A 269,754-nucleotide genomic window follows, 5' to 3' on the forward strand; every position below is an offset into this window, starting at 1 on the left:
CAGCCATCATGGTCTTGGATTTGAGCATAAATCCGCAGACTCCTTTAAGGACTGCCATGATGAGATTTGCGTATAAGCCGACTTGGGTGACATAAACATCGTCATCATGCCTCTCGCATAGAGGGGTTTGATAAATAGCAGAAGCATCCCAAGTCTGTGGATGTTCCATGAGATATTCCATAGTAGCCAGAATTCAAATGGGACGATAGGGAGAAGTAGGTTTGTCGCGGAGCTATAAGAATTCGCTCGTGATAGAAATCGAAAAGCAGCTACTCAGTCCTATTGAGCGGAAACTGCGTCGGGATCGGTCAACCCTAAGAAAGATGACAGGGCAGAATGAAACAGGTGCGCTTCCAGGAATTCCACATGCTTATCAAGGGTTTCTTGCCCAAGCTTTGTCGGTAAACCTGCGCTAGAAATTCATGTACCAGATACTTCCCCTTACTCATTGCTAAGCTTCTCAAAGTGCCTCTTTTCCGAGACTGATAAGTGATTGGTTGGCCAGGCGGCAATCTAGCATCCGTGCGCATGCTGTACTACAGGACTAGTCTTTTCTTGTAATTCAGCGAAGTCTGGACTGCGCCTCATGGTATCGCATCGTAAATGTCTAAACTCACGGTCAGTGTACCTAGCTGCGCAGCTTCGAGACATTGCGTTGCATATGCACCATGTTTGTCACTAAGTTTTCAGCTGGAACCATTCCAAAGTTTAACCCTTTTCTACTCCCCTGTAGCCTTGGCTGCCGCTTGTCTTAGATAATTGTACGCCGTAGCCCACCGAACATTTCCCTATTTGTTGTCGGATGCGCGTCTCCACTTCCGGTTTCACAGGCCAAGAGTCCCCCCCTCTCGAAAGAAAAGAAAATGTGGGTGTCAGCAGAGCAAAATATGCAACCTGCTGTGACGGACTAATTACTGGGAGAGGATCCGTTATTGAGGAGTGTACTTAAGATAAGCAGCTAAAATCTCATGATGCGAGCTCAAAGCCTAAGCGGCCGTGGAGGGGGAGAGGAGAAGATAACGCGTCCTTTGCCAGAATTGGCATTAAGTACGTTTTGTACTTTACTAGTAAATTCAAACATAAATAGGCACCCAGACTGCCCTTCATTCAATACTACAGCAGCCCCAGAGCGTCTTGACACATTTTCTAAATACACAAGTCCAGTCCCAATATTTCTATATTGAAAATGAAGGCAACTAAATTTGTCGCCCTCCTTACTATCTTTATCAGCTCAGCCATAGCCATTAACGCTCCTGCTGTTATCCAAATGGAAGCTCTGGAAAAACGCGAGCTTGGGCCGCGTCAGGGAACTCGTATGTGTTACACTGTTTGGTCTAGAGGTACTATAACATGGACTAATGACTGAGTAGCTCCTAACTCCCCAGCTCTCTTTGAGGAGGAGGATGAGGAGGATGAGGAGTTACGAAAGCAGTAGATATATTAGACTGGCCGTTGTATATCCGGATCTTCTCATAGTAGCTATGAAAAGCTAAAGGGCTTGGTTTTAAATAATAGCTATATATCGTCCTTCCTATAGCTTGCTCGATAATATACTATAAGGATTACTTTTCTCTCCAGCCTTAAATAGTATATAAATAAAGGACAATTAAGAAAGCTTATATTAGTATAATAGTCTCTACATTTAATTAATAGCTATACTATTAGACGCTCAGCTCCCCAGAAGCATTATGGTATGTATATCCCCTCTGGGTTCCCAGCCTTTAGTAAGCTTCTCCAATCTCAGCCCAGCCTTCGTTCCCGGGCAGTCAAAGAGGAGGCCGCTATTGAGGACAACCCTGGCACGACCCTCACCCGGCCACAAAGCAGGAAACGGCAGTGCGGCAGCAACGTGACAGAAAAGCCTCCAGCGAAGGCTGCTCGCTGGTTGAACCGCACGACTGGTACCTTGATGGCGCGATTGGATGCTTAAGACACCATGGTTAAGCTATTGCAAACCCACAGAACAGTCCGCCAGAACTTGGAAGAAGCGGAAGAGAAGCATCACCAGCTCAAGCAGAAGAAAGAAGCGATAGACAGCGTCAGTGACTCAGCTCTCTCGCAGTTACAAGCATACCCCATCGGCAGAATGTACATACTACGGACAGTCGCAGCCAATATCGACGATGAAGGCATCGGTATGAACCACGACGCTATTAAAAACCTTTTGGCCAAGGAGCATGAGATTCAAGAGCTTGCTGCTGAGCTGGCGCTTGAAAGAGACACGCTAGGCAAGGACTTGCAGCGCGCTTGCGATGCTGAGCTGAAGCAAGTTGAGGACAAGGTTGAAAGGTTGAGGGAGGGGAACAGAGTTCTTCGAGCAGGTTCAAGGCCATAATGGAATCTATTGAGCCGTACGCACAGTTCAGATGATGACGTGACGCACGCAAACATTATGACGGTCCCTTACTATGCTCTCATAACTTGAGAACACGGCTGAAAGGTGAGTGCAGTCGATACAAGATACACAGCGCGTTATTGTGCAAAGGTCTTGGAGTATTTGTTCATTTATTGTTGTTTTGTGTCCTAGTAAGAAGTAAATATTAGGTCATAAACGTATTAGGTTCTAGTTTATTGAGAGTAATGATGGATATGGCTGCTTCCTAGGATGAATTTTCTTTTGTGGAGTTATATAAATATTGATCATAGAGTCACAAATCAACAGGAGAGGTCAATTTGTCTTTCAAGCAGTTGCGGATTATTTTTTATGGTCTTACACAAGATGGAGTCCTCACAGACAAGTAGAGAAATGCCACCATCTTAAGATTACCCCGTGCGTGATCGTTCTCAGTCTTATCTTATCAGCACTGACTAAAAATAAACAGAGGTGTGGGGTAGGGCCATCTTAAGATGAGTCCAAATTGGCTACCAAGACGATGAAAATGCCAGAAAATCTCAAGACGTAGTTATTTGGAAATAAATTCTCAGCGCAATAGTCTGTTATAGCTCTCTACTAGGAATCAATTTATTTGCTCATAGTATATGGTACGTATTGCAGTCGCGGTGTTACATTGACATCAGGTCACAACTCATCTTGAGATACCATCAGCCACACATACGCCACAACTTAGCCCGCATCTTAACGTTACCTACAACAGAAATAAAAGCACCTGCATACGCCTTTGGCTCCGGCGAATAGCACGGTCTGCTATCCATCATGGTCAATTGAGGAACCCTGATTGTTATGCGACAAGACCAGACGCTCACAGCCAATGTAAGTCTGCGTGATTGAGTCTCGCAAGTCTCTCATATCATATAAAAATTCACGATTCTTAAAGGATCTGGCCTTCAAATGACTATGTTGTACTCCTTGTCTCTTATACATATCGTTATCTCCAACAATCCAAGTCCCTACAGGAGATCAAGTTGAACCGTGAGACGCGGCGACTGGTCAGGTCCATCTTGTGCCAATTACTGTAAACGAACTTACGATCGGAACGCCTGGGCAAACTGCTGTTGGTGCTTAATCTTGGAGCACTCTATGGTAGGTTGTCAAACCTTGCGAATTCGCATTGATCCTGGCTGTAATTGTGAAATTGAACTTACTGATCATCTTGATACTTTTAACTTTCCTGACGTTGAGAGCTATGAGACTAGGACCGGAGGTTCTACCGTTCTTATGTATGGATGAGCCTCCGGTACTTGGGGATCAGCTCATGATGGAGATCATCCAGATAAACGTTACAGACATCATAAAGGAAGCATCAGGCGCAGTTATTGATCTAATTAGTGTTTTTATCTGCTCTGTGCTTGTTGATGGCTGCACTTTATCTGTACCACGGGTGATCACAACGCCTCACGGACCTATTGAAAGCGAGAGATTACTGCAAATAGATACCATTTCCTGTCGACTATAGTTTCAGCTAGAGGACAGTGATGAAGTCATCAATCTTTTTAAACTCTATGCGCTAGTTCAAATGCTATCTAACTTAAAACACATTCTTCTATAATTTTCCATTAAATCCCCCCAAGCACCCCTTTAAAACATTCCAGCCATCCACCTCAATTGCATTATCCAACATCACCAACCTTCTCGCTTGTTTTATATACTAATTTAGGCTCTTAGTTATAAGTCTTCGCTATAGATTCTACTAATATATACAGTTTTTACTAACCTATATATATCTAAACAAGTATATACAGTCTTTCCTATAGCTTAATATATATCAAATTATTTAATATATAGGTCTTAGTTAACTAAAAAAAACTTATAAAAATATAAAAAACTCTAAGTTTCATCGCCCGATATGCCATCAACCTTCAATACCATCCTGGCCACTTTATAGCAAGAATGACAAGCAAATTCACCACCATCTTCCATGCTTCCCCATCCGGCCAACTGTCTGGTGGACAGCTTGTTTAACTTGAGTCACGGGCTAGGGAGACTAGGATAAGCTGCATCGCGGCAAAAGAGGCTAGGTTATCATTACGTGGCAGCCCTTAGCGGGGTTGAAATTGCCATTTGTTATTGTCTTCCTGTACAGCCTCAAGGCTTTTTTCTGCACCATTGGTTGGTACTTGCTAGTCAATCACAAAAATATGACAAACAAACCACTATAGTGGGGAACATCCAATAAAAACACGACACACTACCATGCTTTCAAAGTCATTACATGCAGGCTGGTCCTTAAAATCAGGCAGTTCGTCTTTCTCCTCTAATAACCCTTTTTCTTTCAAATTTTAGAAATTATTCTATAATCGAAAATGGATCCAGCTTCATTAGCCATAGGCGTCATTCCGCTAGTAATACAACTAGTACAAACGGCAAAGTCAATCAGAGACCTGGCTACAGTTTATAAATCAGCAGAAACGCAGCTAAAGAGTCTTCTAAACAAGCTCGATTATATCGAAACCATTTGTACTTGTCTCAATGAACTTCTTCCAGGGCTTGAGGATGATTGTCAATCCGGAGAACCTTCTGCGAAAACTCTTTTCAGCAGTCTATACCGCATAATCTCCGCCTGCTATGAGAAAGCGTCGTGCATTCACCGGATTCTTGTTGTCATTTATGCCAAGCAGAAGCCAAGCCGGAACCCGCTCAAAACTATTGGCTCCCGGCTTTTGCGTTACAGGGACCAGGTACAGGATTGCACTGATGAGCTGGATGGTTTACTCTCTTTGCTTCAGTTGCAGATAACATCAGTGACTTTGTAAGGAAAATCTTGGCCCAAGTGAAGTATATATTGACGATATAGGGCAACGAGGATAAGAACACCTCGGAAGATAGTAGGACCGTCCTTCGCTACAACAGGTTTGGCAAAGACATCTGCAAGAACATCTTCGGAGGCGGCTCTCGAGTCGTCTCGATTGCTTTGCTCTAGGAGGCATAGGTCCCAGGTTACTACCGAGACTTGGAGGCAATGCTGGGAGGGAGTGGCCTTCGTTCAGAGGACAAAAGAACAGACCAAGAGCACCATACTAACAAGCCCCGAATTTTCTATAATCCAGAACGACTCCACCGTCACCTTGGGCATATCGTTGTTGGACTGGCATGTGAAATTCTCAATGCGACAAGGAGCGCTTTCCCCCTCCGCCTTCTCATTTCAACTCCCTCGCGTTATTTCTGTCTGTAATAAAGGAAGTCTATTCGAGAGAGGGATTGAACAGGCATTCTTGAAAGACAACCTTGAAAAGGTTCAAGAGCTCTTTAGAGAGGGCATACTTACCCCTGCTACGATTTTATCGACTTTTGATTACAATCCAGATAAAGAAACATCCCTATTAGGTGTAAGATCCCCTTTCAGTTGTCAAACGATCGGCCTTCTGATACGTAAGCAGTTAGCGGTCCTCACAAGAGCGAGCCGTCTCCTTGAGTTTCTCACGAATCAAACTTCAGACATTTTTACTAGGTAAATAGGAGGACGATGCTGTTCTTTTGAGATGAGTACTGACTTTCTAGGTCTCATCTGTGCAGTCCATCTTTTAGCTACTTACTGAATCGTGCTGAAGATGCGACACAAGTCATTGAATATATCAACCTACGGAAAGATTTCATTACTCCTGGAGAGTTTGGCCAGATTTTAACAGCATTTCGAATACCTTCCAATACGAGGCTATGTATAGAAGCCTGTCGACAATATTTCGTCAACGATTGGGAACCTTTCAATGACGCTGTTTGGGAATACATCAAAGATCATTTCAAGCGTCTCAAAATCGGACATGTGAAGGGATGGGCAGCTTTAGTGGCTGACGCTATCTCTCGAGGCTTGAATGTCCATCAGCGCCCTTCACTGCCAAGGTTGGATGGTGTTTTTGTAGGAATACTACATTATCATAATGATAGTAGCTCCATTCTGACCCAAATGCATTACTGGATAGACATGCTGGAACTAGCCGGTGTCAACACGGATGATCATGTCAGGTTCGAAACTGAGTTTTGCTTTGCGACTTGGGAGGAAGACCCACCTTGGATCAAGATGGACTCTTCTACCTCGAATTACAGACGAGTCCTGACTATGGTGGAGTCGAGAGGTAGGCAACTTCCATGTTGGGTTCAGACAGCAGAAAACGAGTGCTCTACCAGGAATTTGTTGAACGAGTTCCAACACTTTATGACTCCAGTTACATTCTTTAGTTGTTATATGACTACAGGGAAATGCATCAAACAGTATCAAGCCTGGAAGAAAGGGCAGATCTGGGATTTTGTCCATTACGAAGAGAAGGCCTCGGACGGATGGCCATTTTGGTATCCGTTGCAACAATATCCGTTACACGAAGGTAGCAAAGAAGATATCGACTGGCTGAAACGTGAAGTGGCGCTTATGGAGAATCGTTTTGAGCGGAAGCAGAATCGCAAATGGCGTAAGGCAGGACGTCAAGAAGGGTTCAGGAAATCAAGAGTTATTCCAGGTAGCTGGATATAAGAGATTGGTGTTCAATTACTATAGTCATATTTAGTTTAATTCTTCGCGCTGGGGGATATCATCTAAACTTATCTCATTACTAGATATCGTTCCTGTTCCTAATAGACCAGTCGTGTTCTGGCATGATGTTCGTTGCAGGTAAATCAGTCTCGAGGTCATGATGCCATATGAACCCCCTTTTAATGGCGACAGATCTTTCTCTCAAGGGCCGCTTCACCTGTTTGACGGTGGTGGCTCTGGCTTAGCGGATCTGTAGTATATCCTTTCACACCGAGGTTCACACTTATAGAGTGACGCAGCACAGGTTCCTGCTTTCCTTATAGTATGCAAGTCAGCGTTAGTGCAAGGGTTGAATCTTCTCGGTTCTGACGTATCCTGTCTTTGCTGAACGGGGCCATCTGATGCTGCATCTGACACGATGTGTTTGTAATACTTGGACCTGATTGGTTCAGTAAACCCGCATCTTCTGTCATCCTACAGGGATAGGATGGGGATTCAAGGTGATGTTCAGTATGAGCCTTCTACCATATTCCTACCTCACCAGCGATTCCGGGTTGCTAGCTAATGCGACATCTTGGTTTATTCTCAACGCGTTTCCTTGCTTTACTTTTTTTTCGCCATCTATCCCCCTATATTTATTATTCTACTAGTATCTCTTTTATGTCCTTCTATTGTACTGATCCTCTCATTCTTTATTAGTGTACCAAGTGTCCATCGCATACCCCGCCCGCGTCTTCATGCTTCGCCTTTGATTTCCCGTGATGCTAAACTTCAACGCGGCTTCAAAAGCTCGCTTGACCATCCTCACACGATCGCGACGCGATATCTTCTCCCTCTGTCAATAAACAGAAAGATGAATGTTCATTCGGCTCCCTCCCTCCAACCTAATATTTCGCCGGCTCGCGAAATCTATGCCATACGATCGAATACGTCGACGAGTCAAGAGCTCTGCCCGCATTCGTCGCCAATACCACAAGTTGCCGATTTAGAAGCTTCCCTCAATCACTGTACATGTCTCCAAGTGAGGGCCCAGCTGTCGTCTCTTGAAGGAGAGCACCGCCATTAGGACTACCGTATGGCCTTGGAGACTCGACGCGTTGTCTTCCGGCCAGCGGGCGCAACAACGATTGATACCAACACTGTCGGAAGACCGACCGTCTGTATTCCTTATGCCCACGTCTCCCCTACGAGGTGATCCGATCGATGTACCCGAGAAACCGCGTTCCGATACGCTCGCTTCGAGTTGGAACTCGAGCTCGCGCAACCACGAACATGTTCCCTAACGCATGCTGTATCCTCTGACCCTAAGGGCGACTTGCAATACCCCTCTATACGACGGCCATGCCCTTCCGTCTATTGCTGCATGCGCGTCTCAGGCTGAATCTTGTTTATTACATGGCTGCGCCCTTGTTGATGCTTCAGAATTCACAACGTGAGTACACCGGAGACCTGCCCGATTCAAAATAAGCTGTCAGTCGAAGCCTTTGCTGTTGATTATGTTGACGCAATCACGTAACACCAGCATTTGACCCGGGGCTATTGAGGACGCCCTCAGGTCCTCACCACGAATACTACACAGCCTCTTGCTGGTGGGCTTGCCGCGGACTCTTGTCGCATTTCCGCCAGATCGTGTATCAATTATATTGGAGAGGGCGGTCTACTGACGCCCGCTGTAAAAGTATGAGACTAGTGCGACCTCCTAGAAAATCCCTGTTGGCTGCTCCAAAACGCTTGTGTAAAGAAGCTCAAGCATGAACAAGGCTGAGACGTCAGTGTCCATGGTAAGTATTATGTGCCGAAGACGTAATTGCAGTTGCCTCATGACTCGATAGATGTTTGTGTCAGTGCACTCTCAACTAATCCATGTGTCTCTTTATGAACCTACCAGCCATTATTTGCGCTCCATGGAGGTGCGTAAATAAGATCGCATTAAGGTATATTAAAGTCTCATATATGTAATCTACATACCCTACCTAAGCCAACCAGTCTGTACTGCCTGCTATATATTGCCTCTACCTATTATGGCAGTCTCTATAGTTTATTATAAACCCAATTGAAACTGACAGCTAAACATTCATTCATATTTGGACTTAAAAGCCAGACCTTATTGAGGCGGTTGGATATTCGGATACTTGCATGTTTGGATATAGACAGATCCTACCTATAATACCATCCTACCGGTCTAAGTATTTTTAGCCTGCCAAGAACGCGTAAAAATGTACCGGCTGTTCGCTTTATGTCATCTGCCATTATCGGCGAAAGTCAGAAAGCGAGGCCGAGAGTCAACCTCCGATTCCTTGATCACCGAGGCGCTACAGCCTCATTAAGCGGGATTGTGGAGAGACGCCGACTAAACATGACTTCATCGCACTCGGACATCCGTTCATACCGGCCTGACTCGTAAAGGACCGGTGACTCTGAACGATATTGCGATAAGAATGTCGCCACGAGTTTATACATACCTATATTACCAGAGCACCCAACCTTTACAGAAAATGCTTCACAGTAGACTCAAGCATCTAACTAGCATAAGAAACATAATCACAATTCGAGACAGTTCGGCTTACTTCATCCTCAAGCTTAAAATCATGGAAGCACTCAAAGCACGATTCCCCGACTTGGCCTTCTGCCCCCCTCGGAAACCAACTGGGTTTAATCCCGCTACAATTCACTTCCCTATTGGCCACGTCGAAGCGGAAGGGCGGCGCCCCTTCACCGTGGAGTCTGTCTTCGCCAGGGACGTGGAAGTACTAATGCGTGACGGCATCAACATCTACTCTGATGCGTTTCGGCCCGCGAGCTCAAGTGATCCGGGTGGCCAGGTTCCTGTGATTATAGCATCGAGCCCTTATGGAAAAGATAGTAGTATACTTTTCATCTCACACATTCATGCGGATTACAAACAGCTCATTGATACAGAGGGCCACTCATACGATTACCTGGGACCGTTCCGCTGTGGTCTCAAGCAAGATCAAACTTCCGGGAACGAAAGGTTCGAGGCTCCTGATCCAGTCGATTGGTGTGCTAGAGGCTATGCCGTCATCAACCCTGACGCTCGAGGCGCTAGGTTCTCTAAAGGAGATATCGCCCAGTAGGGAGATCAAGAAGCCTTCAACTTGCACAACCTTATTGACTGGGTTTCCAAGTACCCATAGTGTAATGGATGTTTTAGTACCGCTGGAAACTCTTGGCTTACTATCGCACAGATTAATGTGGCTGCTCGAAATCCTTATCCGGCTTTGAAGGCAATTGCGCCATGGGAGGCTGCGACTGACAGATGTAACAATTTTATAGCCCAAAGTGGCATTCCCCGTAGCAGATTCATAAAGAACTTGTATCAGATAATGACTAGTGATAGGGGAGCAGAAGACGGTGGTGCCAAGGTTGAGAAACGACCGCTTTGACGAGTACTGGGCGACCAAGGCCATTCCAGTCAAAAGTATTGACCTACCAATGTATCTCACGGCGTTTTAGTCCACCTGTCTTCACTCTCACGGATCGTTTGGGACTTTCTCCAAGGCAAAGTCCACTCAGAAGTGGCTTCAGGCTCATCATACGCAAGAATGTAAGCTGTCCTCAAGAACTTACGACGCATCTGACTGATGACTTTAGGGCACGACGTGTATCGCAAGAATAACGACGAGCTCCAGAAGTATTTCGACAGGTATTGCAAAGGAATCTCGAATGATTGGGAGCAGACACAAGGCTTCGACTGTCCCTTCTTGGCTTCGATGGCAGTCCGGCAAAGACTATCGTGGAGCGCGTGGAGGTCGCTTTTCCGGTCCCGGGAACCGAGTATCGCACATTTTTCCTCGATGCTACGACTTTGACGTTGTCACTCGAGAAGTCAGCAGCTGAATCAAACACAAGTTATGAAGCGCATCATCCGACTCACTACACAGACTTCAGCGTTCGTTTTCACGAGTATATAGAGGTTTCTGGATATCCTGTGGTCAAGTTATGAATATCGTGTGACGAGCACGACGACATGGACGTGAATATACAGATTCGGAAGATTAACGCCAATAGAAAACTACTTACCAGCCTCAACTACCTATGCCCTGTACCAGCCGAGGAGGTCGCTAATACGAATATCGCCAAGTTTCTTAGTTGCGATAGGATATTAAGGGCTAGCCATCGAGTTTTAATAGAGATTATAGACAGGCTTCTAAAGTATAAGTATAATTAATCTGAAAAATTCTTCTAGGAATTACTATAGATCTTGAGATTTCTTTATAGCTTATTAATATAGATAGTCTTTAAAAGTAATAAGGGAATTATTTTAAGGGTTATTAAATAAAAATTTAAATTACTAAAGCTTAAGGTTTTTAAAAATAAGAAACCTATAAATAATAATATTAAAAGGCATTAAATATATATAAATAAATAGTAAGATAGTTATTTAAAATTACCTATTATTATTAATTATAAATAAAATATTTTAGCTAATTACTTAAAGTTATTTAATTATATAAATTTAAAATTAATTAATTAATTTTTATTTATAGATTATTTTATTTATAAGTAATATTAATTTAATTTTTAATTTAATATTTTATTTAACTATAAATAAAATTAATATTTTTTTTTAAATTACTTAAGTATTTTAAGTTAATAATTATAGCTAAAAAAATTAATTTAAGTATTATTTTTAATTAAATAAGTATTTAAGTTTAATAAAATTATATAATAAATAATAATAAATAATATATAAATTAATTCTTTTAGATAATATTTTATTAAAATAATACTAATAAATAAATTTAAAATAAACAAAGTTTAGCCTTAAGTTAATAAATAATTAATATTAAATATTAATAATAGCCTAACTATTAGTTCAGTAGAGGTTTAAACAAAACATTCTAGCCATCCACCTCAATTGCATCACCCAACAACACCAAGCTTCTCGCTTCCTCCTTACTCATCACTTGGGGTGGTATTGAGCCATCTGCTCCTCCGTAACAGTAGCTGCCCATTTTGTCATGACGTCTACCATCTTTGGGCATTCGCATGACATTAGAATAGTCGATAGAACAAGCATCGTGTTAGTATCGGTATCGTTTTCGTCAAGTCTCGTCACGTCCTGATCGTGGAATTGCTCTCCAGTAGTTATTCGAGTATCGTCGTGTGCGTGGTAGAGAAACTCCCAATTCTGGATAAGGTGTGCCTCCAGGCGCCCAGCGCTCCCAGTCCAGGCCACGGGTCTCCCGACAGGCACTGTCAAGTCGCAGTGCTGATGAGACACGCGAATACATTTTCGCCAGGCAAACACCGCGTTGATGTGTGACAGACGAGGGGTGTAGTGAGGGGCCACGATCCGTGCGAGATGGTCACAGGCCAGAGAAGGCCCTACGCCTCCGACTCCTTCAACCTGGACCGATACACCGATGACAGGAAGGTCGCGCAGGTTGAGGGGAAACATTGCAGAGCTCCCGTCAACGAAGAGCATGTCTGTTTCTGGGTTGCACAGACCGACATTCGAGTTGCCCTCTGATGCATCGATGTCCAGAAAGCGATTCTGTCCTTCGTCATTCTGAACGAGCTGTCGAATACACCGGCGCGGAAATTCGCGAAAGAATGAGAGCATGATTCTTCGACTGTCTCTGCATACACTGAGGCCAGCGGGTGGCTGTGGGGATTCAATGGTCTGACGCCAACGGTAGATAGGTCGCTCCAGGTACAGCGGCTCGAGGCCTTCCAGACCTGGCCGGTCTCCAGGCTCGGGCTCGCACCACTCATCGTAGCTGGACTGGATCTCGATAAATACTCGGTGCATCCTGAACTCGGGGAGGGTGAGGCGCCAGATTTTCTCCTGCAACTCTTCGGGGATGCCAAGTAAATGACGAGGAGGAGTTACCGCAGGTGGAGTTTGTGGAGGAGAGGGAGGAGGGAGTAAGTTTGTGATAGGGAGCGACATTGTGAGATTTTCGCAAGATCCAACTCTGGATCACAACTTTGCAAGACCTGGAAGCACAGGGCTGACAAGCAGCATGGCGAGTTCTTTTCCTCCTGGTGCCAGGCATCACACAGCTTACGAACCGCAAATTGCATGGGAACTGGGCTGCACGCTACCGCGATTGATCCTGCACTCTCTTCCATATTGATGATGCCCGTAAAAGGCAGCATCACCCTTCAATCTCGGTAACTCAACTTAACTAGCCCATAACAGCTACACTGCAAGCTAGCTTGGCTGTGTTGCATGAGATGATACAGTTTGCTTTACTTTTTCGCGGAGATATAATCACCCCACTTTGGCTCACTGGCAGGTCGGGACGTCTGTCTCAGCCTTGTGCTACATGTTATGAAAGTTAAGGCAAAGTGGTGTGTTTTACTCTAGGATTCGCTGCGGGAGGCACAACCAGGCTGCCGTAGAGATCTTATTTGGGAGTACAGCAGACCAGGATGCACGAGGTTGGTAAATGGAGTCGTTGACGGAGTGACTCTAAGACAATGCTGAAACATTGATCAGCACCTTTGGCACTGCCTTTGACATTTTGATTGTTGTGCGAATCTCTCAAACGTCACGATCTTATGGGTGATGTATCACCGTAGCTGCCTACTTGTGCCTAGCATTGGCGCCGCCGATGAACTGCACGGTGCAGCTCCTCCTGAATCGCGAAAGACTCATTTTTTTCACCTGGGCTTTGCCAACCGCGATTTTTCTTATAGTGGCTACAAGCTACCTACAAGAAGGCATGGGTTTCAACCATCGATATCAGAGGAATTTGCCGTGTCTTGCCTTCATGTATGTAAATTGGGAGTGTTTCAACTCCACTGGCGACTTCAACTACTACGTCGTGGTACTGCATTCCTCATTGCAGAATCTGGATAAGTTGGCGCTGTGCTTGCACAACTCGATCTATGCTTGTGTCAGGGCATTTATATCTCAGATCCTGTGTGCCAGAAACACGCAACCGTCGACGCGAGATCTCGTATTCGGTCGAGAGCCTGGTTTTGAGCCTTGTGTAACACACCATGTCGCAGATTGAGAGAGAGCCAGTGAGGGAAATGTCGGTGTGCAAGGCTATGTTGAAGTCGCGATGACTTGAATGCTCCGAAATTCGCATTTTACGATCGTCACTGGCAACGTAATGAGTATTCGGACTGTATTCACGGAAACAGGTCTAATATACATCGCGAAAGGCGCAAGAGTGGGAAACCAAGACAGGGAAATAGTGGATCAGTCAAAGAGGACCAGTCTTGCCACCAAATGATACATGGCAGTGCATGTCTTCTCACGTACTGTGTCTTTCTGATGATCAGCCAGCTCCGGCACCCTTGTTGGCGCCATCATGCCAAGTGGAGGATGTGATTCGTTGGTAAACTCACATTGTCTCAGCCAACACATCTCGCGCCGGCGCAAACACTCCATGCAATTCTGCAAATTTGTCTTTCTACTGAAACAAGCCGCTGGAGGTTGACGTGGCTGATCCCGCACATGCACCAAAATATCTCCTTGGTGATATTTGTGTGGCCAACATTGCTTTCAACCAGTAGCTGGGCTCCTCATGACTGTACCGCGCGGGTACGGGAAACCCGACACGCAGTCCAGGGAGAGAGATCTCATGATGTCAATTGAAGTGATGGGAATAGCCTAGCAAGGCATTTTGCGTTCTGCTGGGTTTTCATTGATTCGCCTTTTGAGTCGTAGGTTTTCTGCCTAACGCAACACGATCTTCCCAATTGATGTTGAGTATCAGTTTCCTGCGCTAACCTGGGGTCTCTGCCCCACGCATTTAATTCTGGAACCATCGTTGTTGACATCAGCGCTCAACCATCCTGCATGATATGAGATTGTTTCTGATGCTGGAAGCAATTATTATGGATTGGTTCGATCTGCACGTATACTTTTCTTTTAATTATAACCCTGAAGAAAATTGACCTAATTGACTTGGCGGTGCTAATGGCCATATCAGTGCAGGCTGATAAGCTATCGATAAGCCCCAATTCGCGTGACCTGTTGATTTCATCTTAGCACTAAATCTCGCTTGGTTGAAGTAGGTTCAGGGTAGCTTGCACCTATTACTTGACATCTGCATTATTTTAAGACCAAGGTTGGCAGAAAGCATTATCTGCAATGCTTAAAAGTAATTGATAATTAATATTCTTATTGATTATCTGCAATGTTAAAGATATAATAATACAGTAGCTGGCATATAGATACTAGTTGTTTTCTACATTTATAAAATTTCCCAGCAATGACATTTCCATTGCTGTAAGACACTGCGACAAAAAAGACAATTATGTTCTGGAAGCATACCTTGAACCCATCTACCGGTCAGTTATAGAGCTCTTGTCAGCTTGGAAGTATTGGAAGCTGGCAAAGTTAGGATGCCAGGACTGCAGTTCAGGATGCAACACGCTGACGAATTTGCAAAACCAACAGGTTGACTTGCTCCCTGTCTTACTGAGGCAGCCACTAGAGGCCTTGTCAATTGCATCCCATCTCACTTAGGTCTACGGAATTGGCATGTAGGCTTTTATCTCTATGTCAGTCACTGGGTTTCTTTACCTACACCATGAGAGGTGAGGTGCGAGAGCACGGGGCATTAAGCCACCCTTTCGACAGGCAATGGCGTTGTGCTCTTGAGGGGTTGAACATGATGTTCAATTTCCTACAAGTTAGCCTCGAAGTAATTAAATGCATTGCATTATCTATAAGCTAATGCTGGATACTGACAGTGTCAGCCAGACATTACCGAAGTCTATTGTTTACATAATTTCTTAAACAAAAACATGGCATTAAAACGAAAGCCTCACAGAGGTCAACGGATATTGATCAGAGCCGTATACTTCAAAAGAGACTCATCAGCGGACTGCAGTGTTGAGCTAGGTTGAGTGCCGAGCTTCTTTATATTGAGTCAGATGTCATGAGTAGCGCACAGTTGAGAAGGCCCGGGGTTGTGTTGTTGTAGATCACTAGTCCCAGATCACTTAGAAATGATGTTTGGACTATTGACCCCAGATCCAGAACTTTCCGTGAGATCCTGATTACTATGCTGGTCTGCAGACACTATTCTTGGGTTCTACACCAGTTGGAAAATCAATTAGCTACATTCAAAGTAGCTTTCTCATTTCCCTCCCTCACAGAGAAGCCTCTTGCTTATCAGTTCTTACACAAGTCCCCATCCAAGCGCTTGCACTCGAGCCAGACCCACCAATTCTCAACCTCCACCGTTAAAATCCTCATCATAACCTTCATTCACTGCCCAAGTCATCATCCAAGCCGCGAGAGCACGTGACCTCGCGTATGCCAGTGGAGGATTCGCTGATAAGATAAGAGCTTCCGACCCCACCAACCCCTCTGTCTCACGGTGAATGACGCGGTGAGGTAACACAGCCATCACCCCACCCACCAAAAAAACAACAACAAAAGAAATTCCCCTCCAACCTCAATTTTCATTTCGCTCTCTTCTCTTCTCCCTCTGCAGTCATGGCCGAACACGTCAAATTATCCCCCGACTCCTCCCAACCTTGCGCGCCATCCCTCGACAAGTGCCCCACGGCCTCGCGCAAGGTCTCTCCGACCGAAGCTCCTCTCCCGTCCCCTCCCGACTCCGCTGAGCGCACTCGTGCTGCTGCTGGCAGTCTGCCCAAAGTCCTGGTCGAAGTCGTGCGTGAGCTTGACGATTCACCTCTCGAAGTAGACTACTACAAGTCTTTCCCACTTAGCTGGGAAGATTTCAAGAGTGCTCGTGAGGTAATTGAAGCGACAATCCGTCGATTCGATTACGACCCTTTCAAAGGCAAGATCACGATCCGAATGACGACTCCAATCCACGATAGCTTCGCCGGACTGGTCAGCGAAGCCATCGCAATCAAGCTCTTCCCTCTCAAGACTGGAGACAACGCCACTGCCCGCTTTGCCAAGAGCATCATACCCGTCCTCTCTGCCCGCAACTACCTAGACAACCCAAAGCGACCCGCGTTCCCTGTCCAAGACCCCGAAAAGAAAGAGCAGAAATCACCAGACCTCCAGTACTGCCACAAAATGGCAGAGTATTCCGGCATAGTCGTCGAAATTGCCTACACCCAGCCGGCGAAGCAACTGAGGAAGCTTGCTCTGGCTTACATCCGCGGGTCAATGGGCAAGATTCAGACTGTCATCGGGTTCGACCTCAACAGCCACAAGCAATCAACTGTATCGGTCTAGAAGGCCAAGTATACTCTTGAGGAAGGTAGAAGCGCCTACTGGCTTGAAGTTGAGCAGGTCCTTAAGGAAGTTGTGAGTTCTCTTGTATCCCCGAATCAATATCATTGCAGACTAACCGGTCCTCTATAGCCCTTCCGTTCGGCCGACGGTGAGCCGCTCAACCAGGACTGCGAACTTGTCCTTTCTCTCCACGAGATGACCGCTGACCAGAGCCTACGCGAAGGCGTGGACAACAAGTCGATTTCGATCCTGTTCAAGGATCTTTGTGTCTTCATGAACACAGTGGCGGAAATTGAGGAAATGCAGCTCGAGAACTTGCAGAAACCTCACGGAGCCGAACAGCAAGCCCAAATCAACGGCATCCCGGTCAAGATCAAGGAACCAATTTCCAGCTCACCAGAAGAAGAGCTCGCGTCCGAGGATGAGAAAATCTTTGCTGATCAGGAGGAAGCGCAGCGAAAGAAGGCTAAGAACGACGACACCCCTTTCTCTCGTACTGTCGACAAAGACATCAAGGGCCGCCCCAATGTCGCGACACGCGCAGGGCCACCAAAGCGACCCGCGCCCACCAACACTGGCGAGAACCTCCCTGTCGCAAAGCGCCGCTCTAAGCGAAGAAGAGACTAGAGCTTGGATACCGAGTATTGGGGATGCTACTGGATCTGGATATGGTGATGTCTTGTGTGGCAGTTCTGGATCACGATGTCTTGTAGACGTTGGACATGTAAAGGATGGAGTTCTAGAGTTCTAGACCGAGAAAGTGGCATGTAGCGGTTGGAGATAGATGTATTCTGGATTGATTACATCTTGGACAGATGCTAGCTAATAGATGTCCCTTAAACCTGATGCCAGAAGTTATAACCCTTGGATGTACCGTGATTGTGGCAATATAAACCAATATCCAAGGTTCCTCCAAAGAACGGCGCCCATCGCCCTTGTCAAGCCAGCACCACCAAAGTCTTCGTCGATACCCGTGAGACAGGCTTGGCAATCTGCTCCCTCTTTGAATCAGAGCTCAGACTTGCCTGAACTTGAGCGAGGTCATTTACAGCAGCACCAATAAGTGACACCAAACCCCAGCCTCAAGCTTCGGTTATCAACACAGACTCCAATTAGTTTCCTTGTTCGAGGCCTCACTCTAGTACCAATGATAGCCGGCTACGGCGCTCTGTTCGCGCTCTAGTGCCTGATAGTCAATATACGCTCCACCGTATCTGATGTTGGTGTGTTGAGTCCTTTGCACCTGACCCCATACGATTAGTTACTTGCTCTCGCGATAAGTTATGGCGCCCTCAGTGGGCTTCAGTGGGCTTCAGTGGGTCTCGAGAGCAAAAGAGGTATAGATGGTAGGAGAACAGCTAGATGTCTCAATTGGCTAGCGGGCAGTTGTTCTGCGCTTGAAGACAGCTACTAACGCATCTTTCAGCGGCGTCATCGCGTCGTAAATTTATGATCATACCTGGCGGTGAATGCAAAATAGAAACATAACTTGGCACGATCCGTACAGCACTTCAATACAGCCCACAGCGTTTGGCGCCCATGGCATTATATCCGCGGTCAAGATGATTGTGGCTCCCGCGCGTGGATCGGGAACGAACAGCGCGCTTAAATATAGTATATATAAGAAGTAGGGTTTTATTAATGTTAACTAATAAACTCCCTACTAAATTAGGTTATTTATCTAGGAAGATTATAATAAGCACTGCAGATTAAGGATATAAATTTTAGACGCTCTATTTAAGTAACTCGTTTCCGAAGTGAATAACATCGTTACTTGGAGGTTTTGTCTTTGTATCTCAGATTCCAACCTGGACCACCTGGCCACCGGATACATTATCGTTGTTCATTCCAGCTGTGACAACAAAAACACTCTTGCCATCTCTGCTTAGGGTCACACTAGTAGGTCCAGCAAGAAGTCCCTCGGAGAGGACTGTAGCTTCGCCGTCAAGTGTGATCTTAATCAGCTTGTCTTGCCAAATGCCAACGTATACATTACCATTCCGATCAATAGTAAAGTCATCAGGTATGGAGGGAGATCCCTTCTCAACCCTGTAGATAATCTCAACGTCTCCGACCTTTTTTCCAAGCTTATCAATCTTCATTCGGCCAAAGGTCTGGCGATCAGTATTAGCGAAATACAGGTGGTTTTTATAGATCTTAATGCCGTTGACTCCAAGACCATAGGGGCCATCGACACCGGGGGTAAACTCCTTATCCTGAATAGCCACTCTGATTTTGCCAGTAGTTGTATCTATGCGCAAAATCTCTCCTCGTACAGAGTCAGCACCAAGGATGATATGCTTGTAATAGGGAAGTGCCACGATGCCATTAACAGGGCCATATTTGGACTCCTCAAAAACGGTATCAACAGACAGCTGGCCATGGTTGAACTTGAGTATCGAAAGTTTCATGCTGTTGTTTTGGAATTGTTGTCCGGTGTCATTGCCTGCAGCCAGAGTAAAGACATCGTCGCCGATTTCGGTAATGCCAAACAGACTATTGACGCCCTCAATCTGAGCAATCATCTCCGGTTCAGGAGGGCTTTTATATGGATTAACTGAGTAGAGTTTGCCTTCCCCCATTGTGCTAAGTAACAGGTTACCATTCGATCGAGAAGCAACATTCTCTATCCGGACGCCGGGAATCTCGACAATTTCCCGGACCTTTGGCTGGGAAGGAAAACATTTAGAAAGGGTGCCCGCAAGGAGGAGAGCAGGGAGAATGGATGCAGGTGCGTAGTGCATGGTGCTGGATGGAGGTTGAAGAAAGATAGAGTTGCGATGATATCCAAAACACGACTTTTAGATACAAATAAGCGACCCTCAATATATCATAGACGGCACAAAGCTGACATATGGTTTCTCGGATGCTTTGATTTGTCAGCGGATTATTAATGCTGTGATCCTGCTATTGTCCCGGACGCTGACATGCATATTCCATGCTCCACGGAGCCCGAGATGGATCCCCATCCCTGCCGGAACACCCTTATCAAAGTTCAGATACATGAGTCTCCTCTCATACTAGAGACTGGTTGGCTGGTAGTTGGACATGTTGGACGGTCGCATCATTGATGCCCTCATATACAAGCAGGTAATAGCCTCTGTACGCGCTGGAGCATCTTGGGCGGCGCCTGAAATACCGCCGATCCATCATCGATGGAATGATAAAGTGCCTGGATCTCAATCAAACTTCGGTCACTCATTTTGCGCTCATTGGGTGACAGAGAACAATGGCCACAGATACAAGTAAAGATGACCAGACTCATAATCCCCGCGTTCTGGCACATATATGATTGTGATCGTTGAACCAGTCTCGATTTCTTGGCAGCAGAGGTTCTATAGCAGAATGGAATCACATCAATAATGTTGAACCTCTTGTTTATCTCAGAATATATGGGTTTCCTGCTCTTTTATTCCCAATTGCCGTGTACCCCTGTTTATGCCCGACCTGTTTCCATATAATCCACCCCCAGCGACTGATTTGTCCCAGTTGGATCGACGATATGCGTGCACGATACTCACGCTTGGGAACACCAACTTTAGCTTTGATACGTCACCCACGCTCTTTACTGTGAGATCAATCCGAAGTTTCTTGCCTATGATCTTTACGAGTTCGTGGTACCGAACAGTTAGTCGAATGTAGCCTACTTCCACTATAGGACTTGAAGATCTCTTTCGCTATGGTCCTTCTTGATCGCAGAGGCAGTTGATAGATGAAGTTTCAATCGTCAACCTAAACCTAAATCTCGAGATACCGTATTTCTTCTCCTAGCAAGATCCCATTAAAAACTAAAAGGCTCTAAATACTGATATCACCAAAGCCATGATGATACAGTAGTTCCCGGCCGTGGTGAACTGGAAATTCAGCTACCACCATAATGCTGATATTCTTATTACTAGTATATGCTTTAGCTAAAAGTGAAAGCACAGCATAGAGCGTCTTTCCGGTAATAATTATCTATTACGACTACTAATGCGCCCCTAGGAATTAAATCTTGACTTATCTCGATTCTCTTCCCTCCTAGATTATTAAATTCTGAGCCGGAAATATGTGATGAAGGCTTTTTGACAGAGACGGTGGGCGGGGGGAGCTTTCTGGCTTTGCGGATTTGCGCCATGGGGACGGTGACTTGCTGGGCCAACGCGGATGCATACATGAAGCCTCCCGCTTCGCAACAGGCCACTGCTCTAACTTTAACCCAATCACCTTTGAACTGAGTTTGTAGTGGAGAAGTGCATAAAGCCAAGCCGCTCTGCAGTTGGGCGATGTTCATTAGATGTCGGAAATTGATCCCTGGGCGTGGGAAGTTGGGCATAGGAACCACTATAGTAGCTAGTCGCTCCAGGTGCTTGTGGAGGAGGGGAAGCAGGTACTTATCCGCAAACCTTCTGGCGCCGTCGTCTCCCGTTGCTTCATTGTTGAAGATAAGATTGTGGCGGTAGTCCAATGTTGTTGAATTCGACTTACAATTACTACCATTGCTGCCACGATCGTCATTCTTGTAATCATGATTACGCAGATTATCTTCATTGACCTGGCACTTCTGGCAAGCTTATCGCGTCTTTTCACTAGCTGTGACGCGAATGTCAAGCAATCTGCTGTTCGGAACCAAATGCGCTAAGGTTGCAGTCGGTGCCTCATCTCTCATCCCGGTAATTACCAGTACGTCCGTATCTGCGGCGCCGGACACCACGTAATATATCGCTCTCATCTTCTGACTTTATAGCACTGGCCGATCGATACTTGCTTGGTACGCGACCGACGTATAGTATTTGACCAGAGGCCACGCTAACCATTACAGCACCACGACGGCGTCACACGCAAGCCCAGGCACGCACCTGGCCAAATATCTAATGCCGCCCTGCAGCCAGAGTCCTGACCCTACACTTGGGCGGGCTCCCATGGGTACTGTCAAGCCTACCGTTATAGTCTTGCAGATAATGTCTCCAGCATCGCAGCCACCCTCCGTAACGATTAGCGGCATGAAATCGAAATTGACTTCAACGCAATTGCATGTTTAGTAAAAGTTGCCCTTGGGCGAACTGAACAACTGATGGCCGGGGTGAGCTTTTTCACAACGGCCCAGTGCGTGGCATAGCTTACGCTATTTGCCCTAGATAGCTTCTCCCATGTTCGCATCTCCGAAGGCAAACTCTGCGATGAAAGAAGCAAATCGGCCCGAAGTCTCATCATCGGTTGCTACCCGAACGACCGCGGTAGGGAAAGACGCCATGTAATGACACAACAAGCCGTCAAGATTCAAGTTGCCATCACGATATGACATGCCACTAGTCCCGGTTCTGGGCGTTCGTTAAGTGATTTCAGTGCCTGTTCGATAAATCTGCATTCAGGCTTTATGCCGTACGTGCTATGGCACAATAAGACGACATCAAATTTCTCACAGCCACTTGTCCCAATGCTAGTAACGCTCCCTGTCTTTCTGTTGTCATTATCTAGCGTGAATGGCATCTGGTGAATATCGTGGCGGGCTTCCAGGCACGGCAGAGGAGGCTCTGTTCCTCGGGTAGGCTGAAACCAACCATCTATTTTCATTGTAAATTACTTGTTAGGCTTGAATGTAATATATTACCTGATTTTACGCCTGATATAATAGGGAAAGTATCCAACATCACTCTTTACGTCGGGCCCAATTTCTAGCACCGAGATACCATGCGGTCACTTCAGCAGATGATCTAGTAGCGAAGAGAGTTGAGGGGCAAGGATGTTCTGGTATGTCATCCATTCAGAGCCTTGCATCAAGATGTCGAAATCGGCGCTGTACTCATGTAGGATAACGGCTGGGTTGCGTGCGATGCTGTCGCCCTTATTATCTGCCTAAGGGTTTGCTTCAGGGTGTCGAGAGTGGTCATATCCGCTTGCAAGCTTTTGTGCCGGTAGAGATAATAGATTACGATTGTGTATGGATGATAATTGAATTCAGCTGAATTGTGTCTCTCCGGAGCTGTTGCCGCTTCTGCCTCGATGCTGGGTGTAATAGAAGCGTTAGAATCTTTGTTTTCTCGACAGGAATATCTTGATTCTTGACCAACCGGTTATTTACTAGATTGTCATTTTTATGCTTTCATCGCTATAGCCATATCCTATGCCTTCTCTATAAGACTACCCCGCTATTGTCTCCAGACAAGGCTTGACACATCCTCTTCAATCCTTCATCCAACACATATTTGGGATGCGCGATGACTAGACGAAACCACCCAGATGTTTCACTTTTGTAACCACTTGCCGAAGTGATGTAGACCTTTCTCTCTCTAAGTAGTGCCAGGATGTCATCATCACTCGCGGCATGATGAGTAGCCGCTGCCAGGTTCACCATTAAGAATAAAGATGCGTTCGACTTGAGGTACGGTATGCCATTCGCCTGTAAAACCCCAGTGACATATCTATAACTCTCCGACAGACGGGATCGATGCAATGATATATAGCTATCAGTGAAGTCTTTGTCCATCAATAGCGACACCGCTGCGTTATCAGCGAGGCTTGATGGGAAGTTGAAAAGCCTGTAATTTAATTAAAAAGGTCACGTACACGCAAGGTATAATGCAGACTTACGAAAAGCTCTCGAGTGATTTGAGAAATAACGGATTCGATTGGCTTATGAGGCAGCCGATGCGTAAGCCAGTAGCACCAAAGTCCTGCAGTAATGTTAACTCGTGAAGCTGTAGAGGGGTGAGATGTAGCACTTTGCTAAATCCCCACTGCACATGGACCTTTCTTGGGTCCATGAGTCCTTCTGCATTCAAAGAAAGTACTGAAGTGAAGGGAACGGCGTCATCCATCTCTGAGTTCTCGAACACAGATAAGGCATAGATTTCGTCGACGAGAAGGTGGAGCCTCAGTTTACCGCAAAGACGCATATATGCTATCAAGACATCTTTTGCATAGCAACGACCTCAATCGTATGTCAGCTCTCACCGGCCGTGGGATTTAGATCATTCACGATACAGACCTAATGGGTTGTGAGGAGAGCATAAGAGTACTGCCTGCACACACTTCCCTTCCTCTCGTGCTCGTATGTACTCCTTCTCATACGCCTCGACAGCTTCTAAAGAAAATGAATCAATGCCGTTGAATGAAACCTCACGGACTTGGACTCTGCTTCGGTTAGCAGATGGTTGTGTTTGCAGATAGGGATTAAGTTACCCAGCCCGAATACCAAATATGTAGTTGAACGCCGTCCAATAGGGTCTTCCGATAAGAACTTGGTCTTTGGGGTTGAAGAGTGACCACGCACAACACTCGATTGCGTTACCCACGCCAGGCGTAATGGCCAGATGCGACGGGGTAACCATAATATTAGGGTTGAAGTAATTATTCAGCAACAGGCAAAAAGCGTCTTTCAGTTGCTTTGAACCAGTAAACCCATCTCCATATGTCAATGCATGAGAGGTGATACGAAGCTAAGGATGTTAGAAAATACAATGCATGTGTTTCAATCTTTACGAAGTCATACGTGTGAGTTGATGAACGAAACAAGTTCCGTTTGCAGCAATGCCTTTATCCTTAGCTCATGTCTGCTTCAAGAGAGACGGTGCCTTACATTTTCAGCGAGCCCGAGGTTGACTATGCCTTCTTGGTTAGTCTCGGGATGCCACAAGTTGTTGAGAACATCGAAGAACTTAGGGACATCCGGCAAGAACCCAAGTCCGCGAGACGAAATACAGTCGTTTTGAGACATAATGATGCACTATGAGTTATGAGAACGAGCGGTGGGATGGAGGAGCGTTGTAGAACGAGAAGCTGCACCTGTGTTGTATGAAAAACATGAAGTATACAGTTATCAGGATTGTCTTCTCTTTTGTAGACAGCTGTCGGAATGAGTTCGGGTTTGATGGAGTTACTGCGAATATGTCCGATGAATTCTCCGATGCTCTCTTTTTGGAACTTGGGCCTAGTTGAGACTATGTAAAATCTGGAGAGACTCTTGGATCTGATAAAGAAAGAATCCGCTGCTAAGCGACTAGGCTATGATCTGATAACTTGGATCAAAATTACATACGTCTAGATCAGGCAGAGCAGGTCGAGCCATTGGGTGGCAACTTTTCCGAAATGTCCGATACGTCTCGGCTCACAAGTCGCTAGTACGCTCAGCGATCGGCCGCATCTTTCTACCGCTCCTCACCACCTACATCAGCCCCGGACTCCAGCTTCTCCGCTGATCCCCGACAATCATTTTCATAAACCAGCGCAACGCCACCCTAAGCTAATTTCCCCGTTCGTTCTCCGCTAAACTCAAATGTCCGAGACTCGCCATGCCAGATCATAACCAAGTTTGCTCGAGTCAATCGTTCTCTGGGCGTAAAGGCGTGCCTCACAAACGGCCACGGAAACGGCTCAGCTGCGAGCCCTGTAGAGTCAGTAAGCTCCGATGCGATCGACGGCAACCCTGCTCCGCTTGCAGACGGCGGGAACGCGAATCTGCATGCACCTTCCGGCCAAGTCGGCATGCAGTCCCGAACAACACCACGTCTTCAGCAGCTGAGTCATTGTCTCCGGTCTGTGATTCTTCGGCTTGTCTACCACCACTTGTAGTAGCTGCCACAACAGCACACACGGAAGATGACGCCCATCACCCAGCACCATCGATTGCTGGACGGCCTTCGAGCGATAGTCGCCCACAGCAATCACCTCCAGCCGAGCTTCTGTCATCTGTCGTATCTTGGGACGCGGTCCTTGAGCGACCTCCTTCTGCTCGCGAGTCTTGCCCCCCTGGACGAGAAATAGACCCGTTTGCTTCTTTCGCCTTTGGGCCGAAAAGGTCAATGAGCGAGCTGTTGGACCTTTTGCCCCCCAAGACTATTCAAGAATTTCTTGTCTCCAGATACTTTACGTACCAAGCTCCGTTGTTTCATATCCTTCATGGACCCACCTTCCAGCAGCAATATGCCCAGTTCACCCAAGATCCCACGCAAACCTCACTGTCTTGGCTAGCGCTACTCTTCACCCTTTGCTCCTTGGGTGTCCAGACATTGGAACCCGGCGACCCAGTGCTCAGGGAGTGCGAGCCGACATATTCTGATGTTAGCTCCTTCGACCCGCCTCTTTTATATCGACGCCTTCGTGGCGCCTCTCTTGCTTGCCTTGCAGAAGCCCGATTCATGGTGCGACACGATCTCAACACCCTTGAGGCCTTATTGATCATGACTTATGGCATATGCCATAGTGAAGGAGTCGATCGCGCCTGGGTTTTCTTAGGCGTTGCCCTCAATATGGGTATTGCGTTGCGATGCAATGTCATTAATCATTCAAATCAGAACTTTATCGAGCAGCAGAGACGTTGCCGATGCTGGGCCGGGGTTCGGATGCTCTATACTTACCAAGGCATTCTGTTCCGTGACGTTGATCCTTCGTTCCTACTTGCACTTCCTTCTCCCATGCCCGCAGAAGTCAACGATTCTGACATACATGCGGATGCAGTTGGAGAACCATCGACATATCCGAACAGCATGTCAGTCATGATCTTCAAGCTTTATCTTTTTGAGCTATCTACTCAGATCTGCTCTCGTCTTTCTAACAGTTCTACATTCGACCAAGCTGCAATGAACCACTTTGATGCTCTAATCAGAACCAAGCAACAGCAGTGGACTTCAGTATTTCTGCCTTCTGGGTGTGCCACCTTTTTGGATACGGCAGGGTATGCATATTGGTGCATACTTGAGACTTACGCTCATCAGCTTTATCTCCTTATTCATCGACCTTTCTATCATTCCCAATCTCCCCAGTTTCTACCTTCTAGCAGAAGGAGATATGCCGAATCGAGCATAGCCTTGTTGGAAACTTATGAGAAGCTGTGTGAGCTTCCTACACTTCGGCCATACCGATGGCTAGTGAATGGTATGACAAGCTTTAATGCACTTCAAGGGGCGATTGCTTTAGCAGCTTGTCTGATGGATAAACCCGGACAAGAGAGCACCACAGACTTTCACACGGCAGTGTTTGATGCTGCTGTCCTGCGCATTGAGTCACTGCGGAAATCTAGCCCTGTCTGTGAGAGAGCTTATTCTGCAGTCCAAGCAATACAGTAAGGCTACATTTATCTAAAACGGATCAAATCTCACATTCACAGGGCCCAAGTATCTATGCAGAATACTAAAGAGGACCATACCTCTTCCCAAGGATGGGATCCTAGTGTTGATTGGCTTGACATAAGCTCTCTTAATTGGGTAAGCTGTATTCCTTGATGCCACTCTATATAAACTTTATCTTATACTACGTAGACATTTTAAGACAATTCTATTAATAACACTAGGTATAGGCAAGCGTGTTTGAGTTGTAGCTCGGGGTCCTCTGTGAGCCAGATTTGGCCTAGTTGGGACATCAGCTTATTATGGTCTATATTGGTGAGCTTCTGAATAACGGTCTTCAATGTACCCAGTCCGGTTATTCTTCTTCACCTTAGCAAAATGATGCCTCATGTTGCCCAGAGTAGACCCATTTCGCCCGTGATGCTCAGTTGATGTCATGAACCAACGCAGCAGATTCAGCGTTGGGTTTAAGAGACATCAGAACCGGAAGACATTCCATCCATGTCGCGAAGCCGGCTTTTTCGAGGTCGCCAGAGAGGACAGCATTTTTTCTCAGGTTGTCGATCACTACCTTAGTGCACCGTTGAGTTTTTAGATCGCGAAGTCTCTGCAAGATGCTTTCGATTCTCAAACGTTTAAGATTAACAATCTTGAGTAGGAGTTGATGTTCTTTTTGCTGAATCGGGAGTTCTGTGCCATTCTTGTCAATAATCCTGTAGAAATTTATATAGCGAGCTTTGTTGCATACCTATGGAAGAAGTGACAGAAAGGTCATCTAATATATCATTTAGACGTTGAAGTAGTTGTTGAGGTAAACCAAGGCTGCAAGCAAGTCGCAAGACAGATCCTGTAGGATGCCGTTATTCCATACATGCAGCTAAAGCTGTCTCGCCGCTCTTGGCAGAGGTTAAACTGATTAGAGCAAATAAGTCGAAGAATTTCTTGTAAAGATTCTCCATTTTTCGCGCATTTTTATAGGGGTGCATATCGAGGCTATATACTATCGGTTTACCTTAGACCGGGTCAATTAGAGACAGCAGGGTTGCTACTCTGTCAAAGCGCTTATAGCTGTCGCCAGTTAGGGTACCGTTTTATAACGTTATATTCATATCAGTAGACAGTAAACCTTGGTCTTGTAAAACGATATGGTTGTAGATGGGTACCCTGAGCCCCTCCATACGCTAGGTACTGTAATCATGTTGGAGGCCGGGGACAGTTACGGGGCATTACTGAGAGAGACTGGAAGCCAGTTATGTCATCATAGATGCGGCAGGGGTGTACATGCCCGGCCCTCCAGCATGTACCTTTGTATTGTTAGGACTTCTGTTCATAAGGTTCCCTGCTCACATCAAGATCTATCCTGATAGACCGACATTCAACGTTAATTGTTGCAAATGAAAGGCTTTTGATTACCGCTGTATCGAGAACAGATACTCCTGGTTCATCGTGACTTTCCATTTCCGAGTCAAAACTTGCGAAAGATATGTCTTTCCATGCTAACCATCCATTTCGCCATGGTGCCCAAAATCCACCTTTGAGCGGAGATAATGCACCAGCACAGGATCAAGGGCAATACAAAGAACCACAGTGTCTAGACTCTGTGGCGCATCGTGCAAACGCTCTACCTGACTACGCAAATGCAACCTCTGATCAGGACCACGGCGCGATTGATCCAAGTCTGTTGATGCAGGCCACGACGCCAGAGCATCTGCTGTTTCAGCTGCTTGCACCATCCCATGACGCATGAGCAATTGGTGATTTGCAATCGAACAAACAGCGACCCACAGTCATTGCTGAAGATACGATGCAAACGGTGTTTGAACCTGCTGGCGATGCAACAGTCTCGCAATCCAATATTTCCGCAGACCATTCTGGGCCGGCGAGTCCCCCTTCAATCGACACAAATGATTTCTCCAACAAGTCAACAGACCTGGTAGAAAGAAAAACCCGCCTGGCTTGTAATTGGAAAGGTTGCAAACATAAAGCTGCCAACAAAGAAGAACACGAGTACGTGGCCATTCTTTTACCATGATCTTTAATGAGATTCTTTCCTGGTATTATTGGATGTATGCTGATGAATACTATTCTCTGTTTTCAGCCGGCATATGGCACAACACAGGACATGCCCCAAGAGTGACTGTTCTTGGGGAGACGCTAGTGAAGAAAAGCAGATGAAGCGCCATGTGTGGAGCAACCATAGGTCGTGGGCTGAGCAAACCAATTACCCTCCCATAGGAGGACCATGCCTTGAATGCGGCAAGGTATACACAAGACAGGATAATTTGAAACGTCATATGGACGAGTGTCACCAAGGCCAAAAAAGAAAGAAGAGGGAAGTGGATAAAGTCTCGGGTTAAAATTAGTTTTATGTTTCTTGTAAGTGATTCTTGCAAGGACTTATCATTAATAGGCAATTCGTTCGATAGATGAAGAGGAGAATCTTCAGAGTTTCATACCATCATCTAAATGAGCCTGGTTTGAAAGGATGAAAAGAAATTAAGCTTGAAAAATGGCTAGTATCCCAGATCAAATTCAGTTGTCTTACTCTGCCTGTCCCCTTTAACTGTCTAGGCTATCTATTACATAAAGGTTTCTTAGAACTCTTCTCTTGGGCTGAGGCAAAGGGCTGTACTAAGATACAGTAGTCTGCTGAAGAGAGCCATAGGAAGTCGTATGATCCAGTGGCCGCACAGTTATCGCTGTCAGTCGTTGCTAGGCGCGCTGCCTCTGGCCTTCTGAGAAATTCCATGTACGCATTGAATCTTAGGACAGAGCTAGTTGAAGATATCCGTAAGGAAGTTGTGGATATGCATAAGGAAAGATGGCTTTAGAAAGCTTTGTCTAATATGGATATGCTTGATAACTTTAGTAAAGAAGACTAAAAATATGGATAGCTAATAATAGCTAATAAAGGTATTTCGATTAATATTTCATTACTTACATACCATAACATAGGAATTATGAAAGGAGGATGACCTTAGCTCTGAATTAGCTGTAATAACTTTAGGCGCGTAGACGCGTCTTGACCTTATATCTTTTACCTCTTCTATTATGCCTCTCGCGGCAGTGCAACGCTATATATGCCTTTGTAAAATCAGAGAACTTAAGTTTTAGCCCCGTCCGGTCTGGTCGTTATCAAGTTCGTTGGGGGCCGTGCCACAGTCCAACTTCACCTGTTGCAGACACAACAGTTATTCCGCTGAGGTGAACAAGGCAGACTTGGACGTATGGCAGTCCGGGCACAGAGGGCTAATGGTGGGCAACTGATCATATAGCTCACCATGTAGCTGACGACAAGGCTATTGTGTATGCAGCTTGAGATAAGGGTAGTGATATTATGAGTCGTCACAGTACAGTTTTGGTTACGCCGTTACCTTGAACATAGATGAAAATGGACTAGGCTGTATATTTTAACCTCCATGGATAATATATTAGTCCCTGCCGCTGGAAACACTGCAGCCGTACTTAAGCTATAATGCTTGACCACATAAAGGTCATTAAAACCATCTTGATCGAACGCCAAATAAGGCAGGGTAAATTACACAAGGAGGACCAAGAGAGACAAGAAGTTTAATTAATAGGACGTGCCCCTTTGCGCCTGTCAATTATAACAGGACAGAGCGTCAAGAGTCCAGATAAGGCAGCTAGTCTACTGTTCTGTAACTCTATGCCTAATTCTTTGCGTTTGGAGCGGCCCGCTCCAAGAAAAGTCGTTTGTTGATGAATCGATAGTTTTCAAATTGCAATTCCGTCGGGACCCATTGGAATCTGGCATGATCAGGAATCAGCGATGTAAACAGACTGACGGAGTCGTAGAAGTAGGAGTAGCGTGCCTGCATCTTCTCTTTGAAATTTAGAACTGTGATAGGGTTGAGGGGTCAAAAAGAGGCTTCAGCCTCAAGGCCACAAAGGTAAAGAACACCAAAAAAAACACATACGGGCAAAATACTCGTCGCCCTCACTGTTGCCTAGGATCGAAATTTAGAACAGTATGTAATATATAGTATTCTCGTTTTATTCACTACGAACACAAACTCATACCATGTGAATCTTTCCATTTTAAAATATACTTTGCCGTTTTTACCCTAAAATCACTATAGCTTCTGCCAAGTCCTGCAGCGCGGTTTGCAACATTTGGCGCCTCTCTTGAGTCGCGCGGGACTCACTCGCGATCAATTGTAACTTCTCATCAGTCAGGTCGAGCACCCACTGTTCACAAAACAGAATCAGGGGACTTGATGGGCCTGAAAGCAAGCAGTGATCAACGGCCTGGTGGTAGATGTTATCGACGAAACGCTTGCGTGCCACCTTATAGTAGGCCTCGAGAATGTCGTGTATCTCTTCTGCTGTATGCTCGGTGTTATTATGGTTGTTTACCACTGATGAAATATCGTCAAGTTTAATAACTTGCTGCCCAGTATTCACATCATTCCACGCCTTCTTTATCAGAGCTTTATTAATGCGATCGTTCCGTGCTTTCTGTAAATTCTCGTTGAAATAGTGGTTAAGTGTGTAGGGCTTTTTATGTCTCTCGATATGAACCAAGTGAATGGCTCGGTTCATGCCATCCTTATACCTAGCAAGGAGATCACCCATTAGGCCAGATAGGAGTCCGTCGAGAATACGAGTTTCATGACAAACTGTCCCAAGGGCTTCAAGTATGAATTTGTGAACAGATAAGATCACCTTACTCAAGTACACTGTAGCCATCTTCTGCCAGTAGATAGACTGTTCTTGGAAAGCACTGGACAGAACTCGTGGCCCAAAGGTACCTAGTTCGACACCTCGAGAACGTCGATGCATTTGAGTGATCCAATGTATGATTCCTGTCGATGGTCGATTTGAAATGCAGTCTTCTATTATGATGCCCTCTAGATCAGGATATAAGTCAAGGTCAGATTGTATTGGTGGCTCTTCCTCACTATCTTCTTCCTCCTCATCTTCAGAGTCAGAAGGGAATGATGAAAGAATCTCAAGTGCGGGTGCTTTGTTCCAATTTATCGTTTCGAACCTGTAAGTGTGCGCCCTAGCTTCGAAATCGACAGCAAATTCGTCTGTCGTGTTGACAACCTCGGTGATGAGACGTAAGTTATCATCCGCGAATGCTTGGTTTGTTGAGTAGTCCGCATCCAACGCTGCTCTCACAATGTTCTGAAACTTGCTCGCAACGCTCACTAAAAACTGCTGCTGTTGTCGTCCCGTCTGGCGTGGAGGTCCAAGACTCACCAGCTCTTCTTGCTTCTCAGTGAGCTTGCGACGCGTCTCGGATCGAAGTTTAGGAAATGCCTTGTCAGCGATCTGTCCAAGAAGCTCCTGGAGGCACACTCGAAGAGCCTTGATGCCAGCCTTGTGATCTGGCAGAGAGGTCCAAGGCTCATCTTTGAACATATCTTCACGGTGCAACGAGTCGACCGCCCCTTCAGAATCTTCCTCGTCACCGCCACGGCTCCTAACGACATAGTAACCAAGGGTGAGAGGTCGTCGTTTACCTAGTACCAGGTCGCAGACGACGGCTTTTGCACTTCGTTCTTTGAGAAGATCGGGCTTTGTGAGAATACCCAGTGTACGCTCGCCGAATGGGTCGACTTCTTCGGCAAATGCCAGAATTTCCTGAGTGGCAATATCGACGTTACATGGGAGAACAGCCAAGATTACTGTGCGGCTATCGCGAATGTAGTTCTTGACCATCCTTTCGACTAACTGACGGTCTTTATCTGTAGTAACTCCTTGAGTGGTGATACGAAAGATTCCAGGAACGTCGATGACTGTCAGATAATCCTCGTTTGGTCCACATCTCTCAATTTTCAACACGTCTTCAGTAAACGTCTTGATACCACCTGGGTTTTTGGGCGTTTTGATCTCCATAAGTGTATTCACCTGTTACCTGAAAGTCAGCATCAAATTTCCAAGATAGTTAATGTTATCTGTACCTCATTTAAAATGTCTGGAAACTCAGCGTTGAGCTGTTCAGTCGAGTGCACTTCCTTCGTAAAACTCTCGAGTTTCTCTCTTTGCTGGACTGAGGCAGTTGGTCCTGGAATGATACTGATAGTAATACGAGATACAGTATCGCGACGTTGAGTGATCTGGGTTGCATAACGAGTGCAAAGCTCTTGGCCACGCGGAAATGGTACTCCGGTCAAATTCTCTAGAAGAGATGATTTCCCAGAGCTTTGGTCCCCGACGGCAACCAATTGGGGTAGAGCAAGGTACGTAGCAATGTTTTTCTCGCGAAGCTGGTCAATCTTACGCAGTCGGCCTGGGCTGGTCAGCATAGATTGACTCATGGTGATTTCCTTGTAGATTACGACTGCTGAGTGAATGATGGGGTTGTTAAGTATAGACTAAGATGTCGACAACAAAGATTCTGAGGATAGTCACAGGCATTTCATTTTGTTGGCCAGGCGCTCTCTTTAATCTGCCCACTGTCTGACTTGACTCTGCTTATCGCCCCAATCATTCAGAGATCTTTCACGAGCGCTTGGTGGGCCTCCAACATACAGCGGCAGTAACGATGACGAATACAATGCCACGGAACCAATAATTCGAAGCAGGACAACGCATGATTTACTCATCGAGAGAGACCCACCGAAAAGCCAACAGGCTTCAAAAAGAGGCGGCCAGTTAAGTGCTATTTCTCAAGGTGAGAGATAACATTAGTACGAATTAGACTTACCACCGTGGGGTAATTGTCACAGTTGTTGGTGATAACATGTCGCAGCTGCATTAGTCCTAGTAGGCTACTTGCCTTCTCTTTTATGCGGGAGGCCTATCATTCTTATTATCTGGTGGCCATTGATGCCCAACCTCTCCAGGCTACGATCTGTTTCCTTCTGTGAGACCTCACAGTCTTTATTCACTTTACCTATATTTTTACAGCACAAATGAAAGCGACAGCTACTGACCAAGATTCCCTGCTTGACGTCCTGTTTTGCCGCCTGGTAATCCGGCCTGAACTGCCATGGAGTTTCAACGGTCACAATATCGCCCTGGCTTACAGCCCCGCGGAAAGGTTACATGATGCCTAATCTATGGTTCACGATATTGGCTAGCCGTCATGGGGCTGTGCTACATCACAATGCGCAGTTTGACTTTATTTTGGATTGCATAGGTATACCTGGGCTTGCTGCCTTTCGATAGATAGCGGCAGCAAACTCCTCTGCAAGGACGGCCCATGCTGGAATAATCAAACCCAGGCGCCGCGATAGACATATACGCAACATCATGGCTGAGATCTTGAATCACCAGAGAGAACTTCGAGCAACGTCGTCATCCGTAGAAGGAAGCTTCGTACCGACCAAATAAGACTGACTTACAATGACAGCTTCGTTCATCATTTCAATCTCTTCAGCAACTTTGAGAAGGCTCTGCTTCTTTTTAGTGCTTCTATTTCTCGATGCAAGCTTGCGGTTTTATGATAGTCTCGAACCAAGTAAAGACCTCGCTAAAGGAAGTGCCAACAGTGCTGCATATATTAATGCTCTGTCCTAATTCACCAGCAATCGGCAATCAGCAAAGAGTCTTTGAATGTTCGAATACTTAATCTACTGTACTGGAATCGGGTTCAGTGCGGGAATCTTGGATCTGATTATAGGTAAAGGCCTCGAGATACGCATTTCAAATGGTGTAATTAATTGGCAGCATAAACTTTTAAAATTTGATACAAAGGAATACAGCAATCAAGTTAAAACATAGACTTGGTTATACTCTAGTTGCCAACCTTTATGTTCTCTGACGGGTAATCTCAAAGAGCTGGAGCATGCTTGGCGATGATTTCAGGTAGTAACAGGCCAAATTCTATAGACAGCTGGCCATATTGCGATGATATTCCTCTTGCCCAACACGGCCGTGTATAAAGTGAAGAGAACCTCCCAGCTTGTTGATGCGATGACTGAGCGCTACAACTGCGGCCTGCTTCAAGGCTGGTTCAGCTAAGCGTCTCAAGCTGGTCTATTCCTCTCTCGATAGAAGAAGGACCCGTCGATCTGGTAGGATCACGAGACTCAACAGAAATTACACGTGATTACCTTAATTGCAGTGATAGAGCTGACTGCTTGGGCGTGGTGCCTTGTACAAGTGTCTCATTACTGGTTAGAAGAACTGACTTACTAATTCAATGATTGCATGAGCAGGCTTAAGATCCCCACGCGAGACGCGACTGGTTCTAGGCACCTCAGATGCACATAGAAAGATTCAGTGGTCATAGAGGCCGCTTATCTGTCGAACTTTGCTATATCGAGTGGACGACAACTGGGAATGTCTACTTTATCATTTCGCAAAGTTCAACGAAGGGGCCAGACTGTGCGTGCCATCAGAGGTGGAGAGCACACAAGATCACGAAGACATCCAAGCCCAAAGCAGGGTCGAAAATCTGCCTCTGGAAGGATAAGCACCTCTTCTTGGAAATAGTGGCACATGTTTTCGAACAGAATCCAGGCTGTCTTAATGCTATACTGGGTCTTGAGCATCGATCATGCTCAGGTTCATGCTAAGGTTTTGCATCTTGACATCTGAATCATGCATCTCACAATCTGTTTTAAGAATCTTCTATTCCTAGAGAGCTGCAGTATCCAGACTCTAAGCTAGACTATTCTCTTGTCGTGCAGGAAAAGCTTCCTAGGAATACCGTATCTCGGAATTGCGAGTCAGGAGATGGACGTACTCGACAAAGTCAACGATGATGACAATGTCTATAAGCCTTTGGCTAGTCCCTTCCAAAGCTTTCGACTCCGCTCTCAACGATTGTGTCACCCAATTACCAGGACAATTTTCATCTTAATGCTTCTTGGTTGATACCATTGGAGCAAACGAACAGCAAGCTGTTTATCAAGCTCTTTGGAGGTGCACTACTTGGTCTCTATAATACGCCAACAGTTGAGGGGGATAAGAGTTAGCTAGGTCCATCAATGAGCTAGTGGCGTTATTTGTTGTATGTTTATGTGTGTGTGCAGCTGGAGAAGGTAAGCTCAAGTTCACTCAAGCCGTGATATCTTCATAGGAAAGACATGTCACAGTTTCTCTACTTCACGCGAAGTTTCATCGTTACGAGGATATAAAGTCACCACCAGATTTCAAAAGGTTCTTCCCGCAATCTATCGAAAGTTCCCTTCTACTTTTGGCCCAGAGCGGTGGAGGCGCTATACGCAAGCAAGATATGGAATCAGGGAATCCCAGAGCGAGAGACTCCTGAGTTTGACAGGAGCAAGCCATTTAGCAAACATAACATATGCCTCGTAGGTAAGTCCTAGAAATACATCATTTTGAATAGATATGAGCGACTAGAAGCGGTTAGTGACTTCCATCGTTCCCACTAATGTAGTACTGTTACTTTAGAGGTTATATAATATTCTAAGAACATTTATTTCGGAGGTCTCGCAACCGAGCGTTTACATATAATCCGTGGTAATTGCATGACTCTCGGAAAGAAGGCTCCCCTGATTACGAGTGGTATCCGGATCTCCGGTGCCAGGAAACGACATTGGGACATCCGGAACCATAGGTCACGAGTGCGGACTCTCGGTACATCGGCGTGCCATTATGTCAGTTGCACCTTCATCTGCGGGAAATGCGACGCATATATTCGCATTGGATGCATCGAACTATGCGCGGCAATACTGCTAATTGCCCGGCGATACGGGACTTGGCTGACGCTTCGGCTTTCCGTTCCTCTGAAAGCCGGATGCGGAATCCTTCTGCAAGAGGCCACCAGCTACGACGTTTCCTCATTCATTTCCTGGCAACCTTCAAAGTCGAATTTCGAGCCCTAAAGATTAAGCCCATTCACCCAGGAGTTACCACAAGGTATATCACTGTCCTCATTCCTAAAACATTTGAGATCAAAATACAATGAGCCATCGACAATTCCATCGGGCAAACAGGCGGCTTGGACATTTTGAAATCATCGGAAGGCGCGGCTCTCAGAAAGCTACCAATTTACCGTCAGTTTGTGAGATATTCAGTTCTCCAAAGTGATGCAGAGCTGTAATATTAGTTGCGATACAAAATAAGTCCCATGAGACGAAACCAATGCAGTTCTCAGCCGAATTGTCCCGCCGAGGCTTGTGTGAGATGACATAAAGGCACTGCTATGTAGTCCCTGTATGCTGCGAAGGTATACTGATGGGTTAAGCTACTCTAATAATGGAATGATTAGAAGCGATATGTCGGAAGTCAATTTTGGTGCTGCTTCCTCACACTTTTGTCGAGCTGGCACAGTGACTCTAGAGCCTGTCTGCACCCAAGATCACAACCCAATCAATAGAGTAATCGTAAGGACATATATTGTTGAAGGGGTTCTCTCTCCTGGCTCATTAGGTGACATCGTCCCTCCCACGGATGGTTCGAGTAGTAGAGAGGAAATCAGCGCAGATGAATCTCTTTGCCAAGCCGCGACATGCCCCAGAAGACAATACTACGTTCATAAAGATTGGATGAAGAATTAATAGCAACTCGACTCTGGCTAGTTGAACTGCTGTCGGTTTTCTTCGCATCATAGACTTATCCTCAGTCACCTGACTCGAATATCCAAAAGGGGGGTACCAGGCTCGGGTGAACTGGTGCTATAAGTATGACAATGGGATGAATGCCTTGGATAACTTGAAGCTATATTCAGACATTCGGTGCATGAGGGTCTCAAGTAGGTAATATAACTGCTTATAGTCAGTAGAGCCTCGTCAGACTGAGCAGATATTTAACAGTATTAAGCAGTAGGTTTAAAAGCAGTACTGAGTTTGTAGCATAGAATTGTCACCCATGTGTGGTTGATCAGGTATTACCGGGTTGAAGATCCAAGACGATTATCACCTAAAACCAGCCATCAAGAGGCCTCGAGTGCATCTCATGAGAACAAGTATTCAGTTCAGCCTCAATGTGTAAACGGAATCAAAATCTCCTTAGAGTTCGCCAATGGTTTCTGCGTCTTTCAAGACGGATCGGTTAGAGATTCTCACTGCGAACTACCATAATCTTGTCTCATTTGCTGCAATTCTTTTCTCCTCAATGGCTGAAACCTTTAGTACATCTCCCACATTCACTTTACTACCAGCATAGCATTCACAATCTCAACTTTAGCGGAGTATTTACACTATCTGAACATGATCTGCATGATTTCCTTTTTGACTAAAGGTACAGAGATATAATTGACCGTAATTCGACCTGAGCTGTAGCTAAAGACAGCTTCAGGTCAGATTCCATACGACAATGAGATCCACCAGAGAGATTTGCACTGCGGCCCTGGCTGGTTGAGCAAATCGAGCTTCACCATTTTGCGACTCTCCATTGCACAGAAGTCATCGAGAGGATCTATCTCACAATCCAATACCTTGATGACTTCATTCTATGATGTGACAGAGTTGTTGGCCATTAGTGAGCTGCTGGTGATATCGCTAGAACAGTTGTAGTGCCGTGACTGAAGAATGTGGGTTGCCTTATGGCTGAGAGCTTAACTCAGCAGAGTGAACCTAGTAGGTTCAGTTTGATACATTCTCGTATATTGGCGATGAAACTTTGCAGTGGAGAGTGAGAACTCCCAGATGTCGTAGTCGGCCTTATGTTAATGTGCTCATGAGAGTGTTCTCATCTCCTAGAGTTCAAGAATGGCACGGAGATTGCTTTATCTATGCCGAAAACTGTTTGAAACGGGTGAAGGCCCGATTCGACCATGTTATTCGAGTGGCATGTCGCACAGTGAGTGGTCGGTTGAGCCTCACGACTCCTCTCTTCGTCCCGGGTCCAAGTTTTGTTTTCAAGGTTAACAAAGCTAGCTTCCGCATAATGAGCTTATCTCGTGGTCCTTTTCTGAAAGATGACTGGTACGGCGTCGCTGGTAATATGACTCGCCACCACGTCTAAGTGGCCGATGTTGTCTTGATACTGCCATCAGCAGGTCTGCAGCCCCGCTTCACAGCCTAGGACCCTACTAATGGAACGGATTTCAGCCATGGTTCATAATGCGTAATTTGTATTGAACATGTTTCCAGAGTATTTACATCTGTCTTGAATGACAAAAGATAAGCCAATACTTTCTCCGTAGAATATTTGGGCAGGAAGCTCTGGGAACCTCTATGGTGCTTATCGCTCTAGCCACCACCTAATAATTACTGTATAGCTATAAGGCCTCCCTACTGTGCTCCCTCAGCTGGTGAACTGAGCCCTCAGAGGGATATTTGGCTATATGTTCAGTAAATAATAGATGAAAATATACTTTCTGGTCCAAGAAATGATATGGTGTTAGCCAAAGTGGCCTTTCCCAATCCAATGCCATAGCTTATGCTGTTTTGTGATGAGTTGGGAGGTCTTTTTACCTTATGTAATTATCAATTTGCATAAATATGGCAATTTTCATTTATAGTTGACACTTGAGGATCTTGTGGTTAGGAAGACCTGCACTTCTCAATGCTTTGCAAATTGCTTTTCGCAGAAATTGCTGCTGAGGTTGCATCACCACAATGTCTGTTTTTGGGATGATCATTGAACGCTGAGAAGTCTCGGGCTCAAAAGCAAGTACAGCTAGAGTACATAGCATCTCTCATATTACATCTCTGACGCAGAATGGCTCTGAATACCACCCATTCTTGACCAATTCTCGTCTGGCGCCTCGGATTTAAACTGGTAGTGACTGGAGGATCTCGAGGACTATACATACGGCCTACCAAACAATAGCCCATTCATATCCAAAGAAAGGTCTGCTGGTTTGGCAAGTATTCAGCTCGCTTAGCTTGACGTTGGACTCCATTCTGTCTACTTTGCCTTCTGTAGCTGATAGTCGCTAATGGAATTGTTCTCCAAGCTTCTCAAGCCACGACAAACACCAAAGAATATAGGTTCAAACCCTTCATAATCGGCGAGGTATATGACCTTGTAATCTACCTACAGTAATGAGAAGGGAGCAATGTCGGAAGCCTGCCCAGTTTGGACAAAGACGGACCTGCAGGCACTCAAGACGACAGGCAATTCGCAGGTCACGAATGTGGAGCTTGTCTCACAAGAGAGGAAGGCCTGCATGAAACCTGCGATAAGAAAGCTGTTTGTAATAGTCCCTTGAGCTGGCTTAGCTTTCGTAGGAGTATTCTTCCTCTTGTAAGACATTGCATCGATATCTATCATCTTAGCACTAATATTCAGCCAGCATCAGTCACACGGTAGTGGTTAGTCTACATTACTTGAAGACAAAGGCCATGACGTACCGAAAGCTGCAGGAGAAGCGATTTTTTGAACTGGGTACATCCTACATTTCTGTTCACGAACATCATAAGCTGACAGCAAAGAGTCGAAAGAAAGAAACAGGAAGCTGTTGATGCAGCAATTTAGCTCCTCAGAATATCATGGAGAGAATACTGGAGTCAGAGGAAGTGAGGTTGTGAGCTCGGGAGACCAGCGAATATCCCGTGTTACACTGCAAGTCCAAGCCCGATATGTCTGATGCCTTAGCTAAAATTTGTAAAATTGATCAAGGTTCATAGTAAATTAAGACCAACTATAATAAAAATCATCAAGCTTGTATGTAAGTAATGACGAGTTAATTGCACGCTAAAGTGAGCTTGAGAAAGAGGTTTTAAAAACTCTTAACTTGGAGCAGCAGCAAGGTGATCTTAAGATAGGGCGGTCGCGCTAAGATGTTCATCTGGGCCGTAGTTTACCCGGTCAAGCGTCAAGCCACTTGAGCTGCAACCGTGGGGCAGCAGTCACGTGTAAACGCGAGTTTCTCGCGCGACACCGTCTTGGTTGCCCGGCCAATCAAAGACTCCATCCCACAAGTGATTTTCGTAAAGTAGGTTCAGCCAAATCGCGTTTTGTTAACCCGGCTCCTTCATGTCCAAAGCATAACAACCGCAACGGCCGAGTGGCTCATCACCTTTGTGGTCTAGCGCACCAAGTCAGCCTCTTCCGAACCCCGTCTCTAAACCAGGCCACCCTTGGCCAGATCCTTGCCACGGTCCAAGGCACCAACGCACATATGGATGCAATGGAACCTCGTCTCAAGGAACGCATGGATGACATCGAGACTCGTCTCAACAAACGCATGGATGGCATTGAGACTCGCATCAATACACGCATCACCACCCTGGAGAATGAAATGAACAAACAATTCGTCAAATTCGAGAGCTTTGCTCAGAACACCAGGGCCCGCGCCAAGAACTCTCGCGCCCGCGAACTGGGCGTCCCCTACACTCCTCTTGTCGAGGAAGATGGCGCTGCTATCCGAGACTTCCCTTGCACTTTTAACGAAGTCAACGCACTGGCCGGTATGCTTCTTCTCATCGCTAACCGTTCCTTTCTAACATCTTGTGCAGAACCACGTCTCTCAACCCTTCTCAGTGCTGTCGGAGTCGAGCTCGAAGATGGCTGGACTGTCGAGCAGAAGCGAAGTGCCTTCTTGAGCGCCATCGGCGTCATGCGTGTCCCTACCTTCCCCTAATTGACTGTTGCTGCATGGTCTGCATTTCTCGGAGTTTTTGGAGTCAATGGACAACACCAAATCACATTGCATGGAAAGGACGATACCAATTTGGATGTTTATCGATTTTTGATAGACTCAGGAATAACGAAACACAAATAGATGCGTCGAGATAAAATGCCGTTTTGCAGTGTTGTGATGATGACAACCTGGGCTAGATGTTCCAGCACACTCTCTACCCCGACATTGCTATGGCCCTCGTAGACAGCTCTCACCATTGGCAGGCCACTAGGAAGGCGAAACAGTACGTGCAGCTTTTAGTCTATGCAGGACATGTCACACTTGTATAGACGAAAAGATGCTTGTACGGCGCCGCCTTTGCACTGAGCTGTCGTGACGTGCCGTCTCGTGAGTTCGCACCCGTCATATCGTGCCAAGGTTGGTCGACATTGACAGGGGCCAATGAGCTAGATCCCTCTAGTTGTTCCATCTCTCAATGGCCTGAATTACTCGATCTTATCGCACTTGTCATTGAGGACCGCAAATGAATGCGGCTCGGAGAGGGGTCTGGGGCATTAATCTTTGTAGCTCGGCGGTTGGTTTAGAAGAAGTAGGCTTTCGGATCCATTCAGGGTATCTCAGGGATCGAATAATATTCCCGTAGCCAAGATGGAATGATGGCTAAGGCCAATTGGTGCCTAGTGGCTCACATCCGATAAGATGAATCGAGCTGATATAAGCACGGTCACGCTGATCTGGGCCGTAGATTTCCCGACATGCTTGATACTAACCTATTACTGACGACAATGCCAATTCAATGTCTTAGTTGCGTGATTTAATTTAGATATACTAACTGGATTTAGAGAAAATTACTCGGAACATAATTAAGCCGATCTTGGCATGATCCTTGCCGCAGCTGGCAGATCTGGAAGCAGTACTCCAAGATCCTAGCAAATGCATAACTCCTGTCACGAAAGTGACAATGACTCTTTCTGGCCTCGGGCTTACAGTAAAGACTCCGAGATCCCATTTACCCCGGATGGGAATTCACCACTAATTGATACAAACGTTGAAAGGGTCAAAGGAACCCTCGGTCGTTTCAATGGCCTCAGATGCGTTCGAAAAACAATCATTGATCACCAAGCCGAGGTTGGGCCCTCACAACTTGCGAAAAAACGCAAATTAGCGCAAGAAGCAAAAATCCTCCATTTTGCCAAACATCACCATGTCGTCGAGCTGGTTCACACGTATTTCGTGGAGGAAAAGGCTGATCGGATTATATTTTCTGTCGTGATGGAGCGTGCCGACGCCAATCTGGATGACTTTCTCAAGCCTGGGAGCCAACCAAGACTTCAATGGTTTGGCTGCCTTATTAATGTGATATGCCACATACACGGCTCTGGTATACGTCACCGAGATATCAAGCCCTCAAATATTTTGCTAAAAGGCGACAAGGTTCTTCTTGCTGACTTTGGTCTGTCTCTAATGGGGTTAGGTAAGACTATACCAACCACTTATCAAAACCGGCGCCCTGGAAGAACGAAGGAATACTGTGCTCCGGAAGTTGAGAACGGGAGTACGCGTGGCCGATCTGCAGACATCTTCTCTCTAGGAGCTGTCTTTCTTGAAATGCTTCTATCTCAAGCTCAGCCCGCAAGCCTGAAAAAGCTCCAGGTGATCTTGAAGTCATCTTCTGAGGAGGGATCATCATACGCCAAGCATATTGATCAAGTCCACAAGTGGATGATGGAGAGCCTTCAGTTGACAGGCTGGCAGAACGATATTGTGTCGCTCTGTCAAAGAATGCTTGATCCAGACCGAGCCAAGCGTCCTAAAGCTGGGCATATCTCTTCAGAATTATCGAAGCTTCTGGTTTCGGACGAACCTGTTCATTGCACGTGTACTGCAGACTTGGTCCTTACTGAAGACGACAAGCTAGTCAAAGCTTGCAAAGCGCGTTCTGAGGACGAGGTTAAACGCGCACTGAAGCAAGGAGCCGACCCGAACACCTTGAATACAATCCATTACGCAGCGGAGAACGGTTCCGTGAATATCGTGGGCTTGCTCCTGGAACATGGGGTAGATGTCGACACTCCGAATCCGACTGGTCAAACGGCATTGCAATGTGCTGCCCGAAACGGGTCCGAGGACGTGGTCAAGTTTCTACTACAGAAGGGAGCTGATGTCAACGCTAGAGATGAGAATGATCACACTGCACTTCATGGAGCTGCGGGACAAGACAACAGCGATATAGTCAAGATGCTACTTGACGCCGGGGCCGATCTTGATGCCGAAGACCTCGATGGAAACGTTGCAATAGACTTTGCAGAGAGAAGAAAGCTGGAGGAAATAATTGATATACTAGAAAACCATCAGATAGACGACGCATAAAATTCAGATGCAGATTCCGTGTTGCTTCTCTACAAATACGACAATATCTTCCCAACGAACCACAAATCTCTGTGTTCAAGGCCATCAGATCATAATACTCTTAAGTTCTTCAACTACCAGATCAGTAAAATTGTTCTGGAGCTGGAGGTCATATTCTAAGCCCTTGGCCTTGTCAAAGTTCTCCTCCACTCCCAAACCCAATTCTCCATGAGCTACCAGACAGCGGCGCGTCGCATTCCAATACTTGTCCCCAACAATATCCCGCAGCTCCGATAGGGGATTTGATTTCTTGAACGGTGGCCGAGCATCCTCTCCTAAGAGCCAGCCACGTACTTTGACGTCTTGAGCGGAGGGGATGGGCCATTTCTTTAAGCACATCATCTCGTTTAAGGGCTTCCAATGGGCAATTTCGAGCAGGACGAGACCTAGGCTATATATATCATATGTCTTTCGAGAGTTCGTGGTTTTTGGTACCTCATTCTGGGTTTGCGGCCAGCGGTAGATATCCCACTTAGGCTCGAGGCTGCGTGTCGTTGTTCTGTTGCTTTGTGGACGCGAATATTCAAATCCCGACAAGATAGGAGACTCAGCATCGAATTGTTCTTCTTCAAAGGAGAAGCTGACATTACCACTATGGATGCCCTTGTGTAACCAGTTTGTTGTGTGCATGTACGAGAGTGAGGACGCGAGTCTCCAGGCAAGGGAGATTCGCTGAGTAAGGACCGGTTTGTATTGGCACTGGCCCAACATGCTGTGAAGGGACCGTAGTGTCGTGTTTGCACTGGCCCCGTGGGCCATCTTAAATATCCATCCAATGCGATGATTAGTCTCACTTTCGTCAACGTACCCAACGCAGAGTGGTGAGTAGAGGTGGCGCGGCTTATCCATGTGCAGCATCTGTGCAAGAGTCATGGTTCTTAACTTAGATTCCAGGCGAATCGTCTCATCTTGGTTGTCAAACACCTTCCACTCTATCCAAATCTGAACGGCTGTTCCATTTTGTTGCAGAACCCCTCGCGGCCTCAACGGTACTGTAGCCTCTTTCATATCCTCATCCTTCAAATACGTCAGAATTTGACTCGCAGTCAAGTTATCGTATCGCTGCACATCAATCAGGTCCTTGATCTCCCGCTCGATATCCAAGTATCCTCCACTGTGGGCCCTGGTAACAAGCTGGTTGGAAATACTGTTGATTTCTTTTAACCGCAAGATATCTCGAAGCATCTCGGTGTTATCATTGCGTGCTTCCCACTCGGTGTTCCTCTTCTTGATATTGAGTAACTCAGTAACTGCCTCCAGCAAAGTTTTCAACTCGTTGATGCTGTTTCTTGCTACTACCATCTCGCGATAAGTCTTGGCTGTTATTTCCTGTATACGGCTTTGCCGATGGTCAACAGTGAGCTCATGCATTCGATTGGTGAGAAAGTGTAGATCTTCGAGTAATCCTTTGAAAGCGGCTTTATCCATCATCACCCAACGGACGCGGAGAGGATTTGTGACGATTTCTTTTGCGTTCTCGGCCTTGCGTGACATCCACTTTCTGATATGAGTAACTCCTTTTGCTTGTTGACGTGTACTCTTATTCTTCTCGTAAGCAGTCGCCAAGCTCGAAACCTGCTTGACTATATCCATACTCGACTCATCCTTATCTCCAACCACTTGGCTGTATTCTTGAGTTTGTGTCAACTCACTTTCCCAACGGGCATTCATATCCCGAAACTCTCCAAGAAGCCACCCTATACGTGAAATGATACCGCAGAGCTCTATTGCATTCGTCCCCAGATTAGTGGCCACGTGCGACGCTTGGGGTACATCGATCAAACCAATCGCGTCGCCCCAGGCCAGCAGGCGGTTGTATTCAATCATTAGCTGTAAGCGATATTGTTCATACTCCTTAGGCATGTCAACTATAGCAGAAAAGAACTTGAAGACTTCACATCTGTCAGTGGTCGGAAGCAGCGATAGCAACAAACTCAGAAACTTACGTTTGACGGAATTGTCGAATAGATCGAATGCCAAGGATGTGATACCAACGGCAAGCCCCGCTGGATCCATTTTTGAAGATAATATTACCTCGCACAATGTGAATCGGACTACTGTGTATTGAAGTAGATGCAAGATGTAACGGCGTTTCTTGACGGTACAAAGACAAGTAGGCGGTAATCTGATCTCGGATGTGATCTCCATCGACACGTTTGTGATACCCACTTATCACATTGCATGCATATTATGGATACAAATGTGCCTGCTGCGAATCTTTTGTGGATTCATGCTATATCAATGGCTGATTTGGGCATACTTGCATTCTTGCTAGACGAACTTGGAAATCCCTCACAACCACTTCGTATAAGGTGTCACAAAGATCCAATAAGATTGGCTCGATCTCGCCAGGAATGTGCGATTCCGATCCGCCCCCGGCGCTAGAGCCTCTAGCCCAAGCCATTTTTGCTTTTTTGACTTTGGGCTTGCTGCTGGCGCTTAGCAATGAAACCCGTTCACTGGAGGACGCGCTGCATCAATCATCTTTAGCAGCTATAGTGATAACAAAAAGATAAATATACGTGGTAGACATTGGTTGGTTAGCAAACTAGACCAGTAGACAAGTGAAGGTTATACCAAGACACACGCAGTCACTCCCGGTACCGGCGCCGTTCTCGTCAAACTTTGCGACACCCTTCAATTGGCCATGCTACTGAATAACCATTAGGTGGCATAGAATTTAACCGCTGGTGTAGGGTGGGGTAAGACGCTAAATGCGCAGGCGGCTTTTTGCTGTCTCTTCTCCTCCGGGTCTTGGTCACCCTCAGGGTCATAGTCGGCAAAACTTTTGAGTTGGTTGCGCATCTTGTCGCCAGCAGAAGGCATCTTGGCCCCCATTCCCGCGCCGGAAATCAGGCCCTCTACCGGGTCCAATCTCAAAAAGTCCTGCCATCGACAGTGGGCGAAACCATATTATACAGCACAACGCTTAGGTCAACATCGGCCAATCAAAAGATCAAGCTGCTTGTTTGCAAGGAATGCTCCATAACCTGAACGACTTCTCAATGAATGTAGTAATCAAAATTGAGAGATAAGATGATGGCATCGATCAAAGCAACCACGATTTGTTGACGATTTGTTGTTGTTGTTGTATCCGTGACGTCGCGTCGGAGATGTCAGCTACGGAGTCGGGTGGAGCCACCAGAGATGGAATCTGAGATTGGATCGGATCTAGATCCTAGGACCTTGAGTTGCGACAGGGATCATTATTGGTCTTGACTCCCCACTGCCCACATCGGTCGTGGCTTGGTGATGATGAGTCTAGGGTACAACCCTCCGATAAGAGATTACATACAGCCAGATACCATCAATAGGTTACTAAGAAATAAAATGTTAACCATGTGTTCTATTTTATTTGTTCTTTAATCCTTTTAATTGTAAACCTTTGGCACTCTTGCCCTATAGTAATGAAAATCTTATGTCTCTTATTGTGTAGTAAGAAGATACTTTAAATTATGAGACGCGAAAAGAAGAAACGAATGCTATACAAAGTCAGCAGACAACTACGTGTTTGACATGATCGCCACAGTGTAGCTAAATAACTATCCACAATGAAATAGATACGGCCAAGTTGCAAAAGGAAAAGAAAACTTAACTATGCAAGGAGCCGCTCCATCGGACGCCAGTGTCTGCGGTACCTCATTTGATCAAGCCAACAGACCAATTTATGAGAGTCTTGGATAATAGAATTCTCCAACTCTGGCTTCAAGTCTTAACAAATATCAAAGCTTACACCGTGGCGCTTTCGTCAGCAGTCGGCCAACACTAAGCGAGCATAATATACTATTAATAAAAAGTGACGAGCTCAAAACTATTTAGGCAAGGTAACTAGCTAATAGCTGCAGTTCTTGGAGTAACTAGCAATATCATTACTTGCTAGTTTATTTATAGCTCAAAGTTCTTCACGGCAATAACAATAATATCTAGATATCCAGCGCCTTACTGGCTTGAGGTGAGATTTTTCTATAAGTATCATCTATATATTTTCCATCAAGTCAGTTTTGGCTCACATTGCTCGTCAACAAGTTCAACATAGGTACCTAACTTTATTGCACAAAGATGGTTCTCTGCCGTATTTATATAGCTAAAATATTCATGAAAGAAGATTCGCTTATTCTTCTTTGCTCTCTGCTCTCTCCCACTTTCGCAATTAATGTCAAACCAGGACCAATACTATAAAATCAGATATAGTAAATAAGCCAGGTCTTTACTGCCAAGCGATAATGTAAAAGAAGAGAGAAGTTATCCAGGTCGCTTTGGTACACACAGGCTGTGATTGGAGAGAACGATGGGCATGTCTATGTATGGTGGCGATGGTCGTTGACAAAACTCAGATGGAAGCACAACGGCTCAGTAATCACAAACGAGGTAACTCGTTTACACATATTGTCATCTTTTCCTATAGTGCGTTCTGGTATCCCGTGCATTAATACAACCCCTCAATCGTAGGTGTCCATGGCTGAGGTTCTTACATTCGAAGAAATTGCCCCTTCAATATCGATATAAAATAAAAAACTCTCAGGATCAGTGACTGGGCCACTGAGCCATTCAATGCCGTGGCGCTATCGTTTCGCTGCCAATGCGTTCTCTAGTCATCGATCATTACTGAGACACCTCTTCATTAACACGGAGAGTATGCATCGCCCATTACAAAGAAGACTACATCAACTGTAAACCAAAACATCAGACCAGTTCCATCGGTAATTACTTATCACCACGAAAACAGTGACCGCGAAGGAATGGAACCGTCCTGCAGCACTATTGAATTGTCGATGCTCTACCCGCCGAGCATGCAGCAACCTCAGCCTCGCAATCCATCCTAGATGATAAGAATTCTCAGCGCATTTTTCGATGTCTTCAACGATGGATAGCAAGCGAGAACACCGCCGTTTTCGTAAGTTCCGTCCTGCTCCAGGTGCTTCAGCGTAATAGGCTCGGCCTCGAGGCAAAAACGCGCCACCACCCATCAGAATGCCGAGCATAACCACTGCGGTCCGAATGGGCTTCTGGCCGCGCTCATCATGCGTCTAATTTCTACCAATCTAGTAGAGCGGCACCTTATTATTCTACAGTGTAACAACATCGGTGGTATTTCTTTGTAGACAAATTTCTACACCCTCAGACGTCAGTTTATTCCACGACTTGAACAAATAACGCTCTGAGCAAACATCGGACATCTCTATGTCAAAAAGGGACAGTGTACACCTGAACGCTAACGACAAATGGCTCAAGACAGAAGTGTCTGATGCCCAATGAGCCATAGTAGCATATACCTTCACTGTCATCTTTGGTAGCCAGGTATTGCCTATTTTCGCACTCGGACCTATGGCCAAGTCTTTTCAACAGACGCAACAGCCTCTATCTGATAAGGCTGATCTGTTCACCGCCCTTGTAGTTCTTATGTTTGATACCTCACTTTTTAGTCTTTTGCCTCTTAATTCAACGGTGCTGTAGGTACGTGGCGTGACTTTATTAATTTTGCAAAGTAAGAAATCATAGTAGAGTCTTTGGCTGTGAAAACACGGTACGTTGGACCCTGCAACTTTCATCAGTGCACCACGCATGGTGGTTTGGGCATATGCTGCTAAGTGCATATATGAAGCACCTCTCTAACAGAGACGCTGACGGAAATCGTGGAGTTGAAACCCAATGTTTCTAGTATTATGCTCAGAAATGAGTATTTTGCCTCGTTAATTGTGACTCTCTTGATCTTGCAGACAGGCCATGACAAACGTTTTGTACCTGGCAGAGAAGAACCCCATCTCCTAAAAATGATTATTCAAATAGGACTTAATAATAGCTAGTCCATGATACATTCTATTCAACATCCCCATACTCAATTCAGGCTATCCCTTGCTGTTACAGCACTTATCGTTCAGCGTACACCTAAACCCCTTACTGACGACCTAAACCGATCTAATGTGTTTGTGATAGACATGCTCTTTACTGACGTTATGTTGCGCCCTGATACAATAATATAGACGATTTGGCGAGATTTGCCTTATAAAAGCTGTAGTGGCTGAGAGTGGTCCATTCCAGTACCCTTCGTGTTTTAGAACCCATGGTTCTGAGCCACTTGCCACCAGCAAACAGGTCACTTTGAACAGGCTATAAAGGACTGTGAGGTCATATTCTGTCCCGTAATTGCCAGTGTGGAGATGATGATCCCTTCTTCCAGATAATTCTAATAATGTGACTGATTCTATGGATACCTCCAGGGACATTCTCTGACCAAAGGACCTCTTCATCCATGTCCTGGCGGAGTTCAAAGCGGTCATTAGGGGATCGGATATGGCGGACCTATTCGGCGCCCCGATTGAGATGCCTGCATGTTGTCGCTGACAAACTTCTCTCGGCTGACGAGAAGGATCGGTACCCGAGTCTCATGCTCAGTCAACTACAAATGCAGCATATAACCTGTCATTTACTCCGCACCACTTTCAATGCCCCCTCTTCTTCCCAGCAGCCACCCGTTAGCCCAGCGCTACCCTGTTCCTTGCAGCCTTCATATCGTCTACTGAAGAGGCACAAGTAGTCATAATTCCGCAATTCATCCGCTGTTTTTGGATAGCGGTTGTGAAGAACACATGCTTTGATTGATGGCGAGGATTGTAGGCTTCGCAACTGGTTGATGAATCCGGCTGCGATGAAACTGGAGCAAATTCGTGGATAGAGACTTAGATTGATGAGGTTAACCTTGAGGGAGGACTTCCCTTGCCTTTTTCCCTAGCGCTCTTGAATTTACCATCTCCGTCAATTTTGCAGATTGAAGCTGCAACAGCTGGAACTATTGTCTGCCGTCCTTTCGGACCAGATCCTGTATCGGTCTAAGTTCGATCTGAACACGCATCAAGTTCCGCTCTTTACCAACTCTCACTGCCTACTACTTTCGTACGGTTCATTGAAGCATATAAGGCATAGTTTCACTTCTAATTCTAGGGGTCAAAAGCTGGGACCACGTGCATGCCCCTTCCCTGAAGGTCAGTAGCTAACCCGGACTTGAATCTCAGTTGCGTCGCCATTGCCAAAGATAAGCTGAGTCCAGTTGAAGACGCATCGTGTGTTGCACATCGAGAGCACCAATGACAACAGCATCTACAACCCTGATAAATACCGCCCTGACGTCCGTTATCAGATAGTAAGGCCTGATTCTATTCTCTGTCTCTCACCTTCAGTCTTGTGGAGGAGAATAATCAACGGTTCACCAATCGCTCACAGCAGAGGTGCCCAGCACAAAAGGCGTTTATCTACCTAGCGAGGAAGGAGGTTGAGTAAGTGGTATGCATAATCTATTGTATGGGTGTGGCAGGCACCACTATAACTGGTTGTACTGCAGATGCCCGACCAAGCGTCGCTGCACGAGCCAGGAAATAATGGAATTATCAACTGTCCAATTAAGTCTCCTAGATATAGTGACAAGGGGTTGAAACTGCCTTTAGCATAGCCAATGTGGCGGGGTTGGGGCTATACTCATAGGCATTGTGAATCCCCATCTCGCTTAAATATACCCTAAATATTTTGTCTAGTTTATACTACTAGACTCAATGCTTCGATTTGATTGAAATAGGGACCAGGAACTCTCATCAAGCCTCTTATACCAAGCACATAAGGCTATGTGGCCACATACAAGGCAGGATAATCTCTGATTTCCCCTAAGATTCAAGGTCAGAGTGACAGGTTGGGGGCTGTTTTCAAAATCGAATTGGATCTAGTGATGGAACAAGCCATCCTCGCAAGCCTAGACTTCGAGTTCCGACCAGGTCGGTATGAGGCTATCCCAGAGGCGTATTATGCCACGTATGAGTGGCCATTCGACTCTGGCTTATCACACTGGCTACACGATGCAAATGGAATATTTTGGGTTTCGGGAAAAGTTAATTCGGGAAATTCAACGCTGATGAAATTATCGCTACACATTTCAAGACTCAGAATATGCCATTGAATTGGCCACGCCAGAAACCGATCATGATTGCTAGCCATTACCATTCGGCTGTGGGGCGTGAATACAGAAGACCAGGACAAGTCTACTTCAGACTCTTCTTTACAAATTCTCAGATAATATCCCAAGTACATGCGGATGGTTTGTCCAGATCGATGGGCTCGAGCAATGGGCCAGTCATCAGAAGCCGGTGTGCAATGAGATGGGAATGGCAAATGGTCACATTCAGAACTATCCCATGCTTTCGAAAGCTCGCTGGCCAGGGAGATCACGACACCAATTTTTGCTTCTTCATTGATGTGATGGATAAGTATAATAAGGACCATCTTGATCTCTGTGCTACATTAAAGTAATTGTAAACATCTCCACACATCAAATTATGCGTGTGCAGTCAGATATGGAATGTATTCCTCGACAACTTTGGCAATGATAGAAATCACATGATGAAAATACACGGGCTGACGCGAACCGATATACTTACTTTTTCCAGGGGTTGACAAGATGGGTGAGATACCGATCTGAGGATTAGCAGCTGCGGTCCATTGCAGAAACGATGGCAGACCGAGCACAAGGGGTGTTCCTGTGGGCCTTCTTGGTTACTAAATCACTTTAAGATGGACTGACGAAATATGACACAGGCCAACAACTAGGACAACGTTTAGAAAATCTTCCGGCAAGTCTCAAACGCTTGTTCAAGTATATGTTCGATCAAGTTACAACGAGAAAATGGCTGGCATGTTCCAGACCGGACTATACGCTCAGGAGCCTCTTAGATTGGATCTCTATGGGTATCATGATATGGGATACGAAGACGAAGATTACGCCCTGCGCTGCCTAGTAAAGGAACGGAGTGTCAGAGAGATGCTACACCTTTATGACAAAACTCATCGGAGAATCAATACTTGGGCCAATGGACTTCTGGATGTAATGAAAGTAACAAGGTCGACTTTTTGCATTAGACTGTCTGTGACTTTCTTCGGACCGGAGAAAGTCTGAGGGCAAAACGACGGCCCGACTTTGATATTTACTTCTCGATCACCAAGGCCTACGTAGCATACATCTAGTCGACACGTTTTAGTGATAGAATCCATCAAGTGATCCCCCCAAGCCACAATTCCGGTATGTTGATCGATCGATTAACCATTACATTACAGCATGCATCGCAAGTAGCTGCAGATCGGTCAAATAAACTGTCAGAACCGCTTGGCGAACTCGGATGTGCTTTTGACGCAAGGTTTCGAACGAAACAGGGACATTTTCAGATGGAGGTAGGCGAGCCAAACCTGATATTCCGTAAAGAGGTCTTACGATTCAACGCGGCATCATAAGTCGCCAAGAAGCTCGTCGATATTCCCGACTAACTATCGAAATTAGCGCTAGCACCCACTGAGTGTTGCAGTGGCAGCCGGAATCCCCCCAGCCGACACCATTCGCAAACTCCTTCAACATGGCGAGGATACTAATAACGTGTCACAAATCTCTGTTAACGTCTTCATGACTCCCTGGGTGCACTACGCTTCCTAGCCTGACCTTGGAGCTTCACAGGACTTGGGGAAGAAGTACTCAGCGACTCTTTAGATCGCAGGTTTCACAGACTGTTTCTCTCCTACGACGCCGAGGAGCTATGCCATATGCAGTGCCTTCGCTGGCCCTCTATGGGATACTTAATACCGATGTGAGGTAATAGGTAATTGAACGAGGGCGGTATCGATCTGGGTGTAAATGGGATCAAACCTGGATTTTCATAGACCATCTGACAGGCTATCGACTCCTGCAGATCCCATGATAATAGAACAATATCGACCGCAGGATTAATAACGTCCTTCTTAGACGAAATCCTCTCGTTTGTGTCTTTGTAGTTTTCTCTATCGTGAGGGTCATTAGGGACTCGTTTGAGTGCGAGGCCGCTGTTTGGCACAAAAATACAACCATGGCAAGCAAAGTATCTTGGTGGTCATTTCGCCCAATGAGGATCAACTAGGACAGTTAAGCAGCTCGAACCAACTCCCCATGCCTATCATCCAATGACTGGCACATGACAGCTTCCAGTTTGTTTCCTCCCTCAAAACGATCGACCAAAACGATCGACCGAGTGACTGGTATCTTTTAGCTTATCGAGTTTCGCCATACAACCCTGCTTGGTCTGCACCTCAGCTCCTGTCCGACTACGTTTTATCGACCATGGGACCAGGCAACATGGTTTCAGCCGCTGACCGCTCCGAGACTCCGCAATTACTAGCACCCTAGATCTCTGTACTATCTGATGCACATTGGTAGATGTTCCCAGGAGGGCAATTCATATTGCCTGTGAGTCATGTGCTGGTCGAGGACCTACAGTATTTATATCATTAATGTGATCGTTGATAAAAAAACATGCTACTACGTGATGCCAGAGATCTGAGAGAGAGGAACGCGGGCGATCGTGGTTATTTTTTATAAGTCTACTAAGAGTTGCCTTTGTGATATGGGTGACTGAGGCTTTACAGCAAAATAAGTCGGCACAGACAAACACTTGTATCAATCACTAAAACGAATATAAACAAATCACACAATTGCGTCTATTTCACTACCTTCACCTATGCGTCACAATGCCCGACTCCCCTTACCTGCCAAAATACACGTAATACATATAGCCAACAGTCGTTGGTACCCTTCGCCAAACTCCTCATTACATCTCAACAATGTTAATCGATGCCGGGGCAAATATCAACCCTTCGAACCCCAAATAACACTCCCAATGATAGGAAAAACAACCAAGGCTATATATCTAGTTTCATACACTGCACTTATGGGATGGGTGGGTCATCCTGCTCCACTAAGTGCATCGGCAGCTGAATGCACGATGCCTGTGAGTTCGCATGCCGATTGAGCCACTTGCTGCTTGGACAGCCATCTATTATCCTGTAAAAGCTGGCATCAATTGCTTTATAAGATGAAGTCTTTCCTTCGTCTTTTGAAAAGGACTGAATTAGACGCTATAGTGACGAAACTCCTGAGGTTCCCGTGGCCGCTGGGTTCGAGGGCTTCTCCTAGGATAAGGGTCTGTCTGCTCGATTGGCCGATGGTCCGGCTTGTAATCTGGGTCATTCCTTGGGTTATAGCCTGGGTCACGAACCCGGTCATCCTCGGATTCATCCTGGCTATCCTCGGGTTCATCCTCGGATTCATCTTCGTAGCGATACCTAGGGCGACGTCTAGGGTTGTCCCTAGGGTCGTCTCTGGGGCCCTCTCTGAGGCGGCCTGTTGGTGAATGGGGCGTTGAATTCAGATAGAGCCGCACAGAATGGACTACCTCGATCACCTTGGCCAGTACATAAACATGCCACTGGTCAAGGTTGTCAGCGAAGCTATCAGCTGCAGATGCGGCGCAACCGACTGCAGTGCCGGCCATCATCAAAGAGGCGCTCCAGATGTGACCGAAAAAAGAACCCCCCTTCATAAGACACCACAACAAACCCACAATGACGAGGACCACCACGACAAGGCAGGCGAGAAGCCCGCAAGCAAGAAGGATAATGACCGCAGAGATAAGCATGTCCATAAAAAAAGGGAAGCCGCAGACAACTAACATGATCTGGGCGGAGCAGAAAGAGAAGATAACTCCTACTGGAATTGTCCACTTTGCACGGAGGTTCCAGTACCAGTTGTAATGGTACCACAGAAGCGCGATGCCAATGATCGGAGTTACCGTATATCGGGGATCAAGCGCTGCGGCATTGTTTATTCCGGCTTGAACAATCTGGCCAAAAGGATAGATAGACATCAGGGGAACGTATTCCTTAGGCTCCCAGATCATATCCTCGGTGAGATGCTCCATGTTGTCGAGAGCTGACATATAGTTGTCGTCAGGAAGAGTCCTAATGACCTCTTGTTGTAAGAGTTGAGAGTTGCAAGGATCGATGAATTGGTCAGGTTTTTGAGAATAGGATGAGATGGTTTTGGCGGCCCAGGGTTTAGTATTTGTACTCTTTCCAAAAACGGTATCACAGCCACTGGCAACGACTGGTACAGCTGTTCACTCGGCTTTCCTCGATCGACTTATCTAGTAGCCTGCTGCCTATAAGGTTAGGCCTTTGTGTAGATGTAGGTAATAGATAAGGACACAATATTTCGCTCCCTAATAAAAGCTCATTAGGGTCCAAAGTGTATCAACAATAGATATATGTATTCAGCCCTTGTTCTGCTGCTTCAAGAAGCTACTTTAGAAGTGTACTGCCATCTGTTCAGCATTGGTACATCGCACGCAATGATGGATTTATAACTCAGTTCGCTTTTTGGTTTAAGTATATAATTGTTCAGGGCAATGCTGCCTAGAGAAGAGGAGAGCATGACACTGTCAGACTCTGAGTAAGGTTATGGACCTGGGTCCGAGGAAGAACCACTTGGCTTGGCAAGAAGGCGAATAAAACCGAGGGTAATTTGTCTAAAGACAGCCTGGCAGCGAATATTCCAGATCTATTCGACGTCGTTGCCTTATCTTAGCTTCGCGAAGCCTTGGGCTTCGTGGCTAAGATATCATATAAGCGTCCGGCATTTCAGATGATGAGCCTGAGCCTCGATTCTACGAGCACCGAGCCTGATAAATTCCAAATGCTCACTTTCGAATTCCCAAATACCGCGAGTGCTGGTCATGTTGTCGATGTGAGTGAGTGCATGTCAAAAGGCCGAGCAATTATGGGAGATGGAAAATGTCGCTGACTTGTAGTCAATTCTCCTGAACGAGGCTTTTGACGTTCCCAACTTGTCGTATGTTAGGAGAACATGCCCCTTGCTTTCTTGTTCAGCTCTCCCATCTTGACGATGACAACCGATTCGTCGACCAAGATCTCCTTGTGTGTTCAGACCATCATGCTGTTGACCCATGATGGCTGTTTGAGAAGGACTCCGTAGCTGCGGAAATCATGTTTAACAGACTCGATTTATGCCTGGAGAGCTGAGAATTCAAGCGGCAAGTGAGTTGGTTCAGGTTTTGTCAGTCCGCATGGGATTGTCAGATGAGCAGCGCGACTGTCTAATTGAAAGGCACCAGTGGCTGTCAAATATCGCTGAAAGCGAGCATTGAAGAACTACTGAGTATTGTTTGCTTTTGCTCGAAGGTCGCGATCCATTAGCTGACATGGAATGCCACTACGACCTTCCTCCAACTAGAGACTGTTGATCCTCTATTCACTTAAATAGGAAATCCTCCTCGGTTCTGGGCCTGATCATCATAGTATTCTGTAGCCTCCTAGCTGGAGTCTTTGCTTCTTGTACGCCGAGTGTATGTGACGAGACTTGACCTAGGAGCTGCCTGTACGTTCAATGCAGAATTTAAATGTACGAGGTGTTGTTTCGTGTTATCTTATCGTAAGGGAGCTTCAGAAGGTTTCTGTAGTGGTGAGATTCGTTTGGGGATGTTGACTGACTTGAGCAGGGGAGAAAGGGTAACGCGGCAAACGTCGTGGCAACATATCAGCATTCAAGCATAGACGTTGATGGAGAGATTGACCCTTGAAAACACTGGATCGTCGGACATGGTGCCCTGTTTCTCTTGTGACCGATTCCGTCAGTAAGAAGATGATGCAAGCGAAAAGCGCTTCAACGAAGGACTACAACTAGAATGGGAGTCGGCATCGTGCTTTGAGGTCTCCTGAGACCATGGAAATAGGAAACATGGCTCCAAAACTCCCAAATTGCATGTATTACAATTGAGTTTCCGGCGCAATCTGTGCCGAACGGAAGGTGCCCTTTATTCTCGTTAACAGGTAATCAATGCTGGAATCCTGCGTAAGATCCTAGATATCCAAGAGGGAAAGATACACAGGCCGCAAATGTTGGTATTGAGCCCATTACCAGTGGTAATTGGCACAGTAAGGTCCGACAAGATTGTGTTCGGATAGCATTTTTGTCACCGATTGAAATTTAAGATTTCCTCCTCAGTAACGATACAGTCACCCTTATCAGTATTGGCGGAGGTATCAGCCTCCTGTCGGTGAGACATGGGAGAGAGGAAGCCCTCGGCAATGTCCGTGTATTAGTGAATAGTGCTCTCTAGCAATAACTGCTGTACAGTCTGACGCTCGCAACCATGATTGGCCACCGTGATTAGCATACAGACGACGGAAGAAGCTTTATGAAGGTCGAGATGGTTAATGAACCGAATGCTGATTGTGCTTGGATCCTTGACTAGTTACGTCGAAACACCCTTTTCTTGTTGGAACGTCTGCTGTATATTGTGAGCGAAATCTTCCATATGGACATTCCTGTTGAAGGCAGCGATTATGTGCCACCGAGACTGCCGTTTCCAAGTATCTATAAGTAAATGTAGGTATCCTCCGGTGTGGAGGTTTGAACCACCTGGTATATATCGGTAAGATACTGGCTTGTAGTGAATAATACTTTTGACCCACGAACAAACCATTAACCTCGACATAAAGGTCTGATCTCTGAAGCTGAGCGCTTTATACGAGAGTCCAAGATCATTGACTAAAGGCAGTGTGCAAGGCCTCCAACGCACCGAAGAAAGCGCCCTGCGTCATTACAGCTACCAAGGCACTCTAGGCTCCGCGTATGACTCCAATGCGAGATTGGCCCATATCAACACATATCAAAAGTCTGCACGGTCGTGAACTTGATGTTTGCCGGCGACATGCCATAGTAGTGGGTATCGGGACGCATTCAATCCGAACTGATGGCTTTCCAATGTCGATGACAGACTGCCTAGCAATACGCGGCTTCTTGAGAAAGGACATGACAAGGGCGATTCCACTCTGTAGGCTATCCCCCAACAACTACCTCAGAAGCCATACCTTTTCTCAACCCCTTATACCTGGTAATATATCATTATGTCTCAGAACCTCTCTCAGGGCAGGCTTGAGGGCAAGGAACTCAGGCTAGTCGAGGGAGGTAAAGTACTCGCCAACCAACCTATAGACCTAGTATTATAACTTCTTGTCCTTGAGCAAGGCACAAAATAACTTTTTGATACCAAAGACTTCCATAAGATGAAGTTCGGGAATTCCAGGGCTCGCCAGATTGAAGTAGTAGTAGATGTGGCAAGCGTCGTTTATCCACTTGAAAACAGGTTGGCAAGCGGCAACTAGTGCATTGGTATTTGAGCGGCACCAGGGTGAAGAGTAGGTAGGTTTATAGGATTGGAAATGCGTTGATGAGGCATTGAGAAGATGTATCTATTTGGGTATTATAGTGAGCAAGACTGCAATATGCCCGTCCATTTTTACAACTCAATTCCTTACGCTCTGACTAATTCCAGTAATGCGACAGATTGTCGAGAAGGATGACAGTGAAGTGCACATATTGTATCGCAAATGGGACTGACTGATGAGCTGCACTCCATCTGGTCCAGATCTGCTCAACGACTAGAGATAATTTGACTCGGCAGACCGTAATTGGCATGTCCGCTTAGCTTTCTAATACAATAACTAAGATAGAGTAGTTGCAGAATACTGTAATGCAATTTTTATCTTAGTTAGATAGGTTTCTGGTGGCTTGCATGTAATATTATGCCTTATCAGGCTGTATTGGGTACAAAGGTAAGGCGCATAAGTGCATAATATGTCATTTTTGCCTAACAAGGCTGACTTGGGGTAAGATTTTAAGCCCAACTTCAGTATGTATCAATATACCTGCCCCGCTGTTTTCTAAACTATTATATCTTCTTAATCCTTTACCTTACAGTTATAAAAGCAAACAAAGTATCACCCTATAACTTATTTTTAGATGGCCGAGGTCTTAGGGCTTGTGGCCAGCCTTATCGCTATTGGCCAAGCTCTGGCAACCATCCCAAAGACCATTGATGCCTTACGAAATCTCCGAGATGCCAAGAATGAGATCACAACTCTCATCAGCGAGGTAAGCAAGGCCATGGTTGGGCCGTGTCGTTTCTCAACTGACATCTTGTAGCTAGAGATGCTTCACCACGCAAAAGAATACATAGACAATGCAATCAATAACGTACCAGTACCAGACGAATCAGCGGCTATTCTCACCACCGAACCCGATTTCTGCCATACTATCCGGATACAGCTGGACGGTGTGATGGGCCATGCAAGAAAGCTCATATCGGATTGCCACAGAGGTACAGACCAAGCGGGGAATCCCCGAAAGTCTCGCCTGAAATGGATTTGGCACCGGAAAAAGATTGGCAGTATATGTGCGGCTGCTCGGGAGGCTCGTCGAGACCTTCAGCTGGTACTCGATGGCCATATAGCGTTTACACAACAGTAAGGATCCCAGTCCATCATGGTGACATTCCCCCTGTATTCAAAATGCTGATATTGATTACAGAACAAGCGGAAAGGCAACGCTCGAGTTTCAGAAAGAAGTAACAGCCTCACTTGTCGCGGGACAGGATCACTTACAGCATATTAACGAACAATTATCGCAGCTTTCAAGGGAATTTAAACAAAATGTGTTAGTACGAGGTTATGAGCCTAAGCAGTTGAACAGCAATGCTTATGGCTCTGATCCAGACGCGACTGGACAGATTACAGGCAATAAAGAAACACCTCAATCCGTTCAAGTACCATCTATAGTCACAGAAGTAATGCGCCAGGGGTCTACAGAGATTACTTCGCAATCGACAGAAATCAACTCAGCAGCATCTGGGACACTACGTCGTCGCCAAGTAGAGTCTCACCATTCACCAGACAAGCCGACTGAGTCAATAGACAATAGCCTCACAAGAGAATAGGTATCGATACGAACAGGGCCACTGATGGATTGGTATTGCAAACACGTCTGTTATTGTCCATGTCACGCGAGGTCCAACGCTGGCTGGGCTTGGAACACCCTGGACATCCTGAAGATCAGAATCGATGGAAAGCCCTTGACAGCACTTCAATGCGGTTGTGTAGGATCTAACTATCTTCAACACAAGGCCCCGGGGATGAGTATCGACTACCAACTTCCTAACTGGTTTCAACCTCGGCTTAACTTCCAGCTACATGGTGAGCTGAAACTGAGTTCCAATATTTCCCTAAGCTTTAAGGCCCGGAGATTGATTTTCTCTGACAATTCCATCTGGGAATCCGTTCGCTCTGACGACATGAGTATATTGCTTAGCATAACGAGAACTGAATCCCTTGTGCCGAGTGATGTTATAGATGAGAGAGGAAACAGTCTAATCTTTGTGAGTTAAAATATTAAGTGTGCTGTCAGGAATAATACTTATAACATCAGGTTGCTCTCCTTTCGCGCCAGTTTGACATGGTCCAAGAACTGCTCCACATGGGCTGCCCTATCGATGAACAGTAAAGTCTTCTGCTTTTCCTAGACTCATGAATTTAGCTGATGGCGTTAGGACCGCTGGACTAGCCCGAGAGATTCTTGAATCACGATATGACCGTCAGAATTGGCCCAAGAAACATCTCCAAATCTTATGCGCCCTGAGCGATGATGGTGGTAAATTGTTTCTGAAGCCATCCGATTCAACACCCCTTCACGCTGCAGCTAAAGGGCTTCTGGATATGGAGTCAAAGGGAGCGGTTGAGAATGACTATCTCGATTCAAAAGACGATAGTGGCAAGACTGCATTGCACTGGGCATGTGAAGCAGACAACATTACAGCAACCAGCTATCTTCTTCGCTCTGGAGCGAGTGTCAACGTCAAAGATAAGGATGGCGTCACCCCTCTGATGGTAGCCGCGAGTCGAAGCAGTGTACAGTGCACTCGAGCACTGCTGGAATACAATGAATGCAGTATTGAACCTGCCAACAAGCAAGGAAGGTCTGCTCTCCATTTCGCAGCATTGTCGCCACAGGTCAATGGACACTATTTCATCAGGCTTCTCCTAGAACAGGGTGCAGATCCAAACTCAACAACGGCAGGGGGTGAAACACCACTACATGAGATAGCCTCGTCCTATACATCTTTTCTATCAGTCGAAGAGATACAACAACGCATACAAGCGCTGATGAATGCTGGTGCTATATTGGATGCTTCTGACAAGTGGAATTATACCCCAGCACTGCAAGCTGCAGCAGAGAATAACCACACCGCCCTTGGCGTATTGCTTAGTTTGGGTGCGCGTATAGATAGGTTCGACTGTGATTTACAAGGCTTTCTTCACCTTACAGCATTGTATGGTGACAAAGGGACTATTAACATTCTCCGCGAGGCAGAAATTGCCACTCTTGATGTTGAGAGCCTAGACTACCAGCGTCACAAACCGGCCGACTTATTCAGATGGCGTTCGACCGGAGAGATGTCAGCGTGGCTAGCAGCGACAAGCGACGAAGAAAAAGTACACTTCACGCTGCTCCTCTCCGAGATCAGCAAACGAAACCTGGCTGTTGATATCAGCTGTTGCAAAGCGGTTGCTGATGCACTTGAGCTTGGACAATACCATCTAGCTATCTGTCTACTTAAGAGGCTCATCAATAAGTATGCAGATTGGGTCAAAGGAGAAGAGTTCGAGGTATTCAGAGAGATCAAGATTGACATTGAGAATCGGAGGGTTGAAGCTGCGATGACTTCGCTACAAAACACGTCTGTGGAGTGGACTGCACGCATGGATAGATTAAGCGTTTAAACGATCTATCAACACTATATGCTCCTGAGACGCATGGTGGAGTGATAATAGTCATGGCTTGGTGATGATAAAGGCCAAAGGTGGTAGATATATCTTTTCCACGGCCTCATGGAACCGAAAATGTAGCATTGCAGCATATACCTACTCCGGTCGGGAATGAGAGAAAAAGTCTCACAGAGGGATTACCATGTCGTGGGGCTTAAGAGGACTGTGTCTTATTTCGATATTATTATTAAAGCTTGAAGCCTCTCCTCTATGGATTACCCCTTCCAGGGTCGGCAAGAGATACGCATTTCGCCTTACTCTCAACTTTAGTCTTGATTGATAACAAACAAGCTCATAGGGGTCTACAGGCGGGACTCTAGACTTTTTACTCAATGGGCATGTTTATTGAAGAGGCCTGATCGCTTCACGAGGAGGGTGTAACCCTGGGATCTGGCAGCGTTGGCGTCTTGGTTGTGACAACTAGATGCAGGAGCAGTATGAGTGTTGACAGTCTATGTAGTAGGCAACTTGAACATAACTGTTACCCTGGCGATTCTTCCCGTGGCCATGTTCTGACATGAGCTCTATCTCAAGGATGAAATATGGCTTCAGTTATGATGTAAGTTAAACTGATACTTCTCCTCATTTCGAGGTCAAGAGCACACTATACATCTGCTCAGCAGAAGGCGATTTACCACTGACTAACCTCCTTACATTGAGGCGGTTGGCAGCAATGAAGGCAATGACAATGGCAGATCGAACGAGGAAAATAGGGAATGGCACTAGAGGCGTCTGTCGAGAGCTATTCCACGAAAGGTTGAACCAGCGACCTCCTATTAAATCTACATCTCTTTTTGTTAAGATAATGCATTTACATGTCATTATCGTGACGAATACATCTGGTTCAAACTCTTGATAAACACGTCAAAAGTGAGCCTGCTGACTCCCTGACAGCAACACTGGAAGATCAGGATAAGTTGCCACCACCATATCACGTATGATTGCTTTAGTCATCAACGCACGCAGACGATCATTTAACTACATTCAATGAATTTCTTCCGTCATAGGTAGTAAGCCCGAGACAGAACCCCTCCCAATAGGAACCGAAACCACAGACCGCTTGGGGATCATCGGGGCGACCCTAAAAGAGCATAAGAATATGTCAGCTCGTTTATCAAAGCTGCATAGAAATCACAACCAACTAACATAACAAGAGATGATTTACAATCTCCGACTCTACCCAAACTCTCTATTTGCATCAGTATTTGCACCTCGCAGCTCTGCTTTCTTGCCTTCGCCCATCTGCGAACCTCTGACTTCTTGACAACAGACCAAGGTTCCATATTCATCTTGGCCATATAAAAGGAAGAAGTCATTGAAAAGAGCGGTGCCAGGCTCCTAAGTCAATCCGTTGCCAATCAAGGTTTCAATCAACAACTTTTCTCACATTCCACTCGCTTTGTAATCTCTCTACTCAATTTCGCAAGAATCTGATTCAATTGGCTCCCTCACGCTCTCTTTGCGTACTCCAATCGACTCGTTAGCTAGCCTCTCTCATGTTCTGTGGAATTATTGCTCTATCGCTATCCAAACCCTGCCGAGCAAGTATGGCATCAAACAGTCTACAACGCCAACCAGGTCTCTCAGTGCCTTCAATGAGACAACTAAATACAGATGAGTCCTTCTTAAGGGTATTCGTCTCTTGTATTGTTACGACTGCAGTATTCTTCCACCTTCAACCTTCTTTCTCAACTCTATTAATATGCTATCAATAAGAATTACTTTAACCGCTTGATATTTAACTTTGCCTAACAATTGATGCAAAAAGTGACATTTTGTCATCAAGGAAATGAGACCGTCGATGGAAAGATGATACTAAGCTTTTTTAGCGGCTTGGTTCTAGTGTCAGCGGTGCAGGTGATTATATCTTGGCTTTGATGATAAAAAATACTAATGGGTTTAAGTGTGCCCCATACTTAATGACTTTTCTATGGAGGGTATAAACACATTGATCTGGATTGATTCTACGTATCGGCTAGTCACTACTTTCTCTCGACATCATTACTTAAGCACAGTCGCCTAGTGGCGCAACCAGCTTCTGGTTTATTACAAGGTTATCAGCAGTCATGCTGCATATCGTCAAATTTATTGTCAAACAGTGAAAATCAGAGAGTATTTACCTGTATATAGAAAGCAACATCAGCAGCAAGACTATTTATCGCTTGAACTTTATTTATAGTATTTAAATTAAGACACAGTTTTGCAAAATACCCTTTAGATATTCTTCATGCTCGTCAATTCTATAAAGAAGGCTGTACTGCCCTTTTCCCTCTTATTGGGCACTGAAAGGCCCGAACAATTTACACAAATCTCTGGACGAGGCAAAAGAATGCTTTGATGATTTTTACAAGTCTGCCCCGTTATGAGATACTGAGATGCAGAGATGCAGATCACCCTATGTGCCAGAGCTTATCTCGCCGCGTCGTTTGCATGAGCGATCTTTTGGCGATTGAACCCTGGATTCTACGAACTGGATTCCTTGACTTTCGACTAGGCCTTAAAGAGAACATGTTTATCTCAAAATGAATGTGCGACTGTAATAATCCGTTGTGTTAAGTAAGATTCGCAGATATCGGACAAGTCGTCTTTTTTACTACTTGCGTTCCTCAACACAACGCTGCGGAACGCGGAGCATGCAGGTCAGGTCATATATAAAGAGACAGGCAACACCTGCATTATGGATGAAATACTGGCTTTGAAACTTTATTAAGTATTTTTCTCTGCACCTACTGCTCCCACGCTACAGATATATGAGCTTGCATCTCATCTGAATTTAGATCAGGCTAGTGAAATGTACCCGGAATACTCGCAGTCCAATTATCACAGTTAAGTGGGTTAGTGCGCCGTGCCCACCATGGTCTCCAATGATATGAAGAAGAAGAGTGCAGAAGGGCCAATCATTCACGTCTGGAAGACCCACTCTGACATGTTACGTTTGAGAAAAAAAGACTGCCATTCTGGCCTAAGTGCACCTGGCTCCAGGGTAGGTGACTATCTGTGAGGCGTTCGTCTTCTGTTCGAATAACCTAATTCAAACGAACAACTGTGAAGGGAAAGAGACAACCAGAAATTAAGGTACTACTTCCCAATAGATGTAGCCTGACTAAATTAAACTATTGCTGCTATTGTGACCTAGAATTACCGCTTAGTTCATTGAAACTCAATGTACTACGTGAGTTTAGATCATTGATGTTAATATATGTTTGAAAATATTTACAGAGGAATGGTAAAGCAGCTCAAGTTGTGCCTTGCTTATATACTACCCGTGACTTTATTGACGTCAATCGCCACTTACGTATTAGACATCTCAAGTAGTTAATCCCTAGATCTTAAGATAAGGTCTGTGACAAGTCTAGCGTTTTGTCGGGATCCTGGAAGTATATAATTTCTGTCCGTACTTGGTCCGGCAAAGCCCGAATTGCATCATCAGAAGAACACACAGCACGCCAAACTACCTATTGGCCTTAGATTGCCCTCACTGTTGCGGCGTCTGTCTTGAAAGGTGATAGTCGTAATTGTTGTTATCGAGGACTTATTATGTCTTGACACCCCAGACCTGCTAAATACTTAAGCTAATACAGCCCAACACCTACTTCTATTGATACACTTATAATGGCCGTGACTACTGGCGACTCGATCTATGCCCTACTTAAGGGAAAATATTTTGAAGGTGAAGAGCAACAACAAGGAAAAGACTGCAAAAGGCGATAATTTCTAACAGCCTCAATTGCAAGCTAAGTGCAGACAGCCAATTAGGTTCAATCAAGATAGGGTCGTTATTATTAGATAGGAAATTAAGTAATCAGTTTAATAATATTAGATATAAGAATAAAAAGTATAAAATTTAGTCTAAAAAAGCATAAAGAAGCTAAGGTATTAAAGGGATCCTGTCCCTTTATATCTATTACTGTAGAGCTGACTAACTTGGGCTGTGCCCATCACTTGACTGGCAAAAGTGTAATCAAAGTAAGGATTTAGCAAACTTTAAATAAATGGGTGAATAAGAATATTGGGGCGGGTAGGATGGAAGCTAACTACACCATTCGTGAATAAAGAAAGATCTACATTCATAGTATGCGACCCAATGACCCTTCAGTATGAACCATGCGTCTAAGAAAAAAGGTCACAGACGGTGGCGATGTGATACGAGCAAAAAATATGATCTACTAGAGGGACTAGTCTATTTTCCCAGATGACTTCAATGGAATTGGAAGGATGACGTGATACACGATGTGAATAGATAGTAGTACTACAAATGGTTAGCATGAACAATAACTAATAATTTTGTTACGTACAGGCTGGATAGCTTTTTAATCATTTGGCTGTATTGCTACACTCTATCACGAACCTGTCAATGTCCAGGAAAACCAAGAAGTTCACATATACAGAAGGGAGTACAAAAAGGATTGGGATGGAAAATACTTGCCAAATGGCGGAAGAGGTTTGCCAATGTCTCATTGTGGCAAGCCCATATCTTAGCTTACGTCACGAGTGATTGAACACTGCAGTTAGGTCATAAAGCGTTGTCGCAGCCACATTCCTGAATCTTTATACTGTACTCATAAGACTTCCCGAGTCAGGCACGGCCACACTAACCTTACAGCCTGGATAAAAACAACCGTGTCCAATGACCTGCACGCTCATGAACTGAACCATGACGCCCATATTTGCGGGGCGCCCAGCCCGTCATATTTTTTTTTTGGCTATCCTTCCCTCCTATCCTGATTCACCAACGTAGGGTTCTTGAATCGTGTCTCTTCCGTGCGAATGGATCGTCGGCATCGTGTGCCCTATCTACCTCTGTCGCTTTTACTACACACTGGTAAATTCAAACGTTACCATTACCTCAACACCTCTGACTTTTGGCGATCTCCGAGTTGGATTTGTGAATGGTCTCGGATCGCTGAACTTGATGGTCTATTCTGTACGGGGTTTTGGTTATCCTCTCTACGTTTGCTGTCAGACAGCACTCAAATGTCGCTTCAACGTGATTATATCCAGAATGAACCTGTCGAAAACGAGATCTTATTGGGTATGAGTACTTTTGCAAGACTCACTCCAATCAACCCTGTACTTAAAGAAGTTGTTACATTGGACGAAGGAGGAAGTATAACCCATTTACTCTCTCCCACGGCACTTTCCGCAGACCAAGTCACGTTCCCATACTTTAAACAAACCAGAGTTTCTTCATAACTTATATTATTACAACTAATTCAATACCTCGTTTTTATACGAGTATGTTTTACCTTTCGCATTTTGGCTTCTGATCTACTTCTGAGCATATATATTACAGCTTTCCTTTATTGTCAGATCTTATTTTTAAGATCTTCTTACTACCTGGAGACCAATGCCCTAGCCATCCTCATCAGAATATTTACATTGTCTCGCCGTCAGCCACTGGTACACCAAAGTCGGGACTGCCATCCTCCTTCCAGTTCAGCTTCTGTACACGTGTGTGGCGATCTGGATTGTTGAGCGGGTGCCCAGCAATGTCGCGATACTGTCGAGCGTGGTATACAAGAATGTCGCTCTTACCATCTTCAGATATGGTAAAAGAGTTATGACCTGGTCCATATTGACTTGTCTCAACATTGCTCTTGAAGATGGGCTCTTGTGCCTTGGTCCATACATCGACATGCATTAGATCCGCATCAAGATCAGCCGAAAGAAGCCCCACCACATAATTGTGGTCTGTGGCGCTAGCTGAGTACGTCAGCCATATTTTGCCATTCTTCAGTAAGGCATAAGGTCCCTCGTTTACTCTCTCGCCAACGCGCTCCCAGTCAAGTTTCGGACGTGAAATTGCAACAGCCGGGAGCTTGAGTGTCCAAGGATTCTCCATCGGTGCCAACATGATGCTTGTGCCATCAAAGCTTGGGTCCGCCTGGGCCCAGCTCAGATAGCGGGTGCCATTAACCTCAAATGTGGTAGCGTCGAGGGAGAAGGTATCCCAGTCGGTCTCAATCCACGATTTCTCGACCCAATCGGCCGTAACGGCATCATCACCGGTACCTTCCAAAACGAACATACGAATGTCGAAATTGGATTTGCGACCAAGAGCAAAGTAGATATACCACTTGCCGCCGATGTGGTGAATCTCTGGCGCCCAGACATAACCAATTCCAGCATCGGAGTCTTTTTTGTGCCAAATAGTAACTTCCTCAGCATCTTGAAGTCCCTGGATGGTATGAGAACGACGCAGGATGATGCGATCATATTCCGGAACTGATGCTGTAAAGTAATATACTCCGTCGAATTTGAAAATATGAGGATCAGCGCGTTGTTTGATGAGGGGGTTTTCATATGTAATTGAGGTGGGCTGAGCATTTGCTTGGGGAGTGACAATGCCAATTAGGCAAAGCACCATCACAAAAGAGAGAATGTTGCGAAAGAAAGCCATTGTAGTCGACTGCCACGGCTGAAGCGTGATAAGTATAACCATGCCTGGCAAATCCGAGAGTATTTATAGTTTTTAATCAATTACATAGCATGGAAGGGTTTTCCTTTTCACACATCAATATTTTCGGCAGATGCTGACATATCCTAGCCTACCATCTGCGTATAAAATAATAGTGATCCTGCGGTCTCTTAGCCCCAGATTCTGGATGAGAATATGCCGAACTGTGCTTCTCCAGAAATGTCCATCATTGGAGCGGCTTCAAACGCACAGAGAAATTTTGCAAAGCGCTGTAACCGAGCCTATCGTATCGTGAATGTAACTGGGGCACAGGGCTTGGCGTGTGGAGGCGTTGCTTGGGGTTTTACTCAAATGCTTGAGGTTAGGTCATTCAAATGTTTGTGCTTGAGCATACTAAGTCAAAATGATGTAGATCCTCCCTGTTTTTTGTTGTTCTGAGCATAATTGATAAGAATCGGCCGGCGCTAGCATTTACCGGTCGAATAAGAAAACGCTTTGCAAAAATAGAGTTATTAACCTTCAGAAGAAGAGTCTAAGCTTAAATGAACACGTATGCTCTCGGATTTCCTTTCCGGGGGAAACGATGTGGCAAATATGAGAGACTTTTGAATCCATTGGCCCATTTTTGATCAGCTTATGATTAAATCATATGGCGACATGGAGGTTAGGGTTGATACGTGAGTTCAGAGAATAAAAACTTCTCAAAATAAGCCAAAAGCTAAATATATAATAAAGCGAGATAAGGTTATTTTGATAAAACTAGGCCTTAATTTTTCTTAAGTCTATAAAATAAGTTATAATAATTTAAAATATTTTATTAATTAATTTTAGTTAAGTTAGTTAATAATAAAGAATTTTTTAGCTTATAATAAGTTTAAATAGATATAATAATAACTTATTTTAAAAGTCTTAACTTATAATTAATTTAATTTAGAAATATTTAAAGTATTATCTTAATAAACCTTAAGTTGCCTACCCTATTTGTATCTATTAGACGAATCTCCATCTCTGAGCCGAGGGAATAACAATGCACATTCTTCACAATGATATCGCATACATATAGGCGCCCTCTTAAAATCTTAACAAGACTTGTTGATATACAAGCTCAATATGAAACGTGCTTAAGTCTAAACCAGACCTAGCTGCATATTCTCTATTTAAATACTAGACTTCCCTGCATACTTGACAATGTTTGTGTTTAAGAACCAGATTAACTACTCCGAAAGATAGCTACATCAATAGCCAAACCAGAGTCACCGTGTATCTTCTGTTTGCCTCTGTTAATTGTACTTTAGTTACTGTAGTTTAGAACGTCCAGTAAAGAGAGGCTTACCCAAATCTTCCGCATTCATCGCGGATATTTCGCGCAGCAGAAACAATATCAGTTTGGCTGACATGGGTGTTGTCGAAGAGGAAATGGTTGCTAATACTGAGTACGGCACCGCCACGGGTGATACGGAAGAATGAGCTCGCTTTGACCTCAATGGGGAAGACAACATTCTTGATATTGCCTGAGTCTACATCGTCGATGGCAATCTCAATATCTGACGAGAGAATGTCTTGCCCATTGTCTCGAAAGCAGTTTGCGGCAAGGCAAGACCCTGAAAGGGTGGCTAGGACAAGAGAGAGTGTGAAACGCATATTTCGTAAAGGCCCTTGATTTATGGGATAAGTTGAGTCGTCCGGACAAACAACAGTGCAAGAGCGATGAAATTAGATCCTTTATACAGAGAACGTTAGTTGAGAATATGTCTCGGTGTGTATAAGTACCCTTGGTGCCTAAGGAACGGCTGGCTAACTCTGTTTTGGAAAATGTAACCGCGGCTAGATCACGGACTCATTATCTCAATAAAGACACAGGGCTATGTACATGAGGGTGCACATAAAAAAGAACGAAAATATTTCATCATTCTACATATAGCCTAACAAAGTCCCAGCAAAAGGCACTTGCCGGTAAGGATATGTGTATATTTTACCGCTAAAGCAAAGCCAGGAGGTTCTATACAGCCCCCAATCAGTAGGAGTCTGAGATACTACATGACACGGATACACAAGGAATGGCCGGGTTATATCACTAAGCAGATCGCCGATATCGTAATCGTATTCCAATTAGTAAGTCGTGCCGAGGCTACTGAGCCTATGCCCCTGTATTTGCCACTAACTGGCACCTCTAGCTTCGAATTGGCTGCAGTCTCACGGCAGCAACTAAGGTCGAATGCGGTGACTATCTGGCGGCCGACTCGTGCGGTAGCGGAGAGAAGAATCGTCTGACTAAACACCAGCTGTGTATCAACTGATGCCGTTCTATCCTGGATCCATAGAGCTCTCTTCAGATGTCAGTAAAAGCCAAACTAAACTACAGTCACTCTCCGGGGCAAATGGGACAAAACTGATGAATTTCGCATAGCAAATAAAAGACTTCATCCCAAACTTTTCGTTCTGCATTTCATAGCAGTGCCCAATATTACTTAACAGCAGATCCTATCTGAAACGCTTTAAATTCAACTTCACAGGCCGCAGACGTTAAACTCTACCTCTTTATCTCTTTTGGTGCACGGATGATTGTTGACAGTCATGTATTAACGTCAATGGGAAGTGAAGACACCCCACTGAATTGCGGGTAGGCATTAAGTTATCTTAAAGGCCGAGTTAGAATTATACGGAAGCGAATAGTAATACACAACGCTCGGAAAGGGTTCTTCCGTAAAAGGCCTACAAATGTGAGGAATGATATTTTGGGCGTAAAAAGCCTGTAATCCCTACAAGTCTCGTCATGAGTCTCATCATGGGCATTTTTTACATATCTTCTAAACGACTACAATCTCTCATTATCAGCAATATTTACTTTACCGGCCACTTATTGCTTCCCATAAATCGATGAGTCACCAGTCACGATAAGTGTCTGTCGATTCTTTGGTGTGGCCATCTTATTTCCCTTGCAATCTCTTTACAATCAATTCTGTTCTAAGTGGCTTGATGTTCTGTCCCACAGCGTATAAGCACTAAACCCAGCACTCCTTTCCAGACTTTGCCCCCAATCTTCAAACAATACCAACTAGGTAAGTCTAGTAATTCCCATTTCTTTCAAGTGCTTAATGCGACATATTCCATAGGCAACGCTACTGGAGAGGCATTTAGTCAATTGAATTGTTAGGCAGTCTATTCTTAAATAGGACATAGCCCGATGCCCGATCCTCGAAGGCCATCCGGAATTCCGGCATCGCACGAACTATCGAACTAAATCCGGGCTTGGACTTCAGCAATAACTAACAAAGTGATCGGCACTTAATGATCCCCAAGTCTGAAGACAACGCCTGCGAAGGAGTTTGTAGACTATCTTCTGGATAATGTGTGTCTGGGTTGTCTTAAAATTGAAGATGGTTATATACATTAAGGCTCTAGTGCAACAACACCCTATTATATGTCGATTAAAGTAAAGTAAGCATTCTTTCATAATCTCACTTATCACATTCAATATCAAAATGGAGAAGAGAAGGATAGGTTAACAGGAGGTTCGGATCACAGCGGGTAACTACGTCATAACATGGGCACGCTGATCAGGCTCCCGGCCTTACTACAGCAGGTAAGGTCAAATTCTAAATGCCAAATGCCCCTGCACTTGCTTCTGTACCCCATACTTCGAATACGAGAATCGCCGTTGGGGGATCGTGGGGTGGGATTGTGGGGTAAGCTGTAGCGTGAGGTAGGCAAGAGGGAATTAAAGAAGTCAAAAGTCAGTGACATAATAGTGGCTTCGGGCTCTCGGACGAAGTCTCGGCAAATGTCAAGATTGAGGTGTTCTCCCAATTGCAATTAGACATATCAGAACGCATGAGGCAAAGCGCATTATAAGTTAGATCTACATAAGCCCGTGACTCCCCTCCAAGACCACTACTGCAGCAACATTGCCAAGGAAATAACCCTGAAATCATGCTTCCATCTCTCATTTTGCTCGGCTGTGTAACCATAGCAGCAGCTTCAAATGGCGTCTTCACTCCAGGCGCACCGTTATATGACACAGACGGGAGAAGCCTACAAGCCCATGGGGCAGGTTTACTAGAAGTAAACGGGACTTACTACCTCATCGGCGAGAACAAGACGAGAACTGCCAATAATCCTCGTGGCAATCTATTCAACAGCGTGGCAGTATGTCCCCCATTATCCCAAGCGCCAACCTCTTGGCGCATAGCTGATGAAAGATAAATAGTGTTACAGCTCCAAGGACTTCGTCTCGTGGGAATTTCAGAATAATCTCCTTACAAACACCAATCCTCACCCAGACCTAGCGCCTGACCGTGTGATCGAGCGACCAAAAGCTATCTATAATGAAGAGACTGGAAAATATGTGATGTGGATGCATGTCGACAGTTCGGACTACCAAGATGCCCGCTCTGGCGTTGCCGTATCTGACACGCCCTGCGGAGACTACGAGTACCTTGGCAGCCTGCGCCCCGAGGGCCACATTGCTCGCGACATGACTCTCTTCGTTGATGATGACAGCACTGCCTACCTTGTTGCCGAAGATAGAAAAGAAGGAACCCACTTCTTCCAGCTGTCAGACAACTACACCGTGATCGATTCTTTGACCGCAACAATTCCATACTCGTTCATGTCAGCACTTGAAGCGCCAGCTGTTGTGAAAGTGAACGGGCTGTACTACTTCTTTGGAAGTCACTTAACCGGCTGGTCTACGGTACGTCCTCCCTTCTATCTCTGAGTTCTTATATGCTAAGTTTTTAAGAATGACAACCAGTACACTACGACCAAGGACCTTAAGGGAACGTGGTCTAAACCTGCAACCTTTGCTACTGCGGGTAGCAAAACATGCAATTCCCAGACTACATTCGTGCTTCGAACGGCCGCTGGCAAATTCGTTTACATGGGTGACAGATGGAACAAAAATGAACTAGACAAGTCTGGGTATATCTGGGAACCCTTAAGCATCAATTCTCAAGCCAGGAATGCTTCAATGTCGTGCAGGAAAGAATGGAAGCTATCGGAAGTCGGTCTATAAGGCAGAGTACGGAGAGGCTTACGACATGCTAAGCTCAATACCATACCATAAGTCAAGTCCTGATTTTGCTAAATAAAGACGAATTAACCGTCAAGAATTAAAAGAGGACTAAGCTCTTCTTAAAAATGCCTATTACTATATCTAAAGAAAATAGAGAGTATAGTAACAGCTACAGTCAGCACGCATCACTCTGTACTTTTACTGCTGTATGCTTCTACGATTATCGTTCTCAGCATTATCTTCTGCCTACCCTGTACCCTTCCTCGCCCAGAGCCAGAACGCGGCAACAGGACTTGAAAAGTGTAGTTCCAGAGTGAAGTGGATCCATCCAAAAACAGCATTGAACTGGCTACAACCAGCCCCGTGAGTCAAAATGCACTGGTAATTAGGCTCCTGCAACCTGACAGTCGCCATGATGTCTTAATGACAAAAGGCAATATGTCGGGAAATGTATAGCTCTAATCAATTGCTCTCAATCGACTTCAAGCACAGTTGACTGTGCTCGTGGCCCGTGCACTCATCATCTTGACCGGACTAATCTTATCGCCATTTCCTTATCTGTCATGAACTACCAAAATCCATCTTGAGATATCTCATCTAAGCTACCTCGGGAAATCATCCAAGTTCCGTAAACCGTTTTTGAACGCTCTTTTCAGTGCAATCAGCCACTCGTGACATATTGCAACCGACACTGTGATAACTAATTAGTCTTTTAGGGTGATATCGGAACCTTTAGACAGTAATGATTTCTAAAGAAGCATTCTCCAGGGCACAAAGCATGAGAGAAATAGCAGAGCCTAGCTAACAGCGGCGTCACACATCTTGGTCGTCTACCTTCTTTCGTGCTGCACTATACATCGCTGTTGATATCTTCCTGAAAGTGTGTCCCTGTATGTCAGGTGATGTGTTATTTTATCCTTTTACCATTAAAGTAACGTCCTTGCAGTATAAGTAAACTGGAGACATTAACACCAGTAAGAATAACTTTGGCGTAAAGTTGAATTGGATGTGAACAGTTTACACCCCTTTAGTGACATCAATGACAGTTGGAGGGTAAGATAGAACACGAAATCCCTAATTAGTTAGACCTGGGATCTGTCTTGCTTGCGCTGCATACTTAAGCATCGCCATAACTAGAGAATCAATTGTGTCAAAGAGAATGATCTGCAAGATTTCCTTCTACACCAGCTTGAGCACATAAGACAATTCAGACAGGAGCGATGTCATTTTCTCATATCGCCCTTAGAATCCTCTGTTTGGCCAGCTGTTTAGTACTATTAGTGTGTTGATTACCGATTCTGAAAACCATCACCACTTAAACATCGCGCTACCAACTCTTTGATCCCGATAACAAAGCCCAAGAAGCCAATGGCCTTCCTTAACCTCCTCAGAATGACGCCAATATGTCCGGCAACCGCACTGGTGACCTGGAAACTTCTGTTGCAGTATGTATATTGCCAAATCATATGTTTGCATTTGAAGACGCCAACTCTTGTCGCGGCAGGACCAGTTGACCGGTTTTCCTTTTTTTGCGGCCGTCATGACTCTCTGTCTGTGCCCATGTGAGACCGTAAAGAATGCGACCTTGTATTATGTATAGGCTCAGTTGGGTACAATACGTAATAAATTTAGATAGTTACACAAATCCTTTAACCTCCCGTGAAGAAGGCTTCGCCGGCCAATGAGTTGATGCCAACAAAGTCCCTTGATTGAGATGGAAGAAACATAATCAGGTGATGTGAAGAACCAGCCTTGCCTAGTTCCGCAATCATAAGTCTTTCCGCATGTGCCCCAGCTATTGTTAGTGTATGGATGAAGGGCAGCTATTACCGGTATTAATGTCAATTGATGAAGGAAGTGAAAGAAACGCGGCAGATAACTTGCTTCGTGCAACAGTCAGTTATTGGGCGAAGGAGAGGACTCTGAGAGCCCTGAGAGTTGTGAACAGAGTGGGCCAGAGGTAATTATAGACAGGAGACGATTGAGGTCTCCATGCCCTTTTCAATACATCAAAGTCTGTAGATCGCGAAAATCATGGAAAGGTTATACTAAGAAATTCTCCAGCACTAAAAACTAAAGATAAGGATCAGGTAATATACAAGGATTTAGTATTGCAGACAGCCTTATCTCCAAGCTCTCTCATAATGATATCTGGATTTCTTACTATCATAAATAAGATATTGCAGTTTAAAAACATCTTTGACTTCTCTGTCTCCCCTCCCAGCTTTAGCCCTCCTACAGAGTTGACGTCCCTTTTATAAGTCTCGCCAAGTTGTCTTGAGCATGTTTGTTAACCTGTCTCCTAACTATCTTCAAGAGAGCTACCAGAGGTCAAGTATATTACGCTTGAACTGGTAAGGGGAGAAATGATACTTTGAACAGGACACTGGTATTCGATAGATCAAGTCCACATGATATCAGATCTTGAGATATGACTCAGGGTAATGGACTTCCCCACTGTGAGATTCCGTCCTCGGATGGCAAAGATCGTCAGATTGGGTGAAGTCAATAAGAATTCAGAATGGGAACTTTAACTTACAAGATTTCCTAACAGTCGAGCTCTGACCTCGTGTCCCATGATTGATGAATATACTATGTGGAGCTCATAAGATGCCAATTGATTGAGTAGAAGTGATGGGCTGGAGTTTCCGAAGTTGAACTCTGGGCACCTGGACTTTATACGGCTTGGTAGAATTGATGATGGTTACTTAAACTCCAGCCAAAGGGCTTCCCGAAGCTTGAGCTCCGCTCTCGGATTTCAGAGGCCAGTTACCCAGGATGACCCGATTCCTGGCCTCATGCTAGCATGCGTACTATATGACCTTGTATATGCTGTAGTACCTGTTGATGTCTGTGCTTGCATCTAGGTACCCGGTCAGAGGGTATCATATGTTTTGATCGAGAATATGTATATATTCACGGTCGCGCATGTAAAGTATACATCCTTTTCTATCAAGGTCAGCTATCCCTTTACAAGTCATTCTAGTCCCTGACACCCTTCTCATCCCATAGCCAAACATTAGGTCCAGGATGTCGCTTTCTCCCACGGTCAGAGGCGGCTATAGAGTGAGTTCAACGCATGATAGAAATAGACGGCCCTATGCAAGAAAACGAGGCAGCAGCTCAGTGACTGGCCTAATCTCTCGAAAAATGTCCCTTGTCCCAGTTCGGTATCGTGATGGAGGCTTTCCTGGATACATATGTGCCATCAACCAGACCAAGATGCAAAGTATATACATTCCTATCAAGGCTATCCTACAAAAGTTGACTTTGGTAAAGACTGCATAAGCATAATTCCGCCATATTGCTCGCTTAGCTATGTCTTCCTACATCCATTCATGAATAATGTCTGCCAAAACTACCTCTTAAGATATGGCTGATCCTCCTCGGGCTTTGCCAAGTTTAGTCACAGCATCGCCAATATTCTCCTTAACGGTACATACTCGTCCAATTGTGATTAATAATGCTCTTATCTAGGACTAAATGCGTATGAGCTCCGAGGTACGGGCTTCCTTGACTGTGGAGTGCCGGTCTGGTTGTTAATGAAGGGTGTAACTGCGATGTCTATCCATGATGCGAGGAGTACGATAGTTAAAGTGGAAGTAGACGGTGATAGATGATGTGAGAATGAGAGAAACATGAATTGGTTGAAGCTGGATGTGCCAAAGCTAAAGCTAATAATTCTGATAAGAAAGTTAAAGAAGCGACTGCCTAATAAGGTGATCAACATAAGGTCAAGGATGATGAGAAAACAGCCCAGCGGATGATAATGTGACAGTGTATTTATGAATATGAGCCATAGACACCCAAACGGATTCCAGGCACAAGAAGAGTCTGATGTGTCGCTGATGTTGCAATTGTGAATGTTGTTTGTCGGGTAATTCTGGATGCCTGACACATATTGCATCGAGAAGCTTATGCAAGAACTTAGCAGCTTTCCAGAGGCTGAGATCGGTTACATTTTGAGAAAAGTGTCTGTCTACTCAGCTAAGTTGTAGCAAGCTTGTCAAGCACCGTCTCCTCAAAGCTTTATCCATCTGAACTGGCATTACAGCCTTACTGTTGGCATCAGTGTTGCGCTTAACTATTCGTTTTGCTTCCTCCTCTTCTTTCTGGTGGCTTTCTCTAAACTCCCATACCTCCCCGGTAGAGCCGCAATCTCAGCAGCCTCTGACGCCTCTGACAACACAAATAGGTAAGCCGTCAAAAAGGGAGAAGAAGCAGCAGAATCTCAATGCAGTGTTCTGGTCTCTTTTCATTTTAATTCTCCGCTTTTCAATGACCACTTGTTTTTTCGGAAGGATTTATGTTCATAATGTAAACCAAGATGAACATGCACCAAGATAGGGCTGAAACTGGCCTTTTCCCAAGTTCTTAGGTTTGCTGGTTCTGGAGAGATTAATTCTCAGTTAAACATAAGAACCAAGCTACTAACCGTTATCATTCATCTAATTTAGCTGCTTGAATCAAGCGAACTTAGTTTTTTTGTGTGGAAGCATAACAACCAATTGATACATAGAAGTAAGTCTAAAAATGAGGTTTTACCAGATCTTACACGGGCGAAGATGAAATGACTGAGGTGAAAGATAAGTGAAAAGTGAACGGGCCACAATTACAGTAAGCTGGGCTTCAAGGTAATGAGCCGCAGATTCCACGATGACCTTACCAGCGGCATGAGATATCCTCAGGCTAGACCTCCAGGCGTTTATTATCGATCAGTTTTATCGCATCGGACATTACACAAACTGCATTGCTCTTGACTTAACTGTTGCTATGACTCTTGCCTGATACATGCTGCATCTCCAACGGACATAGGAGGTAACGGACTTGCTGCATGACCAGGTGCAGATTGACATGCCCAATAAATCTCGTGTGCATCAGACTACTCTTCATAATCTCCACAGTCTTAATTCTGTAGAAGTTGTTCTACTAAGAAATAAAAAAAGGGCTGATAACATATAAAGACCCAACATATAACCACATAGATAACCACCGTCTCGTCTCTCTCTCAGGCTCGTTTACTTTTTACAAGCTCCCTTGCGTTGTCATCATGGCCTTTGCACTCCCAGCTCAGCTCACGGGTGGCCTCACTGAGCGTGAGGCTATAGGTGACGCACTATACCGCGCCGTTCTCGCTTTCGACCACGCCGATGAGGCCCTCCTTCTGTCGGCGATTACCGAGGACGTTGACACAGAGATGCCTGGCTCAACAGCCCACGGCATCGCAGAATTTAAGGCGGCAGTCTTTGACTGTGTCTCTAAGCTCGATACAGCCCATTTTCTCTCTAACGTTCGCGTCTGTATCGCGAGTAGCAGCACAGCGACGGCAACCTGCTCGGCATTGGCTCAGCACGTTCGTCCTGGGCAGGGCGCCGACCCGAGTTCCGCCAAGTTCACGTCGGGTGCTTTTTATACATGCGACATGGTGAAGGTTGGACATTTGTGGAAGATGAAGACTTGGAAGGCCAATATCATCTGGCTGGATGGTGATCCTACAGTTCTCGCAGGGTAGTGGTAACGAAAGAATGGTAATAGGAATATGGAGGGCTGGGATGACGCAATCGGGTTGAGATAAGTTAGGGCTCGGGCTCATTTGAATCGGACTGTTATATGTCAATATTCCTGATTTTGACTTGATAGAAATAGGAAGGGCCGGCTACTTGTTGGATATCTGGGTCTGGAATAATGATGTCCCTGTCATGTGCATGTCAATTCTTTGGTGATGATGGTTTACCCTGTTTGTTTAATGTTGCCTATCTTGCCGACATCGAGAGACTCTGATCGACGTCTGTTAAGTTCTTGACATGATCAGCCCATCATCAACCTGGGGTCATTGCCGTGCAACGAGAGCAGACTGTCATGCCCAAGCCAAACCTGGTCTTGCTGTAGACAGTGGCCATTATCGTCTCTGGCCCATCGGGACATGTATAATATTAGTAGATACGATAATACCTGATCTCTCAATCATAACTAGATACAAGCCTGTTCTCGACATACTATAACTGTATTCAAGCCTTACTTACACTAAAGAGAGGGCAAGGGGTTCGAACACCCTATGTGCAGCATAATGTTTCCTTTTGTGTCGATAAGGGGCACAAAAGATGCTCAAGAAGCTCAAAGAAGCAGGCAGAACTATGCAGAGTTGGACAGCAGGCAAAGCACTCACTCTTTGTCCAAATCCTCATCGAAAACGGCCTGCCAGTCTTCCTCATATGCCATGATTTTCCATTCTCTGGCGTCGCATCGCTTTGCAGCCAGACGAACAGCGACCATAACCTCCTCGTCTTCCATCTTTCCATACCCAGCACGTAGTTCATCGTACTTCTTATCCAGCTCGGCAACTTCATATCGCTTCATCTTGGCTTCCCATATGTGCCAAACGGCCTGAACGAGACCCTTTGCGGCAAGCAGGATTTTCCCGGTTTGTTTTTCGTCTAGCAGCACATAGTGGATCTGGACAGATAGATCGATATCTTGGTTGGTGTTGTCTTTCTCTGCATTTCGAAGACGAGTGTGGCGGCTGATCTTAACGCTGTCCACGTTGGAGCTGGAGAGTCTGCGTTCGGCGGCAGGTCCAGCTTTGTCGACGGAAGAAGTGCTGATATCGTTGCCAGTTCCGCAAATGTGATTGTCGCTTGCATCTGGAAGTATCTTGAGCACCCTGTCTTTACCGAGGATGTAGGTAACGACGTTGGTAGAGGTCTGGTGTGAAGCCTGAGCTTCTTCAACAGCGGTTTCAGCTCTTTCGAAGAGTCGCTTCTAGCCACTCCAAGTCAAAGCCGCCAAAGTCCACTCGTAGTCAGGACTGGATTTATGTTGGCATTGACGAGCGTTGTTATGGGGGAAACCGGCCGAACCAGAAGCCTCAATGCTAATCGCGGGAGCCTCAGCATTTTTTCCAATACCGTTTGCAGCAGCTTCGATGTCGGTCAAAAAAAACGCAAAGTCGGCTACAAGAGTCTCAAGCGTCTCAAGACCGCTGACGGGGCATTCGGCGTTGCTGTGTCGCTGCCGGCTTTGGGGGCACCATAGCTTGCTCTTGCTCTGGTGATGGGCTTCCAGGCGCGTCGTAGAAGATATCAAAATCGACACCAAGTTGTTGTCATTGTCGCTGTCGTCGGAGCGGGTTGACGGGTTACTATTCTCGGATATCGTGCCCAACTACGGCTCCTGCGGTGGCGACGGTCAGATATGAAGGAGGGCGATAGAAGATGCTGAGTTGGATGCTCAGAAAATCTCGGCGGCAGGCGCCAGAAGCTTGCTAGACGGTTCGCAAGTTGACTTAATGCTTGAGTAGGAGTTTGGTGGGAGTCCAGTGTGTAGGTTGGGGGCAAGCCAGTCTAGTCGCCTCACCACTTCACGTTAAACTGGGAGACTGAGGTTGGCAGGTTGTCGCGTCTTGGGAGTTTTACATATCGGCGGGGTCAGCTTAGGGTCCTAAGGCTGGGGTTGCGATAAGGGCTGTGCAGACGTGTCTGGCGGAACATAGAGATTGTGTGGGGGGCGGGGGTGCGCAGGCGAAGAGTAGTTGTAGCGACGTGGGGAAACAAGGGAGGGGCTTGAACAGTGACACTCTGTGGCTTCGCGACTTGGACGAATAATTTGTTCATTAAGCACAAATACCTGGCCACATTCAGTGGTTTAAAGAGGTGATTTAATATGCTGATGTTCACACTGTATCCTTATGTGGTCACGCATTGGTACTAGTCTACACATGTTCATGTTATTGAGCTTGGCTGCTCCGGTTCAGCAGTACTGATAAAATTATTGTCACACTGGCTGTTCATAATACCGAGTCAACTCTTTTGCAGTTAAGCAGTGCTAGGCACCTGCTCAAAGTTTCTCACCGATTCCTCGCCTATCTAACCCCCCTCCACTTCGACCTTCTTCTAGCACGCAGCTCTCTCGCCTCTCTTCAGCAACAGAACGGAAGCAAGTCAGACAAGGCTCTTTCATTCTCTCTTTCTTCTTCACGTACTACTCATTCATAAGGTAGCCTTCAGTATACCCGGGCGCCTTCATCCCCAGACCAAAACACAAGCGGCAGTGCACTTTCTGCCTCACCGCAGGTAAGACATCATCGTGTGCTCACTAGTACCATTATCTCAAGGCAATGGTCGGTTTAAGCTACGTCACCGAACCATCTTTCGCCTTTCGTTGCAGCATCAAACGACTTCTGCTAACGACAATACTAAGTCTCAAGGCAAACGACCTTCTCCACCAACGCTACCCATTCAAACACCTTCACCAACAGAACATCGCCGCAGCAATGGTCGACGAACGTGATGGTTCTGCTGCGCTTGAGGTGGAGGTCACTCCCCAGGCTGCTGCTTCAACCTCTTCCATCCCCGACAACATTCTCGAGTGCCATCAGCGACTTGAATCTGACATCGCTGGGCCCTACTTCGTGTCGCTCGAACTCGAACCGCGTGTATTCGAGAGCATCCGCCCGCAGCTCAATGACCTCTTTCGTCGCTATGATTACGACGCTGACGCTGGTATCGTAACCCTTAGAATGCCATCCAAGACCCACGACGACTTTGCCACCGAGTTTGGACTCGTGCTCCAGAAGCTGATCGACGACATCCTGCGCGCGGTACCCAACGCGCCTAGAATCACGGACCGCCAGAGCCGACTGGTGAAGCTTTGGGAGCACGACAAGGCTAAGAAAGGTCGAGAGTGCTACCCGGACGGACAGTTCAAGGACGATCGCGCCAGCAAGCCAGGTCTTGTCTACGAAGTCGGCTATTCTCAAACCGGAGAGAGCCTTGAGAAGGTCGCCAAAGACTACATCGTCGGGACCAAGGGTGCTGTCACTACCGTGGTCTGCTTCAACCTCAAGGACAACGAGGGTCATTCGTCTGTCTCCATCTGGCGAGCGAGATAGGATCTTGCATCAGAGACGGTTGAGGCAGTCTGTGACCTGGAACCCACGGCAAGTCTCCCCTCACACGGGGGGCCAGTGGCTAATTTATCTTTCACAGGCATTCCAGGACTCCAATGGTCGAATGGTCAATGGCGCCAAACTCGTCAAGGTCCGACTCACGGACATGGCTAAGGAGAAGTATTCGGACGACTACCCGCTTGCGCCGATCCACATCCCGTTCACTGAGCTCAGCCGAATTCTTGATTTTGCAAAGGCTCAGCCCGAAGGAAGCTCGCCATAGTCCTTTCTGTAGCAAACACAGACGCGTCTGTACAGCTTATGACGTGGTGAGATCTGATTGGAGTGCCAAGAGTTGAGAATGAAGGAGGGTGAGGGCATGGAAAAGCAGAAATGGATGTTGTTCGATCCATACTCTGGTCATCGGAATATAGCAAAGGAATGTTTCGCGGAATCAGGTCGCATCTCTGGCTGTTGTAATTGCCGACACGCCCTGTGAGCAGAGACTGATGAAATTGTATGTATACAGACATTGTCCGTAGAAAAGCCCCCCTTACTACCATTGGACGTCCCGGTGTGTTCTTTTGCTCTTCTTTCGATGAATACCATTTCCGTCGTAACGAGCAATCAAATCCTGCCGTTACAAAGACTTTGTCAAGCTTTGTACTCCGTTGGGTGCCTCACTAGCCAAGCCAAGAAGAAACGCTCTCCACTTCAAGGCCTGCGGCTGCTAGCACCAACAACGCCTTTTCTATCTGAAAGTATTTTCGGTGTTATGTAGAACTTTCTCAAATCATCTATGAGTTGGTGGAAGTTTAGTAGCTTGTTGATCGCGATTGAGGTTAGGAACATCAGTGGACTTGCAATTCATCAACCAAGTCAGATCGGGTTGTGGCTACCAGAGACCCTAATCTTTAGTGGCTAAGGCGCCCTATCTTCTACCGGATTATTTCGAAGCTGCCACCTCGAAATTGTGTTTACATCTCGCATAGGTGCAGAAGGGACCTTTCAACTGCTTGGTGATATATCTTGCGGTAAGATGCCTTCAAGCCTGGGGTGACTCAAGAGCATAATAAAGAGCTTCGCTGAGACGAGTAGAGTTTGAGTTACTTGTGACACAAGGGCATATGCCGCACCATGTTGAATGCTTCTATGATCTGAGCGAGGTGGTAGGCCTATCGGCTTGTTTGCCTGATCAGGAAGTTGTCTTCCATACTGCATTGGGTAAGTAAGTTTCTTCATTTACAGTTTGTAGCTAGCTGAAGTCTGTTTTATGCTTCATTTGATGAATCTATTATAACTGTTATAAGTCTTTCTAAAATAATCTGTTTGGCGGTGATAGAATAATAAGTGATTTCCTCTCCAACAAAAGCTGTAAGGTTCCCCATCAGGCTGTAATCTTTACCTAATTACTGAAGAAATTAAGCAGGTTGACGCCTGGCACTGGTCGCTCATCTATGTCTATAAAAGGGACGTTTTACCAAGAGCCATCCAACCTCTCCTCCAACAGCGGTGCTAAAGATACTCAATTGACACATCGTCAACGTAGAATCTGTTGGTTTGACCGGCACTGCCGCAGTCCATTCTGATCCTGAGCTCTTCCGCTGGGCTGGAAGGTTGGTGAACCGCGGAGACATATTCCTCAAAGACGTTATTGGGCGTTCTCGGTGGCAGCAGAGAAACAGTTCCGAGGTCCTGGCCGCCAAGGGTAGCACTCAGCTGGCAGCCTGCTGTTGCCGAAGGTGTATCGAACTTGACCCAAAAGAAGCGGATACGGTAGGAGAGGTTGGTGCGCAGACCGTCAATCTGCTGGGCGATTGACTGTCCAGGACGGATCAACCTGTTTTGGTCACATGTGTTAGCTATTGTATTCAGAAGTTATTAGTTATTGGCGACGATAGATACTTAATAATATTCGGATCGGAATGTTTCCAGAATACGGCCCCGCTAGAGACTTGCCGCCGACTGGAGAAAGGGAACTGGTCAATCCTCCGGTACTTAGATATTGCAACGCAACTGGGCACAGAGAAGACGGCGGGGTGCCAGGTCAAAGTTCTCGGTTCTTTTGAACATTACTGACAAGAGTATTGCATCACTTTATCTACAGCTGTCGTAAGTTCATCTGGGAAAACATGCGTCGGTCAAGATGGGCTGGTGAGCTCAACTCACCTCACAATCAAGAGAAATCTATGCTTGTTTCGACGCAGGTTGGTCCCGGCTCGATTAAAGCCGCTGGCTAAGTCTGGGTGTAGGATGCAGATATTGGTATGCTCAGTGCACGAGACTGCGATTACCTCGACTGACTCATCCCGAGGCCATTCAAGATTCACCGATGCTGACTTCTCTTGCTGACTTCTCTGAAGGACACTCATATCCCAACAGTTTTGAACATGTCAATATCCCTTGGCTATAGATGGTACTGACAGTGTTTAAAGCAATTATACAGGCTATGAAGAACCTCGGACTCGCCTATTGATTCCGGTTGTCGGACAGTAACATCTCGGAAGAACGTGCCACCGCACAGAAGTAAGCGAGACAGGATCTCCTAGTCAGGAACTTGCTGAGGAGTGCACGAATAGGGGAGGTAATGGTAAGGTTGTCTAGGAAGCTAGAGGTGAGAACTTTCGTGATCTAAGCGGCTAAGGAAAGGCGCCCTCGAGAGGAAGATCCACATGTTACAAGGCGGCGTTTCAGAGTAAAGCATGCTGAGGTCCTGGTGCCAATCTGCACCACTTTGTGTTCATGTTGGAAACCGAGAAGTCAAACTCGTACGTCTTCACCGCCATCATTGATCTACACCTCGGATCCGAAAGGCGAAGCTGTATCCATTCTGTTCTCATCGCCACAGTACATAAAGCCGTCTCCTGCTGCGAACTTTTGAAACAAGTAGACATCTACCTGCACTGGCCAGCTCAATTCTGTCTCCAATATCGATCCAATTCCCAAGGATTCTCCCGCAAAACACTTATCCAGCTGCTGGGCAATCGGCTTCTTCTCATGAAGCTTTCCCCCGCTACAAAGCAGCCAGTGTATCTTCTAAGATTCCAACCGGACCGAAAGCTTCGAGGTCCTGGAGACTCGATTCCCTATTACTGTGCTGATAGTTGACTCCCTCCCGTTGGAAAACATCACACCAAGCCCATCAATATCTTCAAACTCAGAGTACTGCTTCCGTCGTCCAGTCGCGGAGAGGTCTATACCAAGCCAGTATCAAAAGATTGTACTAAGGATAAAGCGACTTAGACCGCAATATACCAGCTTGAGAAACAGGTATTGGGCAAAAGTGAGTCCTATGGACTGCTTTCTGCCTGATACCATCTCTTTCTGCTTGCGCGCAATGGGACCCTGAAGCTCTCCGAGCCCACGAGAAAAGCCACTGTATTGAAGACGGCGTTTGGCCAGGCGACTCTGATACTGATTGAGATAAGCTCACTTCACTGACGATAGGATCTTGTGATTTCGATAGTGGTAGTAAGCCCGACAGCTTGCAGTGTCTTAAGGTTATGCCCCACGAAGACAGCCGGTACTTGAAGATTTATCTCTAAAGCATGCAGACCGTTCTAAGACATAAGCTCGTATCATGGTATATTTTTATTCTTTTCAAACATATTATTGAATCCCACGGGGGTCACTACTTGGCAGTAAAACGCATCGAGACACCAGGTGTCTAATGAGTCCATGAGACATACAACAGCCTCCCCGTCTTGCCCCCAGTCTCAGTATCAGCGCAGGATAAAGCCCAATACCGACTTCATGGCGTAATTTCGTACCGTACTTACAGCTCGTTGACTAAAGTTTTATATGGTCGCTGTTATTGCGTTGTGAGTGTCTTAATATTTATTTTCATTAGCATCGCTATATTCATTATCGACAATGCCATGCTAACTAATATAAACTATTATATATATATATATTAATATTAAGGTTTCTTATTAATATAAAAGTATTTATTAGATTTCTACTTATAGTTCTGGTTATGCTATAAGTTTAATAAATATTAAATAAAGAGCTTTATATTTAAAACCTTTATAATTTATTTAATAAAGCTTTATTTAATTTAAAACTTAATTTTAATTATAATTAAATCTTTAATAAGCTTTTTTATTAAATATTATTAGCCTATTTAACTTTTCTTTATATTTATAATTATAAAATTATAAAATTTATTATTTTTTATAAATTTAATATTATATATATTTAAGTTAGATTTTTTTCTATTAATTTTATCTCTTTAACTTTATTATTTAATAATTTTTTAATTATTTTATAATGTTTCTTTTAAATATAAAAAAAAGGTTTTATTACTATAATATAATTATAATAATTAAATTTAATAACTTTTAAAAAGATTTTATTATTAAAGCTATTTTTCTTTATAATTATATTAAGGCTTTAAAACTTTATTAATTTATTTAACTGTTTATAAATTTAATTATTAATAATAATAAAAAGGCTAAAATTAAAATTAAAAATTTTATATTTATTAATAATTATAATAAAAATTATTTTAAAAGTATTATTTTAAATTAATAAATTTACTTATATTAAATAATTTACTTTTAAATATTTTATATATTTTAAGTTTAATTATTTTTATAAATAAATAATAGCTATTTATTTATATATCTTTAAAGTTAATTATTAGAATATTTAACTTTTTAATTAAAAGTAAGATTTTAAGTAATAATAAAGGTAATAAATATTTTATTTATATATATTTTTTTAATATTCTTTACCTTTATAGCCTTAAGGCTAAAGCCTTTTTTTAATCCTTTAACCCTATTATAGTTAAGTAAGGAGATAATATAAAGAAGATTGCCATAAGGCTAACAGGAAAAGGATCTTTTAACAATCGACCTTATATCACCACAGCTTACTGTGCCACTTGAAAAACGACCAGCAGCTCTTTCATCATTATAGGCAGACACGTGTAAAATGGTAGAGTTGGGTAAGTCAGGACCTCAGTGATACATATTTATATAATCTAGTCTGACCTTATGGGACTCGTTTCTAAGTTTATTGACAGCCTCATCTTAAGTCTCTACTCACCCCTCCTCGACTCCTGCACCAGTGACAAAGACGCAGCCAGACTAGCATTCGCCAACTCCTTGAAGATCCGCCGAGCCTCACGCAGCTCTGCCCTCGAAGTATCAAGCTGTGCTTGTAGAGTTGCAATACCATCGGCACCGCTCTGTGGACCACAGCCAGCCAAGGCCTCCACTGCACGATATGCGGCAAGTAAGTTGTTTGCACGGCCAGCTTCCTCTTCAGACTTCCAGAAAGAGCCAGGGGTGCCGAATTGCGGCGCCTTGTTCAATGCTTCTTCCATGGCTGCGAGGGCTCTCGGGACCGTATTGAAGATGGCGTTCCTCTGGATGAGGGGGTCAAGACGAGCTGATAGGGTGTCGATGTCAATCTCAAGCCGGGCGATGCGTTCTCGGACTTGGGGGATCGACCGGAGTGTTCGTGGTGGAGTATGTTCAGTGGCACCGAGAACATCGCTTGGTCCGGAACCTGTTTCTAGAACCTGAACCCCGAGATCCATGGGCTTTTGCGCAGTAGAAACAGCTGGCTGACGTTGTCCTTTCCGTAAAGTCACATTCCCAGTAGAAATACTTGGCTCACGTTGTGGATCGACAACCATGTCTAGGAGCTTCTGTCTCGTAGGTGCTGGGTCCAGCGATGTCGGAAAGGGAAGCTTGTTGAGTAGAAAGCCGAGGAAGCAGACAACAAACACACCGCAATTGATAGAATCCGCTTGTTGAGGACAAGACTACCGACAAGATTGGTCAGCATACAGGAACGAGATCAACGAGGGTCAACTTACCATGCGAGAAAGCTGTACAGATTGAACGTCAAGCATGGTCTCGAAACAGCCCTGGATCCGACTTTCCCGTTGTCGACTATGGAGACTGTCATAGTGCTCGATGCAAGCTTGCTCGGGGTGCAACACGGCAAGGCTCCAATGTCCGCCTTGGCTCTGGTGGTGAAGGGGGATATAGATGACCTTGTTCGACTCGCAGAGTCTGGCGAGACCGGCGGGAGGTTGGTGGGACTCTTGGCTGTCGACTTGGACGTATAGAGGGTCGAGGACTTTTGCGCCTGGGGTTCTGCTGGTGCGGGTGATGTGTTGGAGCAGCAAGTTCAGCACGTCGTCCGTCAGCTGTGCAGTGGGATCGCGGAGTTGTTGTTGGGCGCGTTGTGAAGTCGTTTGGCTGGGCTCTGCTTCGTCGACAGGGGCGACGACATCATCATCAATAATGAATGAGGCAGAGGATTGGTGGCGGCGGATTGGCGAGATTGAGAGGCGCGGGTGGGGAGAGGAGGCGCCATCTGTAATTTGTTAGGAGGGACAGTGAAGGATGTCGGCACAAGGTGCATACCAGGAAGATCCACGTAGTAATCATCATCATCATCATCCCGAGGGACTTGCCGTTCAGGCGAAAACAATTCATCGCGATGGTCAAAGGCTGGTATGTAAACGCGGCGGCCAATCTCGACGGATGGAGTGCGTTCGACGGCGTGCTTCAGGCGTTTAGCAGCACGATCCTCCTCCTCCTCCTTTTCCTCCTTTTCCTCCTGTTCCTCCTGTTCCTCCTGTTCCTCCTTTTCCTCCTCCTCCTGTTCCTCCTCCTCCTCCTCATCCTCCTCATCCTCCTCATCCTCCGACTCCGGCGCCGACAATTCGGGCTCATTGTCACGGGCGTCCAGATCAGGACCGTCTAATTGCCCGATTCGCAACTTGAAGGCACGCAAAGCCGCAGCAGCCTTATCCTTGGTGAGTATGTGCTCACCGTATGCAAACGAGGCATCATGCAATTCGCCGCCGGGCTGCCAAAGACTAGGTAACTCAATCTGATGCTTGACCGCCAGCTTGGTAATTGTTGTGAGAGGCGCTGTTGTACTGATGGATACCTTTTCCGTGATACGTGGCATATACGTCGGATTCGCCCAGTTCTGACGACCACCCCAAGCCTTGTCGAGGTAGGTCAATTGCGCGTCGCGTCGCGTTGCGCGGTGGAGATGGGCTCGATGTTCTCGTACTTCGTTTTGAATGCCTTTGAGCTTCGGGGCCTCTTTCATGAGGCCATCGAGGACCTGGCGACGGTCGGGCGAGGGGAGTCGTTGAAGGTTGCGCGACACGATGTCAGCCGCGGTGACATTTTCTGAGGGGGAGGGGGAGGAGTCGACGACGCGTGCGATGTATCTTTTCACGTGGGCTTTTTCGTCTTCGGCCTGCACACCGGACGCCATTTTGGAGGATTATCCATAGTGAAGCCTGCTGCTGGTGTTGATGTTGATGATGATGATAAGCTCGAGCTGGAAGACAAGTTGTGGTGTTTGTTGATACCCGTAGAGATGCAGCCCAGTGCCCTGGGCGAGGTTTACAATTGACAATTTGGGTAAGCATGACGTAAGGGTTAAGCGTTTCACTATAACCATGACGTCACTTTTCCTGCGCCACAGCCGCCACAGCCATCAACAGCTGCCCGCCACTACAGTACAAGCCACTTGAGCCACAGGGCAAAGGAAACGTCGCGACAGTCAGCCAAAACGAGCTGAAAGTTGGCGGTTCAAGCTGCACATCAAGAGCATGAATAAATAGGTAAATAATCGTATTGTACATTATTTTGTGATCCGTGATCATAGAGTCGAACATCAAGCGCAAAAAGACAAGAATTGATGGTTTACTTGCCCAGATATGCCCCGTAAAACTTCCCTGCCGGCGATCTTTAGTGTAGTCCACAGGCCATGCCAGGAAAGAAAACACAGGGCCTCGATGCTAAATGATATAAAGACTTAGGTAATATAGCCTAAGCTTAGGATAATTTCTACTGAGTTTATTTTGGCACCTTACAGTAAGGTTAGCTATTTTCTTGCCCCCAAGGCATGCTCAGTGTCTACCCTAAACCTGCTAGGATGACTTCAAGGGTAAGGCTTAAAAATAAGCACAACAACAGGCTGACTAACAAAAGAGCTTCGACATGGATTGTTAATCTGATTTTAATATTCAGCTCAGTTGGGATTGACAAAACGATGGCATGAGGCGGCGCAAACCCGTATATGTCAAGGCCAAAGTCACAATACAGTAACGCAGTTGATAAAGCCTGCTCAGGGGGGCAGGCAAACACAACCGAGAGGAAGTTTATCAACGATTGTAACAGTTTCAATAACTACGTTTGTGATTTACTGAGTTTATCTGTCGCGACATGTCCTCCAGGGTTCTACCAAAATTGGGACATAATAAGAGGCAAGCTCTTTGCTCCCGGACATGCGTCTCCTCCTTACCTCTCGATCCTTGAACTCAGTTGATTCCTCAAATGAGCTGTGGTCAACGAGACCTCGGTCAGAATTGTTGGTGATGACGACCCCACAGGCAGCCAATCCATCAATCATGGGGTCAGCCGTTAGGGTAATTCTTTGCGACGAGACGTATCGACATTGCCAGAATCCCCATAGTGGGAAGAGACAAGAGACATGCGATTGACTGTAGATGTAAAGTTTGCAACGAAAAACTCAGGATAGAGAATATATGCTGTGCCATATTCCAATGCTTCTAACCAGAGTAGACTATTCGCTCTGCTGCGTGATGGGTAGTATTCTGGTCCGTGTTTCGATGCCCTTGCATGTCCGCGAAGCTATCATCACATCCTGCCGTTGAAGGAGTAGGATATACGAAGAGGTGAGAAGGAGAGGAACTGTTGCGCGTCCCCAAGGGTGGTAAACCATACTTGATTATCACCAATGCGCCGCCGAGTAGCTTCCCTTTGAATGGACGTCATTCTACGGCTGCTATCTTGTAACAAAGCAAAGGGGCATCTGGTTGGGTCGGAGTTCAGACTGTCGGATTTCCCGAGATGGCAGATTACGGTCCGGAAACCAAATAAGGTTATGAATTTCGTCGTAATCTGGCTAAGCTAACGACTGTCCCTGTCTTTCAGGATCGTAGGTAAAGTTGGCCGCTCGGTTGCGGTACGAAGATAAGAGGTTTATCTACATCTTCATTTTGGCGACACGAGTGTTAATCGTGCTGTTCCTGCTGAACCGTGTTGGGGTAGCTCAGGGTGAGCTATTAATAGTAGCATGTGAGAAGCTGCTGAGCAAGATTGAGAGTAGTTTGGGGGAGCAAGATGGTTGTCTAAGTCTAGACATGAGCTACCTTAACAACCATATAATACAATTAAAGCAAGCTCGGTTACTCAAACTCCAAAAGGCGTCTCAGCATAAAGGCTGACATCGACTATGTATCAAAAGCGCATGTAATTTAATCTTTTGTCAGAGACAAGAACCTGTATACCTGGCGAATCGCTATTGACATATTGTTTCACACCGCAACACGGCGTTGCCGACAGTCTCGGAACCCACCACAAGCTAGTTAGTGTCCTGGTTGTTCTAGAGAACATTAGTGGTCTTGTATTCATTCGTCAATGGCTCATTGCCTTGCCTCCCCTCACTGGCCAACCGCGGAGAGCTTCATGGAACAGACCGCGCCGCGATCTTCAAGTCCGAACGATAGCCAGCTATGTCGGAAAGATGATGCCTAGGGCCCACGTCTGAGCCATTCATCCTCATGATGATCAAGAACAACACTGCAAGTCGCATGCTGCGCTCCCTGAGACCGAATCAAACAAACAGACCTTCCATTGAGAGTATATGCGACGACTCAAAGACGACAAAGGATATAGTATACAATGGTCCTCTCTAATGATTGCTCCTGATAACCAACTCAGCTCGGCTTCAGATGACGGAGGGGCATCATGTACATGCGGACGAACGAGACATACGATTGGCCATGACGCTCAGAGCTTGCGGTAACCCAGCAAGCAATCAACATTGCGTCTCGACTTTCGCTGCATCTTTGGTTCTATTTCGTTCACAGGCCAGCTGAGGGAGGGCGTGAGAAGGTCCTTGGTGTCACAGTAACAAGCCCCATAGAGAAGACTGGATTAGAAGGAGGTCGGTGCGGCGAGGAGGTAACGGCAGCTTGATGTGATGGTTTATCGTTTCAGCAGGACAGATACAGAGGACAGGGACAAGAAAGAGACACCGGAGAAGATGGGCGTCAAAACTGGACGAGGTATGTATTTTTGGCTCGGGGATTGCTGAAAGCCAAGCGCTCTTGAATCCGATGGTCGTGAAACCCCATCATTACCTCGACACAATACAGGCTTCACTGCTCAGGGATCAACTAAGTTTGATGACCCATATAGCTGATAAGCTCCAACTCTGCACTGGGGTATAGATCAAGAAAACAAGGTACATAACATTACGGCCAGATTTCGCGGAGACCCGAATCGCGGAAACCCTGTCCCGCATCTGCGCCATGGATGACCAAGCGCCTGAAGGTGACAACACTTACGACAACAGGGGGACATATTGCTCCAGTGTATCAGTAGTATAGTTCGGCCTCACTGACATCAACTGGAAAACACGATCCTCCCGACTGCGACGATGAAAGGAGGCATACCTCATCAACAGAAAGGGGTCAGAAACAGAACCTCGCCACGAAAGCAACATAATGTATCTAAGATAGTCCAGCTCTTGGCTAAGCGCAGCGTAACTGAAGCTATTTTAAGTGTTGAGAAAGGGGTTACCAGCTCGATAACCGCCTTTAAGTATATCAGAAGATATAAAGAAGACAAGGATCGAAAGGCCCTCGGCAATGACTTGTTGTGTTCCAAACTCGAACCAGTTTTTCATGCCTTTCAGCCATGGAGCCAATCTCTTTTGATATGTCGTTGAACTAGTGTACAGCATCGGTAGTAATTCAAAGTTCAAGTGAACAACGTACAGGTGCGCGTCAATAACATTGTGATGGCTTGATGTTTGCCATGGGATACTCAGCTTGTGCAGGTATTTGCAAAATGAAGTGTGCCTGTGTTGCCATCAGCCTCTTGTATCATTATATACGAGATGATTAGACTTGCTATACATTCATGATAGCGCAGTGTCAGTAAAGGCTTATGGAACGTGGCATTGGCAGGGACTCGCGTGTCAGGTTCCTCCTCTATGGTGATTCTACACGGCCTTCATGACTTTTGCCTCCTTGAGTTCAGCCATTGGTTTGCTGATGCATGGGTTTCTTGGCCAACGTACAAAGCCTCAGAGTCACATCATGTCGTATCCCCAGCCTTTACCCCATCACCACAGGAATTACCAAACTCTCAGACATACCATCATAATAGTACATATCCTCAAGGATCTAAACACATTCAGTTCTTCTATACCGGTGACAATATTCAACATTTTGCAGACTCGTGGCATGCATCACAACACCAAACGAGAACACGCCGCATTATCGATCTTCACCTGTTCAAATGCTCTTCCAATCTGACCCCGTCCCGGGCCGACTTTTTACAGACCACGCCCTGGCATCTTAAAGCAGGTAACATCTCTCATCACCTCACACAAATAAACGCTCTTGAACTCTACACCCATATCCATCATGTTCTAAGTTTAGATCAATCCCATGCTCTCTTTTGGCTGGACTGTTACTCAGACATCCATACAGAAGCTTTGCCGCCTGCCCTCGCCGATTCAGTCCTCGAGATGTGAACACTCCAGTGCTTCCTCCTTTAAGTGCAGTATCTCCAGTTAAGCTTTCACCTCCAGATCCAGACACCGCGAATCTCCTGGCTAGTACTGACTATCAAACACTCCAGGTTCTTCTTTGAGGAATCCGACTGCTGTATATAATCAGATGAGGTCAATGGTTGCCAATTTCTAACTTGAACAGCGTGACGTCTCTTGCATATGAGCACAACATGTCAATGATGGAACCTGTCACATCAGTCAATGGCCGACCACGTCAGTGAGCGAAATGACTCTGTCCCGACAAACGCAGTGGTGAATAACAATTGAACACTTCTGCAAAGGGCGACTCGCCAAGGTATGAAGAAGCACTCAACTACTGCCATTCCCACTATTCTTCGACATTCATATGCTTCTCGAAGCCGACTAACCTTTGGCGCAATTCAGTCCCAGTGGCTGTTATGGTTCTTCAACTTGCGCCATCAATCAGATTTATTTCTATGGTGAATAACGTTCTGATCATGCTATTTCTTTTGAGCTGACGGCCATATCTCTCGTCCCAAACCTATAGCCCCTGTTGACTAATACTAAGAGGTAAGAGGGTTCTTTCTCTATCCTCAAGCTCACCATTACTGAAGTAGTGGCGCGAAAAGGTCCCATTGTAGATGGTTGAGTACTGCTACTTGTTCTCAAATTTTTCCGAAGGGGTGAGTAATAGGTCCACAACACGGGATCCTATAATGCAACACGCAGCATAGGGAGAAGATATCAAAGGATCTGATAGGAAGTGCGGGTTCAGGCGGAAGATAAGCATGCAGGCCGCTGAACGTGGAAAACCTGGAAGGTATTGGTCAGGGGATGAAGCTGACGACGTTGAGGAATACGCCGAAGGCCTCCCATTAGCAAGAGAGAAGAAAACAGCAATGAAGAAACAGATAGTATCGCAGAAGAACAAACCAAAGGGCCAAGCGAAGTGAGTCTACCCTGGCTCCTGTTCTGAAGCATGCACCTTACTCCAAACTAACTCGATGGAAGCCAAAGTGTCTCGTGAGCGCAAAGGCAATCCATCTCGTGAAGCCCTAGAACAAACAGGCCACCCCTCCGTTTATCGTCCAAATTCACGGCACTACTTGCAGTCAAGTCAAAGGATGTTGCATTGCCGAGACATAGATGGGTTACAAACAAGGGGTAAGACCCTGAGTCCTCGCGACATCTACGAAAAGAAGAGGCTGGAGTCCTACATTACTTAACAGCACTCTCTTACACTGGAAATGTTTCCGACTATAGTGGAATTTATGTTAATACGCGGCAAGCATATGTACGTTCAGTCACCCCTAACTAACGGTACGCAAGTCCAACAGAAGCGCATTTCTCGAAAATGGAATACTGCTCCACGTCAGACATGAAATCACTTGACTCGCAGACTAAGATGGAGACACAAATGCTCTGATTTAAACTAGGCTATTTCTGGCATTGCGGCTTTTGTATCATACCCTGCCCTTCTTTCGCTGCTCGAGCTGTTGGGCTCTAACTACCGACTCCCTGAGCCATCCAACCACGATGCTTGTTTTGGACCATCCTGATCCTTCCTCGACACAATGTGCGATTTCTACCGCATTATCACACACTTCGAGGAGCGAAATCCTTGGATCTGCCCTGGCCATACAGAAATATAGCACTGGCAATCCGAACCACTGCGTTGGATAAATCACGAACCAACGTATCAGATAAAACGCAGCAATCGATATCAGCCAGAAAAGAGAGACCAATCTCATTGCTATCACGGCAAGTTCAACAATGCCATTTTCTCTCACATGAAAAAGTGTATGCTGGGATTGGGCGGTCAGGAAGTGAATATCGATAAGAAGATACATAGAGACAATAAGGATACACCAAACAACAACTGCCATTCGGTAGTTGAACAGACGGTCAAAGGTTGCAGGTGAAGTACGCTGGGTTCGAGTAGGTGAGTTGTCCTGGATGTGTGTAGGCGCTTTATGTCGGGGGCGAACAGGTGAGTCTTGCTGGGTGCGAGTAGGAGATTTACGCTTGGCGCAATCCATTCCTAAATGACACGTTTTAAAAGAATCTTCGTAGTGAGCACCAAACTTTTCGCACAATTTACACACTTCGCATATAGCGTGACCAGCAGATGAGTTATGGCTAGGGAGCATCTTGAGATACCTATAGTTAGGGTTGTATAAGGGGATATCGGATTTTCTCGTGACGTCGCTGCGTTCTCGGGTCTTGTCTTTGTCCTCCTGACCATCTTGGATATTCATTACCGGAGCGGCAGAATGTACCCTCTCCGATTCTGCTGCTTGAGGTTGCCGGCACTGACGCCCAAAACAGATAATAAGCGTATAGCTGATAATAACAAAACTAGTCACGCCAGTGACGCGAACAAGTGGCCATGGTAGCGGCTCATAAGGGTCAAGGATGTCGTACATATATAAGTGAAGATAGTGAAGAACCAGATGAGATGCGGAGGGAATGAGTAAGAGATAAGGGCGACAGGGGACCCTATTGACGATCCTGATTGCGACGAATATGGTAAAGTATACGGCAGGCGGGACAAGTAACCAGGGATACACTGTCAAAAGTAACTGGAACATTATGTTCATAGTTGTTATAAAGTAGGATGAGTGTTGACGGTGTTTTGCTCGGTAAGTACAAGTAGGAACTTTCGCAGAATGCTGTCGATGAAGCAAGTATGAGCAAGGCAAGGTCCTCTGAGACTTATGGCTGAGAGCTTGATCCAGCCGAGAGAACCTAGGTACTTATAATAGATGTGAATGTGAAAAAGGCTTTGCATCTGGTTCGCAATTTCGATAAAAGGAGTTGCTGTTCGGGTTTAATAGTGATAAACAAGTGGCTGTTCAAGCAGACACACAAGCAAACTCAGATTCGACCGTACTTGACAAAGGAAAAACAGGTCTCGGGGTGTACAGAACTTGTAATTGAACAATTTACTGAGGAAAAAGGCGTTCTCGGGTAGCCCGCCTCGGAAAGATGATGTGGCAATGTAATCCGCAAGACGTCCGTATGACCTTTCCAGGACACTTGAAAATTCTCTACGGGTTTACCACGATGATTTGTCTCTTCCTGCTGGTATTTAAAAGATCTTCTTTTATTGCATAGCTGTTAAGTGTTACTGACAAAGGTCTTTGTTGATACTAATCAATTACTAACTCATCGCAAGAACCCCAATCTACAAGGCTCGATGAGAACGTATAGTGAACTGTTTAGAAAAGGCTCGCGACTTTGAATGAACCGGAGTGACCCTAACTCATTTCGTTGCGGTTAGGGGATACCCTCATCAAGGTTCGGTCATGATTCCTGTGGAAAGGCCTGCACGCCGAGTCCCTCGAGATATGCATGGAGTGCACTGCAGTGCCATCACCATTGATAGCGGTTGTGGCTTCAGCCCACTTGCTCATAAAATCCCTCGACTGGAATCTCTCCGATTATCCTCCAGTTAATATGATGAATCTCGCAAAACGAGTCAACAGCAGATAGTGTAAATTACAAGTCTCCCAAGTCTCAAACATGGCCTTTGTTCGCCAGTCTCTGTTCTTTGGATCCCGCTTCACATATCGCTTTGTTCAATCTGATGATTTAAAAAGAGCCCGAAGCCTGCTCCATTCTCTGCTATTAAACAGGCACCTAGTTCTGAAAGGTGGGTGACTGATGGAGAATCCCCCGGTGTAAAACAAGGCTTCTGCGATTCGGCCTGGCATTGGATTGACAGCATTGGAAAGTTCAGCTACTGGCCGGTGGATATGGAATGGGAGGCTTAGTGGGACTTGTGTTTGAGATGCAGTGAAAACGCCTTTACTCGCACCGGTACAATAATACCCTGATGGCAGAGTAGAGCCATCACGATGCTGTCTGTATGTCGATTGGGGGTTGGAGTTGAGAGTGAATGACTGAAGAAGCCGGATTGTTCCTTGTGTATCGCAACATTGTGTATACCGTTTGAGGTGACAAGATTAATCCTGCCTGCAAAAGTCTAGAGTGAAGCATCATGGTCGTTTCCTCTTCAGATGGGTACTTAGGTGTACGGATCGGTACATGCACAGCAAATCCCCAAGGATCAAGGAACCACCAGCGGTGTCTTTCATGAGTGTTTGATTTATGGGTCAATGCTTTCCTGGAGAAAAACCAAGAACACGAAGTTCTTCGAGCCAGTGGCGCCGACAATCGGAACATCAGGATGGACTAACACAAGTAAGAAGGTGTTAGCTCATTGATCAATAAGCCACAAAGCCAACGGTTAGTTCAACTTGCACCGGAGAGCATTTAAACAGAAAAGTTTGATGAAGAAAAAGGAACTCAGTTGTTTTCGTTATTCAATAAGCAGTATGGCGCATTCTAGCTTGGTGCCGGCAAAGCCCTAGATATGCCTGATGGCTCACTTAGAAATAGAGTTGCCAATAACTGACATCTTTTCAAATGCAAGACGGAGAAGCAGAGTAATGTTGACAGTGCATGTGTTGGACGACAACTATGCGGTCTCAATGAGAGATCCATAGGCCTATCGCTTGAAATTCCTGTTACTAAAGCTGTTCGTCTTCTCGCAAATGTGATGTTCTTCAAATGCTTTCACCGGACATCAGAATGTATATTCTTCATCGATGACGACGACATACCAATAATGCAAGCTGCAGAAGGCCAGGTAAGACGCCCTCTCAACGATCCTTAGAACCTCGTTCATATACTCAGTAACCTTTGGGTTAAGGCACAAAATGGAGATATGAAGTGAGGATCCTGACCATATGTCCCAAAGATCAAAGTCGCAGTTTACCAGTTGACCGTGCTGCATCGGCATCTTTTTTATGAGGTCAGTGCTCGGAAGAGCGCACGCTTTAGGTGCGGAGGGTGATACCGCACATTCTGTTACCGTAATACGAGAGGTAATGCTGCACAAACTCATTTTGACCATCCGCAACCTTGACACCTCGTGAAGAAGGTAGTGCAGTAGAGACACGCAAGTCCGAGTTACAGTCCCGATATTGTCACATCAGTTGCTGGTCTATCAATCACCAACCGTTCAATCCGAGACCTAGGCAGAAACAGGCGAAATGTTGCAGACGTTGTTTCTACCGTCGACGCAATCAAAAGAACAACCACTGGTTCATGATTTGATTCACAGCCGAGGACTCGAGACACGAGGTCCTGCGATAGATTCTAAATATGTTCACCGATGCAAAGCCTGCGCCGTATAGACTGTTCCATCAACTCAAGGACCGGGATTGCTCTCGCTGAGCTACTAACCAGGGCGCTATTGACTAGATACATCCCTTCAGGCGCCAGATGGTTGCCTCTATGATATCTAGTTATACAAACCCAGACTTTCACAGTGGAACCGACGAATCCGGCTTCATGTTTCCCCCCTGACATTGTTTCAAGTTGATTGCCATTGCTGTTCACTTTCTCGAGGGTATCGGGCCAAAACAGGGTCATTTTACCTCACTAATGCATTCGTCAATTTGACGATTCGTCGTAGAGACTATTACTACGCTTTTTAAGAAGGTTGCAGAGATGAGTGAAATCGGCTGAATCCATATGGATAACGGCATATAACCTCATCAAGAGAGCTCAGAGAGGCATCCTACGGTAATCTCGATTTTGTATCGCGAGTTCTGGCAACTCGTGAAATGGCTGTTAGGTTCAGGCAATTCAGCTTGCCACATATGGTAGGAGCACTTTAATGTTCCGACAACCTCTGAGGGACTCATCTATAGAACCTGAGGGTTGTGTGTTAGGCCCGGGTGTCAAGTTTAGGGTCGTAAAGACTAGTTAATATGATAAAGAGAGCTACATTGTAGTACCTTCGTTCTAACGCCATATGCATAAGATTAATGGGGGTATTTTTCATTGCATTGTGTAACGTATCCAGGCATTTCAGAACGGTCTCCTCCACCTCCTGGTCCTGGGCGCGCGCTAACCATATAGGAGTCCGTGTCACCGTATACGACAGACAGTACACCAGATGTAAACACTCTAGGTGGAGCGTCAAGCAGTATCTCCCCATGGCGGTTATAGCCATTACACACATAGGACCATACATACAAGAGTGACCATAGAGGCTGTTGGCTGAACTTTAAGGATGTAGCGCACGACGGACTTGACCTCTTGTGTCTAGAGCGAAGGTCGGTTAGCATGGTCATGTACTCTGTAGTGAGGAATTGTCGCGAAGAGTAAAAGGACGCTATCTTGTCTGTGATCAGGAGCATGTTACCTTGCATTCGTTGTCCAAAACATAACAGTCCCATCCTACAAGCCACATAGGCCTGTGTAATATCACCTCTGCTATAAAAGACTGCACCATGAATGAGGAGTTCACTTTGAGCTCGATGGAAGATCTGTAGGACTCCCTGCCGCAACTGTATTTCGCCGCTATAGAGAGTATTCGTGCGTCGAATAAGTCAAAGACTCCTGGATGTGCATTCTTCATAGTGGACTCTATGTCGTACGACATAGTACAGCCATCCATCTGCTTGTATATCTCGCTGTGATAGGGTTGAGGGGTCAAAAAGAGGCTTCAGCCTCAAGGCCACAAAGGTAAAGAACACCAAAAAAACACATACGGGCAAAATACTCGTTGCCCTCGTATATATCGCATGTGCCACTGTGGCTATCTCCTCCTAGTTTTACGCATAAAGCAGTCGCCCTCCTCGACGCTCCCATGGGAGATGTATCCAGAGGAATGCGAGGTATCCATGTTCCTCTCAAGCATGTACACTCCACCATTGGTAACGCTTTCTCCATAGTACCGTCAGCATTTAGCCTCCACGTCTTGGGGTCAGAGGTGTCGCTGTCAAGCTTACCTGTGGATGATCTGATCGAACCGGTGGATACCGGCGCCCCCTGTCCATACTATAGACGATCCAGGCTGAACCAGTCTCTGGAGCCCGTATAAGTCAATGCTACTCGTGCTGTGGTCGTGTGTAAAGGCCAACGAGGCTGCGCCCATCCACACTTCGCAATGGCACCTCTTGGCTACGTCCTCCCGTGACACTTCCAGAGTCACAGAAGTGGAAGATAATAGATAGACACATGGTGTCAGATGTTCATATATGATCCCCTTAGTAGAAGAGTGGTATGTATACGCATGGATATTGATACTGCCAATACTGACGACAAGCCCCCACCTAGTGACTTGTTACATGAGGTCGACTTCCTGTGCACATGCGTATAAATTTGGAGCACGTTTACCGATCTCCCTATATCTCCCTACAGCATTCTTATGACCCTCTGCGGCAAATTGTCCTTCCATGCCAGGTCGCTGGCAATGGAGGTGACAGATAGTAACGTTACGCGGTTTCGGGGTATACAGGTGTTGCACATGCTCGCGGGTCTCATGAAATGCACCTTGGACAACGCGGTAGACAGATACAGACCAAAATTCATAATCTGTATAGTAGAGACTGTCTTGGCCACGCTCGGAAGGGGTTGGCACCGACGACATGGCAATGCGGAGCCGTTGGTTAATTACACATTGCAGAAAATACCACTGTACAATCACCATGGCCAGCGTCAGTCCCTCGAAAAATGCCCAGCGCATTGACGCAGACCCGTGCGGATCGAGTTCTATAGAGATAAATCAGTAGAAGATTGAGTATACTGAAAGAGACGATGAGCAAAGTGAGGAAATAGTAGAGGAAGTCGAGGTCACCGACGACGAGGCAAAAGGGAATGCTCCCACTTCCTTTAGTTCAGGTAGCCGTTATCCTGCATCCTCTTCTCATGCGAAAACTGCTTCTGAACGCAGAGAGCCTGTAGATAAGGTGAAGGCCATCAAGCACAGGACCCCCACATTACGTCCTCCGGCCAAGGCTATGCTGTCTCACACCAGGAACCCTTTGAGTCAGTTGTCCCATGGACTGAGAGGGACTTCTTTGAGGTTACTGATATCATTTCCCCTCTCACTAACAGGTGTGAGACTACCAATGTTAAGGCCAGTGAGAAAAAGCCAGAGGGAAGATTCTGGAGGGCTGACATTAAGTAAAGCTACGGTCCTTTCATGCAGAAACCGATCTGCATATCTGGAGTCGGTATCCCTTTCCTCAAGCAGAAGGAGGATGGTACAGATACTGGCTATGTCTACCTGTTTCTCCCTGAATTGATTGATACCCACGCTTCTAAGGCAGACCGTGGCATGAGGCCAACTACCACGAAGATAGAAGAGTTGTCTTCGACTCCGAGAGGTAATAGGTGAGAGCCAACAAACTCGGTGATAAGTTCGGGATACTGGATAAACACACTAACATGTTCCACAAGACAAGCCTCGAGACTCTATTTAGTGGCACTGGTAAGGCTATCATCGCCAAAAACGGCTTAATTTGATTTACAAAGAATTATATCCAACAAGAGAATTAGTGTATCTAGTCATTGTCCATCGAAAAGCTATCCTTCTTGAAGTGACGAGTCTCATATAAGCCAGCTGTTCTAAAAAAGACCGCTCCGCCCGTTTTCGAAGTCTTTATGAGAAGGGCTTATCTTGGAACAACTGGCTCTTGTAGCAGTACGATATAAACGGGTCCTATCGTCTAACTCGTTCAGGAGGACAAGTCATCAGGTTCCAAGCATCCAGGAATCAAATACCCGAAAGACTGCACCAAGTTTGTGTCATCGCTACTACTTCAACGTGATAACCTAGGCTATCAGATTCATTTTGCCGCTTGGTTAATAACTACAGGATGAAGTTGCCGGGAACATATAATAGCTTTTATCGTCGATCTCGGATATTAGTAATGTAGTGGAATCCACAGCTCTGGAGTGAAAGCTTGCTTGCCGACAGACTTGGATCAATAAACCCATTACTGACCGAGTGGAATCAAATCCCTGCATGTTTAATTCAACGTCTTTAGGGAGGCACTGCCTAACTTGCATATAGCATTATTTGTGTAGTCCCAGCTTTTATACCAGAGGTTCGTCGTTCAGATATCTGATATAAGTTCTTATCAATTTAGTGGGCGATGCCCTGAACCAAGTGGGGCGGAAGTGGTTTAGCCTTACTGACGCCTGGTGCCCCAAGTAAGCTCCCATACAACGCCGTGAGTTTTATCAACTGGATCAGCCAGCGAAATAATCAAGTATTATAATCACGAGATATATTCAGTAAAAGAGTCTCCGTCGTAAGAGACCTACAAGACTTTGTCATGGAGGATAAAGAAGTGTATTGGCCGCTCTCTATGCATCAGAACATTACCTGGTGTAGCTATGTTACACAGGGTCGGTCGCGACGAGCAACCATTCTTGTTTGCACAGAAAAAAGGTCTCTGCCCTCCCCAGCCATCCAAGTGCAGTCATCTTCATCGATCCCCAGGTTGCTGTGCTGGCCTGAGTTATCGTGGAGATATCAAAGCTCCAACTGCGTTGATCTCGTCCTGATCAAAATCTTACATCATGCCTGACAATCCCGCCCAAGACGTTATTCACGTCAAGGACGAAGACGAAACCGATAGCAAACCCAACATCAATTCCGATGATTCCGACGACGATATCAACGAAAAGTTGCTCTCGCGACCACTGGAACCAGGAACCAAGGCTGCTCGATACACCGGCCCGCCCCGAGGTGGCAAGATGCTATCATTCCGTCCCGGCGTGTTCCGTCAAAGTCATCGGCCTTTTCTAAAGTGCACCAGCAGGGAGCTCAAGAAGCAAGAGGAAGCTGAGCAGGGACGTTTCACCAGGTGGCGCACCAACCCCGATGAGATCGATTCCTCGAGCATTCCCGTCATCCAACTGACCGAAGCGTCGGACTCTGCGCAGTCATTCGAAGGCTTCCACGCAACTGTCATCGATCCAAACAAGGAGGCCATCGATCGGATACTTGTGGAGTATAACAAGAGCGTCCACATTCTCGACCAGCGCAATGATGTTCAGTTCTTTGAAAAGTACCATAAACAGTACACCAGCGGGTGTCTTGACGATTTTGGACGACCTCGCACCAAATTCAACCTTCGACCCGATAAAGCGTTAGACATACATATTGGCTTTCTCTGCAGTAAGTTGAATCTCATGTCAATTGTCTCGTCAATACTGACAGATACCCAGCTTCAAAGGAAGCGACCCATGACTGCGAAGTGCAGAATTGCCCGCGCCTATACGCCGCCTGCTTCATCGCGTGGCACGGCCCATCCTTCCATTACTTCTTCTCCAAAGCCGCAGAGGCAGATGAGAACCCCAGCGAAGTCTTCTTCTCGATGCCTCGCAACGCTCGCATCACCGTCAAGTCTTGGGAGGACCGGGTTCGAGATGTAGCGAGGGACACGATGCGCGAGACGGTACGAGAGAATAACTGGAACTGGGCGGCGGTGCTGGCTTCGGCTGTTCTGAAGAGAGGATTCACGCCTTCTGAGTATGATTTGGGGGGTTTTGTGAACTGGAAAGAGTTTGGGGAGAAGAACGGTCTTGGCAGTCTCTTCTATGGAGTTATATCGTCTGATGAGGCTGAGTCTTCTGCTGAAGAGTCATCCTCCCCCGGTGATGAATGACGGGGGGCAGATCCAGGCCTGGATTATGTTATCTACACTCTTGGTCCTTAGAAAAGATGAACTGAATTTATTGTGGTACTTCATATTGATGACTGCGAGATCCATCGACTGGCCATTTCAATTGACAAAACCACTTTCCAAGCCCAGGATCCCTTCTCAGATGAATCACAGAGGTGGAGAGGCGGGTGTCCTGCTCAAAGTCGTCCGAAACCTGCACCTAGCAACAGTTGTTCACACCCATGCTGGCCACAAAACGATGTGTTTTGTGATTATTGTCTTTCTCCAATCCAGCAATAACAGTTGTCCGCTACCAGGGATAAGATTCGCTGTCAGACTAAATTGGCCTCGGAAAAGGGATAGCGTTCTTTGAGAAAGAAACAATGTGAATAACCAATGGACTCGTTGCTGTCAATTGTCGTTGCAAGGCGATGAGGGTCTGACTCAGAGTCTAGGGTCAGCTCCACACAAACTGACTCTTACGCTGGCACTGATCTCATTCTCATCCAGTGGCGCGCTGTCTTACCATCCCGCTGCCAAGAAATAATCGGACATCAGGTCTGATCTCAGGCGGCTTCTTGTCAGCGGGATCAGCAGTCTTTATACTCCGTAGCACCTGGAAATATATGTCAAGGCTTTACGCCAAATGCTCTCCCTAGCCAAGATTGGCAATTAACGTTGGCTTGAGTACTCCCTGCTAAACTCAACGCGAGTATGAAATTGACCGGAATTGGTTGCATGCGATCCAAAGCCCAAAATGCACCACTTAAGGTGCGGATTGGACAGAATGTGATCTACCTGCATCACGGTCGCTTCACCACGATAGATAAGATAAGATCCCCCACATTCGATCATGGAACAATTTCTCCAGAAGAAGCGGCCCAACAAAAATCCGGACTAGAAGACATACGTAACTTGAACTAACAAACCCAAGAGATATTGCGATCTCTTTGTCACCTTTGTGAAAAGTTCATTAGCGCTTCGGCTGTCTCCAAATTGGATGCAGCCAGGATACCAGTGCAAATGCAAATGAGCACTGCATCGTAAACTGGTTGTGACGAACATTGTTCACCCCAGAGCCCTTGCAATGCCATGACAGAACAAGTCTAACTCTGAAACCAACTCCCAATCCATAACTCAGTCTTCTATGTCATTCTTTGGTGCAATTGGCGCCGGAAAAGAGGGACTGTTGTTGCTCATATAGTCAGAATCTGTTGTTGTCTTTACTCGAGACGCGTCGCGTCAGGGGATTTTTCGCGCTAATCGACTAACAACTGTGCACACGCGCAACAGAGGTCACTGCATCGAGGATTCTTGATGCATTATTTGCAAAGAAATTTAATGCGAGTATTACAGAGGAAACGCATTAAATGAACCTTTGCATTTATTGTATGTATTACCGCTTACAACGTGTATTTATACCAAGTCCGGTAGTGCCCATTATTACTAAATTCAAAGCTAATGTTTGTCGTCTCTAGCACCCATTGGCTTTGAAAGTGGACCAATCAGGCAGGGTAAGTATTAGCCGTAGTATTCCCAAGCGGGTCAATCACCGAGCCGGACTTTGGTGGCTTGACCCACCACGCTCTCGAGTATGAAAATTGAGTCGAACAGGGCCAGATTTTCTAAAGCGCCGTGCAGATTCAGGGTAGCAAATGAGATCCAGATGAGACTGATGCTTGACTTTCACGAAAGTGCTACCTTAGAAATCTTAAACTGTAAAGATTCTTATTAGGTGCATATAATCCCTTGAATCTATATAGATATCTAAAAACAGAGACAGGTTTTCATGTATTTCTTATGTCCAGTTCACGATGATGATCCCCGCTACAACGAAAATGTATAAAACCTATTTGCCATCGCCATCCTTAGCATCTTGAGTGATATAACTGCTGCTTTTTATAGGCTTTAACACATGCGCTACCTTTTTCAGTAAATTTTCGCTTAATTAATTAATATATAATGACATATTAAGAAGTATGGCATCTAAGTTACAAATAAGTATGGCGCGAAACAACATCCTCTCAACTCGTACCCAATGAACCAACATCTGCTAATTTTAACCCTTCCTCCAATTCTACGTCTTCGTCTAATTCAGTTTCCAACTCTAATTCCCTCTGCTCTTCTTGCAGTTTCAAATCGTAAAGACGCTCCTCATCTTCAGTGTAACAGTGGTAACAGTCATCCTCTGGCATGTGGATCTCGTCACAGCAATATCGTCTTTGGGTGAAGGCGCTATTGTAAGCGTGACACTTTTTGCTACTTAGTCTCGACCCATTAAATTCGCATCTCGGACACATCGAATCATACACGTGTGTGTCTTCGTCCGTCCATTCTCTCGACTGCCGTAATAATGCTGCTGTGGCATGATGCCCTTGTCCCTCTGCAAGATGAATAGCTCCAATGAACTGAAATCTTCCAGGCCCTGTAATTAGTGCACCGTGGTGAAGTAAGAGTTCGACCATGTCAAGTCGCCCTCCCTCAGCAGCTCCTTCCAAGGCCGTTCGGCCATCCTGTCGGCTACCCCTGGCATTGACTCGTGCACCAGCGTCTAGCAACTGCTTTGCTAATCCAATATGTCCCCCGATGGCGGCACATTGTAAAGCTGTTACACCATCAAAAATAGATGGTGCTGCATTAACATCTGCTCCAGACCGCAGAAGGCTCTCAGCGATTGTCAGGTGGCCTAGTCCGATAGCAAGTTGCACAGGAGAGCGGCCAAAGTCTTGGAATGGATCATTCTCGTTGATATCCGCTCCTAACTCAATAAGCCAAATGACTGCTTCCTCCATTTCATGATGGATCGCATATTTCAGCAAAGGCGAAAGTGTTGACAGCGGTAGTTGAAGACTCCTTACTCGCACGTTGTAATTCATCAGCGCCCTCAAACAATCTAGAGTATCCATACTAAAAGCTCTAGCCCACGTGATATCGTCAGGCTGATAACCGTAACTTAACAGTTCTAAGACCCCGGATGTTCCTCGGCAGGATGCGGCTAAAGCCAGCGGACTGCCCTTCGAAAGAGTAGGAGGACGAAAAAGGTCATCGAAATGATCAAAATCATCAAGATCGCTCGAGTATTTGTGCCAGAAAATGTGTGATGAAGTGATATCAAGGCCCTTATCGTGGGAAAATACGAAAGGAGAACGTGTGCCATCAAACGGAAGCAGTGCGGTCTCTGGCTTTTGAAGCTTCGCTACGAGCTTTCGCGCCATAGGAAGATTGCCGAGCATCGCGGCCAAACCAACTGCAGTTCCTTCTAAGATATCATGAGGTGCTTGAAGAGGTCTGTTCTCGAGAAGAAAGTCAATAGCCCAGTCGTTCTCAACTAACACAGCAGAGCATAGGCTTGATGGGCTGTAGTATGTTGGCAATTCTGAAAGTACGCATTTGAGCCTGGCATCATCTTGTGCGATGATCGCAGCGTCAATAATAAGCAAACTGTCCTTGCTGGAGTCGAAGATCTTTACCCAGTGTTCCAAAAGGATCGCTCTGAGACGCGGATCATCTCTGCCACGCTCTCCTTGGATGTTGAATACATGCTCAGGTACAAGGGCTTCAAACACTTCAGATGTCGATGTTTGCAGTTCAGCACACCTTTCTAGAAGGAATTGGACACACTTTGTGCTTTTACTTTGCAGAGCCAACACAAGCGCACTGTTTACGCAGAAATGATGTATGTTCGGGTCGCTCAGCGTGTCTAGAGCAGCAGGAAGTATGTCATCGTGCCCAGCACTTGACATTTCAAGAATTGCTATCGCAGAGGAAATAGCTCCCGATCTAATGAGGAGTCTGATCCCATCATTCCAATCATCTCTGACTCGTGTATCACGGAGAAGTAACTCTAAAACAGTCGGAGATTTGTGTTTATTGTATAATGGACAATTCCGATGGGGAAATCGATTTGGCACCAAGAACTGGCATGCATCTATGTCGGCCGCTTTCATCGTAAGATTGACGTCTAGCCCATTCGCCAGAAGGTACTGTAATATGTCGAGTTGGTCCGCGAGTATCGGAATAAGAAGAAGACTGGCGCTGGATTGACGATAGAGCTGGAACAGTAACTGAAAAGCCTCTTGATGACCCTGGTGGATAGCAACTTCCAGAGGTGTTACGCCGCGTGCATTTCTCCTGAAACCGATAGGGTTGATTTCATGAAGAAACCGTATAACATCAGCGTTCCCGACACATGCTGCTGAAATGAAAACATCAGGCGTGATAAATGACTTTGCTTCGATGGCTCGGCTTTGGTTTTGAAGGAGGTCGAAAACTCGACGTGTGGCGTAAATACTGACTGCAGCAGCCGTACTTAAAGCTGTCTCCGTTTTGACGACGATGGGGTTTAAAAATGGGGATTTGCCTGTCACTTGAATAGGAAGCGAGGCATCAGCGCCAATGTCTAAAGCTTGTTCGAAAAGGCGGTCATCCTGTAGTAGAATAGCCGCATGGAGGGTTTCTTCTGCAGTCAAGCTTTTGTAGTGGCCTGACAAGAGTCTGATGATTTGTGCTGCTTCGTTGTCACAAATTCGATCAGGCAGTAAAAAGCTCATGATGGACCGAAGATTGGAACGCCTATCAAGAGTAGCACCAGCCTTCAAAAGAGGTTCAACTATGTCTAACTGTCTAGACAAAATCGCACACTCCAATGCCGTCTCTGTGGAAGAGCCAAAACTGATGTTAGGGTCTTGGCCCAAAGACAGGAGCCATTTGACAAGGATCTTAGGACTCTCTATCCTCCCATCCAAAAAGATGAACCTCATGAGGTCTCTAAAAAGATTATCCATAAATGCTCTAATGGCCAGATCTTGTTGTCGGGCCCTCCTTAGACTGTCTATGGCACTCAAGAGCCCAGTCCCAGAGATGAGAGTGTAAATATTCTTGAAGTCATCAGCCTCCCATGTTTCGACCATGTTGTTCGAGATTTGGTAGAAGATGAGCTTCAGGCACTCTGGCATCATGAGTTTTGTGGTGCCGGTCGTGATGATTTGAGCAGTCTGTAGGTGTTCGCCAGGGAAGTATTCCGGCATTCCCATAACAAGGCTAATAGCCAACCTGGGAATCAGGTGACTTGCCTGACTTTTGTCGAATTTGTGGCCAACCAGTAATATGTTCGGCGTAAGAAGATTCAGTACTGTTTCTCTTGGCTCGCTCGTCATTTTATGTAGCTGAGTATAGCTCAACCCTAGTCAAGATAAGATTAGAAGAAGGCCCTTATTCTTAAAGTGATTAGACTTACATTCTTGCAGCTTGGATCGGAACTTGAACCATGGCAGCGTGTATGGCCACTCAAACTCGTTCAGGTATGGCTGGGGCGTACAGATGATGAGCTGGTCCGATAATGAAATTGACTGATCATGGCTTCCTGCAAAATGTTATCAACTTCGGGATTCCAACTTGGTAACTAAATTTGCTGTATACATACCAGAGAGATTCTGGACTAGAATACTTGTGTCGCGGTGGCGATTTGTTTCTTTTTCGATGGTGGATTGCTTTATTCGCCTACCGCATAAAATAACGTCGCTTTCTTTACCTTCTCGCTTTCTTTTGCCGATCGTTTGGTCAATATACCTCCATGAGTTGCGGTCGATATTTTTCGAAATATTCCATTTTTTCAATCGGTACTGTAGTTGAGATTTCCTGGGAGCCGGTTAGCAAATGTAGTAAAGGAGGGCTTTGGAGTACAACGTCACAGTGAAATTCTCAAAGAAATCCAACCAGTAGATGAGATCGTTAAGTGGCATATCTGAGAGGTACAGGTTTCGAATCAGTCTATAGTTCCGAAGCCATTCTGCCTCGATGGCGTCTTTTTTCCGAACTTGGTTCATGAGGAACTTGCAGGTCAAGATGAAAGATGGTAGGGGTGTGAGAAATGTAAACGATTATTGATAAGTAGGCGACAATGCTGAGCTGAGAGGGGGGTAATGGTGACGGGCGGTTGCAGATCTAAATAGTCAGGTTCAAGAGCCTCATACCTCTCACCTGATGCTTACTTATGCATAAGAAATGCACAACGGGCATCAAGGACCCAGCTGGCTTATCCATTAGTGGTTGAAAACCCAGAATCCGAAACACGTACAGCAAGCCACTTCCCTTCTCCGACGCCCTTGGCCAATGGTCCAGAATCTGAAAATGACAACTGTGGAGACGCGGCTCGTTTTGACCAATTACCCAGAATCTGAATGCATATGCAGGTCTTGCATTATTTTCATCGACCAATGAACCAGAATCTGAAAACGCTGAAATGGTACTAGTGTTCTTTCTAGGCAATGGGCCAGAATCTGAAAAGGGCTAACCTCACTGGCGTCTTTTCCAGCTTCTTATATCAGAAGTAGACTTGGGTAATAATCTTTGGGCTTCTTCTTTATATTCTCTATTTATCAAACTAATGTTCTATCCCCCGTCTCGGACGCATCCATCTTTACAAGCTTAAGTCCCAATTAATTAACTTCTTCAGTCCTCTTCGTTGGTAAAAGCATTCTGTATGCTTACCAACAGATAATCCTATTCACAAATAATTATGAATGTGGAATCAATCATCGCCCTTATCACGTTACTTGTCGCTCTTCCTCCCACTATATATGTTTTATGTAAATGGTACAAGCACACAACGCAAGACATTCGGTGTACGAATCTAGATGGGTATAGTCAACTCAGGACCTGAGCTAACTTAGAAACACAGCCTCTGACTCATCCCGTTTCGACGAACCCCCGATAATTGCAAGGCGTCGCTCACGACGTTCTTACACTCGTGTAGATACGAACGTTGCCATACACATGCAGATGGAAGAGGGGATCCTGTATAATTGAAGCGATGCCTTCAGATTTCTAGAATAGACTTACTTTTCCTACGGGAAGCTCTGAGAACAATTGAAGAGATATAAAGCGTCTAGAAGCTTAGCATCTTGGCAATAGCATAATATTCTTGGACTCCGACTTTTGAGACTTGATGCATAATCTGGGTCTGCTTATTGGTACCCCAAGTCACCGCCTGGCGCAGCAGATTTCCGATCTGGGTACAGCTACAAGCATTTAGGCGATTGTGCCAGTCACACATCGTCAGTCATTAATCGACTAAAAGTCTCTTTCGAATTATAATGACCTGTAAAGTTGAATCCGCCAGACACAATTCGCGGAATGGAATATTAAGGCTAGCAAATAAACAAGTTCAAAGAAAGCTAGCTGTTAACCCCAGATAAGACATTTGCGATCTATAGACTAGCAATTCTAAAGATATTGTTCATACTTTCCCTGGAATTCCACTTTCGCAAGCTTAATCTTTCGGATTTGCCGGGAATGCATTTTCTAAACGATTGTATTAGCAAGCAGTGTGAGGGGACTGGTACAACATATAAATTCAACTATAAGACGAACGATACAGTGAACTATAGCAACTTCCTTGTTTTGCCCAAGGCGAACGACTCGCCTGATGGCCTGGCTCTCTACACTTGGGTTCAAGTGTGGTTCTATGATGTAGACATAACTCGCTGCGGTCAGGAGAAGTCTGATTGGGTTAGCTGAATGTTTTGGGATCCGCATACCCAAAAATGCCTACGCCAGTGCTCAGAAGTAGTACAGGTTATCCCTTGTATTTCACAAACTAATCCATGTTTGCTTGTTGCTGTGATAGTGCCTGCGTGCTATTGATTCCCTCAAGCGTATTTTGTTTTAATGAAATTGGGCTGATACTAGATCGACAGTTCTTGTCCGTCCAAAGAATACGATGCTGAAACTATCAGTGCGACTTACCTGTGCTCCATCGCTTGACGTGCCTTTTAGTTTCATGCTAGGTCTCTTTAGGTCTTGTATGAGGGCATTCATCTTCGACGAATGACGTTCCGGATTGAAATGACCACAGTCAAGTTCACCAGAATGGTCAGTTACCAGCGCGAAGTGACGCTGCTACCATGCCTCTGCAAAGTGGATATGATCATATGAGGAAGCTCTTCTCCTGAAAGACTGCAGTCTCACTATTGAATTTTGAATAATACAAAGCGCATTGTTATCAGTGCAATTTGTGCCTCCCGTGACTTCATAATCACTGTCGCCAGGTCAGTACAAGTCAAAAGACATGTAACGAAGCTCAAGAGACTAGCATACTTACATGCAGAGAGTACTATCACAAGAGTCGCTCGAGATAAAGCCTTACTCGGCTCTGCAGGTGAGTCCTGAAACCACGGATAGTCCAACAGAAGAATCTTTGCGATAAAAGCGAACGTACTCAAGGACTTACCCATTCCCACGCCACCTGCACGTGTGCCACCGCCGAGCTAGTCTGGGCAATCAATAGATTCCGCTTCGATCATTCTACGGCCGTATCTGTAATGACAATTAGTTTATGATTTCGATTCAATCCACTGGATTAACACCTTCCGCTCTTGGACTCCGGAGGGTTGAAGCCCTACGCCCTCTGCATTATAAAAGACACTGCTTTCGCTTAGTGCCTTACACGGATATTGATATTCTCCCATTCTTGATGTGAGAATTCTGCAAACAAATACAGTATGAGAGCTGTCCGAACCATGGTTCCCGTCCCGCTGGCGCCCAGTTTACGCGAGCGCACCAATAACTGATACATAAACGAGTGGTATAAATATAATCATTTACCCAATGGGATAGAAACTGGGAAGATTTAAATCTGGTGGAATGGATGCCGTGGTCTATTAAGGATCAGGTAAGCCCTTCAACACCAAGAAATCGTACAACATGAGGATTCCGGTATTCAACGTTCTTAGCTCCATATTCCGGATCTCGAAGAAACATCTTTTCACAGAAAACCTCATCTCCCAATGAATCTGCGTCATTTAATGGACCACAAAAGCTTATTCCAATCTGGAGAGTTGCGACGGTTGGCTTTTTGCCGCGGGAGAATACATGTTGCAGAAGCTTTGGTTGTATAAAAGCAGTCCTCTCATTTATGGACACCATTGGGGACTCACCAGGACTCACCAATGTTTCTGCAGGCCTGCTTATTTATCTATGCGAAGACAACGTTATCTGGACATGTGAGTATAAAGGACCTGCATTGTCAGTAAGTAGTAGATATCTGATATGGATTGACTTTTGACTGCAGATATGTCATGTCGCCCACAAGCTTGATCTGAAGATCTGGAACAGTTTGCAGACAACCCTAAATGCCCCAGGCTATCATGTTAGCATGTCCATGAAGCCTTCGTCTCTTATCATGAAAGACAGGGCCACTACGATCGCCACGACCGAACTTTTAACTGTGAAAATTGACCATTATTGTTTGTCAAAGGTAGGGTCGGGTTGGTTTGGGGGCTTGACGGAGATAGAAGAAACATGCATTCAGGAAATGATCCATTGATTGAGATGTTGAAGAGACGGAAAGAAGCAGGCAATGTTAGAACATAAGTCACAGAAAACACTTGCTCTGAGTGTTCATGGAATTTGACTTGAGGCTTCAGTACAGATCTCACGTTGTATGACATAGCATGCAGATAATATGATAACCATTCACTTCTGTCCATCCGGATCCAGCTGGCAAATATGATGCTTGTGTTTCCATTGGTATTTTGGGATCAATTACTACCAAATGAAGCTGGAGCGGCGGGCTGGTGTAAGAAGACGCTGCAGGGCCATGGCGACCGGGCTGAATCTGTGGCCCCCTCGCCTTGTGGGAAGCTAGTAGTCCGCTTGTCAGGGAGAAGGAAGTCATGAGATGTAGCGAAGGGCTGGTATGAGAGCAAATTAGATCAAAATAGCTGCTTGGTCTGCTCGGTAGATTCCGGTGGACCAGTAACCATCCTTCAAGTGACATGGCTCGGCGTATTTCATCTTCGACATCCAACAGTATCTCAAGGAATCCGCAGGCTCCAGACTTATAAGTTTCTCTCGATAGGTCGTGGCCCATGAGGAACTCAGGGCGGCTCCTATAGTTGTCCCCAGAAGCCGTGCTGATGGCAGTCCTTCGAAGGTTTCGTGTCGCTCGACTTTCGTCTCATAATCCCACCATGTCAACAAGCTTAACGTCTGCAAGAGAAACCAGCAAAGATAGCGTCCTCTTGGAGAGAGTGGAGGCAAATTTGGCCCCCTGTTTGAAGGTGACGCGATGAGAAATACGCTTTGAGAGGTAAAGAGCGAGAGAGTATGAATATGTTCTGACCAAATCTTTCATCCCTGCAAGCCTCGCTCTGCCCGTTCTGGCTTGCATTAGAAACTGATATGCTCAGAAACTATCAATTCCCTAGCCTTTTATTCTTCTGTTTTCTTTGTTCTTAGTAGAAAGCACTCTTTTTCGGTCTTACTGTCGATCAACGTCGCCACGAGTCGCCTCCTGTCCACGTCGGGTATGACCAAGTCTCTCCAGATGCCAAAGCAGATAATCAGGATACCGATTCAATACTCCGACTGTCTAGCAGAAGATCCCCTTACAAGATTTTTGAGAAGGAGAACATTGACAGTATTCAATCACCATCACCGTCAAACGTATCTGGGAAGTTGACTGTTTCTCATGTTCTGACCGTATACGACGCCGTTCCTCTACGCCAAGGTACAGGGTACCATGGCCACAATGGGGCCCTTCCACCCAAGACTCTCATTCGCTCCAGAACTTGCTTTCATTCCCCTCTTCCACAGGTTCGTTCTAAAGACCCTTTGCCAATGGTATGACAGGACAGCAACATTATTAAGGAAGTTTTCCACTAAAGAAACATGAGCCGAAATGAAAACTGGATTCTTTTACTCTTGCGCTTTACATTGACTCATCTTTCTCGCCTTTGTATCCGTGGGTTTCACGATGCCGATGTGGTCTCAATACGCTAATCTTGGTGTCAGCACCGGCAAGCAGCAGTCAAGAAGAGACAAAAGGCTCTGCGTTTATAGCTGCTATGCTATTGTCTGAAGGTTAGAACCTGTCTTATCAAATCTATTGCAACTTTTGGCTGGATCATACGGACAGTCGCAAAGCTAAGTGAGGAAGTGCGGCTTATCGCAGCATTCTCTCCGACTCCCGGAGTCCCGATGGGCGGGATACCGAGAGCACTCAAATCAATATCCTACTTCAGAAACTCAATTCCGAAGTTTCTATAGTAAGTAATTCATGACTCTGGATATTAAAAAGGCTAAGTTCTGGAGATAATATAACCTCCCAGCCACGTATCTCGATTGCAGAGAAGACATCTGGCTCACAGCTTGGACATTATTACCGTATCAGTGGGCTGGAAAGCGAATCGGATATCCGCGTATAGCACCTCAGGACCTCGAAAGAGTAATTGGTTTTCAAGTTGTTGGAAGAGAGGGGCCTCATCTCCGAGGTCTCTGCATTGGCTTTAACTGGGTTCATCGATACGGGAATGGCAGATGAGCGACGAGGCTGATGTGGAACGTGAGAACTCCCGAGGGCAGGTACTCTCATCCAAGTCCATCTATTTCCCGTGAGCAGAGTTCATAAGATCCTCTCATCATGCTTTGATGTATTGAAGCTGCCATTAGTGGAAGAGGCGAGCTGTCCGTAACAATGGAAGAGCTTGTAAACTCATTGCAAATGTGTTTGGTAAGTCCGATTTTTCGTAAAAAGCATGAGGGACAAGATGTTACAGGTCACTTTGAACAAAGAATGAGGGGCAATGTCAGCTGTTCCTGTTTAATGATTCTGAGGGCACACTTCCGCCATAACTGGCGACAGTGAACGTTTCAACGGTCATGACATCCCTTACAAGCCAATACCACAAGAACCACTTCTCTGCTGGCAGACTCTCATCATACCATCGCGATTTTGTCACCTACAAGGTATTTCGAGCTGGTCAAGAAATCGTGCCTCTGGGAACATCGCGACCGCGATCATGTTATCAATAGAAATCTGGGCGGGTACACAGTTACACGTAAGAACTCGAAATCTTGAATCAATCCAAGCCCCGATTTTGAGTGAGTGGGAGCCCCGATTGGTTGACCTCCCTCTTCCGGAACTCCGATTTATGCTTCTAGGGGTTCGATGAAGATGGCCAGTTGAATTGAAACTCGGAAGACATGACTTTGGATCTGCAGCGGAGTTAGTGCCAAAAAGTTGGATTACAGCAAGGATGATCCATCGGATGCTGTGGATAATTCCTGGTATTGCGGCCACAGTAGACCATGAGATCGTCTATCCGTTCTAACGGGAATCAGCTCGATGAAATCCAGCACATCGGGATGCAGCACGTTTGGCATTCTCACCAAAGGCCCAAGAGTCCTCTACAGATCTGTAGTTTCAGACCGAGATATGCCAAAAGACAGCCGAGTTCTGTCAAATATAAGTAATACACGGTGAATTTCTCTTTGAGAGGACGCAAAGAGGCTTATCACTGGTTCTTACACGATCGATAGAGAGCACACAAGTTTATGAGATGAGAGTAGTAGCAAGAATACCTTAAGAAACCTCACGGGGAAATCCGACACCGCCCTTGCGATTCCCCGGATAATCCAGCTTTGCTCCGAACATTGGCAGCAGGCTCAATATCCTCGCTCAGGTCTGCTCAACGATCAAGTCATTCACAACCTCGTCACATTCTGTACCCTCAGTCCCGCCCTCAGCCTCCGGCCTTCCGCCCTTGGTTTTCTCTTGGAGCATCGGCTCCACAACCGAAGAAAACAGCTGTTCACTCTGGATACTTCACGTCAATCAAGAACCCCTTGACCGTCTCCAGCTTGCTTTTCATAGGCAAACCAAACAAGTCAGGGTTATCCAGTGATCTCACGCTCTCGCTCCACTCACCCCCAGAAGTCCAGTCCTCCTGGCCGTCGACAAAGCCAAAGTGTTCCCAATCCTGGAAGAGCTGATCCTTGAAGTAACACTGTGCAAGGTCGATGATGAATGGCTGATGGAAATCTATGTCGACTACAACGTTACGAGTACAGCTATCGTGAAGGATAATATTGCGCTTGTTGATCTCGTGGGCGCCTTAAACAACGCGCTGCACGATCGAGGTCCATTCCCGCTGCGAGGTTAGCGAGGAGGGTGATTCGGGCAGATCCCAGAGGCTCCATCCGGGAATGAACTGGAGAAGAATACCGATGACAGTATAGTAATAATCGATGTCTTTGCTGGCGCTAGAACTAATAGGTGAGAAGCGAACAGAGGCACACAGACGGGGAATGAAAACGCCCTGGAGATCCTTGAGACGCTTGTACGCCTCAACCTCCGTCTCAAAGTGCGTTCTGGCCTCCCACCACAAAGCCGCTTCAAACTTGGCTTGTCCCCCAGTCTCCAGTCTCCAATCAGCCGCCGAGTTGGGGAGTAGCTCCGTGTGACGATCCTTTTCCATCTCACCCATGGAAGGACCGATATCGCCACCATCGACGAAAGAGCGAAAAGCAGCTTCGTCTTGAACACGGCACGGAAGTTGTTTGCCTTTCTTTCTCCTCCGAAGCGAAGATCCAAACCGTCGGTCGTAGAGTTTGAGTATTGCCATGTTTGGCGTGTTGGATGTTTTGAGCTTGACGAGCATGATGGGGGACATGGTGGCGGTTATGACTTGCGCTACTTGGGCGACGACGGATTTGGTAGATGAGAGAGCATCGTGATGGCTTTCGATGATGTCAAGCTTTAGATTGTTATCTTGGTGGTATCCGGGAACGAGATTGTTCGGCTCTATTGCGGTGTTGTTGAGCTGTGCTGGTTGGGAAGAGTGAGTGATCGAAAGCTATCAAAGAAACGCAAGAGATGAACTTTCTGACGCCGTGATGATGATTTTGTTGAGGATGAGTATAAGAACAGTCATGGAAGCAAAGGGTTTGTGATGCCTCTGTTGAGCTGCTGTCAAGCGAGTGTTTGGAGTGCGATTGAAGGGAACTCGGCTTGTTATGGAGAAGCGAAGCTGTGGTGCGGTGCAGCTCCAAATGCTTCTTTCTCAGAAGGTGCACTGAACTCATCTGATTGTCTGTGTGCGCGCCAATATCAACAGTTCAGCGCGCATGTCCCAATGTGCAGTGAACAGCTCAATGAGGATTTCCTTAGCGACTGTGCAACTACACCAATGAACATCCTCGCTACGATGACAACCAAGTCGCGGAGAAAAGGGTAACCTCGCTTATTGGACCTGGGGATGTCTTGTGTCGCGTGTTAATCAAGATTCTCCGAACAACCTCCCCTCCTGATGATCCAGTTTCCGATCACACATTGCAGCGAACAAGCCCGAGCAATCTGGTTTGGACCGTGAATTGTGAACAGATATGGACGTGAGAAATACCCCAAATTTGTTCCAAACTGATTTCATCTCGTGTCCCAGGCCATCCAAACGCTGACCCATGGATCTTCCAGCGTCAACTGATCCTCTCACAAAACAAACCAGCTTGGCCATCCTCGTCCAGACAACAAGCCATACAGATACCTTCGCTTCCCCAATCATGGGTTCTGTTCAAAGTGCAAGTTTGTTCAAGCCACCGGTAGGTCTTCAAAACCCGCTGCTAGATGTAGGCTGAGCTGATTGTCCATGCAAGTGGGTTCAAGCATCAATCTGGCGTACATCGTCTCTGGTAGTCAAACTTGGTTATGTTTACGACATGAGGTCTACGGGCTTGCTTGAATGACTCTTATATTGATTGTCGCTCGTTTCATGAAAGAACACCATGGTCGTCTTTTCTGTAAAGCTATCACTTTAACTGCACCCTGCCCTCAAGATAAGTACAGAATCCATTCTCCCTGAATATCATCTCGTTCAAGCAAGCTTTATGTCTTCGTAAGACATCTCATAGCTTACCACCATATCCTACCGTAGACAACGTACACCGTATCACGAAGAAAAAGGACATCCAGGATGTAGAGACATCATACCTGAGGAATGCAAAAACCAAGGACTTTGCACCTCCAGCATGGGCCACCGGCAATAGATGGCTGTTCGGGCATGGTGAGGGTCGCAGCACGTCCAAGGAAACTTATCACATCGGCTTCAAGCTTCAGAGCAACGGCCGTTATATCACCTGCTTGTTCATCCAAGTGCGTGGAACTCAACAAAAGCTTATTGCCGAGGGGAGAGTCACAGAGAAGGACTGGGGTGTCGATCCCCCTTCGCCAGAAGAGGTCCTAGTATTTTTCAAGAAGGAGTGGGGAGTTGAGGATGGTGAGGATGAGGACGACCAGGATCAGGATTAGGCCATGAAGATAGATGGTGAACATTATTGATGGTAGAGGCAAAGACAGGCAGACTCCTTTACGAAAATTGTTGACTAGGTTCGACTGGATTCTTCATCCTGCAGATAGGTTGGAGCTAGAGCTGTTGAAACTGAGATCGATTGTTGAGCATACACCTGAGAAGCCGGTATCCTACTTGCACTCCATGAGTGTTCATGACAATACCTAGTCATTACTTTCACTCAGATAATTAATTTATCCATTGTAGACTTCACAGCAGCCATCTTTTATTCTACATGCCTACTTCATTGATCATATCACTACTATACCGTCGTCGTAGTACACATTCCCTCATCCAAGTTCATCCTCATCTAAAGAATGCGATGACTGTAATGGCTTTTTAGCTCGGATTACTTACATTCGCTCTATATTCCAATAATATCCTGTATAATTCGCATTTATACCTAGTCTAGAGCCGCCACAGCACATTGCGCACCTCGATGCCTTCACAAGCCAATCCATCTTACATCATGGTCAAATAATCCGCATACCAGACTTCTTTTGACCCCTTAGCCATATACTCACAGGCACCTTGTATCAAGAGTCTTGACCTGGTCTGTCGATTGAGCAAACTCTCGCTTTCGTGACCTATTTTATGAGGTCTTCGGCCCTGACGCCGTTTTCATCATGGCTCTCTCGCTACAGGGGTTTATTCTTTGTATCCAGGCAGATATATTTCACAGTTGCTTTACTGAATCTTTTCATGGGCTTCCTTGTCCTTCTGGTTTGTACCAGAGTCGAGACGTTGCTCCAGACGCTGATCTGACTTGGCTGCACTGTTCCCAAGCCTGTCAAGGTCTGTGGACCAAGTTCTACTTATTGCTTTTAAATGTACAGGGCGATAAAATTCTACAATGACATCTTGTATTGCTTGGCGCTTCGCATTCAGCCTTAAGTCGGAAGACATTCTTAGTCTCCATGCGGGGGCTGTCGTCCCGAAATTAGAATTCTCCTGTCGTCTTCTCTACATTAGAACGAAATCGGATAAAGAAGCCTCCCAGGCCTGAACATCATTGCCTACAGCTTCGCCGTCCATCAGCCCATAAACATAGCAAGCTCCCACAAGCTGAAAACGGTTGCCTTTAGGACGCAATATCGTGGGGAGGCGAACTCCTGGAAAGACACAGATCAAATCGCTGCTTTCTATCATCAAAGGTCCTAAGCCAAAGTATCCTGTAGTTGTTTGGAAGAGACACGTGTCTTTTATATTGCGCCTAGACACAATAAGGAACTCTTCCCACCCATCATTCTGGCCCGCTTTATATGTGTTCCAAAGTTCCTCCGCGCTTGTGATATTCACAATGACCTCTTCCCAGGACCTTGGTGGCCCTTCGACTTGCCACTGTCTAAGGATACGGTCCCTGAGAGACTGTTCAGTTTCGTCATCGCTGGACTTGCGCAGCTCTGCAAATTTGTGCTTGGTGAGGTCGTGAATGAAACGCCGTTTCCACATGAATTCATCGTTCGTGGATATGCTCAAAACCGACAAGGGATAACCAGTACCAGGCCAACGCCCCATGAGTACCGTGCGAAACAGCAGGTCTAAGAGTGGGACTCTCATCGGATGTTCCTTGGCTTGATGCCTCGCTGACATGGCATCTGCTATGCGGGGTAAATCTCCGTAAAAGGTGTCAGCGGCAAAAGGTAAAGGCCAGGTCTGCGTGATCTTGTCACATATATGTCCTCGCAAATGTAGAAAATTTCCATCAATGGATGTAACTGCGTTTTCCAGTCTCGTTCTACCACAAGCTTGAAATAAACATCCGGATCCGGTCAAGGCGTTTGACAATTGTCGAAATTTTTGGATGTTGGGGACCCAGGATGGGGCCGAAAAAGGCATTTGTGTGCGAGTCTCGTACCCGATACCTGCCCATACCACAGGCACCATCATAGAGCTCAGAGGGGTATTCGAGGAGTTCTGGGCGCAAGCCCATCGTATCCAGCCACTGGCATAATCGTGATAGACTTGGTGAACAGGCTTCGAATAATCGACCACCACACTTGCTTGGGAAACCCCAAGCAAGCCATAGATAAGATCTCTGGGATTTGATGCCTCGAGTTGCCGCTGAAGTTCAATGCGGTTGTATAACGAAGGGATGGTGCCCTTTGCCATCTGCTGCTTGTCATGGCGTACGAGCACAACTTGATGCATAGGTCGAGAAGTGAGCTTTGACCAGAGAGAACGAGAAAAGCAGAGCGGCGGGTGGTCAGCCCTCTTGAGCATGAGGTCGGTCCTGAAAGCAGCTAAGCAAAGGTCTTGCCAGCTAAGAGACTTTTCTCCGCAATGCAAGTGGAGATTCGAGGCGAGCACCAGCTCTTGGTATATCCAGACACGACTCCAGTAGGGCCTTTTAAAGATCTGCGCAATGGCATCCCACGCACGATTTTGAAAGGAAGAGAGCTCTTGCGTGTCTTCTGTCCACAGTTCCGGTAAATGCTGGAGCCAATCAGGGCCACTCAGGTCCTTGGAGATACCATCCACGCTTGCAGTCATTTCTTCTTCAGTCTGAATGATCTTTACCCGCAACGTTCCCATTATGGTACATCCCGGCTCCTCTTCGTCACTGCTGGTCTCACCATCAGCAATGGAGCTTCCATCTCCATCCTGCGGATCCTGTTCTTGTTTGATCGCGGTCGCCATTTTATTGAGAATGTCTATCGCGTGGTCGCTGTCGTGGTCGCTTGCGCCTAACCACGCAAGAACCTTGTATGCATTCTGGTATATCGCGCCCATGAGCTGAATCTGAACTGATTTCTCTTCGTCGTTTGCCTGGTCGATGCACAGAGCATCTGCCCAGATAACAACTGGCTTATCTGGTAATCTGGCACAACGCAGTGCATACGCGAGATTGACAGTCACAGCAACCTCATGGCCATCTACTGCCATGGACTGGGTGTTTTTTGCATCACCCCACACGTATGACAAAGCTAGGTACGCCGGACGGAGATCGAGTGATATAGGATGGAGACTTCCCTCTAGTAATGTGAGAGGGCTTGCTGATGGTTGAAGAATAAGCAGTCTAATAGTGCGGTTGGGATATTCCAGTGGCCTATAAAGCGGCGATTGACAGGTCTGAAGTGTAGCGGAGGCATCCATTCTCTTTTCTTTCCTTTACAGTAATATTTAAGAGTTGAAATATAATGTATATAAAGACTATATACTTATAAGTCTCTCAATAGGTTACCTTGAAGGTACTGACTTATTGGAGATTAAAGTAATAAGAGTATTAATGAGGCGGTCCAAAGTGAGGCGGTCCAAAGTGAGGCGGTCTAAAGTGAGGCGGTCTAAAGTGAGGCGGTCTAAAGTGAGGCGGTCTAAAGTAAGGCAGTTTAAGGTAAGGAAGTTTAAGGTAAGGCAGTTCTAGTTACTATTAAAACGTCTATTTTATTTAAATAAATAAATAAAGCTTATATAAATTAAAGATAAAAATAAATTATTATTATTAAATAGTTAATAAATTAAAATTTATTTTTATTTAAAAAGTAATAATATAGGGGATAAGTAAGTAATATAGATAAATAAATAATATAAAATACTATATAGCTAAAAATGGCTTACTTTATAGTAATTTAAATCTTAAATAAAATAATTAAAAATTTAAAAAAGTTATTTTTAATAATAATATAATTAACTTAATAAATAAATACTTTTATAAGATTTTTATTTATTTTATTTTATATAGAAAACCTTAAAATATAATATATTATATAATATAAATAGACTTTAAAGTTTATAGCTATAAGGAATTTTTTAAAAATTTAAAAAAATTAATATAATTTTTTTAAAGACTTATATATAAGTTATTAAAATTTTAACTATTTTAACTTTAAATTAAATATTTTTTAAGCTTTTAAAAACCTGCCTTTAAGGTAAAAAGTAAAGTATATTACTTATTTATCTATATTATTATAACCCTTATAGTTATATTATATATACCCTATAAATTTTATTTAAGTATAGAAATTATTACCTAAACTTAATAAGAAGGTATAGTAATTAGTTTATAATTACTTTATAATTATTTTTAATTACTAATAATTACTAATAATTACTAAAAGAACTAACCTAATTACCTTAAGTATATATATATTTATTTAATATTAAATAGAACTTAGCTTATTAGCTATTAATAAAGTATCTTTATATTAATAAGCCTAATATATATTATTTAATTATTAAGAGATATAATATTTTATAAGCTTAGTATTATACCTTATATTATCTATAAATATAAACCTAATATAGACTAGTTTCTATATTTAAAACCTAATACTTATATATATTATTTACTTACCTTTAATATTATATAAAATAAATTTAAACTTTATATAATTTATATATAATTATTATTAATTTAAGAATTTATAAACTTTAATTAAAGTAAATAAACTTAAAATTAATATTTAAAAAAAAAAGGCTTTCTATATAATCTTTATATCTATTAGGTAATAACCTCTACAAAATCAGTTTTTCAAGTTCCGTCAACAGGCTTGATTAACTGCAGGGTGTCCATTTCATTAAGGACAAGAGACAAAGTATTTATGCACCGTACAAGTTTTAAGCATTTCTCAACAGACAATTACCTGCAAGAAGGTCAGTTCTCAGCATCATACGTAATCGCCGGGAGGTTATTTGATTGCATGACAGAGTGCCTCTGACGAATGAAGCGGCCAACTCCTGACATACACCTGGTGCCCTTCTGGCTGATGCCGTTGCTATTGTATCTCTGGGGATCCGATTGTAAAACGTCCTCACCTCAACATTAGTTGTACTATGTATCTGTACTACAGAGCCCATGCTTGATTTATATCTTGGACTAGTAGGTGCTTTCTAGCTTTTGGGTCTCCCCCTTTGGCGTATGAGAATCTAAGGAGGTACCAGCGATGGCGCAGAATCTCAGAGGATCCGCTCAAAGGTATGTAGGAACTCAAGAAATCGTTGCAAAGAGATTTATATACTGAACAGCAAATCTGATTTGTCTTCAATTTGTAAGAACGATAATAACGCCTCCTACCTTCTAATTTAACTAACCAATCATGCCCAAGCCTGTTTATTGCCATTCTCCTATTCCCCCTCACAACTATCTGTATCGACGTAAAACAACTAATTTCCATGCTGGGGCCACTCTCCATGCCACCTCGTTCGAATGCATCCTGAGACGCTGATCCTGACTCTTGTCTATTCGAGACGCTGCTCGATGGAAGACAAAAGAAGAAACGCCAAAATGATAAGGAAGACCTGACACTGATCGCACAGCTGAGAAAGTAGGGCAAGTGTTGGGCGGAACCGTTCCGAGATATGAGGCATGAAACCGACGACGACGTTGACATAGAAGCCTGCTCCGGGCTCATACCGCTCGACGACTTCAACTAGAATGACGGGGATGAGTTGACGAACAAACGGCCCCTTCATTCTGGTAAAGATGCAGTAGATAGTAAGAAGGAGGTAGTGAATAGGGATAATCAAGGTGGAGGGAAGATCTCGTAGAGGTCTCAGTGCAAGAAGGAGGGGTTCAACGATGTAGGCTCAGCAAGCTTCTGCAAGAGGCGTGTGAGCTTGGGGATATAGGTCGTTCAAGTGGAGTTCTCCAGCGTCCAAGTCGTGCTCGTCGATGGCAGGTGGAAGAGCGAAGCCGTCTACCTCAGCGGGCGGAAGCGCAGGGTTATGAATTCCTAGACGTATTAGATTGTCTCGACTACATAGTATTAAGGAATACTCACCAGCGGAGTAATCCTCAGGGCTCTCCGTAAATTCGTTGGTAGGGAACATAATTCCGTGGTCGCTGTTCAGATAATTGATAACGTGCTCGGTATCGTCTGGCTGCTGGCCGGCCCAAGGGTTGTCATCTGTCGTAGCTATATTAGAAAGACATGGCTTTGGAATGATGGTACTTACAGTGGTAGTCGTTGTCCATGTTTGGCGGTATTACCGTTGAATGTTGTGGGAAGCAAAGTGAGATTGCCCAAGAAGTGACTTTATGTACCTTCAGATGAAATAGGGCGACATTATATGATATGCGGTATTACATCGTGACTAGCTTCTAGTCGCGACGTTCTTTGTTCTGAGGTGTTGCAGAAGTTGGTGACGACGCGGAGGGCGGTGAATACAGCCACTGCAGACTTCTCTTTGTCTCAATGAAGATGGCTTATATATCCCAGCAGTTTTGATGCAACTGAGCCGCATCTTTGGCCCAAATGATGCAGTTTTGGAGGCCATAGCGCGATTTAACATGTCAACTCAGAGTGGCCAGAATTGAAATGCAGTTACCATTTCTGCTTCTTGGCGTCTCTCATTTCTCTGCAAAGCTGCATATTGTGAATGAATTTTGATATCTCTTTGTCTTGCATTCAATTGAGCGTCATAAACAAGCCATCTGCCCGGGCTGTATGTGCTGCATATAGTCAGTGATTATCACGCTACACCACAAAGCAAGTATCATATCGTCAGCTTGGTTGGAAAAGCCATTTGGTGGCGCCGCGTCCACAAAACTCTGCCCGTTAAGGCGCTGGCCTATCGACTGCATCTTGTCCCAATGAAGATATAGGTATAACGTAGAGGCAATTACATTTTTTTTTTTAAAAAAAAAAAAAGAGGCACACCATTAACTTTGTTTTGGTGCATGATTCTTCATCCGTGTTGGACGTGCTCTTGGGTTGAACAGTTAACTACTCGCGCCGATGTGCAAAGTGAAAGTTATATCGCGGTATTCTTTTTCTTAGAGTTGATACCATCTCTAGATGAAAATGAATTATCAGGAAATGCTGTTCTGCAATCAGATCTCATGTGACGTTGAAGATCCGCGATGCTTGATCTGGTGTTCCGTTTTGTCATCTGGCTACCCTGGAGGGATGGGTACGTGACTGTCTGAGCTGGGGATTTTGGACTGACCATGGTCTTGAGCACAACCACCAGGTTTTGCCAAAACGGTACGTACCTTGCACGCAGCGCCTTGGAGATAGCTGCGCCAGACTTTGCCAAATGGCTTCAAAAAGCATCAAATACAGATGAAAAAGTTCTAAGACTATAGTTGAGTACCATAGTAGCGCCAGAGTAGTTAGTCTTGCTGTTCCAGTCAAACACCGGTATTCGAACTGGCGAACTTGGGGCAGTGTTGTAAAATAATCGACGTTTTCGCTTGGCTGATGTCACACTGAATCGAATATGTACTAGTGCATTGCCTTATCGATACCGTTCATTCTGCACTTCAACACATCCTCTCGCTTCATCTCCATGTCCACAAATCAATCGATCCGTCTTGCGCACAGCGAGCCAAACAAAAGAATGTCGGCCATGAGATTGAACCGCATGAATAAGTTCGATACTCCAGAGATCGGTACTCAGATTTATGAATATACAGGGAAAAGAAGTGTTCACTGAAAATAATTACATAGATCTTTCACCTGTATTGGCTTGTGCCCTCATGCAGAGAGATACATATCAGCAGATTTGGCGAGTCCAACCCTGAAAATCGAGGGCACATTGCTCCATTTGGCCCCTTCCAGTGCAAGACGGTACTCTCGGGAGTGTTTGGAGAAAGGCGGCTGGAAATGAACTGTCGCAGGAGACACATTGTCCACCGGGTTGAAGTGAGGATGTACCCGGCGGATCACTTGTGAATACTCTCCCCTTGGCCCATATGCCAAAATGTGGCGTAAGAGATGAAAGTAATCAATCTAATAAGATTAAGAGTGTACTATGTCATGAGCCTTTTCTCCAAGTCCAAATAACCCGGCGACGAATCTTGCCAGAACTAATACGAGTGTCGACGAGGATGACTCGAGCGCGCGCGAGTTTAGGAAACGTCGATCATTGCAGAGTGGGAGTACATGAAGGCGGTGGTAAACAACAGAGTGTACTATAGGATTGATAGGACATGGCTTACGTTATGTTTGCCCATATTATTGCCTCAATTGGCGGTGGTATTCCTTTTCTAGGGCAGAAGTCGACTGTGCATTAGAGATAGATCGATACTACACATTCGATTTAGCTCATTCTCCGGCAATATGTGATATCCAATAGTGGCAATATTTTATTCGCTCAATATATGGTGTATATAAATACAGTGAAGAACAAATACATCAACCACAAGTAGCTCATCCATCAAGTCGAGACATTCCTCTCCCGTCTTTCTTCATCCCATCATCAGCCGCCATCCGATCAACGTTTATTTCTAACCAGAAACAGCGGGCTTGTAGCTCACTCGAGAAGGGACTCCAGATGTATTAGTATTTGACCCATAGACTTTCAATTATTGTCTATCAACTTACCACGGTGCTTCCGTTTACGGTTAGGTTTCCGGGTGGCAGACTTTCGCTGCTGCTTTCTCTTTCGTCTACGACAGACACTTGCTTCATAGCCAGGGGATTTGCGATGCTTTCGGAGTCGGTACTCGAACCCACTGTCATCGGGGTGAAAGGTTGGGAGTGGCATTTTGTAGATGGTCAATAGTCGTCTGCGAGGTTGAAGACAGTTGAAGATCGAAAGTTGAAGATCGCAGGGCAGGGAGGATCTTCTTATAGTGGTAAATTTCTTTGATACAAGAGTCTCGCAGTTAATGTCTATACAAGTGGTAGTCAAGCGGTGAAGCAAGACTCTCCAGTTGAATAATGGCGGAACCGGTAGAGAAGCCAAACTGCAGAATTTAAAGGACAGACAACACAAGACATCCTTTCATCTTACCATAGCTCTTTGGATTTTGGATCGAGGGCTAGTAAATGAAATGATAGTCAAGTGGTGACGTGAATCTGCAGGTAGACAATAGTGACAGCTTCAAAAAGGTCAAGCTGCAGAGAACGACAAAGGATGTCACGCTGAAGGTGAGTGTCGCGAATGCAAGACAAAGACAGCCACTGCACGTCGTCTGGAAAACCAGTGACTGATCTATAGTAACTTCTTCGTCAGACGCGCTGTCGGTTCAATCAAGGCTACCATATCTGAACAGACAGAACTGTTCTCAATTCTCTCCTATACACCTCAACCTGATCTCGTTGAAGTTGCTCTGTGACGACGTTGCACTTCAAGGAACCTCAATATCATTACACAAACAGATCCATTACAGAACTGCCATTTCACCAGGTACAGGTCAACTGTATCGTCAGTCTCAGACCCAATTTCCCATCATAACTCCCACCAGCGGCATTGACACCAACAACGATGATCAACTCGAACCTCTTGCTGAAACTCTTCTTTCATCGCCAACCCATGATCCTCTGTCTCCTCCCTCTAACACCAAGATAAGTGGCGACATCGGGAGTCCGGAGCGTCTCATTACGAAGCACTCATCTCCGGAAGCCGAAAATGACAGTGATTCATGCGATCGCCTTGAAGTTCTGGAACTCAGAATACAAGATCTAGAACTTCAGTCCAGACTTTCCCAACTCCAGTGTTGGGGAAACACGGTAGGTCCCCTCTGCTCTTTGCTCAGGTCCATTTACTAACCTGCCAAAGCGTCAAGGAGATCATCATAAGTGCCTTTGCTCTTTACTGAACAATCTCGGCAATACCACCACTGTGCCAATGCCGTCCGGTAGCCAGGCCAGAACCACGGAGGCACCCAAGCACCATGTCAAATAAGCGCTTGAGGTTCCGTCCTTTATACATGACTTTATCTTCATAGTTGTCTCTACTATCCTTGTGCTATGCACTCTTGGCCTTTACACGATCTTGCAGCCGCTTGCCATGCACATGCTGTTTCAGTAGACGCTTTTACTGACTCGAAGCGGTCACTGTCAAAACAGAGCTCGACTACTCTGCAGTGGCCAAATCTTATCTGGGCCTCGGCCACAGTTTGGGCGTTAACGATGGCACGACTTAATTGGAGGCACATCTACAGGTGACAAGGCGTTGACACAGTTTGACGGACCAGTTGATGGCCCAACAGTGATCCATCATAGGGATCTTTGGGGCAGCCAAAGTATGGATCAGAGGACCTTAGAGTTTGTACCATTGTGAGAAGGGAAAGAGGGTAGTAAAGTTGAGCTGAGACGTAGAGAGTGCGCTAAAGTGGTATTATTGACCATATAGTCGCGGACGAAAATGGGGTTCATGATCTACGTATTTTGTTCTGCAGCAGAAGATTCAAGGAGATGCAAGAGATTTGTACCGTTATCGTGATTTGCACTGCCATCTATTAAAAAAACACCTTAACCATGCTTCTACCATTTTGCAGTAAACATGAAACAGCAGAGGATAGATGTATGCCGGCTCAAGCACGCAAGTAAGCATATATGAGTCGTTCTAGCTCTCGTATTGGGCAGTAGCAAGAGTAACAACCAGTCTTCTGGTACGTATTTGTTTGTCCCCGTTTGGTTGTTAACTGTAGATCATTCATTATTTCTCATTGATGGTAGATGCAATCACTGAGATTCTGTCTCGCAGGCTCATCGGGACGCATACTGTCTTGGGTCACACTTGGTCGTGTGGCTTGATCATCAGAACAATTTCCTCAGACAGACCCATTACTATGAATCGTGATTTGGCAGTGAAGAGACCCAATTTTCAGAGATTGGGCCGGATCTGGGGACAAGAAAGATCGAGAAGCGGCTCCATCCAGAACAATGAATTTTGGAAATATTTTCACCGGACATGGTGTCCACGGATTCCTTGACAACACCCGTCACATCAGCGGCTACCTTGCCTAAGCGCCGCTTCATCCAAAGCTTTAATTTGACGTAGAGAGCCTGCAAATGCATCAAGTGGCCTTTACAAGTGTACGAGAATCAACTGAGTCTCGGCAACAGCATGTAATAATAACTAACGAGCTCCGCAAACGCGGCCGTGACTAAACATTGCGGCTTGTGGAATAGCACTATTCCGTTCACGATCTAGTCGGACCTTAACTCTAAAAGTGGCATCGGGTTCCTAGCCATTTCTTTGCCCGAGAGCAAGACCATTTGGCACCACTGCAGTGATGGGATCTCCTGATTATATTAGGAGATGTCTTCTGATGATATCTAGAACTGGATGCCCGCACCGAGGCAGATATGGCGCAATCCATGCAAGCATCTCACAGTGAAAGTGCCGTGAAAATATTGGTGGTTTCTGTGATGTAAGAGATTTACGATAGTGAGAGGACCTTCTTTGGACTAAGGATGCAAATCTACTACATCCATGGTCACAACAACCTCTTTGGTTGAGATGTCTAGTGCCAGAGTGCTCAGGTTTGATATTGAAGAAAGTGGATACACAGGTAGGATAAAGAAGCTTAAGAATGTCTCGAGGGCCTTGACATCACAAATAAGTCGAGGACATGGGATCAGATATCACCAAGTTGTAAACGCAGTAGTTCAAACCAGATCCCAAGGTCACCTAAAGCATCTATCATCTACTCTGGCCCTGAAGTGATACCTCGAACAGTGACAATATATATGTGAGATTATCTTATGGTCTCTCTTTGCAAATATGTGGCTGTCCCAGATAACTCATTCTCGGACCGTAAAACTTCTGGTATCAGTCTCTCTAGATCACTGGAGATAACCTGCATCGTCTTCCACGAACACCACATTGGCTCTATCTGTCTAGTCTTTCTCGCAATTAGCAATTAATAATGACGAAAGGAGCGAAGCCTGCCGAAGATACGAATAAAGTTGTAATGGCTATGTAGCCGAAAGACGGACGATGTCCCAAGCCAAGTTCAAGTCGAATGGAAGTAGCACGATGAGAGGGTGCGTTGTCTGTCACCATGTGATAGGTGCGCCTCCATAGTGTCCCTTTCTACGTGCAAGGGCCTATTGTAGATTCTGGGCGAATATCAGGACAAGGCTACCGCGGCTAATTTCCATTGGGAGGTGCGCTCTTGTTGAAATGATGAAATTTAGTGGCAACGGCTGAAGAGGCCGTAGAATAGCCTATATTCAAAAGCCGTAGCTTTCGAGACACCGTCTCCTGTCATGACACCATAGACTGATCAGCGGATGACTGCCCATGAGATATGGTATTCAGTATGCTTAAGCGCCTACGGGGACCACTATGTGGTGCTATTTAATAGCTAGAATATGAAGTTTGCTGTGTCCTCTCAGTCTTTCATTGCTAAGTATTGGGGCTTTATGAATGACGAAAAAGGTGTAGGGAAGTCGTCCTGTGTGTATGAATACTTATCCCTACCGTACTCATGCTTGTCTCCAACCGACAACATATTAACGCTTGGTTGATACAGTAGGTTCAGTCTAAACTATATAACAATCTCAGAAGTGCTTCATTACTCCCTCTTTTCTCCCAATCTACCGATGGCTCTGAGTTCCCAGTAGCTCAAAAAGACTGAAATAAAACTCATACTGCAGTTATACCACCAACCAGCTTTATAGCCTTGCAAGACCGCCTCTGCCGTTCCAAGGCCTTGCGTCTGTGCAGTCACCTGCTGAGCGATGACTGCTGTGGTTGCGATGCCAACACTCTTCCCAATCTGCGAGGTCATGTTGAAGACACCCCCTGCGAGAGCCTGCATCCTAGCCGGAAAGGCAGCAGTCACCACTAGGTTCGCGATAACATAGGCTAGGTCAGCCCCGAGCGGGTTCAAAGCCATAGCCTGGAATACGGCCTTCCAGTAACTGGGCCCATCCATGCGACATAGAGTCGCTAGCAAAAGTGGTGCGATGCCACTGACAAGACAGCCGGCAGCCACTGCTAATGCTGGGTTCATGCGGGGGAGAAAGAAGCCAACAGCAACATTCATCAGCGCACCGCAAATAGGCGCAGGAAGGAAATAGAGTGACGAAGTCAGAGCTGAAACCCCGCGCACATCTTGAAGATACAAGGTGGTTAATTGCTCACTAGCATTGAGAGAACCCCAAACCAAAAAAACTGTGGCGCATACAGCGGTGAATGACCGGTTCGTCCAAAGACTGTTAGGGATCAAAGCCGGTTGGCTACGTTGGGTCTGGAATCGCATCCACAAGGCGAACGTTGGCAGTAACACCAGCGCCAGGCATAGCAGCGCAATATTGAGCGGCTGGCGTATTTGCCGTTCTGCTTGCGTCCCGGAGAAGACAGCGAGTTCGTAGGATAGCAGCGCCAGGCTGGCACTTATTATGGCGGCTCCTACCCAGTCGATTTCTTTCGGAAGGCGACCAATCACGGCTATGCTGAAAGGACCGTCGTCGATGCTTGGTGGCAACGCCCAGAGAGCAAGGCCCGGTACAGCACAATTCAAAATTGCGGTGGCGTGGAACCCCCAGCGCCAACCGACTGTATCGCTAAAGACACCGCCCATAACAAGCCCCAGCCCGAAGCCCACAGCCTGGCCGCCTCCCATGGCAGAGAAGGCAGCGCTTCGACTGCGAGGTCTGCTCGCAGCAGGAAAACTGCGAGACACGATACCGACCGCACTAGGTAAGCACAGTGACGCCGCAACGCCGGTAATAGACCGTACCGCAATCAGTTGTCCCGACGGGGTGGCAAGTCCGGAGCCCATAGCACTGGCGGCTTGGATCAAGGAACCAACGAAGCAAACTCGACGACATCCCAAGGCGTCAGAGATGGTGCCACACAAAAGCAGTATGCAACCACATGTAAGAGCGTAAGCCGAAGCTGGCCAGAGTTGCAGCGCTGGCGGTATCCCAAGATCAGCCGAGATGGCAGGAATGCAAACTGTAAGCAGGCCCGCCAGTAGATTTCCAATACCGGTAATGCAGGTGATGCAAGTTATTAGAGCAATCGTTCGGCCCTTTGAAAAGTCGAGGCCCGTTTCCGATTCCTCCGAGTCTGGGGTAGCTCCAGGAGGGGATGAAGCAACTGGGGAAGTGTCTATCGGATCTACAGGATTGGAGGCTGCAGAGGACGCCTGCATGGTCTTCGTCTGTTTCTTTATGGATTGAGTCTTCGTCGTCGCAGGAAATAGCTTAAAATGATACCATATAGCTAAACAAAATGAATGGGAACCTACAGTGGAAGGATTACAATAAGACTGCAGAATGTTTACCGACACATCACATCTCGTTTCTATTGACTTCTGTCCTCTTTAAGGTGGAGACACTGACACATCTGGCTTTAGGGCGGAGTAACTACTAAGGCTTTGGCCATGCACCTCTCGCCGATCATATGCCTTGACATCACGTGTATTGAGCAAAAAGTTGCAGATAAGTCTCCTATATTCACTTTTCTGGGGCCTTCTGATGCCATCCACAGATTGAACATCGTTCGTCATGAGTATCGCAGCGAGTAATTGCTATAGTAGTATACTTAATTTGAGGTTTGAGGTTCTCTAGTTAAACTAGGAGAGATAAAATGGCTCTAGTGCTAACTGCCATTAAGGAATCCGGACCTTTGATTCCCCGCTGCGGTTACACTTATTGACCAAGGTAGCGCTGTAAGTATGAACACCTAAGATGGCGACTTGTACAACGCTCTTAGTAGTGCAGCCCTGTACCTCCTCTGCTCCGGCAGTATGCCCTCACTGTTTGAGCTACTCCTATAATAACTTGCTTGCTCTTGCGACAAATCATAGCGCCCAGTACTCTATTGCAACCTACAAACCAATTAACGGCATACTCACCATAATGCTGCAAGGCTTGAGGAGCGGCCATATTCTTTTCGGCACAGCTTGTTTTCGTATATGCAGCATGTCCAGGCAATGGCATTAAGATATTAACTTTGACCCTGTATCCCCAGTATCAGTTGCATCTACTGTTTAGCTCAATACCTTTCTTTATTTGTTCAAATATTTAGCCTACTCTTAACTCCTAGGCGTACTGAATAAGACATTGAATAGCATTTCCTGCCAAGCAAACACCAAATTCATCAAGATGCTAATTTTCTTGATTAAATCTCTTGACTTGTCTCTTTTTGGCTTTTTGTTTTCATCTATATTACAGTTTTCTCAAAGTAATTATCTTTCACCGTCTTCCATAAGACTCCCATCTTGAGACCTGTGGCCACTCATCTGTGTCCGACAAAATTCTGACAGTATTTTCGCCCTTTCAGTCCGTCTTGCTGGCTTCCTCAATAAGTCATCGCGGAATTCCGCTTGGCTAGCCTTGCGGGCCGGCTAGACTGACTCTCGACTCAATACCATTACCGTAGAACTTCAGTTCTTAGTCTCAGCAACGTGACATGGTCCAAAGGCCACTGCCTCTGTCAAACATCACGCGTAGTCTGGAAAAGCGACAGACTAGATCCAGTACCTCGTATCCATTTCAGCCGGCCACGACTTTTTCAAAAGCTCACCAAGCATGTCCGCCGCAATAGTGCTCTCCATAGATCATTCCGACACTTTCATCAATATCAACAGCTAATTAGCTTGCAAGCGACAATAAAAAAGTCTGTTTAAATGAGATGAGGATTTAGTTGAGTTTTGCATATCTTGATATCTAATGCATCGCGTGAAAAGACAGTGACTCGCTCCTTATAAAATGCAAGCGTGAATCATATATCTTTCTACTCTCGTAAAGCCCACTGATCGAAAGGCAGTTCGCTGATCAGACATCAGAGGAGCTCAACAATAATTCAAATTCTTTTTACTTCAAGAGTCGATATGTCTTCCTAGTGATAGAACTGCCATTTTGTCTCATCGGAATGTAGCTACCCTTGATATCTTACAAGATTATGTGATTTCGTACCACAGCTTGCAACCGATCTCACAACCTTGGGACCTACGGTCACACGAAATGGCCATCTAGTAGTATATTTATATCACAGTCCCGACATATCAATGCATGGCTTTTATTCCACTTACTAACTTACGTATAATGTCTCTTGCTGGTACACTTAGAGATTTTCTTGTCAAATCTAAATCGCCTGGTCAAGCGAACTATCTCAACTGGGCTTTTTCATGGGAGTCCTCAAACTTGCTTCTAAGCGACAAGCCTCTTAACAATCTCATTAAAGCCTGGCATCCAGCTGTAAAGTCAATCAGAAAATTCTGCGACGCAATTCACCAGAACAACTAATTTGTTCCCCAGACTTTCAGGCAGCCATGAATAGCCGAGGCCATCTTGTTGCTCTTCCGTGGGAGTCCGCTGCGCTCTGTCACCCCTGTCTGACAAGTATGGGTCCCGAGCAACATGGTGCACTGGTAGTCTAGTGGACCACGGATTTAACGTAAATGATCCAGGGCAGTCCTGGGGGGCTCCACTAACCATTAGCGGACTCATTCCTCAACTTGGACAGCCTCAAGTCACACAGAAAACAGTCTCTATTACTCTTCAGGATTCCTGCAACCCTTCAACGACGCCAGATGGCTTAGGTTGACGGAGTATGGTACGCTGGTCATTGAACACAGATCTCAGCAATGCCGAGATTCATCAAACTACGATCATAACCCATCTTGGTCGACGCGAATGTTCAAAGTCTAAATTGTAGGCTTTTGGTAACGTCATAGCCTTTCTGGGCTTGCACTGCCAACAGCTGTTGAACTCCCGCGAGCCTCAGGTTTTTGATTGGCTCAATTCCTCTTCCCCGCTTATGTCATCCTCCAAACGTCAACTGCGACCTTCACAAACATGCAATAAGAAACATCAAAGCCAGCTTTGACATTACCTTAACTCCACCCTGAGTTCTCATCCAAACAGACAAAGCACAGGCGCAAACTCAAAGAAAGGCTGGATTCTCAGACTATTACCACAATGCCATCTCGACAAGTCAAGTTCCCCACCTTGGAGGAATAGCGATCCGCCAAGGATGAGGTCCCAATATCCCGGCTCGCAGCGCGCAACATTCTCGTCAATCTCAGCAGTGATCAAATCCGCCAACTCCGGCTGTACAGTCTCTTAGAAATCGAAGAGGCGAAACAAGATATCAAAACGGCCGAAGCCACTCTGCAAAAGCTCCAGCATCAGGAAATTGCCACCACCCAGGATGAACATCAACCTTCAGCAATGAGAGCCATAGTCAACGCCCTCGTGGCTATCGTCGCCCTGTTCCTCGCTCTTTTTGGCTTTGGCATTAGCAATGCTCCAACCGAGGAGGAATCAAAAAATGCTGCGGCTGTGAAGAAGGTTTCGCTTGAGCGCAAGAAGGCTGAGAAGAGGATTAAGCGTGCAGAGGCGCACATGCGTGCTCTTGATCGACTTGTTGAGGCGCAGCAACTTGATATAGGGGATAATGGGACTGGAAGCTGGGAGATGCTCGGGAGATGAAGTGATGCGTGGGCTGATTAGCGCGGGGCGGAGTTTGGTGGATGGTTGTTCGGTTGATCTCTTTTTGATTGATGGTGTCCGGTCGGAAGAACGAAGGCACGAAATAAGGTTGAGCAAGTGTAGATATGTCAAAATATAGGCATCAAAACGACAAAATACCTTTCAGTGCATTATCCATTTGAGATAAAAGTTTTCATGAAGCAGGCGACTCAGGTGAGCTATCAAGTTCAAGCCGACCGTGGTTACTTGCTTGACATCCAAATGAGATTGGGAAAAGAAAAATGTGAGACTGGTACTCTCAATATGCTGTCTAATTGGCATTCCAGTTTTTCAACAGCGCATCTCCACCCTCTCACTTCAGGAGCAGTGGTCTTCTCACGTGCTGGTCTCGGTGCTTCCGCTCCTGGTGTCACATCTGACCAACAACCAGCGTGTCGCGTCGCGTCGCGTCGTTGGAGTTGGGTTGGAGCTGGGTTGGGAGCAATCCAGCCACACCTCACGCCTACATTGACTCACGCACTAAATTATGACAGAACCCCAAGACATTTTGAGCTTCAAAGTCAAAACGTATTTGCAAATCGATATGCTAATCTCAGATGCAACAAAATCCGGATTTTGAGATGTATTCTCGGCGTTCTTCCTAGGACCATGTTGGCATGTAGAACTGCAGACTCGCAGCTCGCACTCTGTGGTTCGTCAGATCAAACCTACTGGCGATTTAGGTGGCTAGCTGTAACCAATTCGACCGCCATCTTCAATTGAAGAAAACAAGGGTCTCTCAATCAACGTCAGATTCATTGTCATAGAAAGTCTGCACTGGTGCAGCACAACGTTATGTGTCAGGGCCTCGGCTTTAGACAAATTGACACAATCATGGTCGTCACAGCAGGATTTTGCAGAACAGAAAGCCAATGCATGTCTAGATTTTCGCATGTCGCACCAACATGCAGCGCAGCTTTTTGGTGTCGCTTGCATCGTATAAACTCACGAAATCAAGTCGCGACCGTAGGTGCTTTTGGTGTTTTCCTCTATAGTCATCTCCGACAAGTCTTGCCGTCTAAATCCATTTCTGGCATGGAACCTGATCTGGCGCTGCTTTTACCTGAGCAGAAGGTGATCTAGGGGTGAGCCAGGGTAGGTTTTCAAAGCCTGAGCTGAGCGCCTAGCTTGTTTCAGAGCCCCCCTTAGACCACCGTACAGGTGCTAACACGGAGCATCATACTATGTGCTACGCTCTAGGCATAAAGCCCGCCTCCAGGCTAGAGCCATTCAGGCCCCGGGCTACTGGCTTAGTGATTCAGACCCGTTTTCTCGGCCGGGATCAAATATAGTTTAATATGAAATATAGTGTACAAGTTTTAAATTTAAGTCACAGCCCTTTAATTACAAGCTGTAATACTTAACGCCGTTACTCCAGTATAAGAAGTCGTCATGGGGTTAGCGCATTGTAGTCATGCACATAGGCGCGAACCCCTTTGCGTATTCTTTCATGAACGAACAGGTACGTATACCGGTTCCAAGGTTTCTGTGTCCTCCGTGCTGCCGCCTCATCCAGGATCTTTTCCTGCATCTCCTCATCGGTTAAGTACATTTCCTCGTCATCCGAGTCTCGTCCCTCCAGGTACCTCAAGTACAGCATCATTGGATCTTTTCGCCTAGAGTTCAATTCTGTTACAATTTGCCTCAAATTCTTTTGCTCCATATTGTCAACTGCTCTTATCTTCTCAGCATCGCTGTTGTCTCTATTGTCGTTGTTGGCAATGTCATCATCTCCATGATCCGTAACTCGATTGCAAAAGAAGTTAAGCAAGCGATCAAGAGTTGGCCAGTGGTCCTCGCCGTCATTGAGACCTAGTTTCTCTGGTCGTTGATACGGGTCCACCATATCTGGCACCTCGTCTGCAAGCAACTTCCATACCTCGAGAATTGAAAGCAAATCACCAACCGTAGGCGATCCTCGATTCATGTCCCTCACCACTTGGTCCTTGCTTAGCTCTGCTTTGTCGGACAGTAGGTTGTAGAAAATGACAGCCGCTGCCTGCAGCTGAGGTTCAAACCATCGAGGAATAGTGTCTTTGTTAACTGAGACCGGCTCGTCTTGTTCTGGGTCCGCGTGCTCTTCCAAGGAATCTCCTTGAGATGATCTGTATGGAATCCGAGACACGTTTCCGGGCGAAGAAGTGACAGGGTCGGTCATCTGCTCATCAGGGTTTGGTGCTGGGTCCTCCCAAAATACCAGTTCTTCGGGTACACCTGGTTGAGGACGACGGCGTAAGAGACGATTAGAGAACTTACAAACATCCATGCCTCGTCTTTGTGCCTGAAGGAGGCTGGTGGCTGCAGTGATGAAATGGGAAACATCAAGCACGTCTAGTTCTTGCAAGCTTACGCTTCTCAACTCGTCATCTCGCCTATGCTGTATGACCTGCTGCACTTCTTCCAGCCCAAGCTTCCGGGCGTAATCCAACGGATGCATTCCGTGGTAGTCGAAGTGATTGATGCTTACATTGCGTTGAACAAGAAAGTCAGCAAGCGATGGACTTCCGGTGGTAAGGATGCAGCGATGAAGCAAGTTTTGCTGGAGGAAATTCCGAGAGTCGAGGTCGGCACCAAATCCCAGCAGAACGTCTATGATAAGCTTCTGGTCCCGCTCAATAGCAGCAAAGATTGGCGTTTTTTGAAGCGGCCCCCAAGTTTGATTCACATTTTCGCCTTCTTCAAGCAGACGCAGCACAATATCAGCTGCCCCAAGACGTATCGCGGCTACTAGGGGTGGTATTTTCAAAATCTGCGTATGAGCGCGCAGTTCAGAGATGACGTCCTCTTCATTTGATTTGGCGTTACAAAATCCTTGCACGCCGACTTCCCGTAGATATGCGATCATGGGTTGATTATCTGCAACCTGTGCAAAGAATTGGGCATTGACTCCTGCCTTATTCACTGCGTTTGGATCTATGCCACGTTGAACAAGTAGACAGGCGACTTCGACACTGCATTTAGTAGCTGCGACGTGGAGAGCATTGTTGCCCTCGCTGTCAGTAGCGGCCAACACATCGGCATGTCGATCCAATACTGCTTGAAGTTTTCCCGTGTCATTCGACTTGATCGATTTCAGCATCTGTACGGTCGGGGGTGCATTTCTCTCGGCTGCGACGCTTAATTCTCTCATTCGACCGCGTAAAATGCTTTTAATCTCTTTGTTCTGCCATTCCTCTGCTTTGAAGACAGTCCAAGGCTGAGGCAAGGCACCCCGGTCTATGAGAAGTTTCAGAACATTGATATGGCTGCCCTCGGCTGCGAAGTCTATTGGGCATCTTCCAACTCTATCCATTGGTTCGATCTCGGCCCCTTTGTCGAGTAGGTTTGCTGCTATTTCAACACTATTTTGGGCCATGTGGATTGGTCGAAGGCCCATATGATCCTGCAGATTTGGATCGGCATCATGATCAAGAAGTATGGCCACGTGTGCCTGCTTCTGAGCAATGACAGCTTCCATAAGCGGGGTCCTCCCGAAGCTGTCAGCGGCATCAACGACGGCTTTTTGGCTTATCAGAAACTCAAGGTCCTCTCTTGACGCTCTCTTGGCCGCCCAGTGTAGTGCCGTTTGACCGAAGGGATCCCGCTCGTCGACAGCTAAGCCGTTGGCTATTAACCGGCTCAGTGCGCGCCGATGACCGAAGCAAAGTGCGAGAATCGAAGCGGACAGATGCGCTCTCTCGTAGCGTGGCGCCGTCTGCCAATAAATCGGGAGCCAGGTCGCATATTGAGGACTGTCGATGTCAAATAGACTCAACATGAAGTCATCAGGCTCCATATCCGCCTCAACTACATGTATGTGCCAATAGGTTGCAGCGTATTCCAGGAAAGAGAAGCGCGCCTTGATCTCTTTCAAGTGTTCCCCAAATGGATGGTTTGGATGAACGCTGACTGATTTGGTCAAGTCTACACTGATAGTACCATCTGGAAGCATTTCCCCATTGACCAGCCTCTTGACCAAGCTCTCCATTGAGCCTAGATGATAGGATTTAATAGTCCATGGAAAATCCGTTGTCTTCGGATGCCCTGTATCCTTATATTTATACAAAAGCTGAAGGCGAAGTCCAGCTTTCGTGAAGTCCTCAAGCTGCAGGAATGCCAGACAGAGCTTAGCAAGGGTTGCATGGGAGTCTTTGCGTGATATGGTGGATTTCCAGGGCCTGGAGCCCAACTCAGAGCCTAGTTTGACTTTTGCAGGGCCTGGCGCTGTAGAAAGAAAATCAGATACGGTCTCGTGTATGAAGTAAAGCTTGTTCTCGTCAACTAGAACTAGAAGACAGCTTGCTTGGCGAATGTACTCCATTCGACCTTCATCCCCTTCTAGGTCCAAGTCTTCATACCGGGTCAACTCCCCGGTAAGCTCCATTGCCACGTCTATCTCACTTAGACTCAATGGCCTCTTGGCAGCTTGAATAATCATGAAAAGATTCTCTGTTTCTTCTCGGTCCTCTACGTCCTCTAATATGGTCTCGTAGATCCCCTCGACTGTATTGGGTAGATCATCGATCATCTTCAAGATCTTTTTGACGGTTTTGCCTCTGGACCTTTCAATCTCCCGGAAGACCAAACTGACCCACAGATATGTGCGATTCGTATTCTGAGCCAACTTGGCTCGAACCACTGAGCAGACCTCGTCAGAGAGACACAGCTTCAGTCTGACACGGGCCATCTCGGAGTCAATGTAGTGGGAAATATCCTCTCTGATAGCGCCCATATGCTCCTCGGCGGCGATGTGAAGTCGAGTGAGATCCTCGCCAAGCTCCCGAAGCTCACGAACGATCATGACGTATGGCCGGGTGAATACCAGAAATTTGAAAACAGTGCCGTTGGGGCTCTGCGAATGGCTGTTGACCTGATGTTCCTTAAGCTTCCTGAGAAATTTATGTTGATCATCCTGATCATTCTGAGCCCCGGACTCGTCCAAGCCGTCCACGATACAAATCACACTACCGAGGTTCTCACAGGCCTTAATTTCGCTCAGAATATCCCACAACAGGTCAAAACTTTCGAACAGTTTTGGCCCGTGCCTTCTTACGAAGGGTTCTGCGTATTTAATCAACCACTGGTGGTGTGAGAAGAGCTGATGTAGAATGTTGCACAAAGCGTCCGTCGCCTTGTTCTGGCCTGCGTCCCCCTTTCTCCGAAAGAAAGTGTAGCAATAGAGCCACTCCGCATCCCGCTCGCCACGGTCAATGATGGCTCTCGCAAGCACCGACTTTCCGGATCCAGGCTCTGCCATCACCCAAAAGACATCACTGGATTCATTGCTGTGCCATCTTAGGAACAAAGGGTTGGCCATGACCCAACTGCAAGTCCCGACCGCTGCTCTTTCGTTTCGGTCTTTCTGTGACTTGTATGGCTGCAAAAAGAAACTCTGAATCGATTGATCACGTTGCTCTACAGCAGATCTTAGCATCAGGAAGGTGGGAAAGTTACGATTAAGTGTGTGAGGACGAACCCATGTCAACAATAGGAGCCGTTGGCTCGTCTACTGGCGTCCACCGTCTCAATACAGCTTTTAGACAAGCCGCGGCGCTTGCTGATGCGTACCCCTGCCAGGATTTGTTCTTGTGGCTGTCTGCGTAATCACAGACTCCTTTGATAACTATTGTTGGGAACGAGTCCCACACACCGGCACCCTCCATCTCGAAGCCAATGATCTGGTGACTCGAGGTCCACATGTCCCGGTGGGATGCCGACTTGATCACCTGATCACTAGATCCCATAGTACCAATGTGTATGACGGGTTTGTAGTGCTCGGGTTTCATAGTCTCGCTCTGTTTCAGACTGGTAAGGCGTGAGCGAACCATTAGACCTGATTCGTCGCAGCCCAGTGCCTCGCATGTGCTGTTGAGAGCCACATCGCAGACTTTCCCCGAAACGCTGTCACTACCGTCGCAAACGGAGCATTTCCCAGCCTGGTGGTGTTTATGACGGTACTCCGATGGGAACAGTTTATCTCGAGCAAACCCTGGGTGGCGAAATTTCTCGAACCCATCGACTGAAAGCAGATCCGTCAGGTTACGTGCCGTGTCGTTCCGGAGGTCTCTTGCAATCTGAAAAGTGCCCAAGGTTTTGAGGAAGCCGCGAACTTCAGAAGAATGGCGGCCGAGGCTGTCGTCGAGTGTGTCTTTAATATAGACAGCATCTGGCAGTTGTCGTCCGAAATCAGTCTGGACGAGTTTATTCGTGATAATGACGTCGCCAAGCAAGATTTCGTCACCTTCTTCTTCGGACGTGTCGGGTGTTTTGGGTGCGCCGCCGCATATGCCAACGACAAGTCCAAGTCGAATACCAACAAAACTGGAGCGGACGCCGGCAGCAGCCGTCGCCGACTGGACCTTACCCATTCCAGCAAGGAGGACAGCAACGACATAATGAGGGCCTAGACGACCGATGGTGTATGTGTTGGGGTCACCGTGTGCTTTGCCGTAGTGGGCGGACTCCCAGGATTCGTCGAATACTGCTACCACGGCGTTGAACTCTTTGCTGAGAGCGCAAAGTACCGCGATGGTCACTTCACTTCGAGAGCGAGGTGGTGGTTTTGACAAATTGTGGTCCATCATTGTCGACAACTCGCTACGGCAGAGTCGTAAAACACGAGATTGTTAGGCGAAGAAAGCACGAAACGAGAGAGTGCAACACGAATAGCCAGCAACATGCTAAGCATTGGTTTCAGCGGGGAGCTCGGTTGATGTGCTCTCCTGACATAGGCTCTTACTGGGAGAGTGACAGCGGCTACGTGGCGGTGACTGAGAGGTGGGTGCGGTTGTGCGTTAATTGGTGCCCGCTTCTCGTGGGGACCTCGCCGCGAGGTTGTGGCTGATAGCTTCCCCTCACTTATAGCCTAAGCCAGTAATCAGCCCAGTCGAGGTTCCTTTTCCCACCTTAATCGTCACCCCAATCGCTCGGCGCGGCCGCCGGCCAGCTAGATCACATCCACGCCCAGACATCAGCGGCGTGCATAAGAGCCTAGGCTTATTAGTCACCGTCAGCTAAGTAGTGCATAGCGAGTTTTCAGATGACAGGCCACACATCACTCACATTGAACGCGTCCCTTGCATCTAGTATCGTGTTCTTCTCGTCTGCAACTTTGATAACGTACAGCCCTACGTCGGGGGCATAGTCAAGGATAAGACTCGCCACGTGTGAGGCACGTGATGTAAGCCACTAGCTATAGGATCTATCAACTCAAAATAGCACTCTTAATAAAGTTAATTTAGGCAGGAAACTAGCTACCTAACATAAAATAAGCTTTATAAGCCTATCTAATAATGATTATATCTTATATATAAAGAGAACTCTAAATATATTCCCTAAGTGATAAAAATCGCTGCCCCAGTTCCCCGTCTTGGCTGGGCCTCGCCACGAATGTCCCGTGCCCTTTTTTATCCGGCACAATCCTCTAGCCCTCGTTGTAACAGTTTTGATTCCCTTTGATTCTATCCTCCCGGGCTTCGAAGGCGTAGTGTTCTCTGTCAATCCCGTATCTATCATGGCCAAACTGACCGGCTCTGATGCAGGATTTGAGAGATATAGGCCGACAAAAGTCTCATAGACTTTCTCGTACTCAGATTTCCACGCGAGGTACCTTTTCGTCCTAAAAAAGATATCGTGAACTTAGTAAAGTCGGTTCCGAAGCGGGAGCTTCAACCCCACGAGTACGAGTGGTAGAAAAACTTCTGGAAGGTCTAGTTGGGTTGAGTAGGTAAATATTAGGATGGGATTAAGAATCAGTGACCATTGACTCATAAATACATATGACCTGAGCGCCTAGCGCTATTATGGACCTGAGATGCGTATGCCAAGATCTGCGCGACCTAAAGCGGGTAGGCATCAGGCAGGTAGGTATTCGGGTTTCGAAGGATGAAGAGGGTCCCCAGAAACCGGGCTCAAGTCTGCCTGCGCCTCGACCCTGGCGTGTCGAGCCAGATCCTAAACCATGGCGAGGGTCGCATGGAGTTAAGACGATACGGTGCAAATTCGGAAACAACTAGCTGAAAGATAATAGGTTGGTGTGCAGCTCGCGTAAGGTATGATCAAGGTTTATGTAATTTCAGGTGTTCAAAAGGTAATGGTCAGTGAGCAAGGTGTGACCAGAGCCTGAGCAAGAGCAGCAGTTTTGACTAAGCAAGCTCGGTTGCGGGTCTCCTGGGCTTCGTGGCAGACTACCAAAGTACATAACCGCTAGGTTAAAGGTCACATCGACATTTGGCATTTTGCATCAGGTCTGGCTCTTCAATCACCACCACGATGACTGCAGCAATTACGCGTATTGACACTATCGTAAGGACCACAGCTGTCTAGCCCTGTTCAGCCTTAGTATACGGGACAAGTGTGGAGAGAGAGACGGGGAGGTCGAAGCCAGAGCCGATAGAGCACCCAAATCTCAGTCTTGTAATTGATCCCTGTCGCGCCATGTGGTGGGGTAGCGTCCTCAACCAGACACTGTCACATGCCAGGCACCGCTTTCTAATAGGTTGCGGAAATTTCCATCTGTGTCAACCCGAAGATGTGTCATGTCTTCTGCATCACCTGTATCTGGATGTAAATGTCAAAAATGGTAGACCCACCGCCATTTTATTCTCCCAGAGTCAGATATTCGACTATGACTACTGCCTCTCTTTCCCAACTCATCTTTGTATCAACTCCAACTCTCCTCTACGACCGCGATCACATCCCCAGCCATCACGATGCAGCGCTCCAACATCTCTGAAATTCACCCTGCCGGTCTATCCTCTCTTCATACTCAAGCAGAGGGTCATGGTGAACAAAGCCCGGCGGAACTCAACGGTCTCGATGGGTAGGCACTATCAAGACCAGAACTCCCAGCGCTGCTACCAAGGATAGATGAATCTATATCCACTGAAGTTCGAATACAGCTCTGTAACCTTCAATATGCGTACAATCTGATTTGCCTTCCACAAAAGCCTTTTGCTGCGATCAAGGCCATGCTGCGAAGCAATGAGATGGACGAGAATGTCGCTCCCCTGTTCTCGTTTCAGCCTCAACCTCAAGTCTTGCACGCGGACACGACTTCCACCATAAGTGTCACTCATCTTCTACTCAAAACAAGTTTACTGACTGATGTACAGGGATCGGCACCCCCCATAACTGCCTTCCAGTCAAACGATGAATCCCCATGGAAATTTTTCGTCACAGAGTTCTACCGAGTCCAAAGCGCTTCGAAGCTTCCTTATCAGATCTCGCCAACCTACCTGCAGGTCGATTAACGCTCGGAGTACCTCGACCTTTTACGATATGAGATCCGAGTGGCGGTTGAGAATTACAATACAATGATTCTTGGCTGGTGGGTGCGACTGGCAGCTTGGATCGGAGGGAGAGTTTTTGAACTTCGTCATTTCGATGCTGCGATAGCTCAGCTGAAGGAGAAGCTTCTGGACCCTGAAATAGTTGCCGGCTGGATGAACGAGAGACTTTCTCCTTTAGGACGGGGCATAATTGTGAGGGTTCGGTAGTGAAGACTAGATGCTGTATACATGTTGCTAAGTGGTAGAGAAATAGAGAGATGGATGGCTTGACGACAAGATTATCTTGTTTCATAGCGTTGCCTGATCAGCAAATATGAAGATTTTGATTTACTTCTGCGACAATACATGAGAATATGCTCGAAGCTATTTCAGTAGCAGACACGCTCTACCGAGTGAATAAACAACCATAAGTAAGAATTAATATAATCACTAGCATTGCAATGTAGCTGCACAGTTTGTCTTGGCTGATAGTGGTGCAGTTACCCCCACAGCCACCCCATCCACAAACGATTGCCTTGGGCAAAGAGGTAGTCCAGCTTGACACGTCTTCAGAAACCATCAGGTAGATGCGGCACTTTGTTTCAATACGGTAGACTGCTTCTGCGAACACACCAAGTTAGGGAGCATTAGCATATAAGTCATTTCACGCAAGGTTGATGCAATCAATTGATGACCTCTGTGATATCATTGACCGGCTCGCACCACTTAGTCTGGCCAACGTGAATATAAAGAACTCTATGCCATACATGTATAGCGCGGACAGGATACTTGGGTCCTGGTTCTCATCTCACGACTCTTTAATGACCCGCCAGGCGTTATTACGCCACCTTTGCATAATATCGACAGACAAATATAGTGAGTCTAGTAGTCTCAGTAGTATTTGTATTAAAATTGAGTGTTTAAAGACTTAAAAGCAAAACTTTATATAGATCAAAATCCCCGTATGCTGGCTAAATTGTGCCTAGCCTCTGAACAGGCTTATATAATCATATCTTATTCGCAGAGGTACTCGTTTGTGCCTTACAGCCCGCAGCCAATTAGGCGTCGTGGCAACCTTGTCAGCTGAAAGCCAACGCCAATACCCCTCATTTAAGAACTTCACAGCTTTAGATAAATTAACAATAAACATCTCGTATAAAACATGGATCCTTTGTCAATAACCACAGGCTGTGTAGGTCTAATCTCGACTATCGGGACGCTTTCTTTATTTACAACAGCTTCGTGCGTACCTGTCGCGAAGCTCGTAATGACCTAGATCAAGTAGCAAGAGAGCTCCTCTCCCTACAGACAGTCCTTGAGCTCATCAGAGATGCAATTGACGAGGATAAGACATTTCCTAACACTCTTGCATACCATGTTTCAAATATCTTGTCCAACTGTCATCTAGTCGTCACCGAGTTGCAGGGCTGTGTTACGAAATATGGCAACAATCGACTAAAGACAAAGGCCAGCTGGGCTATCAGTGGCCAAGGAGACGTTGCGAAATTGCGGTCAAATTTAGAGGCTCATAAGGCGGCGCTGGAATTGGCTCTTGATATGCTTGCGCTGTAAGGCCTACATGTGCCTAGGATACTTAACCTCCCAGGCTGACTCTTCTAGGCATACGGCTAAAGCATTAAAAACAGACACAACAGAGATCCGGATTGATACATCAGCTATAAAGGATGGTACGGCTCAAATTTGGAAGAGATCAACCAACTCCAGGCACAGCTACCAAATCGAGATGACTATATCCTACAGAAATTTCTAGAAGATATGACGACATACACTGAGAACGACTTAGATGGAGCATCTATCGATTGGAAAAGTTCTACTACACGGGTTCCATCTCCTATTATTGAAGACAAAGAAAGTACTGGCTCTGCACAGCTTTCAATTTCGGAGTCAGCGCATTTTAACGTCTACAATAATCATTCCGAGTATCAAGTGGCCGAAGAGGACGGACTTTCGGTGTGGGAGTGCATCAGGAACGTGGAAACCTACTATAGGGGGATAGAGGGAGAGTGGCGCGACATCTGCTTAAGACGACGGCGCCGAGCAGCAGTCATGACAGAGCAACGTCCCCCATCCCCGTCTACAGTACCTTCAGAATTCTTTGATGCCTTTAGTCTGAGTTTTCATTGGAGTACATCAGAGGATATACCAGACCCTTTCGCTGACGAGGTCTACCTTGAATCTTCCACGACCCATTTCACGGCATTGACGTTCCCGGGACGTGAATTCGCTTTTCAGGACATTCTTCGGCCTAGCCGCTTCCAACCACCCAGACAGATCAAGATCGCATTCTATATCCCAGTAGATGGTTTCACTTCTCCTAATGAATTCGAAACGCAATGGAATTTTATTTCTATTCATGTTGCGGCACTCGCACAGCAGGTTGCATCACCTTGGCAGAATATTGTTGTTATCATCGAGGGGCCTCCTAGGTGGATTGGGGTTCATCCTGACATCCTTATGCTCTTCAGGAAATTGGGGATCCTGTTCGAAACAAATCAGTCGATTGATTATGTTGGCCGTGTCTCGCTGTATCCGCCATACCATATGGAACGTGATGAAATTTTTGAGCGACCGATCCTTGGCACTATATATGAGGTACGTTACTTACTTTATAGTTCTTCTTATCTAACTTTCTTCTAGCGTACAGTGCAGCCAACAACTCATTCCTATAGAGGCTGTTTTGAGAATATTCTAATTCCTACACCACTACAGGTAATAGCAGTGGCGCCACATCAGTACCGAAACGACCCAACATATCATAATCTGCAGTATCATGACAACTGGGCTGTAGCTGTTTGTAATGTTTTAAAACCAGAGTTCATAGTCACTCTGCCTTGCCGGGAAATGGCAAAGACTCCCCATCCAAACCGATTTCTTAGGGACCTTTGGAGATGCCACACCCGATTTAGCAACTCAAAGCATGAGCATGTTAATCAATGTGTCCTGCTTACGCCCTTGGAGTTTCAAACGGGTCGCGTAGGGATAAGGCCGGTAAGGAGCAGAGTTGGACTTCTCAAGGAGCCGCTGCCGCATCCCAAGCAATCCACCACCGCTGCAGAGCACGTCGTTGGCTTCAGGTCCCAGCCAGAGTTAACTGCAAGGGATACACCTCCTGTTGAAAATTGGAATTATATTTATATTTTATCTGGCTTGCTTGTCTTTTATATTATATTCTTTTCTACCTTTTATACTTATATCTTATTTAGCTTAGGTTTCTTTTATATTATTTATATTTTATGTTTAGTCTAATATTAAATAATTATAAGCTTAGGCTCTTTAATTCTTAGTAGATTTACAACTACTTAAACCTATACTTAAGCACTAAGTTCTTAATCTATAGAAGAGCTATACTACAATAACTACTTATATTGGGAATCTTATAGACTATAATGTACTGATAGGGTTACTTGAGGAATTAGCTTATTTAGCTGGTTTCAGTCTCTGGGGAATGTAAGAATGGTAGAAGATCTAATATCATTTTGCAATACTTTCAGCCCTTTCTATTAACAGTAGGCATCATCCCAGGCCATGCTGACACGATTCCATAACGCTAATGGGTTCTCACTTCGAGACGGTGTGCTTCACTCTCACGCGATCCGGGCAGTATACCAGCTACCTAACACAATTGCCCAAGATAAGCTTTACAACATTGAGGGCACTTGACGGATCAAACAGTCTCACTGTCACGGTAACGTCAACTGTGGCGTTCGCTGTGATTAGACATATTGTCTACCATAGCATACAGGACTAAATTCTCAGTTGTCCGTACGCACATCACTGTAGAGGCACGAGAGCAGCACTATACAAATAACAGTTGGAGCCCTGCGAGTGGCATCACAAGTATATCGATAACTTCGGCCTTCGCTTATTGTCACCAAGTGCCTTTCCGTGTCGCTACAGATTCCGCCCCGAACTGACCCCGCTCGTTTCAAGCTCCAGGCTTGTCCTGGAGCAGCGATAACCAGACAGGAGCTGAAGTACTATCGAGACATGCTGCAGCTCGTAGTCGTCCCAGTAGTAAGCGGACTAGCACCAACAATACCAAAAGCCCTCCATCTCCGATGCGTCAGGCATATCGTCGGGGCTTTTCTCATATTTCAAGGTAAATGGTGGGGAAGTGTCGTTATCAGATTGCGACAGAGGGATAGTGACCCTGACAACTAAGGAGATCATACACCTCGATAGTGCACAGCTTCGTGTGGCTAAGTTACTATAATTATTCGTTGTCGTCGGTACAAACGACTTCCCCTCAACACTTGGCCAAGGAGGATACTTGAATATCCACGTGAAGTGTGAAGAGGAGTTTTGTAATGCCTTTGTTGGATCAAAAGATTGACGAAAACCCTTACCTTGGGCGACGAATTCTTCCAACGGGAAAGTCATTGACAGCACCATTGCGTTAGTCTCTCGTCTCGCATCATCGACCTGGGAGCCGAGACCGCCAATGAATAGGAGAGGCTCACTACATCCGATCACTGACCAGAGACATCTGGTCGTGGATAGTCCCGCCATATCGAAAATCATTTCCCAGTTTCCAATCATCTGGTCAACGGCGAAAAGATCTGATGTTAACGACAGATACAGCCCAACCCGACCTACATAGCAGAAGAGTTCTTCATAAAGCGGCTTGATACGGGCTGCATCTGGTTGGGTTACCAGATCTTTACCCCGATGATGCAATAACCCGATATCTTTCCTTATAAAGGAAGAACGCTTTAGTAATTTAACACGCAGAAACAAGAATGATTTTTAGTTTCCTCATCATGCAATAACGACAATCTGATTCTACCGTACTTGCTCGTCATGAGGTTCCAATTCTTGTCGGTATGAACACTAAGTCGGCGAATTCGAGAGCAAGGAAGAGACAAGGAGGGAAGCTAAGAATACTAGGTCATTTCTATCACAGACACTCCACTGAGTCTATGATAACAATATCTCTACCAGGTTCAGAGACACAATCATCAATTAGGAAACAACATTTCAGTTAGTAGGCGGTCTAGTTCTGTCTCGTGTCCTTTACAACGCTCATCCCCAAAGTCAATCTCCTAGTCATTCAGTGAAAGGCATGTCAGGTGTCCCCGAGCATGCTTGGCAGTTATCGCCAAGTTATTATCCATTTTCATAGATAAAGAGCACATCGAAAAGCCCGACAGTAGCCCTGCAAAGAAAAGCGTGATTGTGAACTCTTTCCTCACAGATCTTGATCCCAGAAACTGATACGATTCAGGATCTGGCGAGGTGGCGCTAGCGGTTGAGATCCGTACATTGAGAGCCAATTCTCTCTCTCAGGAGGGCCGATTCCCTTAATGTACGAAGAGAAGCAATGGACTTGCTGGTTCCATTCTCCCTTTTCCATGTCGGTGTTCATCTCGAATGACGACTCCCAGATGTCAAGACGCTCTAAGCCATAGACGGTGGTTCTTGTCTAAGCGCCGACAACAAGTCTGCGATAAGTATAACCTGTCTTTACCTAAATGGCCGGTAAGAATAATATCTTGCCAGATCTGCCAGGTGGCCTCAGTACAGTTATTAGTTAGAACTCCAGCGGCCAAGTACGGATGCTTATTGCATCTTGCGAAAGTACTACCCTAAAGCCAGCGCGAAAATAGGACTTTCTTGATCTGGAAGTCTCCATGAGATTTTATATCACGGGTCATCTCAAGTCCTCGCGCGGCAATATCGCCGTAGACCAGACCTTGTGGCGCTCTCAAGAGGTACAGACCTATCAGCAATGGTGATTCTTCGATGACAGATAAGCATGAGGGAATCTGGAAAAATGGAATCTCGGCTTCATCCAACGGCATTCGACAACTCGACAGCAAGTATTGCTTCATGAGTGATGCAGCTATATGCAAGCCATAGAGTTTTATATCCAGTGGATTGATAAAAAGCAACCATTTGCACCAGATTGGGCTACCGCGACCTCTCCCTTGGTCTTTAGAATCGACTTATCTCAGCCATGTATAATTTGCCCTGTATGGCTTTCTGAACCATATCAATCCCTGGACGCCGGACCTCCTATGCATTCTTGACTTAGCAGAACGCGCAGAAGCATGTTAGCGTACAGCACGTTTATATGGATCTGGATCAGAAGCGATAACAACACGGGCTGACACATAATACTTTGAACTGTATGGACGGCCTAGAAAACAGATGCAAAAGGTATGCCTTAGATGCGCACGGCGCTCATATTCCAGCATCAGGCCCTACTACTAAGCGGCTCTGCTGGCGAGGTTGCCTATGAGCAAAAGATGGATGAGGAGTTCAATATAAGTGAACTCTCGTCTATCACTTGACCAGGATCAAGCACAACTTCTGTAAAGTCAAATCATGCTGGCTCTTCAGGTAAACATTTTTTCTCTTTAAGGCGTTGATAAAGACTATCTCGGACTCGGACTGTTGTAGACCTGAATGTCCTGGTTAATAAAGAGGCAGCTGAGCGCGAGTCCGATAAGTACGATCTCGCCAAGTTTGACAGGAACTACATACCAGAGCTCGCTTTTATATACGGCACCATCAACTTCTACAACACCAGGAGTACAATCTACTGACTCACAGCATCCTGGGCATCCATTGCAAGATTTATTCATCGCCAATCCAACCTAGAGCACGAGAACCACGACAAGCCGAGCATCCAGATGCTTATCGAGTACTATATTGGCTTTCAAGATGACGCGATTGTGGTCATTCAGAATCACACAAGAGTACAAGGGTATTAGGCATTGCTTTGATGCCGAAGGATATACCTTGCTACTGACAAAAGCATCGAGATGGGTCACTCAGAACATAACTGTCGTCGCTGCCAATCCAAACCCAGTCCTGCGTCCTCTGACAGTAAAAACGCAGTAGGTGTCTTTGTCGATCTCTTTCGACAAGTTGAATAAAGAGGTGGCGGAAGCGGCTGAGTCGCATGAGAACGGTGCAAGGCTAGACTCTTACGGCTAGTCTCCCTCAATTATCTGTTGAAGCCTTGGGTGGGGAGAACTTCTATCACTTCCGAGAGATGAACCCCGCTCGCAAGGATAAGGGTGGCAATGAAGATCTTAGCGACTGATCCTGGACCACAGTGGTGAGCGTCCCAGCAACATCTCCTAAAGAGCCTGGTATACATGGTGGTAGTGGATCAACCATCTCGAAAGTGGTGGTAGTGGAATCGTGACACAAACGTTGTCTAGGGTTTGCCAAGGCGACCCGAAGCTGGATACAAGGGGTGAAATGGTTAGATCTGTTCCCTCAGCTGAGGTGGATAGGGCTGAAGGGGCGTTTAGTCGGAAAGACAAGTACTATCAGTCTATGCGCCGTACCTTGTGTATTACGAGCCATCAGGAGCAGGGACAGGAGAGAGTCTTACCCAGTAGCACGATACGACTATTTACACACTGCAGCGTGGCTCATGTTAAAGCTGCGGCATATTCCAGGGAGTATAGTAGGTCTTAAATCTGACATAAAGGTAAGGAATATGAATCCACACATATGGGCAATATCCTCTGTGCCATCCCTACTCCTAGATGAGTTCGACCTGTAGCTTTCTAACCGGGTAGAAGGGAGGGCAAGGATTGAGGCCCATTTATGTTGATTTCTGATATTTTTCTTTACAATACTAATGTAAAAGCTGAGCTAAATCCTAGCTGTAATAGAACTTTCTTATAGCAAGGTAGCACGTTAAGGAGCATATCAGACAAAACAGTAAAGGAGAGCTACGGCGATAAAGCAGTAAAGGATAAGAACGATTTTCTTAAAGATTGTATTATAAGGGCATTGTTAATTAATGTGGAAAAGGTAACCCTGTCCCAGTCGGTGGCAACCTTTACGTCAGATATCCAGACGTCAAGAATCTTCAAGTAGAGATATGGACTCATCCTACTCCTATTTACTACCAAGGAAAACATTGAAGCCAGACAGACCACATACCTAGATTCTCATTACCAAAGTCGCATATCCAACAGCTGGCTCTTCTCATCCCAACAAGAACCATGCGTACTTCTGCGACTATCTTGGCACTACATGGTCTGAACAATTATCAGCGAAAAAGGATAATTGTTTCCGAGTTTTCTAAATCTTATGACGATATCATAAAAACTCTACTAAGATTAGGTAGGCTGCGATGAGTTTTAATGAGTTTTGGTCAGACTTGATGAGTTATGATGAGCTTTTGGGTTATAGTTAACGTTGTGGCGCTGTGGCGTTTGCCAGTGGTCGTTGCGCTGATAAGATAAGCGATTTCAGGTCCCCCACTTCTCAGCTGCTCCGTCATCATCATTCAATCCAAACCCAAACAAAACATCAGCATCAGCATCAACAAAAACCGACGACCGACGCGCGCGCGCGCTCCAAGCATGGAGATTACGCACCAAGACTCACCTCCACCCGACGACTTACCTGACGCTCCTCTTTCGCACCCCGTCAAGCCCCAGCGAAAGGTCACCCCGACTGAGCGCAAGTCTTCCCAGCTGCCTTCGCCGCCGTCCTCCAGCGAGCGCAGACGAGCCTCTTCAGCAGGTGACGAGCTACCCCAAAGGCTCATTGACGTCAAACTTGAGTGGCAGATAAGAGGCGACATCGACAAGCTCACAAGTCTCCCCCTCAATGGTGAAGACTTTGTCCGCCTTCTTCCCGAGCTCGAATCATCGTTCCGCAGGTTCGACTACGAACCCCGACTCGAGCATATCACCATCCGTATGCCTTCAAGAACCCATGACCTATTCTCTCAGTTCATATCCGACGCCATATTCGACGCATTGTCCGAGCTTGGCCGTAATGATAACGCCGTCCGTCCCTTGACAAGCAGGATCGTCAAAGGCGCGACCTCCGACGTCGACATCTACGTCTCTGATAGCGATGACAAAAGCAAAGAACACGTCCCTTTGAAGCGCTCTCCCGATGGACAGTTCCTCTACGCCGATGCTGAGCTGCCAAATGTTGTCTTTGAAGTTGCATACAGCCAGGACCCAAAGCAACTCCCCAAGCTAGCCAAAGGGTATATCCATCATTCCTGGGGGGACATCAAGGCAGTTCTTTGTTTTAGCATAAGCAAGTCGAAAGAGTCTACCATTTCAGTATGGAAGCCTGTATTCTACCCAGAAGCCGACAGCGATGAGGTCACGATGGAGATAGAGCAGGTGGTTCAGCCACAGGTATGCCCATGTTCGTCTACCAATGGGGTCAACTGACAGTTCTAGCCTTTCCGAACGGCCGACGGAAACCCAATCAATCAGGACCACAAACTTGTCCTCGACCTTCACGACTTCATCCCTGATACAGATTGCGATGGGTACCCGAACCCCTGCATCTCGATTCCGTACTCAAAGCTATACGAATCCCTCTTGGAAGCCGAACGGCGGTCTAAGCCGCGCCGCAAATGCTCGCGCTCCAAGCGCGGTGTAAAGCGGAGTCGCCTGTCCTCAGACTCGGTTGAAACCATGGCTGAGGAGGACAGAAAGCAGTGGAATGCCAAGGATCGTGCGGCGAGGAAGAAGCAAGATGCAGAAGACGGGGATTATCTGGAACTCAACGATGAACAGAGACCTGCTAAACGTTCACAACACGGACGTGCCTGCACCAAACCCCCTATCGTGGAGTTGGACTCTAGTGAAGCTGCGGCATCTTGATTTTTGGGATTGGATTGGATTTCCGAATGAAATGGTTTGGATGACCGATACGTATATTGGATGGTTGGATTCTTCGTAGAAAGGCCGGATGATTGACTTGACAAGGCGTTGGATGATACCCTCTTGGCGTTGGAGCCTACTTTGCATGAACTCTAGAAGCTGCCACAGGAATAGGATATGGCGGCGTTTAGGATTGTGTCTTTTGATACTGTTGGTAAACCAGTAGTCAGACTTTCAGTCAGACTTTGTGACAGACAAATTAGTCAGACATGCATGTTGATTGCCCAAGACAGTACTCTTAATGTGTATCTCTATAAGCGGAGGTAACAAAACTTGATATACATTCTAAATACTAACAAGCTTTAGGCAAGTTTAGTAAAACTTAGTTCAGACTTAGACCCTGGGTCGGGCTTTGTGGCATACTAGTTGAACGCCAGAGGCTCTAGTAGAGGCATTCTCACCATGGTTTCATCATTGTTCCATCAATAGGCTGTTTATAATAAAGCAAAGTAAGATTTGCTCCTCAGAGAGATCGTAAATCCTTGGTAGCAGCTCATTCATCACTTATCGACGCCTCGCTTGGGGAATGATGCATGAGGAACCTTAGCCATGATTAGTTTCGCGACATTTTGCTATAAAGCCACAGGTTCTGGGAAGTGCATCACACTCTTTTTTAAGGACGCCATAGAGGCTGACTGCATTAATCTTGGTCGTATCCAAGCAGTGCGTGTTGTTTCTGGAACTATTCAAACAAATCCCACGTACCAAAGCCTGGAAACCTGGGTTTTGCTGTCTGAACTAAACCAAGGCCAGTTTGGTGCTTGCTCCTCGCCAAAGAGCCCATTAAAGGACTCATTTGCTGTGAGAAGCTATAGATCTTCTGTACGATTATATTGAAAGAATAAGTATCTGCCGTTACCATAAAACCCGTCGCTACCAACGAGTTTTGATGAGACCATCTAACGCAGTCAGGAACTTGATCCACGCTCCGCACAATCAGCCATTAAACTTTACTTCACATCCTGAATGCATTATCTCCTCAGATATCTCCCTCGGCGCAATAAGTCTCTGGTATGACCATCACCAGCATCAACCATCCCCTCGATAACCACCAAGGTTTCTACATTCCTTCACCGTAACGGAGCGTTGTAGGTCGCAGATCAGAGGAAAAGGCAGAAGTCCTCTTCCCCCATTACAAATTCCATGCTATAGCCTGTTTTGAATCGCCAGCTTTCGTGTACCTTCTTTTCTCGGCCCGTGCCTTTTGGCGAGGCCTTAATACATCGCGGTGCTCACATCGCCTTGCTCGCGGATTTCTAGGTATAGTAGACCTCTTGACTAAACTTGATCAGCCTGATAAGCTTTCTGAATAAGGCGAGAAGGACTTTCATGATTGACTGATTGGAGTAAATAAGACTTTTGCGGGGAGCAGTGTTGCCGGATCCTGGAGCTGCTACCTTATTCCCTTTGTATCGCTATTCCGTTGGCAGAGCAGAATTCATCCGGTGCAGAGGAACGTGTCATTAATCGAGCACGTACAATATGTAACCAACTAGTTAGATTCTCATCGTGTAAGCAAAAGAACCCCTCAGAGAGGAATTTAACCCTTGTTAGACCAAGTTCACAGAACTGTTCTTGAAGAGCTGTCCTCGAGGCTTCCTCAGTGGTCTGAGGCTGGTCGCTATACCTCAGATCTAGGCAAGGCGTTCTCAGGATCCTCTTAATAGCCGCTACTGTAGCTGCCGTCAAAATCATGTGTCAGGTTTCCCACAGTTCCTTTCGGCTGATGATAAGGGGGTTATCTCGAGCCTCATCATCGAGATCCTCCAGACGCCGGTCAAAGAGCTCTTACTGACATTGGAGAACAGAACTTCAGTGTTGGCACGGTGAGCCTTCAGTAGATGTTGTTTCACTGCCATGCTCGCAATTGCTCTTCTCTTCGCAAGCGGCGCAAGCAACCTTCCAAGCGGATGCAGTGTGATTACTTAAATGCGGGGACAGAAGATTGGACGGCGGTAGGAGACCTTTAAATACGGGAGGCCCGAGGTGCTGGCTCACAGTCGGAACACCTCAAAAAGAGTTTCCCACTCGGCGGATCAATAGTCTTGCCATCAATAACTTCACCCGAGCTAAATATATATATTGATAGCTACGCATGATACTCTTGGCCAAACCCAACTGGTCTGTTGAGGCCAAAGCCTGATCAAGCGAGCGATCGATTAGTCCTTATTGACGATCTGGTATTGCTGACCAGGCACAGTCTATGTGCCGGACCAATTCCAAATTTCCTACGACTTATGCCTAATACCAGCGTCATCCAACATCGACGGTGTCCCAATTCTTTGCTGTTCACGATGACGTGGTACGTTTCGCTTTTACATTGTATGCGATTGGCGGAGAAGATAAGGTGTTCGGCGACGTGGTGGTATTGTTCTCTTACCCCGAGCTGAGGGTGTTCTGTGATCGCCTGGCCTGACATATCGACGTGACTGACTGAGTAAGGCCTTCACTTAACAGGGATGTTCAACGGGTCCTCGAAGGTATAAGTGATTTCTTCGGCAGTCAGACCTCATGGGAGTTCCTGAAGCCTGTGTCTTGAGTTCTTGGGCTTTTCATGCAAGACGTTCATTCTCTTGAGCCGGCCGGGATTTACATCTTATGCTTCTTACATCTCTAGCCCGCAAATATCCTCTTATCATTCTTGATTGCCTTAATGGATGTCTTGACTTGTTCAAGAGTCAGATTGTGCTTGGGAACGTAGAAGGAGACGGTCTTGGATTCCTAAAACTTGGAGATTCTTTTATAGTCTATCGCAAACCGTCAGGAAATGGGAGGTCCTGCTGCAAATAGATCTTGACTTGGTGGACTCTACCCACTCTGTGCATCACCATATTGCGTGGGAGCTATCGGTGTTCCTGTATGTAGCCAGTTGATTGCTTCAATCAGACAAAGCAATAATCATACACATACCTATCATCACTATCCGTGTACGACAAGTCAGAACCTTTCAATCTGTCTTTCACCCACCCAATAGACAGTGTATGGGGTTATCCTGTTTAGCAAGGTATCAGCACGGCTAGGACAATCTTCTTACTTTACTTGACTTTCCTTGATGGGGGCAGTCTTCACGAAGCATTTGTCAGTTGACTTGAAATTGCAGGTGGTGGGAACGAAACTTGCGCGATTTGAGTAGAGATGCAGCTTAGTGTCGCGGTGACAGCGAGTCGGAGTAAACAGCCCTCGTAAAACATGGGAATCTGCTGTGAGTTGAATGAAGACATCGTGGTCGGCCAAAATATCTAGTATTGAGATCGAACTAAAACCCTATACATCGAGGCCAAGCCAGAAATCTAAGTGGCATCGCGTAATGCGTTAACATGCCTAGTTTTTTTGCTTGGTTTCTTCCGCTAGGTATATCATTATTTTGCATGCTTTGTCATCAGCATAATTGTTGCAGGTGTATGTGGAAGGGCCGCTTGATTCACAGGTTGAGATATAGAAAGTCTGTAAAAGGCTCAGCATACCACCAACATCTCTTTATTACGCTCAGGCTCAAAATCATAATCGGCGGTCCGGGAAGTCGTGGGATTCCTGTTGACATTACTGAGGGCTCGGACTTCCGGCACATGGACTTCAGCGATACGCAATCGCTGTCAGTACAGAGTCTCACAGTTATATACATTCTCCCCAGATACCGCACCTGGTTTATTGAACATCCATGACTCTAGCTATTTTATCCGACGCCTGCTGTGTCTTTGTGTATCGACAGAATGCCACCTAGTATGTGTTATCCCGTTGCGTATATTTCATTGCTAGGATGGCAAAGATAGATGCCGGCTTGGGTGCCGTGTGAGCTTTTCTTTTAGCTTGCCCAGCTGCTGCAGTTCGGAGTTGGCTTGGCCTCACTTAAGTTTTCGAAATCATGGTACCTCAAAGTATGGCATCCCGAACTTCGGCATTCCGAGAATAGCCCGGTGTTCAACATAATCTGGCTTCCATGAGTAAATACTTGAGATTTCTTCACATTTCATGGCTAGGCTGCGGAGGTGATGCCGTATAACTAATACGAGATTGAAACGAGTGATGTCTGGCGATGAGCCTGCATATGGGAGCATTACAAGCTCTCACCTCTGATTCAACCCGATGTAGATTTACTATGGCACTGGAGGCCTTGATTGCGTGAGGACGACCTTGTGCTCTAGTGCCATGTTTCTCGGTAAGAGGGTGACATCAGGCACTTAAACAGGCCCCGCGACCGGCCCAAAAGCCTTCAAACCGTGAAGTTGTTTCGCTGGACTGAAGGTACTGTGGTCTCCTTCAACAGTAGTATACCGTACCTTGTGGATTATGTTGGACGCCATAGCTTACTTACGAGGACTGTACACAACAACACAATTGTTCTGTTCAAGTCAAGATCTGAAAACAGGCTTCGCCCCACATATACCCTACAAAGAAGGGGAAAATCCTCATGGCCATGTGAGACAATAAAAAGCCTTGAAAAGGTATCAGAAAGACTTGAAAGCGACTGCTGGGGACGAGGTTGATAATATTCTCAGAAATGGAGACTCGTGCCACTGTACAGAGATGCACTCGGCGGGACCCCAGATGATACTAGTCCCAGGACATGGTGACTTAGGTGTCTGGTAAAGTATTGACGGCTGAGGTGTCACAGGTTATTAGCGAGTTTACAAGTATTTATAAGGCAAACGGCTACACATAAGGTCAATCTGACCACCACCTTGAATTGAAGAATCAAGCTCTTTCGATCAAAACTGAATGCTCGTAGTGACTAATGATCTGCGCTTTCCGTAAAGTGGAATTGTGCATGGACCACAAGCCCAGTCAACCCTTCTTGTGGCCCGTGTGCGACTCATCTTTCGGGAAAACTGCGGCCCAAATTAGCTTGACGAAGCTTATCTTAGCTTGCTTTTCTTATCTCGCATCCATCTTAAGATACCTTTATCAGACGTGAGCCGTCGTTGCTCCACACAATTTATCTCACCTCTTGTCCCACTAAAATTCATCTTAAGATTATTTCTTCCCACATTAAACATCTCTTGAAACCTCAGTATTACGCCCACTTCAGTACAATCAGCCACTCATCCCCTCACACATAGACCATTTTTCTGCAATGTAAATTTGCTCGACCTTAGGTATTTCTTTTCTCTTTCTTTTCGCTCATCGTCTTGGCCATGCTGGTCGGTGATGCCACGAAATAGTTCTGATCTAGCTGCAACTGGGGAAAGCTACCAGCTCATAAACGCTCATCACAGGAACTGATCTGGAAACGCTTCTTTACAAACTGTCTATAATGAATAGAAATTCCACTGGGCACCTAACCTAGTAATTCTTTTGGTTGAATCTATCTCGTCAGTGCCCACAAGGCCTTAGTCCCATATGCCCCAGGTTAGGTAGGTAGACGACTGTGGAAATACCAAGGGCGGACTAGTCCAGATTGGGAAATTGTAATGCGATATTGCCGTGAATTCCATGCAGAACTCTTAACCGGCTTCTGCTGGAATCGCCATCACAGCCAAGACAACCATAAGCGTGAGAGCGTAGATAATATTTTAGCCATAGTGCACCTTTGCCAACCTTTCTTAAATATGCACGTTAATTCAAGATGGAAACATTGTGATTAGTGGGGGTTGCTGAGGTCGTCCAATCAACAACCACGTTCACAGAGGTAAGCATTAACCCCGCCGTCGGGTTTGCTGGGCACCATTGTTCCAGTCACATAGCGCAGTGCCACATCTTTCTAACATGGAGAGCTTCATTCGAGATACCGGAATCTCTATCGTTTATGAACCTGAAGACAGCGCTCCAGTTGTAGAGTACGTTCTCATGGTGCTTCTAGTGCTTTCTATTGACTAGTCAGCATCCTGTTCGTACACGGCCTCGGTGGTCATCCTCGGAAGACATGGACTAGTTCCAAAAAGGCCCCCGGGATACAAGAGCCGTTAACAACCTCTGAGCCATCGAGGAAGAGTTCTCGGAGGAGTGTCCTCGGTCGCGCTCTGGATCGCCTCCATCGAACATCTCGGAACACGGCAACAGAACCTAGGCCTGACGCATTGCACGACGATGCCAACCCCGCCGTGGTGTTTTGGCCTGTCGACCTTCTCTCCAAGGACTTCCCAGATTCACGCATTCTCGTGTTTGGATATGATAGCAAGATAACTAAATACTCGGCTGGCGCAGTCAGTGAGAATAGTGTCTTTTCACATTCCAAAGATCTTCTTTTTGCGCTTGCCCTGGAGAGGCCCCTCCATCGTCCTCTGATATGTGTAGCTCACAGCCTCGGCGGCATTATTTTCAAGGAGGTATGTCAATTGGTGGAATTCTATTTCAACCATTAATCTATCCTGCAGATGCTTTCGAGATCTTCATCATCCACACGATGTGAGCATCAAAATATCCTTGAGTCGGTCGAAGCAGTTATTTTCCTTGGCACACCACACCGCGGTAGTGTAGACATTGCCGCTAAAGGGGAAGTAGCTCGGTCGCTGCTCAGTGCCTTAGGAGTAGCCACGACTCCAGTCATTCTAGACTCCCTCGGCCTGAAGAACACAGATCTGGAGAGAGCACAGGAGGAGTTTTCCCGGCTTTGGCATACGAATAACTTTCGGGTCAAGACTTTCCAAGAAGGGCTCATTCTCCCCAAGTTGGGGAAGAAGGTTGTTCCTGAATACTCCTCGCTCCTTGGAAATCATCGAGAACATGCTGAGACACTGCAAGCTGATCATCTCGAGATGTGTCGGTACTCAGGGAAAGACGACCCAAACTATCGCAAAGTCGCTGGCGAGATCCGCTCTACCTACCTTTTGATTACGACAACTAACAAACTAGAGTCACTTGGACGCTGGGGAGAAAGGAACAGCCCAGTGCCGAGTGTTGGGGTGTCTCAACATTCCGGGCACACTTTCCAGGATCAAGCCGGTAAAGCATGGCTCCAGTCATTGTGGTTTCCAGCCATCAATAGACGCTACGAGACTTTGGGCAGCCCAGCTGACCAGACATGTCATTGGCTTTTTGATGATGAAAACTTTCAAGATTGGCTAAACGGACGAAATCAGGAAAGACATCAAGGACTTATCTGGATAAAAGGTAAACCGGGCTCCGGAAAGTCAATGTTGATGGGAGAAGCGTTCCGTCGAGCAACCCGAAGACAAGCAGAAGCATCAGTGCCATCTCAAACAGCGGCGTTCTTCTTTAGCGGCAAAGGCGATGAACTTGAACACTCAGTTGTCGGTCTTTTTCGGTCGTTGATCTATCAGCTTTGTTCCAAGAATCCCCTTGTCATGCAATCTTTCCAAGAAATTTGTGATGCAAAGACCAAGACTGGGTGCTTCATGGCATCAGAAGTTATTGCCTGGCAAGAAGCTGAACTCAAGGCAGCGCTAGAAAAGATGATTCTCCAGAAAAGAAGCAGCAAATTATCGATCTTCGTCGATGCTCTGGATGAGTGTGACTCAGGCAATGTGCGAGATCTAGCTTACTTCTGGCGGAAGATCACAAAGTCAGCCTTCGCTTCCGGGATCGATCTAAAAGTCTGTCTATCGAGTCGGCATTCCCCCTCTGTCACTGTGAGTGACTGCCCAGAAATCATCATGGAACAACACAACGGCCACGACATCTCGACATATCTAAAACAGAGGATCGAGATTGGAATTGGCATCCAAAACGCCCAATGGCAAGTCTTGGAAGAGAAGATCAGAGAAAGGTCAGATGGCATGTTCCTCTGGGTAGTCCTGGTGGTTGACGACTTGCTTCGAAGCTGGGACGAAGGCAGGAGTCTCGAATACTTGACCAAGCGTGTTCAAAACACCCCGCAAGCTCTTGAGACTCTGTTCTCCGAGATGTTGTCACATTTCACACCCGGAAGGAAGAACATCGCTGTGAAGATATTCCAGTGGGCTACCTTATCCACAAAACCACTTCGTCTTCACGAGTGGCATCACATAATGGGGTTTATCAGGCATCCTACACCAACGTCACTTGCTGAATGGCGAGCATCAGATTACTTTACAGCAACCGATGAGCAGCTGGTGAAACAGATCAATACTCTTTCTCTGGGACTGATCGAGGTAACAGGGGCGATCGAGGTCCCGCCGCATGGCTCAGGCTCTGACGTGTCGTCAGTGGGTGTAGACGCGGGATCGTTAACCCTTGAACACGGAGGTACTAGGATCGTACAGGTAATCCACGAGTCAGTACGAGACTTCTTCTTGAGAGGCAATGGGTTCTCAGCGCTGGACCCGAGTTTCTCGACCCATGCTATTGGTCGTGGACACTTGTCTATCATGGCCACTTGTCTGGACTATGTGAACATCGGTGAGCTCGATGCCTTGGTAAGGGCACGGCAACGACTTACCCATCGAGGGAAGGACAAAAATGAAGGAAAAAGGCCAGCTTCATTAACGGACTCGAATAGTGACTGCTCTCTCGGATATGAGGAGCGTCCACCACAAGGCACAATCACTCTACCTCTACGTCGCAAGACTATACCAGGGAATGATAGCAGACCAGAGAAATCTATAACAGGCTCCCCTGAGTCACACCCGTTCATGGCAGTACATCGATGGCTAGAAGAGAGCAACACTTCTACTGATGAGTCGGATTTGCTAATCGATATTCCACGGGCTCCATTCTCGGATGTCTCTGACATACCCCGCTCCCAGATTCTAGAGGACCACCCTGCGCTACTCTCGTATGCTACATTCGCAATGTTTGAACACGCTCGCCTAGCTCCCGTCGACGGGGTTGATATAACTCCAATTCTCGATCGTCTTAATGATGAAATAACATGGGATCGTTGGAAATCGCTAAGAGAGGATGTGTCGGAGGGAGTAGAACTGCTTGATTTCTTGGAGGACTTAGGGCTTTTCTCATGGATCAGCGCTTTTCACGATCGATTCAGTCGTGGTCAAAAGAGACGAGGGAGTCCTCTTACAAAGGACCTCCCAGCATCAACAATTGATACTCAAAGATCTACTCTTTATCCGAGTCATCAGCTATCGGGAGGTGAGACACGACGGAGTTCGCTTCCCGTGCCTCTTTCAATACCCCAAGTTGATCCTCAAGAACACCCTCCTCTAATGTCCCGCCCAAGATGGCGAGGCGAGAGCCCCCAAAGCCTTAACCGCGTACCCAGAAGACAAGTCAGTGTCGCCAGCTTCGGCTCTGCCAGTAGCCACGATGGATACGACCGATTCTCCCCAAGACTCGAGAGTCCGAGGCCTGTTAATTCCAAGGACTTCAGAGGGACACCTGTTAATTCCCAAGACTTCGGAGGGACAAAGGTTATAGGATTCTTCGTGTGTGAATGCTGCCCCAAGAAACCGAAAAAGTTTGATACACCAGAAGAACTCGCGTAAGCCTCTTAGTCATGTCATCTTCGCCTTCACTAATAGTGTAATAGAGCACACGAGTCTGAGAAACAATTCGAGTGTTCATACTGCGGCAATAGATTCAAGTCACAAGCGGAAGCAGAGAGGCATCAGAACTCGCTGCATATTAGAAAACACTCTTGGTCCTGTTCAAACCTACCAGGCTACGACAGCGCCTTTCAGGAGTCAAGTCAGCAACCCAAAAAATGTGACACATGCGGATTTTGTGGCGATGACTTTCCACGTTCTGGTGCGGCCGGGAACGGGACCTATCCTACAGAACAAGATTGGGATGAACGCATAAGGCACTTGCAAGAGGTTCACAAGTTTAAGGAGTGCAACAGTACGAAGAAATTTTACCGAGCGGATCACTTTCGGCAGCATTTGAAGCATAGTCATATGGCTACTCGCGGGAAGTGGACGGATAAATTGGGGGAGTCATGTCGTAAAAAGGAAAAAGATTAAATTAGTAGTAAGCGCTGGCTTGGCCTTCTGGCCCCCATGCGAAGCAGAGTCAGCGGCCCGGGTATCCAATCTGCCAGCCATGAATGGGCTTCGGAAGATTTCTGAGATATGCGTTTTGCGATGCCACTGACGTGACTATGTACTGACATTTGTCTGGGAACAATCTGTGGATCTGCACGAACACATGCTTTTTCTTTCGGATGAAACTGCAGCATAAACCAAAGCCTTTGCATGCCATGTCTCATCCCCTTGTGAAGAAAGTCAATGTCAATACTAACGAGTTGATAGTCAGCAGCTCAGAAGCACAGGAACAGTCATAAAGCTTTGCCTCTCTACCTCGTAAAGCGACCTTAGACATCGCCGTGAAGTACCACCCATCATCAAAAAACAGACTGTGAACGCCGGAGTTAGAAAGGTCTACGTGAGCCTTCTGTCAAGACTTAGGATGATACAGATCACAGAGAATGTAAGGTCCTTAGCTCGGTCTATTGATTGGCTGGTTTGTGGTCAAAGCCTAATTCATAATTTTCGTTTTGCTTCGCTATAAGGCATGCCGTCGGGAAAACTAACGCAAGCTTTGAGATGACTGTGAGGCCTCAGGACTTGCTTACAGCGGATCGGCTCTTGTTCCTCCTTTGAAATGTGGCCAAGATGCCGTGAAAAGTCTGCGAGGTTACTCCAGAGGCTCTCACAACGGCGGGACCTTCGGAGTTTCCATGCATAGTGGCTCGTGGATGTGGGAAAAAGGCTGTTTGGATGAGTGAACTTGAATTTCTTGTCATTAGTGGGCTTGCTATGCAGCTCTCAGAGAATTTTCAGCAACAGTAGTTCAAAATGGAGTCCTAAAATGGCCCTCCAAGTCTGAAATGGATATTCAGTCCCTCGAAATGTATGATCAAAACCAGCAACACTGTATTCAGATTTCTAGAACTGCCTGTCTAAAATGCTACAGCTCGTGATTTTGAAGCTCAGAATCGCCCCATTCTCAATACCGAGGCTCGGGAGACTGTAACTGTAATGCCATTAATTTGAGTTGATTGCTTCGTATAAGCTTAAACTTAATTGCGGATACACAAGAAAAATAGAAGGAATTAATGTGATTTTCATCAATATGTGCTTCTACCTAAGCGGTTTCACGATGACTTTAAGTACCTTTATCCAGGTTTTGGAATCCCAGAGGCTGGAGCACAACAACGTAACTACAGAATGCCCGCGACTCTCGCTCAGTATATAGATACAAGACTGAAATTTGAGGTGTCTTTGTTCGTATTGCTTTTGTAAACTCAGCTTGTATCTGTATATTAGACTGATCACGAATCTATCCAAGATCACAGTGTATCTCAGTTCCCCATACTCAATCCCGAGAAACAGAACTCACGTTAACGGCCCTCAGGACAATAGCATCAGCGCCTTCATGACTGGCACATATACTGTTGATGTATTCAAGGCATTAATACTTGGACCCGTAGCGATAAAGGACAATGTGATGAGGTGGGTAATTGCGTCAACCGAGCTCGGAATATTCTTGCTAAATCTTTTGGGATTCCCTTTCGACTAACAATTGTGATAGACGTTTTCGACCAATTCTGGAAGAGTTTGAGAAGACTGGAATCATATAGTATGTTATTTTACTAACGAAAAGAGCTGTAGGAGATGCTTCTGGAGAGACACAGACCAGAAGATCCTCCTTGGAGTTGACTTACCTCCTAACACCCCTCACTCTAGTATCATACTGACATGGCCGGGATCTTCAAAGTCTAAGTTGTGAGCTAGAAGTGTCATTTGCCGCTGAGACCTGTGGCTGAGAGCTTAATCCGGCCGAGAGGAGATAGTCTTGTAGACAAGGCTTGCATAACATAAGCTGGTGCTTTTGTGTCCTGTCCCAGTTTGGCAAAAGTACAGCCGTACTGTCGATCATAATTCTTCTGGAATATTTAAGTCAACCTATGTAACCTGAGAAATCCTCTGCGCTTGGAATAACGCAGCATCTATTATTCCTAGGATCAGACGGCACCATGAAGGAAAATAGGCGAATAGTGACTTGGATGAGGTAAAGAGAGAGGAGGAAAAGACTCAGCTTAAGAGCCAGGACGACTAAGTTCTGTCTGCTGATTCAAGCTCGTGTTGACAAAGATAATGCGACTCGAGGAACGAGATCAATTAAAGCTCCCCTGGTCCCTGTAAAACTGCGTTTCTATGGTAAATATCTCGTCTGCCAATCGCAGAGAACGGCGGAGGTCTTGGCTGGGCAGCATCGCATCAATGCGTACGGGAACCAGACGAGTGTCGATGTGGAGTAATTGTGGTAGACCTGAGAATTCTATGATTATGGAAGCTCTGTCGACCGTAAGACTACTATCTTATTCTAGCGCCTCTGCCCTGGCAGAGACCAAAAGCCAGTATGCTATAAGACCAATCGCAAGCAAATACTCCGCCATTTTCGCGCTGCAGGCCCACTGATAGGTGTCAGACATTCCCAGTAGCCACAGCGAGCAGCCGAGACTTTCTGAACCGTGCGGTGGGACAGCTGTCGAGGTCAAGTCTAAGATGGCTAACATCTTGCAACTAGATGAAGAGAAGCAGTTTCCCGCTTGACTTTCGGCTAAGGTAAGGACAAAGGAGAGACGGAGAGATATGGCTACACGTTGGTGTATGACATCCAATCCGTAAAACCTCCCCCAAGATCTTGATATTGGACTGCAAGATCAGCCAGAATTGATGATTTGAGTGAGGTAGATGACCAATATTATGTATAATTGACCGAAGAAATCCATGTATACAGAACTGGTTTGCGATATTCTGTATTGCATTATGGACGCCACTACAGCTCTCTGGCGATGCTACTAACAGAAAGGAGCTGGAGGACTGGAAGAAAATGCCACGGTCCTTCTGTCCCAACATCACGAATGATCAAGCAGGGGTGTCTTTGTCCTAACTGGCATCATCGACAGATAAAAGCCGAGGCAAAATATGGATACATAATCCAAACTTTATAGCAGGATTCCGCCCTCTTCCAGTACTCGTCCACAAATTTTCGCCATCTTATAAGCTCAAGTGTAGATGACGGGAAGTCTCTATTCCAGGTTCTGAACATATTGTCGCTTGGTCCTATAACGATCTTTCAATCAGGATAATAACACCAGTTATCTTAGCAAGCACTATGTAAATGCAATTCACGGAACAGTCCATACATGAGACCTGAAGTATAGTACTCATGATATTTGGGGAAGACCGTTCTTCAGAATGGAAGAAACAACTACCCCATAAACAAGCCTGGTGCGCTTACACAACGTCTTATGCTCTCGGTCATCGAACCTGTCAAACATCATGAGGGTATTAACCCAAAGGCGCCCCAGGGTCAGAGCTGACGGTACATTTGTTATGGTGCAAGGTTTTAGAAGTGAGGCCTTCGAGGCTAAGCAGGTATTACTGCTCACTCAACAGCAGGGTCCATTGAATCACTCTAGTATATAAGATGGCCGTAGAAATGTAAGGACAGAAGTTCCAGAGGTTTTGACTAAGATCTAATCCAAATTGATAGAAAGAACCGAAGAAACGGGTCGAAACATTAGTAGCCATCCTATTGAATGTAGTTCCGCTCCTTCTCCGTTTCTGAGTTTGACCTCGACCCCAATGCCGGCTTTAACAGGATCGCGTGGCAGCCGAAAAAGCCTTGTGATGTTGAAATCGCTCTAATGCCATTGCTTACACTCGTGAGAACTTGTTCAAAGAAAGACTGAGAGGAACAACCCCATACCCCTCAGGGGTGGTTTGCCGGGAAGCTCCATCAAGAACAGCTCATGATGAGGAGGCCAGGCAAGGTCGGATGGTTCCACCTTTTTGAGATAGCCTAGGGCCAGAAAGAATGATAAAATACCTTCAACGAGTGTATTCTCATTGTGACCATGGCTGATCAATTTATATCACGGTGCTCACGATTCATTATACGGAACTTCACTTCCTGGGCATGTCAACAAGGTTGAACGAAGCACCCCTTAATATAAATGCCTTCCTTATTTTATATTTCTTGATAGACATCCAGTCACCTTTAGTGTATGCAAGTGCCAGTGACACATTTTGGGTCGATTTCATGTTTCTCGCAATGAATCTCGGGTTCGGGCTCATCAGCCATAGCTCTGAGTCGCTCCAACGACTCTTCATCCATGGGCTGGCTGGGCCTCACGGAAAAATACAAGCATTGGCAATCTGGCCATCTTCATTTCCTCAACTGGTGGCCTTTGTGGTAAGTCTTTATCGAACATCAGGTCCCAGTTCCAGAGCCCTACCAATATTTGCCCACGTATCCCTGCTATGTGGATTTCCTTCGCCTAGAGGCATGATGGACAAAGATCTCGAAACTTCTCTCCCTTCTCAACTTGACATTTCTGGCACCACTCCTCCTCTCTCTGAAGCGCTTGACTGGAGGGTAAGCCATCGTACGTCCCATCAGATTCATCCGCCCGCCTGGCACAGAGGTCGACGGTACAAGCGCGACGGAATGTAGAGGGCGGGAAGACGATCAGAAGATTTGGAATATCAGCAAGACAGACTCGGATTTCCATTCCTTTGGGATGCAGGCATAGGAGCCTTTCTGTGTCCTGCAAACTGTCAGGCGGTACTACCATCTTTCTCAGGTACTTAAGAAGCCACTCTAGACTGTAGTGGACAGTGTATAAAAATGCCTCGAGACAATATAGACGGAAATGGTCTCGGTCGAAGTGAAATAATATGTTTGCTAGTTCTGCATCTCTCGGACGTCCAGTGGCTTCGAGGTATGTAGCACCATGGAGGTAGGATCTGCGACTTTCGCGGCAAGTAGAAAAGAACGGGTGCGGCTTGATGTGTCTAATGTCATCTCCGGTGCAATACTCCTCAATGGTGCATGGGCTAGCCAGGTCCCAAATCTCATGGCGGATCTCGGCCGCAAGCAATTGGAAAATGGAGGAATACTGCGCTCGTATCCGCTTCTGAGACCTACCGTCGACCGAATTCATGCTGTTTCTATGAGAGCACTGGGTCTCTCTGGCTTCCATGAAGTGTTTCATTCGGCGTTTCGCGGTTCAGCATATAAAGTGAAATCTCAGCAGGCCACAGCCTCAACATTCATCCTCATGAGCATTCATATAGCATCACTGACAAGAGAGGCGGGGAACTCTAAAATTCAGACTATGGCATTCGCCAGTGAGGAAGGTTTGGCAGGTTTTCCTGTTAGCGACGAACGAGGCCTGGAGGACAGCTGCTTGACGTACGAACTTCCTTTGGGGCTCGAAACAAGGAGGACAGTATAAATGTGATGATTCCGCTACTGGATGAAAGTCGGTCGTACGATCGTATCGAGATTTTATTTCTTGAGCGGTAACATCCAGTTGCCCGTTCGTCGGGATTTGAGCCAACACCTTCTTGTCACGTAAACAACTAGATTATGATCTTCTTCCTGAGCATTACTGATGGCCATTTTTCGCACACACGACAGCCCGCCAGAACCAGGCGAAATGATCCAAAGGCTCCAACCTCAAAGATGAAACATCCGAAACTCGCGATGATGCTTCCTAGGTTTTTTATTGTCTCTGTTATCAAGGGCTAGCAAGGCATATTGCTCTATCCATCTCTATTATGCCTAATGGTGTTCAAACCACATTTTGGTTTTAAATTACATCCTCATCCTAGATCAGAGAGCTGGAAGTTCCGTGCTTTCTGCTTCTTATGCGCTTCCGACCCCTGTTGTCGCTGTGGAGGTAATTGGCTTTAAATATCGGTCATAGCCTAGGTTATGCTTAGTTCTAATTTGGCATCAGGGAGAATAAAAAGAATATAGAATGAGGTAAAACTATATAGTCAAAGATAATGACATCTTCATAGGTGACAATGAGTATGAGAACGACATCAGAGTGAAGAATAAAATGATCAAGGAACTCCATTCCATTGCTTCTTTCGTCAGTCGCATGGCCGTCAGTATAATCACATGCATTATTACACTATGGTGATGACTGCCGCCTATAAGGTTAACCTTTAGGCTGCAAATACAGTTGACGAATGAGAATACGGTATTTTTTCCCTTAATATGAGCTTTTACCCAGAAGCTTTCACGAGCGTTATTACACACTTGTCAACTTATTAATTGTACGCTGCGTTGACAAAAGCTTGGCAGTCTTTGACTTTTGTAGCTTGCCAAGGAGGGCTGAAGTCATGTGACCCGACAATAGTTCATGAAAATGCATCACAAGACGATATGTCCCGAAGAACATTGGGATAGTAACTTTTGATTTTATCTATGCCAAGTGAGCCCTACTGGAGGCATGGAACTGGCATGGAGGGCTGAGAAAGCTTTTAATTCCCAGACAGTGTTTTGAAATCACAGCAAGTATACCTTGTTCAGCGTAATAGAATTCTGAGGGTGAATATTGCACCGAGCGATTCGTTATGCTACATGGATGAAAGTGCCGCGATCTGCATGTTGTATATTGCCTTGTACGATGGTAAGCCAGGCAAGCCCTTTATAGTCTCAGCAGTCATCTGCCGTATCTTGCTTTGGAAACCATGACCCTAATGCGGCCTTGAACACTGAAACTAGCATCCGCGCGGGCTTGGAATCATTCCATAACCCCGGTGTAGCAAACGAGCTCCGGTTGATTAGCTGCGCGGAAGGCTCTATTTACTTAATAAGTGTCACAGTCACGTATATCAGATTCCTTACTCCAAGCTTTAAGTCATACGTAAGGGCAGGCAACAGGATGTGTATAAGATAACTAGAAATGAAAGAGGAGGGCTCTTTTCTTAAGTTAGTTTAAGTTATCTTATAGAGATAGGAAGAAGCAACCCTACCTATTTTTGGTCTGCTTGTTTTAGTCTGCTTGATAGCTCTTCATAGTCTTTTCCATTTTTGAAGCGATCCGGTATTCTTTCAGCTATGCAGCTGAAACCTTCAACCTTGGCACCACTATCCAGCAAAAAATGAATGATTTCAAACAAGCCTTCATCAATTGCTAATACCAATGGAGTATCATCAATATAAAGACCAGGCCTCCCACTTGGATTAGCGCCTTCTCTTATGAGTATCTTCACCAAATTGCAGTCGCGACTTCTGATCGCTTCTCGCAAGAGTCTGTAGCCACCTTCCTGTGGGCTTCCTATATTTATCTTGGCTCCAGCTCCAATTAGAAGCTGAATAATATCGAATTCTGGTTTTAGTGCAGAAAAAGCCTCTAGTAGGGCCGTTTTCTCTGCGTATACATAGGAACCGCCGTCCTGCGTGTTCTCATTAGCGTATGCTGAGAGTGTCGATAATTGACCTAACTACCTACATAGCGGAGATACCATCGTCGCGCAGGAAATGCGGTGTTGACATCAACACCCGCGCTAAGGAGGAGCTTTATCGTTTCCTTGTGGCCACGATCACAAGACCTCACCAGTGCCTCAGTATTCTTCAAGTTAACCCCAGCATCGATAAGTAACTTGCAAGTCTGGAGACTTTTCAACTCACTTAATTCTGCCGCTAATTCCAATGAAGTAGTCTGACGATCCCCAATCAGCAAGTCAGGGTCTGCCCCCTGCCGTAGAAGATATTCTATCACTTTGATGTGGCCTTGCGCAACAGCCTCTCCGAGAGGGAGAGAACGGAGCCAATTTCCGAACCCCGGCATGTTGATATTCACGCCGGCTTCAAATAGCGCTTTGACAATCTCAAGACTGCCATCTCCTGCCGCTCTACAGCACAGTGAATTGAATGCCGGGCCCAATTTGTTAGTATTCACCATGTGATACAGAAGCTTGATATCACTCTCTTCTAACACATAGTCGAACAGGGCCCGGTGATGTTGTTCAATGAGCTCCGTGGAAGCAGCGACGATATGCAAAAGTGCGGAGTGCGGTTTACAAATAGCCCAGTGAACAAGAGCTTTATCTATAGTCTGATGGTGTTTTTCAGACACTGGCGATGCAGCGAGTTCATGCCCACACATCAGCATATTCTTCCATAGACTCCATGTTTGACAATGCTCCTGGTCGAAGTTAACCGAGTGTGAAAGCCAATGGTCCGAAGCATATGCAAGAAATGGATGATCAAGGGTTGTCGTTTCTTGAACTCCTGCATCAGGCACTCTTGTACACGAAGCAGTAGTTCGATCAATATCAGCAGCCCGTCGCTTGTGACCGCGAATTCTCTGAGAAAGCCTCAGTGTTCTAGGCCAACCCCACTCATTGCTGAGGGCCTTCTGGCAGATCTCGCCAGGACCTATTGGTGGCAGGGGTGGACGAACTCGGGCTAAGGTTGTCTTGAAATCATTGAAGTTCAAGTATGTAACGCAAATTTCTCCCATGTGGCGGTCAGCATCTTGAATTCGAACACGAAAGTTCGAAAAGGCCGGATTATCTGATGTGGTGAGAAAGAATTGTTGAACGCAGGCATGGATAAAATGAACCGTTTTTGTCTCATAGTCAACTTCAACGAGACTTTGGAACCAAGTGTCGATAAGATGAATTCCATTCACATATCGATCTCGGATAGTGTACTCTTGAAGTGGACTGATCAGACAGCACTCTTCGAGTTGGGATAGCGTTAGTGGCTGCTTCGCTGCCGCTATCCACGGAAGAAGTGCTTGAACGATATTATCTTTCTCTTCGGAGATAATTCGATCTAGAACCCGGTTAAAGATATCTGTTAGGTTTCTTGGTAGATTCTTCAAAGCGATTCCTTCGCGGATCCTTTCGTTGCTTGGCTGGCTGCAGAGGTATCTAAGGATCAGAGTTACCCAGAGAATCCTAGAATTAAAATCAGTTCCTGCCAGTATCAGCGAGATCTTAGAAACATACATGCCGTCAGCGTGCTGTGTGAGAGTGTTCTTAATCTCGGTTATAAGTGTCTGATCGCTAACTAGTAGCTCTTCAGTATCAACACACTTTTGCACAGCCTGATCAACTAGTTGGGCCATGCCATCTCGGGCAAGAGAGCAATTCATAGAAACTTCTTCTAGGTTGGCAGAGACTCCATTAAAGATAGAAGTTGCATGATCCCGGCTGGTGATAAACAACCTGGCGTTAGCACCATCATTCAGCATTGATATCAACACCTTGATGATTATTTGGCGCTCTTCTTTTTGACACTCATCTATACCATCTAGTATAATCCACGACGGTGGACCTTTTCTTAATAGTAGACGGGTCAAGAGCCGAGAAAGTTCCGATGAGATATCTTCCTGGGCTTTTCGTAAGGTCTCCAAAGCCTGCTTGGTATCACCTAAAACATCCTGGATGGTGATCAACTGCCTAGCTAGAGCTCGTATAATAGTTTCAGCTCTCATTGACTCTGAGTCGTCAAATCGTGAGAAAAAGAATGTTACACAGCTTTGAGCGCTAGATCGGTGAGTCAAAAAGTAGTCGATTACACTTGCACTACGGTCGTTAGTGGCAACTCAAGTTCACGTATACATACTTACGAGATGATTGACTTTCCCGATCCCACTACGAAATGTTAGAGAGACAAGATCAATAGGAACAAGCAAGGCTTACTTTTCCCAGAACACCAGAGCAAGTTTGGTGTATTCCCATTGACCCAGCGTTTGAACTCGTCTGTGTTGAAGATCCATTCTGCTGATTTGGGGTACCGCTTCTGGCGGGCTTGTTTCAGAGGTTTGATGTAGTCATAAGAAGACAAAGAGTCCAGAAGCTTTTGATTGGTTTGTCCTTGAATGTGTTAATAACATTCTTCTTCTCCACTTTTGTACAAGCTCACTCTCTAATTCCTCTTTTTTCATGATCTGTAACCTGTGCATTGTGTCAAAGTTATCACGCGTGCGGGACATGAAGCGACTGAGCGACCGCCTGGACCGGTCGGCTTGTTCATTCTCTAGCCTTTGGAGCTCGTTGTTCCGATACTGTGACTGATCTGCTGCAAGCCTAATCTCCTTGTTGACGTTCTTACTATGATCACGGAGCTTCTGTAGATCAGACTCAAAGACCTGCTGAAATGACTGCCAGAACGACGGATTGAGTGGATTGAGCGGTGAGGTCCAGCCACTCGAGCTTTTCGGCATTGCGATGACGCGCCTACAGCAATCGATTATGCAGGCGTTAAAAGTGCACAAGGCTTCCTGTAGGCGTTTAGAGGTGGGGAACAGAGCCTGATATTGCTCAAACCTGGGGCAAATCCTGCCAAGCTCAATACATAGCTCAATAAAGGCTTCATAATAAGACGCAGCATTGAGCATGATCTAGTGATGATTAATCATGATAGAAATATAGGCCATCAGTCGGACACTTACTGTCATTGTCATTTTTACACTTCCCCAAACAAGGGCTGCAATGGTAGGGTTTGATGAGATGAACGTATCGATGATAGACGTAAAGCTGTGCACTGCTTGAAGGACGGGAAATAGACGGCTGGCGATACTTTTGCCTTTCTTGTTTTGTCGTCGAAGATCTAATTCAGCCGTGAATACGAGAACCGCATCTGTTTCTGGTACAGATTCGATACAGTCGAACTCGGCAAGCTGCTCGGGTGTGAGAACGGTCCGAAATGAGTTGATGGCATTTTGCAATATCTGGTCCCCCCTTTTAGGTACAGAAGATGTAACCGCTTGTGAGGATTGCGTGAGGTCCATTGCGTCTCTGTTGTTGAGGACAGTTTGGGATGAGTAAGAGGGGTTGAAAGACTGTCAGACTCGCTTTCCAGCTGCGTTGCGGAGAAAGTGAGGCTGAAGCTGCTGATGGAGGGTCGGAAGAAATTATTCCGAAGGGAGGCCTGCAGGTAAGAGCATTCTTGTTGATGACAGCTGAATGACCCGATGTCACCAAACGCACCATAACATCAAAGTGAGCACCAGATAAAGAGATAGAAAGATGGCAACTAACAATTTGTATATAGATAATTTGGAGTAATTTCAATCACCGGTAAGATTTGGTTGTTGGGCATTCTGTAAAAAGTAAACAAAATGCTCGAGATACTCTGAGAGCACCGACGTCAGCGAAAATATCAGCCTGACGAAAGGAGACCAAGATGACTTTGGATTGATCAGACGAGAACATTCTTGATCAGATGATAGATGAAAGTCCGATTTAAATCTCAGGTTGTGTTTGAGTGATGGTAGAGAAAGAGGAGCATATGATCTATCGCCGATATCTATAACTGACGTGTTGCCATATGGCGAATGTCCAGTATCTGAGTTGGGTGGTGGTTTTTCGCTGGAGCAATAAATTAAATTAATCGTTGGAGCAATTGAAGTGTAGGTAGGTAAGTTCCAGTGTGAGCGTTATCGCACGAGCAATAGTTTTTGCCGCAACTAGGAGCAATGCAGCTACATGGAATTGTCCACTGCATTGACCCCCTACGCCTTTCCGCCAGAGGTCAACCCATCACAGGAGCAAACAAAATTTAGGGCACCTCAGTAGAGCCGGGGAACGTTGTCGGGGGAGCAATGAATCTTGTCACAGCAGCGTAGGTACAGTGGACACCCACTGAAGTAACCCCAGGGCTTGTCGCTGGAGTGGTTGGCTAACCGGGGGAGCAACCAAAGTACTGGGCCTTTAGCAGCTGCATTATCTCAGGAGCAATGAAATTTGCCAGAGGAGCAGTCCAGATACATGGTGTCATGCTCTAACCTAGCCTGATCTAGAATGGGAAACGAAGCGGGGTGAATCTGGGTCCAACGGGTTCAGCCGTCTACAGGGGTCCATAGTGGAGATATGCAGCATTGCACAACAGCAAAGCTAAAGTTATGCAGTGAGATTATGAATTATTTGACTCCACTATCGCCGATGCACTTCTGGACGAGCCTGGCGAAAAGAGGCTCAACTCCAACTCTAACACCTCAACTAACAATAGAAACTAAGATATCACACATAACTCCAGTCTTCTCGCGCCAGTCTTCAATAGAGAAGTGATAGCCTACATCAATGATGTGATTAAGTTGGAAGGGATAAAGCACTATATGAAATTAAAATGGCACCACGTAACCTACCCTACATGCTAGGGAAAAATTCACTCTTGTTCTTTCCAAACCAGCGACCTGGCCAAAGGTAGGATTGAGCGCCTAAAAATGTAGCAGAGATGAGGGAAGGTTCTTATAGTCGGGTTGAGAGGTCATAGAATCATGGCCATTAAGTACAACGGACAGATTCGGTAGAGATTAATTAAGGTGAGATATTACGACATTTTTTATTTTCTGATAAATGCTATATTACAACTAAGAAACGAAAAGATGGAAAAGAATTTCCAACAAGTTACGATGGCTACTATTGTTTATGGAACTTGATTAAATGTGCTCCCAAGAGAGCAGGACCTGTCGCGCTGCTCGGACAAAATGCTGCACTGGCTGCCGGAGAGCGCTCGGGGCTCGGGCAACTCAGTGTAAGCGTTTTGGACGCAACTCCAACGGTCAAGGACTTCGCAGAGATATCAAGTCGATGCGAAAATCTTTGCAAGGCTCGTACCCCGACAAACATGCAAAGCATAGGATACGTACCATTTGCGAGATAAGTTGAATGGCCTACCTGGCTATTGCGGACAATTTATCATCTAGCGCCGAGTTTGCTTTTGGCAATAGGGGCTATGTGAGGCCCTCTCTGATTCATTGGCTAAAGCTGTCGATGCTCAGCGAAGCATCTTGCCTCATTGAACCAGATCCAAAGCATTCATGTTGTGCTTAGTGCTCCCAAAAGGGCCAGCGTTTGCTTGGTAAGCTGAGAACAATAGCGAACGGGCCATCTGCCGCGATGGCAGCGGCTTTACTCCTACCAGTTCTTGTTTTGTCTTCGGGAGTCATCTATCAGCCAGTCAACCTGCTAACGCTATCTCTAGGATCGGAATACTGGCCAAACAAAACCTACATCTTCTACACTCCTTTCTCACTTGCTGCAGGTGACAAGCTCCATTACGCTATCGAATTCTCCCAACGCTCCCAAGCCGTGATTATTTCTCAAACGCCGGCGTGACAGATGCTGCAGACATTGACCCTCAAAGAGAAGGTCCAGATTAGCGTCGCAACTTTCGATCGTGCTTCTGCCTCTGGAAGGCACGTTAATAGAGTTCAAGATAACTCGCGCGTCGATGTTGGGCGTGTGTGGATGCATACATTCGAGATACGAGCGCAAGAGGGTGTTTGGGACATAGATGCTCGGTAATGTTGGAGAACCCTTGGAGGTTCAACAAGCTGCATCCTGCTTGGGCTGTTACGCTGGTATCGGCTTGATAAATCCTCCGAGTTGAATGGTGGGGGCGGGGTTCACAGTCGAACGTTCAGTCAAGCCATTCTGCTTCTCTGGCAGGCCATCATCTTCGCACCCCTGCCCATTGAATACATTCCACCTGAGGGTGTGTTGTGACGCGGGAAAGCTTATAATAGCTGTCCAGCCGGTTTGAGGTTGATGCATGGTCCCTTGAGTGCCTTGTCTCGAGAGCGCTTCTTGTTGACCAGGAAACTTACAGTGCACCCATGACTCGGAGTCCAAGTTCGACCTCTGTACAATCATACAAACAGCTCTGCTATCGAGAATAGGGCATGGGCCACCAAACGACTATCGAAATGCACCATATGCGGCTGGCTTCATCATCTCGCAAGCCAGCCAAATCGGGCTTCACTGCAAAAGTCGACGTTTTGGGGCAATGGAGGACACATAAAGATTACTGCAAAGGTTATGTTGGGAAGCATAAGGGAGCGACTCACGTCATCGACATTGAAGCGTCCGCTTAGGGTCAGAAGCGAGGATGTCCTAGTCCGCCTGTCAAATTACACCGTCTTCGAGATAGTGCTTGTAATGGACGAAGGCTATACCATCGCATTCAAGAAATTGAGCCCATTTCTGGGGAGAGAGGACAAAATGAGCTTGACGGGATGTTTGTGGCCAAGACCAACCCTTGCCGCAGTGTGGTTCCATCCTTCATCTGGCCGAGGCCGTTGGTCTTCCCCCGATGAGTGTCCAAGACTAGCTTTCAAGCTTTATGCGGAGGACACAAATTGCAATGAGGCTGGTGATGGCCTTTCGTCCAAAACTCTCCCCAAAGGTCTGAAAGCATGGCGAAACGTACTGCCGGTATCAACGTCTACTGAAAAACGGCGCAGCATCTTTAGATGAGGGTTGATACTACTCGTGTCATCCATGAGACTAGAAAACCTTGACAACGGCTGTGACCAGCTAAACTTGTCGGAACCGTTGCGGACATAAGGGAGGAAACACGCCGATGGTAACTGTTTGCCGCCTTCAAATAGTGCGACGAAATTCTTTACCAAGACAAGATGAAGCCGTGAGGCCTTGAGCTGCATGTGTTTTCCACTCATGAAATAGACAGAAGTCTGCTATTTCTGCGCTCAAAATGAAGCACTTATCAAATTAAGGAACATATTCGTTACCACTTCTAGTCACATAGAAGACAGATTCTTCTAAATCAGTCCAGTCAGGTAGTCAATAGCTTGAATCTTTCCTTGTATCACAGTCACCAGAGGCCCCACAATAGGATTGAAGGTATTGGACCCGAACTCCGAGGCGGTGGAACGCCGGGCCCGGAGCTGCGCCTGCCAAAACGCTACCGAGGAGACGAATGTACACAGGAAAGCGTTCTAGCCTCTGAGGGCGTAGTTCAAAGACTCGAGCGACTGAAAGCTGGCCTTTTATACAGGAACACGTGCTGTTGGAGCGCATATATATGACACCCGTGCAATCGCAGTCTGTTTGAAGCTGTTCCGGCGCCACAGGTTCCAGAAGTTTGTTTCCAGATCGCTAGTATCAGGTACTCGGGAACGACAACCAAGGCAGTCAAAGGATCATCAACAGAGAGACGTCATGCTTAAATAGGATTCCGCCCCAGTCGCATAATCGTATACGCCTCGATGAAAGTGACAGTTGGGAGGTTCCTTCACGAACCACTTTGGAAAAAGAGACAAGAAACCTTTATCATGCGGGGATGTCTAAAGGCTGGGATCATGCACATCTATGGTAGAGTAGGGATAGATACATGAGCTTCTTGGGCGAAAGGAAACCTCCTGCCTCTCCTTTGTTACATTCCTTAGTTGGACGCCTCCTAGTCTCTGGTAGTTGTATCTTCATCTTGGCTCGGGGGACTTTCAGTGTGCCTGGAGGTATGTATAGCCGCTCGGTCAGTTGGATCTCAACCAAAGCTACTACGCTAGCTGAAACTGAAGATATCCCGAGGCTCGTTGCAGCTGCGAACATTATACTCTATGGCATGTCAACCTTGGCCGTTGAAAGAAATAAAGTTATTGTTAAAGACGCCGGAAAGCCCTGAGTTAATCATAGGGTCTCGCGCACTGTCACATAGCAAGATATCATTTCTCAATCCGTTTGTTTTACTACCAACTAGGTGGCTACTAGGGCTCTGTATGTATGGCTCTATTTATAGATGCGTTGCCCCTCCGATTGACAACAGATGACTGGTTTACGTCTGCTCCTGTCCTCCTCACTTCAGGCGCTTCGTTGTCTTGTTCAAGATTCTGAGCGCTCCTCGCCTCATTTATGTTCAATCCAGGAAGATCATCCTCACCTTCATCCTCAACTCCGTCCTCAATTTCCCCCTCCGATTCGGCTTCAAGTTCGTCTTCACTGTCCTTAGGATATGGATCGTCTTGAAGCTCTGGCTGCACAAGCCCCGGCAGTGCCGCACTTACTGCCGCATTAAACTTTTCCTGGTATTCTTCTCTCCTCTTGTGCCATGCAATCTGCTCCTTCAACTTTTTATTCTCCTTTTTGAGCGATTTCATCTTGTAATCATTGATCTTTGCCTTGACTGAGGCCTCTCGCTTATCCCTCTCTGCCAGCACACACCCTGCATAAGCATTGACCATGACTGGCAAAGCTGCAGCGACGGCTTGCAAGCCGTAAGCTGCAGCTGACCATGCTATATTGGTGATAGAAGACTCGTTTGAACTGACCCTGTATGTGAGGAATGTGTTGGCCACTGCTGCTGTACCTATGCTAACTATAGCGCTGGGGACAGTAACTGCGGCAGATTTGAGCGCTGGGACAAAAGCCTTCTTAACATCTTGCAGGTTCCAACTAACTGTGCCGCTTGGATCCGTCCAGTTGACAGGATTGTTGCCGCAGTATGCGTATAAGTTAGGACCATCAACGGTATCTAGTGGATCGGGCGACATCCAACGACCGAGCCACGGCACATAATATCTTGCATTACAGTAGTACATCCCACCAGTCTCTCGATCTCGTCGGTATGAAGCAAAGCGAAATGCACTTGGAGCATCAATACCAGACTGGCGGCTTACATATGTTGGAGTCCCAAACGGCGCATACTCTTCATAGGAGATGGTGTGTCCGTCCTCGTCCACTTCGAGATTGTTGCTGAGGTTGTAGCGTTGTAGAGTCTTGTTTCCGAGCTTAGGATTAGCTGCTTTCACATAGTGCTCTATAGTTACCACCGCGGTGGCACTAGGGTCGGATGTCGCGGGAAAGAGGTGGCACGTAGTCACCTCCGAAGCTGGAGTCACACCATCACCAGAATAGGTCAGGGAGTGTTCAGCTGCAGGGCCGAGATACAACGTCTCCTTCATCTTGCAACATGATCCCGATGATTCTGTGACTTTTCTGACACGTGTGCCGTCCTTATCGTAGACGAAGAACGTTGTTTCGGGAACCGCTGTTTCATCTCCTGGATTGACAATCTGTGTTGATACGCAATGAAGAGAATCCATGGGGTCCCATTCAACGTGGGAGAACCCCGGCAGTGATACGATGGCACCATTGGCGTTGTACTCAAATTGTTTGCTTTCCACGCCAGATATTGACACCGATGTCAGTCGATTGCTCATCTTGTCAGGCTCAATACGACCGGTTTGGTTGTATCGGTGAATCCGAGTCCAGTTTGGCATAGTCGTATCTGATATATCGTGCCGGAGCTCGAGTATGTTACCGGCGTCATCGTATTTGTACGTCTCCGTATAGTATGTCAATTGCTTGGCATCACCGTTTATGTGCTGTCTGAAAAAGGGGCCTTGTTGCTGTTTCTGTCCCAGAGAAACCATCTCTCTTCCTGTCGCCTTGACCAGGCGGTCATGAAAGTCGTACCAGTACTCGTTAACAGGTTCTATTCGCTGGTTACGGTAGAAGACTGTCTCTTTTGCTGCGTCCCAAGTTCGCGAAGTGCGGCCCATACAGTCGTATATGTGGGTAATATCTTCAACCAGGCTGCTATCAGAGCGCCTGGTTCTTCTATTGATCAGACGTCTGGTGTATTGGTCGTACTCATGCTGGGTTTTGGTGCCATTACCGCGAGTGACATTCACTGGCAGTAGATCTGCGGTGAAGGTTGAATCTTGAAGATGTACAGTCCAACTGTCTTGCTGATGTGTCTTGGATTGCAGATGAACGACATTACCGCGAACGTCGTAGCACCGTCGTGTCTGGCGACCATGAGCCTTTTCTTCCAAAACCGGCCTGTCCGCCGCGTCAAGTCGGACGTTGGAGTGGTAGGTCATATGGCTTTGCATCTTCGGACCAGGGACAGCCGACCAGTCTAGCCCAGTCTTGAATTCCTCAGCAAATACTCGAGTTTCCGCAATGGCTGTGCCTTTGAAGTCATACTTGTCAAAACTGCGTGTTCCGGCCTGATCTTCGATCCTCATGACTTGCCCCAGCATGTTGATGGACCTGGACTCACTTGTGTCAGTGCTGTTATACACCGTTCGAGTCCAAAGAACTTCGCGTTCGTGTAAGCCCGCGCGAACCCAGGTCTCTGTTTGCTGGCGCAGACTGTTATAGACCATACGACATCGTGAACCCGGACCCAGGTCCCAAAGGTAGACTGGTTGGCCATTGATGTCACTAAGAGATATCTCCTCGCACTTGTCCATGCTCTTCTTGATTATTTGTTGTCCAAGGCGATTGTATTGGGTAGTCTGTACCGTACGGCCAAGAGCATCTACTTCACGCGCAAGATGGCCCAAAGCGTCATATTCATAGTGAACGGCAATTGGTTGTGTTCTCTTATCTTGACGCACACCTTGGATCTTAGACAGCCCATTGCCGCGACCATCATACAGGAGCACAGTCGCATGATTTGCGTAGGCGTCCATGGCCTTCTGTCTAGTAGCTTGTAAAGTCCCACCTGCACTTCGATGCATCTCAAGCCATGAAGGGGAGTATGCGCCTCCTCCAAGCGCAGACATGTAGACTCCAACATCGGGGTCAGCCGCTGGATCTTCAATGCCCAAAGTAGCACCTTTGTCAAACACCCATTGTGCCCAAGGCGTGAAATGCACTTTGCTCCATGTATGGTCCGGGTCGAGCTGTCCAACCTGGCGACCGGTAGCATCTACAAATTGCACCGTAGCAGGGCTTTTTCTCTTTGAAACTGGCACAAAGGCCGGAGACGAGCTGGTAAAAGCATGGTGTGTTTGTATTGCGTGGCCTTTGGCATCAAACGAAGTACAGCCAGTGATGTCCCAACGTTGTTTGTCCCATGAGGCAAGGTGCGACTCTTGGACCATCTGGCCTAGGGGGTCGAAGAAAGTCACTTTGACTGGGAAGTTGCCCTTCAAAGGCCTCTCATCATCTCCATCTTGATAGGCGTGAGCATCACGATTGATATCGATCCGATAAGGTGGAGTGTCTCCCTTGAGACGATGCGAGTACAGCGACAAAGACCCTTGGCCACCCAGCATAGCAATTACCTTGTCCTCAGTCGGATTGGCGAGAAAATCGTCAACCAGCTCTTGTGATACTAGACTCCCCATGGTATGGTCATCGCCCAATTTCTCTTCTTCTTTGCCCATGCGTGATATAGCGTGTGTGTTACCAAGGGCATCTCCCTCAACTGCAGTACGATTCATGTTACAATCCGTCATGATACGGGCCGTCAAGGTACGGTAGTCATTGTCTGCTTCAGTCTGGTGACCCGCAGCGTTGGTATAGACCTCGGGTAGCAACATGTAGCTGTCCATTATCACACTGGTAGTGTTCTGGAAAACATCGGTTTCCATGGTGGGTATGAAGAAGCCTTTGCGGGCACTCACAAGCTCAGAGCCAGCAGCATGGTTGGGCGCAGAAAAGGACTTTCGGCTTGAAGGCTTCCACCATCGATCGTCTTTCGGTAGCTGAATGAAACCAGCCTCGATCAAGATATCCGTCAACTCAGTTTCCGCTATCTCGGGGGCGATTGATCTATGGAACGCCAGCTTTTCATGTGTTTCAAAGGCTCGTTCGAGTGTTTGATCAATCACAATTGGAACTTGATCTCGTCCAATTTGGCCAAGTGGCAACGGACCTCCCAAGTCTGCCGAGCGGTAATAGACTCTTGACTCTTTCCCTGGGGCCCCCGCCACACCCAGAGCCGCTGCCATGTCATGTTCCCTGCGAAGTTTTGTGATGTTCAACATGGCGCCATTTGTTTGAAATCCTTCATATTGTGTCTCAACAGTGGAAGCTACCCGAGGCGTATAAAAGTTATCTCTGGAACGGACGCAGTCGGTGAATGCTGTGACGGACATGACAGCGTGTGAAATCTGTTGCCGCTGCAAAGTCTTCTCGAGAGCAGACGCTGCATTCTGTTTCCCATTCTTCAAAACCTTGGCCATGGATGCAAACAATACTTGGGATCCCGCTGTACAACCATACGAGACGCTCAACTTTCGTTGGACAGAGCCGTAGTCGTTTCGTTCAAGTATCATCTCGTGCTGCAAATGAGCATCTTCTCCTTTCTGCCGCTCACGGGTCTCTATCAACTGTTCGCGCGGAAACACGCGAGTGATCCCAGGTCTTTCGCGCGTAAACTTGCCTCTTTCATTCATACGACTGGCAACAGGCATGTGGAGAAGCTGAATATCGAATGCTGTCTCGGAAATTGAGATAGGTATGTCACTGGAGCTCGACCTCTCTTTCTGATATACTTCAGAGCGCACTTGCAATCCCTTGAGGGCTCTGAATGCCTCCCGTCTTACATGAGCAGAAGCAGATGGGCCAGCATTGTCTGGTAGAACAGTCTGCATACGATGAGGTTCGAAAGTACCTGTTGGAAGCAAAGATGCCTCCGTAGCACCCGTGTGGAACCAAGTTCTTGTATGTCTAACAGGCAGCTTATACATTTTAGACGAGGGTGACAGAGATGGTGAGAGTCGCATTTGCTCGCGCTCCCAAATGTTCACCGTTCCAAAGCCGCGAAACTCTCTATCATGTGGATCAAAAAAGCCATCGCGATAGGCGTAGGTTGTTGTCAGCTTGGTCTGGGACACATGGTCCTGTCTGACTGCCTTACGCACAACATGTACGGGAAACGGCAGACGGGTTCTCCAGGGCTGGCCTGCGGCTTTGTCACTCAAGTAGAACGCTGTAGACGGACGATAGTTGATTCGCGTCTCAGAGCCTTTTCCATCGTCGAGATGGCACAGCAGATGAGGTTTCCCTCCAGCCGCAAGGTCGAGGTAGTTAATGACAAATTCATCAGTACCGCTGCCAGCCCGCGGACCAACCCAGCAGAGACAGCTGGTACCTTTTCCCAGCAGGTCCAGAGCAAAGACTGAGGTGAGTCGGCTGATACTTGGGAACTGGGGTAGAGATAATGGCGCACTGAAGGCATTGCCACTTTGATTGAAGAAGATGTTGGCTCCTCCTTCTGGTGGAAGGTATATGATATCTGTGGTACCGCTACCATCAATGTCTAACAGGTGCAGTCGTAGAAAGCTGAAGTTCGCGTCATCGTGGCTTATGGGACGTGGCAGTCCCATAGGTATTTCATGACCAAAGCTTCCATATCCCAAATTGGGCCAATAGCTTATAAAGCCATTGGTGATACGCACGATATCCTGAAGACCGTCGCCAGACATGTCCACTAGATAAATGGCGGTGCGATCATCTCCTGTGAGACGCATTGGTGGAGCCGAGGATGACGGGGCATCGTTGGCTATTTGGCATTCCCTTAGAGCATCCATGCCTCTTTTGCCAAGCGCCTCATGCCAGGCTAGACCACTACCTCCACCAGCTACCTCGAGCAGTATGTCTGGTCGTCCATTGCCAGTCATATCAAGTCTCATAGAAGGAGTTTTTGCCTCGGCTGTTTGAATGTCCATGTTGACGACTTGGGGAAATAATTGCAGTGGAGTCCAGCCGTCATCTCCGTCGCCACCGGCTATTCGCTCGTAAAATCCAGATGCACGACCTTGTTCATCCACAACAACCACGTCCTGATGTCCGTTTCCATCAATATCTTCGATGGTGCTGCGAGTAAAGTCTTTCAGGACCGGAATGGCTCTCAATTGGTGAATAGGACCAAAGCCGTCCTCGGGTGAAAGGTGCATCTTGTCCGTCTCAGAGTCGCTGATGCTGCTAGCGTCTGATTCTGTGTCCACTCCAGAACTAGTGATAGAGCTGCTATCATCATCGTTACAGGCGATCATGGCACTTTCATTGCGTTGGAAGTACCATGCTCCATCTAACTGCACAAGCAAGCCCGGTGAGCCTTCGCCGTCCAGGTCAACCCAGCGAGTGACGGCGTCAGGCCGGGAAATGTGCAAATTTTGCAATGCGGTCGGGCAGATCGTAGTAATCGGCAAACTCTCGAGGTCAGGCAAGCCGCTATAGCGTAGTTTGAGAGGCGCCATGCTCTGCGTGGCATACACGCCCCGAGCCGCGTCGAATACATGGCCACTGGAGGTGATCTGCTCAATGACAGACCCGGCAGGGCTTTCTTGATAATTGATCTCCATCGAGGCAACCAGATAATCATCACGCCCAAGTTCTCCCGGCTGAGAGAAATGATGAAACATGAGAACTCGCCGGCAGAGACGGAGACTGCGTACCTCGAATCCCCGGGATCCTGTCGAGAAAGGATCTTGTCGGATAGACCAGGGAAGAGAAGATTCCAACGTTGTAGGGCACTTAAGATCATGTTCTCCGTAGTCGAGTACAATACTAAAACACCATCCAGAGGTCTTCTTGGCGGTGGCAGGGATAATCTTCCATCTATCGAGATCTCGACAGGGTATATAGTTTCCATATCGGATGCTCTTGAGGTACCGCGCGCGTGTGCATGCCTCAGAATCTCTTATCGTTTCAGTTGCTTTTCTGTCTGCAGGCAGAGCTTTAATACCTTTATTATTACCTTTCCTATATATAAAAGATATAGCATTACTATATATATTATAGCTTTTATAAAGTAATTATATAAATATTTAATATAAATTCTTTATTTTATAAAAAGAATTATTATATCTATAAATATTTATTATATTTTTAAATAAAATTATCCTTTAGAAAATAATATAGTTACCTTATATCTAGCGCTTAATATATATTTCTATATTACTATATATATAAAGTATATACTACCTTATAATAAAGCTATTAATAGTCTTATTACTAAAAGAAATTAAATTATTAATATTAATAAATATAAATATATTTAGGTCTTTTCTATTATTATTTTAACTATATATTAAAATGCAATAAAATATCTTATAAATAATACTTAAAATACTATTAAATTACCAGTTAATACTAAAGGTACTATTTTTATAGCCTAAATTATACTTAAAAGAAAGTAATAGCTAAAAAGTATTATATAATTTTAAGATAAATAAAGGCATACTAAAAGATAAGGTATTAATATTTAGGTTTATAGAAAAGTTACTATTAATAGATTATAATACTTTATTGCTTTTATTAATTATAAAGGTAATAAAGTTTAATATTAAAATAGAAAAAGATAAAAATAAAGGTAAAGAGCCTTTTATACCTTTAGCTATAGATAAGCCTTTATTAATAGCCTATTAAGATAAAAATAATATATTAATAGCATTATAATATTTAATCTTAAGACTACTTTAGTTATATAATAGAATTTATATTTTTATTACTTATAGTATATCTATAATAGATAACTAAAGACTTTATATTAAAATAGAAAATAGTAAAAGGCCTAAATTAATGCTAATTATATTAGGTTAGCTAGGTTAGCATTAAATTAAGCTAGATTAAGCTTTAGTTAGGTTTAAGTTAATATTATAATACTACTATTAAAAATAGATAATACTAAGTAATAATTAAAATATAAATATATATTCTTTTTGCTAAATATATTAAGTATTATATTTCTATAATTAAAGTTCTTTAATATTAATATAAAATTAGCTAGTAGGTAAAATAATTCCTTTAGGGTATTTAGCGCTATTAAATTACTGCATTAAACTAGTAACTACTAGCTTCTTAATCTTTTCTATCTACAGGTAGAGCTTTAATACCTTTATTATTACCTTTTCTATATATAAAAGATATAGCATTACTATATATATTATAGCTTTTATAGAATAACTATATAAATATTTAATATAAATTCTTTATTTTATAAAAAGAATTATTATATCTATAAATATTTATTATATTTTTAAATAAAATTATCTTCTAAAAGATAATATAGCTGCCTTATATTTAGCACTTAATATATATTTTTATATTACTATATATATAGGGTATATATTGCCTTATAATAAAGCTATTAATAGTCTTATTATTAAAAAAAACTAAATTATTAATACTAATAAATATAAATATATTTAAGTCTTTTTTATTATTATTTTAACTATATATTAAAATATAATAAAATATCTTATAAGTAATACTTAAAATACTATTAAATTACTAATTAATACTAAAAGTATTATTTCTATAGCCTAAATTATACTTAAAAGAAAGTAATAGTTAAAAAGTATTATATAATTTTAAGATAGATAAAGGCATACTAAAAGATAAAATACTAATATTTAAGTTTATAGAAAAGTTACTATTAATAGATTATAATACTTTATTGCCTTTACTAGTTATAAAGGCAGTAAAGTTTAACATTAAGATAAAAAGAGATAAAAATAAAGGTAAAGAGCCTTTTATACCTTTAGCTATAGATAAGCCTTTATTAGCAGCCTATTAGGATAAAGATAATATATTAATAGCATTATAATACTTAATTTTAAGATTATTTTAGTTATATAATAGAATTTATATTTTTACTACTTATAGTATATTTATAATAGATAACTAAAGACTTTATATTAAAATAGAAAATGGTAAAGGGCCTATAGAATATAATAAAATAAAAATCTTTTAGTCTATCTTGAAGTATACATATATATAGGGACATACTGCTGCTTGGTGCAAACATGAGTTGTCCGTGCATCCCGTTCCCTAGCGGTAACAGGCCTAGACTAGTGCTAATTATATTAAATTAGCCAGGTTAGCATTAAATTAAACTAGATTAAGCTTTAGTTAGGTTTAAGCTAATATTATAACGCCACTATTAAAAATAGATAACGCTAAATAACGATTAAAATATAGATATATATTCTCCCTGCTAAATGTATTAAGTACTGTGCTTCTGCAATTAAAGTTCTCTGATACTAGCATAGGATTAGCTGGCAGGCAAAACGATTCCTCCAGGGTGTTTGGCGCTATTGGATTGCTGCATCAAACTAGCGACTACTGGCTTCTTGGTTCTATACTTCTCTGGTTCTCTCTGCTAATCTTAGAAGCTAGTACTCGCTAGTTAATGCGGCAATCCAATAGCGCCAAACACCCAGAACGGTCTATTCACCATCACCGTCACCAAATTCGACCTAGAGAAAGGCCATATGCCTGCTGAGCCCCTTCAAGAAAAGCAAGATAAGTCGCTGACTACCAGCAATGTCTTTGCGGACAAGCTCTCAAATGCTATGTTCCCGCTTGACGTGTTTTCGTACGACTCGGGGCTCTGGGTCTCTCGTATAGCGATGTACTCTCGGTACTCCGCTCTGAAGCTAGGATTGGAGCTGGCATTCACGGCGGAATAGCCAGTTTTCCTCCTGGAGACGATTCTGCAGTCGACCTTCTCTTCTCCGAAGCGTCAGTCGTATGGGAACAAACTGCAGCATCAGAAACGCTGGGCCCCCAAGCGGAGGAAATGTCTGCCATTGCGCGCGAGATTATCTACAGGCAAAGTCTTGTGAGCCTTGCCCTTGGTCCTCGGCCTAAAGCAGTCGGGAAACCCAGCACGTCCAAGATCAGAAACTCGTGGAGAATTTCGGCTACAAGAACCTCGAAGACATAGTAAACCTAGATGAAAATAACCCGTCACGGTTATCCTTCATTGGGACTCAGCTTCTGCCACGGTCTGGCCTGTCGGTTGCTGAGCTACTCCAGATTTGCGATGGTTTGTTCTTCGGTCGTCGTTTGGTTATCACCAACGCAAAGAGAATCAAGAAGTTCGCCGGCCAGATTTCTGAGATGCGTTTGCTGGCTCCGGTAACGACAGTCGAGCCAGAGATGCCTGCTGTGGGGGATTTGACAGACCAGCTATGCCACGAGCTACAGGCCTTTGTTCGTCTAAAGATGCGATTGGATTGAACTATACCCCAGCTCGGTGCTATATTATCTGCCACTACCGAGAACATCACTACTATTGGTAACATGAAAAATGCTGCCAATGGGTTCTTCATAGACGTTCTAATCGACTTGGCCCGTATTATTACACTATCCCGCCTCACCAAGCAGTCGGTAGAGTCGTTGTTCCCACTCCGAACAGCAGCCATCAGCACTCACTGAAGTAAAGCGTCGCTCTACTATCGCGTCTTTCAAAGCCCTGTAATGACACTCGATGGCGATGACGTCTTTAAATCAGAGCGTAGAGAGGGCCTCACTGATGGTCTGCGCTACTTTGCCAGAACATCGTTAATTCGAGACCATTTCAGTGCACTTGCGATAATTCTCTGCCGCAACCATTACAAGCTTGATCTATTGCTGGCAGCAATTCGTGTCAAAAAGGACTAGCCACAAAGACGGACCATAGAAATTCTTACTAGACTGTACCGCCATAGCGTTATGTGTACGCTTGTCGGTGCCACTCCAGCTGAGTATACTCAGATTCTAGCTCTTCAACCCGCCAAATTCGACGTTTCCAAGGACCCAAAGACACCCTTGGAGTTTTCACAGAAGTGGAGACAATTGCAGAAAGCCGGATGGACCGTAGGCGAAATCCTAAAGTCCCTGTCACGGGCAACAAATATCACCCTGGCGCTGACCTCGGGGCTTGAGCATAAGATCACCTAGCTAGAGATACTATGAAGATCGAGGGAAGATCAGCAGATTGTCAGGGAACAAGACATTGCAAATATCTGTAAGCACCCATACGATGCCACTACAGCGCGCGATGTTTTGGCCTTTGTCGACGGTAAGCCTGGTAATATCTGAAGACATGTAGACTTTATTACCAATCTTCAATTTACGTTCAGGTACTCGGATTATTACAGCCAAACGAAGTCTTTCATTTCCTGAAGGGCAAGCCGTTGCAAAGCTGAAGAACGTGACCATGAACATCCAACAGCCTCGCACTTAGGGGGCATGGTTTGACGTTGGTGTCGATTTGTAGGCAAACTTAGTTGCAGCAACAATACTCAGAGCAAGACAGATCGTGAAGCTTTCCAAAAGAAACAGCGGTCTAGTCCAGTCACGCCAGTCGCTATCGGATGCTACTGGCTCTTCATTATCGCGCTAGCTAAGATAAGAAGCATAATGATGGTTGGTGAGGTAGAGATACACGAATCACAGCCAAAGATAATAAGTTATCATCAGAGATCCGGTCTATTACTAGTACAACAGCATGAGATGGCGATGCATGCCCTTCACATGTCGTAGTTTGCTCAATTCTAACACATACGGCTGGCAGCAGACATTGCAAGCGCACGCACGAATCTCGGAAGCGAGACACGGCCAGAGGCACATACTAACCGGCATCCCGAAAGACCAGTGCCTCCCCAAGTCAGGAGCGGTCAGCTTGGCTGGGTGTGATCATAGCTATGCGAAGTCCCACCGGCTCTACATACACCGACGGTTACTGAGTCGAATTTGTAGTACTCACAAGCATCTCGTCTTCATTGGAGCCTTGTCTGCCGAAGAGTCTCGAGGCTGGCTCGGGGCTTACCTGAGGTTTCAGTATCTCGATTGATGTTCTTGCCGGGTGCTTCTCTTGTGCGTTAGCAGTGGAGCAATCGGGTCGCCATTCCGCAGCATCAAGCTCACTGCCCACTTCGACGAAAGTCAGCGGATCTCAATGCCATGCTTACTACACAGGGGAGCATCCAATATCGAGAATGCCTGGTGACTCAGATAGCTGTCTTGGAGCAAAGCTGGGGTGAGTCACATTGTGCAATGCATTCATTTCGCGACTTTGGGAGTGAGATTGGTTGTATGATCTGAGACAGCTATCGCCAAGGTTCCTGTACGTAGGATGACATGCTCGCTTTGGAGGTTAACGTTGCGGCAGTTATCGTAGTCATTACAGCAGCAGGTGTTGACATGCTTGGGGGAGTTATCGTCATGCCAGCAGAACTGTCGGCGAAAGAGCTGATACAGGTTTCGTTGACAGGACATTGCACTCGCCAGTCACGCTGCCTCCAGCCCTGAGATGGTCAGGTAAGGGCCCAAGAACAATGACGTCGCTGGCAGGAGTTAAACAGCATGGCAACCTCGCGGTTCTCGTGACTGATGTGGCACTTATGCTACTTTTGCTGCGGATTGAACGGGCGTCGTGAAATTTGCCGAGTATCCTCTAACTTGAGTTTGCGGTCCGCCATCACTGTGACGCGGGCGTGGCTGATGGCCTGGAATAGAATTGCCGTGTCCACAGAGTAGACTCGCCCAGATTCGCATTTCTGCTCAGAAGAAGTGGCCAAGTTGCGACAGAGGCGGTTTCCATGAGGTCAGAATGGCTGAGAAATCAGGAGGCGGTTCCCTTCGGTGCCAAGAGAGTCGATATCGTCTATGATGACAAAGATGATTTGCATCGGTAAGGCGAGGCCTGGGCACACGCCTCTATACATTCGAAGCGGCCCTGGGGCTGATCCCGTACCAAGGTTCCAAGGCGAGCATCTTGTTCAGATTGGGCGTACGCCAATAAGCCAAAGACATCCAAGGCCACACTTGGGCTTCGCGGCGCTTCGAGTTGCCGATCAAACTAATGGGTAAATATTTGCAATGGGCCGGCGAGAAGTCGCTTTAGTAGAATGATGTCGAGGGTGGGCGGTTTAACGGGAAGCGTGACAGTGTTCCACCATGCGAGAGATGCCGCAGATGATCAAGATAGTTTGGTTTACGGTTGGGACATACGGATATCGAGGTTTATCTTTGGTGGCCTGAAGTGATTGCGAGAGGAGACCGAAAGCAGGCGAGAAAGACGAGAGGAATGTCAAGGCAGTGTCCCTGTCCCTGTCCCTGTTGCTGATTGATGAGCCTCGACTCGCTATTGACGGGTCCGATGACTGTCACTCTGTGTAGATTAGAGTGGTAAAAACAAGAAGCATGGCGAAAAGCCTGCTCGTTTCCGGTTATCATTTGGGCGGCGACCGTGATGGCGCGTGGCAATGGTTCTAGTGGGTTGACTTTGTCGACAATGGCGCGTACTGCGTTCAAGGGCGGTAATGGATTCGGTCGACGATGCTCGGTCAATATGCAAATTGATGGAAGAATAGTTGATAAGTCCTGGTATGCTGCAGAAGCTCCGTTGGTGATGGCGCATATCTTCAGAGGGTCGCAGTCGATGCAGGATGCAAGGTTCATCTGCACGGGATCCGTGATGGCAAAAGGGTAAAACATTTGTCTAGAGTTGCTCCTGGGCACGAATTCTTGTCATCCGGACGAAAACTTAGCATTGAGGCGAGTTGGCGGAGGTCCACAGAGACCACCAGGCCTTGGTGCTATTTCCACAGTTCAGCAGAGCACCATCAGCTACCCCGTCTAGCCTGAAGGGCTTCCATATACTAATCCAAAGGTTGAAGTTGATGACGTTTACCTTACATCGGGGAAAGCTGATTGAGTATCTAAGGAAGAGTGCCACAGGGTTCGTTGGTGCCTGGCTACAAACTAGGTTCTCGGTATTTTTGGCGAAAATTCTATAGGTCTTGTCGCAACATGCTTCTCGCAGAGACATGTAGTAGCATTGGACATAAAGCAAGGTGGCGGTGTTGCCGTGCGAGGGGATGATGGATTTGTGAGGGCATTTGAACATTGTGAAGATTGTTGTCGACATAGAAGATCTTGTCAGGGCTATCGACCTGATCGACGAAGGTAGTGGTGTTGTAAGGCTCAGCGAGTCGGAGATCCTGAGGAAAGGAACGACAGAGAAGATGACCGTCATTCAGTCGGGGGGTTTCTTGCTGATCTTGGCGATGAGCAGAATACCCGCCAGTGCCGTACCATCAACGAGAGATTAGGTGATCTGAACGATGCGACTGAGTTCACTGCAACCTGAAGCTTCGTCGTCTTCGCCGTAGCCGCCTCCACCGATGACGCTTCGCTCTCTTCACCTGGGGTTCATTGACTCGCTCGTGGTTGGTCGTAGGAGACACATGTTTGCGGAGGGGTAAGAACGCCAATGAGAAGAGATCGTGGGATAAGGCGGCGTGTAGTGTCTTGACCCTTCCATTGCGGTCCTCAGCAGGAGCGTCGATGAGAGCTTGAGGAAACTCAACTTGGTTGTCGAATTTGTTCTTGTCGAGAGCAGGTTGTTCAGCATCAGGCATCTTTGAGGGTACAAAAAGCTTAGCAAGAGCTGAGGCATCCTTCAGTCTGGTGAGCTGGCACTATTTCTTTACTTATTGGGTAATTCGTCTTGTGACTCCTGCTTGTGCCCTGATCTTAAACAGAGCGCTTCTGGTGTTATGATGTTGATCGAGACGAAATAGCGTGCTTGCGAGAGCAGCCAGATCCTGACTTGGTTTTTGAACAGGGCGATTCAGCTGACATATGGGTATGGAGCAACGAATCGCAAGACCCTGGGTTGACGGTGCAGCAATCGTTCGGGTCGCGCTCTGCATTGTCGGCAGCGACGCTGGTTTCGGAGCTTTGGTCGCCTCGGAGGGATTTGATGGTGCAAGTGAGAGACCAGGCCTTTCAATTTGCGGCTTATCGGACAGAGGGATGATCTTCAAATGTGTGCTGTCGGTAGCGGCCTTGAATGCTGCGTTTGGGGTTGCAGTTGAAGACAGATGATTGCTTGCGAATGTTCGTTCGTGACAGAAGATTCCCGAATCTACTACAAGATGAATTCGTTTTGTTCAGCAGCCCGCCACCTTGGTGGCTTCGAATGCACAAGTCGAAGCTCAATCGCAGGCAAGCTATTCCGGTTTGGCAAATGATGGTAGCCCTGTTGCAGTTGCTTGCCTCAGCTTGATGGCTCCAGAAGTGGCCTCAACCGTTCTCCTCTCCAACACACGCACCTTGGGCAGTCACATGGCTCGCCACAGTCAGGCTTTGACGTACAGAGAAGAAAGGGAGAACAGACAACTCTCCAGCGCCGACATCTTTGATCAAAATGCCTTGCTTGGTAGGATACTGTATTTCGTCCCTCACTTCTTCTCGTCAGGCTTGGTGATCTGGAGATACGCGACTTCTGGCGCTTCAAGAGCATCCATGTCGGTAGCAAATGTCGGCAGGACTGGAGTAGCTGCTTGCTCCAGCGATGCGCCTGAAAAGCAGGCCTAGCCAGAGCCAGACTGTTTTACCATCGGAACGAAGTTGTGTGTATTATCGGCCGAGCGGTTGACACGCCAGCAAATGCAGTCGCTAGCGAAAGCGCGGAAGTTGCTGAGCGAAGCTTTGAGGGACGTGGGCGAAATCGAGGACGGCGTCAGGATACAGTCGCTGGATTGGCGAGCCGTTCTCGTCATCTCACAATCAGAATGGGTCTCTCAGTATAGGACAGCCGCCGCCGCAATCGTGGTTGCATCGTCTCGGGCGCGTACGCGATGGTGGAAATGGTACGAATGTTTCGGGCTGTACAACCCAAAGGGCGCGTTGGATCGTGGGGTAGTACAATCTACAGCCGTCGACTTGCGCGCAGGGTTCGTAGCAGCCATGGCGTTTCCGTGGATGAATTGGCGACAGCGACGCGTGCGAGCGTTAGATAACGGGCTCGAGTTGAAACGATGAATGGAGATGGCAGAAGATAAAGATGGAGATGGCAATGGAGGGGTCGTTGGCTCCACTGTAGCTAAACCCCACACAAACCAGTCCCAGTGGAATGCTAGTGCTGTGCTAGTGCGGTGTCCCCTACGGAGTACACCCGTTAGCTTCGCAACCCATGTGATATCTGCGACACCCTCAACCTCCACTTCTCCCAGCAGCGAACTCACACCATGGAGAAAAAGCTCAGGAGGGTTTCCAAAGCCTGTGACTTCTGCCACAAGAGAGCCCGTAAATGCAAGCTACCCTCGGCAGAGGGATCGCTCTCATGCCTGACGTGCCTCGAGCACGACGTGGCCTGCACATGGACCCGGGTCACGGCCAAGCGAGGTGTCAAGCCTCGGTCGGGCAGATTGGTCCAGCAGAACACGAATGAACCTTGTGGTGTTGGTCCGTGGATCTACGATCAGCGGATTCATGGCCCAAGGGACACTATCCGCGCACTTATAGACACATTCTTCCAGACCGTGTATCCTGTGTATGCTTATCTGTGCAGTGCATCCTGCGTTATCTGACCGTGCTGTGCTGTGCTGTGCTGATTACCGTTCCATTTCTTCAGGTTTCCGATATTTGATCAGCAACCACTTCTTCTCGAGTGGCACAGATCTGACCTTTCCTCGGACCGGTGCTCCTTCTCTTATCTGATGGGTCTATGTGCTCTGAGTCTGTCTCATATCAAGGACGGTGCAGTCCTGCCGTCTCGGGAGGAAGCCTTCACCACGGCTGCCCCAGCGACAGGGCTTCTTCCCGTGTTTATAGACAACGCCGAGCGTAGCATCCCGGCCGATGTTCGCGGTCAAGACGCCTTCAGATACCTCCCCACTATCGCGTCCCTCGTCCTGGTTGCCTTCCAAACCAGGCACTCCTCCCTTCACCACCGCTACCTGGGTCTCTTCCACAGCCTCATAGCAGAACAAAACCTACATGAGGAAGTCAACTGGCCGTCGACGCTCACGGAACCAGAGAGACAGAGATATCGGCGCGTCTTCTGGTCCATGTATCGCCTGGAAGTGCACTCGGCCTTGGTCATGGGCCATGTGATTCGATGTCCTGAGCAGCAGACCATGGTTGCATACCCCAGTGATGGCTCGGGGGACTCACAGCCCACAGAAGGAAACTGGCTCATCGGTTGGAACTTCGTGACAGACCTGTACCGATCGCTCGAGCACGTCATCAGCCACTACCGAGTCAAACGGGCCGGCCGGATGGTGGCAGACGCTTACAGCTCTCGTCTCCCACCGCGAGAACCTCCAGATCTCAACATGCAGACAATACTGTCTGCTCTTCAAGGTGGGTTGGAGTCCCTTCCAAGCGACATGATGACTGCCCTTCCGCCTTCTGCCAATGCCGAGGCGAATCTTTGCGGGTTCCAAGTGGCCAATATTGTCTGTACAAGCCAGGCGCGTTTGCCCACACCATGGAAGGGGAGAGCCCGTCTACGAACTTTCTGCTAACAACCTATTTAGCTGCTAAAAACATTGTGCTTTGCCTGTGATCCCATGACGTTCACGTCGGCCTGTGCGGCAACTCAGCAGATGATCAACAGCATCTCCAAGGTTCCAAGTGCATATCTTCGGGCTATTGGTTCTTGTATGGTCAGTGCTATGAAGTCTTGCTACGCCAGTCAGTGCTCTGGTAACTGATCTATTTCATCTGCACTTGTAGTTCCAAGAACTGTCTGGAGTTGGGCATCTGCTCAGCGGATTCATCGGCCGGCCTCTGCTGTGGACGGAATACCAAGAGCTACGGAACCTAATGTTCGTCGTGTCCTTTGATGACTATGTTGAGTACCTTTCATTTTAACTCTGCCACAGTGTGTCAATGTCTACCTTCCTGCGGGAAATGGACAATTCAACAGCGAGCACGGCAAGTTTACTGCTTTCACGGCACGTTGATCGCATCGATGTCCACATTGAGAAAATGCGTTCCAACTATCTGGATGACTCGCAACCTCAAGATGACTGTCCCTATGTCGTACCATCTCTCGACTGGTTGCAGACGTTTCCCTGGTCAGACAGCATCGATATGGATGAGCTGCAAAGTTTAGGCTTGATTCCATAAGATTAGAGCTCGCACAGCAATCCTCTGACTACATAACCAAATTGTCCGTTCACTCTTTGGCTAGAACTGTTATACCGGCCTCCACGCCGTCGACTATGCGGACTCGAGGTGGCAGGACGGCCTGAATGCCTCTCCGAAGACTGGCCATCCCCGCACATCCCAGGATGATTGTCATGGCCCCGGCGTCCACAAGTTCCTGGGCTGATCGCCGGAAGACCTCCACGACATGGCTTTCCGGAAGACTCTCCAGATCCAACACACCAAGCCTCGTTGCACGTACACCCACGCAATGAGCCTGGTAGCCCAGCTCCTGAACAGACTCCTGCAGCACTGGCTCCCAGGCCGCCGTTGTCGTTACTATTCCGAACCGCTCATTCTCCGTCACCATGGTTGGCACAGCCATCATAAGCGCCGCTTGGAAAATGCCCGTGACCGGCATGCTCGTCTGTCGTCGAAGAGCGTACACCAGTGGGTGGTCTGAGAAGCAGCACGTAAGGATGCCGTCGAATTGTCGGGTGGCAAGGAAGTTGGTCACTCTGGGCAGCATAGCCACAGACGACTCGACGGCTTGTTCGTGGTTCTCGATACACGGCGGACAAGTTGTCAGTCCACTGCCATCTATGAAGTCGAGCTGGATTTGCGCTGTCGATGTGTAGATGGCTGCAAGGCTCTGCGTTATCCCGGTTGTCGAGATGGGGATGATGCAGAGCAGCTTCTTCGGAGGCATGGCGTCAGATCGCGTTCAAGTGATTCCTGTACTATTCACATCGCTCTGTGATCTGATAGTGGTTCTGATTTACGCCACTATCTTATACTGACGAGCTTATCAGACTAAAGTCAATGATACCTATTTACCAATTCTGCCGCCGCTAGTAAACTTTCGCCCATGGGTATAGCTTAACTTAGACCTTGCAAACGCTACGCTTGTTTTCCTAGCGAATAGTTTAATCGGTTTGTCACTTGCTACGCAGACCTTTGGAGCACGAGAGCATGGGTTTCTACTTCCAGCTGCGCGTCCCGGTCTTTGTTTCCTGAAGCAAAACGGCACTTATGTATGAGTCGGTTGTCTTTTGCGGCCCTGAAATGTAATAAAACTGGGCTGATTGCATGTTCACAGTGAGTTCTACTCAAATCTAGACTACCCGGTTCATCTCCTCCGAAGAAAGTACAGCCTGGTCCTTCTTAGCTAGACTACCGTTGCCCGAAACAACCTCGCCTTCCAGCACGGAAACAGAGTCATTGACCAATCCAAAGGTATCGAAGTAATCTGCATCGTCAACAGCCTGGGGCTGCGGCACAGGGAAAGCACGAGCGAGCAGATAGTAGAATAGCATGGCGAGAATGCAGCCGAGAGGCCAGGACATGTAGTACAGGTGTGACCACCCACTCCATTCGGCCGTAGGATCCTGCACGCGGCGAATAAAGCCGGGGAGAAGTAGCCAGGTTGCGGCGAGCCAGGCCACAGGGGCACGCCAGTTGACCCCAAACCAGTACCAATAGATGCTTGTGCCGGACGCATCGTACAGACCGGTCAGCATAAGCCGACGATGCCGCACCAAGTAGTAGTCCGAGAACATAACTCCAGTCATGGAGCCGAGGAAGACGCCGTACCCACCCATGACGGTAAGGAAGTTGCTCGCACCATTCATGAGCTCCCAAGGCTGCATGACAAAAGCAAAGACCGCAGTGAGGTAGCCTCCGCGGCGGAGGTTAAAGTAACGCGGCAGCAGAGCCGAGAGGTCAATGCCGTTGGACAGCGCGTTCTCGGCAACAGAGATGCCAAACTGCGCCACGACAAAAGCCAGGCTAGCAAAGGCCACGGCAACCCGCGCGCGGGGGGAATCGTCGAAATGGGTCTGCACAGTGGCCAACAGGCGGTACGGCTCCCACAGCAATGTGCCGTTGGTCTCGGGGAAGAGCTGGGAGGCGCAGGAAGTGCACAGGATGCCGATCAGAGCCACTGCGACGGTGCTCAGGGGCACAAAGAGCAGCTGCGAGAGGAACTGGTCCCCGGGGCGGCGCGCGAAGCGGGTGAAGTCAGACTGGCTGAAGATGTGGGTGCTGATGCCACCGATGTTGGTGCAGATACCGAGGACCAGCATCCACCCGAGGTGGCTCCCCTTGGCCTGCTCAACGCCGGCGACGGAGATGTCGGAGACCAGGGGCCCGGCTCCGTGAGCTTGCGCGGTGCACCATATCATGAGAGCGAGGACGGTGGGAGCGACGCTGCAGGCGGCGATGGCGAAGGGAATCTTGTACTTCTCCGGCGGGACCCAGATTAGCGGCAGACACAGAGACCAGAAGACGATGAAGGCGGTGAAATCTCCCGTATCCATCGTCCCGTGGGCCAGAGGCGTGTTGAGGTTCCGGAACGAAGGCCACAGCGCAGTGAGGAACGTCTTGGTGCACTGGCCCCCCCACCAGATCTGCGTCGAGTACCATATGAACGAGAGCATGATGCGCTGCACGAGCGGGAACAGCGCGCCGTACATGCCCCACGACGCCTTCTGCAGGATGGAGAAGCCGATGTGCCACTTGGCCCCTGGCGCGCCCGTGAGGACGCAGATGATGCCGACGAGAATGTTGCCGATGATGACGGTGAGCATGGCCTGCCAGACGTTGAGCCCGAGGGCGATGACGGAGGAGCCGGTCATCCAGCCGCCGACGTTGAAGGCGCCGGTGACGACCCAGAGGCCCACGAACTCCCAGGGACCATAGGTACGTCTCTCCAGGGGCAGGGGCCGTGTGTCACGGTTCATGTACGCTTTGGTCTGTACATTTGTCTCTCGAGGAATCTCGAGGCGCTTGAGTAGAGTGCGCAGCGCCATGGCTGTAAGTGTGATTGTAGATATCTTTGAGAGACAATAGTGGTAGGATGGCAAGGAGAGAAATGAACACGTTCAAGTTAACACAGGCATGTCGGAAAACACGTTCCAAGCCGGATCTTTATGGCCGTCGTCCCTCCATAATGTTCAAAGACGACTATGCAAAGGCGTTGTCTTATCGTCAGTACGTACAGATACAGACGCAGATGCAGACACGAGCCCGGACGAGCCATCACAGCCCCAGATACGTGGTGATTCTGCCGCCAGCCAATAAGCAGCGAGAACCAGACTATCGGTTCCTATCAGGATGCGGGGGAAGGAAAGTTAATGCCAGATCTGATAGTGGTTCTGCATAGGCCACGCTAAGACAAGCCGGCCGGCTATCAGCTTATCTCCTATAAAGTTTGATCAATTTAGCAATTTAGCCGCCTCGCTGCCGACGACGCATGGCAGGAATGTTCAGGATCGTTACTACAAAAGACTCCAAAGTGTTCAAGACCGCCATGTTCGAGTAGCATCTGTAAAGAACCCAGCCTCCATCCGTAGCTCACGTCCGCAGACCTAGACCCATCATGGCAGCCCTTCCAATCATCGACCTCAGCACAATCTCAGAGGCGCAACTGGCCTCTGAGCTTATACGCGTTGGCAATGACCCCGGCTTCTTCTACGTCACGGGTCACGGCATAGTTCCAGCGCCTGCCTTTGAGTTGGCAAGGGAGTTCTTCAAAGTTCCAAGAGCTGACAAGATGAGATACCGCAACGGCAGCGGTGACTTGGTACGAGATGAGCCTGGAGGAACGATAACCTTGCTTTCCTCTGGAATGCTAATGAACTGCTCCTAGGGTTATACGGGCATGAGGGAAGAATCGTGCGTATACCATATCCCTGCCATCATTCCCCTTTCTTACGATGCGACCTTCTCGATCTCATCGCGTGCCCACGTTAGCTAATAATAATATTCACAGTCTCGCAGGCATGGGCCCCGGAGATGTCAAGGAGTCCTTCTACTTATGTGACCCATCGCAAAGAGCCCTGCAGGAACTACACCCAGTTCTGGAGAACGGAAGGGATCGGCTGGCTCAATTCTTCACTGACACGCAGGCGCTCGCCAATCGTCTCCTGCGGGCAATGGAGATTGGGCTCGAGGTAAGACTTTTACCATTCTACTCAGCCCCAAGTAGTCCATTGTTTCTGACAGTCCCAGATCCCAGAGGGCGTCTTGACTGAAGCCCATACAGGAGAGTCTTGTCGCATGAGGCTCATCAACTACCCGGCCACGTCGACGTCAGCACATGATGGTGCGGCGGACGACATCAGGGCCGGCGAGCACACTGACTACGGATCCCTGACTCTCCTCTACCGCGAGCCCTCAGACCAGGGAGGCCTGCAGGTCCACCAGAATGGGACCTGGAAAGATGTGCCCTGCTTCGACGACACCATCGTTGTCAACATTGGCGATGCTCTGGAGTTCTGGACGGCAGGGAGATTGCGATCCACTGTTCACCGTGTGGCATTCCCTCGAACAGCCAGCGAAAACGTGGCGCGCCTGAGCATCCCCGTGTTCATCCAGCCGGATCGTGAGGTCCTCCTTTCACCGTTCACGACGTCCAGCATGGACGCATTATCAGGGACTATAAATGACGATATAATACGGGGTTTCAATGAGGTTCTGGTGAGGAAGGGGTATCAAAGTTCTGAGCCGGTGAAAAGTTGGGAGCACTTGCAATCAAGAATCCGTGCGACTTATAAAGTTGCTTGATTTGGCCACATAGCTCCCATACACAATGCAAATTATCTCAACTCTACCGTTTTCGTTTTCAGGAATCACCATCGGCCCAAGGTCTTCTACTCGCCAGGTTTTCTTTAGCTATTGCTGCGTTACCGGCTATCAACTGAACCTTACTCACTGCTCCGGTTTGGTCCTTCCTAAGGGGTAATGAGGATGAATAGGCACACCGAGGGCTGAACTCGAAGTGCACCCTATACAACTACTAGAGACTCTATAATGCAATAGTAGTAGCGAATGCACTTAGGCAATTGCCGAACGACGCGAAGTGTATGCCAATGAGGATATTGGGCCCTGACTGCAGGTATCGCTGTGGCACTTCAAGGAGCTCAACGGGCGGCCAGGATTAGCGACTGGTGAGTGGTGATGACCTCCATAATGACAGGGACAACGGCAAAGGAACCTGGAACTGAAATTCTGCTCGGCCATGCTAACGCGTGAACGAGATCAGGGAGACTTCAGCTTGATGCAAAACGCACAGGTGTGATTGGGTAATTAAATAAGTGAGTAAGTGTGTGTGATTAGTTAAGTAAGACAGTGATGGCTTCTAGTAGTGACTCAAAGATATTTTGCAACCATCATAGCTTTGGACTGTTCGAGGACCTTATTATTTATCTACTTATTCGTCGTATTTAATTTTGAAACGTGTTTTACTCCGGTCACCAAGTTTCATCCAGACTGGCTTGTCGCTATGTCGGTCACCTACCCTACACCGATTGACATGAAGCTGGCGGTCATGATGATTGTCAAGCGGAAAATAAAACAATGTCAACCACGAATGCAGGGTAGCAGTACTTGGAGCACTTTTATGGGGCCTTGACTGAATCGATTGGCTGGCGATCGATGCGCCACATCTACCAGCCTCAAGAAGGCTAAATAGTGGAGGTCGGTTGCTGTATCAGAGATACATAAATCAAGGTGTAACCTCAAGCTTCTGAGAAGTACACTTGATATAGAGCAGCCCATTGGTGAAGCCCCACAAAATTCCCAAGATGCTCTCTCAGATCCCAAGGCAAGAATGCGCGGCAGCTCCTCATTCCATCAACGCCAAACCCTCTGACATTCAGAATCCTCAACATGCCAACTTATTTTGTCCGATCGTCTCAATGCCAGCGAATTGCTTCGGGCTAGCGCTACGTATAGAACGGCTAGAATTCTCAATCCCTTCGACTACTCAGTTAGCATCGCGATACCTGGAGTTTTGATGACTTCCTTCCTCCACCTCGAATTCGCTTCACAGCCAGGCGATGACAAGTTCCCTGCCGCATTATCCCACCCGCGCTACATAGTCGAAATATATCACCATGTACACCCGTGCGACATCGATCTACGCGTCGTGCACGATCGCACCATGAACAAGGCAACCTTCGATCTTCGTTGCTCTTTACCAGATAAAGCTGTTCAAATCTGAGACAGCGACCCATGATTTCCAAGCAGCGAACCTACGGACGATCGAAAGGCGCTGCCACCGCGAGAGCCATGTACAATATCCTCAAGTTGTAGCGTGGCTGCGATAATGCCGTGCCCTCGAAGAGACACACCCATTCAACTCGGTTAGACGAGAATCCCAGCGCGAAAGATATCTTTTTAGTCCACGTTGGCGCGCATCGAGTTGCAAGACCATTCTTGTCACTGCTTTGGTCCCTGAGTCAAAGCCCACCAAAGAAATCTCAGCCAACTGTCCCAGAAACCTGTCCATCATCTCCCATCATTTACGATAGATGCGAAACACCTTTCTCAATCTGCCCGATAGCCGCAGCACCGAAACGATGCCTAACAAGTTCAAGTTCGTAGATGGAGAGGGAGTCGCTCCAGTGGCCAGAATAATGATGCAGTACTCAACAAGGCATGCCGCCATTCTCGGACATCTCCCGAATGTTGAGCCCTGATGCTTATGCTTGCTTGCACCCGCTCTTTCGCCCACGTTTTCGCTACACTAAGAGATCTTTTTGATGCTCTGCTTTTCCGACAGGGTCATTTCGAGTTGCATTTCCGCTACTGGTCAACGCTTCTCTTTGCTGCTCCGCCTTCTCCATGCGGCACGGCCCGGTCCGGTAGATCAACAGAGTTTACTTGAAGGAGTGGAGTGCCGTGGAGTCTGCCGCATCTGCCACCAAGAATGTTGCTGGCAAGGTTGCTCAGGCTATTGTCAACACTGCTGATACCGCCAAGACTATCATTGTAAACACCAATGGTTCTCTTGGGCACAAGCAGCTGCAAATATTCGGGATCCACAGTGACAAGACATCAACCTATTCCCTTACGTATTCTTGGACGCAGCCTTAAGAAGTTGGAAGACAAAACCCGGACCGTGTGCCATAAGCTGGGAGCGAGGCATAACACTTGGCTAAGATATTCAACTGAGGCATATTCTCCTAGCGCGACGCAGCCGTCTAAGACTGCCAACTCAGCTACCCGCAGCCCAAATTTCGGTGAAGACGCCCGGCGCTGTGGTGGGAGGAGCAGCGATCAGAGGTGCTGGCTCGGATTGGACCACAGCCCAGCTCAAGGAGATCAAGGCGGTCATGCGTGTCAGGCTCCTGATCAAGTCGCTGACAGACACATCGCTGCGTCCCGAGAATGACGAGTACGACATCATGGTGATGCAAGACGGGAGCGTCTCGACCTAGTCGTCTAGGTGCCTTCGCAATGTGAGGCCGAGCCGTTACATGATCGGCATTAACAGAGAGAAGGGCGACGAAAAGACCGGGAGGCCAAGGATCTATGCGATCATCCTCAGGGAAATCGAAAACAAGTTCATCATAAAGTAGTGGCCCTACAAGGAGATCGTGTTCAAGTACATGGACCGCAGCGTCGTAGACAAGGACCTCAAGCACTCTAAGAGAGCACCAGGTGACCGCAAGATCAGCTATGACTTCGTGAGGATCGGGCTCCCTACGATGTCATTCAGCTCGGCTATCGAGACTATGTGGAACAAGTACAAGGCAAATATTCGCATATGACAACACTGGCGGGTACTACTCGACGAACACGCCCTGAAGGGTGAGCTCGAGCCTCGTCACTATCAACTCCAAAGGGTTCAACGGTAGCCTCCAGAGCGTCCAGAAGCTGTCCGAGGTCATCCGGCTGTTCAACGGAAAGAGCTCGCAAAAGAAGGGTACGGTGGCGATCTCGAACTCCTTCAAATGAAGCTCGTGGGCGAGGAAGTGGTCATGGACAGCGTGCCCAGCGTCAAGTTGCACAACGTCCACATAAAGACCGCCGACTACAGGCGCCGACCCCAGATCAACTCCACGGGCTTCAGCATTTTGGCCACAATCTTCGACAGCACGGAGAGCAATACCGCATTCGGCGACATCAGCGACCTCGGGAAGCGTCTTGGTAGCGTGGGCCTGCCACACGAGCGGATGCCGAGAGGTTACAGTAAGCTATAAGTGACACCAGTCTCCTCAATGAGAATATGTCTGGAACTGTCGTGCGGCCCCGTTCCCCTTTGGCCCATACGCCTGTTATCCTTCGCGGGTTCTGAGGATGTCCACCATTCTGCCACTATTCGCATGTATTACCCCTGGAAGTCCGCCAGTATGGGCATACGCTGACTTTTGGCAGTATGAACGTCAAGGGCGATGAACCTCACTTAAAGGCGGTGGCCCAAGAGAATGACGCGGATGTTATGGAGAACGGTAATGCCCAGCCAGCTGAAGCTTTAGAAGAAGCTGGACTGGCCAAATGAGTTGAAGTTGTGATGCCAGCGAAACCGGTCGAAGCCGCATAGGCAGCTGAACCTGTGAAGATTCCGGTACCAGAATCCATTGCAACCAAAGTACTCAACTCTTCTCGAGCAACCCGACTGTGTCGTGTTGGATCCGACGTTACAAATAGCAGCAGTGTCTCAGCCCAGCAGACATCAACACCAAAGAATACGGTCGACTTGAGGGGACGATAGGCTTAGCAGGCAAATAACTCCCAGACAAAAAAAGGTCAAGCACCAGGAGCCCAAACAGTCCTGGCACACATTCGGCTTGCTATGTTATAACATGGGGATAGAGCACGCGTGAACGGATTGCAAATTCGCCGACGAAAGTAACAATACAGCTCAACATCCTTCACATCAAGGGATCAACACTGAGTCTCAGCCAATGTATCCTTCTTATCATATCCCAATAACCACGGCAACGCCCAAGCATTCGTCCACAGAACAATCGTCATCTCGACGAACCAGAACCTGCAGCAGGACTAGATGGTAGTGCATCACAAAAAAGACAGTCACAAAGCATGTTGTTGGCCACGAACGGACCATCAAGCCTAGCGTCAGGAGAAAGTGGTGTCCCTACAATGGAAATGGTCGTTTCTGGCACCATCTGCGTTCGGAAAGAAAAGATCAGGCCTGGTCCAGGTGATGGAAAGCGTCGCTATCGGAAAGGATGTACTTAGACCAGAGATCAATGCAGGTTTCTTTATTAACAACAATGGACACAGTGAGAGCAACCTCGAAATGACGGGTAAATCATCGAGCTAGCACGGGATCTCCGCTGATGAACTTGGTCAAGCTGAACCCAAAGGTCGATCCGCTGGGACTCGTGAAAGGGTCAAGTGCTAGCCTAGCCTTCACTCAGTGGTCGATTTGTCTTGGTGTTGGAGTCATCAAGCTTCTGTGAAGCAGTTGCTCTAGACTTGGCGACCAGGTTACGTTCATCGGCACTTTCGTTGACGGAGGTGGGCTTTGAGGGCATCATTATTGCGCTGGAAAGAAGGGCTTGGTCGAGGGTGAGATTGGATGACAGCCAGGCCTACTGAAAGACTGGCGCAGAAACAAGACTCTGCTGAGAAAACGTGCTGCCGCTGTACATGAAGGGCCAGTGCGAAACAAGGCCCGACGACCATCAAGAAAGAAAGCTGAAAAATGCATGATATTGGATTGTATACCTACTTTCACCCCTTCCAAATCCCCCTCCATTCTATCACCACCAAAGTCTTGTCGTCTTATCTAGCCTGTCACTTGCATAGAGTTCCCAAGAGTGAGGGCAGGAATTGATCTTGTTGGACACTCGAGCTTGTGTCGAATATCTTGAGCAACCCAGCGGACAGCAAGCGGGACATGCCGAGTACGTTAGAAGTGAAGGTTCGAGTCTTGTCCGTTGGCGAAATAAGCTCAGTGGAGCGAGTCTGTTGACGTCGAGCATGGGCTTTATTGTCGTAACTGTCGTTGTAGTTGTCTTGGTGATCATGATGCCTTTTTGGGATACGACGAGGAGCTTGTGACCGAGAGGTTGATGATGCGGGAAATGAGTTCGAGAACAGGAGCTCCCCATCATGCCTTTTATGAGAATGGACAGCCGAAATGGAGGAACCTAGGACTATACAGGGCAGCACCAACGAGTTCTGTCTTTGTCATCGTGTGCAACGCATGACGCTGGCTGTTTATGATGTTTGCTATCATCCCCGATCGGCCAATCTTGTATCGTCTGGCAGGCTTTGTAAAAACCGCCGCTGAAGTTTGCGCTGTTGTTAAACATGTTGGTGTCTGCATGTACAAGAAGAGGACTTGCTGGTCACATCCGACTAACACTCGTTGTCAGTCGGGCTGAGTATTTGCTCACCAGATGGCCATGTCTTTTCTCCTATGTGTGTCTTGCATAATATACTGTTCTCTTCTGTATCTGGTCTTTCCTTCAGACTCAAAGAAAACTCGCGTCGTTATAGAGGCTTTAGCCAAGATTGTATGCTAATGTTCGAACTGACTTAGACAGATGGCGGTGAATACGGCCATCGACCTAGAGAGCGCCGATAACATCAACCCTGAGAACATTCGAATTATCAAGCAAGTTGGTACAACGCTTGAAGATAGTGGACTTGGCAACAGTCTCGCCCTGGAACAGTCTGTGCTCAAGAACGCTGGTGGGTTGATCTCCCTCAGAAACTGTCGTCGCCCACGCAAGCCTACAAATGCGCAAATGCCATAACCGCTGTCAAGAAACAGTAGCCAATCTTGCATGCTTCAGATCTCAGAGGCGCCATCAAAACAAGGAACGACCTCGTTAGCCCTACCCTGGGGTTTCGGTACCTTTGCAGCTGGAGTCATAGTGTTCCTCCGTCTTCGCAGGGCGGCGGCCAAGCTGATCTACTGCTATGATATGCGTGTCTCGCCTGCTTCGAACAAGCGGCGTGGACGCCCATGACCTTGATACCAATTCATTTACTCTACCAGCACGTCTCCAAGCCGTTTTTCGCGATGAGGCGAATTCAGGATAAGAGATCACACACGAAGAGTGCACTCAACGAGTCCAATGATTAGCGATTTATATATTGCATTTGCACGTACCGGACACAAATGAACAGCCCGATTCTGCGACACTTGCAAGACGCGGTATGCGCCCCATCACACCGTTCTCAAAGCTGAAAAACAGGCTGCTGCGCGACAAATTGATGCCACTTGTCTTTGCGAAGAACGAGAATTTCAAAATTGACTGCCCGGCTACTTTTCTTAGGCTGCCCGCTGTAACAGGAGGCTTCTGCCTCAGCACTGAGTACAGAGTGGCGGCCCTCAGTGGTAGTCAGAGACATAAGGACTTCACTGGTACTGGGACGAAGAGTACAAAAGCAAGAGACGCGGTCGGTAATGAACAGGGAGCGACGTTGACAGCGGAACTCATCAAGGGGGAGTTGGTGAATAGATGGCGTTGCTGTTGGATTTTGGGCTCTCCATTCACGCAGGCCTTGATTTGAGGCCTCGGGAACGGTAGAACTAAGCAGCTCGGTGTAGCAGAAGCGATTTGAGTCTCGACGGCTAGAAACGGTACCGCTACAGTGGTGTCTTTGGAATGATGCAGACACAGAGCAAATCGGGCGCGTATGAGCATACCGTCAAAGGGGGGATGATACAGAAGCGATATGTAGACCGGCAAAACTGTAAGAATTAGACATAGCACCATGTAAGAGAGCTCATTTCTGAGCCTCAAGCTGATGTTTCGTCCTCGCGGCTTCAACCTGTCAAATATGACATTGATAGAGATCGCGCTGCTACCCAGCCACTAAGTCACGTCAGCCTTGTACAATACACAAAGCCCAGTAACACGTCAAGAAATCACGAATCAGACAGCAGTCCCTGCTGGACAAGGCCAAACCGATGTGGCTTGAGTGGCTCGACGACATCCACATGACCAAAGAGACCGCATACGGAGAGGAGAGCCTGGCAGCGGTACTACGAGAGGTATAAGGAAAGCTCGCCGCGGTGTCTGTTGACCTACATCAAGCTTGTAGCATCAGTCTTGGCTGGCACCGCTGAGGCCAAGATCATGGCGACCAGCAGTAGAGAAGCGGAAATTTCACATGTACTCCATGCCACAAATGCAGTCGCTACAGCCTCTGCCGAAGCAGCGACCGGCCGTCCTCGTAAGTTTGCCATTCCTGCGGCCAAGATCCCCGAGCCTCACTTCTCCCTGATTAAGGTCGCTGGTGGCTCGACCATTCAAAGCTACGCCAACGAGACACTTCCTCGAGCTGCGTTCACCTCTGAGTTATGAATGGCGGGCGGAGTTGATAGCTTCGTGGAAGGACAGCTGCACTTGCAACCTCGATTACATCGTAGGACGTTACCAGGATCCCATGGCGAAGGCGTAAGGGAACAGCCTCGATATACTGCTTATCGTGACGAAATGGGTGAAATCTTTGGCGGCTTCACGAGAAGTTCTCGGTGTGGTGCTGCGGTTCTCTGTGAACCATCAAGATGGCTATCCGTAAAGCACCATCAGGAGTATCAACTACTTCGGAAGTTGAGGAGGCGTAGTCGCTCTTTGCTATGTGATCTTCAACATGGCGTGAGTTGACATATGCTCGTTACAATCGTAAGCACCAAGACAGACCGTTGTCGATAGCACAAACGTGATGAATGCTGTGCCTGTGTCAGCGAAGCCCTTGGTCTTCTGTTTGCCGAGACAGGCTATGAAAAGCCCAAAATGAAAACACGCTGGTCCGTGAGAGCAAGACGGGTGATGCCTCGGCCACTGAATTGCCCTTATACTAATTGCCCCAAGTGTAGTCGTTGGAACGATGGTAGACAGTGGCAGCGCCGAATTGCAATGCAGCGCAGCAAATGGCTCCTCTGATGTGTCGGCTTCGTGATCCTCGGCAAGGTCTTTTGTTATTGTAATCGGTCGAAAGGGGGGCGTGGAGCGGATGGATCGATGACAATTTCTCTATCCGGTAAGAATATATCAGTAAAGGAATTCTAGCAAGACTGAGTTGTTGAAAATTTGCGGTAAAGATAACTCAGGATGAAGAATGAGGGACTGATAACGCGTCGTCAAGCACTACGATTGGGACGACACTGGCAATCGTAACCAATGTTAAGTGCGCAAGGGAACCGAACTGCGTGCCTGAGGTCAACTCCGATCTTCATCGTCAAGTGCGTGCGCTGGCATAGCTATGAGCTGTCGGAGCTGAGGTGTTGTGTTGGAAGAAATGTTGTTTGTTCTGCGTGCGGTCTCTCGTCTCCGTAGGGATTTGCGCTGAAGATGACGTCAAAATGGGAGGTTACACTGACCCCTCGTCGACATTCGTGTCATGAGTACGAAGATACCTACGCATGACGGATCTAAAAGAGAGAGAAAAAAATACTTGAGGCTCCTAATTTGACCTCTGCGACTAGAGAATGTTTAAGGCAAGTCTTGCAGTGTTCTTAGAACGCCTTGACCCTAGCACTATCGTCTACAGTAATGCCATCGCGTCGTCTTCGAGTCTGTCGACACCTCACGACAAAGAGCCCTTGCAACACATTCCATAACTAGAGCGTACATAAACCGACCGAGGTAAAGGTATCACTAGAAACCGGCATCTTGCAATGTTACGCTCTATGCATGCATTCTAGCCACCAAGCGATTGGCGCGTTCTCCAACGCCATCGCAATGGACTGACGTTTTCTTTACGCACCGTTTCCAGGCATCTCAGCTGCTGCTGAGCCCGATACAGGCGAATTACGAAAGACCAGGCACCCCGCCAGCCGTCATCTCACGTATCCTAAGCAATTGAAGACTTTACTCAATATGGCCGAAGTCTGATTTTGCTGATGTAGCCGTTTCTGTAGCGGGATGTTACAGTGACAACCCCTACTTCGTCAATGGCACCATATCGTTACATCATTCTACGAAAATTGCCATTTTCGTCTCTCTGCTCAATGATCATTGGATAAAGCGACAAAAGTCTACCCTTGGCGTGAATCAATCCCCACTTGGACTCTTAAAGATTGAACGGCGTAGTGTCTAGCCTGCTTACTACCAAAGTCCTAAAAGGTTAGAGCCGGCCAATTTAGGGTAGCTATCAGTAACAGAGGTTAGAACCAGTGGCCGTTGACGATTCAAAGTGTACTTATTCTTACTAGAGGGAGATGCTTGCGAGAAGATTGAAAGCTGTAAGTGAAGTTCTGAGCAAAAAGATCAGTTGCTTGCATGACTTGAAACGCAGAAAAGCCGGCCTGGTCCTCAATTTGCTCTTCGGATGGACGTCGAACCCACCAGTACAGCAGTCAACCACAGCTATTGTCAGCATTTAAGTTGCAATTTACAATATTTGAATGTAAACAGAGAAGCAAGTCTCTGCCAACACTTGCGTTCCATTGCACCGGCTACAAAAATAAGCCGACTTGAACTCTTCAATGCCCATGCTGTAGATGCTTCCGCGCAGTGCAAATGTTGAGGGCAAACGAAGAACTCATATACAATCTCCAAAAGATCAACGGCAAAGGCAAAGCTTTCATGGTCATGTATCCTTCGGGTTGGCCGTTTTTTGGACAAGGAGCATCATACTTACGTTGCCAGATGGGAAGCCAGGCCTCGCATTTCCAGCTCAACGTCTGGGTTCGGCGGTCGTTATCGCAAGCCAAGGAATTTTGATTTAACCAATGACGGTCGTAGCGTATTACAGAAACGGGGTCAAGAACCCAAAGGCAGACAGAATTAATTGCTTTTATAATTGCTTTAAATAGCCTGTTACTTTCCTACAAACATTACGATGAGCCAACCCTAACGTACAGTTCCCGAGTCAGTTTGATGGCAGAGTCAGTTGAGGGCACTGAACACAAATGACAGCAGCTGAATTACAGGGCATCTCCAGGTGACACTGTCGCGGGAGCAATTGACATGGGGCTTACAGGAAGTTGGTGGGGTTGGGATCCCCTGTAAATGAACGATGAGCAGTTACGGGAGGCACCTAAGGAACCAAGCCTTCCGCGTCAACGCGTCTTGCCTCTGGCCTGGGCTTCCTTCCATTGGCTCGTCCTCGATCATCTTCATCCTCCAGCAACCTCAAGTTTTCCCTCTTTTGTCTTATTCAGAACGCACTTCAATCGATCAGTCTGTCCTCACTTCCATCAAATTTCCGCTCATTCGCCCTTCGTTCATCGACGGCACTCTTGGAAATTATCCGCGCAACGTTGGTGACCCTCGTCCTTCATCAACACCAAGCTTTCCCACTTTCATCTCACCAGCGACACGCCTCCATCGGTTTCATCTCATTTGCTCCTCGTTTACCCAGGTCACGCCTGGAAACTCCCTTTCTTGAGCTCCCAAGCTTCGTTCTTCACGTAGCTTAGACGACCGCAACAAGTCCCTCCTCCAGCGACACGACATTGCCCCATCGTCCTCACCCGCTGCAGCCATCGGAATGCCACCGAAGTGACTGCGAGATGTGGCCGCGACGCTAAGTCATGAGCTTGTCGAATTGGTTGAGCCATGCCTTGCTCAAGCGCCAAAGCTGCAGACATAGCGCGAGACGATTGACGAACACTAAATCAGCCGCATCCGAACCTTCAAAAAGAGACACTCGACATGCCCCGTCCACCACCACAAGATCTTGACCAGTGGTGAAACCAACCTCGGCAGATGCCCCAACGCAGACGGTCGAAACCCTTCCTCCCTCTATACGTCGCGCTCGATAAGTGCTACCGCTGGCTTCAACTCCAAAACCCGAACAGAGCTTTGATCTCCCCTTGACCCCCGAGTCCCAACCTCTCTCGACAAGTGATGACCTCAGAAGATGAGGACGGTCCGCCAACGACCCTCTTGAACACACGCCCGATCAGCATTCCCATTCATGAAGCCTACAGGCAATGCGCTTTCCCTCTCTAAATACTCCCGGCATCTCACTCCAACGTACGATGCCAGGGCGCTGCCCTTGATCAGATCTATGATCACAATGCGGCTCGGGTTGCGAACTTACAGCCCACGTACAGACACCAAGGAGGATCTAAAAAAGCGCTTGAAACAACTGGAATTACAATGCAAGGAACGAATCAATCTCGTCGCAGATCTCGAGATCTCGCGACAAGAAGTGACGACACAACCACCGGTCTCTATCGTCGCTGATTATCGATTATCCAGATGCAAGGTAAGCCTTTTGATCACGGTATACATTTTTCAGGCCGCTGACCGTGTCTTTCCAGATACTTGCCGACAACATTCGATGCGCCCAGTCTATCCTAGGCAAAGCCCGCAAACACCACCAGATCCGTCAACCTTCAACTCTCCAACACCCATTTGCGGACATTGCCTGGGATAGACTGCTTGGGGTGTATTCATCGTCTCGACTCCATCCTTCAACTCCACAACAGCCAACAACACCGAGACGATGAATACACCCTAAGCCTACCACCCGGCCGTTTATCAAGACATCACAACAAGCTGCGAGTCCATCCACCAACCTGTCGGCCCCCCAACCACGACAGAGCGACACTGGGAGCCGACAGGCTACCCGAGCGGGTTCCTCCACCGGGTCTAAACACAACATTCAACAAAAGAGTAGAACCCGCTCGGGTGGGAAAATTTGAACACAACATTCAACGGAAGAAAACACCTCGGAACTCTAGTTCGAACCGAGAGCACCCTCGCCATATTCACCATGCCGCAACGACAGGCGCCATGCAGGAAATGGGTGGTCAGGCGAGTGATTCTCAGCGTCCAGTCACACCAACACTCAACAGTATCATCGGTGGGAGAGCGAGACTGGAACCAAGTCCGCTTACGGGCCCGGATGAATGGAGGGGATACTACAGCGGAGGACGCAAAGACTGAAATAGAGGAGGTAGGTTCAATAATTGACGTTTTCGCCATGCGGATGCGAGAGTGTGCGACGACTTGCTCTTCATGTGACGGTATACGCCATGAACAAAGAGATAGCCTCAGTGGATGAACATGAGTTGGTCAAAGTGCACAAGAAGTCAGTCTGCTGCCGGGATCGCACAAGGAAACCAAGACGTACTGCTGCTTCTGAGATTCCTACACTCGCGGCAAGGCCTTTGGTGATGTTCTACCTACTGGTAGTAAGAGCATTTAGACTTTAGATGAGAATGCCACAATAAACTAAGTAAAGAGTATGCTAAGCCTGGCCTAAATTACTTGAATCCTTTCGTTCCTTAGCGTGCCGCGCACTGATTGTGTGGAAGGCATTCTCAGCATCGCGAGCCTTGGGAAGGTCAGCAAATGAGTCTGTTTGCCAAACCAGATCCTGACGCGGCACCAAATACCATACATCAAATTTCGGTGGTCTTACCAGCTTCTCCAAGCATCACACCCGCCAGATCAACAAAGTTTAACTTTGTTTCCCGCCCAAAGGCTAGATCTCCATCTCCGAACATGCTTATCTACTTAAGACCAAGAATGCATAAGGATAGCCTCATTCAAAAGATGTCACCACTTACTTCAGAGCACCCGTAGCCTCTTTTAACTAGCCGTGCGACAGATCAAATGACGATCAAAGTTATTTTCCTTACGTTTCCTGATATTTATGTATGATCTGTTGGATGGAACCAGATGTAAAGGGCTCAGGGGTAATATACATCTGCAGAGCAATGCTGACACCTTTGCAGAGAGTTCAGATACATCCTGTGCTACGAATCACACTTACAAGCAGTAGCAATAAGTGATAAGTTTTCTTGACGGAATTTAGCTCCCGCGGATCTGAGTAACAGAAAGTGTTTGGCAGCGTTTTGTTAGACATGCTTGTCTCGGGCTCAAGGGGATGATGTTGGATACCCAGAGAAGAACGTGCGGTGCTTTCATGGATGACTCTGAGAACTTTACTCTACTGACAATTATCGGCCTGGTCAAAGGAAACATGTTCGGTATTTCCTATACTTCGTCTGGATCGACATTCCAATAGTGAATGTATTCGGCGTCGAGCACGGGGCAGAATAAAAGCCCCCAAGCTTACAATAAACCACTTCAGACTCTTTATGTGGTTTGTATCATGTAACACTGTGATTGCCGATTCCCCGTTTTCCTCTATGATGCTACCACGATACTTATACGACACTAGAACTTGGACAGCCTGATGTCGGTCGCGTTGGCCTTCCTGAGACAGGTCAGGCTCCTTTTCTCTTCTAAAGCTCACAAATCGTTCATTGCATATCGCTGAGTTTTGTGTAGTATTTCAGTTCATGCGCCATGCAGTCCTCCCTGAGAGGCGGGTCGTAGAAGAAGTTCACACAAAGGCGGTGCATCACAAGCTTACATTTGGCCCTCCCCTCTTCAAAGACAGAGGATCAATATAGATGGTATTCATACCGAAACCAGAAAGTAATGGGTGTCGGGGATATACCGACAAGGTTTACTATACTATTCGCAATCGGCAGGCCAGACAATTGAGAGTTCTTCACAGCGGAGTCTGCAAAATGCTCTCGGGCTGAACTGTAGGGTAATTCTTCCGGTCATCTTTCACCATATAGTTAACGCAGACAGAGTGGAAAGCTTGTTTATGCATAGTTGATCTATCACGGTAAAATGCGTTATACGCATGCAATGATGGATAATTAAACATGAGGCCATAGTCACGAACGATCTATTATCTACTGTATGTAGCATGATGAGCCTAAGATTTGTAGTAGATGATAGTGAGATTCATGCAGATTGGCGGCCAGCGGGAAGAATCTGAGTGATGATGCTGTGATCTTCGATAGAGCTTGTGGTGGCGACAGGAGCTCAAGTCTCGGTGCCGAAGTCAGAGTTGGTGGCAGTAAGGCGCATACCGACAGCGATATAGATAGACAGGAGAATGTTTAGGTCTACTTGTCGTTGCATAACTCGAGAGCCCTCTACAAAGCCACCACAGCTCACATCAGCATCACCAGGGCAGGCCATATTACACAGATCAGCCCTAATAGATATAGAAGTAGTAAGATCAAGCTCGCTACCGCAGTAACATTTATTACCAAAAAGCCCGAAAAAATTGTTGCCTAAGCAAGTCTTGGCATATAAGTTAGGATCATTTTCCTTAGAGGTGTATGCCTGAGTGAAGCTAGGGAAGCCATTTTTGGAGGAGAAGCAGCCGGCAAAGTTGAAGCCATCAGGGGTTCCGACGCCAGCAGCATGAGGTAACCCAGTGCCAATGGTAGGACTAATAATCCCGATAGCAGAGGCTGTGGTATCGGTGAAACGAGTCGTAAGCTGAGCAGCGGCCAAATTACCGATAATAATGGCAATTTTAGTATAATGCATTTTGAAGTTGGTAGTGTACTTAAGAATGGATGACTGGAGGGCCTCGACTAATAACAGCCCCTGCAAGAATATTTGAGGGCTTGATGCGGTTGGAATATGCAATACAAGAAAGAAGTTAAGGTTTGATCAGAGATAAACCTTTTCCTTATATAACCACTAATCTATTTCCCGAGCAGGGCTGGGGCCGAACTTTCTCTCTTGTAAGACATGCGTCATACTTATGTCTCATAGAATTTATCAAGCATCACAAAATGAAGGCTAGTATGATATGGCTATGGAGAAATCGAGTTCCTGTCGAACAAGTAAGAAGCCCTTCATTCTGCCCCTAATCGATATGTCTTACCCTAATCCAAGCAAGGGAGCTTCTCACCCTTCCTTGGCGCTACTTAGGGAGTAGATCTCAACCCATTACGGGTTTGTTCCAAATACATCTCGTATTTTAAAATTACCTTAAAATTTAGATGAACGGAAGCATACACGATTGTGAGGGCCCGACTCAAAACTTGGCATCGCACTGGAGCAAAGCAACAGGAATCATGAGGCGCAACGTGAGAGAAGACAGAATATCGCTTCTGTAACACATGTCAAAGGAAGCAGAGAGGTCGACACGCATATCTGTCACAATTCATGCTGCATCAAGCTTATTTTCAACCATATTTCTCGGCTTCCAAGCCTAATATAAGCGCCAACACTTCATAATACATGCAGATCTCGTCACATTTCACATCGCCCCCCATCACCGACTCAATATCCAGTCCGTGTATCCCGAGTTAGAGATCTCCTTCTTGACGTCAGTCATTGCACTCATGATTTGCCAGCCTGTCTCTCGCAGAGAACTCCTCTGTGGTACGTAAGATACTAGAGCCGATGTCGATACTGTGAAATTACCATCGTCCGACTTGGCTTCTGGTGTAGGTGGAGGCTGTGATCTGGGGAGTATTGCCGCATCCCCCATACAAGAAAAGTAAGCATGTAGATGTCTTCGAGGAGTCTTTGTCTTTCTCTGCACCATCTCTTTCATGCTCACTGGTCCCGTTATCCTCAACATCGGCTTCATCCCCAGTCTTACACCTCCAATACTTAGAGTGTCTCCAGCCGCCATCGCATCCACGATCTAGGTTGTCCCCTATACCTGTACGTCCTTTGCATGGCTCTCTTGAGGTAGAGAAAGGGCCCGACTCGCATATACACGTGATGAATCAGAAGCCCAATGAGGATAGGTGATGAGGTTGCGAGAATAGAAGTGATTTCAACCCCAACACAAAAGCAAGGAAGACGAATCAACACACATGGGCATATACTCCTTACCTCCCCTGATGCTAGCTCAGAAAGGCCCACGGTCAGACTCAGCCAGGACCAGGGAGGGCAACGAGTATATTGCCCATATCTGTTGATTTGTCTTTCTTGCTGAAGCTCTGTTGGCCTTGCAATAGCTTTGAGCAAGTAGTGGTGCGTTGTTGTGGTCTGCATCTTGTCGTAATAAGACTTTCACCTATTGATCGAGCTCAGGAGTGGCCTTGTAAAGGCGAGCCTCGAGTTGGTTGGTGGTGTCCTCTGTCTGAGCTCAGGCCACTTTTAGCTGCTACTGCTAGTAATCATGCGGGCCGAGGATATCATCGACGATGGCGCTGGGGGTGAAGCGAGCTGGTTATCGCTGTTACAGATGGGCAAGACTACCTTTTTTGTCTCTGTTGCTGTTGATGCTGATTCTCGCTGTTGTCGGGCTGTTGCGAAGGAGGAGTTTCCTGCCACAATTTGCATATGATTGAGCGTCACCCAATCACTACCATGGTTGGTCCGCTCGTGTAACTCTGCTCGAAAGTCTTGAAGACTCCTGACGGTCCAGGTTTCATCACTGCTGATCTTCGCCATTGCTGGGCTGTCATGAAGGAGCAGTCTGGCTTGAGTATATACAGCATGCTGTGAGCACTTATCACCACAATGTAGTGTTGAGTGTACGAAGCACTGCGAGGAGGTAACTGGAACCGGTCGTGCATTTTGTTGATTGATTGAAGTGGGTTGTGATGACTCGGGAGGATTGAATGCTCAATGACTGGGTCCTTGCGGCCAAGCGCCTTTTCTGATTGATGCGCTGAAGCAATTCGAGTTTGACCTCTTGAGTACAATCTTAACAGTTCAGGTGTTATAGCTTGCCGACATGTGCCGAGGGTTGGCGTAAGGCTTCACCGGAAGCAGCATTGTACTCTTCTATGAACTTGCCCCGGAGGGTGTCGCCTCATCACAAAGAGGGAGTGGCAGCTTTAAAAAGTCAGGCTTCCGAGTCGCATCAGCTCTGGCAATCCTTTACCCCTAACGGTTGATCATGGATTTTCGCCGAGTGTACCGGCGTCAACCGTAGTTGATAGTACCACAATGCATATCTTCCCCCGCTTGTTCCCATTCTCAATTCATAGACACGCCGTCTAGTGTATTAATCTAGTGCAGGATCTTTTTGTTCTTCGTTTTTACTGCATTCATCCTTCCAGCCTCGTCTAAGATTTGTGACTCTAGGTCGTGGTAAGCCCTGCGCAGGCAATCACCGACAGATGGTTTGTTTATGAGCCTTCTGAGGAGCTCCGAGCCGTACTTCTCTCTCGTCGGCGATTGAATGTGCTCTACCTGAGAGGTTATTACCGGAAGTCTTCAGCGATGGAACTCATAACCCCAGGAGAACGCATCTGGGATCTTCATATCAGGCGGCTGGTGTTCTTCGTTCGTCGTGCTATCAGAAGCGCGAGAACATTGTCGAAACTGTCGCTCTCCTTTGCCATCGTCTTCGAGATCAAGCCTTCTGAAGTGGCGCACTGGGGGCCAATCGACCTTACGCGGGGTTTCCATAGGAACGCAATGGGGTAAACCCTGTTATCCCCGTGTCTGCCATGTCCTTCATAGCCTTCAGTCCAGTCGTACCAATCAAAGGTCTTATCGAGCTTCTAGCATCTCGGGATTCTCGACCTTGAGGTCCGACTCGATAACAGATTGCATGTCGATGCCCTTGTTTTCGAGCACTAAGGTATCCGAAGTTTTCTTGTTGACTTATCAAAGCTAAGCTTTGGTCTGACCTCGTCAAAAGACTCGACTGCCCAGTGTTGTTGAACTAGAAGGTACTGTACGAAAAGGGGTGTGATCGAGGTGTTCCAGCCGTCCAGTTCCCATATCATGAGTCGTAGTTCTGTTAGTAGTTTGGGAAAGCCGTTGAAGGCTGTGATAGGGTTGAGGGGTCAAAAAGAGGCTTCAGCCTCAAGGCCACAAAGGTAAAGAACGCCGTTGAAGGCACTTGGTTGTCGGAGACGGGTCCGTTGTGGTGCGGAAGACATAGATATTCGTTGTTATCGGCTGGCCTACAAGCTAGTTGTTGTGTATCGAGAGGCAGATTGTCATCATTTCGATCCAATTGATCTAAAAGTCATAATCATCACCCTTCCCCAACTCCAAAGATTCTCAACTCAATTGTCCAGGTTCAAGTAACTCATGTTGACTTCTATGCACTCTGATAGGAGCGTACGCAGACAGAAACTTGGAAGACAATCTTCAGGTTCTCATCCGCCGCAATATCTGCACCTGTAGGTCGATCGGGGGGCCAGTTTGCCCTCCTTCCGCCGTTCCTCTTTAACCGCTTCCATGGGATCGGTACTGGGGTTGTCGAGCTCAAAGCGAAGGTTGACGCCTTGAGGGATGAGGTTGGAGAGCTTGCCCAAGTCATCATTCTTGAGCGTGCGGTCACTGTGTGACGTGCATGGGTCGGCTGCTTCGTCGCCCAGAGCTGCTCGGGTCTGTTCGCGGGTGGCGAGATTGTGGCGGCTTGTGTTGCTTTTGGAGAGGGTGGCGACAGAAGGACGGTCGCAGATATCGTCATCCTCGTCCTCGTCCTCATCGGCAGCCCTTTGGTGTTTTTCTTCATGACTTGCCTGGACTCTGTAGGTGCACTCCTAGTAGATGGCTGATTTGTTGTGACAACCTCTTTCGTGTTGATTCAGTATGATGTACCTGGGATTTCCAGTCGGTTCTAAAGACTCTTCGATGAATGTCTAGTGATCGGGAGACTTCTTCCGTTGCGGCGTGAAGCGACAGCAGGGTCGTATGTAGTCATCATCATCGTCCATCTCGGTCGCCGAAGCAGGCGACAGGTTCGCCGTGGATTGCGCCCTTTATCTCTCGTGATAGATAAGCGTAACCTCGATAGAAATATTAGTCTTTTCCGTAAACTCTTCAATGTATGGCTTGATATCATGTAGCGTAATAGGTTCCTTGTGTGCTTTCCTGGGAATATCTCGGGTGACTCTTCAGCCTGCAAGTCGTGTAGCCTCCAGTTATAGGTTGGTGATCCTCAGCAAAAACAGGCGACGGGAACGTTCATCAAAGTTCTGACTGATCTTCTTCTGAATCCGAAACATCATCGGGGACGTGAAATGTTAATGTCCCTCTTGGCCTAGGCCTGCTAGGAGTAAGCAACGTGAGCAAGCCTGGTTCTGGATCCCTTTCATTCAGCATTCATTGCGAATACCAGATTGGCCATGATGTTGAGAGTCGTAACGGCATAAGACAGACATCTTGACGTTTGGTAGGTGGGGGTCCCTGGAAATGAACGCTCCGGGCACCGTGTGGCGTGAATTTGTGTTGCGTGCGTCGTTGGTTGATGGTGCCTATCCCACTCATACAGCTTTCGAAAGAAGGACCTTCAAGAAGATCTGAAGCACCGATTCGGAGTATAGTGCTCCATGCTAAAGACGGTCGTAAAAATAAGTGTTTACTGCGCACCCGGTTCCTTGCACCGAGGCTATAGCAAGCCATCTTGGGTGTCTCGAAAGCTGGTCTGTGAGGTAGATTCTTCAAATCTTGTCGCCGTCTGGCCTGAAACACGATCCAATTTCCTGGAACTGACCTTCGGATTGGGTACACTCATAGGAATGGTGTTCCGACTGTTGTTGATCGAAGCGTCAAGTATTAGGATCTGGGCGATGATGTATCAGTAAGAATAGCTTGACTTCGCAGTACTTATCGTGGGATATGGTGACTAGAATCGAAGAGTTCGCTGGTCTCAAACTCCTTATCCGTGTATTCCTCGGGGCCAATGTAGGGAGCAGAGTTGCTAAGTGGTAATATTGACGCGTCGGAACTTCTGAGACCTGAAAGACTCATTCTCCATCCTTCTATATATAGAAGTATTCAGCTCGTCAAGCGACTGGCGCATGATGGCCAAAGTCGATCCAGAATTCGATGGCATCTTCCCCAGTTTTGATGCGCTTAGCTGGCAAATCTATGTCGATATCGGATACTTCAGCATAGTCAAATCTTCTACGCTTCAGGCGGCTGCTCCGATGAAGAGCAGGTGGCAAACGAGAATAAGCGCGAGAATAAGGTCGAAGCTGGGACCCTTCACCCTTACCGCCTGCTAATTGGTCCTCCCCATGGACTCAGAGCAGGCCAAGGCCACCACCATAACGATGGCCTTTGAACTCCCTAAATTGAGACATCCGCTGTGTTGGATAAAAAATAGCACTCCCTTGGCATTGATTGTCTCGCTGGGTTGGATGCTTCGCCCATGATTCAGCTGCTGCTAATATATTCGAGCCTGCAAGGCTCCTTTGTATCGCACTGATGGAGATAGCACAAGCCTGTCGTACATTGGTTTTGTGTTTGGCATCGTATTCTTGAGATGTGATATGCATCCAGGCTTGGCCGGCTGAGTTGGTACTAGTATCTGGACCGGTACCCGAGCTAGTCATGTCAATGAATCGATCGAGACTCGTATTCCACGTTGTGAACTTGACGCCCGTGGCTCTCGGGGGAAGCTTAGGGTATTGAAGAGTACCTGTAACCATGTAAGTAAGGCAAGCCTCCAAGAAGTGAATGACTCGGGAGCATTGAATAACTCAGGAGAGGGTGCTTATGCAACTCACGTGGTTTCAAAGTCTATGCTGCCGAGCGTCTGATGTTATGGCAAACAGTCTTCTAGTGGGATGGAGCTTCAAGGGAGTCGAAGATTAAAGGTGTGGCTAACTGAAATTCACAGCTCCCGCCAGTATCTCCACCCATCAAGGTTGAGGTCAAGACATTGAGGAACAGTCTGCGGCTGCGAAGGTGGTTGCTGTAGACGAGGCGTGGCATAAACTTAGATATTCCGCCATTTATCCAAGGAGTATGTTTTAGTGATGATAATGTGAAGTATCCTCTCAGGTTGTATTTATTGGGGTTGGCAATCGGGTTGTAGGAAAGACCGATACATTCCAGATCATGCGGCCGTGCTGGGTCGCGGACGGGGCGTCGTTTCTGTGAGAGTTTATCCGTCACTGCCTTCTTGTAGGATTCCCATCTGTCCATGATCCCGAGATCACGGGTTAGCTCGTCAAAGCCGCGCTGGAGGTCTTTCCTTTGAGTCTGCAGTAGAGGCCGTGTCAACCGCGGTGAGTCCAGCGATGGCTGGGCAGTGTTAGGCCGTGGAGCAGCTAGACCGCGAGGCATGAATGGTTCAGATCCAACACCACGGAACTTTGACGCGAGACCTGTGCTCTAGAGTAGAACTAGTGATACAGCATCTGCGTTCCTGGATATCTTCTAGACTAGTCACTGGAAGGTGGCATTTCAAGCATCCGCTTGTTATCCACGAGGGATGACATCTTCTGTATTATTGGTGGTGTTTATTCTCCCATTGAGCCAAGCGGTACTCTTGATTGATGTTTGATCGACGTGTAGGTTTTGCTTGTATGAAAGCTGAACAAAACTTGATCGTTAGCTTGTCGTGGTGACGTATAGCGCTCGCGGGACTCAGGATAATCCCATGTGTATCGTTCGGGCAGCTCAAAGTCAAGCATGTCGATCTCGTCCTCCAGGTGGAGGTCAAAGGCGTGCATCTGGTGAGCCTTCGGGAATTGAGTTGATCTGTAGAAGGAGGTCAGCTACATATATGATAAAGGAGCTGGAATAATAACTTGCCGAAACTTGATCATTCGTCTGCAGGTTTGAACGTCATCCAGCCAAGCTGTATCGGATTGGCCGCATACTGAGGCCGCCGCCGCTTCGAAACGTGCCTGAGTTTCTTTATACTTGTCTTCGAAATTCTCTCCTGGCACCTTTAACCCAGATAGTGGTCGATAATAGATGAACGCTACCAGTGTCGTATATCTAGGTTTGCTGTTGATAAAAAGCCGCCGGGACTTTGACTGGGACACGAATCCCAGCTCCTTTGACTTTGCTCTTCCATCGCAGATCTGCATCTGTTCAAGTCCATGAAGGCTTCTCTGTTACGGTCTGTGACGTCGGCACAAGTAAAAGGTTCTGTATGCTATTGTTTAGCACGTCGACGCCTTGAACTTTGGATCGTTTTATGGCTATAGCGAGGTAACTGTGTGATTTCTGACTGGGACTGAGGTTATTGATCTTGGCGATTTCTTCATGAGTTCGCCATTTATCCATGTCCTTTTTCCATGGAACCAGGAGTTTGAGTATGTTAAGAATATACCCCATCCTCATCTCGGTTCTAGTGTGTCCACTACCAGACAGTGCGATAGAAGGAAGATCGCCACTATAGTAGCAGTCCTGGTTACCGACTACTATAGCATCATAACGCGTTCACTGAAAGGCAGGTCCCCGGGCATGCCCACGCTCAAGCAACATTGGGTCCACACATGATGCGGAACAGATACATGCAGTACATAAATGGCATGTAGAAGTACTCATTCCCATACTTATACTGGGGCCCAGGTCTGAAGAAGTTGCTATATGGGGCCGTGGAATCGGGGTGGAAGGGTCTCTAAACTTACAGCCCTGCTGGGATGGGAACCCCATTACTGCAAAAGGATGTATTCGGGCTCTCAGATATTGTCTGACGACTGAGCACGAAGTACATTTGCCTTGTAGCGACGCTCGTAAGCTTCACGACGAAAGCGCAGCTCCTTGGCGGAGGCTGTATGCCGTTACCCAGCAGCCTACTGAGAAGGAATAATGTAATTTTCTTACTGTTTCTAGGCATCCTGCATATGACCTTTCAGCTGTAAATCATCGTAATTCTGTTGCTTAATCTCGGACAGGAGTGTGTCGTGGATAATGATTGAGGTCGAGCCTGTTACGTTGCTGGGTGGAGTAGTCGCCCCAGTGGTCATGTCGATAGCGAGTTAGTGTTTAAGACTAGTTGGAATTATATTAGTGTTAGCATGATCTTGGTCGTCAGTTGGTTCGATGACCTGTTAAGGAACTGGAGCTCTGTCGCGATAACTTTGAGATACCACATTTGCATGCTCTATCGCTTGTAGTGTTGCTGCGTCTGGCTGATCGATTGCAGCCTCGGTGGCAGTTGGTGCGATGACCTGTTGAGGACGATAAGCCTTGTCATCAGTCATCACCGCCTCTGATAGATAAGGCCGACCTCTCGCTTAGGCTGCATAGCAACTTTATGCATAATCCAACGCATATCGGGCTCTGACATGATAAAAGCCGTTCGATGTTATTGTTCTCGTTAACGCAAGGGACTTAGCCCGTCTCATAGCCACGGTGAGACAGGTCCGCATCTCCCTGCAAGCCTTTGGCTTCCATATGATGGGGACGCAGAGCCTCGAGCAGGCTCTTTTAGGTGCTCATGTCGTGGAGAGAAAGGATACGAAGCTCGCAACCTTGTTTCAACGGCCCACGGCCGGCCGAGCGGAAATGGATCTAAACAAGAGCCAGTGTATAAAGGTCAGACCAGGAGATTGACAAGACATTTCTTGAGCGTCTTTGCTCTCTGCCTTTGCAAAGCGGAACTCTGAACCGCCTAGGATTGGTGTCTCCAGATTGGTCAGGCCCTTGAAAGAGATTACGACCGCCGTTCTGTCGCAGTTCACGGAATGCCGCTCCTAGGATCTTGATATCGGAGTTGTCGTTTGAGATATAGACCGGTTCGTTGTATGGACTTGCCGTCGAAAGTCTGTTCCTCGTGGTAGTATCACTGGTAGGACCCGGAGCTAAGGGCGGTGAAACAGCGAAATGGTTCTCGATGTAGCGAGCCCAACCACAAGCGGGACTTCATAACATCGGTGTCTGCTTAGTTCTCTAGGATGAAAATCTGAGTCACAAAGCTTGCCTGCTCCTTCTGTTTATTCTCTGCGGAGGAGAATAATGCTCTTCACTAATGGGGAAGATTCCATTGCTCTTCCCATCTTGAGATGGTTTAGGTCGAACTCCTCAGCAGCATCCTTAATGCGGCAGGGTATGCCCAGTGCTGGCGGAGGGGCGTTTGTGAACTATCCCGGCGAAAGTCATCGACACCGTAGCTACGCCCGGAAGTTCAGGAGTAAATGACTTGAACATTTCCCGTCGTTCCCTGCAATTGCGTCCTTTGTGGGGATGTTTCACAGTAGATGGTGGAGAACCAAGCTGGACTCGGAGCCGAGGCATTCGATGCTAGCATCATTGTACGGTGTTATGGCGTGTCTCTTGAGGAAGACTCCAAACTGGGTGGCCGCTTACAGCATCATCGGTCTGCGAGGTGTGCTCAACTTCTCTGTCTTCAATATCAATCAGTAAAGGAATGGAAGATATCGTCGATAATTAGGGGACTTACCTCACCAGTAGCCTCAGATATCAGCATCTTTGGGGAAAGCCTCAAGTTGAGCCGCAATTGATCTACCGCTGGCTTGAAAAGCGCAATTATGAGAGTAGTTGATGTGCCACTTTTTAGTTTGCAGGTGTTACCGCCTGGGAAGTCCAAGAACTTGTTGTCGATGGTGTGCTCATGCAGTTTGGACCGCCAGATTTGCTATGGTCTTACCCGGTCGGCTAGTGAGGATGAGTGTCTATCTAGTCGATGGGCCGATAGTCCTGCTTATAGTCAGGGTCGCCATTGGGGTCATAGTCCGGATCATAAATGCAGTCATCCCCGGGTTCATGCTGGTCATCCTCAGGTTCATCTTTGGGGCGATATCTGGGGCCATCTTCGGGGTAAGATGTCTGTCAGATGTGTACTCAAGAGCATTCGAGAAGTAAAGCTATCCAGAGTGTCGCTGTCTCCTTCCGTGCCCTTAAGTAGACAAGATGGTAGTTTTTTAATAATAGTAAAACTTACTCGCTCCCTTCTGCAGGGCCAGTGGCGAAGGTATTCTTCATACGGAAGCAGAGATTGATAGGTGGCCGGAAACAAAGACTTGGTGACTTTGCTTGATGTAGGGCGCTCCGGCTATTGTATAAAGAGGTGTTCTGCTGATATATAAGTCGGATTCGGCTTCGGTTCCCCTTTAGAAGTCTAGCTTTGAAGCTGACTCCACTCATCGCTGACGCCATATTCAGCGAAATTGTCCTTGGTTGTACGTCCCTGGCCATATGTCAGAGAGATTGTAGAAGTTCGATGACCGGGTAAAGGAAGGCCTGGTATCATAAGATAAATTTGGTGTTAGAAGACGGGTTCTGGGTAGTCTCGACAGTGTGCGATCTACCTGTCCGCATCATGGTCACCAATCAGCTTTGGAAACAGGGAAGTGGTTCTCGATATACCAAGCCTGACCACGGCCGCAAGTCTCTGAAAGGTGGTCGGATCTGATGAATCTGTTCTCTTAAGGCGAGACCTTGCCCCTTTCTATGACAAGTCTGAACAATGTCCTTTTTTTTTGATCGCTCTCGCCATCATATGTCACATCATTGTATTCAAAGGGTGATCGTTCTTGTTGTTATCTTCCTCGGCTGTTTTGCCTTCATTGTCGCCGATTTCCAAGCAGGGGCCGTGATTCGCAACGACATCGGGGATGACATTTGACGTCTGGAGCACAATCTTGAAACTGCCTTAATATAACTGTTCGTACTGGATGACCTTCATGGCGGGCAGTGACCAGATGTAGCTCTTTGAAAAGCGGCCACTGAAGGAAGTTCCAGCTCCGAGATGAATGAGCTAGCCTTATCTCACTTCTGCTTGACGTCAAATGCCGCATCATCAGTCTAATCGATGCGTCTGCGTTTTGGGTTTCCTGTCGCAGGTGTTTGAGTTCTGAAGCTGTGCTGTCGATCATCGATGCCGTCGAATTTGAAATGAGCTGTGAGTCTCGGCAAAGATCTGAGATGAGAGATTGATGAATTGTGTTGAGATGCAACAGTGAAAGTCAAACCTCTCCGCCGGACATACCGAAGCAGTAATCCTCAGCGATAAATAGTAAGAGACCAGTTACAGGCTGAGATAACTTCAGGAGAGCCACTGTCAGCTGATTTCATCGATATGATGATTGATACATTCGATGCTCTCCTTTGACGTATTCGTCGTCCGAGGCGATTGTCGTCGTTTACTGTGATCGAGATCAGGCATTGGAAAGTCCCCCCTGTTCCAGTTCCACCTTTTCTGACGTGCAAAGTCGCAAGGTATCTTCCTTGAGGACTAGCACATAAAGTTTGATGCATCTCCATGGTGGCGATGAGTAGGCACGAGTGTGGAGTATAAGATTTTATATGAGACGATCTGTGGGAAATTGTGTAACAGGTAGCAAATGGACAACGACAGTGAAGGGTCCGAAGACCTGATTGTCCATGTATTGGTTTATTGCCGTTGAACGTAACGATAATAAATTGTCTGAAACAGCCAAGTGTTGCAGTTATCGCTTGTTGGGAGCCTAATCCATTGAAAAAGGAGCAATTCAATGCCCTTATTCATCCTGACCTCCTTACTTTTGAGGACCCTTAAGATACGGTGCTCTCGTAGGCCGTATGACACCATATCTAATGGCTCTGTTGTTTGGACTTTGGCGAGTTGTCTCTCAAGAATAGTGACACGTTCTTTGAGACGAGTCACCTCCGCCTTATAGAATTAGCTGAGAGGGAAATAATCTATAGCTTATAAACTTTGTAGTTTTGAGTAAACAAGAAGCTCTTGATAGGAATGCCAGGTCAAGTCTTTATGCTGGAAGCATACCAAGTGCATAAGCCAAAGATCTTTTGAGTTGTCAGTCCTAGACCCTGACCCTGACTCCCCTTGTTGGGATTGCTGTGGTCAACTGGCACCTTGCCTCGCACGGTTGGTATGTGTCTGTTGTCCAAGCATAGTCGGCGTAGTTTTTGGCCTCGGCGGTGGTATATCCTATGCTGAAGCTACGGTATACTGCTCCCGAGGAGAGGCGTGGCAGACATCTCCAGAGAGGATACAGTGTGCAGGTCTTGGGTTTCTACATGATAGAAGCAGATGGTGCAAATCCTGAATCTGAAAGCTGGCGTCGATCAATCTCCGGATTGTCGTCTTTATCTCGATGGACAAGTCAGAAGACATGCTCAGCTGATGTGCTTACCAGAATCCGATCGCAGGACTGGCTGATTTCTGGGCGGATTTGGGTCTGTTGATGCGGTTGCTGCGGTGAGTATTCTCTTTGTACTTCTTGAGGATCCGACTCATTGGCAGTCTTCTAGGGCAAACCGAAGTTCGACGCACTGGACTACATACTATCCATTGCCTCATGCTGGCTTTTATGTAATCTTGTGGTTGATTATATCCTCATCCATCTGAACTGCCGTGATTTGACGGCGCTTTACCATGAGCTTGGGAGATGACCGGCGTTCTGCATCCTTGAAGGCCCGCTTGCTAGTGGGAGGGCTCTGAGGGGCAAGGCGAAGAGGCCTTTGACCACGTGTGCGTACTGACGCATGGAGACACTATATGGTGTCTGGATGATCACACACACGGCTTGCTTGCTGTCTGTGATGGCTTGTAATGGCAACTCGCCTAGACGATGACAATGCCGATTCCCAAGATGTTCTGATTTGCTGAGAGGATGTACCACTTACAAACCCGCCCGTCTGGGGATCACGTAGAAATGAACTCCTCCATGTGGTATGGTCTATTCCTTCCCTTTCTTTTCTTCTTCTCTTTCCTTTACTTTTTATTTCCTTCTTCATTCTCCTTCTTTCTTTTATTTTTTATTTTCTTTCCTTCTTTTTTCTTGTTTTCTTTCCATTTTCTTTTCTTCTTTTCCTTTTTGCCTTATTGTCTCTCTTCTCTAAGCCCATCAGATGGCTCAGGGACTTCGATTGGGCATCTGCAGGAAAGGATCGTCGATGGTATACCCCAGGAGGTGCAGGAAAGCTATGCGATTTGACTCCCCGGGCATCTTGCCACGCCGGTTGTGGATTATGAGTGCTATATCTGCTTGTGTGGATAGGCAAAGAAGACGGCTCCCAGATTTGACTTGGACAAGATGTGGTAAGGGCTTGCTTGTGGGGGACGTCGTGAGAGGTGCCCAGTATCACAGTGACTGCAGAGTTTGCATACTTTGTCAATTATCTCCGGAAGAAGAGAAAGCAGATCCGCCGCGAGACACCCTTTCTCCTGTCTGGTCAGCACTACTCCAGAACAAGCTCGAAGCTTGAACCATTGGAGTGCATCCTGGATGACTAGTCTGATGGGATAATTGCGCGTATCAGCACCTACGACACTGATGAATATGTGGTCCCAAAGTCCAGATCAATAATCAACCTGTTATAAGGGACTACTATATCAGTATCGTGAATGTGATGATTGTTAGATCGGGGGCTGGAAGGCACAAGAGCCGTATCTTGCTCAGCGGACAATGGAGTACTTGGACAACTCACAATCTAGGCTTCTACACCGAAACGGTCGACTCCTTGTTTTTCTTCATGTCAAAGTCGACGACAGTTTCGATCTTGCCTTTGGTTCTGTGGATGTAGGCCTTGGAGAGCTTCTGTAGCTTCTTGCCTCGTAGTTATATGCAACTTCGACGACTATGCAAGGGTGCCTCGATCGGGTTTCTGTTTGCTGGGATATAGCCATGCGAAACTACATGTTCGGCGTAGGGACTATAAGGGCCAGTTGGCGAGTTGGTAGGATATATATTCATATGCGAATTGACGGGGGTTCATACCAACACTTTCCGTAAGGGTTAGGCCGGGTTTGATGTCGGTAGTGATGATTTCGTCCAGGGGATATGGTGTACGCACATGATGTATGATATCTGCATTCAAGATACTGGTGAGTCGAGCTGTGAAGGGATTGTCGAAATATGATTCGAATGGTCCTTTGGTGTTGTCCTTCACTTGCGGCTTTGTTGAGCAAGGTATAGTTGGCGTAATATATTCTGTTCTGTTTGCCGCCTAAAGACACACCTTTCTTTTCGCCCTGTGTATGTCGTTCCAGTGAAGGCGGATGAGCGCAGGGTTGCTGAGGAGCATCGTGTTCGCCCTCTTTCTACAAGACTTGAGGTTCGGAGCCGTGGAGGGACTAATGTCTGGGTGATCCTTGGTCCGAATCTCTGCGTAGTTCTTGGTGGCACCCCTCGGAGTCTACCGATGGGCCGGGAAGAGGTGTAGGGCAGGAAAGATCAATAGTGACAGATGCTCTTGGATCGACATTCCCAACGGCCACCGCGCCAGCACTGGCAAGGCGGGGGAAGAGATGGGAATACGTCCTGGTAATAGATGTAAACCGCCTCAAATGGCTTCGTATCGACGGTCAAGACGCCGCTGTGGTAACGCTCAAGACCACTTGGTGGTAACAGGTAATGGCCGAAGGTAGCATTCTTGTTTACGATGTCGGTGCAACGAGGAGACGATTGTTGTGTGCATGGGTTAAGGCTTTGGTGTTTTGGTATGATAACAGTCTCCATATTGACGAAACTGTAGGTTTAGTTGTCATTGAGAGGCTTGAATTAGTCTTGCGCGGACCGTAGTTTATATCCTTCGGATCTTCCGAAGTCTTATCCTCAGGATATAGATCTTCATCGGGTTTGGACGACGTTAATTTCAAGTCGACAGGTTAAGCTCAATTAGGGCGCTGGAATAGACTGAATTGGCATAGGGACAGTTCGAGGTATAGCATTAACTATTCCCTCCCTTTTCGCCAGGCAACGGTCTGACTGGTTACTCTCCTCTTCTAAGAAGAATCTAGAGCTTGTAGGCTTCTACTGCTTTGATGATAGTAAGTGCTCTGGGTTGACGTCAATAGTCTACTAGGAAACTAGGAGTCCTTTTGTAGGCTCGAGTGAAGGGCTCTGCTGTTGCAGCTGTTATTGCAGGATTCTTGTTTGTGATGTCGGTCAAACAGCATCATTCGGGCTCAGGTTGCAGATGTATGCATTGTTCCCGCATTGATCTTTGTATAAAGGCGCTGGCACTTGCAGCAATTCTCCAGGCAATTGATTGCGCATTTCCAGAGAATTTGCTTGGAAGGTCCAGGTTGCTCAGTGCAGGGTGAGTCGCGCGAGAACGTCTTTCTTGTTCTGCTCCATTATAATATACTCTTTGCTTTGGGAAATTGAACCCGCGCGGTCTGGCTTCTCTATGTTGATTGACAAGTACGGGTGCGGGTTCAATGTCTCTTAAGTTCTCCGGTTCTCGCGCCGGGATGTCACAAGAAGGATTTGAGGCTCTGCGGAAACTCCGAGAGCCATTTATTGACTCTGCGCTCGTCGTCGTTGAGTTTGGTGTCGAGTTCCGTGCACATAGCGACCTGCGTCGCCAGCTATCATTATAATTGTCAGATACCTCAGACTGAACGTGACCCAAGACGCAGGTGATAAAGTAGGTGATTGTATCTCGCCACAATCATATAGCCCGCTATGACAACGACCTTGACAACGAGCTCATGATCTATTCTTAATGGGGCATATTGGTACTGTCCGTGAATAGCGCTGATGACGATGCCACATGAATCGAAAGGCTCATCGCATCGAATGCCATGGCTTGAGCAGCTCTCGTTGGGCCGTTTGAGTTGTCAATTGCCTTCAATCTTCAACGCCAACTGTTTTCCAGTAGTTTGTAACTGGCGGTTGATTGATCTGGCGCCCAGAGCGAAGAGGTCAGTCCACTATGGTATCCTTCTTGATGGACACATTGCGTAGTGTAGCTCCGAGGCGAGCCCCGGGTACTATTGCACCGATCTGGATGGGATGTGCTAGACGGGGGAACAGGTGGTCAATAGCTACTTGTTTGAACTGGTTTAGTCCGTTGATCGTGTGGGGGCATATTCGGTTATTGGAATCTGGCACTCATCCCACCGTTGCATATGTGACCGATTAACAAGTTTTGCATAAGACTGGCATGTCATGTCTTTGATCGACTTCACCAGCTGGCCTTTGGAGTTGACGCTATTGGTTTGAGATACGAAATGATCAATTGACAGTATGCCTGGAAAGTCGGACTGACTGGCGTCGATACATGTTGACTTCCAAAGAGCAGAGGCAAATAGTTTGCACTTGGACTTGGCCCCTTGAGCATGCTCTTTAGGAGGTCTTTCGGCATTCAATGACGTCTCGAGCGGGGCAGCATTGAACGGCTCGCCGTAACCACCATTGACAGAAGACCTGTATTGGACAAGACTTTGGGTATCCCGAGTGTGATCCCCGGGCTCAAAAGGCACCGCGCCAGGATTATTTGAAGCACTCTTGATCTGACGCGCGCTGAGGAGCGCGAGATAATTGTCGACACTATCAGTCTCGCTTTCTTGGCCATTGTTTGCCGCAGGTAGGAATTCCGAATCGTCGCTTGAACGTATGAGGGCGTCGCGGTGATCTAGCGGGTAGATGACTTGGGTCGGTACATGCGGGAGCTGGAGACATTTGGTAATTCTCTTTCAAAGCCTCCTGAGTCATCAGATCTTTGGCCAAGTAGCACGAGAGGCAGAAATTCTTCTGACACTGCTCTTCCAACGAGCTGGCCTTATGTCATTGGAAACTGTCTTCAGGCATCTGCTTTCTGTCACGTTTCCAGTTGGTCTTCTGTCATTGATATGAAACCCTAATTCTTTCCCGACGGCATGGTATATGCACGAGATGTATGATGTCCGCATTCAAGACGCATTGGTAGCCAGTCATATAAGGTAAAGTGAAAGACGGAAATATGGTGCTGGTTTGTTGATAATTTCTCGTTCCTTTTCTGGGCAGTAAGTGAGGAAGATGTTTGGCGCTGCTCTCCCAAACGTTACTGGTCTCTTTTTGTACTCTTCCAGTCTCAAAGTAGCGGGAGACGAAGACGATTCACATTCTTGGAGCTTCAGCAAGCAAGTGCAAGTACTTGACCTGCTTGTTGGATAGTATGAGTACAAGCTTGATCTCGAAAGCCTGTGATCCCATTACCAAGGACTGCCACGCCTGATTCCTCATCTTCTGAGAAGCTGCCAGATGAGCGCTCGGACATGTCCTGGCTGTTTGACGGAATACAAAAATCGAGTGTTTGCAGAATTATGTGGCTCAGCCCTTAGGCCTTGTTAAGGTTGGCCATTTTGCCTTGTGATCGAGTGATTTGTTCTTGACCTGTCCGCCAGGTGGAGTCTTCAGGGGCTTGAAGGTATCGCCAAGCAGGTAGTTAGAGCCACGGGTGTTTGTGAACCCTAACAAGCGATCTTGTCTTTGAGGTTGGTGCGGTATCGCTTCTCGATCATGCCCCTTGCTGTCTTCTTGGGAGGCGAACAGTGGAAAGCACTTGCCTTCTTCCCAAACGAGGTCTGGGGTGTTGATCACACGTTAGGAGTCGAAGGGCAGGCAATTGTAAATTTTGGATCAAGCCTCTTGGTAGCTGAGATCCATATGCTCGTCCTCGAGCCTTGAGATCTGGTACTGCAAGAGTGAGACCTGCGGAGTGCAAGAGCAGTTCTTCAACCTTGTGACGCTTGCCCCGAAGCCGTTCAGGGCCCAAGCCTGGCACTAAGAAGATGCAGAGCTTGAACCTTCACCACTTTGGGGAGGCTTTGGTTGAGGCCGTATAGTCAGAGCTTACTTAGCTCAGCGAAACCGTTATTGGTGGTAGGATTTTCTTGATCCTTCAGGAGTCCAGCAATAGAAAGTGCTGCAGCGATCTTGGTCCCAGTCTTTGGCGCAGCGGGATCCTCCGATCTTCACGATTGCGAGACCAGGAGCAATTGGGGGTGAAGCGCGTCGTAGTCGGGTGAGACACTCGTTCAGTTGCTGAATTGCATCTTGGATGTCATCAAACTGCGTGCATTCTAAATCGCGGCCAATGATCTTGATTCGCATTTTTAGATCGACCTTAAAATGCCTCGACCCAACCTTATTCCCAGCCTTGTCAGTGGGTGCATTTTCAAGCGTAAATAACCAAGGCTTCGTCTCTCAAGAGAGAGACATCAACTTCGATGGCACCCGCTCTTCCGTATCCTGTGTCAGAACACGTCAGACTAAGTGTCCTTGGAGTGGGATCTTTGAAGGCCGCCGAGTACGCCACTCCGATTTGGGCGCAAAACCTCAACCATTCGTTGACCAAGTATATCGGACAAGCCAATGGAGGAAATTTTTGGAGATGACGTATGTCAAGAGGATTAACAGAATAGCAATAAGTTCAGGCCAAAGTTCTGTTCCTAGTGATGTTCTGAGGTTCTATGAGGACAGAGCCGTCAGAGTCATGAGGTCGGAAGAGTCGATCCGTGGTTGCATGAGAGGGAATAGATCCAAGGCTCTTAATTCGGACCTCAGCCCTAACCCTAAGCTTATCAATTGGAAGAAGAGGCATAACATTTCTCTTGCCGGGGCCAGGATGATTGATGTTATAATCAGTCGTGAGATGCCAAGGAGGAATTAGGGTCGAAAGGCATGCAATACTTTTGCACCCAGGTTCCTTCCGATCTAATGCTACCCTAGTAGCAGGATCAAGAGGAAACGTGATTAGGCTCATCGCGATCAGCTTGCACTTGTGGAGCCAGTTGGGTTAAAAAAAGGGAAGAAATAATACCATATAAATCCTGAGGCTATGCAAGGGACCCATCTTGCCTCAAGTTGGAGATAGGTAATGAGGGCATGAAGGATATTTGTAGTGCTAGTGTAGCTGGAACGTAAGCGGAATAGAATCATGGCTAAGGCACAAGAATTTGAGTAGGGTGGAGGGAACACAGATGCCATAGGATTAGCCGGTCAAGGCAGCTGCGTTTTTTTCCTATTTTTGGAGTCTCGTGGCCGAAGATGTCCTTTTCCTCATATGAGGGAGGTTCCCAACCCTTCCGAGCATCGTTCTTGGGGATTCTGGCAGATCGACTGTGGTGACAAATTCATGCTAGGTTTCAGAAGGTTTGCAAGTGCCATCCAGTTCTCAGTGTGGCCCTTGTCGAAAAATGCTCGATGGAAGGTTTCTGCCTTGCGCTGAAGTACTTCCACATCAAGCTGTAACTTGAGATTGTGTCGCATGGTAGATTCTTTTTCTTGCTCGGATTATCGGTGTCTTCTCAAGCTCTTCAGTCTTCGTGACACAATGCGCTTCCCGTTTCATCGAACACGATGGTTCGATCTAGACTATCTCCTCTTAGAGCGGCGTCCATTGCTGGAGGAGTGCCTGTATGGCAGGGACGCGTGATGAAAGTAGGCCTGGGGGAGGGTCGGTTGAAGCTGCTCCGCCACTAGAGTGCGTACAGTAGTATCTAACGTCGTGTGCTATAGGTGACTTGAAGAACAGTGATATACTATGGGCCATGCGGTGTAAAACCGTTGCCAACTATCTTTCTATAGCGCCTTGAGGATAATGGGGACAATGACACCTGCCAACCACCGAGAACTTTGTCGGGTCAAGAGCTTCAGATACTTTTGAGGATAAACCCATCGACCTTTTGTTTGAGAGGAGTTTTTGGAGTTTGTGAATCAAGAATATCATAGGATGGAACCCATGATTGGTGGCGATGCCAGCACCGAAGGAAGCATGAGAAGTTAGCTTCTGGAAGTCTTCTTTGGACAATCTAGAGTCAAAGAGATCCAATTGTTTCTTGCGATTGGCCTCTGCTGCCCTTTGCTTCTGGACCTCTTCCAGATGATCACCATATCGGATCAATTCCCTGCACAGAGCTCTTTCTTCTGGGTTCTCCTCACGGCTGTGTCGTTCAAACTCACCACAGAGGAGCTTAATGTCCTCGTCTCTCTTGTCGTCTTCAGCGTCTCGAATCTCTAACATCGAGAGTCTCCCGAGGAAGGAGAAACCTTTTGGTATTGGGTGTCATTCTCTCCAGAGAGTCTTTATCATCTGCGGCGGGTAACTTGATGCATGGCTTGCATTTACTCCTTTGGACCTCACAAGGTTGTTCTTTAGGGCAAGACTGGCATCGCCCACGACAAGTGACGCTTGCCCGGGATACCAGCTGTATCGAAATACATAGCTGGTTATTTCCGCTTATGATGATACTTCCCACTAGGCTGATAATGCTCCGTCCACTCGACAATAGGACCGTTGGCAGCCTGTGGCGCGTGGTCTGTTGCTGTATAGCTTCCGAAAGGATGGTACGTTCGAGGCTCTCCTGGACCAACGCACCGACCATTGTAGTTGATTGGCCGCTTGCGAAGCTATTATGTGTCTGATAAACGTGGGTGGTCCGCCCGCTGCTCCAGGGGCGCACTGTTCAACCTCGTCATGAGGTTCTCATGCTCCCTCATCTAAGCCATACCAATAACTCTATTACACTGGCGACCCTGTGATTTTACCCACTCAAACACCTGGCTCCTTCCTGATAGATGTGCGGAAACACAGTTTCGAGTCCAGAGTTTGGTCGGAGCTTGGAGCGGGCGACAAGGTTTGACAACGCCATTGTAGGTACTTGACGATGCCAAAGTCGGATGACTATCTTCCGCATCATAGATTTCGTGGTTTCGCTTGATATGCAGCTCCAACTTATTGACCATTACTTGTTCCACAATGCCGTGAATGGTATCAGGCCCGGGATTGTCAGAAGCTGCGTTGCCACAGAAAGCTCAGCCGGGGTATCAGGCGACAGGATTGAAGGTCCTGGTGTTGTTCCTCTCATCCTCGTCACGCTTCACCCTGGACTTTGGAACCGCCGTGCGCTTCTTGACACCCAACTCCTCATGCCTTAGCGGCTGAACTTTTGCCTCGCTTTGCCTTAAAGGTGGCTCATGGCATCTTGAAGCGGGTTTTCCTTGCAGAAATGCTTCTCGTGCTTCTCGCATCCAAGAATAAAGTGCATTCTGTGTCTATGTCGAGCAGTTGTTTCATAGACACGTGGAACTTCTCGTTGAGGTAGGGATTGCTGCGAGATCTTCGTTGGCGATCAGCTGCCTTTGTTGCACGTGTGCTCCTGCGGGCAACTCTCCTGGGCGGGATGAGTAAAGAGCTTTCTCACCGCACTTGATTCTTGACTCCCCAGTGAGTCGACAGATTGTCGTTCTAGTCTCATTGAGGTTGATAGTGCTGCGCACTTTGTGAGGCGTGATTCTTTGGCAGTGCTTTACGAGCTGCTTGCACTCCCTGATGAGTACTCCCAGCTCCGACAGTTGTCATCTAGACGACCCATGTCATTCATTCGTCTTGCGACACGGTTACGTTCAACGTTGTGTGAGTGATGACATGGTGGCTTGTATAAATATGATAGCGAGTCACCAAGCGGAGTGACTCTGTTGTTGATCGTGTCTGAGCCACTACAGATGGATCTTCTGATTGTGCTGCATCGGCCGAAGCGACTAGGACCATGATGATTTGCATGCTTTTGTCGAGTCGCATTATGTACGGTAAACTTGCAAATCCATGTCGTGGTTTGAGTCTCGCACAGTCTGATTCCAAATGAAACGGACGCCGTTGATTTTGTCCTCATTTTCTTGGTGGCGAGACCGCTGTTGCTTTGGCGAGGAAAGACTGATGATCCATGTGTGTCCACAGCGCTGACTTGCTGAGGTCAAGCAGGAGGAATCTGGTTGCCAGGTTCCATCACGGCTTCTGGGACACGAAGAGTTGTATCTTCGGTCATTGCGGAATGGCGCCTTTGAAGTTGGGGGCATCTCTAGCATGGTGTTTGGAAAAAGCACCGAGAGGATCGAGTATCTGATGGGTTGGTGCCAGGCTGAACAAATCGTCCGAGTTGGATAAGCAACCTGAGTCCAATGCGCTCTTGATCCAAGAACCGATCAACATGTGTCTGCCGGATGTACTCAGCGACCCTTGATACGACGATCAATGTTTTCGTGACGAACCCGCCATTGGCCAGGAGGGAACTAGGCGATATGCCCGTTACTAAGTAATTGTATCAGTAGGAAGAGTCGTCCGTCGTGTTCTGGTCCAACGATTTCTGGTTCAAACATCTTGGTCACTAGGAGACACCCTGGTAAACCTCATCAAAGCTGATTGTACCACGCTTCGGCGGTGAGGTGAGCCTGTCAGTATTCAAGGCGACCTCCCTAGGACTTGTTTCAGACACATCTGATTGTAAGCGCTTGCCATAGGAAAGATGAAGCGCTGAGCTATAAATCGACGCACATAGCCAGGAGCATCGTCTTGATCATTGGTCAAACTCTGGACGGGAAATGGCCACGTTGAAAGCCCAAGTTATGGTCTTCAGATCAGGGATCGTAATCTCTATTCTCTGCGGCTTCTGACTGCAGATATCAAAGTCCCTCTTTATCCGTGGTCCGAAATGCTCAGATATAAGCGTTTCGATAAGAACGTTAATACTCCCATATTGTTCTCTCAGGTTATCTTCATCATCGAGCTTCTGGAGCATGTGTCTCGTGTTCACAAGGAAAGAACAGGACGGCCAAAATAGTCATCGCGCCACATATCGCAACTGTACATCGAGTATTTGGCCTGGCTCCGATGCATGGAAGAGGTTCTCGACGCTCTTGTTTTACACATCGATGCGAAATTGACACTGAACCGAGATGTACAGTTGTTTATCATCGGCAAGGTCGTGACAGAGACATTTCGACGTCCTTCAGTTTCGCGAGGGCTTGGTTGCCTTGAGCCTTGTCTTGGAAGGTGAAGTTGTCTCGGGAGACACCCCAGAGGAATGGGTAGCTAACCTAACTACCATCAAAGTGGCGAACTGGGACCGGACATGATGTAGGAGGTAATTCAAGTGATCTGCTATCACATCTTGATAGCTGCTCACTACGCCAATTCTCTTTAGTGTCCGTATACGACGAGGCAGAAGCGCAGCTGGTATAGACAGCATGTTGAGTTGGCTGGTGACTAAGATATTAATAGAGTAATGTGTACTCTATTATATCCAGTGTTGAGTCAGACTGACAATGAAAAGCTCGACATATCCATCCAAATCAAATGGAACTCCCCTCGATGCCGGTCTTTGGATCAGTATCGTCAGTAATGAATGACTGTCGCCAATTATTTCATCTCGCAGCAGTGTTTCGGATGTCAATCTCACGGTCCAGTGTCATCATGTGAGGCGGAGGATGATTTCCGAGTCACGATCACCCCGACCAACCAACTCAATGATCGATCGACAACAGTACGACGCCAATAGGGTGGCTCTGCAGCTGGTGGTTCCTTCAATCTGTCGGTATTCAAGATTGAACAGCTGAATAGCGACCTTCGTCAAAATGAGGTCCTCGTCTTTGATCTGGAGGTGAATGATGTCTTTGAGAGCCGACTAACTGCTTGTTGACGTCTCCAGCGGTCGGGGGTGTTTGGTGGCTGCGCGGAAGTGTGGTGTCACCTGCAGAAAGCTCATCATTGCTGTTGCAAGGCTTATTGATGTGATTGCCTTGTTGAGCCTTCTTGACCGCTTTGATGTGGTTTGTCTCAGAGGTGCAAAATGAAAAGAGCGTGTTGACTGTCAAGCTCGAGTAAGGAGCGTTATGCAAGGAACAGCTGTCAGGTCTATCAAGAGACACCATTTTTTATTGTCAAGCCCTGTTCTTCGTCTTTGAATGGGTCGTAGTCAAAGCGACGAAACGGAGCTTCAACCTCCTTGACAATCATACTAGGGTGTTCCACACAGCTCTCCGTAGCCTTGTCGGCCGATCATGTGGCTGCCATCGTGGATCGCTTGCACATATGTAACGGCTGTGAGAGGATCAAGGCAGATGTTTAATGGCGAAGCTCTCGTTGCCTTCTGTAGTGAAGAATGTAGCAGTGCGTCTTCGAGCCCTCTTGAAATCTTCCCAGCTAAGAGGGACAGTCATGTGAAAGTCTGGATTGGGTGAAGCAGTTGAGACCTCACACCACACTTGTGACAGACAGTCAGAGACCGCATGAGCGCGCTCAAGGGAATCGGGAGGCGAGAGGAGTTCTGTGGATGGAATGACTGCAACGCAGGACTCGTGGTGGGGGTAGTATGCACTGTTGGTGGTAACCCTGGCTGATGAGCTGACGATGGCATCCGACCAAGCAAGATTGTCAAAGGCAACTGAGCACGTTTTCGCCACTTGCACAATCTATAATCCATCTGAGCACGTCGAATATCGCGCCAATGCCTCGCGTCGAACTTAGAGGAACTTGGGTGAAGGCCATGTAAGGCAAAATAGGGATCAGGCGTAATCCGAACCCTCATCGCAAATTGTCTCCAGTTCACCTCAACCTTCGTCTTCACACTCCCAGCTTGTTTTAGCTGATCTTTTAAGGTCATCTCTTGCTCAGCTTTCTTCAAGCGTGAAGAGTGACCAAAGTCGAGGCTCAGTGCTTCTGGCAAGACCAAACTCCAATCGCGCCTGGCTTTGGATCCAAACCGTGGATGACCTGTGCTCTTCTTATTTGAGGGTACTCCAGGCTAGAGCGCGTGGACTCAGTGGACAAAACGCTTGAAGGTCTACCTACATCTTCGCGCGAAGGTTTTCGCGTGAGGTCCTTGTAGAGGTCTGCTAGCTCTTTGGTGGATAGATGAAATCGATAGCATCTCTCATCACTCGAGCTGAGGTATCGGGTGTGTTGGGTGTGTCTTCGAGGAGGTGACTTGAGCCAAAGGCGCCTTGGTTTGCGAGTTGAGACACGTCGCTTGGCCGGCGAAAACGTCGGCCAGTCCGTTGATCGATCAACGAATCTTTGAGAGGTTTGAGTAGAAGATGTTCCAACCCCAACACAAAGGTAAGGAGCACCGACCAACTCATTTGGCAATATACTCGTTGTCCTCCTTGGCAACTAATACGTAGGCTTTAGGTGAGAAGCCAGAACTTCTGGTGGTTGCGGCCAGGAGTGGAGAGATGAGAGCGCTTGCTACTCAATCGTTTCAAGCATGGAAAGTCTCAAAGAGGAAAACTTCAACTTGTGAGAATAATATGAACAAGCTGTAGGCTCGTTCAAACCAACTAAGAGGTACAAAGCGCCTTGAGAGAGGCGATAAAGGCAGCTGAGGTGGAGGCAAGACTAGAGGTCGTCAGAACTGTAGACACAGAGAGGTCCCAAGTAGAACAGTTAAGGACAATGCAGTCAAAGACCGCAAAAAGGGAGGAGTCCGAAGAGGGAAGGTTACAACGAAACAAAACTATGAAGAGCGTACTTAACAGTAGGAGAAGACCGCAGTGGTCAAAGTCCTGCAATGTCCTCAACCACATGGGGAGAGAAGCCGATGGCAAGAGACAGGCTTCCGAAGATGGGTAGATGTTAGTATTGCATGACTTGAACATGATGTAGATGGAGCTCACCAGCTACAGACATCCAACTGTCAAGACTCAACGTTGACACTTGGAGTCAAGCCTCGTGAGGCACCAAGACCAGAGGGGACAATGGAAACGCCAGATCCTCAGCAGGTGAGGCAGGCAAGGCGAGGCCAAAGACAAGAGGAATATGGCCAGACCGAAGAGTTGCCAAAACCTCTGTCAAAGACACAAGTGTCGAACCCTAAAGAGGTAAAGGTGAATAGAGAGATATAAGTCAACTGTGATGGTGCAGGGGGAGAGTGAAAAGATGAAGACAACAAGTGTCAGCAAGCAAAGTCCGACTGTGAGATGCTCGAGACTGTTGATCAGAAGAGAAAGGAAGGAGAGAGGTATTTGAATAAGATGTCTGCTCTCCTCATCATGTGGGAGTTGGGACTTTGAGAATTTCTAAGGTTGGTGTTTCTTTGGCCAGTGGTACATTGAATGCCACGTATTTACGCAGAGAGCCAAGGTATTCCCGCCGTGCATCGGAGGATTTCTCCCGATACGGTATTCTCGTGTCACACCCCTCATTTCGATGCCTGGCATCACGGTCCGGCGTGTCACATCTAAGTGGTCCTGTATCCTCTCGCTTCCCGTGGTAACGGCTGAGACGGAAGGGTTGTGATCACGACAACGTTGAGGAAGCCCAGAAGCGGTGTTTGGCCTGGGGATTTATCCGTTTGCCCGGGACCAGAGTCTCCGGGGTGTGAATAACTCACCAAATTCCGTCCCACGATGCCTTGATGTCACGCGTATCTCAACATTGCGCTGCATCAAAACGGCACGTTTAAACGTTGACCGTTGGTGTACCGTACCCCGCTGATGTGGCGTCTAAGACACAGGGGTCCAGCCAGGGCAGGGCAGGGCAGGGTGTGTACCCCTAAGATTGATCGCCGATCTAACGATCTGGTGTGCCTGGCAGGGCAGATGTAACCTTGAATCTCCACGTTGCGGAGGCATGCAACACTTTCGGCGAGTTACGACAAAAAGATATCAAACGATGGCCTTTTGTGCATTTCCATTGAATCGGCGACGTAAATACTGCTTAGATGATCATGATAGCCAATTTTCTGGCTTTCGATATGAGTTGTAGTGAAATGTTGTTTGCAGGCCTACTGCAGATCCAGGGCTAGAATTTGGGATCCGAAGTTGCTAGGCATAATTCGGACATTTATGTTCTTGTGAACTGAATGTCGTGCTCAATTTTACGACATCAACTCAATCACTCGTTACGCGTTACATCTGAGCTTGATGGTCCAGTTGTGCTGACGTACTGGCCATTGCCTCCCGTCCGCATCGGCTGGCTCAAGACTCAACCAAGTTCCATCAACGAGGCTCGGTCGGATCTCGTGAATATCAGCATCATCAACAAAAACACGTCATCGCAGGCACTAGCACCAGTAGTGCCAGAGGTCACCGTGAAATGCAAATGTGAAAGCACATAAAATAAGGTGCTCAATCTCGGGGACAGACTCAAGCCATGTCGCACAGTGGTGCACACTCCAGAGCTACAGCCGAATAACCGAGCCAACATATCTTGCAGCTAAGTTAGACTCCCGACTCAACCGCAGATGGGAAGCCTCCGTTTGGCTGGCAGTGGCTATCCGAGAGCAAAGGTGCCGTCTTCTTGACTCCTCAACAATTGATGTTGGTCGACGTGTCATTATGCAGGCTGGCTCGTCGGCATAAGTATTCGCTTGGCACGCGCGAGTCGTGTGAGGCAAGCCGTGTCATTGATGAACTCTTTTCACGGTACAGCAATCACTGACATGTCATAAAGAGAATGGGAGTCAGAGGAGGAAGACTGGCCTTGAGAAGTTGTGGCTAGTCGAATGCTTGGAGTCTCTGAGCGCGACTTGCTGAAGTCTTGGTCTATTTGTTCAAGCATTTGCGTGCTGAAGGAATGGGCCGATGAAATCAATTGACTCTTATCCCACATCCTCTGCCCTCTTGACCTGCTAAAGTAACGTATGAATTTGCGATGGAAAGCATCAACCTCGAATTCATCTGCATGGGACTAGTTGGATCAGCCCAAGCCTCCAGAATATTTCGCAGATCCACGACAAGTCCAAGATGTGTACATGACCAATTGCTGCGAAAGTCCGACAACAGATCATGATACCGCCTGAGAGTTGAGGACATCGGCTGTGCGAGACTCTGCCGCAACTCATATCTCACCTGCCACCGGGCTAGCTAGCAACCGGCAAAGCCTTCTGTCTGTCCGACACAGCACATGTGCCAGTCCATATTGTCGGCTCCCAACAGTGGGAAAGTGCAACAGTCAACACCGCCATTGTGTAAGTAGCCTTTGCGTGGTTAGGTATTTAGTCATAATCCACTTGAGTTGTTCCTTGCCGAAACGCGCCCTGAAAGTCCAGGCCTCCACGCGCACCGGCAGATTGAATCCCAACAGACGGGATCTTGCATCGCAGCCCAAGTGTGAAAGTTGGGCTTCGTAAAGACATGGCGAATTGCGTCTCGAATTTTACCATCCAAACGAAAAAGTCGGACCGCACTTTCGTCCCATTACACCATCCTAATCGAGCCCCCTTGCCGTCACCCAACATCTCCATGGGTGGGATCCAGACAAACGGAGCGAGGCGTACGTAACAGCCTGGTCTTCCACGGCGAGAAATGCACCCTCCCTCCCGACATCCGTGATCTTAATGTTGCTGGCGATATCGGCTCCGGACTTTACGCAGCGCAACCGGGTGCTGGCTTCTACGCCGTTTGGCTCAACCTCTTGACCATTCTTCCCCAGGCAACCACTGTCACCCCGCTCCTCGAAACCTGAGGCAGATGTAATGATTGGCGAAGCGGCGGCTGTCCAGATCAGTATTGTCCCGTCGAAGTACGTAGCAGCAACATTTTGGTGCTGGTCGCGAGGGTAAGTGAGAGCCCGGTCAGAGCAGACTCGTGTGGCTATGTTCTCATCAATGTGGAACTGATGGTGGCCCTGATCACCAAAAACCATGATTTATAATAGTAAATTCTTCTGGCACAGCTGAGGCGTTTCAAGAGAGTAAGTCACGCGAGGAAGTGAAGCGCATCGCTTAGATGTATTTTGGGAATATGAATCGTAATAGGACTGGAGTAGAATCTGCTTCAATTTGTCTGGGAGACTTTTAGCAAGGCGAAGGTCCAATGAGGCTATACGTATTTGTCGTATCAAAAGTACTTGGTTTCTGGCCAGGGACAGCTGTGATTATGAGGACTCCTAATACTGAAAGTGTGATTTGTTGACTTCACTTCTGGTGCACTGTATCTTCAAGGAGACTTCGGTGTCGATGCCCCTGAAGGCATTCCCGACGACATCGAACAGGCGCAATGAGTGTACGTCTCCCTCAACACTCCATCAAACACGAGCAGCGGCTCCAAAGCCGCTCATGGTGTACCTACTTCTGCATGGCCATATTGTCAGGCCCCCTTTAAGGGTCCCCGTCCGCTCTCCAGATCGATGACGATCATCGAACTTGGCTGTTGTATGTGTGCTTGCTGTTGGCTTCGATGATCATTATATTTTAGGGGTTGAGTCGTGATGCAGCTGAGGCTGGCAGTTCATCGGATCACTCAACGCCCATGACCCTTGGCTGTCGGTATCGACGCCAGCAAGGCTGTCAACCACGAATGTCGTCGTCACCAAGAACACTGAGTTGGAATCTATCATGAAGAAGCAAAGATTTGGAAATGAGACCTAGATTGTTTATTTTCCGCCAGCTCACAAAGCAGCAGATGGTATCATGGTAGTGTCTGGACATCATCATGCACTACGACAAGCGTAACAGGGCAGGCAAGAGAAACTCAATCGATACATCAACAGCCAGCGCAACAAGATTCGATACTTCTCAAACCAGCAAGAAGCCATGCCCGTGCATGCTAATCGTGATGCAGGCAGGATGGTAACGGCGCAGGAAGGGGCAGGGGCGAGACGCAAGCTCTGGTGGACTGGCACTAGGTCGGCACTGTAGTAGTGATGGCTGCAAAGACAAAGGTATGGGGCAAGGTCGGAAATTTACAGGACTAGTTGGCTGGAACTGATCAGGGGTCGACGAGTGCTCACTTGATGAATGCAAATCGGGCACCTTCATCAACACCCATCAGACGACAGACCGAAACCCAGAATGTCGCACTGACGAGGCTGTTTCCTTGCATCTTGCGCGATGGTGATAAGGTCAGCCATTGAAGGTCAGCATCTTCCCCAGCCTCAGTCTTGCCCGAGACATTTTGCATTTGGAAATACACCACATCCCAAGATATCACTCCAGATGCAGAACCAGAGATCGCGGTTACATTTCGGTAACGACGAGAGAAAGTCTCACAAGACAATCCCTCTCATCTGAGCATGGATCACCAGAGTTGCAGGTTCAGACTGAGCGTGTCCCTGACAACATTACCTCCAGACAATTGGGCGTTCGTACAAGTCTCCGAGAATTGGGCTTGACTCTTGGTCGTGTTCTTCGCAAGCGAAGCAGGTACGCCTGTAGTACAATATGATGCTGCAAAAGGGCAAAATGGGCTATAGAAACCCGAGGGAAGGGCCTCATCCCAGCTCGTAGGTTGTCCATTCTTCAGTCACTGCTAATGCGAGTATGCCATACTTCCTAGTATAGATGGTGGACCAGGCTGCGAGAGGGGCAGGCCCAGTCGAAAGTGGCGAGCTGGTTCTGAAGGCCCGAGGCCGAGCGGAGAGCACAATAAGGCCCAGGGCATGGGCTGGTTGATAGACGAGAAGAACGCCGGGGCGAGCATGTCAAAGGTAATGTCCCATATGTGGCCAAGCATGCGGCTTGGATCTAAAGGGCTTTACGATATCAGTCCCCAGACTCCAATAGAGATGGGACCTTGCCGTGTGAGGGACAGCCTTGCATGTGCTGGCTCAGTACCCCAGTTGCGCTTCCATTTGTAACTGGCGCCGGCGCTTGTTGATGACATGTCGCTGCTGGTGCGATCGACGGGATGGTAGCAGGATCCAACATCGCATCTCACCCGTGGCAGATGCCTTTCTCTTCCGTGTGCATAGGGCATTGTTAGACCGAAAGATGCTTCCCCTGAGAGACAGCCCAGCGTTTAAAAAGGAATGCGAAAGACATTGGGTTTCTTTGGGGCGGAGTCACCCATAGCATCGCAGGATTTCGTCTTGGCCTTGCGGTTAATCGAGATTGTCAGGAGTCGCGCGGGCTACATGAAAGGTCGTTGGTACAGCAAGAGGATTCAGCATCTCCAGATAAATGATCTCACACAACGAGATCAGATAGTGGTCGATGGGGACAGTAAAGTGCCCACTGCGGAGGACGCTGCTTCAGCGTTTTAGGTGGCGCAGCTTCGACAGACCAGGTACTGAGAGAAACCATAACGCTTGGTAGACGCAGGATAGTCCTGACAAAATGTGAGTCACTGAAAGGCCAGTAACAACAACCAGCATTGCCAGCATCCCATGGCCCGAAGCGCGGTCATCTCGGAGCACTGAAGGTCGGCGCTGCTCAAAACCACGCCGACAGCCCCATCGTGTGGAAGCATGGTCTAGTTGCCCAGTCAAGCAGTCACCAATCATCAACATCTCCGTAAATCAGAGGCCAAGGTCCATGAAGGATATACTGTGCTTTTTCCCGATGCTGCCGTCATCCTTGCCAAGCCTGTTGTATTATCTGTGATTTGCAGGTGGTCTGGCAGATTCCTGCATCGAGGTAGTCGAAAGTCGCGGGATAGATCGAGGAATAGAGCCTTCTCGGCGCGTCACTTGCTCCTGTGTTCTGCAAGTATTCGGATGTCAAACCCCGATACGTGAAGACTGAACGCAGATGAGAGCTTCAGCGCATCATCGACCGACATTGATGTTCTGGGACAGATTTGAGGAAGAGGACGGGTCGGACCCGAGAGAAGGTGAACTGTGCCTCCTTGCCCACGATATCAATCGGCCTCCTGGGCATGCGAGATTGATGAACTTTGGCCAAGTATTCCACCGGGGTGAAATGTTTGTTCCACCACTTCGAATCAAGAAGCCAGTTCCAACCAACTTGTTGACTACAGGTCAGTCATGATCTCTGGGTGATTCTGCGAAATGATGGAGGATATGAGGGAAAAGCGCCGGTTGGTGGTAACCAAGGTGAAGATCCTTGGTGCCTGTAGGGTCTGTTACTAGCAGCCATCAGGCGAAAGAAAAGATCAGCCAAGAGCTATATCCAATGCCCTGAGAGTGCTAGAGATCGCAGTCAATCCGGCCTAGCTCCTGTTGGTCGCAGTTGAAGGGGGGTTATTGAGAGTGACATTGCGAGGAAAGAAATTCTCGATGATGCGTTCAAATCAAGCAGACAGATGAAGAGCAGGGCAAGTCATATCGACCTGTGCGCCTGGTTGGATCTTGATAGCCTCAGCATCCTTGACCTCGGTGTTGGCCTCAGACTCGTCAGAGGTGAGGCCACGACGTAGAGTCCTGGGTCCTCTTCCTGTCTCCAGGCAGAAAAGCAAAAATGGATGTGGAGGAGAGCTCAAGCAAGACACAAATTCATCGATGAGCTCATCAACCAGCTTCAATCGTAACCACAGTTTCGTATCGCACCAGCTGTCAGATACCCAAGGGACAGGCCGGTCAAAGGTTGTCGAACTGAGCTGCAGGACTTGAGCTTGGTGGGTGGACGAGTTGCTCCGAATAAACGGTAGCTTTGCTACTGCCGCTGGACACTCGTGCATTTGCTGCTTTCGGGGAAATTGGGTCGATAGAAGATGAGCCGGTAACAGTGGCCATGGAGTTGGTGATGAGAAGATTGTTGGTAGCTGGCAAGCACTCTTTGCTCTGGTTCCTTGCCCTGCAACCGTAGAACCTCATCGTCAAGTTTTAAGACAGGCTTCATTCTTGTCATCGAGGCGATCAATCGGAATTCCGATTTCCTGGCAGGCGATCATGTCGTGTGGTGACTGTTCTGCGTCGGGCAGAACAACAGCGAACGGATGGCATTCTGGCACGCGTTCTTCGTCTCGAGAATCTCGTCAAGATTATTATCGGTTTCATTGCGATCGACTGTGAAACGGTGAAGAGACTCGGCAGCTTGTCGTTGCGATCGTGTTCGGTTGAGTCGCATCTGTTTCGAATTGCTCGTTGTCAAATCGATTGGGGTTGCCAAGTGCGAGGCCCAAATAGCGAGCTGTCTGTCGCACCAGCCATTTCACATCGTCCTGACAGTAACTGCAGAGCTGATTGACATCAATTCGGTGTCAAGGAGAATGCCATGGCTATGGTGCGCTCGCGCGTTTGTGTTTTCGCTCGTGCGCGTCGTTCGTTGCGGGCATGTCGCGGTGCCTCTGAGGCATCTGTCGGAGTAAGCAGTCTTAATGACGATGTTGGTGGTCGAGTTGAGGTTGTAAATGCAGCAATGTTCTGTTGTGCTTGGTCTACCATGTGTCGCATCATTGGTTGGCTAAGCGGGCCCAATCTGTTAATGGGTACCTTGTCACCCCACGCAATTCGGCATGCACAAAAAGTAGGTTCCAACATCGTTATCGTCTTATCGATACGAAGCACTCCGATTACCTCGTGTACGCATTTCTCTGGGATTTTTATAATCTAGCGCAACCTATAGTATTGTGCATTAGAAGATCCATATGACTAAAAATCTGATTCTATGTTGCAATGCGGTATTTCTTTTCTTTGTTGTGCGTGGTTACTCGACGTTTCTTTGCTGAATATCGCAAGTCAAGTACCTGGTTCAATACATATGTAGTGAGCGAACTGACTTCAAGAACTAACGTTGTCTTTATCACGAAGAAATAAAACCAAATTCTTAAATGGCATCCATAATTAAGTCCAGATTCCCTTTACCTTCTCAATATTTCACATACTACTCATTTATTTGCCAGAGCAAGATGTCATTCCTCATGTTCGTCCACCTCTTTTGGTGCAAACTACCCTGTATCTTGAGGTGCATTTCCCTCCCCCAGTAATTTTCTGTCAGGTGAAGGATCCACCAGACATGGCAGTTCAGACAATTGACCATTATAAAAATCCCCGATATTTCCCGTAGATCTGTCGTTTTGATGAGCTATGCTTGAATACTTGTATCCCTAGGTCATACTGCATCTACTTGGATCAGTTGCTGGCTTAATGGTAATCTTTCCTTCGATTTCAGACAATATGTTGTGCTCGGGAGGAGAACGATCCAGGAAGCAAAAACGTTGGCACATTCCCACTAACAATACTTCTGATAATTAATGCCTGTAGAATCCGTTGCAATGGGATGCGCGGTGAGAGTAGCAATTATTTCATCGTTGAATGGGGATGCAGAAATTCGGAAGTCAATCTAACTTGGGCTTGGGTATACCTCTGGGTTATTCTTGGTGGGGTGACTGCTTGGTGGGCTTCTGCTCGCCTACCATGCCGCAAAATGTCTGCTCATGATCTGAATTGACACAGTCCTCCCGTACTACTCGGAATCGCCGGCTAAAAAAGAGAAAATAAACATCAAACCAAGCAGAGACAACCGGATTGCAACTTCGTTTTGTGGATTATGAGGTGTTGCCGTTGAGAAAAGTTTGGAGGAAGGCCTTCAGAGCTTCCGGCATTGATCTCATAGACTCATGCCTTGAACTCGCTCAATATCCAAACCGCCATTGCGAAATAAACATTGCCTATCGTTGGCAACAGAAAATCACTTTACTAATGTCAAGGGAGCCTTTACTCTGAAGAATACTGCCCCCCCAGCAGACATCTATTTCGCAGGGTAGAGGTTAAGAGTGCAGAGGAATTGCAATATTTTCAGTTATCCTCCCCCCTGGGCGTATCTGGTCTTCCTCCCCGCTGTCCCCTCCCATGTTGTCGGGTCATAATTGATCTTATAGTTGCCCAAACCCATCAATGGTCGAAATGGCATCGGTTACCCTGATAGAAAGCTTCTGGCTAATTGGTTATGTATTGGATATTGTCAACCAGCTCTTCAGCAAGCACATGAACCCCACGAAAACGGTGTCCACACCATCAGTACAGTMCCACCCCGCCACACTAAGATCCAACTTAGCGCAGATCCACACTACGTCACCAGCCATAACCAGAGCGTTTCTCCACGCAGCTCAACGTCAAGCCCCCATCACCACCTCAATACGCCCGTTTCCAACAGACTGCACGACTGCATCGAGCGCTCTACATAAACACAGTTCGAATCCGACGCCTGCTCAGATTCTTTCAGACCAGCACACCCTAGAAGAAGACGGCCCGACGCGTCTCACCCCGCGACAAACATCAGACACCCAGAAACGAAACGCTACCAGATACGACTATGAAGCAGCCACGCCGGCGACGATGCGCATCTAGCGTGAGTGCCATTAATGCAAATGTCGACAGATAAGGAATGAGACGGACGCGCCCACGAACGACCGCCGTAACGGTAGCCTACACGCGACAACAAACACGAGCCCCCGATCGAACCAAGTCCCCGACCGACGGATACAGGAAGCGTTAACAACGCTTTCCAAGGCACGCGTAGCCATACAGAGAAGCAAATAATCTTTGCATCTGGTTTGATACGACTTCTGCAATAGCTTCCATCCATCAATTCATGCTTGTCCGTGCCGTGGGAATTGAGCCAAAAGATTGACCAACAGGGCTCGCTCAGCTTTCTTCTCCCTCATGCATGCTGTCGGCTTCCATCTTTAGGTCCATTGATGTTACTGGGAGGGACTGATATCTATCATGCGCTGTGCTGATATCGTATTGTCGCTTCTCGCCTGTTCGCATTCTTGGGCTGGGTATTCCTCGTGCTTTGCTGAGATGCATACTTCTGGCTTTCCTTGTCGGTGTTCTTTGCCTCTCATCCTCGAGGTCTGTACCTGGCTAGTTGAATGCTACCTGGTGGTGGGTATGAGGTAGTCTCGACGTAATATCTTGCATTGTGATTTGTGACTCTCGGTCTCCGCACCATTCATGCGATAGTGTAATGCGACATGAAGTGGAATAGAGGAATGCTGTTTTTACCCCAAACCATGTGACAGCGCACCTTGTGCTTTTCCTCGAGGGTCAGGGCTGGCATAAAGTTGCAGTTTGTACAGGTCCAATTTTCTCACTCTATTAGGCATCTAGTTGTTCATATTCATGAGCGGCCGACGGAGTTTCGTGACTTGGACCCGAGACACCGAGACGTTGTTCTGGTGAAATGGACTCGCCTTGCTCTTACAGCGGGTATCTCAGCCCCCAGGTGTTTGTCAATGGAGGGTCGAACGAGAACTGTCTTCCGATAGTTGATGTAAAGTAGATGTTAAGAAGGAGACCGCCTCATTTGCGTAGGATTGGGAGTCTCATTCAAATACACAGCCTCCATATATCTATAAAGCGACTGGGTAGGGATAATATGTGGTTTCCAGGGGGATGCCAAGTAGAGATCACGCCATGCGACTTGGAGCTCAGATTGCAGTTTGGAAACGGCGCTGATGAGACGTTGCCGATTGGTTGGCTCCTGAAACTATAGGGGATACTGGAACACATGGTATCTCCCTTGATAGATATGACTGAAGTGTATATTCCGTCTTGGCGCTGGAGATTGACCGATCCAAGCCTGTGCGTATGAACCACTTTCAGTATAGCAAGACTGTGGTATTGAACTGTGAACGAGCCTCGTGGCCATTGAAACGACAGACAACGTCACCGATACGGCAAGGAGCTGCAGTCCCATCAGCCCGTGGACCTTTCACCGAAAACGATGCCGATAACCTGCTGAAGGACGGAGCCAGTTGCTGTCGTTCAACCTCTCCTGTCTATCCCAGTACTGACACAAACGGGCTAAGATGGTCAATCTTAGCACAGTATTACTGCTTGATTATCTGTGCTCACGATCGCGAATCTTACCATCTCGGTTACGATTCGTGCCCGATGAGAATCGTAACATGGACGCGATGGGGGCTGGGACCAAGAAGATCAGTCAATCTCTCGAGAAGAAGGAGATACGCCATGCAATATGGTGTATCAGTCTTTACCGGAACCGGTAGTGTATAGAACTGCTGCCTACAGAGAGAGGAGAGAGTTGCGGTCTGGCAAGATGATAAAGGGACAACCTGAATGCATTGGAGGAGATTTCCGCACACGAGGTATAACAATAACAATGACAAAGTTTAACTAAACCACAAACAGTTGCCTTTATCACTTCAATTCACCACATCCAAATCCTGTCCTCAATTATCCTTACATTCAGCACTTCCTCTCTTGCAAGCTACCTTAAAGCTCAGCCAGCAGGCCCCGAGAGCCTCAACGAGCAAGCCCCTGCCATTACATCAAGTTCAGGGGCCCGCGGGGAAGAATAAGTTCGTTATTCTCAGCCCAAACCGTTACTATACGAGGAGTTATGTCTAACCTGGGCGTTTAGCCAAAGTAGGTTCATAATAAGGAGGACTTGCAAAGAAGTGCTACTCTCTCTAGACAGCAACACACAATGAGGAGATTGAGTCCACTCTACAAAAATCCGTAAGTCGATTATGTTTGACCAAGAGGCCGATGCTATATGACGTCTCGATAGAAGCAGTCCGCCAGTTCTGCTATATTGGGCCACCGACACCACAGGTATGGGAACCAGTAAACCCAATGATGATACAGATACTTGCTGAACCCCCCTGAATAGTTATACATAAGCTACAAAAGTGCTAGTGTTCCCAAAGTCACTATTGACCAAGACAAAAGTCACACCGTGGAATTTGAACACGAAAGCCTGGATACCTCCCCTTGTCGAAAATATTCAGCGTTGATGCAAGGCTTCAAAGAGAATAAGCACCAAGTCTAACACAGCACAGCTGACTCTACTTATTCGGTTCGGTCGTTCGAGCGGGCAAGTATCCCAGTCAGACCCATAAATGTATCTCAGGGGTGGTAGCAGGAGGTCGAGTTGCTTGAGGATATCTTTGTCACTGATTCATGGCTAGCTTTCTGGGAAGGTGAGCTTGGTCGTGTCAAGGGTGGTAAGGTGCCACTTGATGGAGGCCATATCTCAACCACAGCAACTTCCTTGTCAGATCCGAGTACCTCTCGTAATTCCCTGCGATACTAAGGAACTCGTCGGCGAAAGGCGTTGTCTTGGTGAACTCGTGCCCGGTGGTGGTAGATAAGGACTACGTGGCGGCGTCGTGGTTCTCGGAGTAACTTGCAGGCATGATCGATTCACCACAACAACAGTGCAATGCGGCGATAGCCTCCAAGGGCATCTCCGGACGAGATGATCGGCGACTTGACCAAGTCCTCGAAGACCACATCGTCCTTGGTCAGCGTGGTGAGGTGCAACAACCCGGCGCTCGTCAGCAGGATGTCCCGAGGAGGTTCAAGGGGAGGAGCCCGATCGAGGATGAGTTCAACTGGAACTACACCATGGAGATGACGGAGGGCACCAGATCATCAACGAACCGAGCGCGTCGTCCAAAGTCCCAATTCTCGTGCGATATAAAGAGCAATCGCACCGCATCGATGGCCATCAGCAGGACCAAGCTCTCCGAGGTCATCTCCAACCTGGTGAGCAAGACCTGGTCAAGTCTCCCCGAGCCACCCTCTACGCAGAGGAGTTTCTTGCTCATGGGTTTCCGATCGAAGACGAGTACGACGTCAACCACAACACAATTAACTATAAAGACTTCTTGGTCAACACATTCATCTACATGTATTCAATCACAGACAGGATCAAGGTCAAGTGAAAGAAGACGCACTTCTACCGGGTCGTCGGCACCAGGAACTGGACAGACTACTGCGAGTTTACCAGCTCAATCGACGAGAACATCGTCTACGCTGGGGACAAGCTAATCCCCCACATTGTAACAATGGAGGACTATCTCTTCCTGGGGCTCGAATACTCCAAGTCCAGTTCTGCTAGTTCTTTGACTTCTGCGTCTCTTCGATGAGCCCCTCTGAGCAATACCTGGCCGCCTCTCGGAGACGTCTACGGAGTAGTAGATGGAAGAGACCGAGGCTACCAGCAAAGTCTCGGTCTTGATAAGGTTCGCGGACTTCTCTAAGTGCTTCTTGTCCACCCGTCGCCTTTATTCTCGTGTTCCCGGGCCCCCTTATCTTAACATACCTGATCAACGCTGCGTTCTCGAGTATCAATGCTCACCTCGATATACTATGGAATCTCAATACCTGACATGGTATAATGTGCGAATCCCTCGCGGTACCGCAACTGAATGGGTACCTTACCCAGATATTTACCTGTAAATTGCGAGGGGACGACATCCAGTCCGGAAACAAATGCTGGGTCCGCTGCGTCTGCTAGGTGTGCAATAATGCGATTTGAAGTAGCCTGCGTAGGTTCAACGTGCAGACGATATATGCTAGTGCCACGTCTGGTGCTGAGAGGACTCAATTGCTTGGACCTGGGGAAGGCCAAGACCGAAGCACAGGACTCAGACACCAGCTCAGTCCCGATTTCTGAGCGTGAAACCAACCTACAACCAATCGAACAAGTCGAGTTGTATTTTTAAGCCTCTGACACGGAGCGAATTGACTACCGTAGGGAGTATCGGAAGACGGGCCACGCTGGCCTCAGAATCGGTGCTGGCTGGGCATTGCGCAGAGGAACGGAGTCGAGAGCGGTTTGGTCCTTGAAGAGCGGAAGATGAAGGAGTCGCAATGAGTTTGGCTTTAGCTTGGGCTATGTTTGGATCGACGTGCGGGCAAGGAGTTTGTTGGGTCTGATGGCTTTACTCTTTGCCATGGCTTCGGATGTATGTCTCGGGGCCGTCGGTATCTGCATTGCTGTAGTCATGTTTGCTGCAGCGTGAGGTGAGGAGCGAAGAGTGGAAACGCGGGGTTAGCGCGTAGTCTGACCCCGCATGACGCGTTACCTACCTACGGTCCAACCCCCACCACTTTAGCAATTGCCCCTCTCTTCCACCACGTCAACACTCTCTGCTCCATCTTGCTTCTGCCAGTAATTACGCCGGTATGTTATAGACTTGCATGTAGGCTGTGTCTTATCAACTGACAGACGAAGCTGGCTTCTAGTGCTCCAAACCCGCCCCAAAGACGAACCCTAGCGCGGCGATGAGCTTCCGATAGACATCCCCCCGGTAACGGACTTGCGCTGCCCACGACCAGCTTTGACAAGCTTTGAAGAAAGTGCCGACGAGAATAAACGTTCGCCCCACGACAATTCTCCAAAAGACCGACCGCAACCAGCTTCCGCTCAACGATGAGGTCCCAAGATCCCGCTCTCAATGAGAGATTTCGCTCCCCAGAAACCCTCCGCATACGACGAACCTGCGCTCCAAGACCAACCTTGGAGAAAGACTGCACGAGACCAAAGTTACACACGACAGCAGCGCAACTTCCGTTCTTGACCCAACGTTTCTCTCAACGCGATTTACAAGACATCACTCTCGTCTCGCTCAACAACAATCCTCCGACAGAACCTCCCCACGACAGAACGTTCGCGCCGCAATAAGCATCTAAGGACCGCTCCTGATCCAAACATTCGCCCAACAATGGCTCATGGCTAGGCTGCGAAACGGACGTCTATTCAGGTTTGCGCACACTGGGCAGCAACGTGGTGGTCTTCAATTTCCAGCAAAGCGCCCAAATTCACGGCGCATCTCCTGCTCTCTGAAGCCCCTCAGCTCAACGCACCGTCACCTTTCCTGCTCAACACGAGCTCCATTTGCCCTGCAAATCGATGTCGTTTTTTTTTTTTTTTTTTTTTTTTTTTGACAGAGCGACCTACCGGACTTCCTGAATATCTCATACGTCTATCCTCCGGTGCAGTCGACAATAACCAGGATGTTATCGTCAAATATCACTGGCCTGACTTTCCACACTGGCCTTGTCCACCGTGGTCAGCTTCGTCACTCAGCAGCCTCGTTCCTCCAAGTATGTGTATATCTTGTGGGCTCAAGTTCGCCCTGACCCAGGCCGTGCTTCAGTGCCCATCGACCGTTGCAATCACCATGTGCGGCACACCTGCCACACAAGCACATGACAGCGTGGCCAAGCTTGCCGAATACCATACCAGGTCAGGTGTGTATGCTTATTCACCGAGCTATAAACCGAGGACGCCGAGGCTTCGTAGATGACGATCTTTGCAACATCACCTGGATACGCCGACTCACCACCACAAACGCACTCCGACTTGTAGCAACCAGGCCGTTTGACCTACTGCCCGAACGCAGGCGGCCGAAGGAAGCAGACGGAAGAGTCCAATCAGAGTGGGTGCAGCTATAGTCTAACATCCAGAGTATAAGCCCTCTGTGCCAGTTCGCGAGGAGGCACGGTCAAGGCAGGCAAGTCGGCTCCCTCGGCAGCAGGAACTGTATCGACTTGGAATGCTCGACAGCCAGCCACAGATATCGAAGCTGTCGATAGCAACAAGAGATGTTCGGCACTTGCTTGGGTGTCGGTAGGATGTTGCAAGAGACCTCATGGCTTGCTCTACGCGGTTAATGAGGCGCAAGAGGTTTGGATGCAGATTGACCAACTTTCCCAGCACCGAGATATTCTGGATGCCGATCGACAAGCTCCTCTCGAGCCAACCAGCAAGTTACATGCGGATTGATGTTCTGCACTCCTCTCTGCCCAGCCAGTACTTCTCATCCCCATGCACGCGCGGCGGAGCATCATGGCACGAACATATTGCACTCTACATTTGTAACTAGTTGTTGAAGAGGCTGTGTCCTGGGATTGTCACTGCTGATCAAGCTCTCGATCTCGCAAGAAATCGTCACGGGAAGTCTTACTCCATCGCAAACCTGGTGATGATGTTCGACCGCATATATCATCACGAATACTTTAGGTACCGGCTGGGTTCACGACAAGAGTCCCGAGAAATTCGACTTTTGTGTTCCTTGATCTATCATGTCCTTCCATTTCTGGTGTCGGCGCTCCAGTCGTGATCTTGGTTCCTCCGCTGGTTGCGACGTTGCTCTCTTAGACAAACCGAGTCTCTTTCTATTAGGCGCAAGACACCATTGCAAGCCGCGGCTTGTTGCTCAGAGGCAGCTTGGGCTCGGCTCAGCACAGATGGCGACATAGAAAAACCCAAATAAGCCAATTCTCTTCTGTTTCACCAAGCCCTCCTTTTCCTGAGGACCAGCTGCTAGCTTTTCAGTGCTGCTCTCTCGATTGCCCATATAACTGGCATTTACACATAACTCTTCCTGATAGCCCCGTAGTCTTGCCATCGACTCTCAGCCTCGTCATCCAGAGCCCTAGTACCGCCAGCAGAATTCTGGCCGAGCTTTCTGTCCTGAAACAGGCTCCGCCTTATCCCTTTTAGTGTAGAGACCAACGCCGATTATGCTTGTCCACCAGCTCGAACGAAACTTCACCTGGTAGCAAGCCAACTACCGACATCTCCGACATGGCATTCGATATTACGATAAGGAAAACCCCAAGATCATTTCTCTGCCACAAACTACAATGCGCCCAGAGTAGCCAAAACCGTCACATTCTATACCTCTACCCCGTTTGTCATTATTCCCTCGAATCGGAATATAGAGCGCAACAATAATCTCAAACACAACTTTGGAGTCCTTTATAGCTCTATTGAAGAAAGCGCCGCACGCCTAGAAGCCTTAGTCCACGAAACCAGTTGTATTCTCCGTCATTACAGACGTTTCTTGGCCTTCCACAGCTCCTCCCTATCGCCTGTCCCATTTCGCAATGGGAGAGCTTTGGTATTGGCGGCAACCATAAAGCCCAGGATCTACCGTTGATTTCGAATAGTTTCACGCGAGGCAGCGAGTTTGACGTCCCTGAACACATCAACGAAATCGACCTCCATCTCTGCAGACGAGTATCTCAGTAACCGTATCTCTGCGAACCCTTCTAGCAAAACTCGAGATTCCCTCCTCCAGAACAGAAGCTTGTTCTCGCATCTATCGAAAAACCTCCTTCAGCCCCTTAACTCCGCAACCAGGAAAGGGGACTAACGCCGCCGAGACCACCGAAAAAAGCACCGACTCTGTCTGGGTGAACGTGACCCTTTTGTATGGCAAACTGAACTCTTTGAAGACGCGGCTTGGGGTGAGGATACGGATATGGATTACCATCAGACAAATGGTCGATTTGGGAAGCAGAGATATTACTTTGGGGGACACCCGATCACGACGTAGATCGAGGGAGGAAGAGACCCTGCGACGGGGAACACGAACGGAGGCCGCCCTCGCAGATGCAGTAGCTTCGTGTGGCTCCCAAAGATCCGACCACTGGGCAATCTTGCAAACCCCAAGCTCCCTCTTGTGGTATGACCCTACCGAAGTCGCTGGCTAATCTAAAAGTACTGATCCTTCTGGAACCAAATACAGCATTCGACGCCCTGCGTTCAAACCGCTGCGATCACACGATCCATGTCCTGGAGCAGTTGGCATTAGGGCATTTGTTGAGACTAGATGGCTTTCTACTTCGTCTCCATTATACGATGCGCTCTTCGCCTCGTTCATCAGGTTTGACAGATGCCAGCCCTTGGTTTGCTTCTCTTGATGTTTTGAAAATGACATCGCTTACATGTTATGTACCTTGCGACTGCAGCTCGGGATACCACCCCGGAGCAAGTGAACAAGCAGGGCCTCGTAGTATCGCCAAATCCTCATTGACCAATTCTGAAGAGGTTATGATGGTTCATGCCATGGCCTTGCGCTCATAAGCATTTAGGTTGGCTTGCTGTTCTCTGCTAATCAGATCCAGCCCTGAAACGCAGTCCCATTCGCCTTCAAGCGCTCGTACCTGCTCATATATCAACGCTTCTCCCCAACAAAAGCAGCCCCCTATTATGCTCGATCTTTTCTGTGACCACATCTCCCACGATGTCACCACTCCTTCGCCTTTGACCTTCTCGGACTAGAATATCATATGCCGTGGGAAAAAGCCACTTGAGGGGTTTCATAGAGGATCTTACCTTCGAACTCAGGCCTGTAAGGTCCAGAGGCTATAGTGCTCTTGAGCTGCCCTGGTGTGCTTGGACAATCTTCGACCAAAGAAGCATCACCTTGCCGCTGATGTTGAAGATGCACACCCTCACCACAGAATTGCCAATCGCTTGATTTGTAATGGTACTGCGAAAGTCTTGCACATGTAAGCGACATCAAATGAGAAGAGACTTGATGGTAAGACGGAGAAGAGCAAGGAACTGAGGTTGTCGCTCAGCTCTCTGAAGGCTATTTCTCCAAGTGTGCGCGTTTTAGGGAGCATGTTTTAGGGAGCATGCTTGGAGAGCGGAAACATCATCAGTCTCAGAAACAACTCCAGGCTGAGAGAGGTCCGGTTTCAAGGAGACTTAACCTCAAGGCGATCAGCATTACCAGAGGAAGTTAAGAGGTCCAGACAGAAAGAAAGTTCTTCCTGTCAGGTCAGAACCTTATCTACGCCCATAATTACCGCATGTCTCCTTTCAAGTCAACTCGAGGATAAGTACTGCAGGGGATTGGGGCAAGTCATAAGATCTCTTTGTCAATAGAGCTGACAAGCCGGCAAGTCTGTAGAGAAAGTAAGACAGCATTCTTCACAGGCGACATGTTTCTGCCGCCTTTTCAGATATCGCAAACTCGTAAATTGACCCGCCAACAAGATCCACTAACATCAAGTCGAGTTTGGCGGTTTGCAACTCCAATGTGACCTGCATATTATAGACAAGAACGAACACACTGCATGCCTTACTAGCAGAATTTATAGGATACAGAAGAGTGAATCGGTGACTTGACTGAGAAGAAGTGAGGTGTGTGTGTTGTGTGTGAAGCATGAGGTGAGTCTCTGCACACGGAGTGCAATGGAAAGTGTATTCCAAGGACAATGTGCATCAGCAGTTCGTGCTTCTTCGATAACAGATTCCGCAGCTCATAACCTTTCACTCTCGTAGCCTGTAACAGAAATAATAGAAACAACCCTTCCTTGATTTGCTCCAAATCCTCTGCAGTCATGCAATCGACTCGAATTTAGCTACCACTCAGAGACACAACCAAGAGCATGTCTCCTGAGAGCATCAGGACGTGTATGGAAGAGTGTAGAGTCAACATGGAGTAGGCTGTACAGAAGCTCTTCTCGACGACCTACCCCCCCGTTCGGTTCGTGTCATTGAGCGCTGTCTACTTCAAAGTCTGGTCGCGACATGGGCATCTTTCCTATTTGCCGTGTGTAAACCATTATGTGGATCAAAGTGTCCTTGTCTATGAATCTCGTTAAGCCTGAGGGTAATAATAAGCTCATTTGCCAACAGCATCATCCCCTGCGTCTCTCGAGATTGATACGCCCAGCCCTCGAGCAGCCATCTCCACGTATGGATCTGGAGCGGACTCACACTTTCCCTGACTAGGAATCCGGTCTCAGGAACAAGATCAGGACCGGTAGGCTTTACCTCGGAATAATCCCCACCACTATCATCGCCTAGCCAGATACTCAGCAACTCCACCCCAGCCACGCAACATCTGCCTGTTTCACTGAGCAGAATCGACAGATTTTGCGTCCCATAACAAAAGGAATTTAGACACGGAGAGAAAAAAAAACAGGCTATTGACGAATGGGATACCTCTGGGCTGGTTGGGATGTAAGAGGCACGTCGCAACTCAGCCAATGTCTCGCGGATGGGTCTCGTCCTGAACTACCCAACTCCTCCACTTGCTTGACATGGCACTAAGAGCGTGACCAATCGTGTACTCTTCCGAAACACCGTCGCGATGGCGCCACGATATAGAGCCAATGAGCAGAGAGGTGAGAGACCAAAGAGGCAATAGTTCTCCAACCATAGCTGTTAGTAGTACCAGGGTCTGATGAGGGACCTATTGCAGATTCGGGCGTCTGGATGGAACGAACCTCGTACAACAAAGGTGACTATCGATGTTAGCAGTCCTTTAGTAACTGTAGTGCGTGAAGGGGAATGCAACACCGTTGAGCAAACAATATTTAAACCCGAGCAAGGCAGCCTTTGATGTTACATGAGATCTTGATGATGCATGCCTCAGATGCAGGTGAAAGGAATACTCGTTAGACGTGCGATAATTCTGGCGTTGAGAGAGAGATTCGAGGTGCAGCTTCTTTGCTTCAGGGGGTCATAGGGGCACATTCACTAAGATATAGCGACACCACCAAAAGGGAGTGGGGCCGGCGGGCCAAGAGGAGGCAACCACTTCAAACTCCCCTCCTTCTTCATCAATCACCTCTTCTTCCTCAGTCAGAAGCCGCAAGCTGCACAACCGTACATCCCTCCATCACCAGCCTTTCCATCTCCACTAACTTACCCGCAAGTCAGATCAATCTTCCACGCGATGCTCGCCATTTCTTCAAGCCCATGCTCCTCGACGCGACAAGATCATACCAAGCCGCAACCGCACGACGCGAAACCTTCTCTCCAGAGCGAACCAGCTCGTCACCGCTACGGGCGCTAAGCAGGCCAAGGGCGTCGTTAACAAGCGCCCCATTCGCAGCCAGTCATAAGGAGAACGAGAAGATAATCTCAGATGGTTAGTTGTATCGGATGGAGTGATATTCAAAAGCGGGCGGAGAACGTGCATCCCGAGCCTGGAATGCATCCTCCGACGTGCGATAATGAAAACGAGAAGATAATCTCAGATGGTCGTTGTATCGGATGGAGTGATATTCAAAAGCGGACGGAGAACCTGCATCCTCCTCCATGCGGCGACTTCGGCCTCATGTTTTGAGATCAGTTCAAGCGGACCTTCTTTAGCAGCAACTTCGGCGGCTTTTCTCGAATGACCCCTCCAGTCTACAGACCAGAGCCAAGCAGTACATGAGCTCTCTCCCCGGCCACCAACCGCTACAACGCCCAAGATGCAAAACACCGAGAACGTCGGTTTTACAAACCTACCGTTGGGTTAAGCCACTTGCGAGAAGGGTAAATAGACTGATTTGCCCAGGAACCGAGAAGGGCTTGTTCAATCCAGTCACCATCTCCGAGCTGATCCACACCACGCAAGGGAACACTTCTGACCCAACACATGGACGGCGCAGAGTCACCGCCCGATGCCCAGTCATGTCTCGAAAACATCCTCGCCGCCTTCGACCCCATGTCTCGGCACGTCTCGAAAGCCTACACGCCGTTGTGTTTGTACTCTGTCCCCCTGGGCAGTCGTGCAGCTGCTCCTTCTTCACCAACTCGGGCCTTTGCGGCGAATGGATCTCTTGAGGAATCCTGGGGTGGGCAGTGGCGGCGGCGGCGCTGTTGGCCTCTGCCGATGCACATCACCTCTCGGAGAAGGCCCTGGCTTCACCCTCCCCGGTGCTTGCAAATCACCAGGAAATGATGTTGACCAGCCAGTCATTTCATTCTGCGAAAGATCGCAAGATCAAAAGCTAAAGAGGACCAAGAATGACAAAGATAACGACATCTCCGGTTGAGGTCTGTCACATGAGCCGGCATTGGAAGACTGCAGAATGTGATGAACGACACCACAACGCAAGGGCCAGAAAGAAGAAACCCAAGGCTGAGCAAACACGGCTTTCCCCCTATACAACTGAATGGATCAAATCAGCTTGGGACAAGCGGAGCAGTGCTTCACCTCATATCCTCACGCTTCAGCATTTTGCAAAGCTCTCTTAGTCTGCCACCACCGCTACAAGGCCAGAGCAGAGAAAGGCAAGCTCTATGGGCCTGCAGCGATCAATCCTTCATCATTGGTCAGACAACTCCCAGCGTTCAGGTATTGCTCAGCAAGGAGTGTCCGCGCTGTTAACAACGGTCATCACAGAACTTCTGTTACCATCACGATCGATCCCGAACCGCATCACTAAGGTCTCCTAGCTGATTTGAGACGCATCACGAGCCCGCCACAATAGATAATTGCCGACTCGCCATCACTAACTATTGTGTTGGTTCAACTTCGCAAATGTGCGCGCGACGCCCTTGTATGAAGCACAACGCCATTGGGCTGAAAGTAGACGGCTATGAAGTGCAGTCCAGATCGAGCGCTCTCATTTTCGATGGCTTGTGATTTGGGCTTGCGGCTATGGAGGCATGTGAGGATGATCTTGAAATACCCCTGACGAATACCTCGCGGGTGCGACATCACCGACACCGAAGTGCCTCCCTTTATCCTTACGTTCAGATGGGGAAGTTGTTCTTGGGCTTGCCTCATCACCATTTCCTACAGGTTCTCCCAGAATGGCTTCAAGAATGCCGCCCAAGACGAAAACTAGAGGACTTCGTATCACGCCCACAACATCTGACGTGACGTCTTGCCAATCGTCAACACTGAGATGGGCGATCTGATCCTCGATACCAAGTTTCGAGGCGGAGTCTACCTGAAACTTTCTCTCAATTGACACGACCCGCCGAGGTTGTTTTTGTCCCAGCACGACACCAATACCCACTCAAGAGTAGGAGTTACGGAATGAGTCGCCGTTTCTTTCGACTCCCTGCCCGGGATCTACCTCCCGAAGGACGAGACAATGCCGACCGTCTCGTTCATCACAGCGATCTCGACCAACTTGGCCACTACTGTGTACAGCGACGTAATCTCCTCAGGCAAAGCGTTGGACTACATCAGCCCGTTGCTGTAGAGCGTCAGGGGGCGGATCTCGTCCTCTCAAGACAGTTCCAGATCTTCAACTTGGTGGGTGAGGAGGTGATCTGGTACGCGGTCGCGTCCCATCTTCTCGTTGACCTTACTGCAGTGGTTGGACAAGATCATGTCCCTAAGTCCTCAAGAAATCATCTGTGAGGAGCCCACCGATTACGCAACCACAAGAGCAGGCGCGCAAGTTTATGCGAAACAGCACCAAGAAATATTGGACCACCGACGTTCGAGCGCCCCAGGTCCGTACCGGGGGCCACGATGATGCCAAATTATCTGCGACAAGCCCATCGACTACGCAACCGCGAGAGCCAGCGCGTAAGGCTGTGTACGAAGCAGTCCCATGAGAAACCGGGCCACCGAAGGCCAAGCGCCGCCACAGAGCGCATCCCCACGATTCCTCTGTGTCTTTGCATTACCAGAGTGGATGGGTTTCGGCCGCTGGAGTTTATAAATACAATATGCATAATGGAGCCTATCATCGGACACTGGATGCTGTTGGAAACGGCAAGGGGATGTAGGTGTAAAGTTGGCGGTGTGCGGAACTCTATGCTAACCGATATGGACAGGTCTAGGAAGTACAAGATCTTGGATGCATTTGTGGAATCACAGTCTGTGAGCGAGCTGGACTTCACGGTGCCCGTGTAGCCAGCCATCTACGGTCCACTTGAACATGGCGGACTTGGTGAACGTGAGGAATGGTCCGTTGATCCCGTATAACAACATCGCAACGATCGAGGCCGTGCTACTCGATGGACAACGACCACAAGAAGGCACTCTACAAACCCATGGGGCCGATGACGAAGCTTAGCACTACATGTCTATCGACAATCACGCGATCATTGCGACGGAGACGACCGCGGGGACCGGTGACGAGTGCAACACGGAGCAAAGAATGCCCTTTCCTACACACGGGGGGTTCCTCGATGACCACTATACCCCGAAGTTCGAGGCGGCCGGGACGATCAGGACCCTCGTAGTGCAGGTCGCGATGAGACTCTGCATGAAGACTGAAGATGGCGAAGGATATCGTAAACTCGGCGTGCCAGGTTGAGGGCTTGTCGGAACTGGATCCCAAGGTTGACGGGGCGTATGGCTATGGTCACCAAGCTGTGTATCAGGAGGCTAATCTAGACCAGAAGACGATATGCGACCCGGAGATACTCGTCATGTAGCTGTATGTACATTTCAGATCGATTTCCCTCCTTCAATCCCAGCACCAGTTTCCAGAGCCTCACTGGCCGCTCCTCTCCCAGCATTTGCTCGTTCTCAGGATTTGTCACTGTGTTTCTCAAAAGCATATTTTCATCAAGTAGCTGCTGCTTATCAACTTTGTCATTTGGTCTTTGTTCATTGATACTGCTAAGCTCCAGTGAAGAACATGCCGACAACACAGGAGCCAACATTACGGTCGACCACATTGAGCAATCAGCACTGGCGATTAACATTTCAACGGCTGATCCTCCCGTTCTTTTTACACAGTTACAGCACCTCTCCACGTAATCAACACAATGCCAAACCCAACCGCCAGGCAAAGCCCCTGCTTCAAGTTAAGTTGGCCACCTTTTAGCTGCCCCACCAAAGACGTAGCCGTGGTGCCTTGGTCATGCCCTTGAGCAAGCAAGCTGCCCAGGGAAAAGATTACTCCCTGACAATTACTGCATATGTCGTTTTCGTGTGAGAAACCCACCATCATCAGCACCAATCTGACCAGTACAACTGAACTCCTTCACGGCTTCTATCAGCATCTACTTTGGCCACGCGGCGTGAATACGCTGGCGGTTGATGACCCGGGTCAGATGCCCTCTTATACTATGAGTGGTATGTCTCGCAATTGAATGGGCCTGACTTGAAGGAAATGACCAGAATTCCTTGTTGTTTCGACACCGCGACTCTCCCGCCTCTTACACGCTTCAGCCAGCTTCTGTATTCCCACAAGAACATCCCTGACATGCTGAGCCTCTTCCCGTAGCTCAGTGAAACCATGACTTGCTCAGTGTCTTGGTTGGCAACTGTTTTGTATAAAGACAACTCCCTAGGTCACATTTCTCCATCGCCAGGTCAAGACACGGCAAGCCATTCTGTCTCATTGGCCGTTGCATGCAGCACTATGGCTCCACAAGTCCACCATTTTGCAGAAGACCTTATGATGTTCACCTGGAGCAATGGTGATGCGGGGACTAAGCAAAATGAGTGCTCTGACGCCACCGTGATGGCGGCTTTGACCCGATCGGGAGACTTTTCATAGGAACCCCCCCTGACACTGCAGAGTATCTCGATTTCTACGGATCAATGAGGCGTGGAGATGAGAGCGGAAATCCTTGGGGCGTTGTCCTCTCTTCTGAACTCGGGATCGGATTCTCTGGGGCTAGTGTCTTAGCGGAGAAGCTCGACATCTCTGTTGAGCTCGGAGTCCATTGTCGACACGCGAGAAGGAGCTGCGAAACTAAATATATACTGATTGGGGCCGTGGCCTGAATCTTGAAAGTACCTCCTAATTACAACGCCGTACCTTGGTCATGTCTCTTGTCCCTGCTTCTTCCGCATACTCTCCTTCACAGCGCAACCCGCGATATCCTACGTCTCCCAATAGCCTGCCAAGGCAACAGAAACAAGATGGATAACATTATTAGCTCTGGATTGAGATACTTTGGATCTGAGCGTGAGCCCCCCATCGATGACTGCCATGGATTGACACTCAGAGAAATCCGCAAATCTCATTACCGGTTGGCAACTGGCATTGGCACCCTGCAAGAGAAGACTGCTTGAGCGACCGATACGAAGGATGGTCAAGAATTCTCAGAAGAGGCTAAGAGAGTCGTCAAGGATTTAAATGCGGTCGCCGATGCAATTCGCAAACTGCTACTGTAGCCGCATCTGTACCTGAGCCAGCACAAGGTCGAGGTTCTTGTGAGCTCAAGACTGATGCGTTAGTACCGGGATACGAAAGCGATACCTACCAAAGCTTGGTAGCAATGATACTGTCCCGAGTTGCCTCCTTCGATTGCGGACCGTGGCCAAGTAACAGTTTCTCGTGCTTCGTGATGGCTCTGACCCCGATCGTGTACCCCGACAAGGACGTTTTCCTCTCTACACAACTTCCAACAATTACGGAAGTCTTGAATCAGCTTAGCAGCTGGCTTTTCGTCGCATCTCCCTTGGCCTCATATATTACACGGAAGGGTCTGGATATCGCACTCGGGTGCAGCCGAAGTAGCTCGCATCTCGGCAAGCAACATCGCGCTACAGTCACTACAGCAGGACAGGCAGTATGCTGTAGAGGGATGGGATATTTGACTCAGCGACCTGTGTAAATGTGAGGGCGGCCTCTCTTGATGTAACATTATTACACGGAATGCGAGACTGAGTCTAGTACAGTCGTAGAGTTTCTCTTGAATTACCTGGTTCTGAAGACCTTGGATAGATTGTGCCTGGGACGTAATTAGTATAGATGTGGTTATTGAGGATGATGAGGGGAAGCTAGTAAATCGCAGGATGTTTTCTTTGTCTGGTGTTCGTTTATGCCATGAGAGGAGGGAGAGCGGTTGGCCGCTGCCATGGCATCCGCGCACCTGCTCTATTCCTCTGGTCCTCCTCACGCCTCTCTCATCCGTGGCCTTTGCAGGTGTAGAATCGCAAAAAGGAAAAAGACCTCCCCTATCGCTAGAGAGTGTCTCCCCTCTCGTCATCATCATCTTCTTACGTTCCGTGCATGTCGAAAAGTCGCTGAACGTTTCGCCCTGCCGGTATTCTTCCATGATCTCAACATTCTCCTTATCGTCCCTACAACCATCCAAGTGCCCTGCTTCAGCACCCATGAAAGTGAGTGCTTCGCCAGGTCACAAGAGGTCCATGTAGCACATGGGGCCTATCGAGAAGTCGATGGTCGAGGGGATGGTCGAGAAGGCTAATGGGCCCAGTGGCCTTTCGGGTCCATCTGAGGACCGACCTGGAAGCTGTCAAGTGCAAGATGGAAGACCTGGACTGCACAGATGTCCCTCGGGTATGGTTGGGGAGACAAAAGGGTCCCTCGTAAAGGGTGGCGTGTCGTGCATAGACTCGGCGAGAGTTCTGAACAGGTGAAAAAGCTGGGTGACCTCAGCGCTCGGCTCGGGGAGCCGTGGCTTGCACCGGGATACCAGACTCGTAAACCTTGGATATATGTTAACTTGATGGTGAAGTTGAATGATGATGACTTGGATTGCGTACTACTTCTTGGATCACGTCTCTTCTCTTGGTTAGGATTGACAGCTGTAAAGTCCATTCCATCTCAAAATCCATCAGCT

The 269,754-nt window shown here is 47.1% G+C and overlaps 50 protein-coding genes across 50 annotated transcripts in view; 19 read left to right on the forward strand and 31 right to left on the reverse strand.

Annotated features, from left to right (window-relative positions):
* The window catches only part of FMAN_15262 (uncharacterized protein), a gene marked incomplete at both ends in the record, with an annotated part of 1,100 nt that extends 919 nt beyond the window's left edge, over nt 1-181 (reverse strand). The window contains one exon of the mRNA XM_041824846.1: nt 1-181. This exon is cut by the window's left edge and continues 357 nt beyond it. Within this exon, the coding sequence (XP_041690285.1) occupies nt 1-181 (181 nt within the window).
* A 1,005-nt stretch (nt 182-1,186) lies between these two features.
* Nucleotides 1,187-1,435, forward strand: FMAN_15263 (uncharacterized protein; the record flags this gene model as incomplete). The annotated part of the gene is made up of 2 exons (XM_041824847.1): nt 1,187-1,313; nt 1,371-1,435. The coding sequence occupies 2 exons, from the start codon at nt 1,187-1,189 to the stop codon at nt 1,433-1,435; spliced, it is 192 nt and encodes a 63-aa protein (XP_041690286.1).
* A 3,266-nt stretch (nt 1,436-4,701) lies between these two features.
* Nucleotides 4,702-6,860, forward strand: FMAN_15264 (uncharacterized protein; the record flags this gene model as incomplete). The annotated part of the gene is made up of 3 exons (XM_041824848.1): nt 4,702-5,147; nt 5,193-5,846; nt 5,897-6,860. The coding sequence occupies 3 exons, from the start codon at nt 4,702-4,704 to the stop codon at nt 6,858-6,860; spliced, it is 2,064 nt and encodes a 687-aa protein (XP_041690287.1).
* A 2,588-nt stretch (nt 6,861-9,448) lies between these two features.
* FMAN_15265 (uncharacterized protein) lies at nt 9,449-9,955 on the forward strand (the record flags this gene model as incomplete). The annotated part of the gene is made up of 1 exon (XM_041824849.1): nt 9,449-9,955. One exon carries the CDS (start codon nt 9,449-9,451, stop codon nt 9,953-9,955), a length of 507 nt encoding a protein of 168 aa, XP_041690288.1.
* A 1,829-nt stretch (nt 9,956-11,784) lies between these two features.
* Nucleotides 11,785-12,777, reverse strand: FMAN_15266 (uncharacterized protein; the record flags this gene model as incomplete). Its single annotated transcript, XM_041824850.1, has 1 exon — nt 11,785-12,777. The coding sequence occupies one exon, from the start codon at nt 12,775-12,777 to the stop codon at nt 11,785-11,787; it is 993 nt and encodes a 330-aa protein (XP_041690289.1).
* Nucleotides 12,778-16,293: 3,516 nt separating this feature from the next.
* FMAN_15267 (uncharacterized protein) lies at nt 16,294-17,640 on the forward strand (the record flags this gene model as incomplete). The annotated part of the gene is made up of 3 exons (XM_041824851.1): nt 16,294-16,970; nt 17,043-17,085; nt 17,143-17,640. The coding sequence occupies 3 exons, from the start codon at nt 16,294-16,296 to the stop codon at nt 17,638-17,640; spliced, it is 1,218 nt and encodes a 405-aa protein (XP_041690290.1).
* Nucleotides 17,641-18,809: 1,169 nt separating this feature from the next.
* Nucleotides 18,810-19,757, reverse strand: FMAN_15268 (uncharacterized protein; the record flags this gene model as incomplete). Its single annotated transcript, XM_041824852.1, has 1 exon — nt 18,810-19,757. The coding sequence occupies one exon, from the start codon at nt 19,755-19,757 to the stop codon at nt 18,810-18,812; it is 948 nt and encodes a 315-aa protein (XP_041690291.1).
* Nucleotides 19,758-23,125: 3,368 nt separating this feature from the next.
* FMAN_15269 (related to 1-aminocyclopropane-1-carboxylate synthase, and related proteins) lies at nt 23,126-24,709 on the reverse strand (the record flags this gene model as incomplete). Its single annotated transcript, XM_041824853.1, has 6 exons — nt 23,126-23,531; nt 23,584-23,923; nt 23,981-24,126; nt 24,175-24,431; nt 24,485-24,526; nt 24,572-24,709. The coding sequence occupies 6 exons, from the start codon at nt 24,707-24,709 to the stop codon at nt 23,126-23,128; spliced, it is 1,329 nt and encodes a 442-aa protein (XP_041690292.1).
* Nucleotides 24,710-25,283: 574 nt separating this feature from the next.
* Nucleotides 25,284-27,056, forward strand: FMAN_15270 (uncharacterized protein; the record flags this gene model as incomplete). The annotated part of the gene is made up of 1 exon (XM_041824854.1): nt 25,284-27,056. The coding sequence occupies one exon, from the start codon at nt 25,284-25,286 to the stop codon at nt 27,054-27,056; it is 1,773 nt and encodes a 590-aa protein (XP_041690293.1).
* Nucleotides 27,057-31,136: 4,080 nt separating this feature from the next.
* Nucleotides 31,137-33,343, reverse strand: FMAN_15271 (uncharacterized protein; the record flags this gene model as incomplete). Its single annotated transcript, XM_041824855.1, has 2 exons — nt 31,137-32,933; nt 32,987-33,343. The coding sequence occupies 2 exons, from the start codon at nt 33,341-33,343 to the stop codon at nt 31,137-31,139; spliced, it is 2,154 nt and encodes a 717-aa protein (XP_041690294.1).
* Nucleotides 33,344-41,010: 7,667 nt separating this feature from the next.
* FMAN_16238 (uncharacterized protein) lies at nt 41,011-41,472 on the forward strand (the record flags this gene model as incomplete). Its single annotated transcript, XM_041824857.1, has 2 exons — nt 41,011-41,299; nt 41,348-41,472. The coding sequence occupies 2 exons, from the start codon at nt 41,011-41,013 to the stop codon at nt 41,470-41,472; spliced, it is 414 nt and encodes a 137-aa protein (XP_041690295.1).
* Nucleotides 41,473-42,405: 933 nt separating this feature from the next.
* Nucleotides 42,406-43,842, forward strand: FMAN_15272 (uncharacterized protein; the record flags this gene model as incomplete). The annotated part of the gene is made up of 1 exon (XM_041824858.1): nt 42,406-43,842. One exon carries the CDS (start codon nt 42,406-42,408, stop codon nt 43,840-43,842), a length of 1,437 nt encoding a protein of 478 aa, XP_041690296.1.
* Nucleotides 43,843-43,926: 84 nt separating this feature from the next.
* On the reverse strand, nt 43,927-45,897 carry FMAN_15273 (uncharacterized protein; the record flags this gene model as incomplete). Its single annotated transcript, XM_041824859.1, has 2 exons — nt 43,927-45,773; nt 45,828-45,897. The coding sequence occupies 2 exons, from the start codon at nt 45,895-45,897 to the stop codon at nt 43,927-43,929; spliced, it is 1,917 nt and encodes a 638-aa protein (XP_041690297.1).
* An 8,891-nt stretch (nt 45,898-54,788) lies between these two features.
* On the reverse strand, nt 54,789-55,637 carry FMAN_15274 (uncharacterized protein; the record flags this gene model as incomplete). Its single annotated transcript, XM_041824860.1, has 1 exon — nt 54,789-55,637. One exon carries the CDS (start codon nt 55,635-55,637, stop codon nt 54,789-54,791), a length of 849 nt encoding a protein of 282 aa, XP_041690298.1.
* Nucleotides 55,638-59,539: 3,902 nt separating this feature from the next.
* Nucleotides 59,540-62,352, forward strand: FMAN_15275 (uncharacterized protein; the record flags this gene model as incomplete). Its single annotated transcript, XM_041824861.1, has 6 exons — nt 59,540-59,671; nt 59,723-60,042; nt 60,107-60,446; nt 60,513-60,950; nt 61,001-61,071; nt 61,122-62,352. The coding sequence occupies 6 exons, from the start codon at nt 59,540-59,542 to the stop codon at nt 62,350-62,352; spliced, it is 2,532 nt and encodes an 843-aa protein (XP_041690299.1).
* A 5,419-nt stretch (nt 62,353-67,771) lies between these two features.
* FMAN_15276 (uncharacterized protein) lies at nt 67,772-68,797 on the reverse strand (the record flags this gene model as incomplete). The annotated part of the gene is made up of 1 exon (XM_041824862.1): nt 67,772-68,797. The coding sequence occupies one exon, from the start codon at nt 68,795-68,797 to the stop codon at nt 67,772-67,774; it is 1,026 nt and encodes a 341-aa protein (XP_041690300.1).
* Nucleotides 68,798-70,025: 1,228 nt separating this feature from the next.
* FMAN_15277 (uncharacterized protein) lies at nt 70,026-70,456 on the reverse strand (the record flags this gene model as incomplete). The annotated part of the gene is made up of 2 exons (XM_041824863.1): nt 70,026-70,092; nt 70,149-70,456. 2 exons carry the CDS (start codon nt 70,454-70,456, stop codon nt 70,026-70,028), a joined length of 375 nt encoding a protein of 124 aa, XP_041690301.1.
* A 2,289-nt stretch (nt 70,457-72,745) lies between these two features.
* Nucleotides 72,746-73,829, forward strand: FMAN_15278 (uncharacterized protein; the record flags this gene model as incomplete). The annotated part of the gene is made up of 3 exons (XM_041824864.1): nt 72,746-72,961; nt 73,023-73,508; nt 73,557-73,829. The coding sequence occupies 3 exons, from the start codon at nt 72,746-72,748 to the stop codon at nt 73,827-73,829; spliced, it is 975 nt and encodes a 324-aa protein (XP_041690302.1).
* Nucleotides 73,830-78,879: 5,050 nt separating this feature from the next.
* On the forward strand, nt 78,880-79,341 carry FMAN_15279 (uncharacterized protein; the record flags this gene model as incomplete). The annotated part of the gene is made up of 1 exon (XM_041824865.1): nt 78,880-79,341. The coding sequence occupies one exon, from the start codon at nt 78,880-78,882 to the stop codon at nt 79,339-79,341; it is 462 nt and encodes a 153-aa protein (XP_041690303.1).
* Nucleotides 79,342-82,098: 2,757 nt separating this feature from the next.
* On the forward strand, nt 82,099-82,996 carry FMAN_15280 (uncharacterized protein; the record flags this gene model as incomplete). Its single annotated transcript, XM_041824866.1, has 2 exons — nt 82,099-82,692; nt 82,814-82,996. The coding sequence occupies 2 exons, from the start codon at nt 82,099-82,101 to the stop codon at nt 82,994-82,996; spliced, it is 777 nt and encodes a 258-aa protein (XP_041690304.1).
* A 1,232-nt stretch (nt 82,997-84,228) lies between these two features.
* FMAN_15281 (uncharacterized protein) lies at nt 84,229-85,085 on the reverse strand (the record flags this gene model as incomplete). The annotated part of the gene is made up of 2 exons (XM_041824868.1): nt 84,229-84,553; nt 85,018-85,085. The coding sequence occupies 2 exons, from the start codon at nt 85,083-85,085 to the stop codon at nt 84,229-84,231; spliced, it is 393 nt and encodes a 130-aa protein (XP_041690305.1).
* Nucleotides 85,086-87,754: 2,669 nt separating this feature from the next.
* Nucleotides 87,755-89,967, reverse strand: FMAN_15282 (uncharacterized protein; the record flags this gene model as incomplete). The annotated part of the gene is made up of 3 exons (XM_041824869.1): nt 87,755-88,486; nt 88,541-89,046; nt 89,097-89,967. The coding sequence occupies 3 exons, from the start codon at nt 89,965-89,967 to the stop codon at nt 87,755-87,757; spliced, it is 2,109 nt and encodes a 702-aa protein (XP_041690306.1).
* A 5,765-nt stretch (nt 89,968-95,732) lies between these two features.
* Nucleotides 95,733-96,860, reverse strand: FMAN_15283 (uncharacterized protein; the record flags this gene model as incomplete). Its single annotated transcript, XM_041824870.1, has 1 exon — nt 95,733-96,860. One exon carries the CDS (start codon nt 96,858-96,860, stop codon nt 95,733-95,735), a length of 1,128 nt encoding a protein of 375 aa, XP_041690307.1.
* A 6,799-nt stretch (nt 96,861-103,659) lies between these two features.
* Nucleotides 103,660-104,750, forward strand: FMAN_15284 (uncharacterized protein; the record flags this gene model as incomplete). Its single annotated transcript, XM_041824871.1, has 2 exons — nt 103,660-104,260; nt 104,311-104,750. 2 exons carry the CDS (start codon nt 103,660-103,662, stop codon nt 104,748-104,750), a joined length of 1,041 nt encoding a protein of 346 aa, XP_041690308.1.
* Nucleotides 104,751-106,771: 2,021 nt separating this feature from the next.
* FMAN_15285 (uncharacterized protein) lies at nt 106,772-110,572 on the reverse strand (the record flags this gene model as incomplete). Its single annotated transcript, XM_041824872.1, has 4 exons — nt 106,772-109,929; nt 109,984-110,109; nt 110,170-110,384; nt 110,433-110,572. The coding sequence occupies 4 exons, from the start codon at nt 110,570-110,572 to the stop codon at nt 106,772-106,774; spliced, it is 3,639 nt and encodes a 1,212-aa protein (XP_041690309.1).
* A 7,071-nt stretch (nt 110,573-117,643) lies between these two features.
* Nucleotides 117,644-118,201, reverse strand: FMAN_15286 (uncharacterized protein; the record flags this gene model as incomplete). Its single annotated transcript, XM_041824873.1, has 1 exon — nt 117,644-118,201. The coding sequence occupies one exon, from the start codon at nt 118,199-118,201 to the stop codon at nt 117,644-117,646; it is 558 nt and encodes a 185-aa protein (XP_041690310.1).
* Nucleotides 118,202-120,835: 2,634 nt separating this feature from the next.
* FMAN_15287 (uncharacterized protein) lies at nt 120,836-122,968 on the reverse strand (the record flags this gene model as incomplete). Its single annotated transcript, XM_041824874.1, has 1 exon — nt 120,836-122,968. One exon carries the CDS (start codon nt 122,966-122,968, stop codon nt 120,836-120,838), a length of 2,133 nt encoding a protein of 710 aa, XP_041690311.1.
* Nucleotides 122,969-125,398: 2,430 nt separating this feature from the next.
* Nucleotides 125,399-125,786, reverse strand: FMAN_15288 (uncharacterized protein; the record flags this gene model as incomplete). Its single annotated transcript, XM_041824875.1, has 3 exons — nt 125,399-125,544; nt 125,593-125,718; nt 125,768-125,786. The coding sequence occupies 3 exons, from the start codon at nt 125,784-125,786 to the stop codon at nt 125,399-125,401; spliced, it is 291 nt and encodes a 96-aa protein (XP_041690312.1).
* A 2,256-nt stretch (nt 125,787-128,042) lies between these two features.
* FMAN_15289 (uncharacterized protein) lies at nt 128,043-128,302 on the reverse strand (the record flags this gene model as incomplete). Its single annotated transcript, XM_041824876.1, has 2 exons — nt 128,043-128,083; nt 128,140-128,302. The coding sequence occupies 2 exons, from the start codon at nt 128,300-128,302 to the stop codon at nt 128,043-128,045; spliced, it is 204 nt and encodes a 67-aa protein (XP_041690313.1).
* Nucleotides 128,303-132,068: 3,766 nt separating this feature from the next.
* Nucleotides 132,069-133,280, reverse strand: FMAN_15290 (uncharacterized protein; the record flags this gene model as incomplete). The annotated part of the gene is made up of 1 exon (XM_041824877.1): nt 132,069-133,280. One exon carries the CDS (start codon nt 133,278-133,280, stop codon nt 132,069-132,071), a length of 1,212 nt encoding a protein of 403 aa, XP_041690314.1.
* Nucleotides 133,281-135,552: 2,272 nt separating this feature from the next.
* On the forward strand, nt 135,553-136,941 carry FMAN_15291 (uncharacterized protein; the record flags this gene model as incomplete). Its single annotated transcript, XM_041824879.1, has 2 exons — nt 135,553-135,705; nt 136,471-136,941. 2 exons carry the CDS (start codon nt 135,553-135,555, stop codon nt 136,939-136,941), a joined length of 624 nt encoding a protein of 207 aa, XP_041690315.1.
* A 1,429-nt stretch (nt 136,942-138,370) lies between these two features.
* On the reverse strand, nt 138,371-141,760 carry FMAN_15292 (uncharacterized protein; the record flags this gene model as incomplete). The annotated part of the gene is made up of 1 exon (XM_041824880.1): nt 138,371-141,760. One exon carries the CDS (start codon nt 141,758-141,760, stop codon nt 138,371-138,373), a length of 3,390 nt encoding a protein of 1,129 aa, XP_041690316.1.
* Nucleotides 141,761-142,415: 655 nt separating this feature from the next.
* FMAN_15293 (uncharacterized protein) lies at nt 142,416-143,543 on the reverse strand (the record flags this gene model as incomplete). The annotated part of the gene is made up of 1 exon (XM_041824881.1): nt 142,416-143,543. One exon carries the CDS (start codon nt 143,541-143,543, stop codon nt 142,416-142,418), a length of 1,128 nt encoding a protein of 375 aa, XP_041690317.1.
* Nucleotides 143,544-148,004: 4,461 nt separating this feature from the next.
* Nucleotides 148,005-149,495, forward strand: FMAN_15294 (uncharacterized protein; the record flags this gene model as incomplete). Its single annotated transcript, XM_041824882.1, has 2 exons — nt 148,005-148,841; nt 148,887-149,495. 2 exons carry the CDS (start codon nt 148,005-148,007, stop codon nt 149,493-149,495), a joined length of 1,446 nt encoding a protein of 481 aa, XP_041690318.1.
* Nucleotides 149,496-154,582: 5,087 nt separating this feature from the next.
* Nucleotides 154,583-155,854, forward strand: FMAN_15295 (uncharacterized protein; the record flags this gene model as incomplete). Its single annotated transcript, XM_041824883.1, has 2 exons — nt 154,583-155,380; nt 155,426-155,854. 2 exons carry the CDS (start codon nt 154,583-154,585, stop codon nt 155,852-155,854), a joined length of 1,227 nt encoding a protein of 408 aa, XP_041690319.1.
* A 5,763-nt stretch (nt 155,855-161,617) lies between these two features.
* On the forward strand, nt 161,618-165,708 carry FMAN_15296 (uncharacterized protein; the record flags this gene model as incomplete). The annotated part of the gene is made up of 4 exons (XM_041824884.1): nt 161,618-161,688; nt 161,733-162,177; nt 162,226-165,227; nt 165,276-165,708. 4 exons carry the CDS (start codon nt 161,618-161,620, stop codon nt 165,706-165,708), a joined length of 3,951 nt encoding a protein of 1,316 aa, XP_041690320.1.
* A 4,328-nt stretch (nt 165,709-170,036) lies between these two features.
* On the reverse strand, nt 170,037-170,702 carry FMAN_15297 (uncharacterized protein; the record flags this gene model as incomplete). The annotated part of the gene is made up of 1 exon (XM_041824885.1): nt 170,037-170,702. One exon carries the CDS (start codon nt 170,700-170,702, stop codon nt 170,037-170,039), a length of 666 nt encoding a protein of 221 aa, XP_041690321.1.
* A 1,828-nt stretch (nt 170,703-172,530) lies between these two features.
* Nucleotides 172,531-176,303, reverse strand: FMAN_15298 (uncharacterized protein; the record flags this gene model as incomplete). Its single annotated transcript, XM_041824886.1, has 7 exons — nt 172,531-172,953; nt 173,010-174,465; nt 174,517-175,095; nt 175,140-175,164; nt 175,213-175,386; nt 175,436-175,913; nt 175,965-176,303. The coding sequence occupies 7 exons, from the start codon at nt 176,301-176,303 to the stop codon at nt 172,531-172,533; spliced, it is 3,474 nt and encodes a 1,157-aa protein (XP_041690322.1).
* Nucleotides 176,304-181,022: 4,719 nt separating this feature from the next.
* FMAN_15299 (uncharacterized protein) lies at nt 181,023-187,361 on the reverse strand (the record flags this gene model as incomplete). Its single annotated transcript, XM_041824887.1, has 1 exon — nt 181,023-187,361. One exon carries the CDS (start codon nt 187,359-187,361, stop codon nt 181,023-181,025), a length of 6,339 nt encoding a protein of 2,112 aa, XP_041690323.1.
* Nucleotides 187,362-194,564: 7,203 nt separating this feature from the next.
* On the reverse strand, nt 194,565-195,194 carry FMAN_15300 (uncharacterized protein; the record flags this gene model as incomplete). Its single annotated transcript, XM_041824888.1, has 2 exons — nt 194,565-194,828; nt 194,979-195,194. 2 exons carry the CDS (start codon nt 195,192-195,194, stop codon nt 194,565-194,567), a joined length of 480 nt encoding a protein of 159 aa, XP_041690324.1.
* Nucleotides 195,195-196,808: 1,614 nt separating this feature from the next.
* On the forward strand, nt 196,809-198,696 carry FMAN_15301 (uncharacterized protein; the record flags this gene model as incomplete). The annotated part of the gene is made up of 5 exons (XM_041824890.1): nt 196,809-197,113; nt 197,195-198,020; nt 198,102-198,230; nt 198,301-198,392; nt 198,450-198,696. The coding sequence occupies 5 exons, from the start codon at nt 196,809-196,811 to the stop codon at nt 198,694-198,696; spliced, it is 1,599 nt and encodes a 532-aa protein (XP_041690325.1).
* A 49-nt stretch (nt 198,697-198,745) lies between these two features.
* Nucleotides 198,746-199,423, reverse strand: FMAN_15302 (uncharacterized protein; the record flags this gene model as incomplete). The annotated part of the gene is made up of 1 exon (XM_041824891.1): nt 198,746-199,423. The coding sequence occupies one exon, from the start codon at nt 199,421-199,423 to the stop codon at nt 198,746-198,748; it is 678 nt and encodes a 225-aa protein (XP_041690326.1).
* A 406-nt stretch (nt 199,424-199,829) lies between these two features.
* On the reverse strand, nt 199,830-201,524 carry FMAN_15303 (putative uracil permease; the record flags this gene model as incomplete). The annotated part of the gene is made up of 1 exon (XM_041824892.1): nt 199,830-201,524. The coding sequence occupies one exon, from the start codon at nt 201,522-201,524 to the stop codon at nt 199,830-199,832; it is 1,695 nt and encodes a 564-aa protein (XP_041690327.1).
* A 569-nt stretch (nt 201,525-202,093) lies between these two features.
* FMAN_15304 (uncharacterized protein) lies at nt 202,094-203,280 on the forward strand (the record flags this gene model as incomplete). The annotated part of the gene is made up of 4 exons (XM_041824893.1): nt 202,094-202,297; nt 202,364-202,389; nt 202,487-202,667; nt 202,726-203,280. The coding sequence occupies 4 exons, from the start codon at nt 202,094-202,096 to the stop codon at nt 203,278-203,280; spliced, it is 966 nt and encodes a 321-aa protein (XP_041690328.1).
* Nucleotides 203,281-214,353: 11,073 nt separating this feature from the next.
* On the forward strand, nt 214,354-215,330 carry FMAN_15306 (uncharacterized protein; the record flags this gene model as incomplete). The annotated part of the gene is made up of 3 exons (XM_041824894.1): nt 214,354-214,647; nt 214,703-214,830; nt 214,871-215,330. 3 exons carry the CDS (start codon nt 214,354-214,356, stop codon nt 215,328-215,330), a joined length of 882 nt encoding a protein of 293 aa, XP_041690329.1.
* A 1,905-nt stretch (nt 215,331-217,235) lies between these two features.
* Nucleotides 217,236-217,751, reverse strand: FMAN_15307 (uncharacterized protein; the record flags this gene model as incomplete). Its single annotated transcript, XM_041824895.1, has 1 exon — nt 217,236-217,751. One exon carries the CDS (start codon nt 217,749-217,751, stop codon nt 217,236-217,238), a length of 516 nt encoding a protein of 171 aa, XP_041690330.1.
* A 3,539-nt stretch (nt 217,752-221,290) lies between these two features.
* FMAN_15308 (uncharacterized protein) lies at nt 221,291-224,213 on the reverse strand (the record flags this gene model as incomplete). Its single annotated transcript, XM_041824896.1, has 3 exons — nt 221,291-221,659; nt 223,376-223,563; nt 223,763-224,213. The coding sequence occupies 3 exons, from the start codon at nt 224,211-224,213 to the stop codon at nt 221,291-221,293; spliced, it is 1,008 nt and encodes a 335-aa protein (XP_041690331.1).
* Nucleotides 224,214-233,640: 9,427 nt separating this feature from the next.
* FMAN_15309 (uncharacterized protein) lies at nt 233,641-234,259 on the reverse strand (the record flags this gene model as incomplete). The annotated part of the gene is given in 2 exon segments (XM_041824897.1): nt 233,641-234,227; nt 234,241-234,259. The coding sequence occupies 2 exon segments, from the start codon at nt 234,257-234,259 to the stop codon at nt 233,641-233,643; spliced, it is 606 nt and encodes a 201-aa protein (XP_041690332.1).
* Nucleotides 234,260-236,945: 2,686 nt separating this feature from the next.
* Nucleotides 236,946-237,584, reverse strand: FMAN_15310 (uncharacterized protein; the record flags this gene model as incomplete). Its single annotated transcript, XM_041824898.1, has 2 exons — nt 236,946-237,039; nt 237,301-237,584. 2 exons carry the CDS (start codon nt 237,582-237,584, stop codon nt 236,946-236,948), a joined length of 378 nt encoding a protein of 125 aa, XP_041690333.1.
* Nucleotides 237,585-245,543: 7,959 nt separating this feature from the next.
* FMAN_15311 (uncharacterized protein) lies at nt 245,544-245,981 on the reverse strand (the record flags this gene model as incomplete). Its single annotated transcript, XM_041824899.1, has 1 exon — nt 245,544-245,981. The coding sequence occupies one exon, from the start codon at nt 245,979-245,981 to the stop codon at nt 245,544-245,546; it is 438 nt and encodes a 145-aa protein (XP_041690334.1).
* Nucleotides 245,982-269,754: the final 23,773 nt, after the last annotated feature.

Source organism: Fusarium mangiferae (assembly GCF_900044065.1).
Source record: "Fusarium mangiferae strain MRC7560 genome assembly, contig: FMAN_scaffold019, whole genome shotgun sequence".
Lineage (NCBI taxonomy): Eukaryota > Fungi > Ascomycota > Sordariomycetes > Hypocreales > Nectriaceae > Fusarium > Fusarium mangiferae.